This window comes from Centruroides vittatus, unplaced genomic scaffold (assembly GCF_030686945.1).
Source record: "Centruroides vittatus isolate TY-2023 unplaced genomic scaffold, ASM3068694v2 contig_1168, whole genome shotgun sequence".
Classification (NCBI taxonomy): domain Eukaryota; kingdom Metazoa; phylum Arthropoda; class Arachnida; order Scorpiones; family Buthidae; genus Centruroides; species Centruroides vittatus.
This window is the reverse complement of record NW_027120749.1, coordinates 3,540,708-3,829,065: the sequence shown is the minus strand read 5'-3', so window position 1 is coordinate 3,829,065 and position 288,358 is coordinate 3,540,708. Positions and strand designations below refer to the sequence as shown.

General features: G+C 29.6%; 5 protein-coding genes and 2 pseudogenes across 12 annotated transcripts in view; 3 read left to right on the top strand and 4 right to left on the bottom strand.

Annotated features, from left to right (window-relative positions):
• The window catches only part of pcm (pacman), a 101,035-nt gene extending 12,137 nt beyond the window's left edge, over positions 1-88,898 (bottom strand). For both annotated transcript variants that reach the window (XM_067278735.1, XM_067278745.1), the window contains exons 1-31: positions 88,700-88,898; positions 71,538-71,669; positions 67,470-67,570; positions 65,286-65,383; positions 63,950-64,059; positions 63,776-63,886; positions 61,657-61,745; positions 55,477-55,561; positions 49,672-49,840; positions 48,092-48,159; positions 42,945-43,040; positions 42,785-42,857; positions 39,932-40,040; positions 39,751-39,840; positions 34,760-34,916; positions 29,261-29,380; positions 29,032-29,198; positions 28,223-28,349; positions 27,777-27,866; positions 27,284-27,387; positions 24,619-24,726; positions 17,902-17,976; positions 15,322-15,409; positions 15,125-15,241; positions 12,378-12,476; positions 4,121-4,300; positions 3,957-4,042; positions 3,651-3,737; positions 3,426-3,564; positions 3,168-3,357; positions 1,742-1,938 (exon numbers count right to left, since the gene is read on the bottom strand). In XM_067278735.1, the coding sequence (XP_067134836.1) occupies positions 1,742-1,938; positions 3,168-3,357; positions 3,426-3,564; positions 3,651-3,737; positions 3,957-4,042; positions 4,121-4,300; positions 12,378-12,476; positions 15,125-15,241; positions 15,322-15,409; positions 17,902-17,976; positions 24,619-24,726; positions 27,284-27,387; positions 27,777-27,866; positions 28,223-28,349; positions 29,032-29,198; positions 29,261-29,380; positions 34,760-34,916; positions 39,751-39,840; positions 39,932-40,040; positions 42,785-42,857; positions 42,945-43,040; positions 48,092-48,159; positions 49,672-49,840; positions 55,477-55,561; positions 61,657-61,745; positions 63,776-63,886; positions 63,950-64,059; positions 65,286-65,383; positions 67,470-67,570; positions 71,538-71,669; positions 88,700-88,774 (3,537 nt within the window). In that variant the 5' untranslated portion in view covers positions 88,775-88,898. The remainder of the gene's footprint in view (positions 1-1,741; positions 1,939-3,167; positions 3,358-3,425; positions 3,565-3,650; positions 3,738-3,956; positions 4,043-4,120; positions 4,301-12,377; positions 12,477-15,124; positions 15,242-15,321; positions 15,410-17,901; positions 17,977-24,618; positions 24,727-27,283; positions 27,388-27,776; positions 27,867-28,222; positions 28,350-29,031; positions 29,199-29,260; positions 29,381-34,759; positions 34,917-39,750; positions 39,841-39,931; positions 40,041-42,784; positions 42,858-42,944; positions 43,041-48,091; positions 48,160-49,671; positions 49,841-55,476; positions 55,562-61,656; positions 61,746-63,775; positions 63,887-63,949; positions 64,060-65,285; positions 65,384-67,469; positions 67,571-71,537; positions 71,670-88,699) is intronic.
• LOC136982479 (neurofibromin pseudogene) lies at positions 31,633-33,481 on the top strand (annotated as a pseudogene).
• A 9,819-nt stretch (positions 88,899-98,717) lies between the features above and the next one.
• On the bottom strand, positions 98,718-98,836 carry LOC136982678 (5S ribosomal RNA; annotated as a pseudogene).
• A 3,993-nt stretch (positions 98,837-102,829) lies between these two features.
• Positions 102,830-114,109, bottom strand: Gas41 (YEATS domain-containing protein 4 Gas41). The gene is made up of 8 exons (XM_067277605.1): positions 113,978-114,109; positions 109,709-109,782; positions 107,167-107,286; positions 107,019-107,085; positions 106,229-106,323; positions 104,252-104,344; positions 104,089-104,176; positions 102,830-103,229 (listed from the first exon to the last, which is right to left on the bottom strand). Exons 2-8 carry the CDS (start codon positions 109,766-109,768, stop codon positions 103,054-103,056), a joined length of 699 nt encoding a protein of 232 aa, XP_067133706.1. The 5' UTR covers positions 109,769-109,782; positions 113,978-114,109; the 3' UTR covers positions 102,830-103,053.
• A 13,917-nt stretch (positions 114,110-128,026) lies between these two features.
• LOC136981292 (cilia- and flagella-associated protein 299-like) lies at positions 128,027-128,900 on the top strand. Its single transcript, XM_067277597.1, has one exon. It carries the CDS (start codon positions 128,038-128,040, stop codon positions 128,761-128,763), a length of 726 nt encoding a protein of 241 aa, XP_067133698.1. The 5' UTR covers positions 128,027-128,037; the 3' UTR covers positions 128,764-128,900.
• Positions 128,901-129,726: 826 nt separating this feature from the next.
• Hk (Hyperkinetic) lies at positions 129,727-238,756 on the top strand. Of its 5 annotated transcripts, XM_067278699.1 has the most exons (18): positions 129,727-129,855; positions 131,199-131,323; positions 131,406-131,673; positions 166,982-167,107; positions 193,932-194,057; positions 206,228-206,271; positions 208,775-208,812; positions 211,574-211,653; positions 217,613-217,657; positions 217,747-217,791; positions 217,906-217,949; positions 219,215-219,301; positions 234,196-234,281; positions 234,366-234,486; positions 234,674-234,768; positions 235,382-235,514; positions 235,584-235,672; positions 235,812-238,756. In XM_067278699.1, the coding sequence occupies exons 4-18, from the start codon at positions 167,058-167,060 to the stop codon at positions 235,896-235,898; spliced, it is 1,170 nt and encodes a 389-aa protein (XP_067134800.1). In that variant the 5' UTR covers positions 129,727-129,855; positions 131,199-131,323; positions 131,406-131,673; positions 166,982-167,057; the 3' UTR covers positions 235,899-238,756. The 5 variants fall into 5 exon arrangements, with proteins under 5 accessions (XP_067134800.1, XP_067134792.1, XP_067134806.1 ...); XM_067278691.1 differs by lacking the exons at positions 131,199-131,323; positions 131,406-131,673 and having other exon boundaries at positions 129,733-129,855; XM_067278705.1 differs by lacking the exons at positions 129,727-129,855; positions 131,199-131,323; positions 131,406-131,673 and adding an exon at positions 133,156-133,388.
• Positions 238,757-253,904: 15,148 nt separating this feature from the next.
• On the bottom strand, positions 253,905-285,009 carry LOC136982194 (myosin heavy chain kinase B-like). Of its 3 annotated transcripts, none has more exons than XM_067278636.1 (12): positions 284,937-285,009; positions 278,142-278,224; positions 270,503-270,636; positions 268,706-268,816; positions 266,642-266,867; positions 266,363-266,568; positions 258,564-258,647; positions 257,943-258,031; positions 257,680-257,878; positions 257,458-257,598; positions 257,208-257,376; positions 253,905-254,106 (listed from the first exon to the last, which is right to left on the bottom strand). In XM_067278636.1, exons 2-12 carry the CDS (start codon positions 278,198-278,200, stop codon positions 253,959-253,961), a joined length of 1,566 nt encoding a protein of 521 aa, XP_067134737.1. In that variant the 5' UTR covers positions 278,201-278,224; positions 284,937-285,009; the 3' UTR covers positions 253,905-253,958. The 3 variants fall into 3 exon arrangements, with proteins under 3 accessions (XP_067134737.1, XP_067134744.1, XP_067134732.1); XM_067278643.1 differs by lacking the exon at positions 284,937-285,009 and adding an exon at positions 281,654-281,843; XM_067278631.1 differs by lacking the exon at positions 284,937-285,009 and having other exon boundaries at positions 278,142-278,271.
• Positions 285,010-288,358: the final 3,349 nt, after the last annotated feature.

Below are 288,358 nucleotides of genomic sequence, written 5' to 3'. Positions count from 1 at the left end.
AGTTCAGAACTTATGAGGATATTCAAAATTGGGTTGATAACTGGATTGCTTCAAAACAACCAGACTTCTTCCTTCATGGAATCCGTTTGTTGCCTGACAGATGGGCGAATGTTGTAACTTCTGATGGAAAATACTTTAATTAAATTTTTCTTTCATTTTAAAAACAAACAAATGTCTTATATTTACCAAAAAAAGGGCAGAGTCATATTTATACACCTAATATTACAATTGCTATTTCAATTTAATAGTTTGATGATAGATCTCTTCATTTTGATGGTAAGCCACAAAGACTGCTCCTGTGTGTCTCTTGTTTGGAGCAATCTGTAAAAACTTTTGTGACACATTTCCTCAGGAGTTTAGTTGCCAGAATGGTTGGGATCTTATTCCATGAAGCAAAAGGTTCACTGTATTGAAGGAGAGACTTATACTCATTAGCTGTTTCTCGGGGAAGTCTGTCTTGAAATATCTAGGTACTGTCCTTTTCTTATCTCATATCTTAATTCTCTTTCTGCTATGATTAGATTTATGGATGGTTTTCTTAAGACAACTAGGAGAGCTTCAGTGGAAGTTGTTCTAAAGGTCTTTCTGAGTGTCAGGGTGGAAGTTCTTTGGGCCATTAGTACATGGTTTTTGGGGTTGTATCTTGTTTGTGGTTGTAGCTGCATATGAAATCTTACAAATGAATGCCACCTCATAAATAATGATCAGCACCTCTTTGTTAAGGCTCCAGGCTTCTCTGTTTGGCAATCCCTCTGAGGTTGGAAAGCAAGCATTGAAGTTTGTTTTACATTCTGGATATGGTGGATCCCATTAGTTTTTCTTATCTCTATGGATTTCCCATTCATTTGTATAGTGGGCCCTCTTTTGTAGAGACTGGGGCTTTTTCCCCTACTGGACATAACACATGTTTTAGTGGGGTTAAAGTCTACTTTCTGTTTTAATCCTCATTTGGAGATCTGTTTCAAAGTGCATTTCCTGTTAATATACTAAGCCTAAATTTTGAACATTTTAGTAACTTAAATCATACAGAGATACATTAATTGATTATGAAGACTTTATTATTGTATTTGGAATACAGTATCTTGGACTAAGTCTACATAATCAATCCCTGTGTGATTTAAGTTACTAAAATGTTCAAAATTTAGGCTTAGTAAATTAAAAGAAACTAGTAATAGAAATGATCAATCAAAATGCATTTACTGTGTGTTCAATTTCTCACCTGCTATTGGCTCCAAGAGCCAGAAGTGTATCATCAGCATAGACAAAATGATAAATGCCTTTGGGAAAAGGTTTGTTCACGAGGTTGTTAAAGCGATACGAAATTCATCATACACTATAGGAACGTGTTAACTGAATGACCTTGGTTGAAACAGTTTTTACTAAGCCATTTTGTTAAAACCCGTTTTGTCTAGTTAAAACTAGTTTTAACTGAAATTCATTTTTGACTAGCAGTAAATTCTAGTTTCAACAATGACATCCAATAAAAACTAGTTTCAACTAGTTAAAACGCATTTTCACTAAAAACGGGTTTTTACTGTAACATATACACAATATATACTGTTTATGAAACAAAGAGTATACAGATTTACTTTTTAATTTATAGATTATTTTATAATTAAGAAACTTATATATAAATTTTTATATATTAGATAGATAATTTTTATGTATTTTGATTAAGTTTAAACTTATTATGTAAGTTAAAATTTTTTACAAATTAAAAAACAAAAACTATAAAATCTACCTCATTATAAATTGATTGTTGGTTGGACTTAAAATTCTTTCCAATATCAAGTAAATTAACTCTTTCTCCATAAGAAATATTTATTAAATCAGAAGGTTTCATTTGATAACCTCTTGATTTAGAACAGTTTAATTCAAGACCACCCGTAAACTCATTATCAAATACTATGGTATATAAAGTTTCATTCTGTTTTTCATCTGCAAAATAAGTAAAAACATATTACATTTAATAATGTTTCTAAGATTAATTAATATTAATCTTTAAACATAATCTAAGTTTCTATATACATCAGGATTGTTTTTTTCCCATTATAAGTATAGTAGGTTTAAAATTTTGTAAATTTAATATATATGAATGCCAAATTTAAAAATAAATTCATATGTAAAATTAGGGATATTAATTTGATATTGTGTTATTACAAGAATAATAAATAATTTAATTATAATTTCCTGAATAATCAAACATTTTTTTCTATTATCAGAATGAGATAAACTATGAAAAACTTAGAATTAAATTTTTAGATTCTATGACATGGACATGGCCCCTTGCATCATAAAACCAAAACTTGCTCTAACTCATGCTAGTCTGTTACAGTCCGTCTCTTATTTAAAAAGAAGCAAACATACTGTACTTCACATACATGAAGGATAAACAGTTTCATTTTTATTACAAACTCATTTTAAAAGTTTCTCTGAATAATGCAGAGAGAAGTGTCAAAAAGCAGCAATTTTTTGAAGATTGGAATGAATGAATGGAACATCTCTGCAATGTGATATATGATATTTTCATTTTATCCTTGTTAACAAGAATAGTTTTTGAAGTTTCAAAAATTGATTTGTGCATATTTTTCTGGTGTTTCTGCTGAAATTTTTAAAATTTTCACTAAATTTTTTGTCAAACTGAATTTGAATTGAAATATCTAAACTGCATTCAGACACATGTTCCAATGCAGCAAAGATTTGTGTATAGCCTCTACAAGAAAGGCAATGGCTGCTGAATGAACCTTCAGTTAAGGTGCTTGGACATTGCTGTCAGAAAGTTTCTTAAAAGTCTCAGATCTAAAGTAAATCCAAGAAGCTGTAACTATGGTTCATCCAGCAGCCTTTCCTTTTCTATACAGAGTATACACAAACATGAACCATATTGGGACACATGTCTGAATGCAGGAGATGATTTCTTACAATAGCTAATACAACTTTGTCATTATGTTGTGTTTACTGTAATCCTGCTATGGTGACCAGTGACTCTATGATTCAGGCTATATTTCATTTGAACAACCCTTTTATATTTTATATAATTATATACTGTTAATACAATTATAATTAACTGTTAACAGTTAATTATAATTGATAAAAATCATAGATAAAGATAAAAAGAACAAATTGCATTAAACTTTTAATATGCATTTCATGTAAATAAAACTTACTTTCATTAATTCCTATGACTGTGCCTCTTGTACCTAATGGTACTGTATGATTCTCTTGTACTGCTATAACTCTGTCATATAATTCATACTTAGCTTGAGGATCTGGTGCAGACCATCCAACTGTATTTGCAGGACAATATAAAAGATTTGGCTTTTCCAATGTCAAGACATACTTTGATTTGTTTTCACTCTAAAGAGGAATAAATATACATCTGATCTTTTATTTAATAAAAATGATTTCAAATAAAATCTATTTACTTTCTGATTGTTGTCAACAACATCTTCAATAACTTTTACAATTGAGATGTCTAGTACTCTAGCATTGCAACTTCTCCTTTCCACAGATGCACATGGTTGAGATTTCAACCAGTTAGTGATTTTTTTCAGCATTTCCTTTCTTAAAAATTAAATTTTAAAATAAGTAAGCTAATTTTTTAAATAGAAATATTTATTATATTTTCTAATATATTATTGTTTATATACCCATCTTCTTCAGATGAAAATAAATTGCTTATATGAACTATATCATGATCTGACAAAGTAACTAGCTTTTCAAATAATTCAGGAAACCTAAATTAAAAAGTTATATTTGAGTATACTTCAAATTATATTTATCTATTAAATTATATTCATTTAATAACTAAATAACATATCCATTATTTTATTATTATATATATCATTATTTTATATTAAACAATATAAAGTATATATATTGATGTATATATGCAGTTCGTAAATATAAATATTCAAAACAAGATCTCTGAAAATATTTAAAAATAGTCAACTTACTCTCTCAAATAATTATCCATAATTTCAAGTGCTTTATCAGAATATAACCAAGTTCCATCATCTGACTTTTTTGAAAAACCAGGAATCTAAAAACAAATATATGTTAAATTCCACATATAAAAATTTTTGATCTCAATATTGAAACATTTATAAGCAACTTTCACCTCTTCATTTTTAGCATTAAACTTCAAATTTAATCCTATATTCACTTTATTGGCATTCATGCTTTCTCGAGAATTAGTCTGAACAAAAAATGTTCCAGTCATTCGTGAAAATAGATAACTGCCTATTCCAAGCTTCCGTGCTACTAGATATCCTGGCATATAGTTGTTCATGCATATGTACTGGATTTAAAAAAAATTCTCTTTAATACAAAGTAATAACCAATTTAATCTTTAAGAGATTAAAAATTATAAATTTAATATGATCACTTTAACAATTTTATTGTCATTTTACATAAACATATAAATTATTTAATTTAAAATGATGCAAAATTAATAAAACAGAATTTTACATCTATTCATCAACTATCATCAAAAATTTCTAGATATCATCAGTATTACATAAGTACTTTTTGATTTTTTATTTAAATAAATGAGTTATAATGCAAAAATATGCTCCTGTAGTTTATTTATTGGAATTAAATCAATCTATTCTGATCAGGTATATTAAAATTAATAGGAAGACAAAATACAATTTGCAGTATTACTTTATACAGTATTATTTGAATATATTGTTTAAATTAAAAATTTGAAAATGGTAAATATATAAAATAAATATTATAAACTAAGTGATTAATACAGGCATTATTCATAATGCCTGGCCATTATGAATGACGACAAACAAAATTGGACACTGTAATAAATTTCAGGTTTTTTTTATCATAATTTATCAGATTGACCAGTCACTATGAATACAGCTATCACTTGGTTGGGCAAGGTGATAATAATACTTTGAGAAGTGAGCATTTGACATGTGCTAGCCAATCAGCTCTTGTGTCTGAGTTGCGCATACGTTTATTATTGAATTTTAATTTCAAATTTTAAGTTTACCTATTGGCCACATTATTTCATAATGTGACCAGGTAAACTTGTGCAACATTTTAATTTTATTTTTGTCTCTTAAAATAGTGTTTACTTCTTTCAAAAAAATAATGATCATGCAGCAAACATTAAATGATTTGAATAACCTCTTCAACAACTAATTAAACGAGTTAATATCAGCAAATGTCATCAGAGTCTTAATTGTTTGAATAAATAATCTAAAGAAATATTTAATTTTTTATAAACGTTATACCAAAAATGACATTTCATAAGTTTCCTTTAAGTTGATTTTTGATTGAAGTATAAATTTGTTAATAAGACTTTTTGTTAATATTAGTTTAATTAATACAGTTGATAGCACTTACTTTTATAAATCACATGTTGTTTTTAAAATACTTTGGAACAATTTGAAACAAAATATAAATAATTCTTAATGAAAAAAGTGGAGTTTCTTTTTGAAAATCAAATTACCCAAAGGGAATGTAGCTTTATTCAAAATGTCTGGTCAATTCAATAAATTAATTAATATTTATCAAACTACATGGCCATTTCAGTCATTATTCATAATGGCTGGGCATTATAAATAATGCCCTATTAATCACTTGGCCCATAACATATATATTGCTTGCTTTCTTATATATATATAATTTTAGTTAATCCTAAAGGCTATGAGATATAACATTGATTATATTAATGAATAAAATTTTTAAAAAATCTATCTATAATTATATAAAATACAGTTAATCCATTTTCAAAGTTTATTTATTTATTTAAATTTTTTAATTACAGACAATGTGCCATGACATGGCTATTTGGCCTCCCCTCAAAAACAACCATATCTCCATAAAATAATAATAACTAACAAAATTAAAATATAATTACAAAAATTAAAAGTTAAAAATTATAGAGTAAAAATTGTATACAGTGGAACCTCGGTAAAGGGGAATAATTCGTTCCAGAATCTTACTCGTAATGCAAAACACTCGTTAAGTGAAACAATTTTTCCCATAGAAATTAATGTAAAACATGATAATGCATTCCATGCCAAAAAAATACTCAAATATTTTATGTATAACATTTATTCAAAGAAAATTATACAATATACATTGTTAAGAAGCATGAATCATCTTCATCTTTTCTTCTAGAGCAGAATGAACCAACCTGGAATGCAAATTTGATTTGCAGGAAACAAAAAAATATCTCTCATAACCAAATTTTTGGGCTATGTAAAGGCTATAATTAAATTATAGAAATTAATTACTTTGACTAGAAGTAGACAGTTATGCTTCCATCTCGTATTACATTAATAATTATAAATAATTAATTTTTAAATTAGACATTTCTAAAATTTAATTTGGAATTGGTCATTAAATTTAATGCAAGATGGCAGCATAACTGCCTACCTCTAGTCAAATTAATGAATTTCTAATATTTAATTATGGGGGTGTGAGTAGGCCGGCAGTGGTACTGGCGGATTTTTTAGTGGAGAGCAATAGTGTTCTGGTGCGTACAAAAGACATAAGGAAGTGAATTATGACCCATTTGAAGGATTGGATAATTATTAATAGGCCCATTACCTCATTCACTGCAGCAAGCGAATCAGGCCAAAATGCAAAACAGAGAGCATGGTAGACCATGCAAAGAGAATTCCAAAGCAGCTGGTGGATATATTGAACGAGGAATATTATCAAATTGAGGAGGGTTTCTGTAAAGACAGATCAGAGACTATGAGAAATATGAAAATACAAGATTATTTTGAGTCATTAAGAGAAATAGAAGCACAGGAAGTAGAAGAGTCCCAATACACATTAAAAGCAATCTATGAGTTAATACAGGAAAAATTTTTGCAGCTGAATATAGAATTACAAGCTATTAAGTCAGAAATTAACTCACTGAAAGAAGAAAATAAAGGTTTTAAAGGAGAATTAAATAAGATTATCCATAAGATAGAAGAACTGGACGAAATATCCAGAAACAGCAGGTGGTTGAAAGGTACGTTAGAATTTGAAATAGACAGACTGGTAAATGAGAGAACAAATAAAAATATCATAGTTATAAATTATTTGTTTAAATCAACTGACTATATAAAGGAGATTAATCATTTTATTAATTTGGATTTGGAATTACTGAACAATTCCATGGAAAGTCTAATTAGGTTAACTAATAGTGAAGTAAAACTTATTGTGAAAATTACACTTGATTCCATATATGTAAGAAATTTGACTCTCAGAGAATTCTGGAAAACGAAAGCTAAATTTAATAGTGAGGAGAGAAGGAAAATAGTTTTCACAGCAGATTTATGTAGAAGATCGATATTAAGAAGGAAAAAACCTACAAGCCGTGATTAAACAGGAAAAAATTAATGGAAATAAAATTATAGTAAGGGACGATTACTACATAAAGAATAAGATAATATATACGTATGATGCCAATTTGGAGAAAGTAATTCAATTAGGTCATTTTTGACAAAGACTTTAGAAAACTCAGTAAATGGTATGAAAAACACAGTAAACACTCTGAATTTTACATTCAGAGTGTTTACTGTGTCTTTCATAGAATTAGACAATAAAAAATAGAATTAGACAATAATCACATTTGGAATACGGAAAACCTGACAGGCTATGATAACTCATTCAAGCCTTCTGCTTTTGAAAGAACAAATTACAAGGGATTACAAGGAAAATTATACAAAGATACTTTAAAAAAATATATATTCACTCAATAATTGTTTTTACAGAAACATGGATAACTAATATGAATAAAGAAGATAAAGAATATCTTGAAAGGAAATATATGGTATTAATCAGCAAAGCACAGAGGATAAAGAGATTTGGTCGACCTTCTGGAGGCCTATTATTGCTAATTAAAAGAAATCTTGGTGAGTTATTACAATTCCACATAACTGAAAAATATATTTTTACTGTTATAGAACTGGGATAGAGACTCAAGACATTTTGGAGAGAGTCATGATTAGATGTTACACTAATATACCTTTCTCCGTTAATAGATAAAAAGGCCAGCTTTCAAGAAATCCAAAAAGTCATTGTCCAGTGGACAAATTTTACAAATCTGTGGATTATAGGAGGTGACTTCAATGCTCAAATAGGAGAGAAGCTAAATACAAAGTATAAAGGAAGAAAAGTTAACATCAATAATAAGAGAGTATCTAAAGAGAAAATAGTCAATACTGACGGGAAAATCTTATTGGACTTTGTACAGGAAAGTGAATTATTCATACTAAATGGTAGGTTTAACAGTGATCTTCCCACTGAATATACTTTCATATCTCATAGTGGCAAATCTACAATAGACTATATCATTTGTTCTGATTTTGTTTTAGATCAGTGCAGGAAGGTGACTGTAGTTAATATAGATGAATCCGATCATTTTCCAATTCAATTGGAATTAAGAGGAAATACAGAAGGAGTAAGTACTGTGCAGAACCATATACAAAACCAAAAGAAATTAAATCAAGTCAATGGTAGAATATTTAATAAATTGAGATTTATAAAAGAAATATCTAACAGGACTAGGGAAATATTATTATAAGAGAAGGAATATAAACTGATTGATAATTACAACAATCTAATAGCAACATTAGAATCTTATCAGTTTAAGAGATGTCCAAGGAATAAGTTATAAAAATACAAACAAAATTGGTTTGATAATACATGTTACTATCATAAGATTAAAAAATGAAGGAGTCTACAACAATTTAGAAAAACCAATTTAGGATTATCTTGGAAGAAGTACATGGAAAATAAGAGAATATACAGTTGACTCCACATAAGTCGACACCCAGATAACTCGTCACTCATCGGTTACGTAGTCAGTTTTTGATGATCCCAGCCGACTTGCATAGGCATTAATGTTATTAACCTTAAAAAACTCAGTTTACTTGACATTGTTTAACTCGTCACCACTGGATAAATCAACATACTTTTTCTGTTTCACACCTTTTAGAATTCTGGTAAGTCAACTTCCCCCTCCTGAAAAATGAGTTCACACCACACAGCTTATTGTATGGTGTGAACTCATTTTTTCAGGAGGGGAGTTGACTTATCAGAATTCTAAAAAGTGTGAAACAGAAAAAGTATGTTGATTTATCCAGTGGTGACGAGTTAAACGATGTCGAGTAAACTGAGTTTTTTAAGGTTAATAACATTAATGCTTATGCAAGTCGGCTGGGACCACCAAAAACTGACTACGTAACCGATGAGTGATGAGTTATCTGGGTGTTGACTTATGCAGAGTCGACTGTATATAAATCTTGTGAAAGTGAAAAAGAAAAAATATTTCTCTGAAATTAGTGACAAGTTAAATGAGCTAAAAGACACAAAAGCATTTTTGGAGTACTGTAAATAAGTTTTGAAGATCTTCAATAACTGGAGATATAAGTCGAGTGCCATATGGTAGTTGGTACCAATATTTTAAGAGATTTTCAGATGATTATAAAAGTAAAAACAGAGAAAATATCATGGAAAGAATTATACCTAAGGAAAAATTGCACAAAAAGGTGTTTAATGTGGAGAATCTACATCATTGTTTTAAAAAACTAAAGAAAAATACAGCCTCTGGCTGTGATACCATTCCCAATTATATAATTAAAAATCTACCAATGGACATTGTTAGTTACTTGGTCAGACAATTCAATGGCTTTTACAATTTAGGTATGATCCCAAATGCCTGGAACAAAGTAGTATTTTATATGTTGTTCAAGAAAAGTGAGAGAAAAATCACCAAATAATTACCAACCAATTGCGTTACTTTTGCAAAATGTTTACGTCAGTTCTACTGACAAGGTTTATAGAGTGGATTAATAAAAATAATTACAGAAATGACATTCAGTTTGCATTCATTAAGGACAGAGGTACTCAATTGGCACTTTTTGTGTTGATTGCAATTATCCAGTTACAGCTTCATAGAAAAAGACAAAAGGTGTTTGCATTATTCCTGGACATTGAAAAGGCATACAATTCTGTGAGTATTACAGATTTACAAAAGATGATGATCCAATACCAAGCAGAAGAACAATTAGTGAGAATAATAGGACTTTATTTGGTCACTATGATGTGATAATCAAGCAAGACAATATGCAACAGCCATCGTTTGAGATAGATTGGGCTTATTACAAGGAGATCCTTGGTCTCCTCATCTTTATAATTTCTATACCAAAGGTGGGCAAGCAAGAGTTCAGTGGGAGCCAAAATGTAGGTTTTGCAAAATGCATGGGAGCCGCAGTTCTGTACTATCGTGGCGGATAGTATGGTAAGGCATAAAGTGTCCCCCATCTGGGTTGAAAACTTGTTTTAAAAGAATAGATTTGAAATGTCAATTTAATTTATTGCACCAACTTGGAAATAAATTACTAAATATTACATATATATAATTACATATTTTCACAAAATTGTGGAAATAAAATTGTAAAAATAATAATAAAAAGCAGAAGTTAACACTTTCAGCAAGAGCCGCATGTAACTCAAAAAGAGCCACACGCAGCTCTCAGAGCTACATTTGCCCATGTCTGTTCTATACGTTCGACATGAACAATTGCTTTGATAGGGATGATGATGGGTTCATATTCAATGAACAAGTACTTCATTCAATATCTTATGCAGATGATGTCGTGATAATTGCCCCGACAGTGACTGCCTTACGTAGGAAAATACAATCATTGAAAGTGTACTTTGAGAAACTGAAATTAAAAATTAGTTCTAGTAAATCATTTATAATGATATTTAGAAATGGGTCTAGACTTCCCAAGAAGTATATGTCATTTTTATTTTAATAACAATGAACTAAAGGTGGTAAAAGAAATTAAGTTCTTAGGAATTACTTTGACACCAACACCATCTTTTGAAAAACAATATAAAAATTCATAGTTAAAGCTAACAATTTAATTAATAACATAAAAGAACACTTACATTCATTTTAAATTGTTTAATTCTATAATTGTGAATGCTATAAGCTACACTACGTCTCACTGATTTGGAATCTCACTAATTATCAGAAACTCGACATAATTCAAAATAAATTTATCCGCAAAATATTTATGTTAGAATATAATTTACCTGGTAGTGCACTCAGACTGGAATTGAATAGATTTAAATTATGTGCATTTTTTATAAAAAGATACATTAAATTCTTTTTCAAGATTAGAGATAGTGGAAATCTACCGGCTATTTTATTGAGGCAATTATATCATAAATCAAGGCTTAATGTACAGTGTAGAAATTGGGTAGGTCAATTATCAAAAGTTCTTAATAGTTATGGTTTCTCTATAGGACCGTTTATGGAAATACCTGAGATAAGTGAAGAGATAAGTGCCCATCTGATTCAAAATGTATTAAAAATCTCATCTCAGGATATCGAAGATCTTCATTATCAGAAAATGCCAAAGTGGTATAGCACAGTCTTGGAATATCCATATAATAATAATTATATGTTAACAAACTTACCCTTTAATATTAAAGAATTCTTTATCCAACTTAGATTAAACAAAGAGACAATAATAATTAATAATAAATTTTACAAATATTCTAATTGTGACTGTCCAAGTTGTAATAATAAATCTGCTAGCATCTTCATATGTTTTGTAGCATCTCAAAATTTCATATGTTTTGTAAGTGTAAGGAGGCTAGAGTTACGACACTGTTACAATCTTCACTCTCTAGGTAACTTCACTATGGAAAATTCTATGTATGGTTTTTTTCATACAGTAAAGATTGTAACGATTTATAAACTATATAATTATGCTCAGAAATTCATTGTAACTGTGCGAGTAAAAAATAAGCAAACTAACTGAACTAAAAATAATTAAATGTTATTGTTAGCAAAAATATGTAAATAGTATAAGATGTTGAAATTGGTTATGTTCTATGTTAAAATTAGTGGTGGCTTACTGTGTTTAGGTATTAATTATACCACCCTGTTATAACAGGCAATAGCCTAGTATGAATAAAGTTTTGATTGATTGATTGAATATTTAATTATAGCCTTTACATAGCCCAAGAATTTGGCATATCGTTTGGTATGTTTATTATATAATGGGCTATGGTTGTTGATGTTTATATGTAATATGTGTGAACACAAGTTTGGAAAAATGTGTGATCACAAGCGATACCAAGATGCTAGCAGAACGAGTGCTAAACAGACTGAAGTAGCATGCACACAGTCTGAGACTTCCCCTCTCCTCGTCACTTGTTAAGTGAGCCATTTCTTTTACAATTTGTTTTGCTTGTTATGTGAATTACTTGTTATGAGAGGTGCTCATTAAGCGAGGTTCCACTGTATTACTTTTATAAAGTAGGATTGAAATTAACTATTTTATATGCTTTAGTACAGCACAAAGTTGAAAAATGAATATTAAAAACTTTACTTTTTCATTTGTTATAATTTCTCTGAAATCTGGATGATTGGGAATTTCTACTTTAATTTTTATATATCCTTTATTCTCCACAAGGTTGCAATCAACAATCTGAAAAGAAAGTTCAATAATCAGTAATCACTTAAAGGAGAGAACAACTGATACATAGTAAAAACAAAACAAACACGTATAGAAGTCAATTATTTATCACTAAAAATAATTTTTTCTAAAACTCCCAGTCAAATATCAACTACTTTCTAATAAAAAAAACTTCCAACAGAACAAATTATATTTTAAATGAAATCTGATTTGTTGGATTTGTTTTATTAAAAAACAATTGATGTTGGACATGGACGTTTAAGAACATTTATACTGTAACTAGCAGATGAGCCCAGCATTGCCCAGGCAAAAAATAAGTACAAACATTAAGATTATTTCATACTTCTAACCTTTCTATTATATTATATTATATTATAGTATTTGATTTATAATACTATGAATGTTATCTTACATAAGGGTTCATCACACTGAGTGACCAATCTAACATGTTTTAAAAATGCTTTAAATTATGTACAGTAGGGGAAGAAAATTTAAAAATGTGTTAGATTGGTCACTCAGTGTGAACTCTTACATAATGTAACCTTTGTAATTATGTAAATCAAATATTATAATATAACAAACATTAAAATGAAAATCATATAAAGAGTTTGGTTATTTTAGCCTACCATCGTCACGTTTATTGTGATACTTGGATGGTATGAAATGGCATAATTTCATTGGTCAAGTAGACACCAATTGAAAATATAATATATTAAAAAATTTAAGATATCATAATTTTTCCTAATGTTAACTCTAAGAAACTGTTCCATTCACAGCCAAATATCAAATGGTGATCTGCCAACCAATCAAATTTTGCAACAAAATGGAACAAATATTTAAACTTGGTACCCTCAAAAACCACTTAAAATATATTTTGTGTTTGCCAGTAACCTTGTATTAAGTAATTTTCCTATTTGAATGCCACCATACCACTGGTCCAATAGAAAGAAGAGACTGTTGCAGAAGGGGGTTGAAGTTAATTTAACCAAATGTAGTCATTGACATGTGGAGGTCAATGATAACTAATTAATACTGGTCTACTATTAATATTTGGAAAATGATTTGTGTTGTAATGACCTCCACATGTAATCAAAGTTGCTAATCTTAACAGCCAAAAGACTTCATATGACTTGTTTTATGTGATAATAAAGTGTTTAAAGTTTGGCAACAGACTGTATAAACTATGTGAAAAGTATGTTCTCATAAATATTGCATTTATAGAAAAATTATAAGGCTGCAATTTGAAAAACTGTAGACCTATAAATTCTGACTGTTGTTCTGTCTGTCTGTCTGTCCTTCCTTAATCTTGAGAATGTAGTTAGATACATGAAAGTTAAGACCAAACGTGAAAAGCTTAGGGGCAGGGGGCCACATTATTTGTATATGAACTTCTGATTTAGAATGAAATTATGTTACTTTGATTCAAAATTTTCTCCTGAATAGAGGTAGATAGATGACCATCACAACTCTATTGCTAACTTGAAAAGTATGTTGTAGAGGGGCAAGATATCACTAAAAGAATTGAAAACATTGTGACAAAAAATTGCACCCAGCATTGTGACGATGTCACAATAAATAATCGCTTGTTAGAATTAGTTTGATTTATTTGGTTATGGCAACATGACATGTTAGCAATCTGCTAAGGGAGATGCATCCTGGAAAGACTTTTTTGAGAAGCTGGACCCTATTTAGGTGTTACTAACGTAAAGAAAACCTGGAAAACCACGTGTCCAGCTGTTGGCCATGCCCGAACCCACAACTAACTACCACAGTTCGGTGATTTTATGCACTTGGCTACTGGAGGGCACTTATTAGAATTAAAAAAGTACTGTTCAGAAATGAAAAAACCTGAGTCATTAGATGTGGAAAATTAAATACTTATATATTTACTATAGACTTTTTACAGGGTAACACTTTTGATTCCATGAGGCAAGTGCTGTAATCTACCTGTCTCAATAATAATATAGCGAGACCAGGTTATATCATTGTTGCAGTAATTAAGTGAATGCAATATATACTTTTTAATATATATAATAATTATATTTTGTTTATTATTTTGTTAAATTTTTTGCCAATAGATGGCAATACGTGTAAGTCAGCAAATCGAATGTAAATAGAAAGTAACTGATTTAAAGAAATCCAGATATTTTAGGATGGGATATACTGTACAACATTATCTAAGTTAGAAGTATGTAAACCTAACTGCTGAGTTTCATAGCAATTGGTTGATTGCTATATATCAGCGGTTCCCAACCAGTGGTCTGCAAGAGCTAAAATATGGTCTGCGAAAGATTTAAAACTTTTATTCATTTTAAATTATTATTCTCACATTGATACAAACTGAATTTAATTTTTACTAAAAATATCATGTTTTTTATTTTAATCGTACTGTTAAAGCATGTTACTCTTAAGTTTAACGATTATTTATGTTAAAAGTTTTGATTAAAGTTTATTTTTAATTGATTAAAGTTTATTTTTTTTTAAAACCTTGTGGTCCCTGCTAACAACAATGAAATCAAAGTGGTCCCCGGTAAAAAAAAGGTTGGAAACCGCTGCTATATATACATAAACTGCTAATTTTTACATTTCATTATATTCTGTTTTTTGTTCATACTTTTATTGATTGCAAATTATTAAAAAATTTAATAGTATAACATTACCTCTGCCATACATCCATAATAAGGATAATTTAGCACAAAACATTTTGAGCCAGTAGGATACAATTCATTTATGGTCAAATCAACACTTTGAACTGCAGAATTATTTACTGCTATATCCTAAAATAAATAATTATTTCATTTAATAAATTAATAACTTTTTCTGTTATATTTCTATTTCAAGTTTTTCTATTATGTACTTTTACTGTTGCTTGTAAAGGAAAATTTTCTTTTGAAGGTGACCATAATTTTTCAAATATTACTTTTCCATCAGGTGTACAAAAATATCTGTAAAACATATAATTTTTATTTTAAGTTATAATATTGTACACAATATAAAAAAATTTTTATACATTTTATCAAAATTTAAATTTAAATTATGTTCAATGGCTATTGAAACTTCAATTAAAATTTTTAAAAATCTAATTATTATAATTAAAAAGTATAACTTTAATATATTCAAAAAAAAAATCAACAAAGTTTATATATAAATTTGTTAATTTATATATAAAATTCTCAAATGATATCTTGAGAATCTGGCATACATCTCTATAAATCTATTTATCAATATGAATGATATAAAATTGCTTATGAATCTTGTAATTCATACACAACATTTTCCACATTCTTTTAACATAACAAATTATATATTAAAATCTGATTAAATTATTTATAACCTGTAAATTTGGATTTGCAATTCATAAATCTTTTTAAAAGCATTTAAAAATTATTTTTATTTAATAATTTATATAGCATATTTTTAAACATTTATTTTTAGTTAAATGTAGATTTCAGCAAAAAAATTTTTTTATTTTGTTAGTTCAAAAAATATTGAATCAAAAATTAAAGTTAATTAGACAAAAGAAACAATCATATTTCACCATACAATGATTAATCAATAATTATGATAGATTTTATTTTATTTATACAGTCGACTCCGCATAAGTCGACACCGTAGGTTAATTAGTCAATTTTCTGTGGTCCCGGCCGACTTACATAGGCATTAATGTTATTAACCTTAAAAAACTCGGTTTACTCGACATCGTTTAATTCATCACCACTGGATAAATCAACATACTTTTTCTGTTTCACACTTTTTTGACATCTGATAAGTCGACTCCCCTCCTGAAAAAATGAGTTCACACCATACAATAAGCTGTGTGGTGTGAACTCATTTTTCAGGGGGGAGTTGACTTATCAGAATTCTAAAAGTGTGAAACAGAAAAAGTATGTTGATTTATCCAGTGGTGACAAGTTAAATGATGTCGAGTAAACCGAGTTTTTTAAGGTTAATAACATTAATGCCTATGTAAGTCGGCCGGAACCACAAAAAATTTACTACGTAACCGACGAGTGACGAGTTATCCGGGTGTCGACTTATGTGGAGTCGACTGTATTTTAGACTTTGTTTTATTTTTATTTTAGACTTATTAAATACTTTAAATAAATTCACTATTAAAATCATTGAAGTATTGATAGATGAGCAACACTCAAATGATGTAAAAGCAATTAACCACACAGTGAAATCTATTCAAATTATAGGTAATAGGTTTAACATGCTACAATACTGAAAACAGTACTAATATCACTTAACATGTTTTGCTTCTGAGTGTCTCATTTATACTTGAAATATAATGCACACTTAATTTCTGTCCTCAAAAGGTCAAAAATGGTGCACATTAAAATTGAATAAATATATTACCACCACCTTTCCAAAGGAGTCTTTTAGTGATACTTTGTGAAAATAGTGATAAACAAAAATAATAGCTTTTAGTTGAAATAGTGACTGGTTCCTAATCCTTCAATCACTAAATTATAAGCATTACTGAAGTGTAAGCAGATTCTATGTACCATTTACTTGGTTGGTGCTTTGAAACTGTGTTGCAATTGAACACCATCTCTACAATCTTACTTCCAAAGGAAACTGATTGCTAGCAATGGTTGCCAATTGTTTTTTAGTGAAACCCACAAGACAACCCTTAAAAATAAGCTATTTACAATTGGAAAAAAAACTAGATTTTTACATAAAACAATTTAAAGTCACATAATTCAAATTTTGTACTTTCTTGAAACTCTTGAAACATTGGAGTAAATATTAGTAATTATTATAACTTAAATTTGTAATCAGCATGCATGATATAATCTTAGATAATCATGCGTGTCACGTGACACAATGACACATGCATTCAAATCACTTCTGTGTTTCCCTTTTCCATCACAGGATTCATTATATGATCTGCAAAAATAACTTTTTTTTTTCCTTTTCCAGATTTAATAACAAATTCCCTGAGCTTTTCATAACTTTTTCCTGATCTGATAAATTTCATAAGATTTCCTGGTTTTTCCCAGTTTCCAGGTCTTTGAGACACACTGTTATATCATTTAGCCTATGGTAAAGTTGGTTACGTTATGCATTGTTTCATTTAATATCACAGTTTCCGAAAATCTATCAACAACTTTTAATGAGGCACTTGTGACAATACTTGCTGTACATTATTTTATAGTAAAATATATAATTTCAGATTGAATCAAAAAAGTTTAAATCAAAATTTTAGTTAAAATCATACAATATGAATAGAAATACAGGAAAAACAACTTGCTGAGAAGCTTAAATATTAATTATTTTAAGTGATATTAAATTAAAAATGAATTTAACATAATTTTTCATCAGAAATTTTTTCCCTGTTCCTAAATTTTCTTATTCAGAAACTGAGGTGTGTGCAATAATGAAATAAAATACTTTCTTGAGTATATTTTATATAATTATAAAATGATCTTACTTTCTGCCTGTTAAGAGTTTTGCTTTAACAATTACTTCAACTTCACCTACAATGATTCCAAATCGTTCAAAAAGTCTGAAAAATTTTAATTATATGTTATTTTTTTTTAAAATAAATATAATTAAAAAATGCATTTGTAACATAACATAACAATTTACATAATTATTTTCTATGATTTTTTAAAAATATTTAAATCATTGTTTATATAAATTAATACATCAAATACAGTAAGACCCCACTTAACACTGTCTCGATTAATGCTGATTCGATATAATGCGATTTACTTGAAGCCTAAAAAGAAATTCAAAATTTACGCTGATTCAAATTATCGCGGCATTTCATTGATTATTCCCAAACACAAACCAATCAGCAAAAGGTGGCAATTTGTCGTAGCTCTGTACTTTCCTTAAATCTATGTTTGTTTGGTACAATTTTGGAAAAAATATAACATCATGGATGCCATAGGAAATATCGACATCAACATTAACTGATAAATGCATGAACAGAGTATGGAAGAAATTATGGCTGGAGGTATCCAAGAATTCTCAATGAGAAGAGCCTATTGCTGTATCGTTAGGTTGACCAAACTTAACCTAATCGATACAGCAGGACTAGGAGATGTAGACAAGCAGGATATTGAGAAGTTACTGCAGGTTCCTGGTGAGAGCCTTACCAATGACGACCTTCAAGATGAGACAAGGTATTCATGTGCAACTGAAAAATAGTGATTCTGAATACAAAGAACCCAAATAATTTCCCTACAGATTTCCTATCATCGGTAATGATAATCAAAATCGTTGATCAAATTGTTGCAAATGATCCAGATTTTGAAAGGAGTGCAAAAGCAAAATGAGGTGTTCTGGATGTGATCTCCTACAACCAGCATTTGCTTAACGAAAAAAAGAAAGAAAGTGACAAATGATCATTCCTGGGTAAGTTTATTGCAAAAAATTCAAGAATTTCAGAAAATCCAGGACCTTCTTCACAAAAAATGAACTTTTCATCTCTGTTTATACATTATTTAAAATATATTATTATGCAAATTAATATAAAAACAAGTTAAAATTAAAGTAAAATTTGTTTATTTTTGGTTGCATATTCCCCTTTCTCTATTTACTCTGTGTTAAAATGACCTTGTTTAATGCTGTTTTGTTTAGCACTTTGTCCTCTAGGAACACATCCCCTGCATTGAGCAGGGTCTTACTGTACAGAAAACAGAATAATTGTATAAAAAATACAAACTAATTAAACTTCATGAATGACTTTTCTTCATGTATTCTTGTATGAAGTTTGGTTGGTTTATTTGTGTTTTTATAAAAATTATTACATTTTTATATTTTTATTTAAGAATTAATAACAAAGATAATACATTTATAACAGTAAAAGACCATTTTTATTAAATAGTAATATAATTTAAGATTTTATTTATTTTCTTCTAAAATGATAAAACTTTTTGAATAGCATTTTAACTGAATGGAAAAATACATCATGACAAATTTCTAATTCATTTTGGAAAGTTCCAACAATATATTATTTTTAAGCATACCTCTCAAATAAATTATGAAGTTCAATTTTATTAATAAAGCATAATAAATTTTTACAAATGAAAATAAAAACACATCATATTTAAATTTTCAATTAAAATAGGATATATAAAATTTACAGTAGTATCTTGTTTTAACAGATTGCTGGGGTGCCAAAATCATCCGTTATACTGAAAATTCATTATATTGCAAACAAATTTCCCACTCTCCCAGGAAAATATTCATTATTCAAAAATTTTCCATTTTTTAACCACTCTTACATATAAGAAACACCCATACTTAAAATTATTCAATCTCTTGAAATTTCTATCCTTTATTTTATATAAAAATGTATATTACAAGATTGTACATTATGCCATACATGTGTGTAACAAAGCTGACAGAAACTGTATACATTATAAGCCAAAAAGAGGCAGAGTGTACTTTGTCTCTTTGGATAAGGGATATATGTATGATCATTAGCACTTCATTATATGTTAAAAAACATGTCCATCTTAGTTTCTTTTGACGATGCTTTACTGCCCATTGAGTACAACAACTGCTCAATATTAGCAATGTTACGTACCGTACACCCTGTTCATTTATGTTAAAGTTTGTCAGGGAGTTTTTCAAGTTGCTTCGCAACTTGAAAAACTTGATGGCCTCGCTAAATTTCGGCACTATACTTGGGCCAGAATCAAATTGTTTACCAGATGATTCCTCCTCAATCTTATCAGCTTGCTGACTCTCTTCATACAATTCTTCAATTGTACACATCCCAGATGTAACAGGAGCAAAATTGAACTCTACAAATTTCTGTATTTCCTGATAGCAAGCAAGGGATACTTCTGAAAGCCATCTTCATTAATCATAAGCAGCAACATTATTCTTGCCTTGCTATTTTCTCTCTTAAAAGTTAATGTTTATTTGGCATTATGTCATAAAAAAGACCTGTTTCATCACAAGTGAAGACATTTTATGGTTCATATCTCACCAAAATTTTTGGAAGCTGATCTCATTCCCACATTTTGAAGGTTACCTTGTGTACACTCTTGCTTTTTCTGCTTACAGTATTGTATACTAAACCATGTATCTCTTTGAATTTTGCAAGCCATCCATTCAATGCAGTGAATTCCTTCTGAATTCCCATTTTTGCCACAACATGTAAGGCTCTCTGGCAAATAAGAGTACCGTCAATGCTAATGCCTGCTGCATGTGCTTGATAAATCCACTTGTTTAAAATAGATTAGAGTTCCTTGAATTTGCCACCCTAATCTTGCTTCACTTTGAGTCACAAAATTTTTTGCTTTCTTGTAAACTCTTCTCTGTTTTAAGAATTGTATTGACTGTGTGTAGGAAGATTAAATGGCTTAACAATATCAACTTGTTTTGTTTGAGGATTACTTTCAACCTGTTGTATGATTTGGATTTACAAAGACTGCAATATGGGAACATTATAAAGCTGCAAGAAAACACTAGACATGACAAAGATTATGAATCCAGCCTGCATTATCATACACTCTTACCTTTTCTTTCAAGGTGATGACATGACATTTCTGGGATTCTTTTGGTGGTATTGCCAGTACAAAATTTTACTGTTATGCGAGCATGATTTCTAGGTGGATATTCCCAAGCTACCATATGTTTGTTTCAGACATGTGTATGTGGAAGTGTCAAGCTGGAAGTAATTTCCCACCACTAATCAATGTGCTACAGGAGAGCACTAAGGAGTGGCTGCAATGTTAGCAATGAGAACTGTGATGATTATGTGCATAGTTTATATATTGCACATCATGCAATAAATTTAGTATCTAGAAACATTCAATTATGAATTAAATGTTGAAAAAAAAATGCAATGTTTACTGAAGATGGAACTAGAAAAAAATCCATTATTCTGCAATTCATTAAAACAAGATTCTTTTGCATATTGTTTTTTGTCTTATTTCATTAGTGTTCTAATTGAAGATTTTTTTAATTAATATAAAGAATTCTAACTTTCAATTTTAACTGTGTTCTTAGAAGACAATTCAAAATAATAAATTACTACACTGATTCTTGTATATTTATTCATACCTACATATACACATCATACTTTCTTAATTCTAAAATTTACCATTAGTTTGAAATCAAATTTTAAGATTTTTTGAGGAGGAAAAAATTTTTAAATGATCAATTTTATTAAATAACAATAAATTTTATGAAAATATCCATTTGTTCAGGAGACAGCACACACAAAGTACTTATACTGGTGTTGATGTGCTCTGCTTTCTCATGCTCTATACAATCCACATTGTTCAATTTAGCTTTTCTCATTTCTTTTGTAATTTTTCTTTCCAATGACACGTTTTTTACATTTCTGTTCATATTTCCTTTGAAATTTCTTTCATTATGCAAATTTTCTTCAACTCAGCACATTTATTGGCTTATAACTTTACAAATTTTACTTTATTGGTTATTCTTGCTAAATAATATTGTGGAATCCTGTTTCTCTCTACAAATTTACACCAATTTCAACATCCTATCTCTTCTCAATTCAAAGTTACATGGCCCAAATGCTGTGTGGAATTCCTATTTTCAGTGTTCATGCACAAGTGCTACTCCTACTCCTCACTGCTGCATACCCCGACTATCCATCATTTTATATATCAGCATAAACCTTCTATTGAACAAAATTTAAATTTTTAGTTATACATTTAATTAAAAATAATTAAAATTGCCAGGATGAAGAATATATTTACAAATTAATACATTAAAGTATCACATCAGTGTCTTCTTTTCCTTAATGTCCCTTCCACACTTAAGTTAAAGTTAAATTTAATTTTTGCCTGAAGTTAACTTCATTAAAAATAATTAAAATTACCGGGTCTTCATCCTGGCAATTTTAATTTTTTTTTAATTAAATGTATAACTAAGCATTAATTTTAAGTGAATTGTGCCAAAGCTTTGGGAATATTTTAATACCATTTTTACATATTGAGGCGGAGGAAGTAGCCTATAAAGGAAGGTTGACTCTGCTGGAAGGACTTTACATTCCTGAAGTGTGGAAAGAACATTAAGAAAAAAGAAGACACTGATGTGGTACTTCAATGTATTAATTTGTAAAAATTTAAATTATTAGATTATCATTTATAGTTTACAAGATATAAGTGTGACAAATCTTGCTATATGTTTGATCACTTGAGTTTTCATAAAGATTTAAACCAGACCATGTTTAGACACATAGTCACATAAAAAAAAGAAAAGTTATTACATTAACTTGCAAGTAATATAAAGATGAATAAAAGGGATTTTGGGTAAAAAATTGTTGTCAAAGTATAAACAATATCTCATGTACATCTCATGCAAGCCAGCATATGAATGAATTTGAAAAGCGTACAATTATAGGACTGTGTAAAGTTAGATAATTTACCATTGCAACCCACATTCATTGCAATGAACAAACCATTGGATGCTGTTTGCAACAATGGCTTGCCAAAAGTTCTTATAGGTAACATACTCTGGGAATGGTGCTGTCCTTTGCATATCAAAATAATCTGACAGGCATATTCTTTCTGAAGTTTTCTTGGCATCAGAAAGCCTTGCAGCAAGTATTTGAAAGGTAATATCAGTTTCAATGAACATTCAAATCCCAATGTGGAGAGTATACTGAAGGTTGAGACAAATACACATTCTTGTCAATCTTTGTATTAACTGCAATTGACAGCAGACCCTGCGTAAACTCATCTTGATTTATGCTGAAATCATCCAAACTGAAGATAGGATTAGAATATCATCTTTGATCAATACAACCACTTCTCCAAAACACCCATTTTTGTGTGAGTACAGATGACCAACGTATCTTGTGCATGGCACCAATCTGGCCAGAGGAACAATCTAGCTTTTATTGGTCTATTGCTCACCAAACAAGAATAATGGTATTGGATGCCATTTCACATGATGACAGATCATCTTTCACACATTATGGAAACAATGACAGTCCAATATGTTGACAAGGCTATCTATTATGTTGGCAAGGCTATCTATTATGTTGGCAAGGCTATCTATTTAGTTTTGTTAATTTTCCCTAAAGGCATACAAAATCCCATTTTTCAACATGATAATGCTTGTATGGACTGTGTTGGCATTATTGTAAACAGTCTACAATATGTCAAGCTGCCTCCATCACTAGCAAGATTGCCAATAGAAAATTTTTAGGATGTACAGTAATTGAAAATGACTTCAGCACTCTAGACTGCCTAGAATCCAATTATGCATAGTCTATGATTTCTCTGAATGCTATTTACAGATTGTATGACATTATGCCACATCATGTTGCAAATTGTATTATTAACAGTATAATCCTTACAGAAATTGATTTGTTCTGCTTTTTAACCCCTTCTGTTGATTGTAATAGGTTAAAAATGAAATTATATCTACAAGTACATCTGTCTTTTTTCTGATTATTGCCTCAACACATGCACATTTTGAATTGGTCAATATCAATGTAAAGTAATGTATATAAAATAACTGTTCATTTTAATGCTGCATCATAATAATGTCTTAAAGCTCAAGTAATGTGAATAATAATGTCACATGTTAAACACAAAATATGCATTTAAATAAAACATTTATTACCAAAACTCACACATTTTAAGTTCATTTGAATTGATGTTCTTAAGCAATATAGCAAAAAGTCTTATTAGTGCATAATGTATTGTATGACATGAAGAGTACATTGAATAGGGGCAAGACACCATATTCAATGACTTCCAATTGCTATTTTGAACTGCAAATGTAAGATGCCATTGATTTTAAGAATCGACATCATTATTGTACGCAAGCACAAATGGGTAAAAAAGCATGTCTCAGAATCAAGGAAATATGGTACAAATATGTAAATAAAGTTTATATATGCATAAACAGCAAAGGTTTCTTATATTAATTATGATATAAAAATGAAATTTTGTAAAATACTATATACTTAAAAAAAATATATTTTTTAAAATCATTTTATATTTATATACAACTATATAAAAAGAATTTCATTCAATTTAGAACAGATAATCTTAAAATATGAATTATTAATGTTTAAATGATTCATTAAAATTGGCAAAAACATATTGTTTAAATTCAATGTATGAAATAATATAAGGAAAGAGTTATCATTAAAAAAAATAATAATAAGTTTTTAAAATAAATTAATTAAAAAATATACCTATCAACAATGCTTTCAGATTCCTTACGCCATTGATTCTGATCAGATTCTGTTAAATTTTCTTCATTTACACTAGATTTTTTTGATTTATTTTCAAATATATAAAATCTGTTAAATAAAAATTTATAATTTATTATTACAATAAATTCCACTATATTAAAATACAAATAAGTAGCAAATGAGTCCAGTGTTGCTTGAGTAAAAAATAACAACAGCAAAGATTAAGATTATTAGATTATTTCATACTTCACATTTATTATGATACTTGGATGGTATGAAATGGCATAATTTCATTGGTTAAGTAGACATCAATTGAAAATATAATATATTAAAAAATTTAAGATATCATAATTTTTCCTAATGTTAACTCTAAGAAACTGTTCCATTCACAGCCAAATATCAAATGGTGATCTGCCAACCAATCAAATTTTGCAACAAAATGGAACAAATATTTAAACTTGGTACCCTCAAAAACCACTTAAAATATATTTTGTTTGCCAGTAACCTTGTATTATGTAATTTTCCTATTTGAATGCCACCATACCACTGGTCCAATAGAAAGAAGAGACTGTTGCAGAAGGAGGTTGAAGTTAATTTAACCAAATGTAGTCATTGACATGTGGAGGTCAATGATAACTAATTAATACTGGTCTACTATTAATATTTGGAAAATGATTTGTGTTGTAATGACCTCCACATGTAATCAAAGTTGCTAACCTTAATAGCCAAAAGACTTCATATGACTTGTTTTATGTGATAATAAAGTGTTTAAAGTTTGGCAACAGACTGTATAAACTATGTGAAAAGTATGTTCTCATAAATATTGCATTTATAGAAAAATTATAAGGCTGCAATTTGAAAAACTGTAGACCTATAAATTCTGACTGTTGTTCTGTCTGTCTGTCTGTCCTTCCTTAATCTTGAGAATGTAGTTAGATACATGAAAGTTAAGACCAAACGTGAAAAGCTTAGGGGCAGGAGGGCCACATTATTTGTATATGAACTTCTGATTTAGAATGGAAGTTATGTTACTTTGATTCAAAATTTTCCCCTGAATAGAGGTAGATAGATGACCAACACAACTCTATTGCTAACTTGAAAAGAATGTTGTAGAGGGGCAAGATATCACTAAAAGAATTGAAAACATTGTGACAAAAAGTTGCAGCCCAGCATTGTGACAATATCATAATAAATAATTGCTCATTAGAATTAGTTTGGTTTATTTGGTTATGGTAATGCAACATGTGAGAGGGATGCATTCCTGGAAGCTGGACCCTGTTTAGGTGTTACTAACGTAAAGAAAACCTGGGAAACTCCACATGGCCAGCTTGTTAGCCAAGCCATGCTTAAACCCACGACTAACTAACTACCACAGTTTGGTGGTTTTATGCACTTGGCTATTGGAGGGCACTTATTAGAATTAAAAAAGTACTGTTCAGAAATGAAAAAACCCAAGTTGTTAGATGTGGAAAATTAAGTACTTATATACCTACTATAAACTTTTCAGAGGTAACACTTTTGATTCCATGCAGGCAAAGTGCTAATGTGCTACCTGTCTCAGTAATGATGTAACAAGTCTGTGATACATCATTGTCACAGTAATTAAATGAATATAATATATACTTTTTAAAATTATATTTTTTTTATAAGAATTATATTTAGTTTATTAGTTTGTTAAAGTTTTTGCCAATAGATGTCACTATGTGTAAATCAGCAAATCAAATGTAGATAGTAATTGTTTTACAGAAATTCAATAGATATTTTGGGGTAAGATGTATTACATTATGTAAGTTAGAAGAATGTAAAAACATAACTGCTGAGTTTCGTAGCAATTGGTCAAACAGCCTAGAAATGTAAAAGGAAAAAAACAAACAAACATCCTCATTTATACAAGGGCAGTTTTTTTCAACCTCCAATGGTCCAAAAAACAAAGACAAGTGTAAATAACAAAATGAATTTATTACCATAAGTTAGGTACAAACATGGTTACTTTTTGACATAATCACCATGAAAATTGAAGCATTTGTCATATCTGTGGACTAGCTTTTCAATCCCCTGTTCATAGAATGTTGCTGCCAGTGACTTGAGATGGGCTTTAACGTTGTTTTGAATATCATCACCTTTACACCTTTAACGTGTGATGACTTCCACCTTTCAGAACTTACACTCAGCCCCAATTTAGCACCGAGTGACTTCCACCTCTTTCCTGAACTGAAATCGTGGCTAGAAAGGCAGAGGTTAGAGACTAATGACGATCTTCAAAACAGTGTTAAAGTCCATTTCAAGTCACTAGCGGCAACATTCTATGAACAGGGAATTGAAAAACTAGTCCACAGATACGACAAATGCTTCAATCTTCATGGTGATTATGTCAAAAAGTAACCATGTTTGTACCTAACTTATGGTAATAAATTTATTTTGTTATTTACACTTAAGTCTTTGTTTTATGGACCATTGGAGGTTGGAAAAAAAACAGCCTACATATATTCAGATAAATTAATAAACAAACATTTTATTCAGTTCTATAATCATAATCAGATACAAATTATAATATATTTAAAATAACATTAAAAAAAACAATAAACTGACCAATAAATTAAAATTTAGAAATTACTGATAGCTTTTAGCTGATAAAATATTTTATAGATTTAACAATTTTACTAACCTTTGATTTATATTCGAAACGTCAACTACTAATGCCTCAACAAGATGAGGCCATCGTACAAATATACTTTTTCCAATTAATTCTTGTGCAAGTTCTTCCAAATTCTAATAAAATTTTAAAAACAAAAATAAATATCTTTTCAGATACAGTTATTTCCTTAAAAATAGAAGTATATAAATAAACTTAAACATTATTCATTATAATAAATTTCGATAATGTTCTTAAGTTGCTACACTGGTAACTTTATTGTAAAGAATGGAATATTTATATATTCATTTACATTTTTCTGAACAATCACTATTTTAGTAAGTAATTGTTTTTCTAACATGACTGTAATAAGTTTTCAAAAATTTTATGAAATTTAAAAACAAGGAATATAAATTTCCTGAAAACTATTCATTCTTCATATAAGAGTAAAGATTAATTTATTAAAGTATAGATTTGATGTCAAATTTTCTTCTTACATAAAACAATAAAATAATTTAACATTTACCTTTTTAATTCTTTGCTTTATGGTAATTATCATGTTTTCACCAGAAGAAATTGCATGAAAAACTTTTATTCTCTCATTCTTCAATTCAGCCTAATAATCATATTTCATTTTAAAATTTATTAAAATGATCAAATCAGAAAAAGTTTGTTTGCAAATAATTACTATACTAATTTAATATTATACATTCAATTACAAATTGGAATGTATAATATTAAATAATGTAAATATGCATAAAATATACAAAAGTATTGTTATAACAGTTTGATTTTAATCTATCAATAATTTTTTGGGGCATGTAAACCAAATGTATAATACATGAGCAATAAATATATATGTAATAATATTGATTTATTTTCATCTTTTCAATTTTAAAGTCTTAAATAATTCTGTATAACTATATAAAAAGAATTTCATTCAATTAAAAAAAATATTTAATTATTACTTACAGTATGCTTAATATGTTTAAAAGTGGGAAACCCAAGAGTGTACACATCTTTGTTTGTATTTGCCAATAAACCTTTTTTAATTTTTTCAACTGGTAATCTAAAGTGATTTCCATCTATTTCCATACAACTACAAAAATAAAATAAATAACTTTATATTAGTTGTATTGTCCATTTTTGTATAAAATTCCCGTAGAACTGAAAAGGTTTAATACTTCCATAATATTGTATAATTACAGGGTATCTATACATAGTATATAATTGTATGTAGTTACAAAAATTTATTAAGAACAGAAAAGCAAACTTAGACTATTGTCAAAAACAAAATAAAAACTTTTATTATACAAAAATTTTGATTGTTAACAATATCAAATAAATAAATTTTTTATTCTAACCAATTTTTACACTAGGATTAAGTTGAAAGATAATCAATATATTTGATTTTAATCATAAGTTAACAGTGTTTGTTTATTTTCAATTAAAAGTTCATTCAGTGCTAATAAAATATTTTAAATTTTTCATAATTTTTCATGACATTTAATTTATCCATTATTCATTTTGAATAGAATTAATAAAATTTGGCATTTTTTTTATTTAAAATCATTACGATCAAATAATATACTGTATTTAGAGATGATATAATGAAATATTGTGATTTCTTTAACACTATGAATATATTTATTTCAAAGGAAATATAAATATTTGATTTAAATAATGTATGTATATCACTGAATATTAATAAATATATATATTAATAAAAAACTTTGACTTAAAAATAAAAAATAATAATTTAAAATCTAAAACTTTCTTACTGAGAATGATTAACAACATCTGAAAACATATCAGGCTGAGGTGATTTATAGAGACCTTGACTCCGTTCCGAATAAGTATACAACAGATGTGGTCCATGTTTATTTCGATTCTTTTCCTCTTTACTTAATAACTTATCAGCATTTTCAGTATTTTCTAATAATAATTTCTAAGAGAAGGAAAAAGTTATAGTTTCTGAAAAAAATATTCAAATATTAATATTATATTTACCTCATTAATAAAAGGAATTAACACTACAGCTTCCCAATCTTGAGATTTTCCATTTAAATCAGTTTTAAAGTTTTCTGGGTAAAAACTTTTCAAGGGAGAATCAGAATCAGTCATTAATTTCTAAATATAGAAAAATGAAATTAATTAATTAATAATCCCTTCTAATACCTTTCTTACAATTTTCATAGTAATACAATTTTATCATAAAAACTATATTTTTTATTCAAAGATTTTCAAATATATTTATGATTTAGAAGTGCAACTATTAATTATATTTTCTAAAAGAATTTATTCAATATGATACAGAATTATAACTTTTTCAGTTTAAATAAATATTAAAAAAATTGTTAATTGGATTTTAAATTTTAATTACCAACCATTACACAAAATTTCATATAGAAAAGATTTTGCTATTTCAAATAGCAAATTATTATTAGTAGTAGTTGATAGGTTAAATTTATATAGAAACTTTTATATGGTTCATGTTTCATATGGTTTTTTATGGTACTTTGCTATTTCAAATAACAAAAGACTGTTTAATTATCATATAAAAATTAGTGATTTCAAAATAAGTGTAAAATTTAAATCATTCTTTTGTGGTTTTTAATAGCATACTTCAAAAACATGTGCATTTATTGACTATTAATAATTATCTTTAATCTTAAAACAATTATGAGACATTGCAGTGTCAGCTTAATATATATATAACTATATTAGTACTATCTTAATTATATAAAAACTAATAGTCAGATGTTGATAATAACAAACTCTACTAAAATTATTAACATCCTATGTAGATTCTCAGTTAAAATACAATCAGTTTGATAGTATTGGATTTTACCACAAAATAAATTTGATATCACAATATCTCTATATTACAACTATAACTTGTAGCATATGCTTAATTAATTACAAATTTTTCAACTTCCTAATTTTTTCTTACAGTTCTTTTTTTAAATTCCTATTATTAGTTCACACTCTCCCTATATATATTTATATATCTTGTTCAAATTTTCAATCGTTAATAAAATACTTTTTATTCATCCACTCAAGTTCAAATACATTTTTTTAAACTTAAAGTAGATGACACTTGATGTTCATACAGTTTGTTCAAATATTAATTCATTAATTAAATTTAATTATTGGTTAATATTACCTGTGGTATTGAAGATGGCAATGAGGAATTTTTTTCCTAAATACTAGACAGCAATGGGAAAATTTTTTTCCCTACATTTGAAATGCCGCGTTTCCGGTAATCTCTAATCAGATTCTCGAGTGATAATCTGGAAGCAGATTAACAATGGATAATCTTGAAGTAGAATACCGAGTGATCTAAATGTTAGGGAGCATATCCGTACTATCTGTTGCATTATGCAAATTAATAAATTTTCCCGTCGCCGTCTAGTATCTAGGGAAAAAAATTTCCCTGTTGCCACCTTCGATACCACGGGTAACATTAACCTAATTATTAAGACTTTAAATAGAATTTTAGCAGTTTGTAATGAAAATTGAAATCAACAGGCAGTAGCTCAATTGGTAAAATGCAAGGATTTCAGTATTTTTCACGTGAAGATGAAGAATGCGAGTTCAATTCTTGCAAAAATCAATAATTTTTTGATAAATTTTTGCTTTAAGTAGACGTTTTATCCAAATGATTTTTGAGAGTGAGTTAGCAGTCATGGCTTAACGATTAGAATGAAGGATTTTTCTCAAAAAATAAAATTGAAGAAATTTTATGCTTTGCGTTCAATTCCGATTTCTCTTTCTATTTTGCCACTTAATATTGTGATTCTGTCATATGTATATACATATTTATATTAATTGTAATTATTTAATAAAAAGTAACTAAAATAAAATTTTTCTTTGTTGACCTAAGTAGGAATTGACTTTAAAAAAATTTTTTTTTATATTACTTGTTTCTACTCACATTTACTAATATTCAAAATTTGGAAATTTTGAAAAATATTTTTGCTTCATCAATTTCATTGACATTTGTCATCTAATAAAGTTGATCATACAACAGAACATTTAGGGCAGTGTTTCTCAAACTTTTTGGACCGCAACCCCCCTTCTGCACTTAAAAATTTCAAAGGACCCCCGAAGAATAAGTATGTGTCAAAAAACATCCCGGAGGGAGGGGGTAGGCTCGTATTTAAATATTTATATTATTTTTATTATTTATATGTGCAATTTATTTAAGTAAAAATTATTTTATATATTTTTTATTTCTATTATTTCTAAACATGAATCCATAGTAAATTTATAAAATATTTGAAAAAATTGATCTGGCATCAATTTTTCAGCGACCCCCCAAATATTTTTCACGACCCCCTTGGGGGTCGCGACCCCCACTTCGAGAATCACTGATTTAGGGGTTACTAATATTGAAGGCATGATGCTTGCAATTGTGAGATATGTTAGGCATTTAGATACTACAGTTCATGCTATTCATATTAAGACAAAACTTTGTCAGCTAGTAGAAGCTATAATGTCAAGGAGAGATGACTTAGCATTCCGTCAAGAAATGAAGTTTCACAACAAAATGGTTGAATATTTAACAGATTGGGTGATGGGAAACAGCCATCAGATTGCACCACCTGGTTCTGGTGATGTAACAGCTCTTACCAGAGATTTAGATCAGGCATGTATGCAAGCTGTTGCTGCTCTGCTAAGAGGATTACCTCTTCAACCTGAAGAGAGTGACAGAGGAGATCTATTGGAAGCTAAATCACAATTATTTTTAAAATATTTCACATTATTTATGAATTTGCTCAATGAATGTAGTGAAACTCCTGAAGATAAGAATGTTGCAAAACATCATGTACAGTCATCTAAACTTAGTGAACTAAGGACATGTACAATACAAGCAATGTCAAATCTTCTTAGTGCAAATATTGATAGTGGATTGATACATTCCATAGGTCTGGGTTATCATAAAGATTTACAAACTAGAGCTGCTTTTATGGAAGTACTAACAAAAATTTTACAACAAGGAACAGAATTTGATATGTTAGCAGAAACAGTGTTGGCTGATCGTTATGAACAGTTAGTGCAATTAGTTACAATGATTGGACATTTGTCATCTATTATTATGTTAATAAAATGTTCTCTTTACTCTATAACTTTAATTTTTGCTTATGTATTTATTTATTTTATTATTTTCATTATTTGGTTCATAATTGTATTTCATTCATGTTTTCTTCTTTGGGAAATTTTGTATAAAGTGAAGGAAAACAAATTTCATTAAATTTTAAAAAAATCAAAATTCAAAATACTCATCTTATAGATGGTTCCCAAACATGAGGTCCCAACTGCAAATGGGACTGTCAATTTTTTATGGTGTCATAAAAAAATAATTTTGAATTTATCATCATTGACTTTCTGCCAAGAATATAAAAAAAAAACCTGAAACGATTCATAATAAAGAATTCAAACCTAATGCAACAAATTTTGTTTCAAGTGACAATATCAGTGCTGACTAGTAATGCCTGATTAATTGACTACTAACATTCTTCTCCCATTAAGTTTTATTGTTTCATAACTTCCACAACAGTTTTCTTGTTCATGGAAAACCATTTGTATATACAGTCAAACTTCCATATTACAAACTTCTATATAGCAAATTTCTTTGTATAATGAATTTTTGTATTGTACACTGCTCTTTCAGCCAAAAATATGTAAAATTGCTTCTAAATAACAAAGTTAAATTTGTATATAACAATTTTTTTTAAATTTGTAAGAACCATTAATTATTTAAGGTCGATTATTCCATCTGAGTTAAGTTCAAATTTAGGTTCAATTTCAGGTATCATTCTGTAAGCCCATGTGTGAGAAATACTGATAGTTAGTTTTCAAAACCCCATGTAATTTTCTCCCACATGGCTACTGGTTGTAAAAAAAAGAGAGAGAGAGAGAATTAGGTCCAAATGCCATTATTGACAGATAAATGATTTACAATGAACAAATGTTGAAAACATTAGAAAGATGATAATTTTGACAACAACTGAACTGCTGCTGCTGAACTAATTTTTGAGATTAGTGAGATTTTATTTTATTTAATAAGTTGTACATTTAGAATATAAAGAACTGTTAATATAGGGCTGTCCACAAATGACATCCACACTGGAAGAAAGAGAGGGAGGTTATAAGAAGTTAGATAAAGAGTCCGACAAGGAGAAGGGAGAAGTTGAACTTCAATGGACATCTGTTTTATTCCATTAAACTTTACACAGTTTATACATTTTATTAATCATAAAGTTATAAAGGTTTTGAAGGGGTTGAATTTTTGTTAGATGTTTAGATGTCTGAAGAGGGTTATGGAAACTTGGAAAAACTGAGACAATGAGGAAAGAAAGTAAAAATTTCAAGAAAAATCTGGATGTAATTTATGGACAGTCCCTACAGTGTTTAAGCATTATTAAAAAAAATTAATGTGTTTCAGAAAGTTGATAAAGGCTTAAAAAAAAAACCATTATAGCATAGTTTGGAATTCCTGTGAGTAGTTTATCAACCATAATAACAAATCACAAATCAATTTTGAAATTAGCTGATGATGCGAGATCTACAGGAAAACATGCTGAAACCTGAATTTATGCTGATGTAGATGAAGCAGTTTTAATGCTCTTAATAAGTGTGAAGCATATTACAAAGAGAGAACATTTTTTAATCGTTCTGTGCAACAAAAAATTATAAATTTTTACGAAAATGTAGTTAAACTAAGTTGTGCATATTTTAACACAAAAATGTAAACTTGTTTAAAACTAAAAGTATGTTTGTATGTTTATATTATGTTATTACTGAATGTTACAATTATATAAATTTAAATTACATAAAATAATGAAAAAATTTTGTTAAAATAATCCTTTATTTACCGAAAAATGTAATTTTTGTATAACGAAATTTCTTTATAGCAATTTTTTTTCAGGAATTAGCAATTTCATTATATAGAAGTTTGACTGTAATTAAATCAACTAATTTGAATAAATTGTATTATTATTTCTGTAAGTTCTTTCATTATCAGAATACAGTTTTCTCTTCAAAGAAAAAGACATTTGTCTGGTAAGAATATAAAGACATACAATTTTTCTAGTATCCACACAACTGACCAACTGGAAAATATTATAAAAGTTTATTTAATTAATATTAAAATATAATATTAACATTAAACTTTCTTTAAATATAATCTAATTTGCAATTAATAAGTAATAAAGTTTTATAAAATATTTTTAGTTTACAGTCAAAATAACTGTATCTATAATCAAATTTACTGTTTAAAAAATAATTGAATAAATCAAGTATAGATTTAATGTTGGGATAGTGAAAATTGGATCATGACAAAAAAATCTGGGAACCACTGTTATAAATGGATAAAATATACTTGAAAATAATTGAGTAAAATACTATAAATACTATTAAAAAATACTAGTATGTAAAATAATATCACTTTAATTTTTAATTTGTTTTAAAAAATTCTAAAATTAAGGAAAATAAGAAAATTACCTGGTAAGGAAGTGGAAGTAGGTTCTTGCATGCAGCAGGTAGCACTGATAATAACTGTTGGAAAGGTAAAAATGGTTTACCTTTTTCAAAATGTAATTCTAAATCACAAAATTCTTTAATATCAGATATGTAAGGTGCATAGTGATGAGGATAGAACCTACAAGTTTAAATAAAATATGAATTTAATTATTATTTTTAATTACTTCAAATTGTTCTATTTCATAATAAAAAATGTGATCTTTTGATAAAGTATTTCATCTTTTTTGAATTGTTTTGGTAATGACATATTGCCTTTCATAATATCACAAATTATTTTAGTAGTCAGATTTCATAAAAACTAAAAAATTTACAAATTTGAAGAGAGACCTATTACATCTATTACATATAGGTCTCGCTTCAAATTTTCAATATATGTTAATAAAAATAATCTTTTATAATCTATACTTGAAGAATCTGTTTTCACAAATTTTCTCAATAAGAGTTGAAAATGAAACAGATAGTAATACAAACATTTTTTAATAATATAAGATCTTTGATTTCTAATTTCAGTCTGCTTTATAATATGATTTTTCAATAATAATTATTATAATTGAGATGTGTGAAGTATCTTTTCAAATCTAAATACAGCTGAGCATATTTCAAGTAATTTCTTGTCAATTCATTTTCTTTAATACTGAACTTCTATATTATTATTGTTGTGTTGGGTTATGTGAGATATACTCGGTTAACACTGGTGGCTGTGTACTACGCTAGACCAAAGTCAAGGCATAGTAACCAAAACAAAAATTAAAGAAGTGTATCAGTGTGTGTCTGTATTCAGGAATTTCCTCACAATATGACATGTATTCAATATAGTGGCCTTCTGTAGAGTGATGTATGTGTTTCTATTCAATTGCTAATGTGCCCAGGCTTTTGTGTAGTGTGTGTGGTATGACACCTGTAGAGGAGAGAACAACAGGTACTATAAGCACCCTATCCATCCTCCACAGATGCCTTATTTCCTGGGCGAGTTCTGTGTACTTGCTAATTTTTTCAGTGCATGCGTTTTGTATATTGTGAGTGTTTGGAATGGATATGTCTATAATGTATGTGATTTTATTGTGTTTGTCAATGAGTGTGATGTCTGGTCTGTTGTGGTAAATTGTTTTATCTGTGATTATGGCTCTGTCGTAGTACATTTTGTGCGTGTTGTTTTCCAATACTGTCTGTGGAATGTATTTGTAGTATGGTTCGTGGATGTCTGCTAATTTGTGTTTCTTTGCAAGCTCTTGGTGTATTATATTTGCTACTTGATTATGTCTGTGTAAATAATCTGTCTGTGCCAAGAGCTTGCAACCAAAAGCGATGTATTGTATAGTTTCTGGCATGATATGACATTGTCTGCATGTGTCATTTGTGAGTGTTGTATCTTTAACTATGTTTTTCAGTAGTTTTTAGTATTTATGACCTGATCCTGTATGGCAATCATTAATCTTCCATCCCTGAGCTAACCAGCTCAGGGATGCCTCTGACACAGTTTTGTCACAAAATCCTGGGCCAGGTTGTAAGGATGCCTGCCATGGAGTGCCTTTTGAGCCCACAATTGCTTAACAATGTCTATGCTTTTTATATGTTGTGTTGTGTCCATATATTGTGAGTGTAAATTTAATGGTGTGTTATTCGAGACTGCTAGAGTTAATGCTTTATGTAACTGTGATGTTTCTTGCTTTTTGTGGAAAAACTCTCGCAATGTCCATATTTGTTTGTAGTGAAGGTTAACTATGTCAATCAGGCCACGTCTGCCATCTTTACGTGGAAGGGTTAGTCTTTCTATAGCAGATTTAGGGTAATGTTGTTTATGCTTAGTAAGTGTTGTTCTTGTTTTCCTTTGGAATTGCTCAAGATCTGTGTGCGTCCACTGTATAACTCCAAAAGAATATGTGAGTACTGGAATGACATATGTGTTTATTGCTTTAGCTGTGTGTTTTGCATTTAACTCTGTTCTGAGAATAGCTTTTAACCTACTTTGGTATTCTTTAATTAATCTTTGCTTTATTTGTGCATGTTTTGTTACTTTGACCTGTTGGAATCCTAAATACTTGTAGAACTCACCCTCTTCCACGGATTCAATAATGTCCCCATTTCCAAGTGCAAAATCTTCTTTCTTCAGGATTCCTTTTTCTATGTGAAGTGTTTTGCATTTGTCTAGGCCAAACTCCATTTGTATGTCCTTGGTGTATGAATGTGTGATTTGTAGGCGTAGATGAAGTCGTTTTTGTGTGGATGCATAAAGTTTTATGTTGTCCATGTCCATGAGATGTGACAGTGTAAACTGTATTGTTTTTCATGTCTGATATTGTAACCATATTGTGTGTTGTTTAACATGTTGGATAATGGGTTCAGGGCTAGGCAGAACCAAAGAAGACTCAAGGAATCTCCTTGAAAAATTCCTCACCTAATGAATATTTGGTTTGTTTGTATGGAAATGTTACTAACCCTGAGATGTAGTGTTGTTCTGCATAGTGCTGCATAGTGTTTTGGTAGAATGCAATGAGTGATGGATGTATTCTGTACATGTGTAGAACATGTAGCAGCCAACTGTGTGGAACACTGTTGAATGCTTTTCTGTAGTCTATATATGCCATGTATATGTTTCTGTGTTGTTTGTGTGCCTGCCGTAGAATGACTGAATCTATGAGTAACAATTCTTTGCATCCTCTGTGATTTCTATGGCAACCTTTTTGTTGTTCCGTAAGAATGTTGTGTTCTTCAACATGTTTGTATATTTTGTTTGCGATACAGGATGTCAATAATTTGTAGAGTGTTGGAAGACATGTAATTGGTCTGTATTGTGTGGGGTCTGTGGTATTGTTGTTTTTAGGTTTCATGTAGGTGATGCCCTGAGTAAGAAAATTTGGCATGTCTTGTGGATTGATGATGATGTGTGTTAGGTGTTTGGCTAGTTCCTGGTGCAGTGATGTAAACTTTTTGTACCAGAAATTGTGAATGTTGTCTACACCAGGTGTCTTCCAGTTGTGTGTTCTGTTAACAGTGTATTGGAAATCACGTATGTTTATTTCAGCACAGGGCATAGTTGGTATCTTGTGCAAGTTTCTGTTCTCCTCCTCGATCCAGCCTGCATCAGCATTGTGCGCGACAGCACTGGACCAAAGAGAAGACCAATATGTTGTGAGTTCTTCTTCTGTTGGTGTGCCACTGTGCTGTATATCAGTGTTTGTTTTGGTACTGATTTGCCTGCAGAAAAGTTTTTCATTGTTTGTGAATAATTTATTTTGTTGTTTTTGTAGTGAACATGTTTTGTATCATTTGAGTCTACGTGCTTTGGCTGTGAGTTTTTGTTTTAGTGTGTCAATGTATTCTGTAATGTGTATGTTGTGATGTTCATGTTTTGTGTGGGTTTTTATTTTCTTGAAAATGTTTTTCAGCTGTTTCCTTAATTTAGGTGTTATGTTGCTTTTAGTGTATTTTGTCAGCCTGCCTAATTGCTGTCTAATGTCATTTATTTGTATTTCTACTCTACTCTGCTAGGCAGACTTGTGATAGAATTCTGTTTTCTGTGTATTTGTCTGTGATTGTACTTTCAGTCCATGGTGTGTCACTACTGTGACTGCCCCAGCATAAACTAATGTATGAGTGTCTGAGAGTGTAGAAATTGAATGAATGTAGTGTGGTAGTGAGTGTTTACATAATTTAGTGTTTTTCCTGAAATATAAGTGAGAGTGTATTAACTAAATCTACGTCTATGTTATCAGTGATGAATGAGGAAGTGTCTGTGATATCATTAGTGGTAGTTGTTGTACGTGTGTTATTATCAATGCTTGTTGCTGGTATTCTGACTGGTTACATGATCTTAATTAATGTTAGATGTTTCTGTCTGTTGATGTATTTGATCAGCAACCTGTTGTTTGTGGGATAAGGTTGTTGTGTATAATTGTTCTTTTTTAATCAACAACCCTTTGTTCGGTGACAGTGAGGTGAGGATATTGTTGTGTGAATCTATGGTGTAGTTGTTGTCTGTATGCTGTCATGTTTGTTTCGAGTTTTGTGATAGTGTAGTAAGTATGGATGATAAACTCGTTCATTTCTATTGTCCATTTCAACCGTTGGCATGGTTTTCGAGCCTTTGTGGTCTGTGGATGCATTGCTACAGAAACACCAAGGCTAGGTTGGTTCCTCACATCTGTTGAGAGCATTGAAGTAGCGATGCTTGGGCCAGTGCTGCTTTTGTCACCGGTAACCAAGGGAGATTGTAACCTATTTTTCAAACATGAGCCACTGCCTAACCTACAAATGCAAACCTTGTTAACCCAGGTGACGTCCGAGCCAGTATCATACTTAGTTCTGGTTACTACCATGATAAATATCTCCACAGAATGTGTGGTCACTCTTAGCTTCATTTCTCCCCATACACCTTACTGGCATGGGTGTCCCTACCAGGAGCTTGTGTTCCAGCCTGCATTGCCCTATGGATCAGTAAAATTACTGGGCTCTCCCACATGATCAGGTGGTGACCACCGGGAGAGTTATTATTATTATTATTTTTAATTTAAAAAGTATGTAATGGTTTTTGTAATAAACTTTTAACTTTAATAATAGTGGTAAATAAAAGCTGTAAGACAGATTTCATAAGTATGATGATGATAGATCTTAGCTTATCACATGTTCTTCATCAAAAATTGCACACAAGGGAGAAAATGTTCTCTCTAATATTTAGATCAAACATTTTATTTTTAACTTTATAACTTTGTAATATAAATTCATTTTTTATCATCATTAAAAAAATCTGAATTTAATTTTAATTTGATACTATTTGTTATTATTTTTAAAATGATTATGATAATATATGGCAATCATAATTTATATTGTATTGCATTTTACCATCATATTATAATCACAATATATGATTATTTTGTTTATGATCATAGTTCATTTTATTTTATTATTGATGTTTTTTACATTATAAAGCATTTTAATTCTTTTGAGATACTTACCAACTCCAAGAAATTACACTATTATAATAATAATGAAGATTCCACTGAATGGCTTGTACATAACAATATGCTTGTTCTTTTAACACATCTCTAAAAAATTTTATATATATATATATATTTGATTAATAAAATTTTACTGAAAAATTTTTAACTTAATTTTTAATGATAAAATGAAACTTACATAGTAACATTTTCGTAATCTAATTTATTCATATAATAATTTCGCTTATGCTGCTGAAATTCTAATTCAAATAATTCTTCGCTACTATCACTATTGTCATCTGATGTATCTGCAACATATAATTTTTATTCTTTCTTAAAATGTATAATTTATAACAATTTTAACATTTAATAATATAAATTTTTAATTTTATATTGTTCATATAGCAATAGCTCAGTTTTGTACACCTAAATTTAAAATATAAAATATTTCAGTAAAGTACAGTAAACACATGATATAATGTTATAAGTTGGTTATGTTTTCATTAAAAAATTTAAGAATATAAATATCAATATTAGAATTATGTTATAGTAAACAAATATTCCAGTATCAACTTGTCTCCAGAGAACTATGTTCATTGTGCAATTAATTTCTTAAACAGATACTCAATGATTCAGTAACTGAGCCTATATAGAACTGTTTAATGAACAATTATTGTTCATTAAAACTTCTCTAAAGAGAGTAGTCTTTTTTTGATAGCATGAAAAACTTATATGACTTATAATTATGTGTACTTTAAAATTTACATATTTCACATAAAAGTATCGATAAAATCTACAATTTTTAATTGAATAATGTATTGTTTATATACAATTTTAAAGAGCTGGGTGATCATAATTAAAGTATATCTATTCAACACAGTTTGGAGAGATAGTCAAACTTGGTTATAACAAGCAAGATTTACTTGTTATATCCATTACTTGTTATATTCATGAAGAGCAGTGACATAACTAGGGGGGGGAATGGGCAGCTACATCAGGTGCAAACATGTAGGGTTGCCCTGCAGGTGGCAAAATTTGTAGCTATGTTACCAATAATTAGAGAAATCTACAGTGATTCAAAAGGCACAGAATTTTAAAAAATTAATAACTCGCAAACTGTTTACAGTAAGATGATGTGGTTTTCACAGAAATGCATAGAAAGAAGTGGGATTTTTTTGTGTAATAAAAATTTTAGTACCAAAATAGTTACATTTCTTGCCATAGATAGTACTCAATAAGATTACATAATTTGTGTAGTTGTTACTAGAGCTTACACTAAGAACATTTTTATTTTTTTATTCTTATTTTAACAAATTTACAAATGCTTTCAGTTTCTTACAGTGCCATCTATGACAAGAAATGTAACTACTTTGGTACTAAAATTTTTATTACACAAGAAATTCCACTTCTTTCTAAGCATTTCTGTGAAAACCGCATCATCTTACTGTAAATAGTTTGTGAGTTATTAATTTTTAAAAATTTCTGTGACTTTTGAATCACCCTGTATTTTTTAATTTTTAATTCTAAACAAGTTGATTTTTAAAAAAATAATTACATTATACTATATTTATTAATAGTTATATAAACTACAATATAATTAATATTAAACAATCTATTTTTTCATATCTTTAAGATAATACTAATTAATAATATGTCCGATTTCAGTCAGTCTTTTTATCTACAAATATTAAAATTCATGATTGCTTTATTTTTCAATAATGTCAATACTGTCAAAGATGATAAAGAAAACTTTATACACTTCAACATTTGTAGCACCATGTTCTAAATTGCAAATAATTTTTACTTTTTTGTAAACTGAGATACATTTTCTTTTCTTCATAGACATCCTTCTCATATAAGGGTTTGTTTCTAACTAAGTATATGGCAATTTTACAATCACAGTGATGATTAGATAAATTGGCAGAGTAGGTCAGAAGCTAATCAAGAAAGAGGGGGGGACAATCTCCAAAAAAAAAGTTTTGATGAATAGGCCTGTAATCTGCCCCAGCATAAACTAATGTATGAATGTCTGAGAGTGCAGACTGTAAAACTAATTATCCATCATTTTTATCTATTCCAAGAATTCAGTACTGCATTTTCTAGTACTTGAACAATTAAGAATGTTCGTGTTATATAGTTACTGAAACTTTGCTCAATATATCAATGAAGTACACACATTATAACCATAAGAAAATGTCTAGAAATATGTGTAAATTAAAACTGTTATAGTGTTTTGCTCATTATAACTGTAAACTTGTTACATCCATGTTCATTATAACCAAGTTCAAATGAATTTAGCTGGCCAAATGCAACCAAATCTGGTAACATTTTAAGATAGACAGTATGTATTTCCTTAAAAAGTTAGTACCAAAACATTATGACAATTTCATCAGTGTAAACAACAAACATTTTATTTGTACAAAACAAAGAGGCCTTAGTGATACAGGGGTTATTATGTGGTTCCATACTGATGGAGTAAAATCTGAAGACAATGAACAGTGTGCTCAACAGGTGATGTAATTGATCCTTCATGATTATTCTCGCATGCAGTGTGATATTGACTTTTAAAACTGCCAAATTTGTCCTCAATAAACCATGCTTTTTAAGTGTCATGCAGATTGAGATCACATAACTTGTGACATTAAAAGTGCCATAGTAATAAGTTTGGGTACTAACTTTTTTTTAATGGAATGTCTTCCACATATCCTAAAATGTCACCATACCAAATTTAATTACACTTGGACTGCTAAATATCCTTCTAGATAACATTGAATAGAAATACTTTATAATTTCACTACTTGTATCTGTATATTCCACATACCAACTATTTTCCATAAATGATATTAGACATACAAAGATAGATTATTATATAGACTTCAGAAATACAGAAAGTATTAAAATTTTTTACAGAAAGTAATGATATTTTCTGTAATCATAAAAATAAAATAATTATACTAATTAACTAAAAATATTTTATTAACATTATTTTAAAGCCAGTTATAAAATTTTAACAATATATTTTATTAAATTTAGTAAATTATTTTCTACATACTATTCTCTTCTACACTAAGAGAATCCATTTTATCATTCAATTTATCTAGACAACTGAGAAAATCCATTGATTTCTAAATAAAAATAAAAATAAATTTAATTAAATGATTGAAAATATAAAATTTAAACATGCTCAATTTAAAGTTCATTATGAAATTCACCTTGTCAATTCTTTCATCAGAATCTAATTTTCTCCCAGTTTTTCCTTCCCAATATTTCAAATCAGCATAAGTATCATTGAACTTTTCATAGTCATGCTATAAATAATCATAAAAAATTAAAATTTAAAAAAATATTATATCAAAGAATTATTATTACTTAAAACTTAGAAATGCAGCAGAGTGTCATTTATCCAAAAGCCGATCAACCGAAAGCTTTCCAGTCGGACTGTGTCGTGCCGAATCAAACGTTTTTGATAATAGATTAACTTCTAAAGTACAATTTTGTTTGTTTTTATATTTTTCAATATATTTATTTTGTTTGTATAAAATAAAGAAATAATTTTTAACGATACAATAGCCACAATTATTATTATAAAAATTTTCGTTAGGCTTAAAATTGACGAAAATTCAACGCGAAGTGACATGCAACTAAAAAAAATTTCAACATGGGATAGGTTAATATATTTTTTTCGTACATAATCGGTTATTCAGTACATCCGGCAAACAAGTTGCCTAAACTAACCACCAGGCAGTGGCTACTCAAAGAACATAGCTAACGAGGCTGAAATCTCCATATTAACCACTAGACAAGACAAGACAATCGGTTATCCGAACAACCCCAGTCCCCAATTGATTCAGATAAATGATGCTCTACTGTAATAATAATTTATTATTAATTCTAACTAACAGTTAACTTATTATTATTGAAAATTATTGTATAGCACTCAAATAAGCTACTGTGTTATTGGTGTGTGTCCATGTCTAGAAACTTCCTCACAATGTGACATGTGTTCAATATTCTTTCTGCAGTGTCATATGTATGCCTTTATTAAGATTTAACATTTCTAAATTTTTATGTAGTATATATGGCATGACACCAGTGGAAGAGAAGACAATAGACAATAAACAGCTTATCCATCCTCCACAGTTGCTTTATTTCTTAGATGAGTAGTGGACTTTGTTCATTTTTTTTCAGTAAGCATTTCTCACGTTATGAGTGTTTGGAATGGAAATTCCATTACATAAGCAATCCTATTGCATTTGTCAATGAAAGGGATGTCAGATCTATTGTGATGAATTATTTTATTTGATATGGCTATCATAGCATATTTTGTATGTGTCATTTTGGTATATCTAGGTGTCTAATAATCTGTTTTTGTGCAAGTTCTTGGTGTACTGTATTTGGTATTTGATTATGCTTATACAGTGAAATGTCAGTATTATGAAATTGAGGAAACCATCAAACTATTTTCATTACATTGAAATACAGTAAAAAATGCTAGGATAAAAGAAATTTATTGTTAATAATAATAATAATAAAATCTCTTACATTTTATAGTAAGAAAGTTTTTAAAAATGCTATTTATCTATTAGTATATGGAACCAAATTTCACATTTTTAGAATTTAAATTATATTAAATATAGAATAAAGTTTTATCTATAATAAAAAAAATATTGAAAACTATTATGAGTATACAACTAAAATAATGATTTGTAGTAGTACCGATTAGTTTCACTCCTGCCTCTCTAATTGTTATTCCTGTTTGAAACTGTTTTCTTCTTCTGCTAAAAGAAGTCTAATTTTTGTGTGTGTTGTTTCTTTAATCAAAGTTTTTTTCCAAAAAATCCAATATGTGCCTGACTGCCTATTGGAATGCTGTGTCACAGCATTCCAACAGGCAGTCAGGCACATCTTTTTGTTTAATTCCTTTTTGCATATTATATAATATTTTGATATTCTCTTCCAAAGAAAACTGTTTTTTTGTTTTTCTCTATTTTTCTCATCAACTTAAAAAGAAATAAACTGTACAGTAATAGCATCAAAACAAAACCATAACAGAGGATTAAAATTAATTTGCCAGACTGTCAATATTCATCATTTACTAATAATGAATGATTTATTCATTTATTTATTTCATTAAATTCACAGGAAAAGTCTGGATAGACATTTGATTTTGCCCCTACAAAAACACAGGTCATAAAAACAAATAACATCCCTTAAAACAAAAAATAAAATTAAAAAAAAAAATTTGTTATAATGAAACTATTCTTTCGTAATGGACAGAATTTTTATTATATTGAACTGAAATTTGCATTATAATATTCATTAAACAAACATTTTTGCACTAAGTTGAATAAGAAATCGGTGGGGAATTCAAGACATATTCGTTATACCAAAAATTTCGTCAAACTGGCATTCATTATACTGGCCACTGTAGTTTGTATGTGCTAAGAGCTTGCAACCAGAGATTATATGTTATATTGTTTCTGGCAGAATGTAGTATTTTTTGCAAGAGTCATTTGCAAGTGATTAATTCTACAGAATGTGTTTTATGTAGTTTTCAGTGTTTATGATCTGATCTTGAATAGCAACCATAAACCCCCATCTTGCCAAACAGGTAATCCCTAGCTAACCAATAGTTTGACCAATTTTATTAATATAGTCCTGAGCTAGGTCATAGGCACACCTGCCATGAAGTGCCTTTTGGGACCATGATTTCTTAATGGTGTCTATGTTATTTATGTCCAGCTATGTCCAGGTAGGTCAGAGTGTAAATTTAATGGCATGTTGCAAGTTACTTGATGTTTCTTGATTTTTGAGAAAAATTCCCACAGTGTCTTTATTATTATTATTATTATTATTCTTAAAAACTATCCCTATCTTGAGATGTCAATATACAATTTAAAATAGGTCAATATATAGATAAATACAATATATGACACATGTATATAAGTACATATGTATATAACTTTTTTATTTATAAAAAAAAAAATAAAATCTCAATTGATGCATGATTATTATTGTATTTATTAACAAATATAAAAGGAAATATCAGTTGTTCTCACAGATATTCTTTCTATCATTTTAGCAATGATGAATATCATTGGATGTGAATTGAATGTGGATATAAATCTCTGAAAATATTTTATATATGAAAGAAATTTGATTCATAGAACATTAATTTCAATTGACTATTTAGTAAAGTATTTTGTTATTTAGTTATTTATGTTAGCATTCTGTTTCAGCAAAATATTTATTTGTTGGCATAATTTACTGTAATAGTTCACTAATATATATGTAGGCTGTTTTTTTTAACCTCTGATGGTCCACGAGAGTAAATAACAAAATGAATTTACTACCAAAAGTTAGCTATGAACACGATTACTTTTCAACATAATCACCGTAAAGATTGAGGTATTTGTCATATCTGTGGACAAGCTTTTCCATCCCTCTTCATAGAACATTGCCACCAGATGAGCCGTACCAACTTGAGATGGGCCATAACATTGTTTTGAAGATCATCATTAGTCTCAAACCTCTGCCCTCCTAGCCATTTTTTCTGTTCAGGAAAGAGGTGGAAGTCACTCGGTGCCAAATCAAGGCTATATGCTGGGTTTTTTAAGGTGATGAAGACTTCCACCTTTCAGACTTCCACCCAGCATGGAACTTTTTAATGTGTGAAGACTTCCACCTTTTTCCTGAATTGAAAACATGGCTAGGAGGGCAGATGTTTGAGACTAATGATGATCTTCAAAACAGCATTGTTAAAGCTCAATTCACTGGCATCAACATTCTATTAGGTATACTAAATACTTAGCTTGGATGTCATGCCAACAGTTGTATTAACACAATTAAAAACTTCAGATAAGGAGGCATTAAAGAAATTAAAAGAAATATTTTATTTGTGCAAGCACTGTTGACGTAATTTACACACGTTGTTCTCAGGCAGTTTAAATAACAAAGAGAATTAATTAATTAATTATCAATGATTATGTCGAAAAATAATCATGTTCATACCTAACTTTTGGTAATAAATTCTTTTTGTTATTTACACTTGTCTTTTTTCATGAACCATTGGAGGTTGAAAAAACTGCCCTCATAACATTATTTGCACTTTTCAGCACTTTATTCTTTAAAATCTTATTTTGTAATTTTTTTTGTTGTAATAATTTAATTTTGAATTATAACTATGAATATTTCTAAATTCCAATTTACAATGAAAAACAGGATGCTTCCTTGCCAAATAGAGACTGCAGATCAAGAGCTATTTGGCAGAAATAATAATAAAATTTATTACTTGACAGAAAAATAAGAATTCAAATAATAAATGTAAAAATATTCACAAATCAGAAGAAACAATAAAATATCTTCATATCTTGTCCTTCTTCAATAACCTCAGAAACATAACAATCTTTACAGGAAGAGTCAACTTTTATTTGAGACTACTCATCTGCCTCAAGTAAAAACTCTGATAATTGTAAGTCTTCCATAACAAGAAATATCCACTAAGTATTAAATAATACAGGTACTCCTCACTTTATGCCCTATCTGCTTAACGACCACTCGCACTTATGACCAATCGAGTTTCGACCTGCAATTCGGGGAATCCCCTTTCTCAGCTTCAGCGTCGGTCAGTGGCACAGGGTGACATGCGCACTAAGCGTACCATAATAGTCTTATACTACTATAATAGGCTAATAGCGTACTATAATAGTCTTTTTTATGAATAAATTTGAAGTTTGTTGCATAAGTTTTATAATTTTACAACAATCCTGTATTCCCGGTGCAAGCTTCTCGCTTATCGACAAATTCGCTTAACGACGTAGTCATCGGAACAGAACTCGGTGGTAAAGTGAGGAGTACCTGTATTGTGATAGAGATACATATATGGTGTAAATAAATCATCCTTTATATACACCCATATGACATTTTTTATTATATGTAGTATGTTTATCAAGATCCTGACATTCAAAAACAACCAAATAAAAAAAATTATCGTCTGTTGGGATGAGAAACTTGTGACCCTATACTTTGATTGCATATTTCATACATTACATATGACAATTATAATTTATAATAATAATACAATTATTGTTTCCTTGAAGATTAAGTGAGAAGTATTTAAATTAATATTTTTCAACTTATAAAATGCTATTTGGTAACTGATTAGAAATAGTTTTCTATAACATAATGTCAATTATATTATAATCATATTGTATTTATACATAAATGTAATTTTGACTGTTCTTAAGAAACATATCATTAAAAGTAATGGTTTCTTGACTATAAATAAATTTAATAAATTTAACATAAAGGTTAAATTTTATTTATAGTTTTAATAATTTTAATAAATCAATATATATACCTGTGATAATTCTTTTAAATATTTTTCAAATCTCTGTAAATTAAGTTTTCCATTTTCATTTATATAACCTATTAAATATATAAAAGTGAAATAAAAATCATTTACAATTTAAAATTTAGTATGAAATTATATTTTTTATTCTTCAAATAAGTAGTTATAATTATTTATGTTATTAGTTATATGTCAAAAATTAACTATCTTGTTACATAAAAATTTCTGAAATAAAACAAATACAAGTTCTTAAAAAGTTAAGCTACACAGAATATTGTATTAGAAATAAAACTGAAAATATAACTGTTACAATTAATTCAAAATAATACAATTAGATGAAAACTGAAACAAATTATTAAAAAATAAAAAGTAAGTATACTAATTAGAAATTAAATTTTATGAATAACTTTTAATCCTGCAGTAAGCAGATGAAAGGAAAAATAGGATGCAATTGTAATTCTTTTCAAATGTCATTTTTTTTTATTAAGGAATTTGTATCGATACATTTTATTTAAAATAAAACTAATTAAGAATACCTTTTGAATATTCACCAACTATAAGATTTTTTAATTTTATTTATATTTAACAATACAAAAATAAAAATAAAAAATTTAAGCCACATTTATGCTTTTCTCATAAGATGTAAAACATTTTTCAAAACATTTTATATAAATTTCTTTCAGAAGACTAATGCAAGTCTGCTTTCTACATTTATTAAATTAGTTTCCAAAAACAAAACAAAAAATTCAGACAATCTTTTAACAATTGAAATACATCCATTGTCAGTATCCAAAAAACTTAAAACAAAAGATGTTTTTAGTATCAATAGCGAGGTTGAGGCTGAAGTTTTAAACATGAAAATGCGTATGTTAGACGTTCAGCATCGCTTTCCTGTAAGCCTAGAAGTTTGACAATGGTGTTTGGAAAGTCAGTGGAATCATGCTCAACATTCCAAATGCCATTGTCAAACTTCTAGGCTTACAGGAAAGCGGCGCTGAACATCCGACATACATGTTTTCACATTTAAATCTTCGGCCTCAACCTCACTAACCACAATATCCAAATAGAAAAAAAAACTCTGGTATTACAAATTTCTTTTAATCACACACACAAAAAATTTTGTAAGTTGCACTAATAATAGTGGGAAGTAGGTAGTGACTTTATTCTCAGCATCTGTTTTTGTTTCAGTTTATCCCAAAGATTTACATTCATGCAATGAATCAAGAGTAATTCATTATATTAAAGTGTATTTAGTCTCAAGATTAAAAACTTGTACAACCTTTACATGCCCTTAATTATACATTCATAAGAATAAAAAAATTTTGTTGTTGCACATCTATTTAGATGAAATCTGTTACAAATCATATATGAATAAAAGCAGATAATAACTGTTAAATATGTATTCAATACAAAGTAAAGATATTCATTCATAAATATAACAAACACAAACTAACATATCTGCCAATCTTTTATATCTGAAAAGATTAAAAAATTATAAAATCGGCATTTCAGATTATTATTATTATAATATTTATAAAGACAATTTTTTTAAATATAAGAAATACATAATTTTAATAATAAAAGATTACCATCTAAAGTTGGCAATACTTTGATATATACTTTATATAAAATTCTAAGAGCATCGTGTTGTATATGAAGGTAAGGTAAATTAGGAATAAAATCATTTCCAACTAAAAATCCCATTAAGATCCAATCATCAATAATATTTTCCAGATTATATGGAAATGATAAAGTTTTCTGAAAACAAAAAAAATGTTTTAAATCTCATATTATACCTTCTTATATTGTTATTAAATAGAATAAATAATGTTAATTCTCCAAATTTCAATTGTTCAGTATATGTAATCAACTTATAAATATAAATACATAAATATACACATATATTTTTAAATGTATTTTTTATTATTAAATATATTTTTTAAGTATTTTTAATATACAGTATAACCTCCAAATAGCAGACACCATCTGCACTGAGAAGTGTCTGCTATTCGAAGATACATGCCGGCAGCTATATTGTATTTTAGCCTGGTCATTATAAAGCAAAGAATGTGATGGATTACAAAAACATCAAATCTGCATTCGGAGGAATGTGAAAATATCAAAAAGTATATGTAGTGTATTTAATTAAAATATATATGTTATGGACAAAGTGTTTAATACGGGCATTATGAATAATAATCAACAAAATCGGGCATTGTAATAAATTTCAATAATTTATCAAATTGACCAGTCATTATGAATACTTCTATCACCTAGTTGGGCAAAGTGAAGATAACACGTTGAGGAGTGATCATCCAACATACGCTAGCCAATCAGAACTTACATCTTAGTTGTGCATGCATATTGCATTTAGTACTGAATTTTAAATTTATGTGACCAGTAGTTAATCTTTCTTCTTTGACAAAAGTAACGATCATGGAGGAACCATTAAGTGATATGAATAATCGCTTTAACAGCCAATTAAACGAGTTAATAGCAGAAAAAGGTGAGAACAATCAAATTTTTACAAAATCAGCATATTTATCAATGATACAAAAAGTGAGAGAGTCAAAAATGAAAGTTACTTCTAACTTATCACAAGAATATCAGTTAACACTACTTTGAAATATTCACAAAAAATAAATATTTCTAAATGAAATAAGTGAAGTTTTTTTTTAAATCAAATTTAAAATTCGATGCTAAACACGATACGCACATGCGACTCAAAGTGCCAATTGGCTAGGGTATGATCACTCCACTACTTATTATCATCACTTTGCCCGACTAGGTGATAGCAGTATTCATTAGGACCGGTGAATTTGATAAATTAATCAATATTTATCACACTGCATGCTCTTTTTGGTCATTATAAATAATGCCTGCTTAATCACTTTGTCCATAACATATATACAGTATATTAAGGGCCATCCATAAATTACGTAAAGGTGATTTCAGCCCCACCCACCCATGTAAGAAACCATAATATTTTCTTTAATCCCTACTCCCCTTCCCTCTTTTATGTAATAATTTAGGCATGATTTTATAGAAAGATTTTAACAAAAATAAATTTTTTTAATGAAACCCCAAAAACCTTAGATCCAAAATATATAATTATTAATTAATATGTACCATTATTTATAAAAGATTTTATGAGAACAAATTTAAAAATATAAAAATTTAATGAATTTGAATGAACAATTTATTTTAAAAACTTTTTTTAATTATTAACAATCTTTTTATTATATCATCATCATTAATGAGCATTATAATATTCATTTTTATATTAATTTTAATTTTCACAAAAGGATGAAAAAACTTTGACAGATCGGCTAGCTAGTGCACAGATAAACAGAAATATCATACAAAATAAAACAGATGTGAAGGACGAATGGACAAAGATGTTCAATCAAATTTTTTCAATTGTTTCACCTCCACCATTTTATCAAAAAATCTGTTGAAAATCATAAAAATTATTTCCCACGAACTTGTTTCCTCGTTGCAGATGATCCATCTAGTTAGTCGTGTGTCACCTGGAACTTTTAGAAGTAATTCACGTATTGGACACCCGACCCTTAACGAGATCCTGATCTCATGGAAAAAACCCAAGAGGAAAAATAATACAAGAGAACGATGACAAATCCAGGCAGTCGTCGTCTGGTCAGCCACCACAAACCCAACTCTGGAGAAAAAAAATTCCTGCAACCTTCCAACCTATACCCAGGCATTACCCCACCTAGAAAACCAGGAAATATTACCATGTGGATTGTTTTATACTGTGGACTGTTTTATTCTGTGGATTGTGTGCCTCTGTGGAATATATTGTCGAAGATCATGGATACCCTGCTGCTCAAAAAACTCTAACATCTCCTTAACCAAGGTATTTATCAATTCACGGATCGTTTGTAAACTCTCTCTCTCTCCGTATATCTAGGAATATATTATTATTAGTTATGCGTCGTGCTGTAATCTCTGTTATTTTTATTAAATTTATTCTTGTTACCTAGCCAGTATCCCGAGTGACTTACTTCCTTGTTTCTCCTTCCTCCACCTCCACAACGGACGTATCCGCTCACCCGCAACTGCTCGCGTGATGTAACAATTCTCTGTCGCGATTTCCGAGTCCTGAAAGACTCGGTGGTGTCACATCCTGACGAGGGATCAAAGAGACTCTGATCCTCTGGTCACACAAGAGAGAATAGAGAGAAACCACCTTCCATTGCCATATTGATTACATCTTGGCTAAGGCCAAGAAAATAAACTATATGCTACTGAAATGTGCTAGGTGCATCTGGGGACTAATCATAAAGCTTGTAAAACTCTACATAATTGGGCAATACAACCAATGCTACTTTACGTGGCCTCTAGCTGGGGTCATGTAACTAGTAAAAATTCAGTAGCAAGTAAATTACTCTCTCTTCAAAGACAGTTTGCCATCAGAATTTCAAAGTGCTGCAGAACTGTTTCTACTAATGCTTCTCTGATTCTAGCAGAGCTTATTCCTTTGCCACTATGTATTGTAGAAAAGGTTCTAAACTACTGCATCAGAACTACAAACATTAAGGCTCAACAACAGTCTCTACTCCTATCTACAGCTGTTCATGTGCTACCACATTGCAATTACCCTATCACCCTGTAAACAAGGTTATCCCGAGGGTACATTGGGTGTCATCTGCTTCCTCCATGAATAACCATGCAGACATTAATATCTACACAGATGGGTCCAAAACCCCCTTCATGTCAGCTCATGTATCTGTATCTTCCTCCAAATTGACATATTTTGCCTAAAATATGTTAGAAGGTACAGATACCCCCCACATACCTCCATCTATCAATCTGAAGATGATGCTGTCTACCAAACTGTTCAGTGGGCCACTTCACTACCTAACAAAACTCTTTCTATCAACATTTACAGTGACTCTCAGTCTGTCCTAAAAGCCCTATTAAATCCCAATTGCAATAACAACAAAATCACATATATCCAGCACCATATTAAAAATCATGTTAATAAGATAACTTTTATTTTGGTTCCTGGCCATACTGGCATACTAGGAAATGAAAAAGCCAACTCTGAGGCTAAGTCAGCTTCAAAGGACACTGACTTGGACTACACTCACATCCCTCTCTCATGTAGCAGCCTTAAAAATTATATTCATGACAATGCTATGCAAAAGTGGAATCAACAATGGTTGAGCAGTATAACTGGTAGAATAACAAGACTTTATTTTCCTAGTGTTGAATGCAGGTTCTCATCAACAGTTAGAGATTTAACATTTGTTACTGCTCAACTACTTACTGAGCATGGTAATTTTAGAAGCAACCTGGCAATGTATAACCAGGAAGAAACTACCTCTTGCTTTTGCTCTACAGAAAACCTAGACACCATCAACCTTGTGATCTATCATTGTCCAATTTATGATCAAGACTGACTTATTCAGAAATCTTTACGCTTGGTTTCAGGGCCATGTCCAATCAATAAGCTTGTTCAGAAGCCACTGTTTGATGCTTTTTTACAATTATGTTAAAAAAATATGGAAGATAAGACTATTTATAATTTGTAATTTCTAGATTTATATTTTAGTTTTCACTAAAAGCCAAATTCTAATTTTATGTTTATTTTGTATCATGTATTTTGGTTTATGTATTCTTAGTGTTATACATCCATAGGAGTGGTGCACTTATTCTAATAAAAAAAAAGAGAGAGAAACCACCACACAGTCTTTTTCCCCATAATAAAAGATGTCTAGAAAGTGAGTCTGCTAGCATTATTATTCTATCACATCACACTTGTTGGTGTTTGTACAATGAGTGTTCTTAATAGAAACCACCAAATTAAGGCCAAATTTGTTCTGTTTTTCCTAGTTTGATATTCTAAAGCAAATATATACATCTTTGTAATTTAAAAATACAATATTACATAAAAACATAAATATAAATAATAATTTTATATATAAAAATTAAATAGTTAGAGAAATGATTATTAATTAACCTGTGTCAGGTACCATGGGATCTTTTTGACCCCAAACACTTTTCAAATATTTATAATGTGGAAATGGTTAATTTTTCAGGTTTATCACTTTATGTATTTTCTTTTGCTACTTTAAAATACTGTGTATACTAAAAAAAAAAAAAAAACTTTCATTAGGATATTTTACAGATTTTATATGTTATTAAAGTCCTCTTGTGTTAGGGGACCCTGGGACACATAAATGATGCAAAATGAGTTTACAAATGATGAAGTGGAGATTAATTAGCTGCTATCTACCTATATGTTTGGGGTCATATAGGTGCCATGGTACTTTTCATATTACATAGTATATAAATTGGATTCTATGCTGTTTGTTAGAAAAAATAAAAACAGGTATTATGTCTACTCTAATAACCTTAAATAGCTTCGCAAAGTATAGTTAGCCACAAATGTTTTTGGTCCCCTAGGACCTTCTTCAGGTGGGATCTGAGTAGAGTGTGACCCTACGAAGAAGGTCCTAGGAAACCGAAAACATTTGTGGCTAACTATACTTTGCGAAGCTATTTAAGATTATTAGAGTAAACATATTTATTATTGCTTCGTTTGTTGAGATGGACTTTATTGAAATAGGTATTAATTATTCATATGAGTCATTACTTTTTGCAATGTGGAACTAATTGTGATTTTGTTCTGGTTTACTTTTTGCAATGTGGAACTAATTGTGATTTTGTTCTGGTATTACTGATTAGTTTCTTACTATTGTATGATCTTTTCAATTGAATGAATTCACATATTATCAAGCATTGTCAAATACACATTGTTCAAGAATATCTTACTATGGAATTAAAATAGATAATCAAGTTCCAGCATATAAAACATAACTAGAAAACAAAGTCTTTTAGTCCCCATGTCTCAGAAATAAAGACAACCAAAAAGTAGCCAATGCAAAAAATGAAATAACTACATTTATGTGATAATCACAATAAATTCATTCATAAGTGTAGTGAAAATATATAAATAATATTTTCTCTTTGAATTATTTCAATAAATTAAATAAAAACATGTTAACATCTTGGAATTCATTTGAAATTTAACAACTTTGTGCCATTTAATAACCTTAACAATAATCAATTAACAAATAGGTTTTATGATTGTAAATACTTGTAAGTGGAGGGAAAAAAAATGTTAAAAATAAACAACAATAATTGCTAAATATATCAGACTATAATATAGTCTGATGTAATTAGCAATTATTATTGTTATATAGTAAACAATATAATCTGGCATATCGTTTGGCTTTAAACAAAAAAATTGGGTTAATGGATATTCAATAATTGCTATTTATTGGTACCAAAACTATAATTTTATGGTACTTGACATAGGTTAATGAATTAATATTTATTTTAAAGAATATTAAAATATTTCTTACTTTTAAAGCTGAAAATTCAAAATCTAGATACTCTCTCATTAAAGACAAGTGAAGCAAATGAAAACTTGTATGTTCTGGAACAACTCTAAGAAATAAAATATATGCTATGTATAACTACTTCTAGCAATTAAAAAATATATATCATGATTAAAATCAAAAAATTAATTGTGTGTATTGTTATTTAATGTATGTACAGTACACTAAATAACAATGATAAATATTTCAGCATAATGTTTTACTAATCAACATGAAAAAAAGAGTTCAAGATAATTTTTAAATCTCAAAAATTATAACTAATTTTGATATAAAAAATATAATATATTTTTGAATTTCTCTTCCTTCATTTTATATTTCTCTATCAGTCCAAATTCCATTTCATTTGCACTTATTTAAAAAATAACATCCAGTATATACACTAACACACGCAGATTATTTCTACTTTTTATTTGTAAAAAATTTTAAATTTTTTAATGTTTTGTTCAAACTCATATGCATTTCAATAACAATTTATCTATTTGACCAAATTATATTATATACAGTACTATATATATTATATAATTTCTATAACTTTATTATAGAATTACGAATTGAATAAATAAGAATAATAATACTTTTATATATTATTATTCATATTAATTTATCAAATTCATACCTGATATACAATAAATGAATGTTTGAAAATAAACAGAATTCAAGAAGTGACAAGTTTAAAAATTAGTTTTTGAGACAATATATATTTATAACAATATTATACTAGTTTACTTTCTTCACATTACATTAGCTTAAGAATGCCAGTCACTTTTACTACAAATATTTCTTGACTTCGCATTCTTTACTGTTGCTACAATGTTATAATCAGATAATTTTACTTTTGATCTGTTGCTAATAAAAAATATATTTGAATACCACAAATATAGATTTTACTGAAAAAAAATTTTATATTCAGCTAAACTTTTATTATATTGTCTTTTATTTATTTATATTTCTAAATTTTAGTTGCTATTTTTTACTATTTTCTAATGATCATTTATTTTTTATTTTTTATTGCCCAGTGAAGATCTTTATTGTCTTTGTAACATTGCCTTATTTGCTTAGATAAAAATAATTTTTGTGTATGTATATGTTACAGTAAAAACCCATTTTTTGTGGTTAAGAAAACTAGTTTTTACTGGATGTCATTGTTAAAACTAGAATTTACTGCTAGTCAAAAATTAATTTCAGTTAAAACTAGTTTTAACTAGACAAAATGGGTTTTAACAAAATGGCTTAGTAAAAACTGTTTTGACCAAGGTCATTCAGCTAACACATTCCTATAGTGTATGATGAATTTCGTATCGCTTTAACCCTTTTCCCCCGACATCTTGTTTACGTTTATTTTGTGATCCCTCCTATGGCAATATAGGTCAGTCAGGCGATATTATTTTAAAAGTTCACCAAAAATCAAATTATCATTATATCTATATGAAAAAAATCACTTACATTTATTAATATCTTTAGTTTTAAATACTATATTTTTCAATGCATTTTATTAGAAAAATTTATAAGAAAAAAAATAATATATATCAGAACTGACACACAAACTTGATAATTTGTAACATTTTGTGAAAATTAACATTGTCTAGTTACATAGTTGTTTGCTGGCACTGAGCCAGAAAGACGTAGAATATTGTTTTGTACAATTCGATATAACACTTATGCATGTATGTTTATTCGTTGTGAAATTATCGCACATTATATCAAACATTTGTTTGAAATCAAAATTTTATACTGCTATCAACTAATATAATGAATTATTATACTTTATTCACTTCATATTGAACGAGATTATATCTGTTGTTAATAAATTTTACAAAAATCGATATTTACCAAAGTAACGATGAATCGGTACCCTCGAAGTTTTGCTTAAAAAGCCAGGGTACCGATCAATCGGTGCCTTCAGGGACAAAGAGTTAATTAATGTTAATAACACAGATGTGTGACCAATATTTTCAATAAATATCGTATTAAATAATACAAATGTTTTAATTCCAACCATCACTTTATTTATTTCCCCCAAACATATTTATATAGCTAAAATTAGTTTTAACTAATGTTAAAAGTTAAAAAGTTAATGTTTGATTTTAGTTTTATCTAAAATCAAAACATGTACAGCAGTAAATTCTAGTTTTAACTAGACAAAACGAGTTATAACAATGACATCCAGTAAAAACTAGTTTCAACTAGTTAAAACGCGTTTTCACTAAAAACGGGTTTTTACTGTAACATATATACAAATAACCAATAACCCAATTATTTGATAAATGCCAAATGAACTGCTAGATTATATCAGGCTAGGATATAATATAGTAGCTTGTTTGGTATTTATCAAATGTTTGGGCTAATATATATAATTTTTGTATGACAAACATTTTCGTACAATCATTTTTTCATAATAATTTTTCACATATTTCAATTTGTAATATAAATTCACTTAAATGTATAATATAATTGAAAAGAAAACAGGAAAAAAATAATGCTTGAAATAGAATGAACAACAGAGAGGTGGTGTTGTTCTCAGTAAGTAGCTTTAGTTGCCTGGCATAATGACAACTCTTGAAACAAGTAAGAAGAAAACAAAATTATTGTAAAAATAAAATCACTTTGTTTCAAAAATCAAGCATTATTATTTTTTTTACAATTAAATGTTTGAAGTCATATTGAGACAAAAATATCTTAGCAATCAACATATTAATCCTTAAATTATAAAAAAAAGATTTTCAACCCTTCTATTACAAGAATATTACTACTTTAGCAAATGACTTATTTATTGCTTTAAGCTATAATAACTCCTTTATTTTTTGCTCTAGTGTTTTGCTTCCAAGAATAAAATATTAATTATAAAATAAAAGTTAGTTTTGGAATAATATAAATATATTTAATGATTAATTAACTATTATTAATACTGGAAAAAAATGGAAAAAGTCAATGTAATTAAAACAAATTCATTATTAGCTTTTTAATTAAATTATCAATGCATTTAAAAGTTCAATTTCTTTTAAGTGTTTTTTCCATCGAAACGTTAATTTATCATTAATAGCTAAATTTGTGAAAACTAAATTAATATATTTTGCATATTAGTTATAAAGTTAATTGTCATTGTTTCATATAAAATCTTTAAAAACAAGAAATTAAATTTGAAATAATTCAGTTAGTAAGTAAACATTAAATATGAATAAATTAAATTCTTTTTTCATAAACTGAAATACAGTATTTTGTTGGTAATGATTTTAGCTGATACTCTGGAGTACAATCCTTCACATGTTAATGTTCAAGTTTAGCTAAATTTTATCTCATATTGTTTGAATTTATAAAATATTCTATATGCTTTAAAATATGAATAATGATATTCTTTCAATTAGTTCAAACTTTCACCTACAAGATCTGTCCCAAAAGTAAGTGTACTGATTTTTTATTTAATGACTGTGCAACTTAACACATCATTAATCAGTATTTTCACATTGCTAGATAACTTAGCAGCATGTCCAGACTTGTTTCAAGTTGATTGGTTAAGTCAAACGTACACAGTCTCTGTTTGTGTAATATAGTGTTTTAACACATCATTACGTTTGAAATGGAGAAAAATCTCAATGTTATGCTATCAAGTTTTGTATGAAACTCAAGAAATCTGCAACAGAGACATTTGCAAATTTAACTGAATCTTATGGAGATGCCACTTTATCAAGAAACATGGTGTTTATGTGGCACAAAGATACAGGATAAAGACAATGCTTATTGTTTTTTCAATAGCAATGGAATTGTGCACAAAGAATTTTTACCTTCAGGACAGACAGTTAATCAGGCCTTTTACAAAGATAGCTCACATAGCACTATCAATTTGAGAGTTTTTGACCAAAAAAAAATCCCACACTCCCACAACCTCCCTACAGCCTGGACCTAGTTCCATGCAACTTCTACCTATTCCCTAAGATAAAATCCAAGTTGAAAGGTCATCATTAGGGACAGTAGAAAACATCAAAAAAGATGCAACCAACGAACTAAACACCCTTATGGAAAATGACTTCAAGTATTGCTACAACCAGTGGAAAAAACTTCGGAACCACTGTGTGACCTCACAATGGTTGTACTTTGAAGGAGATCATTTATAGTTTGATGTAACTCTTGTATACTTTGAAATAAAAAAATCAGTACACTTACTTTTGGGACAGACCTCATATTATACATTGAAATGTCAGAAAAACTGGCATACCTGTCTAATATCTGGTAGGTCCATCTCTGGACAATAGAACTGCAAAAAAAACGATGGGGGATTTCTGCTTTAACCTGTCCCATGTTGTTCCCGAATATTTTCGTGTTAACCACACTTGACCTGCCCTGGCGACCCCAAATATATTTCTCTCTGCATCAGAATGTTTTTGATACTAGATGTCGCTATGCATCATAATTTTTATATTAAAACAAACTTTCAAAATATAATGTTTTTTATTTTTATATTTTTCAACATATTTTGTTCAAAATAATATATATTTTTCAATATATATTCTTTTGTTTGTGTAAAATAAAAAAATAATTTTTAACAATACAGTAACCACTATTATTATTTAAAAAAATTTTTTTTAAACAATAATCATGGCGGCCACACACAACAGAGAAAAATTTCAACATGGGATAGGTTAACAACATAACAACTAAACTAACATGCATAAACAATATAAACTTTCTGAAGAAGTCTCTTGACAATGAACACCATGCCTCCTGAAGAGCAGTCCACAATTCTGTAATATTCATAAATGGTGGATTTCTGCTTTGAATCGAATGGTGCATGAAATCTCAGATATGCTCAATAACGTTCATATTTAGTGAACAAGGAGGCCAACTCATAACTGCAAACTTGGACAAATGTTCTTTAAACTATAATTTGGTGGTTGTGGATCTGTGTGCAGGTTTGTTTCAGTTTATTTGGTTATGGCAATGTGACACTTGGGGAATTTGCCAAGGGAAGATTCCTCCTGGAAAAACATTTATGGGAAACTGGCCCCTACTTAGGTGTTACTAACATAAAGAAAACCCAGGAAACTCCATATGGTCAGCCCACTGTCAAGGCACAGATCCACAACCAATTACCAGTGTTCAGTGGTAATTGGTATTCACTTGGCTACTGGTGGGCTTTCATGTGCTGGCACATTGTCTTTTTAGAAAAGGCCAAACCTATCAGAGTGAACATGTGACATGAATGGATTTCACATTTGAAAGGATATTAACATAATGTTCACCAATCAGAGAACATTGTAGCCATATAAGTGGTCCTAAATTCATGCCAGTTGAACACACCTCATACCATTATTGAGCCATCACCAGACTAAAATCTCTTGTTGACATGTTGGATCCATTGATTCATAGGGACATGGACTCTTCTATCTGCTGAATCAGTTGGAAACACTACTACTCATTTCCACTCTTTCAGTGTCCAATGATGGTGGTCCTGAGCCCAAATGAGATGCAGAGCTCTGTGTCATGAGATAAGCAATGCCACTTGGATTGGGCATTGCCTATTAAAGCCCATATCACGCAGGAAATGTGGTACAGTCTTCATGTTGATACTAGTAGAGGCTCCAGCATTGAACTGCAAAGTTATTTGCACCAGTGTTGCTTGCCTATTGCTTGTAATGATTCTTAATAGATGATGCAAGTCACAATCATTGACACTCTTTTGACAGCCATACTGTTTCTAGCCATACATTGAGGGCTAAGGACCATTATAAAAGTTTTATTTTAAATTTAAAAATATCTAAATATAGAACTATAACAAAAAAATTCTAAATTATTGTTGAAATTTCTAGTTTTTACTTTATAGTCTATATTTAAAATTAAATTTTTCAGTTTTAGTTTCCATCCTTTTTTGTTTATTTCTACTCATATAGCAAAACTGAATATATTATTTATTGTTAAAATATTAATATCAGAAGTAAAAATTAATTAATAATTAAATTCAAAGAGTAAAAGAGTATAATAAAATTCCGAAACATCAATCATAGAATAAAATTCATTTACATGTATTCATTTCTTGTACATACATTCATTTACCTGTATAGTATAGATATTTATAATAAAAAGTTTTATTTTTAAAACTGAAATAATAAATTTGAAAATAAAAAGAAAAAATTTATTCATGAAGTATTTTACCTAGATTTCTTTGGATGTTTCCAGCCAAATACAACTTCTTCTCTCAAAATGGCAAAATGAGGTTCATGAGTACAAAGACCCAGCATAATCTATTAACCAAACACAAAATTCTCTAAAATCAATAGTCCAAAAAGTTATATACTACTACATAAAAGTAATGTTATTCAGTTTATTCATAAATACAATCTAATTCATCTAACAAGGTAAATTAGATCAGTATCTAAATCTGTAATATTTCTTAAAATAAATGTAAGTATTCATCAATTCTTCACATTGAAAAAAATGAATGCAAGATATACGTGGTACAATCCAAAAGTTTGGGGACTGCAGTAATCTATGACAACAAAAGCATGTATTTGAAGTTACAGCGTATGAAATGGATTCTACCAAACCACCTCTACGTGTTCAGGTTAATTTCACCCATGTCATGTGATTAAATTGCGAGTGCTGCTGTTTTTTTCTGGAGATAGTTACCTTTGTTCTGCGACATAATAAAAGTGGAGTTTCAAGAACAATCTCCAACATTTCGACTTTGCCATGGTAGAATCACCATACACCTTTCTTAGCAATTTTAAAGTCTCCGTAGGTGTTTTACCTAAACGCTGACAAAATTTAATGTTGGAGGTTGTTCTTGAAACGCCACTTTTATTACGTCGCAGAACAAAGGTAACTATCTCCGGAAAAAAACAGCAGCACTCGCAATTTAATCACATGACATGGATGAAATTAACCTGAACACGTAGAGGTGGTTTGGTAGAATCCATTTCATACGCTGTAACTTCAAATACATACTTTTGTTGTCATAGATTACTGCAGTCCCCGAACTTTTGGATCGTGTCACATATGTAGTAACACACAACTCTGATTGATAATATATATATAAACTTTGTTTGTTTTATTCTACACCTTTGAACATAACATGCTGATATTTTATGTTTATTTTTATATATTTTCAAGCTAAATAACAAAATAAGCATTTTTGTATTTATTGACAATTTCAAACTTGTAGAGTACCTAAACATATTGACAGAATAAGGAGTATATATGTATGTATGTATTTATGTATATATATAAAAACTGTTTTAAAATACCATACGGAATAAAATTATTTTTATTACAACAACTTTTAAGATACTTCTATTTTATATCTTAAAGAATATCTAGCTCTAACACTGTTTTGAGTCACACTTAATGAATCAACACCAAGTGCGTAAGAAAAATATAGACATAATATATACAGTGCATTGTATGTATGTATGTATGTATATAAGAAGTGAGAATACACTATATACTTTATATTAAGTATGAATTAAGAATGGGAAAAAAATAATAATGCAAACAGATAATATGGTAATATTATCTGTTTGCATTAATCTAAATCTGTATACTTTAGCATTGTGCATACTGTAGCATTGTGGTTTTGATGACATCATGACATCTTACAGTGTCTTAGTTTTTAATCAGTTGGATTAAGCATACTATAGAGTTTGAGATGTTATGATCTAATAGCTCTAACCATTGTAAGATATTTTTATATTTTTATGAAATTATAGATTATCATCTAAATTTTTCAATTAAAAGTCTGAATAGTAGGTGTCTTTTTCAAGATCTACTATTGATGTTTGAAAATCATACATATCATACAATCATACAGTGTGTGAGCTATACTTTGGCCCTTATTAAAATATACAGAGTGTATCAGTACAGCAATTGCAAACTTTCAGGAGAGATAGAGTACACCTAGACGATGGGAAATCACATAGCAATACATGGTCAGAAACGCTTTCCTGGCACGGTAGTGATGACACAAAACACATGAAAAGAAGAGCATGAACAGGGTGAGAAAACATGTTTATTATTCTAGTACAGCAAAAATACTGGGATGTCTTTGTCTGGTGTACACGATAATGTTGCTATACGTATATTGCTATGTGATTTCCCATCATCTAGGTGTACTCTATCTCTCCTGAAAGTTTGTAACCACTGTACTGATACACCCTGTATATACTATTTGTTTTTAATAGTTATTCGTAATTTTTTAACATCTGAATAACACTTCTTTTATTGGATTGGAACTATATAATAAAATTAACAAATATTTTTAATTTAGGACACTTACTAAATCAGCATCTAAACCATACAAACAATGCCTAGTATTTGGATCATATCCAGGTTGAGATCTTTCATGACGAATAAAATCCATTATCTTATGTTCACCTTCTCCTGGTGTCTAAATAAATATTTATATAATACTTATAACTTTTTATTTATAATTTTATAAACATGATTTTACCTCATGACCAGATAAGTATATTTTCATATCTTGCCATGCTTTATCTGTAGAAATTTTTGATACTACAAAATATTTTAATACTTCATGTAAACGTGTCATAAATTCTGTACCTGAAAATTGATAATTAGAATGTTTTAGTAAAATTTTGAGCAAATTATTAAAATTAGCAAATATATTTCAATTTATAAAATGAACTGAAAAAATATATTATAATTTATATATAGTTTTGAAAAAAATAAATATTTTTGGAACTGAAGTACAGTCAATTTGTTTTCATACATAAAATACACAAACATGTAAATAGATATTTAAGTTAATAAATATATAATTTTTTTATTATATAAAATGTCATAAAAAAATTCATATGATGAAAAATTTTCTTTGAATAGATGTTCACAATAAACATTCATAGCAAACAACAGATGAATAAATAATAATAATAATAATAATACTTATTTTGAAATTTTTCCAATGAATACATTAACAGCTCTATTCCAATATTTCAAGTGCAAGTGAAAATAGAGAATTCAAGAAAAGACAATTAAAAGACAACTTCATACATTTGTACTGTTCTTAAGGATACTATCTGTAATTTGAATCTTTATACTTTTAGTTGTATTGAGCTTTTACAGCATCCTGAAATCACAAGGTGATAGGTGAAGACAATACAAAGTTTATTATAAAAATGTTTTTCTTATCAAATGTTGTACTTAAAAAGAGCAGCAGGATACAGAAAATTTTCATAATGAAACAGATTGTACAATCTGCCTATGATAAGAGATTGTATTCATAATAATTGTGTTTTTTTTTTTTACAAAATAGTATTTAGTGAAGGCTTTCATAGAAATATGTATTTGAAAATATTAAGATTTTTCTAATGGAATATGGCTACCAAAAACCGGAGTATCAATTAGATTAACAGACTAATCCATTTCTATTTCCTTATTGTTTATCTTATATTATTGCAATAAATCTCTTATTTATCAAAGATCATAGAATCAAATACAACAGCATAGTTATCATGTAGAAAAATCTAATTTTATCCTTGTTTTACAGTATAATCACTGCATATAAATACCATTACTGTTAATGGTTTCATTACTAATACTTTTAAACTTTTCTGCATATTACTGTAAAACAAAACAGTCTACATTTACAGAAACTTATCAACAGAGACTTTTAAGAATTGTATTACTATTCTATCCTTATATTTTTTTCCATGCATTTCTTATATTTCTCAATAGTTTTACCATTATATGAATTTTTTAATTATACATCAAATTTACAAAATTAATTACAATAACTAATGATCAAATTTTAAGCAAATCAAAAATACCTGGAGTAATACAATTAGAATCAAATCTTGCTTCATTAGGTAATGTTTCACCACGTTCAAGTGCTCGTTTCTCTTGTAATTCAGCTTCTTTGGCAGTTCTAAAAATAGATAAAAAAAAACTTATTTAAACTATTCAAAAAACTATTTTAATTTTAAGAACTATAAAATTGTTATTATATTTTCATAACAGTAAATTAATAGTACATTTTATTCACAGCAGTATATTATCATATTTTGTCTGTTTTATTATACTAATTATGATTGCTAAACTTTCTATAAATTATTAGATTGACCTAATAAAATTCAGTAAAACATAAATGATATTATTATTATTACGTCAAATGCATGGTTAACTATATTTAAATCATTTTTTTTCTTATACAGAATGTTTATATTTACTACAACGATAACTGAATGTAACATTCCAGGTTATGAGGCAGATTTCTTCTAAACATTATAACAATACAACCTAGATTGATACACAAAAAAGCCAAAAGATATATAATAGCTATGAATCTAAAACTAATGAAGTAAATTCAGCCTCATTTTTGAAGTCAAAAATGAAGTTAACTTTAATTTAACATTTGTTTTGCATTAAACTGACAGTGAATTGAAGCAATACTAATTGCATATACAGTGAAACCTGCTAATTTAAAATAATTGGGGATTAGAATACAGTAGAGAGTCGTTAATCAGAACACTGGTAATTGGAATCGCCAGTAATCGGCACGATTTTCAGTCAGACTGTGTCGTGCTGAATCGAACGTTTTTGATACTAAATTTACTTCTAAAGTATAATTTTCATGTTTTTATATTCTTCAATATATTTATTTTGTTTGTACAAAATGCAGAAATAATTTTTAACAATACGATAGAATACGATAGCCTCGATTATTATTATAAAAATTTTTGTTAGGCTTAAAATCGACGAAAATTCAACACAAAGCGACACCCAACAGAGAAAAATTCAACATGAAGCAACACGCAACGGAGAAAAATTTGAACATCGGACAGGTTAATGTATTTTTTCGTACATAATGGGTAATCGGAACAACCCCAGTCCCCAATTGATTCCGATTTTCGACTCTACTGTAATTTGAATTAGGAGAGTTATTTTTATGTCATCCAAAAATAAATATAATACATAATTAAAAATTTATCCATTTACATACGTTTTATTATTATTTGAACACATACAGTACATTGTGCTCTCAGAGTATGCTAGATACAAAATAGAATAGTGCTGAGTTTATGCTACTGTAATGACAACAACTTATTCAGAGTCTAAAGAAGACAAAATAACTTGTGGATAACATTTTGTGCTAATCTCATCAGATGTTGGATATAATGATACGGAACTACTTGTGCTTGATTGAGAAAAAAATGGATGAAAGTATCTACTAATTTTTGTTTAATTTTTTCAATATTTTTCTAACTTAGTGAGAGTCTACTGTAGTAATCAATTTTACATATAAGTTTGAGTTTAAAAGTATGAAAATCACATGATTTGGTAATAATGTTGCTTGAAATGACAAATTATGCACTTAGTAATTCACAGATACTGAATAATAATTATCTTTTAAGTAAGAGTAAATAAATAAAATTGTAAATCTGGCATTTGTCATACTTAATTGAGCCATTTACAAGCCAAGTTGATTAACTTCCTTGGTTATGTGAAAAATGTGAAAATAATATATCCTTGGAATTATCATTATTATTTTATACATCATTAATAAAAGCTATACCTATAACAATACACTGTACAATGTTTGTTTAAATTTAAATTTTAAAAGGAATTTTTAAAAAGAATGTATATTATTTTATCAATTTCTCTACTTATTGTTTTGTGGAGTTAATTGATTTAGCAAATGAGCAGCTCAATTACATAAAAATTGTATAATTGAAACTGAAAAATTAATTTTGCATATTAATGAATAATGTAATAAAATGAAAAAGTAGCCTTAACTCTAAATTTAATAATTATGGGAGAGGTCTTGTTTACAAGTATTTTTTATTAAATATTAAATTATATTTTTATTAATAACAATCTAAACTAGAAGTCATATTATTTTAAGTGTTGCTTCATGAAATACTTATATATTACTAATTTTTAATTATTTACATAGTCTTTGTTATAGTTAAAAAATATGAATTTAATTAAACAATATGTTATAATTGCTTTACCGAAATCTTCTAGCTCGTTGCTGATTCATTTTAGCACGAGGTGCTACTCCATCAACTGCCATGAAGAAGACTCTTTTAGGTTTTATCATTCGAAATAAAAACTGAAAATATTTAAGTATAAAAAATCTTAATTTCAAATGAATAAAGATATAATACATTTTTATATAATAACAAAATATTTATAAATATTTATAAATTTTGGAAGAAATCACTTTAAAAAAATATCAAATGTAATAAACAACATATTTTATATATCAATATAACACACTCAAATCAGTTTTTACATGAGAATTTCTTATTTGATTTTAATTTAGAACCTGAAAAAAAAATTCAATTCTCATTTTACATAATTTGTTTTGATCCAACATATTTCAATAAATTTGCCTTTTTAAAAAATCTCCATTTGATTTTAATTCTCAGAATCTGCATTTAAGGCTGCAGCCATACTTAAGTAAATTTTAACACTTAATTATTTTTTATGATTTAAGTATATATATGTGAATATAAATATGTATAGCAACAATGGGCTGTGTGTCTAGATGGTAAGAAGCTAAGTAAGCAAACCAATGACATAGTCCATTTCATACAAAATGGGTAAAATGGACTATGTCATCAGTCTTTTAATCCAACTTGATTTCACAATTGAAGCAGTCAGAAGAAAAATTAATGAAAGTTTGATGATAAAAAACAGCCACAAAAACCAAAATAACCGGCAGACAAAGGCGAAAGAGCTAATGTTTTCACCTGTGTTGAACAGGCATCATCAGACTAAATGATTTGAATGATTGCATTTCTTCCAATTTACTTTAATAGAGAATAGTTTTTCTATGGTCATTTGGTGTTAAAAGCTAGAGGTATTTCATTTTTAATTAAAGAGTAAATAAAAAATTTGTGAAAATATACATTTATTAACTAAAATTGAAATATTTTATTTAAACACATTCTATTATATTAATTTATTTGTTATATTATTATTATTACTATTATTATTATTTTCCATGTGGGCAGTATCTTTTTTCACACAGATTTTTCAGAACCATATCTACTATGTAAAAACAAAATTAGTATATTTTCAATACACTTAAAATGAAATTCTGAAAAAATTTTATAATTGAAATTATACAGTAAAATCTAGTTAACTCAAAACATACAGAATTTGAGTTTAAAAGTTTGATGTAATATTTTTGGACAATAGAGGAGAGAAAATGACTGAGTAAATGGAACTTCAAGTTAACCAACATTGTATTATTTAATCCAATATTAGCTATTCAGTTAACTTTTAAAATTAAAAATATTGTGAAAATATTTGCAAATGAAAGATCAGTATTAATATAAACATTAATATGAATAGTTTGATTAATGATTAATCAATTAATATTAGATACATATTATGAATCTAATTTTATATTATTATAAAATTAATATTCTGATAACATTAACTAAAATACAGCTTATCAATACCTCAAAATTTATTGAAAAACAAATATTTTCAAATCTTTCAAGTTTATCTTCCAGAATGACTTTTAATTTGTTCAGCTGATGATAAATTTTGTAAATGAAGTCAGAAATGGACATAACAATCAATTTTATATTTTATTCTTTCATAATAACAGCTGATATAATTTTTACAATAATTTTAAAAATAATAAAAAGTTATTTAAAAATACACACTAAACAAATTTTTACTGCTTAAAATTATATAAGAAAAACATCTGATTAAATAAATCTAGTAACATTTTTCCTACTAAAATTTCATATTACTTATCAAAAATATCTTAGTATTAGTTCTTCTTCAAAATTCAGCACTCAGTTTTCCCAAATGTTTTATCATGAAAAATGTCCTAAAATACAAAATCAGTTATCCTGATTTTAACAATCATGAAAATGGGATTAAAGTCGTATGTTATAATCTGACAATTAACTTCAACTTAATGAAAAAGAAAACTGTAGTGATGTTGATAACTATACAAACTTATTTTCCTATTTAGTTATTAATCTGTATTAATTTATTTTTAAAATGTTTTGTTTTAATCAGTAATTTGTTACTGTTTAAAAATTAGTATGGAGTAGTTTGAAATTTACAATTCAATCTAAATGTAGAGATTATAAACTTTAAAACATTCAGGTCGTAAATTTTTAATTATTTTTATACTTTAATGTTCTTTTATTGTTACTTTACAACTTTCGCTAACTAACTTAAGCTAACTATCGCAATTTATTGTAATTATGTTTTAACATTAATTATGCAGTTCAAATTATACAACATTTACATTAACTTTTTATTAACTTATTCTGTCTGTTTATATATCTGTTTGTTTGTCCAGATAAAATCTTTTAACTCAATTTTCACCCATTTCCAAATTTCCAATCTAGTTGAAACATTGTATCCATATGTATTCCCAATAACAATACATTTTTTAAGTTTAAAAATAATTTTATTAATTAGCAAAAAATTAATATAAAATTAAAATTTGTAAATAACAGATTTGATCACAATCTGATAACAGATGACATTGTTCAAAGCTAAATAAATTGCAAGTGCCCTTTAAGTCATGAAAAAGTGGCAAGTCCTTTTCAGTTGTATTGTCTAGATAAAATCTTGTAACTTAATTTTAACCCACTCACCAATTAAATGCTAAACCAAGAATAATTCAGTGTTCTTTATATAAGAAAATAGAAAATAAAAAATAATTGTTTTAAGAAATGTTTTTTCTTTTTATCCCAGCTTTTACAGTATTCTTTATATTAAGCTATAAAAAAATAAAAGCATAAGACACTCATACAAAACCCATAAAAATTGATAGAAACTGTAATTAAGAATATTTCTAAACATGAGTGCCCCATGCTTTTATTTCTGGTTGTATAATACCAAGAATATTATGAAAGATGAAAAAATTTATTTTTTATCTTTTACTGCATTTATTTGAATAAAAAGCATTTCTTTAATTTTTTTTTTTTACTTTCTATTCAATATAGTATGATCAAATTCCATTAGAGTTTAATCCTATTTTTAACTTTGAAAAAAATTCTAACTTATTCAGAATTAAATTTAATTTCTTAATAAAGAAAAAAAAAACAATTAGCATTCTTATTAGGAAGAAAAAAATTTTTAAGCCAAATATTTAGTCATTTTTCTTGCAATATGTCTGAAACAGAAAAACTTTATTACACATGGGCCTCTTACAATGCGCAGAGATGTTTCTTGAAAATACAGTGTTGTGGGAAATTGCGTTATGGGATACATCAACTTAATACAAAAACTGGGATTCAGTTCTAAAAAGAGAAAAACTGCCTTTTATGGTGTAATGTTTTCATCATTTTTTAAATTTATGTACATAATAAGATTAAATAAAATTCAACATCATATAAAAACTAAAAAGATTATGATTTCAAGTCAAAATCAAAAAGAAACATAATGTTATGCTCACAAATTCAGTCCTCATTGTCACTTATTATAGTTGTTTGAGAATGTTTGACTAGTCTTATTTCAAGATCTGAGCTTGTTTCATCAAGTTCCACTGCACTTATGTCATCTGTTGCAATTTTTCTGTTATGTGAAAGATAATTCATTTCTAAATACCCTAAACTGCGTTGTAAGAAAATTCCGTGTTTTTCCAACCCTGTTAGAGCGAAAACACGTTGTAAAGGTACTGCGTTGTAGGAGGCCTACCTGTACTTTTATTTTTCTTAACATAATTTATAATTTCATTATAAAATTTTAAAAATTATACAGTAAAACTTAAAATCTGCAAATCATTACAAACATTTTGTAGTTTTGACATATAATTAAAGTGAAAAAATTATTATTATGTGCATATTTATTATAATAAATTATAAAAATAAATTATGTAAATGACAGTATAAAATAACATTAAAAATACATAAATGGCTTTAAATGATTTTGTTTATTAATATTTTATTTCTTATTTATTAAAGTTTATAGTATTGATATAATTCAATTAGATTAATTTGTATATATTTATTTATATAAAGTATTTTGTTATTACATTTATATATATTAAGACATTCAATGTATATAAGTATAAATCAAATCATATATCCACATACCTCAATATAATGACAAATATCTTTAAAAATCTGTTCTTCTGAAATTCGAAAATGTGGGTCGTCATCATTTGGATGTGAACATGTGTGTATAATACCATTCATATCAAGATAGAAATTATCAAATTCAGGGATCTAAATCAATAAAAATAGTTTTGTATTTAAAAATAACTAATTTAATATAAAAAATACATTTATTTATTAAAACAAGGATTTTAAACAGCATAAGAATAGAAAATACAATAATATTAAACATAATAAAAGAAATAAATTAATTTTTAATTTTAACTTAGAATACTTTAAAAGAAAAGAAAATAGTCTAAGACTATTCTAAATTAATGTTCTTAATTATAATTAAAAAATAATTTATTTTTAATTATTAAATTTATCATGAAATGGCAACTTAACTGCCTACTTCTAGCCAAAGTGACATTAAATCATCAATGACATACATTAATTGATCTAAATATTCAAGATAATATCTATAATGAATGAATTATCATTATATTGTGTCAATTTACCTTCATAATATCTATTCAATTTACAAATTATGTAACAAAGTTATATTTTATATCAATCATAAAATAACAAATGAAAATCTTTTTATCACGTTAAATATTATCACCTTAAGACTCTTCTTATTGTTTAGGATCTTCTTGTTTAAAATTCAAAAGTTTAAACCAAAACAATTCTTAACGTAGTAAGTATGGTTGCTGTGTATACTAATTCTGTGTGTACCGTCCTTGTAATCCAATAATGGTCCTTGGATTACAAGGACGGTACACACAGAATCAAAACAATTCTGTTGTTTCTATCTTAATACATAATTCCATGCCATGTTTTCTGTATTTTTTTTAAATTTTTTAACTTTTGGCTGTTTTATTTCTTTCATTAAGATTCTATCTTATTATCATTCAATATGTGCAAACTGTCTAAATCTATGATTCTAAATTTTCTTTTCATTCAGACTTCTTATCATCTAATTTTGTACAATTTTGAAATTTTACCTGATGTCTTATTGTTTTTGAAAAATAGAATGACAAGACAACATAAAATGAAATATCATAGTAATGCTTGAAGAGAGATGGAAGAAACTGTATCCTGTATGCTGCAATAAATACAGAGACCCCTTTATTGTTAATACTTACCTTGACTATTAAAGGTAATGTCAATACCTCAACAGCTCCCTGGATGAAAATGTCAAGAAAATTTGAATGAATCTCAACTTAAGCCAAGTAATAAAGTACAAGGTTATTCAAAAAGGATAGTACAAAAAAAAAGGCCTATAGCAAGTGTCATAAAAATGGTAAATGAAGAAAATAAAGGTTAGGACAAGCCTCAAGTTACAAAGCAGTCTCCATAGATTAGACCAGTGGTTCTCAAAGTGTGCACCAGGGCAAACTGGTACACACCCAATGGTATTCCAGAGAAATGTGCGCCCAGATATAAAAATAAATATAGTTACTCTATTATACCATTTCATTACAGAAATATTACTCTTTTTGTTAACACATCATTATTATATTCATTATTAACATATCATTATATTATTTTCAGATAAATATGCCCAAATAAAATGGATAGATTTCTCAAAAAGAAGCATGATATTGAAGAATCTGATTGTGGAAGTGAGCAAAACTTAAGTGCAAGTAAAAAAGCAAAATCGCAAATATAATGAAAGTTGTATTTGTGAGTATGCCGTGCTTTGGTTTCACTTGGACAGGAAGTGAAGATCATCCTTTACCGCTATGTTCAGTATGTGGATGTAAAATGGCAAATGAATCATTGCTTCCTAGTAAATTGAATAAACATTTTAAAACTATACACTCAATAATTTACAAGATAAATCTGTAAGTTTTTTCAAGAGATTGTCTGAACAGCAAACAAAAGTAGCAAATTCTTCTAAAAGTATAATGACTGTTTTTGATAGAGTTCAAATCGCTTCTTATCAAGTCTCAGAACGGATAGCAAAAAATATGAAAGCTCATACATTAGGTGAGTTACTTATTTTGCCTGCATGCAAAAAGATGGTCATGGCAATGCTAGGAAATGAAGCAGCAATGAAAATAAGCAAGATTTCTCTGTCCAACAATACAGTTCACAGGTATATTATAGAAATGTCTTCTGATACCAAGAAAAATGTATGCAGTAATAAGTTTCAGTATTCAAATTTTGCATTGCAAGTTGATGAGTCAAGAGACATTACCAACATGGTGCAACTCTTAGCATTCATCCATTTTATTAATGAAGATCAAATAGTAAATCAGTTTCTTTTTTGCAAAGAATTAAGTGTGTCTACAAAAGGTGGAGGTGTTTTTAATATTCTGAATAACACTCTTGATAAATGGCAGTTAACATGGAAGTTGTGTGTAGGCATTTGTATAGATGGGCCCCTTCCATGATAGGCTGTGTTAAGGGTCTTACATCTATTGTAAAAAACAAAATGAGAATGTTATCATAACTCACTGCTTTCTTCATAGGGAGGCCTTGATGGCAAAAACATTGGGAAAAAATTAAGAGATTTAAGAGAAGTTTTAGATCAAGTTGTTCAGATGGTAAACTTTATTAAAACAAGGCCTGTCAAATTGCGTTTATTCGAAAAGCTTTGTATCAATATGGCTTCACAACATAGACAACTGCTTTTACACACCAAGATGAAGTGGTTGTCAAGGGGAAGTACGTACCCATGTACATGAGCTACAACAAGAACTTCTTGCGTTTTTTGAAGAGATGAAAGTTACATTTTTGTAACCTCTTTTGGTGTGAATTTTGGATTGCCAGGTTACAGTATTTGGCTGATATATTTCAGCAGTTCAATATTTTGAATACTAGCATACAAGGGAAAGAAAAAAATATTCTCACATCCACTGACAAAATGAAGCATTTCAGAGAAAACTACAGATTTGGAAAAGAAAAGCTGTTGAAGGTAGTTTGGAAATGTTTCCATTGGTAAATAACACTTGCATAAAAATGAAACACTTCCAATAATATTTGAACATTTAATAAGTTTAGAAGAAAAATTGAGTTCTTATTTTCCATCACTTAACACTGAACAATACAATTGGATTAGAAACCCATTCGTGTAAGTTTCAAGTGATTTTGGTTTAACATTAACAGAAATAGAACTGGCACCTATATCCACTGATTGTGGATTGATGATTAAACATACGGAATTGTCTCTTGAAGCTTTTTGGATTTCTATAAAAGGAGAATATGTGGCAATATCTAAAAAACTTTGAACATTTTATTACAATTTTCAACATCCTATTTATGTGAGTTAGGATTTTCTACCCTCAACACAATTAACAGTAAAAAGAAAGGAATTCTTCAATGTATTGACGAGGAAATGAGAGTTTGCCTTTCAAATATATGCCCAAACATTGAAGAAATCACTAGGACACATCAGGACACTCATGTTTCTCATAAACACAAAAATGAAAAAACTTAACACATTTATGCTAGGACCTGCTGAATTTACTAAATCTTACTAAGAATCAGTGGCATGCGGTGACATTTGATGATAGGGAAGCTGTGCCAGCCCTGGATAGAATCATTGGAAGCATTATATGATATTTTGGTGTGTAGCATTCACGAGCTAATTCACTAGAGATTGGTGCTCTGTAAAGCACATGCGCAAGTGAGTGCAATCAGGCTGCTTTACACGATTCAGATATTTTCTCCGTGGAAGCTGTCTCATATTCGACAATATGGCACTCGCCGTAGACTGCATATCGTATTAAAACACTACACATATGCCACCTTATAAAATGCAGCCGTGTTTATTCGGTACGAACGTTTTCGGTCGTGTTAAACGATCTTCTTCAGGAAAATATCCAAAAAAGAAAAAGAAAAAAAGAAAAAATCGAACACATCGAAAATTTGCAAAAGCGAACAAACTTTGGAACGTTTTTAAAAATATTCTAAAGAGAATTGCATGCGCCATCTCTACATCGATGCGTATTAAATAACACATTACATGAGAATAAGATAAAAATAAAAATAAAGATAAATAACAGACAATGAAAAATAATATGCTCCTTGGAGACATTAAAAGTAAAGTACAAACATAAACTATGGTGCAAGCCGAAACCGTAAACGTAATGTATGTAAACGTCAGAAACCGTAGTTATTGTCTCTGCACAGCTCCTCTCCTTCCCGATGTTTTGTGCGCCGTTCAGCTTGCACCATAGTTTATGTTTGTACTTTACTTTTAATGTCTCCAAGGAGCATATTATTTTTCATTGTCTGTTATTTATCTTTATTTTTATTTTTAACTTATTCTCATGTAATGTGTTATTTAATACGCATCGATGTAGAGATGGCACATGCAATTCTCTTTAGAATATTTTTAAAAACGTTCCAAAGTTTGTTCGCTTTTGCAAATTTTCGATGTGTTCGATTTTTTCTTTTTTCTTTTTCTTTTTTGGATATTTTCCTGAAGAAGATCGTTTAACACGACTGAAAACGTTCGTACCGAATAAACACGGCTGCATTTTATAAGGTGGCATATGTGTAGTGTTACAATATGGCACTTCCATTGGGAATATGCATATACGAATATAAATTCGAATATACAATAGCAATCTTATTATAATAAAATATTAATTTTAATTAATTCAAAGTATGTTAAAATATGAAAATAATCACAGAATATGTATTTATATTTTAGAAAATACAAGGGAAGTGGCACTTCCACAGCTTCCATGGACGGCATGCCACTGCTAAGAATATGTACATATTCTTAGCAGTGACATGCCATCCATGGCAGATACATATTCTTTTTATATATATATAAAAAGATAACTTTTATGTTGTTTTTTTTTATTTTTTAACCCCTCTTTTTTACAAATTCTATAAAGCATAACTCAAAAAATGTAACATAAAAGTGTTTTTTAATGTCAGAATAAATTTAATTTTGTTGTATTTATTTCGTTTAATTTCTATAAAAGTACGCTTGGACTTTATATTTTTTTTTCTTTAATATTTGACTTAATTATTATAACATATTTCTCAGAAATTTGTATACAGTGCGCCTACAATTATTTGTAGGATTTTAAATGAACCCCGACTTCAAAAAGTTTGAGAACCACTGGATTAGACTGTTGACTAATAGGAAGAGTGTTATTATATGAACTGAACAAGTGTATAATTGCTAAAGATTCACCGACTAGTCAACAACAAACTGCTGAGGAATTAAAACATATTACTGCTATCGCCAATATTGGTTACTCCATAACAAAATTTAAATAACTAAATCATAGGATATTGGGCTCTCTCCTGTTTCGACTGTGTGTGATAAGAGACAGATGGAGTATCTGGGCATAACAACTCCTTACTTAAGCAATATATCTTAAGAAATTACACCCTTATTCAGTTCTTACAATTACACTCTTCCTATCAGTCCACAACCTAATCTATGGAGATTATTTTGTAATGACAGACCCATATATGGCACTGGAAAATAAAAATTTTTATATACTCACATTTGATGCCAAATATAATATAAGGAATAAACTGTACTGTCTTTTGGCATTAAATTTATTTACTTAATGAATTAAATACAAGTTTCTTCACATGAGGATGATATTTTGAAATGTCAAAACTACTTGCTTGTATTTAATTCATCAAGTAAATAAATCTAATACCAAAAGACGGTATAATTTCTTCCTTATGGCACTGAAGAGGTTGGGCATCGATTCCCCTCAAATATAGCATCTTGGGCATTCTAACGTACTATATAGGGGCAACTATCAAAATGTTATTTCATTGTCTCAAAGAACACCAAAGAAATATACTTCAGCAAGGATACCATCATAATTAGTCAATGTCTCTTTTAATCTTCTTTGGACTGAAACTCAACTAATTTATATTTGTAAGGGCAATAAATTGAATCATCTGACGGAAATTCAAATATATTCTTAAAACTCGTCACCAGAGGGATGTCTCAGCGTAATCTACATTAAACAGCACTAATTCTCAGTGAGTAAAAAGGAGCCAGAACCCCGAACGGACAAGGATGAATTAAAAAGACGTTGTAAGATGTACCATACCAAATTTAAAGAAATTTTTTAATTTTATTGGTTTTTCTGTGTTTTTTAAGGAACTTTTTAAAGAGTAGGCAGTTGCGAAGCCTAGAAAGGAAGGTCCAGCTGTCTATAATTTTGTTCTAGAACACTAGAGAAAATAAATGGTGATAGTCTAAAAAATTTTGGAGCAACTTTGTCTTCTATTTGTAAAACAATAAATTGATTTATATATGGGAGACTTTTTAAATTTGAACAATCAAATGCTCAGCCAGTATGAATATAGGATCATTACAGTCATACATTTGTACTGCCTGACTAGTGAGTGTCATTCCACAAGATACTGTCTTAATTTCTGATTATTGGCTATCTTTCTGGGTATTTTCCATTTTATTTTATTTTTTATATTATATTTCCTATTTTATCCTGGTATTTTTTTTGTAAATATTTTAAATCTTATTTACTTATGACATAAATATTTCGTATTTGCATTGTAAATAATATTTATAATTTATGTTATTATTTACATATATTATGTGTAATATATGCATTACACATAATATATTATGTGTAATGCTAGTCCTGTTATAGTTTGTCAGTATTACCGTATTTTCACAGAATGACAGGCATGCCGATTAAACTGCAACTAAAATATAAAATTAATCAGATCTAACAAAACTAGCTGTTAATTAAACATTAAAGAAAACATTCTTCTAAGTACATAAAAATAACAACATTGTAATTTGACCGACTTAAAATCAGGAAGAGAGTTTTCATTTAGTGTGGGCTACACTGACCATCTACCCTAACCTTAAAAATAATACCTTCCTCTCTAATTTCAAAGACAATGTTAATAGGTGTAAGCTGATATAATTTACAGAGAGTTTCTTAAATTTAATATGTTCATTTTTACATTTTTGAATCAAATAACAATAAAGTACACAAAAAAAAAGCACTTTCAGATTCCATGAGTATTTTGTCATTAGAAAGAAGACAAAATGAAGAAATTAAACACATAATCGTAGTTTTAGAATAATAACTCATTCGTTTTTACATGATGTAACTCGTTTTAATGCACCCTCTAGAGCAGGGATGGGCATTTTTCTACGTAAGGGCTGCATTTCAAAACTTTTAAACTGACACGGGCACATACAAGAGAAAATAGAAAAAAATGCCAGTAAATCACAATTATTTATACACGTATAATTATAAATTATCATACGTATACATAATTTAGCTTCTGAAACTGATGTAAACGTAATATATCGGAAATATTTGGTTAAATATTAGTCACTGCCAGCTTTAAATTAGTTTTGATGTGTCTGTTAGCCAGTTTCTTGTTTTAATTTTTACTAAATTCAAATTCAAAAACTATTCACATACATAAGTTATAGAAAATTACATTTGAATTTCTGCTGCATACTTCCTTAAGATGGGAAACTGATATATTTATTCATATTTTATGCAATGCAGGCCGCAGGTTGCCCATCCCTGCTCTAGAGATATATATATATAACCTCACTGAAACCAGCATGCTGGCTTTTACCATATGGAAATGTCTGATTTCATGGTCTCCTCCAAGTAGACTGGCATGACAGTCATTCCACAAAAATATGGTAATATTTCTATTAATACATTATAAAAACAATCTTCACCTGTCAGTACCGGTACACATAATGTTCAATACAGCATCATCAACCTTTACATTTCCGGTAAAAAGACGAAAAAATAGCAGAAAAACTAACGTTTTCGAATCTCACATCGAGATCTTCTTCAGGTTTGTTACTAGAATGTAATGGAATTCGAACCCTTTCAAAGAAAGATCTCGATGTGAGATTTGAAAACGTTAGTTTTTCTGCTATTTTTTCGTCTTTTTACCAGAAATGTAAAGGTTGATGATGCTGTATTGAATAATACGTTATATTTTTAAATTTTTGTTTTATTCCAATATTTTCAAATTTTATTCTTTAACATTCTGCATTCAATTTACCTGATGACAACAAGCTTGTATAGTTTTAAAAATTTGTTCAAAAAGTATAGTTCCAATACATAGTATATTTTGTTAATTTAGGCCTATATGTTTTGCTTATTCATTTAAATCTCTCTTAATATCATTGATACAGTTTTTCCTATTAATCATTACTATCACTAATGTACAATGCTATAGTCATATACTTGTTATACATAAATGATTACAAGAGTTTTCTATCATCATAAATCCTACCTTATGATCTTTGAACACAATCCAAACATGCAAAAAAACTTCACGATTCAGAGGAAGATGTTAGACTGTTCTGCTCCTTACTAAGAATTACAGTGAAGTTTGTTTATTCAGTATGTATGAAACCAGAATATAGCCAGATTATCAAAAATACTGAATTAACAGATGCTTTTGTATTTTCACAAAATTCAAATTATGTAATATGTGATCTGAACAATGCAAACATTATTGTACATTTTTTACCAGCACATACTGCTGTAAGCTTGTAGTTTATACAAGCTCTTTAGCCAGTCTGATAGCATGACAGTCAATACAAGATTCAGTGCATGATTATACTATATTAAGATTGAGTGAAAAACCTGTAGAAATGATAAAGAATTCATTACACAAAATTAACATTTATGATTCATGTGCTTATGCACATGTTCCAAATATGAGAAACCTTTTTTAAGACCTTGCATTGGCTTATATAAAAAAAAATTCACCAAGTTTTGCATGTTATAAATACAAAACATACATGCTAGCTCTAAGTAACTTTCATTCAGCACAATACAATTTAGACTAGATATAGTACAGTGATGGATGATCAGTTAATAAACAAATCGGATAACGAACACTTTCGTGAAAGGCTTTTATGTTCGGACAACGAGCACATGATTGGATAATGAACACCTCACAGAACACACACAAGAAACGACGTAAAATAATGAATACCAATTGGTCTTCCCTTGTCTTCAGGCAACAATTCAAAACTTTGGACATCGATGTTCAACCTGGTATATACTGATCAGATAGTATTCCTCTGAACCTTGAAACTCTCCCTTGTAATTCCAGCCTTTTATTTTTCTGACAGAAACAATTTTTTTATAGTATTCACGAGACTGTAGGCAGGCACTCGTTAAGTTTTGCATCAGTTTTTATTTTCAAAAGGTGAGAATATAATAGCAAAGGTAAAGAGTGGGCAGAAGATGTCTGATGTTGCTGAACAGTATGGCTTGAACAGGTCTACAGTAAACTGCAGTTCAATCTTATCTAAGAAAGATACTGTATTATCAAGAAGACTCAAGCAGCTTAAGGAGTAACAAAAATCACATCTGAGAAATAAAGAACATTGAAGAGCCCATAATGGAACCTAAAACTGATCTGACGACAGAAGAACGTCAAGAACTCTTGAATGAAGACCCCCCAAAAAACTTGGAGAGATTTATTTTCTTCTGAAAAAGAGAATTAATGTCGATATCTGCTATTAAACATTTTTTTGAAGAGGGAGGATGTCAGAATGACAGTCTTAGAATGTCATCCAAACCAGATTGAGATTAATAGGCTTGGGGATCTCTACAATTACAATGCTATTAATTACTTCTGAAAAATCCTAAAGAAGAGAGAAAAGCAATCAACATTAGACAGAGTCTTTAACCCCCACAAATGGAAAAAAACAAGACTAATAAAAATGCAAGACTGTGTATATATGTATTTTTATTATTATATATAAATAAATGTAGTAAGAAAGTATATATTTTTATTTTTTGGGGTCTCCAGAACGAATTAATCAAATTTCCATAAAAGCCTATGGTAAATCGATAATCGGTTAACGAACAATTCAGATAGTGAACAAAGTCTTGGAACGGATTATGTTCGTTAACCAATCACCCACTGTTCTAAGAATTTCAATTTCTGAAATACCAGACAATTGAGAATATTAGCTATTTGTCAAAGGGTATCAGATTACTGAACATTCTGTATTATTAAATGTTAAACTAACAAACTTCTACTATACTTCATGAGAAAAGAACAGAAAGACAAACAACTCTGAATACATTCTTGAAAAAAGCCTTAAACATTTATAAGTAAATTGTTTGAAAGACATTTCTTAATGAAAGATTAAGTAAATAAAAATATTTGTATTAATTCATCTTATCACTCTGGAGGATGTGGATTTATCTTCCTAATCTATTTACAGGTATACCTCGTCTTACGTCAGTAATTGGTTCCAGGACAGGCGACGTAAGTCGAAAAACGACGTAAGTCGAATTTACTTGTGTAGTTACGAAGTAAGACGTAGTTTCGACTTGCGTCGTAACTAAACGCCAATAATAAGCACTTAAAGACCGCTAAATAAAACGACAACACAGAAATACAGATGTTTTCATGGTTTGTTCTCTAGGATTTATGATGATTATATTAACATTTACTATAAATGTACATATTTTAATATGATTTTTTTGTGCTTTCAACGCTTTTCTAGTGATATCACGACTTCAATGTTTGTGGCGGACGGATTTAAAGTCGAAGAAACTGACTTAAACTTGATTTTTATTTTTTCATATACTTTTTTTACAAACGACGTATAATCGGGAACAACGTAACTTGAGAGTGACCTAACTCGAGGTATACCTGTATTTACATAATCTATAAATCATGTATTTGAATGAAAAACTTGGTGTTTTTACAAAAGAATCTTGGAATATATATATTGTCAAATTGAGAATTTATTGCATACATAGTCTGGTAACTGTGACTTTCGTTTTCATAAGACATACTGTCAATGGCATACATCAGCAAATACTGGTATTTTGAATTATTGAATACAATCACCAAAGTGGAAACAATGCAAGGCCCTGTAATATGTTTAAGAGTTTTTATGCTACAATACTAATAACTTTGTGTACAACTGATATCATGAAATTACTATGGAGCAAAGTAACGAATATCAAGTTTCACTTTCAGATTAGTACCAGTAAAAATGTATCTGAGACAGTGATGTTAATATGTCAAGTGTAGTGTGTATCTTGTGTACAAATATACCCTTGGGATGCATGTTTCAAAGATAAATGGGAAGACTTGAAAAACATGTCGAAATACCGATTACCTAGAAAAATTCTTTAGCAATTTGACTAATTAGCTGTGAAAAATGTTAATCAATTTCAAAAACTTTATTGTAACCCTATTTTGTTAGATTCTCTTTGTGTTCAGCACAGTGTATTGTGGCATTAAAACTTCTTTGAACTATGTTACTGTAGAAAACTGCAAAACACGATTTCCAATTTTTAATGTTTAATAATAATATTATAATATAAACAATACTTCCAATAATTAAATTATTGCAAGTATTGTTTAAAGTTCCTGAGATGGCATTACATACTGATGAAATGTATTAATTTATTACATTTCAAATTATATTAGAATATTTTTAATTCAGCATGTTAGATTATGTATAATTTCATAATTTTGTCAAATTTGCACATGGTTTAAAAAAATTATAGATGCAGATGGGATGATTTGTATGCATCATGCATTCCATACCTGTGCTGTGCTGTTTTGATGAAATAAACTTTTTCGTTAATATTTAGTTTTACAAAGTAAATTAAAATATTTTCCTACTTTAGAGAGTGCATCTTAACAGGTGCAGCTTTCAAAATACAATAGAGATTTCAAAAATAAAGGAAAATCTTTAGTCACAGTTTATTCAAAAGTAAACAATGCACAGACATAATCCATTAAAACTTTTCTGAACAATATTGAATATTTAACTCAAAATTACTGTTGTAATGAAAACTGATTGGAAATATTTCTTTTTATAGTTTTTATAGTTTTCTTTTTTTGTAAAGTTTTGGATCACTTAATTAAAGAAGTGGAAATAATTGAGGAAGGTCAAAGATATTTTTCAAAACAATGAAAAATTCAGACATTTCAGTTTCCAGGTCATAAAATTGTAATTTAATAAATAATTACAGTAAGACCCCGCTTAACACTGATTCAATATAACGCAGTCTGCTCAAAGCCTAAAAAAAAGTTCAAAATTTACCCTGATTCAAATTAAAAGCATTTCACTGATTCATATATAATAAGATTATTCCCGAACACAAACCAATCAGCAAAAGGTGGCATTTCATTGTAGCACTGTACTTTCCTTAAATCTATGTTTGTTTGGTGCAATTTTGGAAAAAATATAATGTCATAGATGCCATAGGCAATATTATCGACATCGCTTGGCAAGAATTAACTGATAAATGCATGAACAGAGTATGGAAGAAGTTATGGCTGGAGGTATCCAAGAATTCTCAATGAGAAGAGCCTATTGCTGTATCATTAGGTTGACAATTTGGTCAACCTAATTGATACAGCAGAACTAGATGTAGACAAGCAGGATATTGAGGAGTTACTGCAGGTTTCTGTTAAGAGCCTTACCAACGACAACTTTCAAGAACTCACAGAACAAGGAATTTGCATAGAACTGGAAAGTAGTGATTTCAAAAACGAAGAACCTAAAGAATTTCTCTACAGATTTTCTTAGTAAAAGTTTGGTAACAATAACTGAAATCATTGATTAAATTGTAGCAAATGATTCCTTGCTACTGACATTTGCTTAAAGAAAGAAAAAGAAAGCGACAAATTACTACATGACTTTATCACAAAAAACAAGAATTTCAGACGAGCCAGAACCTTCGTCACAAAAATAAACTTTACATTTCTGCGTGCATATGTTTATGTGTTATTTAACATATATTATTATGCAAATTAATATAAAAATAACTTAAAATTAAAGTAAAATCTGTTTATTTTTGGTCATGTGATTCCCTTTCCCTATTTACTCTATGTTAAAATGACCTTGTTTAACGCTGTTTCATTTAGCACTTTGTCATCTAGGAAAGTATCACTTCCATTAAGCAGGGTCTTACTGTATTCTTTTTTAAATGCAGATAGATGTGTCTAAATTTTGAGAATAATGTTCAAATAGACAAAAATTTAATTAGTTTTTGAACATAAAAAAATAATTAAACTTTTGCCCATTCATACAGGGATGCATTTTAAAATAATCATAATTTCAAAATAATAATAATAATGATAATAATTTAAATAAAAATAAAATAATAAATAATCTCAAAATAATCACATGGGCAACATTTTAAAGTTTTACTGAAGTAGGAAACATTAAGATCAGAAATTTTCTGTGTTACAATCTAACCTCAATTTATTTATAATACAGTAGTCTATAGTTCATTCAGCAATTTGACATTCTGCAGAATGGCCCACATGAAATTTTCATTATGCCATTTGTCAATATATGTGACAGAGAGAGACTGATGTATATGTATACTGTCAGCCTTAGTTGTTTGTTGCACATGTGGTTGGCAAAACAGTCACAATCATGATTTTTGTGGTAAACTAATCTGTGAACAAAGTGTGTTTTTTTACTGTACATACATACAAAATCTAGTAATCAAACAATCTGCTGTAATCCGATATTACATGCCAGTCCAATATATGTTGGATTACAGAGACTCTACTGCAGTGTTTCCCAACCTTTTTGTGCTATGCCCCACCTAAGCCTTTCTAAAATTCTTATGCCCCCCTAACATATACACTTAATTGCCGCACTGTTACCACGATAAAACCCAATCCTTTCATCAAAGTCTCTTGCACTTTCCAGTCGTTGCCAAACGCGATCTGGAACACCACAACTCACATCTGTTCACCTCAAGGTCTGGATAAAGAATGTCCTTTCTCCTCTTTCACCGGCATTAGAGCTTCGTTCATCTCTTTGTTCTCAGTGGTTCCCAGAATTGTTAATCCCACCCCAAGGGAAAAGGGTTATAAAGAAAAGTTCTAGAATAAAAGGGAAACAAAGAACAAAGAAAATTAAAACTAACTTAAATCAATATTTACAATAAATATAGCATACAGCGGCTATACGGTTAACTTAAACTCTGGATGAGTCCATTTTTGAATTGCCCCACATTGGGAAACACTGCTCTACTGTATAAGTCTATTCAGATGTGTTAAAGCTAAATTTAAGGTCTTTCATGTAACATCTAGCACTCATTGTGTGCAGCAAAATCATTTTGATGCATCTTTACTTCTTGAGAACAGAAGCTACTAAATACATTATCCTTTATAACACATATCACATTCTTGATAGATCTATTGATATATGCAACAAGCACTTGACTTTTTTTTTTTTGCATGACAATTATCAATTTGAACTTTACCCCACATTTTCAAATGAAATACAAGATGGTCATTGACACCATGCTGACAGACTCCCTACCACTAGATGGGCATTGAATTGTCACCACAAAAATGTCACTTCAAGCCTTATAAAAATAACCCATGTGACTTCCTATAATAATATGACAAAGTTATGCTTAATTCTTTATGTCAGACAAATAGTTTTATTTCATTAGTCAAATCAATTTAACTAATGGCAAGTGAAAAGCCCTATGTAATCATCTTTTAAGTCAGGATATCCAATTCACAATAAACTCCTCACTGTTAGAAACTGTTATTCATCCTACATTTATTCTCCAAAATGCAAAACTGTCACTGGTAATCATCATTTGAGTGTTTTTCAATGATTTCAGAATAAAGTATTCATCTCAAGCTTAATTATTGTGGGTCAAGCAGTTGGTTCCTGTTTTGTGACAATGTCACCCACTCAGAGCAGTTGCAGTTGCTGTATAAAAATTTCTGCCCCGAAAAGAAATACATATGCTCAACTATCAATCATATTCTCCAGATATATCTATCTGAGATTATTTTGGGTTTCCAAAATTGAAATTATCTCTGAAAAAAAAATTTATCAACACATCAAAGGCATCCAATAGATTGTGACATCTATTATATATGCCATACCAAAAGAGGATTGCACAAGTCAAATAATAATTTACTTTAGAAACCATTATTTTTATAAAATTAAATTTGGCTGGCTGTTGTATAGATTACTCCCGGTGGAATTTCGGAACTTTACAGATATACAGGGTGGGCCAACGAAAACGAAATGGCAGAGTGTTCATGTTCGTCCAAGCAAATCGCTCGGACAGGTCGATTTTATTCTCGAGGGGACATCTTTTGCAATAAAGTTTTTGTGATTCTGAATACAACAGACAACAAAAAATTTTAAAAACTCATTTATTTTGTATTAACTAAACAAACATTCATTTCGAAAAAAAAATGTTTGTTTAGTTAATATTCAGATTCGCAAAAACTTTATTGCATAAGATGTCCCCTCGAGAATAAAATCGACCTGTCTGAGTGATTTGCTTGGACGAACACAAACACACTGCCGTTTCATTTTCGTTGGCCCACCCTGTATATATCTGAACTGAGGGGACTGAGAGGAGTTCAACAGTACCCTACTTTCGGACCGGAGACAAAAAATAACTGTTATCATATTTACGATTTCTTGCCTTTCACAATGCATTCTATGCCATTTTAGAGTTTTCCAAGGTAATGTATTTAATCCAACTGCTCATGGACTTGCAGCCTTGAATATCGATTGAGCTGAAATAAAAGGTTTTCTATTAGCCTAACTAGGGACGGTCACCTCCCAGAGAGGTAGGTTAGATTTTTTGAACAAACCACAAAAGTGGCACGTAGGGGCAAGAGAAAAAAACTTACTCCAAATGCAGATGATCAGTGTGCCCGTGGATCAACATCTGCCTCTGTTGAGAGTGTACAATCTGTTTTATTAGCCTTTTACATGGGCAGTTTTCTTTAGTCTTTGCCGATGCGTCTTTAGAATATATGGCCAGCTTGCTGGACTTCCTGTTAAACATGCAATAGGCTTAGCAGAGAGAGCAACACAACTCCCGATTGCAATGTAAGTTGTCAAAGTTTGATTATCAATAAACATGATGAGATAATGAAATACTTTTTTAATAGGGACAATATATATAAAGCATCAGAAAGAGCCACCTAGTGAAAAACTCTAAAATGGCATAGAATGCAAGGAAAGGCAAGAAATCATAAATATGATAACTTTGTTATTTTTCATCTCCGGTCCAAAAGTAGGGTACTGTTGAACTCATCTCAGTCTCCTCGGTTCAGATATATACTCAAAGTCCCGAAATTTCACCAGGAGTAATCTATACAATGTCCTTAAATTTTTCTGAAATAATATCTGAAATTCAATTAAAAAATTTTGAAGTTTCTCTTATTATGTAATTGAATGCTCTTAATAATTTATTTAAGTAAATAAATAAATTTCAGATTTATGTATCCAAAATTTTTAATTTTGGATACATAAATCATAAATATTTAATTTACACCAAATTTTCCACTTAATATAGACATATTCTTTTTAAATAATAAATTAAACAAAAATAATTCATAACAGTTATTTTTAGTACTTAGTATTTGAATGTGAATAAATATCACTGATTTGAAAAATAAGATATTTTTCATAATCAACAAAATACTTTTGCACAAGAAAAGTATTTATTGTACAGAAATGATCATTTAATAGTGATGAAATCTTTATCAAAAATGCAATCAAATATATATATATATATATATATTTGATGTATTTTTACAATTTACAATTATATTAATCTCTCGTAATAAGAAAAATATTCCAAAAATATTAAGCTAAATAAACAGTTTTTCTAATTTCATATAAATGTAATGTATTGATAGATTTGTGATGCAATATAATGAATTTTCAGTTAAGTTTTAGTATATATATATTTATTAATAAACTGCACAGTGTATTTTTAAACAACAAGTTAAAATTTATTTCTTCCAAAAGAACAGGATTTAAATAAAACTACATAATAAAGAAAAATTGTAGAAGTATTTTGTCAATATAAAATCAAACCAAAAATAAATTATCATTAATGATCAAAACACAATATTTATTATAGTAAATAATATATGTTTAATATGGCATCTGAAGCAGAATTAAAGCAGATAGAAGGTTTTGTTCCTCAATCTACTACAAAATATTGGATTTTCGGATTTTCTATGACTGATCATTACAAATATATATTTCCTGAGGTTTAGATATTAGAGATCCGTTTGATTTTCTGAATATGTTAAAAAGTATTTAATATTTTCGGGAAATAAGAGAAAAAATAAAATATAACATGATTTTGTCTTGCATCATAACAGGGTCAAACGATGCAAATGATACAATATCTTACCTGATTTTGTTGAACAACTTGGCTCAGACAGGGATAACGCTCACTTATCCATCGATAAAACTTTGGCACCCCCATGTCTTTATTGCTTATGTATAAATATTTTATTTTTACGAAGATATTAGAAACTAACAGCAACAGTCCAATTCAAACAACAAATTCTTTCAATTTCTACCCATCTGTAGCAAAGTTGAACATAGCGACCTCCCTTGGAAGAAACAAAAAGTACCTTCGTTTGATTTTTGTATTCTTTTTCAATTGTTTTTATTTTTATTTTTTTTTATTCGTTGTAGCTTTATTACAATTTTTAAAAATTTCGTTATTTTATCATTTTTAGAATATTTTTCATTAAAGAATGAAAAAAATTACTATTTATTATTCTTTCATTAAAAATAGCCTACTATAGACAACGCTTATTACATTTAAAGTTGTTTTTCTTAGAAAGTAGTAAAACAACTAATTTAGCAACCGTTAAGGCAAAATAAGGCCCGCGTTACTTAATATCACTTATGTAAATTCTGAGTATCAAACCGAATTCGAATCCAGATAACTGAGTAATAGCCAGATGCCTTTTGCGAACAGAAAGCGCCAGCAATGAAACTGCATTCTAATATAAACATAAGAAGAAAAATGTTATCCAGAGAATACGGTTTCATTGCTGGCGCGTTCTGTGCCGTCTTGGAATTAACTACAGATACTCCTCACTTTACGACCTATCTGCTTAACGACCACTCGCACTTACGACCAATCGAGTTTCGACCTGTAATTTGGGAAATCCCTTCTCAGCTTGAGTGTCTGTCAGTGACGAATGGTGACATGCGCACGAAGCGTACTATAATAGTCTTTTTGTGAATACATTTGAAGTTTGTTGCATAATTTTTATAATTTTACAACGATCCTATATTCCCGGTGCAAGCTCCTCGCTTATTGACAAATTCGCTTAATCGCTTAAGACGCAGTCGTCGGAACGGAACTCGATCGTGAAGTGAGGAGTACCTGTACTTACCAGTGGCGTGCCGTGACATTTGATGATAGGGAAGCTGTGTTTGTGTAAGAAGCCGACTTACAGGGGCAATTAATTAATTGCGCGTCAGGGCCCGTTCGTATTCGTTTGTTCGATAAGCCAGTAAAAACCGTATACTTCTTTAAGTGTATTTTTAATAGTATTATCTGACGTACTTAATAAATAACAGAAGTAATTATATTGAACTTTCTTATTAGATTCAATAAATTCCCTATGCCCTCTAAATGCCAATTCTTGCTTTGAGAAAAAACATATAACATCTATTAATTTAGATATATCTATTAATCGTAATTATCTTGTTATAATTTTCAATATTTATTTTATATTGTCTACCAATGTTAAATTCTATTCCGCTTTGATTTCCAAATTGCTTCAATTTTACGAAAGAATCGTCATTCGTCATAAATTTTATCGTCAAAATGTCGAAATTTTTTTGTCGACGTATTTATATTTAATTTAGGCATTGGTCTTTCTCTTTTAATAATGTTTTCTTTTTCATTATATGGTCTCGAACCAAAACTTTTTTAAAATAAATTTTTGAATCACTAGCCACGATATAAAGGCTAAAATTAAAATTATAAAAAAAACTTACTTAGTAAAACAAAATGTGTGATGAATATACATGCTTAGTAAAAAAAATTCTTCAATTGTATAAATATACTTTTAAAGAAACTTATAATTAAATATAACTTTGTGAAGAAACGTACATAAAAATAACAAAATATTCTTTACTTTTTAAATCTTAAAACAATCCACTTAGTTAGTGAAATAGCTCCCTACGAGTGGCTAATGAATGGAATCACAGACGGTCCAGGTAGGTGTGTGCGTGCCAAATCCCGAGGGTGCCGATACCGGTCAATGTCAAATGCCTCTTTTGTCGCATTACTAGTATATCTCAAAGGAGGCGACGTGGTTGTTGTAGATTTTAAACGTTTCTCACCATAGCTGTAAAAATCTAAATATGTTAAACTGAACAGATTGTCCGTCGTTCGTTTTCTAACTAATTCGTTTTAGGACCGAGTGTTCACGGAAATTTCCAAAATTTACAACTTTTCGGTCACTCTCGTTGAACTGGAAAAATTTCTGTGTTTATTACATCTAATATTATGAAGAGATCAGACCCCATTGTACTCGGCAAGAGATTGGTTCGGTTAAGCTTCTGTTTAAGTAAAATTTCGGCTCTTTCATCAGGGTTTTATTTATGTTTCTAATTCCCTAATCGCTTAATTATTTAACTACTTCTTAAGTAGAAATAAGTCGAAACCGGTTACTTTGTACTCGAATATCTGTAGTCTTGGGAAAGAAGTGAAAAGAAATTTTTATGACAACCGATACATAAATCGTAAATTTAAGGAAAATAAATTCTAGAGCTTTTTCTGTACCATTGTACGTCTCATTCATTAAATTTGGTTGTAAATGATGCTGCCAAAGTAACAGTTAATTTTTAACACTGTACTAGAATTGTACACGTTTTTTCTGCATCCCCTTACAGATGGGACGTACTAAATCGTAATATCACCGGTTTAACATTGAAATCGGTAAGTAATATAAGATGGGAGAGTAGAATAAACGCAAAATAAATATATCAAATATTTTAATAGATTTTTTTTTTTAAAACTTCTGTCAATTTTACAGAACTATCATAAAAACATGCCAGTAAACTCCTATCGGTTGGGTTAAGTTATAAATCTAGTCTAGGGTGAGCAACCGTTTTTATAACATGGGCCAGAATAAATTTTACGTTTTTTCCGCGGGCCGTAGTAGTCAATTGACGCCTTCTTGTGACTCGTAATTTTTTTAGTTTGCAAATATGAAATAAATAAATAAAAAGTTTATACTACATTTATTTCTCTTATCGTTTTCGAAAATTACAAAGAATTGGAAAAATAACTATTAATTAGTTATTTTTCCAATTTAATAATCTATTAAAGATCTCGCGGGCCAGATAGAAACTTTTCGCGAGCCGTAGCTGGCCCGCGGGCCGGGGGTTGCCTGCCGTTGATCTAGTCTGCTCATGATTCACATAATCAGGCGAGGGTGGCCGAATATCTAGCAGGCGGCTAACAGCCCACAACCGCTCCGGGATATAAAGTCGGACTCTTTACGCGTGTGTCGCTTCTACCAGCTAAACCGGGTGAGGTTGGTGCACTGTAAACCGCATGTGCTAATGCCTATATAATCTGGCTGATTAGAAACTGACCCGGTTTCGACATTCCTTCCGCCACCGAATTATTCGAATATACAATAGCAATCTTATCGTTTTTTTTTCACATGTAGTATAGAAATTTGTAAAAGATACATAATGCAGTTATAATAAAATATTAATTTTAATTAATTCAAAGTACGTTAAAATATAAAAATTTATATTTTATAAAATACAAGGGAAGGTCATTGGATGGTGGAAGCGGCGCTTAATAAGATGAATAAAAATTAAATTTTTATTCATCTTATTAAGCGCCGCTTCCACCATCCAATGACCTTCCCTTGTATTTTATAAAATATAAATTTTTATATTTTAACGTACTTTGAATTAATTAAAATTAATATTTTATTATAACTGCATTATGTATCTTTTACAAATTTCTATACTACATGTGAAAAAAAAACGATAAGATTGCTATTGTATATTCGAATAATTCGGTGGCGGAAGGAATGTCGAAACCGGGTCAGTCTCCAATCAGCCAGATTATATAGGCATTAGCTCATGCGGTTTACAGTGCACCAACCTCACCCGGTTTAGCTGGTGGATGCTTCACACATAAAGCTTCTAACTTTATATCCCGGACCGGTTGTGGGCTGTTTAGCCGCCTGCCTGCTAGATATTCGGCCGCTCTCGCCCGATTACGTGAATCACGAGTAGACTAGATCAACGGCGGGCAACCCCGGCCCGCGGGCCAGCTACGGCTCGCGAAAAGTTTCTATCCGGCCCGCGAGATCTTTAATAGATTATTAAATTGGAAAAATAACTAATTAATAGTTAATTTTCCAATTCTTTGTAATTTTCGAAAACGATAAGAGAAATAAATGTAGTATAAACTTTTTATTTATTTATTTCATATTTGCAGACTAAAAAAATTACGAGTCACAAAAAGGCGTCAATTAACTACTACGGCCCGCGGAAAAACGTAAAATTTATTCTGGCCCGTGTTATAAAAAAGGTTGCTCACCCTAGACTAGATTTATAACTTAACCCAACCGATAGGAGTTTACTGGCATGTTTTTATGATAGTTCTGTATAGTTGACAGGAGTTTAAAAAAATCCATTAAAATATTTGATATATTTATTCCGCTCCCCCATCTTATATTACTTACGGGTTTCAATGTTAAACCAGTGATATTACGATTATAGTAGGCCTATGTCCCATCTGTAAGGGAATGCAGAAAAAACGTGTACAATTCTTGTATAATGTTAAAAAATTAACTGTTACTTTGGCATCATTATTTACAACCAAATTTAATGAATGAGACGTACAATGGTACAAAAAAAGCTCTAGAATTTATTTTCCTTAAATGTACGATCTAAGTATCGGTTGTCATAAAAATTTCTTTCCACTTTTTTCCCAAGACTACAGATATTCGAGTACAAAGTAACTGGTTTCGAGTTATTTCTACTAAGAAGTAGTTAAATAATTAAGAGATTAGGGAATGGTGACATAAGTAAAACCCTGCTGACTTAAACAAAAGCTTAACCGAAGCAATTACTAGCTCAGTACAGTGGGGAACTGATTTCCGTGTACACCTGGTACTAAAACGAATTGCAGTAGTTAGAAAACAAATGACTATTAAGTTTAACATATTTACATCTATGGTGAGAAACGTTTAAAATTTACAACGGCCCTGTCGCGTCCTTTGAGATATACTAGTGATGCGACAAAAGAGGCATTTGACATTGACCGGTATCGGCACCCTCGGGATTTGTCATGCATGCATTCACTGTACACCTACCAAAATCGTCTCTGTTTCCATTCGTGAGCCACTCGCAGGGAGCAATTTTAACTCAGTGGATTGTTTAAATATTTAAAAATAAACAATATTTTATGTTATTTTTATATACGTTTCTTCGCAAAAGTATATTCATACAATTGAATATTTTGTACCAGGTATGTATAATTGTATATCCATCACAAATTTTATTTTACTAAGTAAGTTTTAATAATTTTATTTTTAATTTTAGCCCTTATATCATGGCTAGCGATTTAAACTGTAATTGTGATATTGAAAATTTACTTAAAAAAAGTTTTGGCTCAAGACAATATAATGAAAAAGAAGCCATTATTAAAAGAGAAAGACCAACGCCTAAATTAAATATAAGTACTTCGACAAAAAAATTTGTTCGACATTTTCACGATAAAATTTATCAAGACGTAAAATGGCTTTGTGGATGCATAAAAATGCAAAAATTGTTTTGTTGGCCTTGCCTATTATTTTCAAATGAAATTAGTGTGTGGAATAAGAATGGCTTTGACGATTTAAATAATTTGAGTAAAGCTAGAAAAAGACTATGAAAATCGTAAATGTCACATCGATTCTTTCGTAAAATTGAAGCAATTTGGAAATCAAAATAGAATAGAATTTAACATTAGTAAACAATATAAAATTAATATTGAAAATTATAACAAGATAGTTACGGCTAATAGATATATTGTATCTAAATTAATAGATATTACATGCTTTTTAGCAAAGCAAGAATTGGCATTTAGAGGGCATAGGGAATGTATTGAATCTAATAACAGAGGTAATTATATTGAACTCGTTTCTTTATTAAGTACGTCAGATAATCAATTAAAAATGCATTTAGAGAAGTCTACAGTTCATACTGGCTTATCGAACAAAATTCAAAATGAGCTCGTTAATTCGTTAGGAAACGTTTTATTGCAAGAAATTAAAAAAGAAATTGAAAACGCAAAATTTGTTGCTATAATTGTAGATGAAACAACGGACACTAGCCACAGAGCCCCGATGTCGACTGTATTTCGTTACGTGAAAGAAAACGGTAACGTCGAAGAAAGATTTGTGGGCTTTACTGATGTGAGTGAGAACAGAGACGCAAATTCGTTATTCACTCACATTAAGAGTTACTTAGACGAATTTCAATGCACTAAAAAATTAGTGGCACAAACATACGACGGTGCTGCCGTAATGGCCGGACAACATAATGGTGTCCGAGCTAAAATTAAAGAAATATCCAAACATGCTATTTTCGTACACTGTTATGCTCACAGATTGAACCTAGTTTTCTCTCAATCTGTTGGATATATAAAAGAATGTAAAATATTTTTTCAAACTATGACAGGATTTTCTTCATTTTTTTCTAAATCTTCTAAAAGATCTCACGCCTTAGACCTAGAAGTCAATAAGCGTTTTCCTTCAGCCACACCTATTAGATGGAATTACAATAGCAGGATTGTAAACTGCGTTATGGAGTATAAAGAAGAATTAAAACTTTTGTTGTTGAATATGGTTGAAAGTCCAGAACAATGGGATTCTGATACTACAATTGCCGCAAGAGGATTATACCATTATTTAATAGATTTTGATTTTCACTTTTTATTACTAGTTTTTCATCAAATATTTGCACATTCAGATATCCTTTTTGATAAATTACAAAAAAAATTTTAATATAGCATATTGTATTACTAGAATAAATCACTTTATTGATTTTTTACGACAGAAAAGAAATGATTTTGATTTGATTTGAGACGCTTTGAAAAAAGATGAAACTTTTTTAGAAATTCAACCAAAAAGAGGAATGAGACATACTGATATTGAGTCTAAAAAGGATTTATATAGACGTCTGTTTTATGAAATAATGGATACATTGATACAAAATTGTATTGACAGATTTGCCGACATAAAATCTCTAGAATTTTTATCACTTTTAGATTTTAATAATTTTAAATATTATGAAAAACAATTTCCCGAAGAGAGTTTTAATGCTTTACGTAAATTTTATGGAGAATTTTTTTAATTTATGTAAATTACGTAGTGAATTGCAATATTTATATTCGTGCCCGGACTATATAGGCAAGTCACTCTTAGACATAAAAAATATTATAATTAATGATGACCTAAACAAAGACGTACTAATAGAATTATATGGTTTAATATCATTAATATTTACAATACCATCTACCAGTGCGTCTGTTGAGCATAGTTTTTCAACAATGAAGCGAATTCAAACATTCGCCAGGAACACTCAGTCGGAGGAAAGATTGTCGTCACTAGCGTTGCTTTCTATAGAAAAAGAACTTTTAAATACGTTGATGGAATCAACGACGAGTGACTTTTATGATAAAGTAATTAACGACTTTGCGAGAAAACATCGCCGAATAGAGTTAATTTATAGAAAATAAAAAAAAGAAACAAGTTTTTCTATAATTGTATTATGTATGTATTATTTGTATTTTAGAATTAAAGTACATAAATTGTTTATTTTTGTCATTCGCACGTACGAATGGACCCTAGACCATCACTGACGCGCAATTAACTGATTGCCCCTGAAAGTCGGCTTCTTACAGAAACACAGCTTCCCTATCATCAAATGTCACGGCACGCCACTGATCTTTATACCAGAATATTATGTTTTTGCGTACATATTGACGTTAACATCAATGTACGAGTATATGCAGGGAAAATCACGCAATTCGGCCAAGCTTTTAATATTAACTTGCGGCAACGCAACAATAAAACTCTGTGCACTAACAAATTGTCAGAGTTTTATTGTTGCGAGCGGTCGTTGATTGTTACTGCGAACGGTTGGATTTTTAGTTCGTGCGATCAAAATTTTCTCGTTTCGAGTGTTTTTCTCAGATTCGTTTCGTTTACGTCGATTTTATTTGTAAGTATGGACTACAATGTTTCTAATTTTACGTATTTTTTGAACATTGTTAAGCCGAATATCACAATTAGTGTCAATGATTTTCCGACGAATCTTTACTTCCATAACAATTGATCGATCTTGACAGAGACGACGAACGGGGTCTTTCCACTTATTTTCACTCTTCGTCAAGCCTAAATCCAATGGAATCTAAATTAATAAATACAAATACCCATTGCATTGGTATAGTTTATATACGCATCATGTCCCATATGAAATTTGCTCCTTTAAATGATTTTTATTAGAAATCTTACAATTTACATGAAATTAAATTAACAAAACGAATACGAGTCGTATTTTCATAATAGTCGTTTCTTTCTTTTGCAGAATGGATAATTTCAAGCAATTGAAGAAGTGGCGCACCTTGGCAGATGGTGTGGAGGAGGAAGGCTCTTCGTCGTTTTTTGTTCCGTTTCCGGTGATTCGGGTGCTCCCGAAAGATGTCGAGGAGAGCGGAGAGTGCGTCAAACGGGTGGTCGTCATTACTCCCGACGATAGCGCCTCGACTGTGGTCGACTACCTGGGACTGCGATACCCGGAAGTTGCAGAATGGACAGTGGAGTGTCCAGGGGAGTCCAAAGTGGTCGTGGAAACATCCGTCAAGCAGAAGAAACCTTGGTGGAAAAGGCTCTTCTTCTGCTGCATAAAGTGAACCCTCTCTCTTCCGAGGTCACTTCCACCCACGTTCCACTTTTCACCGGATATGACTCTGCCACCCAAATACGACTTTGTCACCCGGAAATGACGTTTCACCCGGCTACGACTTAATTTACTGGACTTGACATTTCATCCCGGATTGGGAGTTTTCGTTTTGAATTGACGGACAGACATTTCTGCACTGGTTGTTCAACTTCGATTAGATTAACGTCCACAGAACAACGACAGTCTGATGGTCGGCAAAGTGATAACCAAAACATAAAGCAATGTTTTTATCAGCTCAAAGACTCTGTTAACCGTCTATAAATGGACAAGGCAACTTATATTGTACGGACATTCGCACTGTGTTTAAACCGGTGTTCAACTGTTATTGTAGTCCGAACCAGAATTATAATTACTTCAACAATTAAATTTGTAAATCGAATTGTCTGAAGTGTATATAAACTTTCATATTTAATAAATTTTAATATGAAATTTAATTTTAAAGATTGGCTATTTATCAAAATAAATATTAAAACTGCACACTTTTAGATTCATTAAAACGTTTCTACTTTTATCAATATTTATTTCCATCCCTGTCCTGTCATCGTTTCGGTTTACAATAATGTGACTATTTTTAATGTAGAAACGGGCAATAAAGTAATTAAAATGAGTACCATAGTTTTGCAATGAATTGGAAAATATCGGGAATTCACCAACAAAACTGCTCTCCCGCTTTTACAACGCCGAATTAGTGAATTCCGAAGGAAAAAGGCCGTTCTGCAGTATCGCAGTCACACAGCGCCAAATGGAAAATTCACTAACTGACTAAGCAAAGTTGCCGATTTCTTCGTCTTTTAAACGTTTGTAGTAAATGTGAATATCTCGTTCGAAAGATACTTGTTTTCTTAGGTATCGTGCAAAATTTCGGGTTTTTCTGTAAGGGGGTTGCCGAAATATAAGCAGTTGAAAAGTGCAAAGATCTCCATGAAAGCTGTATCTTTTCTCTTCCTTATTCATTTGGCGGTGCAGATGCTTCTACAGAAAGAACACCACTGGGTCTAGAGAGCTCAAATTTTAAACTTGAGCCTTTCTCGTTATCAGTGAGGTGCTGGTGAACCACTGGCTCTCTAGACCCAGTGGTGTTCTTTCTCTAAGAGCATCTGCACCGCCAAATGAATAAGGAAGAGAAAAGATACAGCTTTCATGGAGATCTTTGCACTTTTCAATTGCTTATATTTCGGCAACCCCCTTATAGAAACGCATTTAAACTGGGCGTTTAAATGCGTTTATTACGTGTAAAAGAACGTTTTTTAATTGATACTTACCGAGAATTTTTAAAGCAATGTACAGGATGCTAAAGGTTACAGAAAAGAAATGTTTGCTTGACATAATGTATTAAAGAAAAATTACTGCGCCAAGTGATAAATTTTATTAGACGAAAGAAAAAGAGATAGGTCGAAGAATGAAAGAAAAAGAAGCAGTGACAGCAGCACCCAGTATTCCCAGGTCGTCTCCGTTCCAAGTACTGAGCGGGCCCGACGCTCCTTGACTTCGGTGATCGGACGAGAACCGGTACTTTCAGCGTGGTATGGCCGCTGTCCGAGACAAATCGCCTGCACAGCATCACTTATGCATATTCGTACCCAATTCGCGCCTCGAATATCGCTTTTTGTCCTTCTTCCCCTCACATTTCACTTTAAACCAGGTTTTCTTAAAGCGTTCGGTATTACATCGACAGGATCGATGAGGGAAAAGTTCAATAAAAATTGACAATGTCAGTCAATTTTACTAACTTAATAAGACTTATTACTTGGTATATACTTGGTACATAGTCGGGGTCTTCTGCCCCTAAATTTCCGTATCTGGTCTCGTCTTTCATCTGTCTAACTCCCTTCTCGAGATAAGGAAAAGACAGGCGGAATTTTCTGATCGCAACTCAATAAGCGTCTAGTTTGCTTGTCCTATTATAATTACGTAGCTTAACAGTAGAGTAGAGGGTGTCAATAAACTCAAACAGTAAACTTATCACAAAATTCTCCCATAGAAAAAATAAACGGTATTGAACTTATGTAAATATTTGCTTTGTGCAATAATCATTTAACGAAGGTTTTTTATTCCGATTTTACAATCAGTCTTAACAGAAAACAGAGTCTAACGCATAGTTTAACACATCTAGAAGGAAGTTTCTAATTCGTCATAAATACAAAAATAAATCGTTCTCAAGAGGGATGTTTAGTCACTTTATCTTTCGTATATTTTAGAACGTAACTCGCTCCGTAGTTCTTATCATGTATAAGCTTTAATCTGTAATATTCAGACACCTCAATTTAACAAAGGTTCAATCTTATTAATATACTATATAGAGAGCCACTCAAGTACGATAGATAGATAAAAGGTGGTTACTAGACTTGAAGTCTAGTAAGATCATCATAAAATCGAAATTTTTATTCGTCTTTATATAGCCGCGAAACACGAGAATATTACATTTTCGAATACGTATTACTGTTAACATGAATGTATATGCAAGGAATGATCCGCGATAATCCGTCTCTTCAGCGACAGAGAGGCGGAAAAATCACGAAATTCGGTCAAAAATCCAAACGTTTTACATTAAATCACCTGGAGAACAAATTTTAATTAAATCGCTGCTTATGCACTTTTGCATTTGCAAATTTTTTTTATGATCTCCTCATACGATAATGTCTGAGCTATATCATTTTCAATGGACAGCAAGGCTAGATCAGAAAGCTTGTCTTCTGATGTAGCCTTGAGCCTTTAAGAGTCGACCTAACTAAGGTACAGTACTTTATGATTCAATAAAGAAATTATGATTTAAAAAAAACTGTTTTCTATTTAATTCAAATCTTGCGTAAATTTTGGGACACTATAATACAAAGCACATCTTATAGGTATTTCTGTAAAGTATGAAAAAATACCTTAACGAATAAAAAAATACACGTCAGCCGACAAGTGAAATTCACGCAGAAAGCGCGGGAACACGCTCGGCAGTGCTGGTGCTTCGAAATGGACTCGCCAACTAAAACGGCAGCGATACTGGTGATGTATCTGAGACGGGGGTAGAACTCGGCCCACGCACTCGACCCGCGCGCATCTCAACAGATAAGGCCGTTCATATACTGGCCACACGCTCGCAATCAAAATATCGAAAAGTGAAAAAAATATTTTTTCCTTTAATTTTCTTTACCACTGAGGCGCCCCCTAGGACTTAGCGCCTGGAGCAGCTGCTCCGTTCTCCCTATGGTAGGGCCGGCTCTGATGGTCAATAATTAATATGTAGCTTATTTGTGGTAAGACTCTAAAAATTCTTTACTAGTCAGAACCTGTAATATCTGGAATAATTGTGCTTATGCTGTCTTAATTTTTAATAATTCCCGGTAGCTTCAATAATTGCGTAACGCCAGGTTGTGCAAATTGGGCAAGGATATAAACGAGTACGAAGTCTGCAAGTATAAAGTTTTTCTTCATAAACCTGATTATTAAAGACAAACGAACTGCCGAATTATTTAGATATAAGCTTGATGTTTCTATTAAAGCAGCCGAGATAGACAAATCAAGAATACTAGACAGCAAAAGAAATACTACAATCTCGAAAATGAACTAGAAATCTTCAACGCTACGGGTGAAAAAAACACGTAACATCTGTCTTCTCTTAAATGCATTAAAGACGATTCCATCCACATGAATTGAATCGGAAAGGGCATTCTTGGTAGCAAGACTTTTCATTAGTTAAATAAGAACCAGATCGAGTGATTGGAGTATTGACCATCTTTGCTTTTTAAAATCTTACTTTAAAATTTACAATAATATTTTGTATTATGTTTCATTTTAAAAACGAAAATTACCTTTTTTAAGTAAGTTTGATCTAAGTTCATTTTTTTTAAATTTTCAACTCAATTCAAAGCATTTCGTTGTTGTTGTATGCAGTTTCCAGCAAACTTTAATAAATTTTTTCTATTTGTGAAAATTTCTACATAATTCAAAGGTAATTTTTAATACATATCTTACATAGCATCATTAATATGATTTTGGTGGTTGCAGAACGTATTAAATTACTTTAAAAAATAAAATAATAATTATATCATTTGAATTCAGGATATACAAAATTGTATATCTTAAAAATAATTAATTCTATCCCGGGATACCGGGAAACAGTTCACTTTTATCCCGGAAGACCGTGAAATGAGAAATCCTACATACAAGCAAACGATCCAGTTCCTGCAAACGTCGCACTGACTTAAAACGGCTAGCCGCTAGCTGTCAATGTAATAAGAAACACAAAATCTTAAAAGAGTTTACACGTTAGAATAAATTATTATTAGCATATTTGTTCTCATATAAAAAATATATTGACAGTCAAAACTTCCTCTTAAGTATGCGGCGCATACTAAGCAAGCCCAGAGAATTCGCCTCTGATAAAATAAAATTAATCGCTTTTATTTTTGAACTATTTTAATTTTTTTAGAATCTATAATAAAAATATTTATTAGTAAAATAAATGCATGAGCTCACTGACTGTATTTTAATTGAATAAAGCCACGATTTCGATGGATTCCTGCTATTATTTATAAAACTTATTTGTGTAAATAAAGCAAAGATTAATATACTATGAATTATTTTTTATCTGTCCACATTATTTAATTCTTGTTATTATTGTATACATCAAGGATATTAAACTGTGGGTCGCGAAAATTTGACAATAGTGAAAGTTTTTGAACTGTGTGAAAGACCGGGACCTCACCCTACGATACAGGAGACGGACCGTCGAATCAACGTCGATAAACAGGTGATATATTCCTTTGCGCGGAGAAATTGAGTGCTACAAGATTTAATTGTCACATTCCCGGTCGTGAATCGCGTGAGAGGGAGAGGGAACAACTCCGATTTCAAGATGAAAAGGCAAACGCTTCCTAGGAGAGGTGCAACCAGGACCGTGCCGACACAGCTGCATCCTCTGTGAAAGGAGGGAAAAAACACAGAAAGAACGTAACTCAACCCTTCGAGTGCGGGAGAAGGGATTGGTCGGATTTAATTCTTTACGTAAAAATAAACAAGCACATTATCTCATTAGTATGCACATTTGCTTCTATCTTTAATAAATGGTAAAAGAATATGTATACGAAAAAATTATTTTATAATTTATCATCAGTGATTTTATTTGTATACCTATTTTATATACCTACATATGGGGTCATGTAAAATTTTCTAGGGTAAAAGGGAATCTCGAATAGAAAAGTTTAAGAAGCCGTTATATATGAATTATTCTTGATCATTTTAGTTAAAATTTTAATATCAGAAATGCTTAAGTGACTGCACAATTTATTTGCACAATATTTCCATAATCCTTATATTGAATTCAAAATATTAAAATATTTCAAGTACAACTTTTTGATAGTTATTTAATAGCTAATTAAATGAAAAGTTTATAATTAATTTAATATTTGCATTCATTTCAAATCATTAAACTTTCAGTTATCCATGCTAAAGACAAAAATATGATCTGAATAAGTCAAAGTAGATGATAAACCAAATTTATGGTTGTCTAACTAATATCAGATAATTTTTAACGCATTCATTGGTTAAAAATATTTTGTTTTATTTTTTAAAAACATTAAATATACATAACTTTGTAAAAAAAAGTTGTTGCAAAACATAAAGTAAAAAAGTAGGCTAAGTAATGATGAATTTATAAAATGTTGCAGTGTCATGTAACCATTTGTCACAATATAATGTTAAAAAAAAATCTAAAATATGTTTCAGCTGACAGTCAGAAAATAAGATCAAGTTAAGTTTTATTATTTAAATTTTCTCATGTTCTTGATCTTGAATATTTTCAGCTTTAACAATCTCCTCTCTGAATCTGGCAATTGTTTCTCTGGCAACCTTCAATCTTTCTTTCAAATCTGCAATTTCTAACCTTATCTTATTCTTTGCTGAAAGTATAGCAGAGAGGGTCTTTTCTTTTTTCTCTTCAACTGAAAAAGCAAAATAAATAAAATAATTTTTACGAAGCTTAATATACAATAACATATTCAATTAAACAATTGAAATTATTTTTAAATTAATTTTAAAACAAAATAATTGCTTCTGTAAAGTTTTAAAAGTATGTAATTCCAATTTTGGGGAAGATTTGGTGTTGGTATATTACAAAAATTACATACTTTAATCAATACAGTTTCAGCCAAAAATAAAATATTAGCATTATACATGGTTGATTCAAAAATTTGAAAACCCTATATCACTACACTTTTGCAAAATTATTATCATTATTATATATAAATAGTTAAAAGTGTTAGGTAACAAACCACAAACATTCTTTTCAAATAAATATCAATTTATATTCTGTTTTATTTTATTTTATTCCAAAACAATGCAATTGTTTTTAATTATATTGTATGTATTTAGCAAAATAACTACCATTATTATCTAATTACAGTTTTTATAGGTTTTGCAAAAACTTAGCAAATGTGCTTTGTATTACTATTTAATTTTAAACTTGGAAGTGCCCAAGTTTAAAATATTATATAATATATATAATAAACTATTTCTTTCAATAAAATAATTTACTATCTTTTCATTATTATATTATTATAGTGATATATGGATATATTACATGGATATATATTAATATATATATATATATATATATATATTAATATATATATATATATATATATATATATTAATATATATCCATGTAAAGTTATAGTATATTTCAATTTGGAAACTATTTTTCACAAACTTAATTGTAAGAATATTTTTAAAAACATTCATAAAATTAAATATATAGTGATATAAATTCTAATTGTAAATATCCTACATTAAGATACTCACAGTCTGTTTCATGCTTATATGGTGCTAATGTTAGTTGTCGACAACTTGTCAACAATTGCTGCATCATAGCAGAAGGATCTTGAAATATCTTTTAAAAAAATTTTTAATTTTTTAACTAATTATTTTTTGAAATGTATACATATATATATTTAAACATTCTTACCAATTCATCATAAAATTCTGAAACTAAATGCTTCTTCCCTAACATAATATTTGTTTCACTTTGAAACAGTTTAAGAATATGATAGAATGTAACCTAAAACAATAAACATTTATTATATATTAAATTTTATATGTAACTAAATTGAAAATTTTAAACACAAGAAAAAAATATTATTATGTAGTATTACTTATTTTTGGTGTAATATTTGTTTAGTTTAAAAGAATTTTTTAAACTAAACAATCATTATACCAAGATGATTCTCATGTAATTCAATAAATTCATTCACCAGAATTATTTCATGATGTGTGATTTTATAATGATCTTTTATTATGGCATTATTTTTTCGAAGAAATTGTCAAACTGCATTTGACAATTGCATTATCCATTTATCATTACATAACATACTGCATTATCTATTCAACATTACATAATAACAATGGCAATGTCTTCAACCTATTGTGACTAGGGTTTCTCGTTTCCTGGTCCATTGCTTGTCCCAGGATTTCAAGAAAAAAGTGAACTTTTCCCCCAGGATCCCAGTATATAATTAATTATTTTTAAGATATAATACAAATATTATTGTAAATTTATATAATAATTTTAAAAAGCAAAGATGGTCAATACTCCGATCACTCAATCTGGTTCTTAATTAGTAATGAAAAGTCCCACTACCGAGAATGCCCTTTAAATCGATGTGAGTGGAATCATCTTTAATGCATTTAAGAGATGACAGATGTGTTTTTTCATATGTAACCTCAAAGACTTCAAGTTCATTTTCAAGATGCATTACAGTACTTCTTTTGCTGTCTAGTATTTTTGATTTGGCTACCTCAACTGCTTTAATAGCAGCATCAAGCTTATGGCCCGATAATTTGGAGGTTCTTTTGACTTTAATAATCAGGTTTATGAACTTCATACTCATTTGTATTCTTGTCCAATTTACACAACCTGGCATTATGCAGTTATTGAAGTTACCGGGCATGATTAAAAATTAAGACAGCATCAGTGCAACTATTCAAGATATTACAGGTTCTGACAAGTAAAGAATTTTCAGAGTCTTGCCACAAATAGGCTACATATTGATTATTGACAATCTGTAACATGCCATGACAAGCAAAAATTTAAAAAACTAATAAGCAGGCTTAAAATTAATAAATACAAATGTATTCTGACAGTTTATGAGTTAATTATACTTTCTATTTGCAAAATTTCTTCAACCTTAACACAAAATAAGAAAAAAGTGAACTTTTAGGAAATTTGCAGGATTTCCTGGGATGAGAAGAATTTCTTGGATATTTTCTGGATTAAAAAAAATCTTGGATTCCAGGATCCCGTTAGAGAAACCCTAGTTGACAAATCATTTTTCATCTTCCTGGTCTCACTTCTAAACATCTGATTTCCCCAAATCAAGCAATTATTCTTCTAGTGTTATATGGTGTCAGTCGATTTATAAGTGCCTACATCATTGGAATTCCAAAAACATAGCAACAACATTTTTTGAAACTTTTCACAAGCAAAAGCATATTCAGGTAAGATGATAGCTATCATATTTTCATTACCAACAAGATTATAAAGAAAAACATGAGATGTTTCGTGCCAATCATTAATTGCTTATAGATGTGGTGCAAATATACTTTTTCTCTGCAACATCAGATTTCTCTTGTTGATTTTTGAAATATTTTTCTGTAAAAATCACTTTATCTTCCAAAAAGTATTTTTCTTCAGTTTGGTTACATTTTAGTAGTTATTTTGAATAGACATTTTAATTATGATTACTTCGAATATATATATATATATATATATTATATATATAATATATATATATATTCGAAGTAATATATATATATATATATATATATATATATATATATTAAAAACCTCATCCAGTTAAATGATAAATACACATGCAAATATTAATTTAAATATAAATTTACACTAAAAATGACATAATTAAAAAATAATTTTACAATAACTTACTGGTCTTTCATTTGGATCATGAAAATATATTTTAATGACAATTTCAAATTCTCCCCAACCAGTTTCTGTGACTTCATAAGGTGGTTTAGTAACAACTGAAGTATATTATAAATAAAACACATTAGAATTTCTTTATGCTAAACTGTAATAATAATATAAGTAATAAATTATACAATAAATTCCTGATAAAAATACAATAAACTAATTTATCTTAAAATGGTCTTTCAATCATAAAAATATGTGATTAATTAAAACAAGTTAAATAATAAAACATTATTCTTATAGTTTCTAGTCCTTTATTCTCTTACAGCTATGTATTATTTGGCTATTAATCTGGACTTATCATACTGCAATTTCTTAATTTGGTTTTTTTCCTTTTATTTTTTTAATAACTTAAAGCTAATAAGAAAATAAAAATACCAAGTTAAGAAACCCATATGATAAATCCAGATTAAAAGCCAAGTAACACATAGCTATAAAAAAATAAAAATTTCAGTTCAACTGTTGTCTATTACAAAAAAAAAAAAAATATTGTTTTATTTTAAAGTAACAATAAAAATATAATAATAAAATCTTAATCTTCTTAAATTAAAGCTTTATTTATATTTTATTCATTTAAACTAATAATTCCAGGACATCAAAGTTCATTAAAACCACAAATGTAGACTATCCAAAATGGTGTCTTGACTTGTTCTATCTGGATAGTCTACGTTTTGGTTTCTTTAATAGAAATATTTACATTTACATACTTAAATTATAACATAAATTTTTTATTAATTAAACACATTACCTCTATTTTGATTGGCATAGCTTTCATGTAATTTAAAATGTACTTTCTTCACATATGTTGACATATCCTACAAATTAAAATATACAATATATTTTAATTTGTATTTAATAAATATATTCAACTTGCATAAAGAAAACTTTTAACTTGCCTCATTTCTGTATGGTTTCACATAAACTGTCCACTGATGTGTATGTCCATCTTCTTCACGTTTTTTTCCAAAATAACGAGCAATATTTCCATATACAATAGGTTTTACAATTGTCACACCCTAAACAAATTCAATTTTGTAATGTACTGGTATTATTCTTATATCATATGTACATAAATAGCTTTACATATCATAATATAACTATAACATACAAACTTTAAAGTATTATCACTTTAAATTTTTAAACAATGAATTATCTACATCTATTCTATTAAAGTTCACACTCAAATTTAATTTATTAAAATTAATACTTGAATATCAAAAAATATTCAAAATGAATTGTTTTCATCAATCATAAGCATATTTTTTTTGTTTTATTCTAAACTTTTTTATCTTGTCAACTCTAAGGCAGGTAAAGGGTAACCTTTCTATAGTAAAGAGTAATATAACACTGTTTTGATGTGAGAGTGGGTCAAAATGTTAAAAACATCAGATGTTATGTAAATTTTATGTAAAATTGGATTATATGTAATATTGTAATATAAACAATAAAATTATTATTTTTGTTCATTTAAATAATTTAAATGAACAAAAATAATGGTACTTTAATAAATTCTTATTATTCATTAGTTATTTGTCTATTACATCAGATATTTTACATTTAAAAATCACGATTTATTATTGGTGTTTTTGTTGTAAACAATATAGTGCATTGAAATGTAAGAGTAAACTATCTTATTAAATATAGGCCTAAATTATTTTTGTATTTAATTTTTAATTTAAAAGCCCAAGACTGGTTGATATAATGTCTGCTTCTCAGTTTTAAATGAAGTCTTTCTAAATAATTTATGACAGTAAAATAATTTAAATTTTTAAAAGAAAAATATTAACAATAAATTGAAATTTGTAATCATCATAGTTAATTGTTCTCAATAACGAGATTTCATATTAAATTTAATTAATACAGTGTAATAGATGGCTAAAATAGCAAAGAAGTCTCTCCTGTTTTAGAACTTAGGTTTGAATCCAAACTGTATCCTTAGGAATTTTGCACATATAATTTGGCCTGATTGTGTCCAACTCCATCCTTTACCAGGGCCAGATTAATTCACTTTGGGGCCCTAGACATTTTCTTCTTACCGGGACCCCTCACTCTCCCACAAGAAATAGAGCACACAAAAAATATAAAACAATAATAAAACAACAATAAAACAAAACTAAATAAAGCTACCACCAACCAAAGCCGAAATTATCGGGCTGGAAATGGCTGTACAGTAGAGCATTGATTATCCGACTCCCGATTAACCGACCGCGTTCTAGTCGGCAAATTCAAATGTCTGCTAGTGATGTGGCGCTACAATGTTTGGTTATGTCTTGGCTACTTTATTATTATTTTTGTTAAATTTTTGCATGTTTTAGCTGGCAGCATTGGCTCAACCATGAAAGGGAGGCTAGTATTTAAACCAGGCCTAATACACTATACTAATAATGTATTTTTTCATACTTTTCGGTTATCCAACCAACCCCAGTCCCCATTAAGTTGGATAATCGATGCTCTACTGTATTAATATTAATATGTTAATATAGCCGTTTCCAGCCCAATAATTTCGGCTTTGGTTGGTGGTAGCTTTGTATGTTATGTTGTTGTTTATTTGTAAAACTAAATAATGTGAAAAACTAAAACAAATCTTAAATTTTTATTAATAAAAAATATTTAATTAATATACAACAATAAATTTTAGTTTTTCTAGAAAAGTTTGAACAGTTTGTTTATAAATTTAAAAAAATTATGTGAATCTATAGTTTAAGAAGTCCTGTTCTAAGCTTGAAGTGATAAATTTGAGAATTAGTTATCCAGAGTATTTACACTTCCTTCAAAAACTGGTAAACTTGGCAGTGTGTACCAATTATAATTAATAAACTTTATTAATAGAGTTGAAACATCTAAGATTTCCTAAATATTGAAAAAGTCACTTTCCTCAAAATTAGAATGTTTTGTTCTTTTAAATATTGGTCAGCATTCATTGTAACAAATATTTTATCTTATAAATGGGAAAAGGCATAAAATAAAACAAGTTAATACTCAAAGATGAAAATTTGATACAATGTATCAAATTTTCATCTTTGAGTATTATAAATCAGGGTCATACTATAATCCAAAAGTTAAAGGGTTTTTCATTTTTAAACATCTAGCAGTAAATTTAAAAAATATAAGCATCTGAATTTACAAATCTTAATGATGAACTTGAGAGACAATTTAGCAGAAAATTGTATTTATTATTATTATTATTATTATATGTCAATGTTAAACTAAATAACTAAGATATATTATATGGAACTAATATGTTGTAATATGATTGTGATTGGTTAATAATTGAAACACCCCATGTAACAGGTTCAATCCTATTACAATAAACATTACTTACTTACTTACTTACTACTATTATTATTATTATTATTATTAAAAATAGCATATTATTATTTAGTTACTTAAATAAAAAAAATCAAATATTTAAAATAATAAAAAATTAAGAAAAAGTACTTTCATTCTTCCTCCAGAATCTGGTCCAAACTCTGCCATTTTTGACTTTATCATTGCCATTCAAACAAGAAAAACTAGAACAGAAAAAATATTAATAGAAATTATGAAAACATTATATAGAAAGAAAATACTAATTTTTTAAAATAAAACATTGCAGAAAATTTGTTCTATTTACAATTTTTATACATAACAAATTTATTCATTATTTTATATACAATTTTCTCAAATATACATCTATTATTAAAATTAAAAATAATTATTTACACAAATAACAGCATTATACATTAACAAAAATTAACAAAACAGCATTAACAAAAAACAGCATTATACATTATAAAATCTACATTGATTATATTTAAATGATGAAAAACAATGATAAAATAATTTTTAATTATCTTGAAATGTTAAAAACTAAACATTTAAAATAAATAAATTAAACTGAAGAAAATTTACTGATAAGTAGTTTTGTTAATGTCAACTTATCTTCACATACATAAGTGAACAAAATGGTGTGTAGAATAAAGAACTTTTAAAAACTTATGTTAGATTGAATGGCTTACAGAACCTTTTCAATTGTTTCTTATTGGTTATTGCTATATTTTCATTTTATGCATATTAAATTTTGAAGCATTTTACACTGCAATGTTAACATAAAATATTTGAGCATTCTCATTTCACTCAGAATTTTCCTATTCAACCTTATCCATATCTTTATCCTCAGATTCAGATTGGCTGAAAATCTTGAAATACTATTTCTGAATATATGTTGCTTTTCTCTATTTTTTTACTCTGAATTCCATTACTTAAATCAGGGATGGGCAACCTTTTTCTATGTGAGGGCTGCACTGACGCGGGCCGCACACAAGAGAAAAGAGGGAGAAAATGTCGGTAAATCACAATTATTTACTCATATATAATTATAAATTAGCATAGGTATACTTAATATAGCTTCTGGCACTGATCTAAACGTAATATGTCGGAAATATTTGGTTAAATATTAGTCACTGCTAGTTTTAGCTATTCACAAATATAAGTTGTAGAAAATAACGCTTAAATTTTTGTTGAATATCTCGTTAAGCCGGGAAATTGATATATTTATTCATATTTTATGCCACGCGGGCCACAAAAAATATTACTGCGGGCCGCATGCGGCCCGAGGGCCGCGGGTTGCCCATCCCTGACTTAAATGATATAATAATTTCTCATTTCTCGAAATACAACAAATTATCTCATTATATTTCAATTACATTACGTTCTATAAACAAATAGTGATTATAAAGATTATGTATTACATTTTGAATTATGATAAATATTTAAAAACTGCTTTATATCAGCAATAATAAGGTTCTAGTATTATGACAATAACTTATTATCTGAGAATAAATTTATAACTACATTATCTTTTAAAAATCACTTATATTCCAATCTGAAACAAAACATTTATTTGATGTCATTAAATATTAATTATAAAGACATCTTATTTTGAGAAAAGTGGTCTTTTCTTCAAAGATTATAACTACTACTTCCAGATGAAAAACAGAACATAAATAAATTACAAAGAACAAAACATACCAAGTCAAATTAAGTTATTTTCCCTGCACCTCGTAAATAATAATAATAACCAAAAAAATTAGCCATAATTATAAATGTCATTTTTTGGCTGCCTACAAAAAGGATGGACAAATACAGTTCTAATAAAGAGGTTAAAAAATATATGTACATATAAAAAATTAAAATTACTGCAAGAAACATATCAAACATAAATACAGTTGAACCAGTCTATCTTGAATCTCACAGGAATAAGAAAAGAAATCTAGCAACAAGTTGCTTAACTTTTCCGGCAACATTTAAAATTTTTGTGGCACCATCCATTATAAAATACTTCTTATATTTTAATTATTGCAAAAAGTTTAATTTTGAAAATAGGGATGGGTTTTATAAAAAATTGCAAATGCCAATAATGAATAAAATCGTCATTACATTGACCCTACTTGAGATACAACACACACCCCCTCTATCTCATTGACCTTTAACCACCAAACTTTAATAGGTAATAGCATCAATCCCCTACACAAACATCCTAGCAAAATTTCAGAAATATTTGATAAAATATTTCTGAAATTGGATAAAATAAAAGTTATTATGCTTCAAAGAGAGCGAAAAAATCATACCCACACAAAGACTAACATCCATACATACTGGAAAATCTCCCAATTTCTTTTTGCATTTCTCAACATTGCAAGGTCTAGAATCCAAAAATGTAAAAATCTTGAGGGTCATTTTTTGACCAATTGCCATACTCTCCCACTGTTATATATAACAGCGTGGGAAAGTAAAAATTTGAGATAGATTTTGAGATGTAGAGGTTCTTATACAGTAGAATAATAGGCATGATTGGAGGTACTGTACAGTATTTTACTAATACAAAAGCAAGTACAGTACATGCCTATATCATGTGTAAATAAAACATTTTTGACATACCTAACAGAAATACTTTGTCAATAGTTTCTAATGGCCAACTTTCTTCAACCAATAAAATTCAAGCCAAACTTATAGCCAATCAGAGAAAAGCAGCATTAATTGCAACTATGTACTGTATTGCAAGAGATGTTTCTCAACTACAGTTTGTTATCAAAATGTCACTGAGTTTTGAAATTGTAATTGATACTTCAGTCCATAATTTGAGACAGAGAGGATTTTAGAAAAAATTATTTGAGACAAACATGAAAAAATATATTGAATTTAGGCTGAAAATGCAGGAGAAAAAAATAAATTTTGAGTTAAGTACTTATGTTTGAGATAGACAGGTTCAACTGTATAGCCTTGATTAATTACAAAAACTCATATTTAAACAAATAAAACATCTTTATTCAAAATCAAAATATTTTGTGTCATTTTTATTTAAGAAAAGTATTCACTATACATACAAGATTCTAAACGAATCAAATTTCATCTTCTCTTATACAACTCATCTCAATTTATTTCTGAATAATTAATAAACAACATCTACAAAATTCTACATTTAAATCTAATTTTAGATTTATATAATTCCAATAAGTAATAACATGAATAAAATATTTTTAAAGTTTCAGATGTGTATTCGTGTGAATTACACATCTAGAACTTCATACACGAAGCTAAAAAAATTATTGCATAATATTAATGCACAATATGATTGCAACATAATTGATTTTACTGAAAATGCTAGCAAAAACAAAATTTAGAATAAGGGAATTATACTTAAATAACATTGACAAGGATTCCCTGCTATTGTAGGAAAGTTTCTACCTAAGTACTTCTTACATAATACATATTTAATGATAAAGAATGAGTAAATAATTTTTCTACCATTGTTTATTATTACATTTTTACTTTATAATCCAAAAATTATTTCAAATTTAGCATATTTGATCTCTTATTTTGTAAGATTAAGGTTTGTATTTATTTTTAAAGTGGACTTTTTTAAATATTGATGAAAAGAAAAATTTATTTACAAAATCTAAACAAATTTTTTTTTGTTTTTTGAAGTTTGGTAAAAAAAATGTTTCCTATGTTCTTTAAAGATATTCTGATTTAAACTGATTTCTCATTTATGGTTTTTTGTAAATACCATAATTGCAATTTGAATGTTAATCAGATTTTAAAACAATATTAAAAAATAACTCCATTAATTAAATAGCTTATAAATACTGTTTTTGAAGAGAAAATTTGATAAATTAACCAATGATTTATTCCTTTTAATGTTCTTAGATCCAATCTGGAAAAGAAGTTTGGTGACTGTGCTTTATAGAAATTATGACAAGGATCAGAAGTGGATACCTGGAGCTATTTCTAATGTGTTGTAACTTGCTAAATATTTCCTCCTGAAGATGACAATGCATCATCATCAAAATCAAGTAATTCTTACCAAAATATAGACTGATGATGCAAATATTAAACCAAACAAACATCCTTGATGGAATCAACACACAGCAAAAAACCAATTAATGTTTGCCATCAACCAAAACATCTTGAAGATTTTGTATATAAAAGGAGAGAAATGTTGTTTATAGGTAACACCATTTACTCAGAGATTGGGGGTATAAAAAACGGCAAACAAAGGAACCCTACATCCTTTGTCTAGCCAGTGTCACACGTGTAAAACGGAGTGCAATAAAATAAACTATCTTAAGGAGTTAACTTCTCTATGTTTATTAACTAAATGCTGAGTTTCAAATTAAATATTTATAAATTTATTCAATAAATTATTTTATCAACAAAAAAACTTACATTTAAATTTGACAGTTTCTCATTTTTATAGATAGAAACAAAGTGTTTTCTATCTACACATGGATATATTTGTGTTATCCGCCATTTTGGAAAGTTATTGTAACTGGCGACATCTACAGAGTATCATTTTTTGTGTCATTAAATTTTAATTTTTTTAAACAAATCATTCATTAACCATTTAGATTAGTTTCTGAAAATAATAAATAATTTTTAATGTAAAATCAAAATTAAATAATAATTAAGTTATACTTATCTATGTTGTAGTTAAAAATTTTTCTAAAATGTATTCGCTTGTGCCAGTAAATATAGGTGGCGTATGAGTCGACCAAAATGGCTGCCACAAAGGATATAGCGTGCTTGACAATGTACGAGAGTTACTCGTGTGTTGTCTTTTTAATAACTTTTCTCTCTGTAGTCAAAACGTTTTATTCGCATTTGTATCCGACATTAATCCTAGTTGATTTCGTAGTTGTTTAAGTCACTATGATTACACTTTGTGACATTTTAGAATATGTGGCTGATCGAAAAAGATGTCTTACAGAAGGAGAGGAAATGCCAAAACTGATAACTTCTCATCTATCCAGCTCTTTCTCAGCAAACAATTCACTTCAGTTTCCCACAGCTAATTTTGCTGAGCTTAAAATTCTTTTATACAAATGTTTTCACTCTATCTAATATAGGCCATCGTCAGGTTTAATATTATAAATGTTCCAAAATGGAACGTACCGTTTTCGAATATTTTACATATTTAAAATTCAATAAAATAATTTAACTTTAAAATAAATTGAAAGAAGTGTGTATATTAAATAAATAAACAAACAAATAAAACATTGAAAACAAAGCTAAGTAAAAAGAAAAGATTTAAGGGTTTTTAAGTGTCTTTTTTTCTATTATATATTTTCACGCTGTTGGAAGCACATTAGCATCCATAGCATTTAAGCAACGGTTTTTCATTTTAATTTTATAAATTTCCACCTTTTCCTTCTCCAACGCAATGGATGGAGAGTGCACCGTTTAAATGACTTTAGCCTCTTCCCATTTTACAATCGCACCTTCAGTCTGTGCTATAATTGATAATATTGTGCTGTTGTGTCGTTTGTCAACATTGTATCAAATGCTCTTTTTCTTATAAAAATCGAGAATGATCTATAAAAGAGCACCTAATATCTGTAGCTTGCTACAGAACGATAAAGACAGCGTAAAAAAGGAAGGTAAAGCTGGGGTATATAAAATTCCATTTGAAAATCAACAGTTAGGAATCGAAAAAGATTATGTGGGTATGACTAGAAGAAACCTGGCGGTACGTCTGCGATAACATACATACAGTTTTAACAAAGGACACAACACAATATTAGCAAGGGTGAACACTTTCTTGTTCTTGTTCATAGGTTTATACTGGAAGGTGTGGCCGTTATCGGCTTTTCTTCCGATGCACCGCCTGGTGGCTAGGCAAAGCGACCGGTCTTGTAAATGTACCGCTCAAGGGTTCAGATGTGATGGCGGGGGTCTATGTCCGCGTTTGGCCAATAGAGTTAGCTAAGATGACGAGTCTGGTGCAGGTCCAAGGAGAGGGCTTGGCCAAACTCCCGATGGGCCTTGTCGTACGCCAGACATACCAGCCAAAAGTGGTCAGAGGTTTCCTCCAGCCCACAGTGCTGGCAGTCCGGTGAGCGGCTAATGTGACGTAAATAAAGGAAAGATTGTAAAGGCGCCGTATTTGTACGTAGCTTCGCCAAAAGCGATTCCGTTCGGCGCGAGGAGGCCAGATGGTAGGGCCAAGGGGAGAACGGCCGGAGGTGTTCCCTCCCCTTGAGCCGAAGAGCTGCCGACCAATTGTCGGTGAGGGCGAGCTCAATCTTGTCCCTGTTGAGCTGTCGAAGTTCTCTCGGGGTCAGGAAGCGACGCCAGGAGCCAGTAAGATCGCCGTGGCTGGCTGCCCTATCAGCCGCTTCGTTAATCAGTATACCTGAGTGTCCTGGGATCCAAACGAGGTCCAGGGGGGCGGTAAACCTGCTAACTGTAGATGCGATATCTGAGATGATGGCCGTCGAAGAAAAAGAGACATTCGCTATTGCCTGCAGAACTGAGCGGCTGTCTGAAAAGATAATAGTCGAATAGTCGGACGATTATGTTGGGAGGCGATCATCAACGCTCGCTGAACCCTGATTGCTTCTGCCGTAAAAACGCTACAGGCATCGTGAAGACGCCAGGTCTCCCGGATTCCTTTGTTCGGGATAACGATACCGATCTGAGTTCTGAGAGGTGTTTTCGATGCATCGGTACCAATACAGTATCTGTTGTGCCATTGATTAGCCTGGAGTTCGAAATACCGGCTTTTCAAGCCCTCGTCGTGGGCCGCTCCAGCTGCGGACCACTCATTGAGGTGGATCTTGGACCAGACCTGATCTGCGCACGGGGGGTGGAAACTCTGGCGGTAGAGGCTGGCGACCGGGAGACTCCCGTTAGCGAAGTGGGAGAAGACCCGGTTGACATAGGGGCCTGAAAGCGGCGCCAGTGGTAAAACGCCAGGCTGGGTACCGCCTGGAAAAGGTGATGCAGAGGGCTACTTTAAGTAAGAACAGGACCGTGTAAGTTTGGTCCGTAGGAATTGGGCATGGCCATCCCAGGTGAAAGTTTGTGAAAGTTGGAGGCCCAAGACCCGGACAATCCTTTGCTGGGGGATGGTCCCCGAGCTGAGGATGAAAGATAAAGGTGGGCGATTGGTTTTAGCCGAAAAGTCGATTGACGCGCTCTTTGTCGCAGAAATAGACATGCTCCACCCCGACGCCCAGTGTTCCAAGTGGTCCAGAGCCTGTTGGGCGCGGGCATGGGCCCTGGTGGGGCTTGAGCTAGCAGAGATAAGATAGATGTCATCGGCGTATACTATTGTCGTAACGTCCGATGGAACAGACTTCCAAATATCAGCCATATATAAGGTAAACAGGAGGGGGGCTAACACACTCCCCTGAGGGATCCCTTGCCGGAAAGGGTGGGGATGGGAGAGGATACCACGCCAGCGGATCTGGAACTGGCGGTCAAGTAGAAACGCCTTGAGCCAAGAAAGAAACCTGCCTCCGATGCCATAAGACCTGATCTTGGCCAGGAGGCCCTGCTGGCAAACAGAGTCATAGGCCCCCTCCAAGTCAAGGGCCAACATAAAGACCCACTTCCGTTGGGCCCGAGCCACTGCGATCTGGTGATGGATGAGAATCAGCACTTCCTCGGCTCCCCTATAGGGCAAAAACCCAAAGTGGTGAGGGTGGAAAAAGATGAAACTAGTCGCAAAAAGATGGAAACGGTGCAGAACCATCCGCTCGAAAAGCTTAGCCATATGAGATGTTAGTGAAATTGGCTGATAGGAGGCGCAATTAGTCGCCGGGCGGCCCGGTTTGCGAATAGAAATTATACGGGCTAACTTCCACTCCGGGGGCATGTCCCCGCTGTCCATTTCCTGTTCAAGGCCGCCAGGAGGGCTGCTAGGCCCGCCGGGGGGAGAGCACAAATGGCCTGGACCTGGATGCGATCCGGGCCCGGAGTAGTCGGGCGAAGGCCTTGAAGGGCCCGAAGCAACTCCGCTGGACGAAACGGGCCGTCCTCTAAGTTTATCCGGTCGCTGTCATGCTCTATAATTGGGGCGAAGATGCCCAATGGGCGGGTCCGACCAAAGTAGGCGGCTAGCGCCTCTGCTTGCTGGGCTAGCGATGTAATCTCTTCCGTTGTCTGCAAAATGAGGTGAGTCGTAGGCGCGTCCGTGGGTGTGCAGAGGCGGCGGAAAATCCTATATATCGTGGACTGAGAAGGAGGGGAGGAGCAGAAACGGCCCCACCACTCCCGACACGCTCGCCGAGACTGCCGGCGGAGCAGGGCACCGAGACGTTTGTAGCGTACCCAAAGGTCCAAGGAGGCAGATTGGCAGGCACTACAAAAAGCCCTCCGCTTCTTTGCCCTAAAGAGGCTGCCCTAAAGAGGCTTCCTCCCCCTGGGAGTCCACCAAGGTGGAGACCCAGGGGGAGGAAGGGCGCGCCACACCGAACAGGCCTCCACTGCCTCCCAAAGTAGGCCGGCTACCTGGGAGTATGAAGGGGGGCGGTGGGCCAGAGATGAGATGGAGTTCTCGAACCGAGTGGGGAAGCCGGACCAGTCAGTACTACAGCGAAACCGCTCGCGAGGCCCCTGCCAGTGTGCTAGAGCGGTAATGGTGAGGGAGACCAGGGCATGATCGCTAGACAGGGTGTCTGAAAGGACGTCCCAAGTAGTTGAGCCCAGCAAGTCCGGGGAGCAAAACGATAAGTCTAGCGCTGAAGCACCAGAGGCACTGAACCGGGTTGGAGCCCCCGAGTTCAGGCAACAAAGGTTGGCCGTGGAAAACCATTTGAAGAGCGCGCGCCCCGCCGTATCGGGGCGGATGCAGCCATCATCCCAATAAGGATGGTGCGCGTTCCAATCGCCGCAAATGATCCGAGGGCGGAAGCTGTCCCGGAGCATGGCATCTAAGTCCATATCCGGCTGTATGCCGTGAAGGGCGTAGACGTTCACGAGGGAAAGGGAACCCCCCGGGAGAAAGATCCGGAGCTCCTGGGTCTCCAGGCCAGCGATCCATGGGCCGACCGGAAGGAGACTCACGGGTATGGCCGTCACCACCGCCGCTAAAAGACCGCCGCCGCGGGTGTTGGGACGGTCAAACCGGAAAATGGTGAAACCAGGGAGGGAGAAAGAGACTGTCGGGACAAGTCATGTCTCCTGAATTAAGAGGACGTCTACCCTGCGGAGCCATGGTTCCGCCAAAAGTAGATCCTTTTTTGCGTGTAGGCCTTGTGCATTCCAGTGAACAATACGAAGGGCCGAATTGAATTGGGCCGAACTAGGCATTATGTGCCGATTGCACAGACTGTCGGTGGCGAAGTTTTACTTTCTCCGCCGGGTTGACGGCGCAAAAGTCTTCCAACGAGACCGTCTGGGTGGGGCCAGGTGGGAAGAAAAGGTCCATGTCCGAAGCCGGCCCGTCTGTATCGGATGTTGCCCTTGGGGCAGCCTTCCGCTGTTTATTCCCCTTTTTATTTCGGTGAACACTTTCTATTCTAACAAACTACTTTATACCCATAGCAGCCGCCATTATGTAGATCGCGCTAATACCACTAGGTGTCAGATCTATCGTTGGCACAAGCGAATAAAAATTCGATTTTCGAAGATTTACTATTTAATAAGGATAAAACATTAATATATTTTAATGTTTCATCTTGTTTAAAAAAGAATTTTATAGTTATTTTGAATTTGATATCAACATGACACTAGCACAACTTTGACTTTCAGATGATCTTTAAATTCGTATGCCAATCCATCGATAAAAACTACTCTATTCTCGCAAAAATCGTAATCATAAAACTACTAAGTCATAATTTATGTTTGCCTTAATATAAATTATGACTTACAAGTTAGTGGTTTTATGTAATATATTGAACACAAAAATAAAACACATTGAAGACCAAAATGAATAAATAGATAAGCCGATTCATGAACTAAAAGTTTTGAAATTTTTCCTATGTTCTTTAAAGATATTCTGGTATCATTGTTGGCATTCGTACAACTCTAGAGATACCAATTAGTGATGGGTTGTTGTTTAACAACCTATTATTTTTAAACTGTTTATATCAAAAAACAATAACAAATCATTATTAAAAATAAAAACTAACTGGTAAAAAATGACAGCCGGTACAAAATACGTCGCATGCTGTGCGTTACTGTACACGTGACAACTGGCGAACAGCGAATCGTAGAAAAAGACTTGATAATACGTTAAGCTTCTATCCTTCCAACTTAGGGAACCCAGATTCGTTATGAATCGGAAACATAATGATTTTTAATGACAATCTGTCCTGATTATATTGGAACCCGTTTTTTTCCACTTGGCCACCTGTATTGTAGGACTGCCAGTTAGTGCCTCTTAGTGACTACAAGACAGACTTTTGATGGGAGGATGGCCGAGCGGTCAAGGTGGCAGCCTATTGCTCGGGAAACCCTAGATGGTCCGATCGGATATGTTGGTCCCCGTCCCTCACCATCCGGCCGCCTTATTATGGGCCTGGCGAAACCCATAATAGGCTTGCTAAAAAAGGCCCCCTTAATGCCCACAGGGGGAAAGAGTTTAAAAAACAAGAAGACTAGGACGCTTTATAAATTTTTAATGATTTTTATAAACTCTATTTTTTATGATTTTCTACTACATTTCCACCCCTCAGTAATTTTATATGATTCTACTGAGTACAGTGGCATGCCGTCCGTGAAAGCTGTGGAAGCGCCGCTTTCCTTGTATTTTCTAAAATATAAATACATATTGTGCGATTATTTTTATATTTTAACCTACTTTGAATTACTTAAAATTATTATTTTATTATAACCGCATAATGTATTTTATTACAAATTTCTATACATGTGAAAAACAATGATAAGATTGCTATTGTATATTCGAATACAAATTCGTATATACATATTCCCAATGGAAGCGCCGTATTGTCGAATACGGGATAACTTCCACGGCGAAAATATTTGAATGATGTAAAACAGCCAGATTATACGCATTCCCTTTACAGAGCACCAACTTCACGCGTTTTAGCTGGTGTATGCTACACATCGAAATATCGTATAACGCTTCCAATGATTCCATCCATTAGCCACTCTCGTATTTGACTAAGTAGATTGTTTTAAGATTTAAAAAGTACAGAATATTCAATGTAATTTTTATGTATGTTTCTTTACAAAGCTATATTTAATTATAATTATATTGACAGATTTTTAGGCATAAAATCTTTAGAATTTTTATCACTTAGATGTTAATAATTTTAAATATTATGAAAAACAATTTTCCAAAGCGAGTTTTAATTCTTTAAATTAAGTAAATTTCATGGATTTTTATTTATTTATCTCAGTTTCATAATGAATTGTAATATTTATATTCGTGTCCAGACTATATTGGCAAGTCACTCTTAGACCTAAAAAATATTATAATTAATAACGATCTGAACAAAGATGTACTAAAAAAATTATATGATTTAATATCATTAATTTTTACGGCATAATCTACCAGTGCGTCTGTTGACCGCAGTTTTTCAACCACGAAGCGAATTGATACATTGGCATAGAACACTCGGTCAGAGGAAAAATTGTCGTCACTAGCTTTGCTTTCAATAGAAAAAGAGTTTGCAAACACTTTGATGGAATGAACGACAAGCGATTTTTATGATAAAGTAATTAACGACTTTTCGGAAAAATTGCCGAATAGAGTTAATTTATAAAAAATAATAAAAACGAGTCTTTGTATCTTTGTTTCGTATCAATTATCTATTTTAGAACTAAAATAAATAAACTGCTTATTTTTGTCATTTTCAGTATTTGTTTAAAATTTTTATCGAAACACGGCTTCTCTATCATCAAATCTCACCGCACGCTACTGTTTCTTAATCTGTATCCCATATACACGTAAACGAAACACACACACGGAATAGTCTCTTTTTTTATTTTACGTTTTGAGGTTCAGACGGTTTCAAAACTTCGAAGATTTGCAAAATACTTGGACGGTCAAATTTGACACGATTACGATGCTTTCCCGTGTTATATATGTGTGTGGTACGATCCAAAAGTTCGGGGAATGCAGTAATCTACGACAACAAAAGCATGTATTTGAAGTTACAGCGTATGAAATGGATTCTACCAAACCACCTCTACGTGTTCAAGTTAATTTCACCCATGTCATGTGATTAAACCGCGAGCGCTGCTGTTTTTTTCCGGAGATAGTTACCTTTGTCCTGCGATGTAATCAAAGTGGAGTTTCAAGAACAACCTCCAACATAAAATTTTGTCAGCGTTTAGGTAAAACACCTACGAAGATTTTAAAATTGCTAAGAAAGGTGTACAGTGATTCTACGGTGAAAGGTCACGGTGAAGTCGAAATGTTGGAGGTTGTTCTTGAAACTCCACTTTGATTACGTCGCAGGACAAAGGTAACTATCTCCAGAAAAAAACAGCGGCACTCGCGGTTTAATCACATGACATGTGTGAAATTAACCTGAACACGTAGAGGTGGTTTGGTAGAATCCATTTCATACGCTGTAACTTCAAATACATGCTTTTGTTGTCGTAGATTACTGCATTCCCCGAACTTTTGGATCGTACCACGTATATATATAACAGCCGGAAAACAAAATAAAAATAAAATTGAAACTCAATAACATGATTACGTGTTCTTACATGAAAGTTAATGAAACTAATCCATAAGCCCATGAGGATTATGTAAATTGTGGACTTCTTATCCTGTATAATTGTATAAAATTTATATTAGTAAATCTACAAATTCTTTTTTAACGACCTCAAATTGAGTACCAAAACTCCAGTTGAGTGAACCTTGGTAAATAGAGTTTCTACTGTATTTCTATATACCAGATGATTGTAATTAAGATACCCCTATTTATCGTTGTTTGGTGGGATATGTAGCATTCCAAAAGCTAAACCAAATTTTGTATGCTGATGTTTTCGGACAGGCAGAAAAGATTTTCGCAGAAAAAAGACAGCTCCAAAAGTAGACGCTATAAAACTTGGGACGCTGCTACGATCAATTTCTAAATAATAAACTGCCTATAGCATGTGAAAATACTATTCGCATTATTGTAAATCAGTGTGATGGTCGTTGCCGTGCTTGAACGCGACTTCCTTTTGAAGCTCCTTAATGAAAACAATGAGTCCGCTTCGAGAATCAGGGCTGTCGAGAGCTTATATGGGGTTAAGGGTAGAGCGGGCTCCTTTTGCCTCCAATGTGTTAGCAGTTTAGCCTTTTGCTTTTGAAAGAAAAACGTAGAATGTTTCTTTATTAATAAAAAAAACTTGTCTTGAATATTTTATTTTCTGTTGGTAAAATAATGTTAATTTTGTAGAATAAGAATCACTACGGGTTCCTGAGTTTTCTCCGGGCCCGGGAAAAATTACCAGATCTCTCCTCTTGACGGCCCTGATTCTGATGCATAGATTCGCTTGATGTATGAAAATGATAGTAAATTTCATTTTGGAAAATCTAGCTTCATTTTTCCAGCGTTTCCTAAAAACTAAATTACAAGTACTTCTAGAATACGCGAAATGTTTAACATGGATCTCTTAGAGTCGTGATTAATTATAGGTGAAATATTTAATGGAAAACGGCAAAGTTTCATCAAAATCGGCTCATAAAATTTTGAGAACAAACTCAATATTGTAAGCCACATAGAAGAGGGTTTGCTAACGCTCTGCCTCAAAAATGACAAAAATATACAAAACTGGAGATAGAACAAAGTGGTTCTCGGCCAGCGATATTGCTTTATAAATAGCAATACAAGTAACAGCAAAATAATTCTTATCTTATAATGTATCATACACTTCTTCAAGTATAACTAATTTTACTTTTTCTGTTATGTATATAACATAATATGAAAAGTGTTGAATTCTTGTCAAATTTTACCTTCGGGTTTTTGCAAATATCAACGTTTTTAGACCATCTGAACCCAAAAAAGTAAAACAAACATGGAAAAATTTCGTGGATGTGTGTATGTGTTTTCATTTATTTCATTTAATGTCTCATGATTGGGTAAAGATTAAAATGCGAAATTTGGCATGATAACTTGTATAAAAGGGACATTTATACTATTAAATTTTGATGGTTAAAGGTCGAGGTAGTGAGGAAATAGAAGAGGTCACGTGTCATATTTCAGACTTATTTTATTTGTTATTGGCATTTACAATTTTTTAAATATTAGTTTCTGCATCAAAATTTAGCCTTTTGCCTTTCTATAATAATTAACAATATAAAAATAACATAAATAAGAGTAACATATATAATAAAAGTAACAAAAATAATATAAATAACATTTCATAACAGATGGCATTACACAATTTTTTTAACCTTAAGCTAGTGTTTATTTCTAACGGGAAAGTTATGCAACTCGTTGCTGGATTTTTCTAAGACGATTTACAATCGTAATTTTTTCGAATTACAACAATAAAATTTTTAAATATAAATAAAAAATAGATTAGATCGGAGTCTTTTGATAAACAAAATTTATTTTGTAATTTATTTTAATAGCGTATTATTGTAAAATTAATATAGAATATGATAATCTTCGATTATAGTATAATTCTCGAAAATGAATTTATTCTAAAATATAATGTTAATGTAATGAAATCAATTTCACGTTTAACTCAATTAACTTTATTATAATAATAAACTCGATTAAATAGAGTAATCTGAAATGAAATGCATCATATTAAAATAGATAATTAATTTACGTTAGGAACTAAAACTATGAAATTCAAATAATAATAAAATTTAGATAAATTATAATGTTATAATACTATGATCATTCTTACTATGCCAAGATTTAAAAATGAACCATTCATTTCCTCATATAAATTGCGAATTGAAAACTTAAATGTAAAATGTTCAGTCTTTAAAAAAGTTAATTTTACAGTACAGCCAACTTATTCATATATTATTTAATTTAATTCAAGTAAATAACTAGATGTTAATTTGTATTATATAATATTTTAATATTATTTGAATTAAGTTTTTTTTATTCGATTTAAGCAATTATACCTATTTTTAAACATTTATAATCACCTTAGAAATAGTTCTAAATGCATCATTTTAAAATAAAGCAATTAGTTATATATTGTTAAGACATTAACTTTAAATTTAAAAAAAAATAAAATTTATGTTCTATTAAATGTATATATTATTTTAAAAGAATTTTTAGAAGCATTTTTTGAATTTATAGACAAGTTTTTAAATTAATTTGTCTATAAATTAAAGATCTAAAATCATCATTAGTGATGATCTAAGATCTTTCTTCCTTTTTTACCTATATTTTATTAACAAATAATTAATGGCTTATTTTAAAAACGTATAAAATACAATCAAACCTCGATGTAGCGCCTTCCTAATTACAGTAGTACCATCTTCGTAAAGCGCAAATGAATACATGTGAATCGACTTTATAAATATTAGAGACCTCTTTAGCTTTTGTGAATTACTAAATGTACGATTTTACATTACAAATGGCACTGCTTAATCACTTGATTTGGTGACATTTGTAATGTCACCAAATCAAGTGATTTTCAAACTATCGTATTCAAACTTTTCTGTAAACCCAAGATACAATTAAATAAAATTCTCATTGTTTGAGAAACTTCAGTATAAACCACACTTGATTTAGCGCCAATTTCAGATGGTGATAAAGTGATTTGTTTGTACAGGTAACCCCCGTATAACACGGGAGTTACGTTCCAAAAAATTGCCGTGTTATGCAAATCCGTGTTATACGAAACAAATAACTATTACGAAAAGAGGGTGTAGGTTCCAAAAATTAAAAAAACATGCTATTATATTTTCATAATTAAGATAAATATCTTTATTAAAATTTTCTTAAGTGATACATATGAATATAAATTAAACAATGTCTTCTTCGTCATCACTAAGCACTATTAACCAAGGGCGTTTTTTTTTGGCAAGTTATCCTTATCCTCTGAGCATTTTTCTGCATTATCTTCAGATCCATGCTTTACCTTTTGCAAAAAGTATGTAATTTTAGATTGCTTTTTTTTTGTTAAAAGATCTTTATAAATTTCCTTATATGGTGTTAAGCACTTATGAAGAATAAATCAAGTATGGAATAAAGGAAAAACATCTGGCAACACCAAAAGCAGAAGCGTCGAGATCTGACAACATTGAAACAAATTTCGAGAAGGACCACGTGTATCGACAGAAGGCGGGAAAAGAAAATTTACATACTTAAGTACTAATAGTTCACGAAAATAATAATTTTCGTGAACTATTAGTACTTAAGTATGTAAAAATTTATTACATTTCATGTTGTACGAGGGTTTTACCCAGTGGTGATATTCGAAATACTTAACAAAGGGTTCGCTAGCAGAAAATTTTTCCCCTGACAATCACCGACAACGAAATGAAAGTTTTGGCTACAAATAAATACAATACCTTTTCTTGCGATATATCTAATAATCAGTGGCGTATTTGGAACGTAACGAGCCCTGGGCGAAGACCAGGTAACAATAGTATATTACTGCTGTTAACCTTTTTTTTAGGCAGAGAAATTTTTCACCCCGAATGGCACTGCTGATAATAGACAGATGTCATCATCTCTCGAAATACGATATCCTTTTTATTTCGCCGTCCAAGCCCGACACGTGTTCCACAGCCATCTTGTATTATCTCGCGCGCGTGAGATTGTGGGATCTCTCTTATGACTGGATCTAGTTTCAAGAACTCTTTTGAATCGATCGCGATTAAACCTCGTTTCGGTCGAGATTGAAACGGTCGAGAGAGATCGCGCCAAGACATAGTCCCCGACCTTGCTCACAATCTACATTGAAATGCTCGGTGCGAACGGGGTATAAGGCTCTAGTTTAGTAGTATTACAGAGTATAATACGTATATTTTAATATATTTTTTTAAAAAAAACAAACCACTGAGAAATGTTTCGTGTGTTTAACAAGGTTCGGAAAAACTGAAAATTTTAACAACGGGTTCGGCCGAACCTGTGCGAACCCGCTGAATATCACCACTGGTTTTACCCAATTCTCAAACCGTGTCAGAGTGAATCCGTGCTATAAAAATACCGTGTTATACGGGGATGGTCCCAATTCTCGAATCGTGTTAGAGTGAATCCGTGCTATAGAAGTGCCGTGTTATACGGGGGTTACCTGTACTTATTATTTTAAGTAATTATTTTAAAAATTTTGCTATTATTTTTCTTATAATAAAAAAACATCTCACATGTAATGATCAAAGTTTACTCTCCATTTCAAATGTAACTTTTTAAGACGTTTTTCTTGTAATTTTTTAATTTGTTTTTAATTTAATTTGCTTTTGAAAATGTAATTAATGAATAAATGATGATTATTAATATTAATCATTTATAATTTCCTCAGATTTTTATTTGACGAATAAAAAGAACAGAGACATTTTTATTAATAGTTAAGAACAACGGAGAGGACGACGACTTGGTTTCTTCTGTATTTTTATATTGTGAGTACCGTCTGCCTTGTTAATTGAAATAACGTATATATTTTAAAAATTTTTTGACTTATTATCAGTTAACTTTTTAAACTGTTTCAAATAATTTTGCAGAGGCGTAGCCTTTAATAAAAAGGTTGTCTCTGCGAAGGAAGACTTTATTTCTGGTGATTGGACAGGATGGAGAAGAAAACGACTTAGTTTCTTCTGTATTTTGTATAGTTAAGAACAAATTTAAAATAAAGTTAACATTAAGAGAGAATAATAGAAAAATCATATAATAACAGGAAGCTAAATTCTGAATTTTTAGTAAGTTTGAATTTTTATAACTTTTAAATAATACTTATTTAGTTATTGCCGATTTTGAAATATTAAAACCTTAATTAATTAAAAGACATTTAATTAAAACTTTGATATTATTAGAAATGCAAATTCCTATAATGTTAATAAAAATAATACGATTTACTTTGCTAATTTTCAGAATTTTTTTTTTCGAATTTTTCATGTGCGACAATGTTAAACGCATACAATAAACACTTACAACATACAATAAATATTTAAAATAAATGAAATAACAGTTTTTATGTCCATTATTGGTTTTTTAAAAGTTTGTTTATTGTATATAAGCGCCAGTAGTAATAATCAGCGTTGTCTTTCAATATTTTTAGATGCTAATTATAACGATTAATGAATATGTAATAATTTTATTAAATACAGGTGATACTTCAATGACTTGCATTGTATCTAAAGACCAAATTATTATTATTATTATTTAAATTAATACAACGCGTATTCATAAAAAAATATTATACTGTGAATGCGTATTTACCGCATTGCACACTTTACTTGATGGGAAGTTAACATTTCAGTATTAAACTTTTATTTTTTAATAATTAATTTAAGATTTTTATAATATAAATTAAATTTACTTAATTAAAATTAAATGTAAAATTATTGTTATTTAAATGTAACAATTTATTTTATCCAAAAGAGGGCGTTATTCGAATTCAAAATGGAAAGAGAATGGAGAAAAGAGAAAAAAGAAGATATTCCCAATAGCATTTACACGATAGTAATTACATATAATACATACGAAGATTACCTAGAAACTCAAATATCGGAAGAAAATCTTAAATACTTCGAAGACGAAGAGATTGCCAAGAAATTAGTGGAATTAGGATACATGGGAACGGGCAAAGTTTTGAAGAGAGAGGAATTTTATTATTGGAAAAAATATGCCGAAAAATTAAGGAACGAAAATAGGAAAATCGTCCCTATCTATAAACCCAGAACGGAAAATTTTACTGACGAATTTTTACAGGCTTTAGCCGAACGAGAAGTACCCAATTTAAATGGTGATATGAGTAGCATATTGTTTCTTCGAACGATCAACAGTAAAGGACAAGAAATATCCTCTTACATCGATCTGGCTCATAGATTAGAAACTGAAGATTTTCAACTTTATTTTTCTGGTAAGAGGAAACTTATTCCTCAATACGACGATCTCAGCTTCTGTAATTGGGTTACTCGTTATTGTGTTAAGAATTGCACTCCACATTACGATGTTATTGTCGAGAAACTAGATGGAATACAGTTTAAACATACGGGTGATGGCTACATTATTACTGTTGCCAGCGAAAATCCCGGGGAAGATACATTTAAAACAGTAATTCGCTCTCCAAGTTACTTGCAAATTGTTTTCTATGATCATTTAGTTAGAAGAAAATTCGTTCAGTGATTGTATAATTATTTTACATTCGAAAGAATTGTAAGATCCGAAATTTAACTGAATTATTTTCTACATAAACTCTACTTTTTATTTTTGGAAATAAGTTGTTAAACAGTAGAATGTCAATTTGAAATAACCAAAACTAATTTCAGTTGATTGTTATTAATTTTATATATAAAGAAGAAAATAACTCTTATCAATAAAAAACTTTAAATCATTTAACCTAACCTAAAATAAATATTTCCTACTTAATAAAAAAAATACCATTTAAAAAATTCGAGTATAATAGAAACAATAATACTAAATTATAAAATAGGTTATTAATATAGCATATGTAATTTTTTGTTTTCAGTAGTGCTGCAAGATTTTAAAAACTAGATTAAAGATTTAATTAAGATTGAATATTATATTGATCTATTTACTCATACATAATAACATTCTCGAGATTAGTAAAAGATCAGTAAAGTTTCTCTAATCCTGATGATATTTTAGCAGTCGATGCAAAAAATTAATCAAATTTCTAAAATTTGATTAAATCAATCATTTGAGACTTATTTCATTCCTCAAATATGATCGTATTTTATATGAAGTGAAGAATAGATCAATAAAATTTCACCAGTTCTGGTATTTTACTAAACGTGCCGAGTAGATCAGATAGTAATAGAATGGTGAAGTTTCTAAAATTTGATTATGATCGATTGCATTTTATAAATTAACCACTCTGTTTTTCGTATCCGATCAAAAGAATTCATACCAATGAGAAAATGTACTTCATACGATCGATAAAGAACAAAAGATGTTCAATCATGAGAGCCATCGATTGGTTGTGTAAAACGGATTTTTCTTAAATTATGCCAGAAATGAATTTGCAGGATATTAAATTCGGTTATGAAAATGAAAGATACGCAAACGAACATTGGCAACTTTCCCATTAGAATCTGTAGTTTGAGAAGTGCTGCCATCTGTTGTGTCCTCAGCTTTGGTTTAGAGCAAAGGATAGATTAGCTGGTGGGTCTTACTGACAGGCTAGTGATGGAGCGGTGAAGATAAGAGGCAATTTGATGGTCAATGCTGTGATGAGTGAAAGTCTTCCAGAGAGCGGTGAGTGCTACGCAATGCTACCTTTTACACTTTTAGAGTTTACGACCGAAACAACGCATTAAGAAAAAAGTAAACAGATTTTCTGCGCTTCTTGCATCGGATCCTGTAGTGTAGGTATTGACTGCATTGTTTTGCCGTAGAGCAAGATCGGTAGAGTAACGTTACTCAATGGTGGCAATGGTAAAGTACTTTGAAAAAGATTTCTTCGTTGTTTTGCTAATTGTTCCATGCTCTGTCGTTCCTTAAAGGATTTATTTTTTGGTAAGTAGTTATTTTGCGAAGTTGCCGCACTCACTGCAGATGATAGCGCAAAGATATGCGGTTGCATTTGCTACTGCAGAAGTAGAAGTTATGTTATGATCGAAACCAATGCTATCGAACGGAGTAAATTAGCCTACTATTAATAAATTGGTTGCAATTATGCTCATTGCATCTGCTGCGAAAGATGCGTAAAAATTAAAAATTTATATCAGTCGAAAGGTTAAAGGTTGGAGGAAGTTCGAGTTATGTTATGTTTTCTATAAAAACTAACGTTATATGATCAAATGGTTAAATTTAATTCGATGCATTAAACATTGGTTTTAGAGTACTTTCAATAACTGGATATTGTTACTTGGTGCCACTTCTTAAATTGATGCATTTCTTTAGTTGAAGCAATATGTTGTCCATTGCTTAAAAGGATTTTCGTGAAGAATCGTGAAACATTTTTGTAGTTTGCTCTATATAAACAAGCCGGAAAGAAATCGGTTAATATATACCTAAATATATATTTTTTATTAAAAAAACCTGACAGAATGAAATCATTTTAACTTTGGTCAAATTCGAATGGATTCTTACCAGATAGTGTCTTAGATTGGATTTCAAAAGTTTTCTAAAGAAGCTTGTAAGAGCTTTTGATGTTCTTTTATTCACTTAATGGATTTCTGCCATCGTCTGGTGAAAGGAGAGAGTTGAACTTTGGATATTATCTAGTCTCAAAATGATTAAGAGAAATAATTCTTCGGTGTTTTTTTGTGAAATTGAATTTTGTTTACTTTATTTGTACACCTAAATAAAAAATGAATCGTGTAAAGTTTTAAAAGAATGAGTTCAGTTCTATTATGGCAACTAAAATGAAAAACCAAGTGAACAAAAAATCCCTTAAATTCCTATTTTTCTTTATTTTAATATAAAAAAAAGTTTGTATTGAAGTTTTTATCATATAATTCGTATATAATAACTAGCCTACGATTTAAAGTAATACTATATAGATTTAAAAAATTATAATTAGAATATTTTTAGTTTATGTTTTGTCTATTTTATTTGAAAATAATTAAAATATTTTTAATACTAATGCTTTAAAGAAAGAAGACTCACATGCCTACTTTTAAAATTTCAAGATCTATAAATAAACAAGATCTATGTTCAAGATCTAAGTTATTAATTGATTTTAAACTCTCTATCGTAGAACATCCAAAAATCAATTTTGGTAGATATGATTCTGGATTTATAAATATAAAACATGTTAATGAATGAAAATAGAAATTAAAGATGTACTTCAAATTTTTTAGAACCTAAAAATCGTATACTATACGAAGACGTTCCGGATCTGATCCTGTAGGAAGAAGAATTAAGATAATTTTTTTTTTTTTTTTGTAAAAATCTCTACTTATAAAATCAATGAAATGAAAGATGGGACGTTTGAACTTAAAAAAAGCGTGAATTTCTTTTTCTTTTAAACTATATGAAGAGTACATGTACTTTTTAGTCAATAGGGAAGAGATATGGAATCGACCCTATAGACATCTACATGGTCGTGTCCTTCGAACAACTTTAAAGGTCTGTAAAGATATTAATACTGTAGTAGTACTTTATATTCTATTCCGTGCTACTCCTTACGGGCTTAATACAAATTTAATTTTTTTTTCTTTTTTAAAAAAATAACATTTTTTAATATACAAACATTAGTTTTAAAATGGAATTGCAACTAACATACTAGCATTTTTTAACGTACATTTTTATGTATAATTTAATTTATAAATTATATTTTAAAGCTGAAAACTAATTTATTTTCCAAGAAATTATTTTGATATATTTTTTAATTTAAGAGTTAAAATAGTTTTGAAAATTTATATTACATTAAATTTAATAATTTTTGTAGAATTATCTGGTTTTATTTGCAAATGTAATATACCTGCAATGCATAACTCTGGCTACAATTTGGAATGCAAAGGTATTTTATAATTTAAATATGGATTTTGGAAATAATACAGAGAGATAATTTATTAATTCAATAATAAAAACGTTTTTACAATATGAAAAAAATTGTTTAATAAATTTTGATGATTAAAAATTTGCACAGTAATGCTATTATAAGGATAAAAGCGTAAGAAACATAAAAAATGATTAGTTACAATAATAACGTATGAGTTTCTAATACATATATTTTTTAATTTATCGATCCTAAATTAAAACAGATGTTAGCCAACAACATGCATAAATTTTAATTGAGGAAAAAAATTTTTAAATCCTAACCATTCACCTTTTAGATCTGATTTGACGTCACAGTCGTCGTCATGGTTACTATCCAGACCCTTGCTCTAAATATGCATCTCGTGACGTCTCCTACTGCAGCCCTTCGATATACGAAGATATAGACCTTAGCTTAATTTTAATTTTTCTGAAAAATGAAGATTTAAGAGGTTGAAGATTTTACAATAACTTATAAAATTCTTTCTTATCTCTGAATCATTAATGTACTTGCAGGATTTATATAATACTTTATTCAAATACAGAACTTAAGATTTTTATCTCTTATACAAAATTCCTATTTCTATTAAAATTTCAATTTAAAAAATACAGTAATACAATTTTATATTTATTAGCATTACTTAATTTTTTTAATAAAAATTAATTTTAAAATTTAAAAGAGAAAGTATGCACACTTTTAAAGCGCAAATTCTAAATTCTAAGTAAGTTTAATCAAACAAAAAAAAGATTGAGAAATTTTAAAGGATTAAATGCATTTTAAACTGATAAGCTGTAAAATAGATTTAAAAAAATTAAATATATTAATTAAATTTTAATTAATTAACCAAATTTGAGAACATAAAAAGACATACTTATGACATCAAAACGCACGTTTAGAACGTTTTAAATTATTATTATTATTATTATTATTTTGTTTTTAATATACAAAAATTAAACATAAATATTATGAAACGTTTAAATTGCGAAGAGTGTTTGGAAATAAAAGAAAAAATATTGAAAGTAAGAAGCAGTCCATTAAAGTCTTAAAATAGAATGAATGCTAGTTTATTCGTTAGGCAGTAAACAGTTTTGGATGGCATTGGGAACATATAGAGCTATCTATACACAGTTTGTATAGTGAGACGAGAATTGGTCGTTATTTTAAGAAGCACTCTGCTACTTCCAGTTGTGCATTTCGAAATATTCATTCATCGCTTCGCTTCGTTTACTTGGGATCGTCTTTAATATCGCTACACGGAAATCATTTTGTGTTTTTTTTTCTTCTTATTAATTCAAGTAAAATGGTAAGTTGCTGCTTAATTCGATTGCTAAATTTTTCGTTTTAGATTTTTCTCGTTTATTTTATTTTATTATTTATAATTCAAATACACACACACACACACATATATATATACACATACATTTAAAGTATCAAATGTTATTGCAGTTTTTAATATATTTATGTAATAACATAAATATATTAAAAACATAAATATATAAATATATTCGAGTATAAGTATGAACGTTTTTAAAATATATTATGAATTTTTAAGACATTTATTCGCTTAAAATTAAAGGGAAAGGGTTTTAAATATTAAATGCACTTAAATTAATCTTATAAAAACTCATTTCTTACTGCTACTTGAATTCCTATTTCTATTAAAATTTGCGAAAAAGTGAAGCGAAATTCAGTAAAAACGTGAATCTTGATATAAATAAATAAAAAAAAACTTGAAAAATTTTAAACCAATGTTTAGAACTTTTAAAACTTACTTTTTAATTTTAAACATCAGTTTTTTTTCTGATTTTATATTAGAAATTAATCCTAAGTTAATAAGAAAAACAGAAAAGAAAGGGAATTTTGAAGGTTTCTTCGTTCTCTGTATTTCTAGCCATTATTTTCCAAAAATTTGGATATTAATTTATGAAAAACTGACCTTATTACATTTATGCTAATGCGAAAATGATTAGCACGTAGTTAATAGAAAAATAAATTAGATGCTTTTTTAGTTATAATTAATTTTAATAATGTCAATATAAAAATGTAAAGTCTAAGTTTTAAAAGTCTTATTATTTAATTATATATTATAGATATAATAAAGACTAAAAAATTGAATAATAGTTATTTTTTGTATAAATCAAGCTCAAAAGTTTTAATCCTATTACCTAAAATTATTAGTTTTTAAACATAAAATTATTTTAAAAGCTTTATCACATAGGAATATTGAATTATAAGTAATGAGGTATTGCGTAGTAATAATGTATTGTGTATTGAGTTTACTGAATCTAGAAGATTCTTCAGTTTCTCCTTTCTAGAAGGATAACTGATAAGCAAGATAGTCGAGGGAGACGTAGCAATCATCTGGTCTCCATCGACTATACTCTAAAAGATTCTAGTAACCATCAATGGAAACTGGATGTATCCCAGAGAGGTTCTAAAACATCAAATCTATTCATCACCGCATTCAAACCTGCCACCGTGTCGTAGATTTTATGTTTTCTTCAGTAAACAGTATACAGATAAGATTATATATATATATTTGTATGTGTCTAATCTTGCTAAAATATATATAAGTAGGTGCATTGCAGTATAACCTACAAAAACCACTTTTTTTTTTAGTAGACTTACCTCTAACGCCGTAAGTATAGGTTAAAAGTGCAATTTCTGCTAAATAGTATCTTCCTGTGATAGTCATATCGTGGGGTATTATAAAAAGTATTTTCTAGGTGATATAAAAATACAAATCTAAGAAGACACTCGACTGATTGAAGAAAAAATTGAAAGGAACGAGTAGATAGTTTTTGACTTCTTAACTTGACCTACAATTTTCTAAGAAAAGATAAGAGAAGTACATTAGAGCTTTCATTCTATAAATGATTGAGAGATCGGAAAGAGATTATATAGCTTCATATATGTATTACAAGCAAATATAACTCACCGTAAAATATAAATAATATTTTCTTTTCGATGATTGTTGTCCGTAGCATTACTCCTTCTATATTAGAATTTTTTTTTTTTTTTTTTTTAATTCGAAAGGTTGCGTATACCATTTTAAATTTACTTATTTATTTTCTTGAAAATTTTATTTTAAAAATAAGAAATTGAATCGTGAAATTTCGTGATCGAATTTTATAAATGGTTCTTTTCGTGTATGATGCGCATACTTTATCTAATTTTTGGAGTTTGTATAGTTGAATCGTTTGTAGTATCGATTAGAGTTTTCTTAGTATGACTGCAGTAGACATTACAGCATATTTTTTTATTGTTCGTTATTCAATCAGTTTTTTCAGTTTTCACACCATTTACGATTACAGCATCAATTAATACTATCTAATATTTCGTATTTTCTTCAAGTATAAAAAATAAAATAACAATTCATTTTTAGTAATTAATATTTTAAATACGATTTTTAATAATTAATACACTTGGAAATTCTTATAAATGTAGTATTTTTATAATTAATTTTTTAATTTGATTCAATAAATATTTTCTGTTAAAACTTTTATAAATCGATACGACTTTTTAAAATCTAATATACAAAAATAATTAATAAATGATTAAATTTTTTGATGTTTAATTCGAAATTTGTAAGAAATAAAAAAAGGTGCAATTTTAAGTTTGCTTTTTTTAAATGGATTAATTTAATTTTATAAAATATATTTTTAAACATAAACATTTTTTCTTTACATTTGCTTTATTAATATACAGGTATTATTAAATTGTTTAGTGAAAAAGAATATCTTTTTTATGAATATTTTATTGTTTACATATATAGATGCGATCATAAATCACAAAAACATTTTTGAGTTAAAAAAAAAGTGCTTAAAAATATAGATTTATAAAAAAAATTAGTTTTAAATCATAAATTATTCTCAAATACAGACATAATTTATCATCAAACTAAATAAGTAAACAGTACAAGATTTAAGAACGTTTGGAATTTTTTAAATTTCTCTTAATTGTTCCTCTTAATTTTTGTTTCTTTCTTCTAAAATAATTATTTTAATTAAAATAAAGTATAGATTACACTTAAAAAACTATTTTGAAAGGGTTAAACGTGTTAAAATTTCTATGCAATTTTTTTAATTGGAAAAAAATATATTAAACATTTAAAAACTATAATTTATTAATTCAATCCTTGAATAGAAAATTATAAAATTTTTTCTATAAAAATTATCCGGAAAACGATTTAAAAATTGCATTTTTTAAATTAATTAAAATGTAGTAAATAATGGGTAATAAGTATTTTATTCGTCGAAAACACCAATTTTGGCGCAGAATACACGCGACACACCGTTACCATAGTCACCAGAATTTCAATAGATGATTGGCTAGCTGTATTTTCTGAGTCAGTAGTTTCTGCAGGCGAGACTATTCACGTGTCTGTCTCCTACCTGTTCCTTTTATTCAGGTGAGAAAAATTATTATCAAGATATCTATTTACAAGTTTGAATAATTAACTCGAAAATATGATAGAAAATAATTGAAACCAATTCAAATTATCTGTTTTAAAACTGAAGCATCATTATGTTTTAAAATTTAATCTCTGCGGATTTTAAAGTATGTAATTGAAATTTTGTAAAAACATTTTCACGTTTTAAATGCAGAGTGAAGTTCTTAAAAGTTGCGAAAATCTTTATTTAACAAATGAAGAATTGATGCCTTTATTGGAATTTTTTTTTTATTTTGTTAAAAATATCTTTTCTTACTCTTTTTATTTCATTGTATTTTTTATTTTACTTGTACAGTAAGTCTTACAAATAGATATTCCTATAAAAATAACTGTTGTGTTGTTGCACATTCTGTGTCAAGGATGTGCAGCAGTTTAGAACTTTTTTACGTTCTTTCTTTGTTAGGATTTAAGTAAAAAAATTAAATGATTAATTAATAACAATAAAAATTAAATAAATTTTAAAATTTTATCTGCATTAATTGTTTTTAAAAGCTTAAATAATGCTGAAAGAACGAAGACGCCATTTTAATTTTTCTGTTCAATATTTTATTTTTGTCCGTTCGTATTAATGATTCATCGTTCTTTTTTATTTTGTGGATTATAAAGTGTTTTGTTTCTAAATAAATTTAAGAAAAAATAAATTAAGTAAATAAATTTTATTTTAGTAATACTCGGTGTGAAAAATAGGTCAGATTTATAAAATTTCTATTAACGGAAGTTATTAGTTTAAAAAAGATATTCATAAATAGGCTATTAAAAATCGCTTCTCGAGTTCATAGTAAATTCGAAAATATTTAATATTAGATTTTCAGATTATTTAATACCTTAAAAATCTCTTTAGTGAAATGACAAAATACTGTAGTTAAATTTTAAATTTTTATATATTTTTTTTGTTACAGAAAGAGAAGAGAGTGGGAAAATGTTTGAATTTATGCATTTTTCTTCTAATCTTTCACAAAATATTCTAATAATTTACAAAAAAAATGACTATTATTTTTAGGTTATTCCGATTCATAAATCCATATCTTTTATCATATTTATATATTATGATATGTTATTACTTTCTAAAAAAATAGATGCAAAATTTTGCACGTTGCAAATATATATAAATGATTCTGTTTGATTTATGAATTGTAAAATTTTCTATGTTATAATATTTCGTCTCCAATAACAGCAATAATAATAATCATAGAAAAATTATATATATATATATATATATATATATATATATTTTTACGGTAGAAATGTGCAAGATTCTTATATTTTTCATTGCAAATAGCCGAATAGTGTAATGCATAGTGAATAGGGCGATAGCGCAGTTTCGGATGTTTAATAATAGATTAGATTTGTAACATGAAGGTTTGTTACTCGACAAGCAATTTGTTGTTCGATTAAAATTCCTTTTGTCTTTATTTTCCGGTTAAATTCTTTATTTGTTAGACATTCGTTCCTTAAAATAGCCGTTGATAAAGCTATCTATCGAACCTTTTCTTTAATCATCTGACAAGATTTATGAATAAGGAAATTGTGTTATCTATAATCGATGAAAAATATTCTTTATCCGTTAATATTCATATTTTTTTATATTTAAATTTACTAAATGCCAGTTTTATTTTTGTTTTCTTTTCTAAAAATCGATTAAAGCATTAAAGAAATCGTTCCTGCTTTAAACTTTTTTCTTTTCTTTCTTTTCTTTTTTTTTAAAAAAAATAAATATTGTATTGTACGATAAATAGAATAAAATTGAATTTTCCAACAATCATTCAAAAATATTATATTAAATCTTTCTGTAGAAGTTCATCCGACAGTTATTTTTAAATATTGATTCCCGTTTTGTAAAAAATGAGGGTCTTTAAAATGATATCTTTACATTTAAAATTTGAATGAGTATTTTCATTATTGAAAAAAATGCTATCGATTTATTTTTGGTAGCGGTTTTATATTTTCTCTTTTATATATATATAAAGGCATAGATTTGCTATTTAAAATACAGTATATAGATTATGCCGTATTGGAATTCGGAGAGCGTCGTTTATTTTTTGTTCGTAGATAATAAAATTAAAGTTTTCTGTATTTTCGGCATATATTCCAGTTTAATATAGTTTAATAAGTGCATTAAAGATGAATGGTAAATGGACACTTTCGTCGTTTTGATATTAAGAAATTTAATTAAAACTTTTCGCTGATTTAAATTCCGTTCATATTTTATCCGAGAAAATTTTATAACGCAGAACCTCTACAATATTTTACTCCAGTAAAGGAAATGCTTATGTACAGTACTTCCGGATTATATATAAAAATTTTAATTCTATGTTCATTTATACGTCACATGTGACGGAATGTTTAAATAATCGGATTTATTTTAAAAGGATTATAAATAAAGATAATTAACATTAATATAATAATAAGATTAATAATTATATTAATTTTTTTTACAAATAAAATTTAGAGCGACTAAAGATTAATTTAGAAGTTAAACGTATATCGACATCGTCATAATCTGCAATGGCAACGTTGCTTAATTATTAAATTAAGCGTTGTTGCCAATATAATGTGTAGTTGTGTTTAAGTGCATTACGTTAGTTACGTATTTTATCTCTGAATCTCTGCTAATCGAAAATACATTTTTAAATTTATGTTACTCTTCTAATTCTTCTAAAATGTTTTCATATATTACCAAAATAATTTCAGAATTAAACGAAATTACTATTATGGTAAAACGAAGATATATATTTATCGAATTAAAATATTTTTATCGCATCATTTTAGCATTAAATATATTGAAATCGAAGGAAGATCGAATTTTATTCAAATAAATAGGAAATTTATTATATCATCGTTGAATAATCATTTACTTAAATCTTAATCGTGATCACTTAATTAATTTAGTCTTCGAATTAATAATGATTAATCGATTAATCACTAATTGCTGACGTGTAATTAATGACGTCAATATTTTGTCGAATAATCGAATTAAGTTATTAAATATAGCATTAATATTTTACATTAAATTCACTTTTAAAAATTAGTTTTATCAATTTTATATTTAATGTTATTAAATATTAAATAAGATAATATAATATTAACTTATTCCATATTTTATATAGAAAATATACGGTAATTCATAACTTAATATAGAATTTAATACGTTTTTCATGCATAATAGAAGTTTTCACGCTCATAACGATTAAAATTATATTGCATTTAAAACTTTTTGTGAAATATGCTAGATTAAAAATAATATTTCGGATATAATTTAAGTTTTAAAATGTTTTTAGCGATTGATTTTAAAAATTAAGATTTAAATGTTTTAAATATTTATTATTAATATTATTATTTTGAATCAGTTTAGTTTATAAAAATCTTTTAAAATATTTCAAAACATTTTAATACTTTTTAAATAGGTAATTATTAATATAAACTGAATTATAGATATTTTAAAAATAGAAAAAATTAGACGGTTATTCTCTATCATATTGCGATTTATGCATAAGAAATCAACATAAATTTCAGGGCGCTCCCATTGCGAAATTGTGGAAACTTTCAATATGTTACATAAATTAAATAAATATTTAATTTGAACTATCGGTATTATGGCGTTTTGATAGAGTATTTGTTTACATTTAAAATAAAAAATATAAAAAAGCAATTACAATATAACGTAATCTTGTTTGTTGTAATTATGAAGCAAAATATGTATTTTCTAGTTTAAAGATAAATATATAAAAATGCGAGTTGAAATTAATAAAAACTATCTAAAAATATTAATTCAAAAGCTTTCTCTAAACATATATTTATTTTGAAAGAAACAAATTCGTCTCTTTGTCATTTCCGTCACGAGGCACATATTTTTCTTTTTTTTTTTTTTTTATTTTATTAAAGTAACAGACACCCACCACGTCATCTATAGCAGGTCGTTTATCGATCCACGCAATTGTTGTACTTCGGGCACAGAGACATGTACACAAATAATTGATCGCTAGCACACCCTTTACTGTTTTCAAAACTAAATATTATTTGGATCTTTTTGAGAATTTACATTTTGCAAGTGGTAGTAAAAATTTGATTTTTTTAAATTCGAACACCTTATTCTACACCATGCTTTTCTGTGTTTTATTCAATCGATGCAAAGAATTGTTCAACGCAGCTGTTTCTAAAAAGCTGTTCTTTAGAATATTCTCACAAATTTATACATTAGTTTTAAATTTATGTATAAGTATACATTTTATATTATATACTTCTACACTGTTCTTTCTATACTCATGTTATTTTTTATGTTATATTTTTAGGAAAAAATTCACGTATAGATAAATGTTTTTTACGAAAATATAATATTTAATTTATAAAGCAAATAAAGCAATCTTCGCTATGAAATTCCCAAGTGCTGGAAATTAAAAAAAAAATAATAACAATAAAAAACTCAGTAAATATTAACTTTTTCTCTAATTTAAACATATATATATATCGGTTATATCAGGTAAGTCGCGTTAGCTTATGTTTATATAAATTTTCATTCAAATATTGGACTAATTTAAAATAAATATGCGCTAGAAGAAGTTTATTTATATTTGAAAAACAAAAATATTCCTTTAGGAATTTATTATGTTAACAATTGAGTTTTTATTATAAGGACAATATACATCGTGACAATATGACACAACATCTAAATATATATATTATAAAAATTAATAACAAACTTTTTAATCTAAAAATTTTAGATAACTAACATATAAGAAATCAATTTTTATTTTTGTATTTTAACAGTATTTAAATATAAATATCAATATTCTTTTAAGTATATTAAATCATATATATAATTAAGGATGAGTTAAATATATTCATTAATGGAGAATTTATTTATCAAGTATTAATTGTTTTGTCTGATTAATGGTTTGGTTTGATAGAATGACCCGATACATGAGCAATCTGCCAAGATGAAAATGCTTTCCGGGAGGACTTTCTATGGGAAACTGGTCCCCTATTTAGATCTTAAACACGTTTAAAAAAATCCAGAAAACTCTAAGCGGCCAGCCCGTTAATTGGGTGAGAATCCACGACCAACTACCAGTGCCTAGTGGTTTTATCCACTCTGCCATTGATGAACCTAATTAATGGAAATCAGAAATTAGTAATAAGAGAAATAAATTAATTCATAAAGTAATCGATTGGAATTATTTAATTAATTGTTTCTGTGCAATAAATCGTTAAAATTATTGAAGAAACTAATTGTATTCGTTGTCATCACTCGAAAATAATTAAAAATATGTAAATTTTCAGACGTTTTATTTTAAAATTATAGAATATATTTAAAAAAAAAAAATAAGGGTCTAAGAAAACCTAAATGAAAAAGGTGACGCATTTCTTAGAGATCCATTTGGATAAAATCCAGAGACATATTTATCCTTAAAACTTCTCCCAGATGGCTACTCCCGTTGTGGCCAACATCATTTTATTTTTATTTACTCTACTTACAACATCCGTGAAATTATTTCAAATATATAATTTTATAATATCTTTAGATCAGAAAGAATCCGGAATTAAATTCAGAATTTTATTTCGTGTTTGTTTTAAAATAATTTAAAAATAGAACGTATATTTTTTAAATTGAATAAAATCTGTTTTTATTTAATTTATTTATATTGTTTACACACACACACACACATATCATATATACATGTATATAATATAACTGAATACAGTATAATTGATTAAACATGTCCAGCAATATCTAAATATATTTAATTCGTAATTTTATTTGCTGAGTTACATTGTTTTTTAAATGAAATTAGAAAATTACAAATAAAGGAATGAAAATGTCATATTTTTATAATAAATTTAAAACATTTTTTAACTTGTTAAATATATTTACGAAAAATTAGTTTTAAAATAAGCATTAAAAATGATCTATTTATAATGCTAAAATTATATTTGATTTAATGTTACGTCATCTTTTAAAAATTTACATAATTACTTTTATAAATATATTTTTTAGCTAAAAACTAATAAAAATAAAATTATTATTTTCTGATAATATATACAATTATTGTTATTTTATTATTTATAAGGAAGCAAATAAGAAAAATTATCATTGCTAACCTCATTGTTATATGATCTATGCTGATCATTTATTCATAGGAATTCACTATCGTTTCCCTGCAGATCACCAAATTTACTTTATGTGCAGTTATCGATTGAGTAGAAAATGCTTTAATCAAGAATCTCAATATGAGTGGAGGACTTTTAGACTGAAGAGCATCCAAGTTAATTATATTAATCTAGAAAATTTTAAAAACTTCAAATCTGTTTTTTTTGTATTTGTGATTTTTAGAGATTTGATTAAAAAACATGAATTAAATACATTTTCTTACCGCTTATTGTTTAAAGGAAGCAATGCTGATGACATCTTTTAATTGCCGATATGATTCGTAATTAAATTAAAAATTATTTAAGCACAAATTTTATTAATTAACGTGCGATTTTAACAGTTGATATAGTTGTTGAATGGATTTTTCTATGCATAAAAGAATAAAAATCTCAGTTTTAGTTTGTATTTTTGTTAATAAAATATTAGGTTAATATTTTTAATGTCTCTTACATCATTTTTATCTCTATGAAATCTTAACGAAAGTTATTAGCCTATTGATTACAGCTTTTAGGATTTTCTTTACGTATCTAACATCTAAATAGGTTTCAGTTACCCATAGAAAATCCTCCCTTAGCAGATTGTCATGTGTTGCATTGGAAAACTATGCATTAAAAGTTGCTGTCAATAATTTATTTATTTATTCTTAAATAATTCACTTTTGCTCTTTTAAAATAAAGGAGCGATCACAGAAAGATATCTTATTTATATATTAAGTTTTAGAAGATAGCCTTTCAGATGGCTGCGTGAAAATGTGTCGTTCTTCCACTAGAAAAGCCCGGGTGGACCTTATTCTTTCCCTCCAAGATGGTTCTCATTAATAATTCTTGGTTGAAAATGGGGTTAACGGACCAGAAAAGTTTTTATTGGAAAATAAATTGAATGTGAACAACATTAAATCTATTATAAATGATAAAGATGACGTCATATTTTCTGGAATTGGAAAGACTTGATAAATAAAAAAGTTTAAAAAAGAAACAAATCTTCAAAATTTTCTTCTTTTATACAATTAAATATTTAAATGTTTAAATATAAATAATTTGTATTTTTAAAATTTTTATGTGAATTTATTTGTTTTAAAAGAACAATAAATAAATAAAATAAAATTTTATTCGAGGTTCATTTTATATAGGTTAGTGTTATTTGTATTATAAACACAGACATTTTTATACAATATATAAATGTGTCTATTGTGTAAATAATTATTAATTTTTACAGAATAAATTTTTTGCTTTATCACTAGGAACAGCGTTTCACTTTTTAATCTATTTTATTATTTATATTATTATTAAACATTTATTATTATTACTTACATAGACTTTAATATATTCTAGAATTTTAATCAATTTGAATAAAATTTAAGTTATACAAGTCAAACAAAAATACCTACGACGTCTCTTGATTATTGAAAGTGTTTTATTTTAAAAAATAGAAAAATACAAAACAAAAAACAATATGATTACAGAAATTATTCTGTATTAAACCATAACATCAATAAATACAATTATCTCAATAAAAGTGCAAATACTTGCATAAATTGTTAAAGAAATAAATCTTTGAAGAAACTTCGGACACCTTCGGCATTGACAGAAAATACATGAAACACTATTATAAAATGAAACGTTTCTTTTTATTTAGTAATAAATATCATTGGATATAATATAATTATAATTTGCATGCAACATATAAATAGCAATATTCATTTAGTACAAATTAGTAAAATAAATGGCACCTGAAAAAGCAGTAAGCTGCGATATTACAGTAAAGTTTTATGAAGAAGGAAACTCTTTGAATCATATAATTACAAAGCTAAAAATTGGCAAATCAATAGTTACAATCTGATCTGATGTTATAGCAAATTTGATGTTATAAAAAGTTTAAGGAAACTGAAAGCATTGATCCAAAACGATCGGAAATTGTAGCAGCTTCCGATTTCAAGTTCTTGTGAAAAATTATCAAAGAAAACTGGCGAGCATCACTTACAGAATTGATTGAATAGAATACAGCCATTAGTAAACAAGTCACTAAAGACACTTGTCGGATATATTTGCAGAAATTTGACTACGAGTTTTATCAGGTAAAATAATAGTGCAGTATGTCAGCGTGATAATGTATTCAACAATAAAGCCAAGTTTGAGGTTTCCTTAAAAACTACAACGAAGTTCCCAGAAAGCATTGTGGTATTAAGGAATTGCATGACTCATTCATGCAGTGCCATGACTGCGTTGACTGATGAAACAGTGAATTCAGAAAGATATCAGCAAATTCTTAGAGAAATCTTTCTTCCAAGGAGCTGGAAAAACTGCAAAATCCAAATAAAATTTTTCAACAGGGTGGGGCAAGTTGCCAAACTGCTAAAACAACAGGGGTCTGGCTAGCAAATCTCAACATTAATTCATAGAGTTTGCCACCTAACAGTCAAGATCTTTTTTCCATTGGAAATCTATGGGGGAAAGGTCTCAATAGACACGTCAAAAAATCCAGAAATTCTGGGATAAAATTACTGAAGACAGCTGTCAAACTCTTACTAATAAAATGTGTGAACTCGCAAATACAGTAATACCTCGTACAGGAAAAAGCTGATATAACAAGATACTAATCAGCAAGTGTCTAAAGTTTTTTTTTTTTTTACTTACTCTTACTTCAAGTATTTATTTCTTAAAATTAATATAAACATTTTTGCACTTTTATTATTAGTTTTGTTAATGAAGGTCATGTTGTAATTTAAAATTTTTGTAAACAAGTTTATTGCCTTTTTTCTGTTACTATGTTCAAAATATAACACAGTTTAAAATCAAGACGTGTCTGAGACTTGATAAAAAACAGTTTAAAAGTATTATACGAGGTATTTTTTGTTAGGGTTGTAGGCTATATGTGGATCATCGAAATAAAGATACGTCAGAAATACAAGTCGAGTACAAAATAATATAAACTTATTATAGATCATGCATTGTTTTATACTGTCAACGTTTAATATCGTGCGTTTTAATACTTCTTGTGAATTTGGGTTAGATCAATATTTTATTAAAATATTTTTCTATGTATTTTTTCTGCTATAATAATCAATATGGAAGTCATTTAATAATTCCTAAATCATTTTGATATCTGGAGAAAAACATGTTAGGTATATTTATAGATAATTTATCATTATTAAGTTTGTCATAAACAAACTTATTGTAATTAATTTTTTCGAAACCACTTAATATAATTGCATTTCCTTTATTTTTAAGAGTGTGCTTTAAATGTGACCATATGTTTATTTCTTCTGGATCTTTATCATTTGTGAAAAAAACATTATTAATTATGAAAATTATCATGTCGATCATATTCTAGCTCTATTATTATTTTATGAACGTTTTATTTAACGAATTTTTATTTAAACTATATAAATAAAGAATACTTAAGTGTTATAATTATAAAGTTTTTAAAAATCCAAATGAAATGTAGTCTGCTACTAGCAGGCCTGCGTCGCTAATAGCCTATATCATATACCTGATAAAGTCCGTATTAAATTTATGTTTCGATAAAGATTGCATTTGTTTTTATTACACAGTTAAATGGATAAGGATCTTTTAAGGATCATTGGGAATCAGTATATGGGATTCCCAAATTACGTAAAGCTATTTTTATACTGAAAAGTATAAGTATAGTAGTTGAAAAACTACTATACCACCACCTCGTAACTATCCATACCACCCCAGTTCAAAGGAATAATACATAGCACGGGTTACTGAACGTTACATTAATTTATTAATTATGTGCAGAGCAGTGACATAAACAGTATTGTTCTCTATGCAACTCTTCGGAATCATTCTATTACCCAAGGGTTGAGATCTTAGCAGTTCGTAACGTTTTCTGCAAACACTCCATTCCTCTGTAACGGATCGCAACGATTATCTTATACCCACCAATATCTGCATTACGTAATTTATGGGCAGCCCTATGTTTATAAAACAAAGTATAATTTAAAATTAATTTCGTTGATTGGCTATGCACGAGACTTCTACTTTAGATGAAAAAATTATGGAATGTAAACATTTTAATTAAATAATTTCTTTAAAAAATTAAGAAAACAAATTTTAACAGATTAAATAATACCTTATTGTAATGAAACCGGATTAGAAATCATTTTCAGCTCAAACTATAAGCTCTAACAACTATAAACACGAGAGTAAATAGGAAAATATTTAATAAGTATAAGTCATAACTACTCTCAAAATACAAGTATATGCAGATTATGGCAAACTTTTAACACAAAATCTTCGATTAAATTTGGAAGCGGGAAAAATAATGTTGACATTTCCGGTTTGCTGGAATGAGAAGTTAGACATGTATGATTGGCAGAATATAAATTACGTGCCGTGCCGTAGACGAAACACTGATTCTGATTTGGCTATGCGTGACATTTTTCGATGCCTATTCATTTATATAGAATTCTTGTAAACAATATAGAAAAGAAAATTGACATTTTTGTATTTTTACATTTTTGTTTTATTATATGATGTAATAATAAGATGTATTTTTCCCATATGGATTGACTTCCATGTCCACAAGGCGAAAAGAGGGGAAAACATGAAAAAAATTATATGTATTCTACATCAACTTTTCGGATTGATCTAAATCCATGTTTTTGGACGGCAATTTGAAAAAAAAAAAAAAAAATTTGTAGACCTATAAATCCCACTGTCGTCCGTCCATCTGTCTTTCCTTAATCTCCTTAATCTCGAGAACGGAGTTAGATAGATGAAATCCGAGACCAGATGTGGAAACCTTAGGGTCAGTAGGCCTGATTAACTATATATGAACTAGTTTAAATCAGAATTTATGTTATTTCAATTCAAAATTTTTTCCTGAAAGAATAGATGACCGACACGACTCTATTGTTAAAGGAAAAGTATGATGTACAGGAGCAAGATACTACAGTACTAATTTGAAGTGGAGACCGCATATTTTAAATTAAATAAATTAAATATTGCAACCCGATATTGTGACAATGTCATAATAAATAATTTCTCGTTTTTTATACATTTAAATAAATGTTGTATATCAATAAAAGGCTATATAAATTTATAATTTTATTGTTAATACTGTGGAACCTGGTTAACTCGAACCGGGATAACTGAAAGTCGCATTTACTCGAAGTCATTTTCTTTCTTCGATCGTTTAACATAGGGATTTGCACGTTAAATCAAACCGATTAACTGGAATTCGTCGAACTGTTTAATTCGAATGGGATTTCGATACAGTAGTATCATAAACTTTCAGGAATTTTAATTTAAATAAAATAATTAACGTTCATCTATCTAATAAACTAATCGAAAGTGCGGGGAATCATGTTCGACTAAAAATAAACATCGTGTCACGTGACGGCGAGCGGTTGTGGTGACTTCCAGACAGCGTGTGTGACGTAACTGCCATTCGAACCTGCTTTTTTTCGTAGATTTTTATTTTATTTGATTGCCGATGGATTTCTCCGACTAGCTGACTCAATAAATAAATAGGTTTTTGATCAATTAATTTAAAAATCGATTATAGTTCGATTTTATGTGAAAATTTTAATCTTTGCTGCAAAATTTTAAAAATATAACAGTCGTAAAGAGTGGTATGTTTGCAATAAAAAATAAAAACAGGTTAATTTTAAGCGCGAAATATGTAATTTAAAAAGTCTTTACTTAGGAGTGAACCGGGTGTTTCGGGCATAAAATTGACATTTTTGTATTTTTACATTTTTGTTTTATTATATGATGTAATGTACACATAATCATCCTTCCGGGAAACCATTTCTCGGTAAATAATTTAATCATTCGGTTAAGCGTTTTTGAGTTTGTAGACAACACCGAGAGGTTTACGCAGAGGCGGATTTAACGACGGGCGTGCCCTGGACCCCGACTTCTGAAGGGCCCACCAGTGGCGTAGCGAACATAACTGGCGCCCGTGGCACGACACTTTATTGGCGCTCCCTCCCCCCTCCAGAAATACATATAGTTTGTCTTGGAGACCATTTGGGCGCCCCTCTGCGAGTGGCGCCCGGTGCATAATACAGCCCCTTGCCCCCCTCGCTATGCCACTGGGCCCCACAAAACCTCAACTTTACACTTATTTTTGGATGACACCAAGTTTGGTTTCATATGTGCAATTTTAATTACGTACAAGTTTACAATCGGCGGTAAAATTTGAATATAATATATGATATATTATATTCAAATTTTATTGGAAATAAAACATTAATACTACATATTTTTTATATATTTAAAAATATGGTTAACATTTATTTTTATTTTCCCTCCCTGTCTCTCTCTGTTTTTTAAAGGGCCCAATATTTTCTTCTGCACCTCAACCGACCTTAATCCGCCTCTGAGTTTGCGTTGACACCACGATTCTACGTAATAAGACCTATGGAAATATCGCATGGATAGTTTATTATGGGTCACCGATGAACAAAACCTTGATTTTTAGACGACCTCCGTAACTCGAATTTTTTTAACTCGAAGTTCGAATATTTTTCCCTCGACCGATTCGCGTTAACCAAGTTTCACTGTATTAATTTTATTTCAATATTTCTATTTTTGGATTTGTTTTGTTCCTGATTCGATTTCTATGTCCAAACGATTTTTCCGAATTAAAAAACATCTAGAATAAAAAATTTTTACAATTGCAATGTGTAGTCTTCATTACAATACTTAAAAATTTCACGAAAAATTTTCGGAAAAAGAAATGGAAAAGCACTTTCATTTGTAGTATGCAAAATTAAATACATCAAAAGCTGGTTTACCTTTCTCCGAAACCAAAATACCTAAAATTTTGTATTTATCTATCTATGTGACAAACCGATAACTGATGGACGAGGGAAATAGTTCGTGATTGATGAAACTCGAATATATGTTGAATATTCAAAAGGCCGTCCATTTGTCGTTCCCACAAATAAAAAAGTTATTGATGGATGGCAGTAAAGGAACGTTCACTCATATCATCTATAATATATATATATGTATAAATAGTATTACAGTATTAAAATCATAATCTGAAGATCATATTAATATAGCCTGCTAGTACACAATAAATCGATATGACGTAAAACATGATATAATAAAAAATGCATATGTATGAATGGGTAGAGAGTGGATAGAAAAAATGATAACAATTTTTAAAAAAAACCTTTTAGAGTGGCACACATTTTGTTATTAATACATAAAATTATTTATGTTATTACTGTAATTAATAAGAATAATTTTTTAGCATTAAACAATACAGTTTATTCACATATCTACTATATCTTAACTTATTCACTAAGTTTACAAATGATTAATTATATTGCAATACATTAAATGTTTTTAACATATATATATATATATATATATATATATGTTATTATATATTATATATATATATATAATTATAATTTTCTGTTTGTATACGATTATTTGAAAGTAGCGGGTGGGCCCGGCGTTGCTCGGGCAGAAGTAACAACACCGAAGATTAAGATTATTACCTTACTCGTTTTCATAGAGTGCAAGAATTGGGTCCCCTGTTTCCAGATTAATTAGAGAATTGTTAGATGAATCTAAAAATATGTTCAATTTCCCGCAAAAACGAAAAAACTGCATCTGCGTCTTGCACGTCGCTTTCTCTTAACAATTCCATTGTTACCTAACACTTCCATTGTTGACACTTCCATTGTTACTTGACACTTCCATTGTTACTTGACACTTCCATTGTTATTTGACACTTCCATTGTTACTTAACACTTCCATTGTTGATGGAAGTGTTATGACTTAATCCTGTCCCTCTTCCCCGTGGGGAGGAATTTCGAAAAATCCCTTTTTAGTGTGCGTTTTCGTGACGTACCCTAACTATGTACCAACTTTCAACTCCATATTGTTTGGGCTCTGCACTGATTATTATTATTATGTTGGGTTAAGTTAGATATACTCGGTTAACACCGGTGGCTGTGTACTATGCCGAACCAAAGTCAAGGCATAGTAACCAAAACAGAAATTAAAGAAGTGTATCAGTGTGTATGTCTGTATTCAGGAATTTTCTCACAATATGACATGTATTCAATATAGTGGCCTTCTGTAGTGTGATGTATGTGTTTCTATTCAATTGTAATGTGCCCAGGCTTTTGTGTAGTGTGTGTGGTATGACACCTGTAGAGGAGAGAACAACAGATACAATAGGCACCCTATCCATCCTCCACAGATGCCTTATTTCCTCGGCGAGTTCTGTGTACTTGCTAATTTTTTCAGTGCATGCGTTTTGTATATTGTGAGTGTTTGGAATGGATATGTCTATAACGAATGTGATTTTATTGAGTTTGTCAATGAGTGTGATGTCTGGTCTGTTGTGGTAAATTGTTTTATCTATGATTATAGTGATTATGGTGATCTGTGATTATCTGTGTATCTCTGTCATAGTACAATTTGTGCATGTTGTTTTCCAATACTGTCTGTGGAATGTATTTGTAGTATGGTTCGTGGATATCTACTAATTTGTTTTTCTTTGCAAGCTCTTGTTGTATTATATTTGCTACTTGATAATGTCTATGTAAATAATTTGTCTGTGTCAAGAGCTTGCAACCAGAAATAATGTGTTGTATAGTTTCTGGCATGACATGACATTTTCTGCATGTGTCATTTATGAGTGTTGTATCCTTGAGTATGTGTTTTCTGTAGTTTTTAGTATTTATGACTTGATCCTGTATGGCGATCATGAATCCTTCCGTCTCCTCAAAGAGGCATCCCCGAGCTAACCAGCTGTTTGACGCAGTTTTGTCAACAAAACCCTGGGCTAGATCATAAGGATGTCGCCATGGATGCCTTTCGAGCCCACGATTGCTTAATGGTGTCTGTGCTTTTTATATGTTGCGTTGTGTCCATATGATGTGAGTGTAAGTTTAATGGTGTGTTATTTGAGTCTGCTAGAGTTACTGCTTTATGTAACTGTGATGTTTCTTGTTTTTTGTAGAAAAACTCTCGCAGTGACTGTATTTGTTTGTAGTGAAGGTTAACTATGTCAATCAGGCCACGTCCGCCATCTTTACGTGGAAGGGTTAATCTTTCTGTGGCGGATTTAGGATGATGTTGTTTATGCTTAGTAAGTGTAGTTTTTGTTTTCCTTTGGAGTTGCTCAAGATCTGTGTAAGTCCAATGTATAACTCCAAAAGAAAATGTAAGTACGGGGATGACATATGTGTTTATTGCTTTAGCTGTGTGTTTTGCATTTAACTCTGTTCTGAGAATAGCATTTAACCTACTTTGGTATTCTTTAATTAATCTTTGTTTTATTTGTGCATGTTCTGTTAGTTTGGCCTGTTGGAATCCTAAATACCTGTAGAACTCGCCCTCTTCAATGGATTCAATAACGTCCAAGTGCAAAATCTTCTTTTTTCAGGATTCTTTATTCTATGTAAACTGTTTTGCATTTATCTAGGCCAAATTCCATTTGTATGTCCTTGGTGTATGAATGTGTGATTTGTAGGAGTTGATGAAGTTGTTTTTGTTTGGATGCATAAAGTTTTATATCATCCATGTACATGAGATGTGACAGTGTAAACTCTGTTGTTTTTTCATGTCTGATATTGCAACCATATTGCGTGTTGTTCAACATGTTAGATAATGGGTTCAGGGCAAAGCAGAACCAGAGAGGACTCAAGGAATCTCCTTGAAAAATTCCTTGCTTAATGAATATTTGGTTTGTTTGTATGAAAGTGTTGTGAATCCTGAGATGTAGTGTTGTTCTCCAATGCTGAATAGTGTTGTTCTCCAATGCTGAATAGTGTTTTGAAAGAATGTAATGAGTGATGCATGTATTTTGTACATGTGTAGGATATGTAGCAGCCAACTGTGTGGAACACTGTCGAATGCTTTTCTGTAGTCTATATATGCCATGTGTATGTTTCTGTGTTGTTTGTGTGCTTGCCGTAGAATGACTGAATCTATGAGTAACTGTTCTTTGCATCCCCTGTGATTTCTACGGCAACCGTTTTGTTGTTCCGGAAGAATGTTGTGTTCTTCAACATGTTTGTATATTTTGTTTGCGATACAGGATGTCAATAATTTGTAGAGTGTTGGAAGACATGTAATTGGTCTGTATTGTGTGGGGTGTGGTATTGTTGTTTTTAGGTTTCATGTAAGTGATGCCCTGAGTAAGAAAATTTGGCATGTCTTGTGGATTGATGATGATATGTGTTAGGTGTTTAGCTAGTTCCTGGTGCAGTGATGTAAACTTTTTGTACCAGAAATTGTGAATGTTGTCTACACCAGGTGTCTTCCAGTTGTGTGCTCTGTTAACAGTGTATTGGAAATCATGTATGTTTATTTCAGCACAGGGCATAGTTGGTATGTTGTGCAAGTTTCTGTTCTCTTCCTCGATCCAGCCTGCATCAGCATTGTGCGTGACAGCACCGGACCAAAGAGAAGACCAATATGTTGTGAGTTCTTCTTCTGTTGGTGTGCCACTGTGCTGTGTATCAGTGTTTGCTTTGTTATTAATTTATCTGTGAAAGAGTTTTTCATTGTTTGTAAATAATTTATTTTGTTGTTTTCGTAGTGTACATGTTTTGTATCGTTTGAGTCTACGTGCTTTGGCAGCAAGTTTTTGTTTTAGTGTATCAATGTATTCTGTAATGCGTGTGTTGTGATGTTTGTGTTTTGTGTGTTTTTATTTTCTTGGAAATGTTTTTGAGCTGTTTCCTTAATTTGGGTGTTATGTTGTTTTTAGTGTATTGTGTCAGCCTGCCTAATTGCTGTCTAATGTCATTTATTTGTGTTTTTATTCTTCTCTGCCAGGCAGGCTTGTGATAGAATTGGGTTTTCTGTGTATTTCATTATTATTATTATTATCATTATTATTATTATCAACTCGTCTCGATTATATATATAGATAATGGTTTTTCATATATTATCTAAGCATAGACTAAAATAAGAAATTATTTAGAGCTCTTTAATTCTCATTTTATATTATAAATAATAAGAGCAATGTATAGCTTTCAATATATTGCCGATACTTAAATTGTTAAAGACATTTCTAGCGCTATTTGTTGCTTTGTTGCTTTACTTAAATTAAAAATTATTTTGTATTTTTTTTTAATTTATAAAGTTAAAATATCACTTTAACGTATTCTTAATAAAGATGAATTTAAAATTTACGTATTTAAGAATTTAATTAACATTCATTTTTTGAGAAAAACATTAACTTTTTTGCTTACGAAGTAGAAAATTGATGTGGATTTACTGTATATGAAGCTAATAATAAACGTTTTAAAAATTTCTTCTTATCTAAGATTGATTACATTTTAAAAATTCGAAATGCTAATTATTACAAATGTTAAACTTAAAATATCTGGAAAATGATAAATAGCATTTGCCTATTTAAATTTGAAAATGATGACATTTTATTTCTTAAACAATTATGAACTGAAACATTGTTGTTTTACAAGCAAAAGTTGCTAATATTAAACTTTAAAATATAATTTTTTCCAAATATTAAAACTAAAAATTCATAATTTGATATCAAAATAGTTGAAGAAAAATATTTTAAAATCTATTCGTAATCTAATTAATTTTTTATTTAAAATATTTTAGAATATAACAATGTTTTCAAAAATGTCAGCATATACAATTTAAATTAAATCTCAAATAAATTGATAATTATACTAATAAATAGAAAATTATAGTGATTTAAAAATTTATTTTGAAAAGGCAAGTAATAAACTTTTACAATAAATTAGATGTTAATATTATTAAATAACACGTTTAAAATACTCAATACATGCTTAATTTAAAATTAATTTTTTTTATAACTCTCAGAAATCAATTTTGTTTTAAAGTTTTTTAATTTAATATTTTCTAATATGTACAAATAAATTTTGAAAGTTTAGTTTGCAAAATTTTACATACTAGAATTTTTATATAATTAAACTTGCAAAAATAATTTAATCTCTAATCTCTAATAAAGAAGGAGGTGCTGCCTGCTTTTGCAAACTTAGTCCACTAGAAGAAAAAGGGGTGAAGGAAAGGTTCTGAAGGGAAAAATATAAAGGAAAAGGGGGAAAAGTTCTCAGAGCGCTGTATCGGAAATTATTAATAACCAAAATTACAACAGTTGACAAAACCGTTATACAATATTATCAATTACAAGAAATGGTCCGGTTACAGTAGTATGCAAAACCTATCACTTATGGGTAGGTAGATAATAACCTTGATCACTGCAAGGTTACAATAATATTAAAAACTGATTACGATTTTAATACGCAGAGAATGTAAATATTAGCTTACTCTGATATAATAATACTGATTACAATTTCTATTCGCAGAAAAAGTAAGTGATTTACATTATTTACAAGTTCCCTTACAGTTGATAAGTTAACATGCCGAACATATATAACTGAAATGAGTACATATTAATGGAAATAATTTTTTTTAAAATCTAGAATCTAAAACTAAACTAATACTAGACAACTAAATTATGTATAGAAGAATTCTACACGGCCGTTCAATCACTGATAACGTCACTTTTCCGTTGTTTCACTGTCTTCCTGGTCATCTTGTCTGTTCTTGTTTTCATTCTCAATAATTTTTTCTTTCCTGTAGAAGTCTGGCAGAAGAGCCCTGGTGCTTTCAATAAACCTTTCAAACACTTCCAGAGATTTTTCTTAAAAAATAATTAAATTAAAATCACAATAAATCTATAATGAAAAATTAAATTTCACAGCTTTTATGGCTTCTTCATTCCAAAATAAAGCCAACTTTGATTTATACTGTTGAATTCGTTAATTTAATCGTTAAAGATAAGTTTAAACATCCGCGTGTACCTACATAAGTACCCCGACGAGTCACATATAAGCATGCTTTAATGTCAAATAAATATGTTTTAAATATGATTTATTTATATTCTTATACATAAAATACAATTAATTCCAGTAGCAAAAGTAAAGTTATTTTTTAAAAATATTAATAGTTAAAGTATATCGTGATCGACAGGATTACGTTAAATGTAGCCTATTCGCTTAAGCGAAGCCACGCTATCATTAAACTAAATTTCGTCTTTAAATATTGACTCGAAGTTTCTGTAAGAGTCGGATATTTGCCATTGTGAAATATCACCCAAACTCTCCGACGATAAATCAAAACTGTCTACTGTTCGACTCTAGTTATAACAGCTTCACTTGATTTCTTTTCTCAATAACGAAGAGAGTTGGTTGATTATCTTCATTTTAATGGCTTGTAAACGGCAGATAAAATTACGTGGTTAAGGTTTAGAGAACGTAATAGAAGAAAGGAAAAAAAAAGGAGTTTTCCCAATTCAAATCTTTAGATGATTATCTAGAGGCCATCGATTAGTTATGACAGAATCACAATTGTTTACTATCGCAACGGAAACAACAGTTTTTCCAATAAATTCTTTGACCTTGTGTAGATAAAATAAATGATAAGAACGTGTGCTATATATAGGATATCATTTAATTTGCTCTTATAAAAATCATGAGAAAGTCAAGGAAAATTAATTTTGCATTTTACACAGGAGTTCTTATTGTGAGAGAAAAATTAAAAATAAATAGTAATGAATATAAAAATCTAATTGTGTGACGTAATCCCAAATTATGGCACATAATAAAATGAAAATTGGTGTTGTACTTTAAATATAAAGTCTGTTATTTTTGTTTTTTATTTAATTAACTTTTCATAAACAATTATGAAAACAATCCAATGACAGAATTAACTTCAGCCATATTTTTTAACTGTGTAGAGACAAATCAAATAATGAAAAACATGGAGTATACAGCAAAGAAACTTTTAAGGTTTATTATGATCCTTTACATAAATTTAGTAAATTTACATCTAGTTTCATATAATTATTTCTAATTAAACTAATGTTATACGTGACGAAATAAATAGTCATGCATATTATTCAATATGATTTTCTGTATATTTTATCTTTATTTTTTTAGTTTTCCTGAAAATTCAAAATGCTTCCCACTGAAAATTACATCAAAATTTATTAAACTTGTTTTGTTATTACAACTCCACATTTCCTTTATGGAATAACGTGTTGCACGGGTTTAGAAATTACAGTAAGCAATCGAAATTCCTGTCGAAGATGTTATCAGACTTGCAGACTCTCCTGCATTGGAACAAATTAAATCTGATTGATTACCTCGAGAATGTCAAGAAAATCTGTAAGAAAGGATGAATATTAACATGTTAGATAGATTGAACAAGTGATGTAATTATATAGGAATCTAATAAAAGTTTTCTTTTTTTAGAAATAATAATTTATTTAACAAGTTTCGAAAATTCAAATTTTCTGTTATAACTTAAATAAAATTTTAAAAAGTCATTTTAAAATCATTTTTAACAAACAAAGACAATTCAAAGTGTGTTAAATAAATTTTATGTAATTGAATTAACATATTCTAAAAAAATTGTAATGTTTTTGTTAAAATAACAGATAAATTGATTTTGCAATTATCAATAAGGTAAAATGAGTTTTGAGCTTTTTTTCTATACTTAATTTTTATATATTTATGCACCTTTCAGCATAAAGTAACATTAAATCCGCTTTGTTAACATAGTTTTTAGAAGAAACTGTAAAAGAATATTCTCTAATTAGAATTTGAATAAGAATTCTAGATTTTTAATCTAAAAATTCTTCTTTAAATTCTTTACTTCATTAAAATTTTTCAGTTTTAATAAAACAAAACCTGAAGAATTTTCTCTAATTATTTACCAAATAAATATTTTAATAAAGTAATAAGAATAAGGATTTATTTTTTATTATTAGTAATGGAGAATATATAATAAAAGCGAGATTATGTATGTATAAAAACGTTTGTCATTAGATTTTGACTATTATAGAAATATAGAGATTTGAAGCATTTCTCTACAAACTGATTTTTATGCCCTCGTACTAAATCCAAAATTAATTAATTAAATTTTTTCAACATTAGTTTTCGCATAAGAAAAGTATAAAAAGCCATCATCCAGTTTCTAGTCAATCAATGAATTTCTTAGAAGTGTTTAATCGATAATAGAATAATAGACATATTACTAAAGATTAAGTATAAACTATATTTTTTGTTGGAATGTATGTCTTGTAAAGTTCACATGAGTTTTAACTGTATGCTAGTATATTTTATATATAAATTGCTTACACTATTAAAAAATTTAAGAGTGAAAATTATTTATTGTTCTTCGAGTTTCAGGTGTAATATAATAATTTGTTCCTTTTATCTTTTGTTTCGCATGTTCCATTTGAATCATCCTTAGATCCACAGATAAACACTGTGCCAATACACAAATAAATCAAATTTTTATTTTCAATTTTTAATTTAATTTAATTAATTTCTTGGTTAAAAGTAATTTCATTTGTCATTACATACCATATAATCGGCAATTTTATAAAAAAAATATATTATATTTATATAGTTGCTTTTTCATAAAACAGTTATATTTTCATTATTATATCTATATTAAATGAATACAACAACGTTAATTTTTAAAGGATACTGCTTAGTGATAAATTTCAAGGTTGAATAGAAGTATAGTATAGTACCGTATTTGAATAGGCCTATAGAAGTTATATTCTAAGCAAAGGCAGTTTTCTTTAAGAATATTTTTAGAAGGGATCTTTCTCTCTCTTTCTTTTATATGTATTTATACAATTTATATTTACATTCTATGTATTAGGATATACTGACTAAGATTAAAAAATGTTGATGATTGTTAATTTTATGTTCAAATTTCATTCATTATTAGTTAAAACAAGAGAACTAGCGCTTACTTGACCCCTGTCCTAGATCTGTCGAGGAGGTTACCACTACCGCTTTAGAGTTCACTATTTTTAAACTTACCCATTTAACTATATATTTTTAAAATTGAATAATAATTTGTGAAATTTCAAATATTAAAAATAAGATCATTTAAATCCTATTTAGTTATTTATAGTTGAGAATAAGATATGTAATGATTACTGAAGAAATATAAATAGAAAACTTTTTCTATCTATTTATCCGTTATTTTTGGAAATTTTTAAGTTTTTGTTTGTGCTAGTCAGTGTTGATTTATGACATTGGATTTCATCTATTTTGGATGAAATCCTATTACGTGACGCATAGTATGGTTGAGCTTTTCATTATATATTAAATTTAATTGCTTCTGAGTATTATATAAAATTAACGAATAACGTTAATTGCAATTAAAATAAATAACATCTTTTAATCTATTTAACTTTTTATGTCAAAAATATCAACTGTTTTTCTCGCATTTAGATAAAATAAATTCCTTTATCCTATTACACGCCTTTAAAGCATTTTAAAAGATTTTTCATAATGTCCCATTTGTTAACATTAGTGAACAAATAACTTTAATGATACCTGACAAAAACATTCCTAGAGCAGCGAATTTTTATAACAGACAAAATTATATAGGATTCATGTTATTTTGAAGTTTTAATTATACAAATCAATCAGTGTACAATTTTTTATTTGAAAATACATTTTTAAGAATATATTATTCGTTCTTTTTATTATTTATATTTAAATATTATTTGATGATTTATATAGAACTTTATCATTGTTAAACTTTCGAGAATATTTTTAGTTTGTGAAATGAGAAACAGCCTAATCGATTTTCATGTAATTATAATTAGATTAGAAAAACCAATTTTTTTTTTCTTTGAATATCATTATAAATGTTTTAAATATTTTATCCGGATTAAAAAAGTTAAACTCAAAACACGGCTTAAAATTCTGAAAATACCCTTCTTAAGTCCTAGTCTACTATTACATCAAATGCTATTCTTTTTTTTAAATTATAATTATAAATAATATATTTAAAATTATTAACTGAATTCACTTTGTTTCCTGTATTTTTCTTATAATGTATTAAATAAATTACACAGGGTATTGCCGATAATTTTATTAGATGTTTCTTATCATAATTTTGGAGTAAAAGAATTTTTTTAAATACATACTTGATTGTCTGAAAGATACAAATGTACTATGCAATATAAAAATATAAGTAAAATATATTAACAAGTTTTAAATTTCTATAGCATCAGAATAATTTAATATATTATTAATGAAACTAGGAGTATTTAAATTATTATTATTTTTTAAATTATAAAAAATGTCTCTCGTCATTTATCTAAGATCATATCCTGAGTTGTAGACCGTAACAGTAACGCATTACACGTGTTTCATATTTTTCATGCAGGCTGTAGAGTATCTACTTTAAAAGTAGTCTAAAGATTAATAAGAGCTTTCATTTTTCATTTATTTCCTGTTTATTTCCACAAAATTCTCAAGAAGCTTGTCATAAACATTGTTAAAACGAAACATGCGCGATAAAATTAATATAAATTAAAATGTTAACATTACTGATGCAAGAAAAGAGAGATTAATGATCTGTGTAGTGTCAAGCAGGAGTAATGCGTTCAGTTTTCGCGTCTGTAACTTGTTTGATGAGATTTTTAATAAAGCTATTTCTTTACTAAATAAATAACGAGGTATATTTAGAAAAACGCATTTGAAAGTTACATATCGTTACATCGTAACTTTTCCATTTAGATTATTTTTCTCGTCACATTTTCGTCACGTAACGTCTTTAAAATTTTCGTAAATCTAAATTCATGCATTCATGCGATAAAACACCTGGTTCATTGTATAATACTTTGCATAAATTTTACGAAATTATCCTACTGTCAATGTTAAAGAAAACACATAAAAGAGAAAATGGTAGAAGATATTTTCTTGTTTAATCTCATTTGATATGTCATTCTGCTTACTTCTGTAATAGAGAAATGACAACTGAGACAAATAAACGTTCCCAAGGAAAATCAAAATACAGGTATTTTAAACGCACAAAGTCTTTATTGTAAATTATTGGAATTATAAAAAAATGCAATTATTTTTTTATATTTTTATTGTAATAATATATATATAACATAAAAGTTTATGAAGTGTTTCCTGATCGTTTTAAGTCTTTCCAATTTCGAAGCCTTTGTAAACGAGGAACCTTCTACCTTCTCTTTTTAATGTATAATCAATATTTTAAATTTTTATTTAGTCTTTCAAACAATTATAAAGTTTATGGATATTTAAATTTTGTTTTTCCTTAACTTACACAAAGTGCCATTTCCAGATGCACAAGATTTTAGTATAATAAAAATAAAACTTGATAATGGATAAACTTGTTTATATTTTATATCTATTGTGTGATGAAGTAATTTAAAATTCTATTTAATAAAGTTAAATTTCTAAGAAAAATAATTTTTAAAAAATAGAGTAATTGTAAACTTAAACATAAGATTTAAACTTTCATGTAATTAAATTAGTTTCTTGACGGCTTATTTATATATTAAGTTTAACGTGTATATTATTACGAAAAATAATTTCTTAAGTTTGTAAAATTTCCAAAATTATATTATTAGAAATTAAGATAAAATGAAATATTCTATTATCGTGATCCTGTCTCGTAATAAAATGACACGTGTCGTGCGATTTATGTTACAGCAACTTTATTTTCGTTTCAAATAACTTGTTTTATTCACTATTTTCTATCGCTGTAATCCGTAACAGTTGAAAAAAAATAAATAAAACTTAAAGTTTATTGCTTCAAATATAAGTAAGCATTTAATTCATTTCTTTATGTCTGTTTGTACTGTACATATACAATATAAGATAACGTATGCATTTTCTAAGACTACTTATATTTTTATATCAACATATAAATACAGGATAAAATCAGATTATATAACTATTAAATTTTCATTTTAATTTAAAAAAGCGAAGAAAATGGCAGTCAATATAAGTCGATAAAAACAAAAAAATGACGATTGATTTTTAAGTCAATAATATATATTAAAAAAACTTATAATTGAAAGAATATTATCAATAAGCTACAGAAATTTAAATTATTTACCGAAATCCAATTACTGCATTATCATTTACATTATTATTTTTCAAAACATTCCGCATTGGCAATATTTGATTTTTAAATATACAGTAAAAATCTATCTAAAACGGGAAAAAATTCGGTAAATAATACAGGTTTTTCTGTATTTAACTATAATTCTATAAATGATATTTCGTTATTCGTAACGTTTTATTACTTTTTCCTATAACGAAACAAGCCGAGATGACTGAAAGATGGCTAATTTATTATATGATTACTATAAGCTCTTTAGATTAGATATTGCAAATTGCAAAACTCACAATTTATAAAAATAATGATAATGTAATGTCAGAAATGATTTTAATATAATTCGAAAACCATAAAACGAAACGGCAACAAAGTTTGTCGTTACAAATCACGAAAATCGTAAATTAAATATTTAAAAATTAAAAGTAAACTAAACATAATTCATTTTAAAAGTATAAATGAATTAAATAGTATAAATTAAAATATTTATTTATTCTGTTAATAATTTTTATAACGCCCAACTATGCTATAAACAAAAAAAAAATAATCCTATATTTTTTTATTATTGTTTCTTTAGTAATTAACATAGTTTTACTACATTTAGTTTATAAAAAAATTATTAATGAAGAGTTTTTATTATGTAAAGAATTTATGATAAAATAAGCGCGTGAAAAAATATAGTTTGAAAATAATGTATGGTGTTAGTATCACGTTACAAAATTCCGAAGTAATGAGAAAAAATATGGTTTTTTAGAAGAAAAATTACATGAAATCTTATACTCTGCATAATAAAATATCGTGATTTTGTTCCTTTACTAAAATATTTAATAAGATTGTAAATTTTTCGAAATTGGAGATTAGTAAATTGTTATGATCTTATTTTTCATTTTTAACACGACGTTATTTCTAATTTTAAATAATAATATAAAATTTGGTGCAAAGCGTATTAATAATTTTCGTAAATTGTTTTTCTTATAATTTAACAATTATTATAAACATAAATTAATAAAATTAAACAACAAATTTCCAGATTAATTGCGTGATTAAAGTAACTTAAAGTATCTTTATTACCTTAGAGGAATATAGTAATTATTTGTGGAATTCCCATTTGGTTCTAGGAATTAATTCTAGTTTCGCTCTACTTCGCTATTTAAGCTTATGTATTTATAAATATAAGAAACAAATTTGAAAAATATGGTCTCGTTTGAGAATAGCAGAAACGAATTAAATATCTTTATGCATATCATTATTCAAGATTTTATTACATTTCTAGAAGATGAAATATTGTAAATTCATAATTTACGATTTTGAAAATATACTCGATTATTCATTATTTGAAGTATTTTCTTTTGAAATTAATCTATAGATCTCGTTAAATTATATTTCGTGATTTTTATTTGCTCTTTTATTTTTCCATTTGTTAAAACTTAATTGAAACATTTAACAGAAAGAAAAATAATGAAGATTTAGTTTTAAAAAAGCTAAAAAAAATTTTACCCCAATTAATGATAAAAGTTCTAGAATACTATTGTATAGAAGTTCCTAATTTCTAAAGCCTATTGCGGTATTTTTTCTTTTATTTTTTCCCTTTTTTTATAGGAATTAAGATTAACTGTAAAAAGAGTTATTGGATTAACTTTTCTTATTCAACTTTTAAGAAAAATTGCTTCTTAACGCAATTTGATGGCTGTATAAGACTTTAGAAATACAAGATAGGTTTTTTTTTTTTATCTTTTTCTTCTTTTTGGTGGTGTGTGTTGTATGTCTTCTGGAAATACTAGATTCCAACAGGGAAAAAAATAAAGTTTACCTAGGATTACCATAACCAAATAATAAAAAAAAGAGGTCATCTAAGAAAAGTTTTATCAAGAAAGTTATATAATATAAATATCTTATCTTTACAAATTTTATTTTATAACGAAAAAAATATCTACAATTTCAATCTTGTTTTTGTTTCTATCTTTTTATTTTTTATATACATTCATAAAAATCTATACGGACAAAAATTTTACGTTAAAAGGAAAAAGTGGACATATAGTAACCCAAGTATATCACGAACAAAAATCAAATCTGGACACTCTTGATACAAACAACATCTTGCTTCCATTCCAACGGTCCTTCAACATCTTGCTGCTTCCATTATGGGCTCGGAAAAAGCCCCTAAGTGCTCATAGTGCGGAAAGAGTTTTAAAAAAATGATACAAGAATGCTCTGCCCTAGTGTTTTTCTTATTAATAATTAAAATAATTAATTTATACAGTTTTATATTGAAATAAATAAATTTTTAAAATATTTTATGTTATTGAAAAATTCTAAATTTTAAATTTAAGAATTTTAAAAGATTTCGAAATTTAAAAAAATATTTTAATTTAAAATAGTTCGAATTTCACTATATATAACACATTAAAAACATTTTATTTATTTCTATTTCTTTAACAAAATAAATAAATTTTATTGATTATCTTAATTAAACAGTTTAGAATTATTCTCTTTTGTAATTTAAATGAAATGTAATCAGATCATCATATTGTCGGAATTTATGAATTTTAAGTTCTAAGAAAACACCGTAATTGTTATCTATTTCAATATAATTTAATTTTGTTTTATTGTTTCTTTTAAAAATATTGAAATAGTGAATAATCTCATTTAAAAATTGTGAGAGATCGTTTTATATATAATTCTTTAAAATCTCGATATGGGACAATCATAACATTATACAAAACTGATGTAGCTTTTTATTGAGTTACTTATATATTGTTTTAAATAATATAAAATACATATATACTATATAAAAATATATAGTCATACGTGCCAATCTTAGATTATAGATGATGCTGACTTAATAACTAGGAAAAGCTGATTTTGAATACAAAACACTTGAAACACGTGGAACTTTTATAAGCTTTTATTCAATCTTGATAAATTACGAGTAGTAAAAAGAAGAATACAGAGTTATAGTACATTTTATTATACTGTACATAATAAGTATTATATAAAAATACATCTAAACTTTACACAGACCCAACAAAATTTTAACAAACCGCAATAAATGGCTAAGTAAAAACACCAGATTTGGCGGTAAATGCACAGGATTGACAACGTTGAGTATTATTGGGAGTTTCTCTTTAGCCCTACAGGTACCGTACTAAGAGGCCTTGTTATTAAGCCCCTCGTGGATTCTGCCAAGCAGTGGATTTAAACTTGGAGAGAGCCGAGTTAAATGGATAAAAGACATTTTTAATGCGAATTCAATGATTTTTACTTTAGGGGTGCCAAGGCTTTCCTCTGGGTGCGCCACTGCTGCCAGACTCACAATGAGACAGTAAAGGATAAAGGACGAGATTCAATATATCCGAGACATATCATTCCCAAAAAATTCCTGGGGTTTTTTTGATTCGTCCGGATTTGTTCCCCGGCATTACATAGTGATAGGCTAATACACGACGGCCGAATGGCCGAGCGGTCAAGGTGGCAGCCTACCGCTCTGGGGGACCCGGGGTCGAATCCGGAAGGATTGAAAAATCCGTAAGAATTTTTTTGGGATGATTCGACTGGATATGTCGGCCCCCGTCCCTCACCATCCGGCCGCCCCAATGTGGACCTGGCCGAACTCATAATGGGCTTGCTAAAAGAGACCCTCTTAGTGCCCACAGGGCGGAAAGAGTTAAAAAAAAAAGGCTGACACTTTAGACCACCCGTTCCGTCATAAACATTGGGTGTACTATCATCAACATGGCAATGACGTTGAGAAAGAAAATGTTTCCAGACTCTCAGATTGGTTTTCTCGTATCAAAGAGCGAACGATCATTTTGAGATGTCAATGTTTTAGAAAAAAAATTTAATGTCTCTTAATTTGAAATTTAAGTTTCAAGCGCCATTAAAATTCTCGTACATCTGGCAAGGTTGAACTCAAAGGAAAATCTTAATGTTTAAAAGTGAACAATTTCTACAAAAAAAAAAAAAAAAAAAAAAAAAAAAAATCGCAATTCAAGCAAACTTGAGACTTTTAGTATTAGTCACAAATCCATGATTGCGAAGATAATGCATTAAAGGAGTTATGTTATCTCAAAAAAGTGGAGAATTTCTAGCTTATGCTGACAGGCTGGCAACTGCTTCCATAAGCAGATTCTCAGCTGGAAGGATGAGAGTTGATAACGATGTACTGTACCGTACTATACAATACAATATATATAACACTGTATTTGATTTTCTTTAAAATTCTTCACCCTAAGGGCTCGCTAAGCTTGCGATAGGGATGACGGATGTGATGAACGGAGTCACTTATTCGAGTTAAAGATCCATGAATATTTTTAAGCATTCGAATCTGGATCCACCAGAGCGGCATGTTGACATCTTTAGTTATCTCCCCGTCCGGTCTTCACAGCGTATTGATTTGTTTAGTTGGGCTAATGCACATTTTCAGAACAATTTGTCGTTTTTAAGACATGCTCATTGTAAATTGAAGAGGTAACTATAGTATACACTATCCCAATCAAACAGACCTATGAATACAATATTGGGTTAATGTTACCTATGGTTCCAAGATGGCGGCTGATTCCAGCAAATAGAAGAAGGGAAACAGTGGGTACGCACGTTTTCCCCCCCCCCTTTGTGGTTTTAGGCCCTTTCCCACTCAAAAGAGAGCATAAAAAGGCCCCAAAGGGGACGCACGTTCTAACCTAACCTAACCTATTTTAATAAATTACCATAATTATTATTAACAAAATTATTAGAATAGGTTGCCATCTTGGAACCATAGGTAACATTAACCCAATATTGTTGTGTACAGTACACAAAAATTGCTTACCATTATTATAAAGGATAATTTTATACTATGGTTTTCATATAAATTGTATATACAGTTTATATGTTAATTATTTATACATTTTAAACAAATATTTCCCAAATTGTAGATTTTTTTTTTTATTTTCCAAATATATTAGCTTTGACTTCCTGTTGTGGATTCATAGTTACAATGTAACTGTTTTGATTAATCAATTACTTATAATGATTTAAAATTGTAACTTACAGTTTGTTTGTTTTTATTTTAACATTACATTATGTGTAAATAGATTGTGAAAGAAATTAGTTTATTAAAGGTTATTACTTTTTAATTTCATGGTAACTTTTATAAAGGATATATTGTATATTAACTAAAACTGTTATGATCAAATTTCAAAAGATGTCTTAAAATACAAATTCTTTTAACTAAATGTAATTGAATAAAAATTTGATTTTAAATTAATAAAATTTATACAAATATAAAATTTTAATTTTGATGAAAGTAATTAGAGAATAAGTTATTTAGTCTAGCAAAGATTTATATATTGCTATTAAAAACTGTTTATTCACTGGAATTTTTTTTTTTTTTGGTTGAAAAGGATCCACGACAACTGTCTGATTGCTGTTTCGTATTATTTCTTGTTGCTGGACTCCCCACTTTATCAACATTTCACCATGAGTCTCAAAAGCGAACACAACAAAACTAATTCTCTTATTCAAAACAGGTAAGTCATTTATGTTCAGATATTATTTGAAAATAATTAGTATTGAAATAAAAATTTACATCTTAAAAAATACTAAACTAAAACAAAAATCAATAATACAGTAAAAGTCACTTTTAAACTTTAAAAAAAAATATGAAAAATTTCAAATATAAACATATTCAAAAAATATACTTTTTTTAAATGTTGGAGTAAGATATGTTATCTTATACCTGGAAGACATAATATTTAGATCATTTATTACATAACTAATGATTCTAAGAGCCATTTGGGAATGATGATGAGTTAACTTTGCTCAATTAGAAGTCTGCATATTTAAGATAACAGAAAAGTAAAGAATAAAAATAAAATGTGATATTTACTTAAGATAAATTAAATTTATGTTTCATTTTTATTTGGAAATAAGTTATTTTTGTTTTAAAACTTCACATTAATTATTATAAAATATTTAAAAACATTGACAATATTGTAACAATTGAAAATAATTTAGTATATTTTGATTGAATTTAATATTTCTATGTTAATAATATAAATTCAATCGAATTCAATAAAAGTATTTTTGCAATGAAACTGTTTTTAAGCTTAAAATAAATGAACATTATGCAATGTACAGTTTTAAAATTGATGAAATGTGGTTTAAAAAGTTAATGAAATTATATGAAATTGAAATATAACTGAATTATTGTCATAATATTGCATTCATTAAATATTTGAAACTGAAATTATTTTCAATTTTAAATTTGATATTAAAATAATATTTATAAATTACTGAAATATGTACTGTAAGTATAAATCCAATTTTAGATTATCTAATGCTTTTAATAACATATAATATTAAAAAATCTTAACATATTTTATGCATGGATTATTAGGGAAAATTTTATTAAAATTATGTAGAATTTTAAAACAATTAAATACAATTTGAAGGTATTTATAATGATAAGTAATCTTTTATTTTTTTTCATGAATAAATTTAGTATTTATATATGAATTTTAATATTTATAGCATTGAATAATTTACAGAAATATAAAAGAGGATATATAATTTTTTAAATATAAAATAAAATTTTCATATGATGATAGATTATCTCAAATTATCATTTTTTTAAATCTTTTTTTTTTATGCTGCATCTAAAATGTCTGCTTAATTAAGAATTCTATTAATAATTTTTCATGCCATTTATTACTGAGTTGACATTTGTCTGCATCAGTATTGGTTATTGGATAATGAATTGTTATTTTCTGCATATTTTTGTTATGCAAAATGGTTTATCATTTAAAATTTTTCATTCGTGATGCACTCTGGTTGGCTGAATAGCTTATGTGTCGGTTATTAGCTTTTGTCGTCTCGTCCAATCACTTGCCCTGGGTTATTCAATAGAGCCACCAGCTAAGATATCTTTCCAAGTAATGTTGTACAGTTCAGAGTAGATATCATGTTTTTGCCAGCTGGTGGTGCAGTATCCAAACCGCATAGACCTCGTCGGGTGGGACGATATGGTTCACGTGATAAGGAAAGTACAATTTCCTCTCGTAACTCCTGTGGAAGTAATATTTCTCAGTCTTCAGGTTTGATTTCCAGCAATGATTACTTGGATGAAAGCTACTACGAGCTGTATATTTTACATAACAGAAACAAGAAAAAAAAAGTCAAGTAGGTATTAACAATGTTCCTAAAATCATCAGTTTCCGTCATTGCGGGTGACTGTTAATTATTTTATTTTTTAACTGCTAATTATTATTATTTCATACCCCAAATTAGGAATTAAATTTTTAAATATATAAAATTATTGTCAAGATTGTTATTTTCAATATGTTTTACCAATAACATTAAATATTTAATACATATTCATTATAAAACTTTCCTTTTTTTGTTTATATTTTATTCAAATAAAATTTTTATTAAATAAACTTACCCTAAACAAATTTTTTTAATAATAGATGTGATGTTTTTGTTAAATCAAACAATTAATAGAATATTCTAATATTAGCAAATTGAATAATTATAGCAATCAAGAATTTGTAGAGTGAATGACAACAGAAACAGTACTTAGTAATGTTGCAGTTTCTTTTTGATTGTGCAAATTTTTAGCATTTTCTTTCTATATATTTTGTAGAGTGTAAGATAAATGTTTATATTATTTTTTCCCTCCTAAAATTGTAAAACCTGCATGAATATATTTAGTTGAAACAAACCAAATGTGCAGCAATTTGTAATTGGGTCTTAGAAAAATTTTCCCTTTGTTACAATTTCCAATTGATTATAGTGCATCGTAGTGATTATTGTCTTGTGATATTTATTTAGTAGATATTAAAAATTCATAAATTGTTTTGTTAGTTTATTTTCCTCTTTGCTGTGTTGTAGGTGAATAGGGTTCATTTATTTAAATATATAGTAATAGATACATTGAATTGCATGTACCGGTACAATAATGTAAATGCTTATATTTATTACTAGATAAATAAATTGAAGATAGTTTAACCATATTAATTTTTAAGTTGTTTTTTTATTATTTAAAAATTAATAGAAATACATACTCTGTCTTATAAAAAATTATTATTATATAAAAATGGTATTATGTAATAATATTAATTATGTATTACATTTTTTTATTGCTGTCACTATCAATAGTATTAACAGGTAGGCTATATATTTCTATTATATTAAATTTCTCAAAATGTTTAATATTTACTAATATTTATATTTTGATATCTTATATAAGATTTTTTAATTGTATACAATATCTCTTTCTTGCTTTTATATAAGATATAATTTTAAAAAATATTTTCTATTTGTCTTATTTATAATGCAGTAGCTTATATATGTAAAAATATGCAATATTCAACATAGCTTGCCAGCCTGTGTGCAGGCATTATAAAAGAAATTATATTTTAAAAAATAGAAGTTCCACATTAAATGTTTTAATATTTCATTGTAAATATATTTGATTATTATTTTCACATTTGCAATGAAATATCATAACACTAATAAAAAATTTCTATTCTCTAAATATTATTTTTTGAAACTTATATGTATAATGAATATGAAGTTAAATACCAAGAATAAAAAATTTTAGTTATGTGACAGGTAAAGGAACACTCAAATGATTATGTATTATATATTTCAATTAATATTAACATTTTATGTAATTAAAATCAGTGGCAGAACAACTTTACTTCATTTGATGACATTATTTATTTGTATTTTTATTTTTTAATTTATTTTTAATTTTATTATTCTTATGTATTTTCTTAGCAAAATGTTGCTGTTGAGAACATATCACACTGGAAACAGTTTCAGAGGAAAAAAGTTGGTTTATTGGTATGAACGGATATGCATTTCGGGCTTAATGCCCCTCTTCAGTCCTAATATTACATATTTATCAGCAAATTGATTACAGGTTTACAAATTTACAGAATGCATTGAAAAAAATTAGGATATGTGTACAATGGTTTATACAATGAACTTAACTCCTTACGAGTCATGTTGGTTTAACTGTCACTATCTCAAGTAACTAAATTTATTTTATAAACCATTGTACACATATCCTAATTTTTTCAATGCATTCTGTAAATTTGTAAACCTGTAATCAATTTGCTGATAAATATGTAATATTAGGACTGAAGAGGGGTGTTAAGCCTGAAATGCATATCCGCTCACACCAATAAACCAATCTTTTTCCTCTGAAAGTGTTTTCTGTGTGATATGTTCTCAATGGCAACATTGTGCTTAGAAAATACATATAATAGAGAACAACAAGCAACCAAGATTTATTATTTTTATTTATATACTCAGTTTTTTATTAATAAGTTATATACTTTTTCAAATACTGTATACATTTATGTGTACATAATTACAATAATTTTACTTCAGGCCATGAAATTTGAATGTAGCCTCTTTTTCTTTTCTACCCCATCTCCTGTCACAAAGGACAGGACTTTATCCCCAAAAAAAGCCTTTAACCCTTGATTGAAAGAAGAATCAAAACAATTGTTTTGATTGTAGGTTGTAGGCTTATTGCTAGATAAATTTGGACCCTTGTTTCCAGGCCCTGATTCAGCTGAATCACTTTATGCCATTGTAGTTCTGCCATTGATTAAAAATTATTTATAATAGTAAACCAGTGTTTGCATCAGAAAAAAATTTTAGGTAGTCAACCTATATTGTTAGCTGGTTGCTATTGTAAAACTTCCTTATGCACATGACAACAAAACAATACTCATATCATAACACTCATTTGTATACTAATCCATATTCTGGCTATCCTTAAAAAATAACAACCATAAATAAATAAAAATATTTTTAACTGGTTAGGAAAAATATATAAGTGGTCAATTAACCTGATAAAATCCCATTTTGATGAGAAAACTACAAATCTTTTAAAGTTAAAAAATGACAGAAAATTTAAATTTTAAAGAGAGTCTTTTAAAAGAATAGCAAAATAGATTTTCATGTATTAGTAAAAAAACTAATTTTATTCATGAAAATAAACTTTTTATTGAATTTTATTGAATTGAATTTTATACAATGTTTGAGTTCTTACCATAATACTCTAGCATAATTAAATTTTATTTTATTTTCATAAAAATATAATTTTAAGAAAAGATATGAAATAGATATTTCTATTTCATATTTTTTCTTAAAATTTATATCAAATGAATAAAAATACATTATAACTTTAATAATCAAAAGTTTAATAAAATGTTTTGATATTAATTATTATAATTGATTTAAAAATCATTATTAAAAATATAATAATAGTCTGTTTTAAATTTTAAATTTGTATTTATCTTAAAATTTTATTGTAAGAGAAAACTATAATTTGTTTTTCTCTCTTGCACACTTTTTATCTTTGAAAATATTCTAAACTGACTTCTTAAAATTAAGAACAAGGAAAGTTCAAAAGTTCCAGGAATGGGTTAAAAAATCAAAACATGTTAGGTTATAAAGAACTTTGTAATATTTTTCAAAATAAATCACTCCAAACTTCAATACATTTTATGCAATGATTTCTCTAATTCATGAAATATTTAGGAAAATCAGCTTGCTTCAGGGATTACAAAGTTTATTCAATTCATTATTCTTTGTAACATGTTCTTCCATGAGTATTATTAATATTCCATTTTCCTTTTATAGTTGGAACTGCTAGTCTTCCATAATCATTCTATTACCATGATCTAGCTCTTAATGACTTTTTGTTGAAAAAACTTAAAAAGGAAAACTGAGTTAATAGAACTTGTACTGTACAAGATGAAATCTCTATTTTGTATTTTTGTGAAAAATCAATTTTATAAACTTTTGGTTTTCTTTTTATGAATAATTACCACAGAAATTTTTATTGCTTTATCTACTTATAGTCTTAACTTAAAATGTCATGAAATTTATGAAATGAATAGAGGAGAAATATAGTATAAATTAAATGTATTTAAATAAATCAAATATTTTCAGTTTGTTTAGATTATGAATTATAACTCTAATGTAAACAGACAATCTTTTTAAAATTGAATTTTAGCTCTATAACTATAGCATATTCATATGTATTGATTTTGTACATTTTAATAAAGTAATTTGAATGCCATATAAATTAACGAAAAAATTACTTTTCACATTGTTTTCCAATAAAGTTATATATCTAAATATGATACAGTAGAAATTTATTTTATTTATTTTGAAATTTGTCTATACTGATAATAACTGAATGGTAACATTAAAATTTTTGTGGTGCAGTGATAGGGAAATAGCAGAGAATAGATCCAAAATATAAGGAATGGTGTTTCTGTATTTCAAATTGCTATTCTGTTGCATTGCACTCATTCAAATATTGATATGTAGTTTCATAATGTTTGAAATCACTTTTTTTTACCGTAATTGAAAATCAAAAAAATTAATTGAATTTATATGGGAAATTTTAAAATACTTTATATATCAAAAGTAAAACAATATTGAATTTGTTATAAAAGGCAAGTTGCTAGTATAGTTTTGTATGTGATTTTTATGTTTTGTATATATACACACCATGCTGGGGTAAAGCGATAGCTGACTGAGTGCCTTGGTGATTATAGGCAATGGACACTGAAGTTGTCCCTAGTTGGCACTGTTTTTGGTTTGTACATTTATGAACTACTAGAAATTGAGGCTGGCATTGCTCAAGCAAATGATTTGGATGATTTGGTAAATATTGTACATTTGGAAATTAAGTTATTACTATCAAAAACAAAAAATTGGATCTAAAATAGTACAGTAGAAACCGTTCTTCAGGTTAAGCCTTACTCCTCTCCGTCTCCCCCTGGGGGATTTTCCAAAAATCCCTTCTAAGTGTACATTTTCATGACGTACCCTAACTGTGTACCAAATTTCACCTCTTTGGTTTAGTAGTTTGCTCTGGGTGATGATGAATCAGTCAGTCAGGACATGTAATTTTATATATATAGATAAATGTTTAAGTCAGTGTTGAAATCTTTATTATATTGTTAGCTTTAACGCGGTGTGCGATTGATGAGTAAATATTGTTAGCTTGTAAACAGTGTATGCTATTATTGGTTTATTCTTCTGACATAGTTAAATGTTTTACTTTCAGTGTTTTTTTGTTGCCATTTTTATTCTATTATCACAGTGTCAGAAATTTACAAATAACACAATCTTTCATCTGCATTTCATGGCATCAAAGATGTTTTTACAATATACATATGATATTGAGAATATTGTATATGATGATATGTCATCTTCTGAAGGAAATATCATAGAAAAAAGAGAAGAAACAGATACTGAAGAGGAGCAAGAAGATAAGGAGCAGCTGGAGGAGGAAAAATAAATAATTTACACTTCAAAACAAAGTGAGAAGTCTTTTTATGGTGGTCACCATTTGACCACTGGAGTTGCAAGGACAAGAAAAGAAAATATTACTCATCTCTACTTGGTCCTTTGGTGAAGTCAGAAACATGAAATCTGTAATGCAATGTTGAAATTTATTCATAAAGAAGAAATTTTATGAAGTGTAGTGCAATATACAAACAAGCAAATTAAAAAAGTCCAACAAACTACATTAGAGAAAGGGATGCCAATTTAACAGATTTAATTGAAATAAAATCATTAATAGGGATTCTGTGTTCAGCTGGTTTTAAAAAATCTTAACAGATGCCATGCACATAAACTGTAGGCAATATACAGCTTGGGTTTAGTAGTAGTGAGAACTGTAATGACCAAGAAAAGAATTAAGCTTTTAATAAATAACCTTAAGTTTGACAATAATGAAACAAGAAGGGATAGAGTTCAAACAGATAAGCTGACTACAGTAAGAAATAATACAGATCCATTTGTAAAAAATTGTCAAAATAATATTGTATATCAAAACTGTACAGTAGACAAAAAGTTGGAAGCATTTAGAGGGAGAAGCAGCTTTAGTCAGTACATACTAAGTAAGCCAAATGAACATGGTATCAAAATTTTTCTTTGTTGACTCCTGTATTTACTCTACGCATAACTGAAAGTTATTGTGGAAGACAACCCAATGGCCCATATTCTGTTTCAGATTTGCTGGAAGAAGTGAAATGTTTTAACAAGCAATTATTTATTGTGACATTGTCACAATGCTGGGCTGCAATTTCTAATCATTTTTTTTAATTTATTTAATTTAAAATATATGCTCTCCACTTCTAATTAGTAGTGGCTTTCCCTGTACATCATACTTTTCCTTTAACAATAGAGTCATGCCAGTGATCTATCTAACACCTTTCAGGGGAAAATTTTTGAAATGAAATAATGTGACTTCTGATTTGCGCCAGAAGTTCATATATAGTTAATCGGAAATTCCTGCCCCTAAGGTTTTCATATCTGGTCATGGATTTCATCTAACTAACTCTGTTCTTGAGATTAAGGAAAGACAGACAGACAGATGGCAGTGGGAATTTATAGATCTACAAATTTTTCAAATTGTAGCCCAATAAAGTGTATAGCTCAATCATGCAAAAATGTAACAATAGATAATTAGATAATTGGTTTATAAGTTATAAATTAGCTATGGATCTATTTTAAAATGATAAACTGGCAATCTTATGTAATAATTATATATACATATATATATTTTTTCCCATTTTTACTTTCCCAAATGTTATATATGACAGAGGGAAAGTATGGAAATTGAAAAATGACCCCCAAAATTTTAATATTTTTGGACTCAGGACCTTCAAACGTAGAGAAATGCAAAAAAAAAAATAAGCGCTCTTTATCAAAAATTTCTGAAATTTTGCAGGGAGGTTTGTGTTTTAGGGGGATTGATGCTATTAAATTTTGGTGGTTAAAGGTCAAGGGAGTGGGGAGACAGGGGTCAAGTGCCATATCTCAAATGGAGTCAGACTTACTGAAGATTTTACTCATTATTAGCATTTACAATTTTTTTTATAAAACTCATCTCTAGCCTCAAAATTAAGCATTTTGCCATTTTATAATAATTAATAATATAAAAAGTTTTTAAAAATAAAATATAACTGATGGCACCACATATGTTTAAATTCTTTTGCTGGAAAAGTTATGCAACTCATTGCTGAATTAATTTTTCTCTTGTATTTAATAAAAAATCATGTTTTTTGTTTTCATTGTGGTTTTTTTGTTTTATTTTCTTATTATATGTCACAAATAAACATAGTGTTTCACAGAAACAATTATTTTTTATACTAGTCATTTTAAAATTGTATAACATTTATTCCTATTATTAATTTCATGAACAAAAGAACGTGTAATGGAGAGGCATTTACAAAACGTGCCTCGGTTTATTTTTCACTATTTGATACTGCTTATTGAAAATTTATTTGACTAATAAATTTGGATTCTATACTTATCTTTTAGTCAACAAAGATAAACTAACTTATTACTAAAGAAGAAACAAGCAAGTGGAGTTTTACATGTTTATATTAAATATTGGGTTGTCTAAATACCGTATTTACTCACATATAAGACAATCTCACATATAGGATGAGGTGTGACTTTAAAGATCAAAATAAAGAAAATTAGATTTATTAATACAATTCTAATTTTATTTCGTTTAATCACAAATAAAATATCAAATGTACATAAGTGCACACATTGTCCTGCAAAAATTACTGGCATTTTAAACTTCACGGAAAAATCTTGTAAAATCGACAACATAATTTGTTCACGTAAAGCTGGATAATTGGGAACCTTTTTTGCCAATTCTTAACAGTCAAATTCACTCTTTGTTGATTACACTTATGAGTTTCTTTGAATTCTGATTTTCAAATAATCATCTGTTTTCATGTGGGAATGAATTAAATATTGGGATTCCGTGTAATTTTGGAATTCAATTCAAAAGCTTTGCTTTTTCTATTGCTATTCATCTTTACTCCTGACAACACACAAGAATGATTCAAATGACCCAGATAAAATATTTTTGTTTTTAAACACCAGAGTGTGAACATCCGGTAAAAAATGCAAATACACGGTTTACAAAAATTATTGCAAAAATGCAAAAAACCCTTAGCTTGTGCATATAGGATGATCTAGGTTTTTGAAGCAGTGAAAAACAAATAAAAACCTTGTCTTATATGCAAGTAAATACAGTATGTATATTTTTACTCATATATGATGGGCCTTAAATTGAATACAACTGAGCCCACCAAAGGCTGAGTGTATAAAACCACTGAACACTGGTAGTTGGTTGTGTGTTTGCACCTTGCCAATAGACTGGCTGGACAAGCCAATGACAGCCCCTTTTATATGAAACAGGTGGTGTCATTGGTTTGCTTATTTAGCTGTAAAGCCATTTACCAGGCAACGTGTTCTATGTGTCTCAATTAATTATAAAATAGTCTAACTTCAAAACCATAGAACTACATAAATGAAGATCAAAAATGTAAGCAAAATGCGATACCTTTTTTTTTCTTTTTGTGAATAAATTATTACTATAGATATGGAAGAGAGAGCATCTTGGAGAGAGAGAGAGAGAGAGCACCTTATATGGAAGAGAGCATCTTGAAATGCTTCTAAGAAGATTTAGCTGAGCCCCTTGTATATCAATTGGTATATTTAATTTTTAAAAATTTTTTTGATTTTAAAAATGATGTGTTGGGCAACATTACGAATTTTTTGGTAGGAAATGAGTTAAAATACTTTGAAAATTTTATTGTTTGGAATATTTAACTTGTTTCCTCTCTCTCACAAGTTTCACAACTACTTTTCAAAATTGAAAGGTCTAAATTTCACCTATACAACCTGATATTTATTTGAAAGTGTGCCCAATTAAATTGCAACCAACAGCATATTAGCTAAAATTTTTTCATTAATTAAGTAAAGTTTCCATAATACTTGCAACAATGGATTAATTTTTTTCAATGCTTCCAGTAATAGTGCAATCAGTAGGAAAATTTTTGAAATCTGTCTAATAATTTTGTAATTTGTGTGCTATTTAAGAAATGTTTTTCAAAATTTTGAAAAGTATGAACTATTTCTTGCAATGTTTGCAATATTTTCTACAATTCTTCGCTTAAATAGTGGCAAGCAGTGGCGTAGCGAGGGGGGTGCAAGGGAGTGTATCATGCACTGGGCGCCACCTGCAGAGGGGTGCCCAAATGGTCTCCAAGACAAACTATATGTGTTTCTGGAGGGGGGAGAGGGGTGCCAATAAAGTGTCGGGCGCCAGCTATGCCCCGGGTGCCAGTTATGTTTGCTACGCCACTGGTGGCAAGGACTATAATTCTAGTTTACCTGTTGGGCTAGCTGATAGACTGAGGTATTATTAATCTAAATGCAATTAAACCAAATGATTGCTGTAATTAATCAAGCTATAATTTTACCATAGGCATAAATTTAATTAAAATGTACAGCATAACAATTTACTTACCCTTAAAAAAAGATATTATATCTTTTGTATATTTTTGTTAAATGATAGTCCTTTTTTTTACATGTTCATGGGCTGCAGCCAGTGCTGTCTTATGCATTAGGTACTTTAGACACAGTGCCTATAGCTTATGAAATTAAAAATTGAGAAAATAGAAGTTATGAGAATTAAAATAAAACATTGAATTTTTGCTCAGTCAGTTTATTTTATGTAGACTTTTCTACACTTTTTGCATGCAAAATCTTTAATAATTTCCTCAACTGGCAATTGTTTTAATATTTCACTTTCTGTGGAAAGTACAGATAAATATGATAATTTTGTTTGAGACAGATTAGATCTTGAATAATTTTTAATGTGATTTAATGTTAAAAAAGATCATTTTTCATCAGAATTTGATCCTAAGATTGACATGTACTGTACATTCTAAGAGCAATATTCATATTAGGAAAGTTGGATAGTAAATTCTGCTCCTTTTTCAGCAGCAATAATTCTTGTACAGATATACCTCGAGTTACGTCACTCTTGAGTTACGTTGCTCCCAATTATATGTCGTTGGTCAAAAAGTATATGGAAAAATAAAAATCAAGTTTAAGTCATTTTATTCGACTTTACATCCATCCACCACAAATATTGAAGTCGTAATATCACTAGAAAAGCGTTAAAAGCACATAAAATCATATTAAAATATGTATATTTACAGTAAATGTTAATATAATCATCATAAATCCTAGAGAACATGAAAACATCTGTGTTTCTGTGTTGTCATCTTATTTAGCGGTCTTTAAGTGCTCATTATTGGTGTTTCCTCCATTATTGGCATTTAGTTACGACGTAAGTCAAAACTATGACTTATGTCGTAACTACACAAGTAAATTCGACTTACATTGCCTCTCCTGGAACCAATTACCAACATAAGACGAGGTATACCTGTACTGTTTTGCAATCTGGAAATAATTTAAAAAGATATAAGAAAAAGATTATATTTAAAAATTTAAAAAGTGCCTAGGCCTACAAAAAGGTTAATGTGGCTCTGGCTGCAGCTTTCATTTACTGAGCCTTGTGCTAGTTAGTCTGATGGTTAAAACAGCCCTGGCCTGCTTACTATCATTACATCTACATCTGATTGAAAAGTGGTTCAGTCTGTTTTTACAGTTGCCAACTTTTATTAGAAAGATTATAACAGTATTTAACATGTAAACAAAATTAACATTGTAATATTTTAATTATTATTTAAAAGTCACTAATATATTGTCCATATTATGGTATTATTGATTACAGTTTACATAAATAAATTTTATTTAAATCTGAAAAAATAAACAGGCTAAGTTAACAACAGCTACTTTACAACTGGTTAAAACTAGAAATTAATAAACAGGATATGTCAGGAATATATCCAAGGTATTAATAGTACAGTCAAACCTGTTTTTGTGCGGGGGGATAGGGACCGCATAACAGAAAATGCATTAAAAAAAATCATGCAAAACTTCACGAGTGGCTATAAAAAATAGTTTTCGCAACACAATTAAAAAAATATTTTTTTTTTATGCGGTGAATAGGGACTACATAAAAGAAGTCTCACGTAGAAAATAACTCGAAACCGTACGAAATAACGAGGAATTAACACTTCTCCCACACCGGGTTGTATAAATAGAAAAAATTAAATACCTCTAAAACACCGTTATCGGTTTAGAAGGTATTAATTTTTTCTAACGAGGAATTGCTTTTTAACTCCTTGGGCCTTTTTCTGCAACACCTAATGGGGAAAAAAATCCTCTAAGAATTTTAATTTTTATATTAATTAATTATTTCCACTTAAATAGGAATCTAACATTAAAAAGTTAAAAATAATCCTTAAATAATGATTTTATTTGATAAATATAGCTGCAGGAAGTGTTATTTCATTTAACAAGGTGTGAAATTTCACACCTGCAGTCTAAAGCTGGAGGGGAGCTAACTTACAGCATCTGTTCAAATATAACATAATATTTATGGTTTTTATGCTATTAAAATAAGAGGGGACCGAAATAAACGTATGAGAAAAAAATTTTTCTGAATAAAAAATGAAAAAACCTGCTGATGTCATAGAAAACAACCAATAGAGTTTTTAAAAATTTTACAGGAGTCAATTATGTTCCAATTTGATTGAAATTTTCATATACTGCACAAAAAAAATCGCACAGAACAAATCGCACAAATAAAAATCGCACAGAAAAAGACCGCACAAAAACAGGTTTGACTGTATTTCAAAAATATAAATAGTTAGAGAACTGTTGGTTGAATTTGAAAAATTTTTTTAATATTTACAAAGTAAAAAGTTCAAAATTTTCTAGTGAATAGCTGAAGAAATAAGCTAAAAAACAAGCTGGAGCCAAGAATTTTTAAAAGAATTTATGGTTCTGGGCTATGGCTCTGACTCCAAAGCCCTGTGTAGTAGTCCATACTCTTCTCTATCATGACACTGCAAATGAAACCAACATTGTTGGAATGCTAATATCAGGATATGTAGTGATTGTCTGCATGAAAATTTGCCTATACTAGTCATCTGCCAATAATATGGGAAGAAACGGTTCTATACTGAGGCTTCCGTCTGTCTCTGGATTGTGGACAAAGACACTGTTCCAGCTATTTGTACTTGTCACAATCAGACAGTTATCTCTACTGGGAGTCTGTATGGGGCATCAAGAGTCTGTCTGCTATGTATTTGCTGTGTGCCCTGATGTATATACTGCTCCCTGCACCAACCAGTTCGTAGTCAGGTTAGAACAGCCCAAATGGCAGACACCTTGCAAAATGGCCATCTTGCTCTCCTTAGCCTGATGATGTGGTTTTTCTCAAACTCTATCAATTGTGTGTAATGTCTGTGTCATACAGACATGTTTAGCATTTGAAGACCTCTAAACAAGTATATTTAAAATTCTGAACACACTAAATCTGTATGAGTCTTTTTATAGGATACTGAGATAGTGATTTTAAGACAGTCTGGTGGCATTATTTGACATAGGGTGGGGAAGTACTCGATTTTTAGAGTATTCCCCGTGTAGGAACAAAACAAAAAGAAACTTCAAAGAAATAAATCACACACTCTATGACTCCAATGCAAAAAACTTAAACTTTATTTTAGTCCTTTCAATCACTACTCTGTCCCTTTGCTATAACAGACACTAAAACAAAAGGAACAACACACAAAATAAAAAACAATCTCACAACTCTATCGTCTACAAGTCCTCTCTTTCTTTCTTTCTTCTGAAAAAGTCCTTCTTCTTCCGTTGAGCATGCACAATCTCCCTTTCTTCCTTTTTAATCTGGGTTTTTTTTTCGTTGTCATCGAAAACGCAGCCCATCTTTTCTTGACCCTGCGGCCCACCCAAGGAACTGGTTACACAGTAGAACATGTGATCTTTGGACCACATATCTCCCCTCCTCCCATTAACTTTTACAGCAGGAAGCTTTTATGCTATGAGGGCCTGTCCCTCCTTTACACCGTGAACCACCCAAGGGGTTGATTACGAGCCGATTAGGCAACAGAACACGTGGTCTTCAGACCACAATAGCTTTAAGCCAAGTTTTTCAGTAAAAAAACAGTTATATCCTGATGCATAGATTTTATGTTAATAAATGTATTTTTGTAAATATTGATTTATACATTACAGAAATATTAACCTATAAATATATGTATATATATATTTCTAGAAAAATTTAAAAATCCCTTAATGTTATTGGGTTGTTCGGAAAGTAATTTCGTTTTTTCCACAGAAAAATAAACGCAATATTTTTATAATAAATAAATATCTTATTGAATTATATATTGACCATTTTGGTCAAATACCTGTTGTCATTGTTTCTGGTAGTAACATGATTTCACATTCATAAAAATTTTGATTGTTGTTTACAAAAAACTGATCCAAGTGATTTTCGACATTGTCATTTCAAGTAAATGTCTTACAGGTTAAAAAAAATTTGTATAGACTGGAACAAGTAATAATCTGAGTGTGCCCAATCTGGCGAATATGGTTGGTGTGATAACACATCCCATCTAAGCTATAACAGTTTCTGAGGAGTTACCAAACTTGTGTGAAATTTGGCATTATCATGGTAAAACACTACACTTTGTTTGTTGATCAATTCTGACCTTTTCTATTTGATGATATTACTCAACTTGTTTACTCGATGGCAGTACACTTTCGAATCAATTGTTAAATTGTCTGGTAAAAGCTCAAAAAAAATTTCTTTAAAATCCAACCATAGAGAGCATCTCTCGTTAATAACATGTGGAACCCATATATTGAGTTTTGAAATGAAACCAATTCGTTTTAAGTAATAATAAATGGTTCAATTTAACATATTTAATCTCGTACTGATTTCACATGTTGTTATACGGCAGATTGCTTCAATCAGTGCCTTTATTTTGTTTTCATTGGCTTCGAATGGCCATCCAGAATGTGGTGTATCTTCGATATTAAAATTGCCAGAATGCAATTTTGTTAACTAGTTTTGGCACTGTCTTTCTGTCAACACATCTTCTCCAAACGTGTACCACAATTTTTTCTTGTTTGAAAATGATGCTTTCAATTTTCCATATTTGATGGGTCACTGGAAAAAAAAAACAATTGTTCAGAATCAAACAACATTTTTTACAAATAAGCCTTAAAATGTCAGCTGTCAAATTATATAATTAAAATGTGGTTTAAAATCAAATTGGCTGATAAAATACATCTAATTCCTCTAGTAACAAAAAAACGAAATTACTTTCTGAATAACCCAATATTTTACTTAATCAATCATGTTTATGCCACATAAATATAAAATTATATGATGGTTGTTTAAATAATTGAAAATGTAAATCATTAAAACTTTTATTAAGTTAAAGAAGTGTTCCTTGTGATTTTTTCAGTTTCATTATAATTAAAGAATATAAAAACTTACAAAAAAATTATCAAAATGAACTATTATGTAAGAATTACTATTATGAGCTGGTACTATTGTGTAAGAATTCAAAGAGTACTATTTATTTAAGATAACTGATGAAATAAAAAAACCAGTGTTTCAAAATTTATAATTTCTATTGTTTAATATATTTGCTTTATTTTAAATTTTATATAGTTTTACATAGTTTAAAAATATTTCAAGAAATATTTTAAAACTATGTCATGGACAGAGGCAGGTAATATATACAAAATATGTGGAAAAATTTGATAAAATCTGTGGGTTAGTTATCTAAAAACTGTGGAAGTTGCATGGAAAATATTAAACCCTTCCATTTCCAGTCAAACAGACTTATTTCACTTTGAGCTAGACAATGATCTTTTATTATCTATTATCTAATGTAATCAATGCTTCTGCAACAGTACTTGCAGAAAAGGCTTCCACTGTCATATATTCCTTCATCTTGGAATTTGTTTGTGCAATTTTTAGTTGTTACATTAACATCCAAACGGCTTTCTTGGCACATTCTTTTTGCACATGGAATAGCCATTTACTACAGTGTTTTGTGATAGCAGCACATGATCAAGTATACAACATAAGTGTGCATGTAAAGTGAGAGTGAAACTTGAGTTTTGTGGTTTAAAAATTTGATGTTCTCTTGCGTTACACATGTACAGAATTTCAGATTTTGATAAACCTGAAATTTTGTACATGTGTAGAATAGTCAAGAATAGGAAATTCTGTGGGTCCATGGATTTATAAATGCTAATTAAAACACATTATTTCTAGTTAATATACTTATTGTTATCGTAAATAATGCAAACATCATCCACGGAAAAAAAGTGCTTTATGTAATTTGCCTGCCTCTGGTAATGGTCTTTCAATATAACTGGTTGCTTCAGTTTATTACACTAATGTTTCTTCAGTGTTTTCATCACTTGTTAATTACATTTCTGAGTCATTAATAATTTTGAGAAAGATATTATTGTATATTTACTTTTAACAATGTTATTTGAATTGCATTAACTTTTTCACATTATGGAAAAATATTTTGGATATCCTGATCAGATTTTATTAATAATTACTGACTATTAAGTAAGACAATTCAAAAACAAAAGGATTTTATTTCAATGCAGTTTATTCCAACTTCTTAGTTGAAAATCTGATCAGGTTATCCAAACATTGAAATAAAATAATAAAACATTGAAAAACATTTTTCTTATAAGAAATAATTTGATTCTTATAAATGAAATTAAGTAATTAAATTTATAAGGCGATACTCAGCATTTCTCATTGGCAGTATATCTGTGTTCCAAAATAGTTCATAAATCGTTTCACTTTTATGACCATAAATTGAAATTTTCTTATAGTACCACATTGTTCCTTCCAACCTCAAAAAGTTTGTCATAATCAATTGTCTATATGCTGCCAATTCAAGAAGTTATACCATTTTTTAATGCGAGAATTTCAGGTATTTAGATTTTTACAAATCTATCTAGTTTTCAGAAACATGTAGATTTATGATTTGTATACAGTGTATACTACTTTTATTTGTTACAGTTTTTAAATTAAAAAATATGAGCAAAGATTTGATTAAATTCTATATTTGCATTAAATTATTTAAGTTCATAATCAATGTGACTTCACTTAAAAAAGATGAAAAATGCTGCCCTAAGTCCAATGGCCAGTGAAATATCTGAAAAAATTTATGGACCACTAAGTTATGTAGGCCTAATTTTTTTAAACCTATGTCAATATTATCAACATTTGGGACATACTATGCCTTTTATAACATAATAAATTTAAAAGCATGTTTTGAATACATACGGAAACATAATTAATTAAAGTGAAAGTAAAGTATTAAAAGTGAACCATCATTGAACAAAGTTTTAATCTTTATTAATTTTTACTTTGTCTGACCCATCATTGCAGACCACAGGTTGAGAAATACTGACTTAAGCATGTCCTTTATTTTAATTTTAATTCTCATTTGAGGATATTAATTTTATTTTGTGATTTTGATAATGTATGCTTAAGTATGTCTTAAAATAAAACATTATTATTTTTAATTAATTTAATTACACCAAGGGCTAAAAGCAATTTCTTTTTATTATTATTTTGCATTGTTCTGTAATAAAGTAATGAATCTTTCAGAGAGATTACTATCAGAAATGTATTTCAATTTTTTTTGATAGGCAGTCTATAAAAATATATATAAACATCTGAATAACCCAGTGTATTATTAATTATCTAACCATTGCCCGATTAATTTGACTGATGGTTGGATGATCAATTTGTAAAATTTACTGATAATATTATTGAATGGATTTCCAAAAAAGCAAACATTAACTTTCTTTGTATGTTTCCATAATAAATTTATTGCAATTAATTATTATTGGGCTGCAATTTGAAGAACTTGTAGACCTTTAAATTTCCACTGTTGTCTGTCCACCTGTCTTTTCCTTAATCTTGAGAACAGAGTTAAATAGAAAATATATGAGACGAGATATGGAAACCTTAGGGACAGGAGGCCCTGGTTAACTATATATGAACTTCCAATGCAAATGCATGTTATTTAAATTCAAAAATTCTCCCAAAAGATGTTAGATAGATGATGACTATCGCTAATAGGAAAGGTATGATGTACAGGGGAAAGCCACTACTAATTTGAGGTGGAGAGCATATATTTTAAATTAAATAAATAAAAAATATGATTAAAAATTACAGTCTGGTATTGTGACAATGTCCCAATAAATATTATTATTAAGTAAGTTAAATACATAGAGTGGATGTCAATGGATGTCATAATATTATTAATATATAATTATAATTTTTCTCTACTAAGCATTTATCTAAAAAAATAAATTAGACTTAATAGATTAAAAATATATATTAATATGTTTTAATTAATAATTACAAATACTTTTTAAAATATCTATCATTAGTAAGCCACACACTCATAAATACTTATTTGGTTTTTTTTTATAATTTATTTTTTCCAGCAGATAATATATGCAATTATATGATTTCATTTAATTAAATCAAAATTTGATTATTCCACATGTAGATACAGTATATCTGCAAAATATACTATTTTTTTGTTTTAGGTTTTATTCAAAAGCTTCTTTTTTATAAATAAAATTATTCTGATTTATGTTTTATAGAAACCAAATAATCTTTTTAATGAAATAAGAAACATTTTTTTTGTTTGTTCTTGGATCAGCTTCAGCTTACAAAATAACATTTGGAACAGGAAACAGAATACAAAAATACAAACTTTTCTTTTTGTACATTGTTCCAAATGCTATTTTGTAAGTGGAAGCTGATCCAAAGAACAGTTTAAAAAGTTTATTATTCTATTAAAAATTATTCTATTTATTATTTATTTGGTTCCCTTAAAGCTTAAAACATGATAATTTTATTTATAATTACCACAAAGCCAAAATTTTTATGTTATCAATAGTTTTTATTATTCTGAAATTATTTGTGAGTAAAAATTTTAGATAGATAATTAACTTTAATAGAATTTTATAAGATAACTTTTTCTACTTTCAATTTAAAAATATATATAAACTGCAATAATTCATTACTTAATATATAATGCATTATGTAATTGATATTTATATATAAAATGTATGTAAAGTAACTAGGCATTAAGAAATATTTTTATAATTTATATATTTCTAACACAAATATGATAAAAATTATTTCACATATACTTTATTGAATGGAATATTATTTAGGAATTAAGGTATGGATGCATACCTTAAAATTCAATATATAGTGCAAAAGTGGGTGATCGGTTAATGAACAGTTCAGACTGCTAACAAATCAGACAAATCAGATAGCAAACACTTTGGTAAAAGATTTTTATATTCGGACAGCAAACACACATTTGGATAACAAACACCTAACAGAACAAACACAAGAAGAAGCAATGATGCAATTAAGATTTGTAAAACTATATTTTACTGGTATCTATGAATGATTTATGGAATCATACTTTCACAGTTGTATACATAACCATTTTTGCATTAGTTAATTTCTGTTCTCTGAATTTTTGTAAGTGCTTTTCTGAACTGATTATTTTAAAAAAAACTGAAAATATTATGGGACTTAAAATGAGTAGTGTCAAGATCTGTATTCACTATAGAAACTTAGCAATAGACAATAGCCATGATAGTGGGCAGAAGATGTATAATGTTGCTAGGCAGTATTGCTTGAACAGGTCTACAATAGGGACAGTCTTATCTAAAAAAGATATAATTAAAAAGACTCAAGCAGATAAAGTAACAAAAATCACATCTGAAAAACAAAGACGTGTCATCCATGAAAAAAAGATTGCTTTTAGTTTGTTATTACATGTAAATAAACATATTAAGAAATTATATAATTATTTATTTATTTTTTGGGATTGCCAGAATGAATTAATCAAATTTGCATAAAAATCTATGGTAAATCAATAATCAGTTAATGAACAATTTGGGTAGTGAACATTGTCTTTGAACAGATTATGTTCATTAACCAATCACCCACCGTAGATACCTGTTCCATCTGCCAATGACATGTTTTCTCCAGATCTTGCTGTGGAAGGGCAGCCATTTCACTGTGCATCCACAACCAAACCTATGGTCATTTTAGCTTTGAATGATAATTCTTGATTATTTCTAGATTGATTGTGGCTAATGTCCCTTTACCATATACCATCATCTCTGCACACCAACCACTGATTTCCATACCTCATAGTATGCAGCAATATGCATTTGCTGCTATACAGAGAAGTGGTTGGGCATCTTTTTTTGCCATTGTATGTGCAGCTTCTCTTTGTCACTGCCCACACTACAGATGTAAGAAAATAAAATTCCATTGATTAATGTACATACACACATAAATTTTAATATGGTTGCTTTATTTCTACAAAAATTGCAGTAATTTCTCAATGCCTAGTTATTTTCCATTCACCCTATAGTTGAGTCTGCTAAGAGAGTACCCTCAGGATCAATGCTTCGTGCTCCCATATCTGGTCTACTCCCTTATTTAAAGTAAAACAAGATCATTGAGGTGGTTAATAGTATTTAATTTTCTTCACTTTTTATATATTAGGAAGTCTGTGTAACTCACAACACAGTTGAAAATGTTAAAATTTATCACAAAATTTTACTGTACTCACATTTTTGTTTCTATTCTTATATCATCAATTTTATTGTTCTATTGAATAATCAGTAAATACAGTGTAGGGCTATTTACTAGACTAGTATAGGATTATTTATTCTCACTTCTTCACAGAAATACAGCAGATAGCCTAACTGAAAATATATTAATATGCTTATTTCAAAATTTCTGAATGTTCTCTAATGGGATGTACAGTATAAAAACAAATAAGTATAGAATCATCTTAAAGTAAGGTCATGTGACCTCCAAAATCTGGTTGCTAATTGCTTCTTGCCTTATGGGGATGTACTGTACATGTAAACTGCATTGTTTGCTCACATATATTTTATAATAGCTTTTAAATATGTAATTACTTCACATGTGTTTGCTCAATAAATCTGTTTATTATATTTCTATAAGAAATTTTTTGACTGTCCATTTATTTGAAAACTGACCAATGGAAGATTTCACCAACATGTGCCATAAGGTATGAGACATCTATGTAACATGTGCCATAAGGTAGAGATCCCCCTCACCATGTGATCTGAACAATGATGTATTGCAAGATTAAAGATTGACTCTTATAAATTTTTCATAGAATAGTGCTCTCTTATTCAGACTGTAAAAATGGCACTGACATGGTGCTCATTAAACAGACGGTTGTACTATATGGTGTTCTGTTAATAGGAATCCTGCTAATGTAAAACAAAGGAGAGAAAATCAGGAACATGAAAGAGCACTCTCTCTTGTAATTGAACTGCTCCCTTACCCAATGATTTTTTAAGTGGACTTGACTGTGTATATAATACAGACAAGCAAAAATCATTTAACCAAAAATAAATCTGGATGTCAAATTAATTTCAGGCTAAATTATGGATAATTAAAGAATTAGCTATAATTTAACTTGAATTTTATTCATCATTTGGATTCATTGATGAATTAATTTAATAGTATGTATATAATTGTAATTGTTTGAAGATGTTATATATACATGGTAGTTCCAAAATATGGAGACAAACTTTGAATGGTAATTCATGCCAAGACAAAACACAGAAATGCCCTTATAAACATATGTATGAAAATGCATTGTTAACACACAATTTAACATACATAGTTAACACACATAAAGGTGATATTTACACAGTTGTTCTAGACAGGGATGGCGAACCTTTTTGAGTCCGTGTGCCATATTGTAAGCATACTTAGCTTTAAAGATGTTAATGTGTGCCAAAGTCTTAGACTTCTAATAATGATATTTAAAGAAATTAAACGAATACCCTTTAATTCGAATAAATGTTAAAAATCTGATTGAAAAAGGATGATCAGGTGATAAACAGAAAGGATGATTGAAAAAAACAGAAATCATATGATACATACATGCCAGATGATTTCTCTTATGTGCCACTTTGGGCACACGTGCCATATGTTTGCCACCCCTGTTCTAGAACAACTAATCTCTAACTTTATTTCTCAGAGCTGATATCTAATTTTATTTTGTTTTTAAAAAATGCTTGTTGTTCTGTAATTATTATTGTTGATGGATATTTCATTTTGCAGTTTATGATAATGTCTTGGATATGTTTTTGAAGTGAATAAATTGATGACATAAATATTTGAGAGACAATTTCCTAAGTGTGCAGTATCAATATGATCATGGGTGTTCTCAGAGGGGAGAAACTGGGCACTTGCCCATCCCTGGGATATGTAACCTTATACCCTCGACCATGGGACACTTTGTCTGTCATTTTGTATTGATGCAATATTGTATTCTATAATCTACTTGTGAAAATCTCCCAAAAATTAAATAATTAAATAAAAATTTATTGAGTAATTGTCTCCAAGTTTTATCCCCTCTGGAAAATTTTCTCTGGATGCCCATGACTATGATCAATATCAAATAAAAATAATAATAGATTTCAGATTTTATAAACTTATAATGTATGATTATTTAGGGGCAATTTGAATATCATTTTCTATTTTGCAAACACAATGAATTCATACTATTTTCCAGTTACTCAATATTAATCAGAGAATGCTTTGAACTGTTCTAGATATTAATTTGTCATTCCATATCTTCAGCAATATAAATACAATGACATTACATTGCTTATACAAATAATATGCTTAAGTTTTCTATATGTTAGTAAAATCCATAAAATATGCTCTAAAGATTTTATAGTTCAGAAAGTATTCATTGACATATCTTAAGATGCAACCATGATTAGTCACTTTATTCAAACTTTGTGATTTTTAGTTTTGCCCTTTTATAAAGACAATGTCTATACAATCTTCACAAAACTACTGATATAAAGCAATAAAAATATGTAACACTTACAAACCAGCATGAAGTAGATTTAATTCAATGAAAAACAAATGTTTTCTTCTGCTTTTAATGGTCATCATCAGGTTTACACTACGTGGAACTAATAGAATGCATGTTTTTAAAAAGAACAAAAATTTAAAAGTTTTGAACATCGTGAAATACACGCATGCCCAATGTTGCATTTTAACAAGGTTCTTCTAACTGGATAACAATTTTTAAAAATACACTGTCTATACAAAATACAAAATCCCAAACTTAATTTAAGACCTATTGTAAATCAAAGCATGCCTTCCACTCAATTGCTATTGAGTCCATTTTTTAAAATTAATCACTGTCCCCTCTTTTAAATGCTTTGAATATTTCTAGTTTTTCAAGATACTTCAGTTTGGCCTGGTCATCATTGTGTTGTAGTAACCAGGTGTCTTCAAATTTAACTTGCATATTGTTATCAATGGCAAACAAAGCTAATACAGTAGTGGAAAGACCCTTCTGAATTGTGTATTTATGCACCTTGTAGCATGTGAGCATATTGGAGCTGCTGTTCCAATATATTCACATGAACGGTTCACCCTATGATTGTGAACAGGGATAATATAGACTCCCAGGATGCAATTTCTCACTAATTTGTTCTTATCATTTCTAATACTAGAAAAAACAGTAGGAGATCTCCTGTAAGTGATCTTGTTACTTATAAAGTGGGATGTTTCCTGTAGATGCTGGCAAGGACCTTATTATAAGGAACAAGTGAAAAGAACTCATCTTCCGATTGTAATGGTTCTGTTTGATGTTCTTAGAGCATTGATGTAAGAGCATTGATAAGGTGTGCACGATATCCATGTTGCCTGGCTATGCTTGAAATGTAATCCAGCTTTATTTTCCTATTCTTTACCATTGAACAATGGGTTAGCCCTTCTTACAAGGGCCTTAAAGTTGGAGATCTTATAATTGAAAGGATCATGTGATTTTGTATGGATGAAGAGCAGAGCATACAACTTTTTTAGGAACATCTTTGTTCTCAGCTGATTATGTTGTAATGTAATGTCTATGTCAAGAAAGTGTAGTCAGGTGTAGTTTTTTGCTCTACTCACAAAGAGCGGCCATAAGCGTTATCATTGAAAGCCTTGATGAATGCAGATAGGTTTGGTTTTTTCTTCCAAATAATCAACACATCCTTGACATATCTTGCATATAAATAATGCCATCATTAATATGAGATATTAACAATGTTAACAATGACATTATGTATTTTGACTGCAGTTTGAAAAAATTGAAGACCTATAAATTCCCACTGTTGCCTGTGTGTCTGTCCTTCCTTAATCTCATGAACAGAGTTAGATAGATGAAAGCTGAGACCAGATATGGAAAGATTAGGGTCAGGAGACCCCAATTAACTATATGTGAGCTTCTGATGCAAACTAGAAATTATGTTATTTGAATTAAAAAATTTTCCTCTGAAAGGAGTTAGAAAAAGACTCTATTGCTAACAGGGAAAGTATGTTGTACAGGGCGAAGACACTACTAATTTGAGATGGAGAGTATATATTTTTAATTAAATAAATTAAAAAAATAATTAAGTTTCAGCTCAGCGTTGTGATGATGTCACAATAAATAATTGCTCCTTTGAAGTTAGAGAGAAATTATTTCATAAAACATTAAACATGAATAAAAAAGATAACTTATATAGACAGTCAAATATTCTTTAGTGATTTAATTAAATTAAAAAAGATGGAAGAATAATTTAGTTCTTTCTTTTTCATTCTTGTTTCTTATAAATATGCTGAATTTGGAAGAATTGTAATATCAAGAGAGTTTCACATTAATAAATCCATCTCTGGCCATACTACAATGTATCTTAACACATGTACTAACAAGAACAGTATATCAAACTTTTATTTTGACAAATTGAAAATATCAGTTAAATGTACCAGTAATCATGATGCGGATAAAAAAGTATTCAAATTAAAATTAAAAATCAATGTTTTACACTAACACATTATTGAATTGCATTATGAACTGTGTAATCTAAAATATTTTTAGATTACACAGTTAAAATATTACAGAAATATCTTGTGATTTTTTTTTTTTTGCAGAAATTAGAATTATCTGTTTCGTGTGTTTATTTTTTATTACTGAATATACTGCACAAATATTACATATACATATAATTACTAAATTTTAAAGTTACAGAATTAATTTATAGATTACATATATTAATCAAAATTAATGAATGTGAATTAATTTTATATAGTGCTATTTTTGAGTCGGAATATGTTAGTACACATACTCTTAAAATTTTTATAGTCCTCAGGAGGAAGAAAATCTCAGATTCTTTGAAAGAAATATTGAAAAGAAATTAATGCATTGTAACATTGTTAAGAGATTTGTTCCCTTTTTTAACTTGTCATGGTATGTTAACATTGCTATTATGAAATGATCATTTGATTATTTGGTATTTGTCTGTAAACAAATGCAAGTGACTTCACATTATCAATAATAGAAATTATTAGAGTTATGATAAATTGAGAAAATATATATGCAGAAACAAAAGTAAGTTGCACCATTTTTCAGTTTACATGAGAATGATATTACTGTGTCAGATCTAATGGAATAGACAATTCAGACGCCATCATTCAAATGTAAAGGTTAACTACAAAATATATTTTAAATGAATCTATTTGTCCTCATTTTTAAAGAAATTTCTTGAATCAATTTATCCTAAATAAATATCCCATAATAAACCTGGTTTTATGATATTTAGACAGATTAAATATATTACAATAAATCTAACTTTTTTTACTATAAATTAATTCACAAAATAGCTTTAAAATAATAAATTTATTCAAAGCATATTTCTAATTTAAGTCTCGGTATTATATTTGATTGAGTGTCTATATTATTGATTTATGCTTTTATCTCATTATCACAACAATCTGTATGTGGTAGCTATTTTCTTTTGTCTTTATTGTTTATCTTATTGAAGACACAAGCCTATTTAAATCTATAACATGTGTTTAAATGTATGGCTTGATAGCTAGATGGTCAGGCAATAAAAGCATCAGTCTGCTTTTCTGGGGACCAGGATTGAATGGACAATGATGCCCAGGAATATTTCATAGGCAGTTTGTCCTAATACTCTATCTTACTCATCTTGGGCTGTCCTCATATGAGCCTGGCCACACAGGGAAGAAAGCATGAAAGATAATGGTATGTTAATAATATGCTACAAAACACCAAAAGTAAGGGGAGGAAGTGTGAAGTTGGAGTACTGATAATTTGACATAGTTTAGAAGTTATAATAAAGAAATTTTTACTTTGTGGTGTTTATTCTTTATCTGATGAAATCTTAAAACAAATGAATGGTTGCATTAAGAATACCAATTAATATTTTTATAGAAAAATAACAGATTTTACATAATAAAATTACTACATGAAGTTCATTGATATTTGCTTTGTAGGTAAATACTATAAATAAGTTAAATAAGTTAAATAAGTTTTAATGATAATGATCATTTCTAATTTTAAATGCGTAAAAACTTACTATTTTAATAAAAATTAATTTTCTCAATTTGTTACATTTTAGCTGTCGTGCTCCCATTGCTAGTTTAGAATGTATGGAAGAAGGATTGCTTTCTAGTGACAGTTCAATGACTACTAATCCACCAAGTCGACAGATTTCATTGTCAACTCCAGCAACAATGAGATACAAGTTAGTTTACTAATTAAACTATAAATTACTATTATGAAAAGTACTTAAATTATATTGAATTAAATATGAAATTTTAATTCTTATAAAGAATTCTTAATAAAATTGTATTAACACAAATAAATATATATAATAATTGGTTAATATTTTATTATTTGATCATAATTTCAGAGCTGCCACAAAGTCTCTTTTTAAGGTACTACAGAAGTCCCCCTTTTCTAAAGGAAGTCATAAAAATACATTTTGTGCAAAAAGTCTCTAAAGACCTGTTTTGTACTCTAGAATTTTATTCAATATATTCACAAAATAAACGTCTTCTAACTATTAACACTGGAGTGAGTAATAAACAAGTCACAAACAAAACCTTTTGCCAGTGTTGTACTTGATACAAAAACCTACTAACGTTTTCAGCCTCCACCAAGGTCTTCTTCAGGTGCTGAACTGACCGGAATCCCCCTGGACCGTTAGAACGATGCTTCCCGTGTAATAAACATTATACATATCACGTTTCAACTCTCTGCCTGGCTCCGTTCGAATTCTTCAAACAGGTACTTCCACAAATGCGCGATCGTATCCCCGTTCTTAAAGTTGATACAGGTGCCCCCAAAGTTTGCTTTATAGATCTCCCAGGCCTCCAGGTGCCGAGTGTGATCGATTTTAAATGCCTGTCTAATTAATTTGGTGTTCCGGAAGTCTGCTCGAATTTCTTGGTCGGTACCGTACGCAGTCAAGGCAGTGGTGTGCCTGTTGTTTTTATGATCAGATTGATGCTCCCGTAATCGTTTTTGAGTTGAACGTACAATTGAACCAATATAAACCAAATCTCTTTGGAACTATCATCCCTGATGGGAATGGAGTAAACCCCTGGGGCTCTGTTGAGATCTATCTCGTCCTTAGCGTTGCGTAGCAGCTCGTAAATTGTGCCTGTTCTCTTGTACCCGATCTTCGTGCGATTATGTCTAGCAATTTCCCTGTGTAGGGGGTCTAGATGCCGATTGAATCGGACGACTGTGCGCCAGCACCGCTGCGTGGGGGAAGATGATTGGCATAGGCACAGGCCAAACTGCGAACTATGCCTTTACTGTAGCCATGATCAACCGCAATCTTTTCTATGCGTTGAAGCTCTATCAGGGTGTCACGCCTGTTGGTGTGATGCGTGAAGGCCCATCTGGTCAGGGCACGGAAGGCCGCGATTTTGTAAGAAAAAGGGTCAGACGAGTTTGCTGGAATAAATAGCAGAACATGCTCCGGTTTGCAATAAACGCTCGTTTCTATTTTGCCACCAATGAGACATCTAGGAAATGGGCATGAGAGTTGCTAAATTGATCTACATTAAGGGTAAGACTGTACGTGTTGTCGTTCATGCACGATAAAAACTCGTCGACATTTGGTTTGGTTTTCCAAAGTATAAAGATGTCGTCAACATATTTTTTGTACACACTGATGCACGGTTTGAATTTGGGCAATACCCTCCCCTCTAATTGTCGCACAACCAACTCACACAGGTCCCCCGACAGGGGACTGCCCATAGGTACACCCCGTCTTTGTAAGTAAGTGGTGTTGCTAAACTGGAAAACTGAGGTGTAGCACATGAGATGTGCAAGCTCCAAAATCTGCCCGCGATGCTGGTGCACATCCTTCTCGCTAAGTAGAAGGTCTCTAAGAGCCAGAAGCATGGTTGCAGTCAAATCGAAGGGAAAAGGGTCATGAAATCGAAAACTGTGATGTGTGGATTACTACCCACATCGACCTGTCGTAAAATATCAACAAAAGCAGTGGAATTGCTGATAGAAAACATGTAACCTTTCAAACAGTCAGAGGCAATGTTGTGAATGGCCTTTTCGAGCAGCCTCGTTGGGGACCTAGCTTTATCCAAGACAAGCCAAAGCGAAGGGGTCGGTTTATGCGTTTTGGCAAACGCAAACAACCTTGGGGTGTCGGGAGAGGCAACCACTGCGTTGTTAAACCCCCATTTCCAGGCAAGGAGGTGCGTGTGAATCTTGATACCCGAAAGTGTAGCTTGTCTACGTAGTCGATAGGCTCACAGTCCATGGCAACAATGTACTGCTGCATGAGTAATCTGTAGGTAGCGTCCTTTAATAGAACGAGAGATTTGTTTTTATCCGCTTTCAGGACTATGATGTGTTCATCCGCAAGCCATTTCTTGATTTTCCGTATGAGGCCACAACCATTACCTCGGACCCTGTTTGTGAACCACCTTCAAGCTTTGTTCAAGCTTGAAGGCGGTTTCCATCTGTAGTACTCCTTGCGGGTGCTTTTCAAGCCGCTGATGAGCCTCTCGATGTCAGGCAACACATTCTCCGGGCGCAGTTTGGAAGGTCCCGGTGCAAACACAGGACCATGCTGTATGATGCTACATAGGAAATCAGGGGTGAAATGTCGTCCCAGCAAACTAACAGTGTAGCAAGTGACGCTTTTTGTGCAGTTTTTGTTTAGCCAAAACCCACTTCGATTTTTTACAGTGTCTCAACTCCAGGTTGCATGCTATAATTTCCTGGAAGCATGCTGCCCTTCCATTCACATCTTCAAGTGCCGCAGGGCTCCGCTCAAAAATTTGATTCTCCACTCTGATCAATTTATCCAGGTTAGAAAAGATGACCGTCCTTGCAGATCTGATGGCTCTCCTTGAACATAACACCTTGAGTCTCAGTAGCAGTGATTTGCAGCTCAAGGACTGTGAATCACTGCTACCGAGACTCAAGGGAGGGGCATGCGATGAATAGACATAGGAAATACATCGTGCTCCCTGCACTCCAAAAGGAACTTAAGTTTATCTCTAGCCTTGGTTAGGGCCAGCACTATATTCTTATAAACTTTAGCTGACATAGCTTGCTTATAACACAAAATAAACATCTTCTAACTATTAACACTGGACTGAGCAATAAACAGTCAGAAACAAAACCTTTTGCCAGTGTTGTACTTGATACAAAAACCTACTAATGTTTTCGGCCTCCACCAAGGCCTTCTTCAGGTGCTGAACTGACCGGAATCCCCCTGGACCGTTAGAACGATGCTTCCCATGTAATAAATATTATACATATCATGTTTCACCCCTCCGCCTGGTGCTTTGTTCGAATTCTTTGAACAGGTACCTCCACAAATGCATGATTGTATCCCCGTCCTTAAAGTTGATACAGGTGCCCCCAATGTTGGCTTTATTGATCTCCTAGGCCTCCTTGTGTTATAAGCAAGCTATGCCGGCTAAAGTTTATAAGAAGATAGTGCTGGCCCTAACCAGGGCTAGAGCTAAACTTAAGTTCCTTTTGGAGTGCCGGGAGCATGATGTATTTCCTGTCAGGGGTGGCGAACCTATGGCACGCGTGCCCAAAGTGGCACGTAAGAGAAATCATCTGGCAGGTAATGTAGCATATGATTTCTATCCTTTTCAATCATCCTTTTTGTTTATCACCTGATCATCCTTTTTCAATCAGATTTTTTACACTTATTCGAATTAAAGCATATTTGTTTAATTTATTTAAATATCATTATTTGAAGTCTAAGACTTTGGCACACATTAACATCTTTAAAGCTAAGTATGCTTACAATATGGCATGTGGACTCAAAAAGGTTTGTCATCCCTGTCCTATGTCTATTCATCGCATGCACTTCCCCAAGCGCTGCGAATCACTGCTACTGAGACTCAAGGTGTTATGTTCAAGGAGGGCCATCAGATCTGCAAGGACGGTCATCTTTTCTAACCTGGATAAATTGATCAGAGTGGAGAATCAAATTTTTGAGCGGAGCCCTGCGGCACTTGAAGATGCGAATGGAAGGGCAGCATGCTTCCAGGAAATTCTAGCATGCAACCTGGAGTTGAAACACTGTAAAAAATCAAAGTGGGTTTTGGCTAAACAAAAACTCTACAAAAAGTGTCACTTGCTACACTGTTAGTTTGCTGGGACGACATTTCACCCCTGATTTCCTATGTAGCATCATACAGCATGGTCCTGTGTTTGCACCGGGACCTTCCAAACTGCGCCCGGAGAATGTGTTGCCTGACATCGAGAGGCTCATCAGCGGCTTGAAAAGCACCCGCAAGGAGTACTACAGATGGAAACCGCCTTCAAGCTTGAACAAAGCTTGAAGGTGGTTCACAAACAGGGTCCGAGGTAATGGTTGTGGCCTCATACGGAAAATCAAGAAATGGCTTGCGGATGAACACATCATAGTCCTGAAAGCGGATAAAAACAAATCTCTCGTTCTATTAAAGGACGCTACCTACAGATTACTCATGCAGCAGTACATCGTTGCCATGGACTGTGAGCCTATCGACTACGTAGACAAGCTACACTTTCGGGTATCAAGATTCACACGCACCTCCTTGCCTGGAAATGGGGGTTTAACAACGCAGTGGTTGCCTCTCCCGACACCCCAAGGTTGTTTGCGTTTGCCAAAACGCATAAACCGACCCCTTCGCTTTGGCCTGTCTTGGATAAAGCTAGGTCCCCAACGAGGCTGCTCGAAAAGGCCATTCACAACATTGCCTCTGACTGTTTGAAAGGTTACATGTTTTCTATCAGCAATTCCACTGCTTTTGTTGATATTTTACGACAGGTCGATGTGGGTAGTAATCCACACATCACAGTTTTCGATTTCATGACCCTTTTCCCTTCGATTTGACTACAACCATGCTTCTGGCTCTTAGAGACCTTCTACTTAGCGAGAAGGATGTGCACCAGCATCGCGGGCAGATTTTGGAGCTTGCACATCTCATGTGCTACACCTCAGTTTTCCAGTTTAGCAACACCACTTACTTACAAAGACGGGGTGTACCTATGGGCAGTCCCCTGTCGGGGGACCTGTGTGAGTTGGTTGTGCGACAATTAGAGGGGAGGGTATTGCCCAAATTCAAACCGTGCATCAGTGTGTACAAAAAATATGTTGACGACATCTTTATACTTTGGAAAACCAAACCAAATGTCGACGAGTTTTTATCGTGCATGAACGACAACACGTACAGTCTTACCCTTAATGTAGATCAATTTAGCAACTCTCATGCCCATTTCCTAGATGTCTCATTGGTGGCAAAATAGAAACGAGCGTTTATTGCAAACCGGAGCATGTTCTGCTATTTATTCCAGCAAACTCGTCTGACCCTTTTTCTTACAAAATCGCGGCCTTCCGTGCCCTGACCAGATGGGCCTTCACGCATCACACCAACAGGCGTGACACCCTGATAGAGCTTCAACGCATAGAAAAGATTGCGGTTGATCATGGCTACAGTAAAGGCATAGTTCGCAGTTTGGCCTGTGCCTATGCCAATCATCTTCCCCCACGCAGCGGTGCTGGCGCACAGTCGTCCGATTCAATCAGCATCTAGACCCCCTACACAGGGAAATTGCTAGACATAATCGCACGAAGATCGGGTACAAGAGAACAGGCACAATTTACGAGCTGCTACGCAACGCTAAGGACGAGATAGATCTCAACAGAGCCCCAGGGGTTTACTCCATTCCCATCAGGGATGATAGTTCCAAAGAGATTTGGTTTATATTGGTTCAATTGTACGTTCAACTCAAAAACGATTACGGGAGCATCAATCTGATCATAAAAACAACAGGCACACCACTGCCTTGACTGCGTACGGTACCGACCAAGAAATTCGAGCAGACTTCCGGAACACCAAATTAATTAGACAGGCATTTAAAATCGATCACACTCGGCACCTGGAGGCCTGGGAGATCTATAAAGCAAACTTTGGGGGCACCTGTATCAACTTTAAGAACGGGGATACGATCGCGCATTTGTGGAAGTACCTGTTTGAAGAATTCGAACGGAGCCAGGCAGAGAGTTGAAACGTGATATGTATAATGTTTATTACACGGGAAGCATTGTTCTAACGGTCCAGGGGGATTCCGGTCAGTTCAGCACCTGAAGAAGACCTTGGTGGAGGCTGAAAACGTTAATAGGGTTTTGTATCAAGTACAACACTGGAAAAAGGTTTTGTTTGTGACTGTTTATTCAATATATTCAGTATATATTTCAAGTGTGATCAAGTGGTGTTTGTGGTGTATTGTGTTCTATTGATACACAATAGTCATCAACAGCAAATGCAGTTGAGGAATTATGTCAACAGATAATAGAAGTATATCAATTATTAAAAGACATGGCATCAAATGATAAATCATTGCAATATGCTGAAATCAACAGTATCTTGAAGCAAATAAATTAAAAATTTTTGTGTATGTTATCTGTTTGGAATTTGATACTGTAAGAAATAAGAAAATTAAATAAAGCCTTGCAATCAAAAATTATAATTATATATAAAGCTGCATGTTTAATAGAAAGATAATCTCTTTTTTTATAGCAGAGGACAGAAAATATTTTTTGATATATATGAAAATTTACTTTTAGAACTGAACATATCAACATAGTTTGAAGAGAAGAAAAAAATAAAGATTAAGAAATTAGATAATCAAGAATGAATCAATAAAAAAATGTTTACAAAAAATGTTTTGAAAATGAAAGAGGTAACGGATGTTTTGATTTCACAGCTAGAATGGAGACATGAAAAGTTAAATAAAATATCTTCCAATTTTCACTTTCTAATGGGAGAAAAATTAATATTGGATTTAGAATAGTTAACAATAGCAGATTGTGACTTAGCACTTTAATATCCAAATGATATAAATGTTGCAGTAATATCTAGTTTTGAAAACCCTATAATTACCAGTAATTACAGTTTAGTAAAGAAGCTATTATACCTTTCAGCACTTTTCCAGAAAAATCCTTTTTGACTTATTATTCTTTACTCAATTATTCTTTTTGACTAACATTTTTGGATTTTTTATAGATCTTCACATTTAAGATTAATAAAGTTTAGTTCAATCATGTCTAAATTTTAAATGTCTTATGAATATTTTTAATGCTACCAGCAACTAGTGAAAGAAACTTCAAAAAGTTTAAAATAATTAAAAATTATCTGAAATCTTCACTTAGTCAAGAAAAATTGCTAAACATAGTTACTCTATTTATTGAACATGAATTAAGTAATTAAGTAATTTTATTGATGATTTTTCTTTGTTAAAAGCAAAAAAAATGAAAGTACAAAAAAATGCCTGAAAATTAATGAAATATTTTTTATTTTAATTATATTGTTTCTATATAATTTGTTATTTTGACTGACTTATCAATAAAGATATTTTTTGTTTTTCTTTTTTATTTTTCAGTATAGGCTATTATATGTATTATTTTCTTGAACAGAGAAATTTTTAATAGTAGTTTTTATAACAGTTATATTGCAATGATTTAAAATAGTTACCTAAAAAAATTTATTCAATAAAAAGTGCACTTATATACAGTACAGTGGAATCTTGCTTAATGAGTATTTCGCATAATGAGCAAAACAAATTGTAAAAATTTGCCTCGCTTAATGAGCGATGTTTCGCACAATAAGTGACGAGGAGAGGGGAAGTCCCAAATTGTGCGCATGCAACATGCTCCATCAATCTGTGTTTAGCACTCGTTCTGCTAGCATCTTAGTATCACTTGTGATTACATATTTTTCCAAACTTGTGTTCACACATATTACTTATAAACATCAACAACCATAGCCTGTTATATAATAAACATGCCAAATGATATGCCAAATTTTTGGGTCATTAAATTTAATGACCGATTCCAAATTAAATTTTAGAAATGTCTGAATTAAAAATTAACTATTTATAATTATTAAATTTCATACAAGATGGAAACATAACTGCCTACCTCTAGTCAAATTAATTAATTTCTAATATTTAATTATAGACTTTACATAACCCAAGAATTTGGCATATTGTTTGGAGTGTTTATCAAACATATTAGCTGTGATTTTTTTTTTTTTTTTTCTGCAAATTGAATTCTCATTCCAGGATGGTTCATTCTGTGCTAGAAGAAAAGATGATGGTGATTCATGCTCCTTAACAGTGAATATTGAATAAACGTTATACATAAAACATTTGAGCATTTTTTCAGTGTGGAATGCATTATTGTATTTTACAGTAATTTCTATGGAAAAAATTGTTTCACTTAACAAGTGTTTCGCATTATGAGTAAGATTCTGGAATGAATTATGCTCGTTAAGCAAGGTTCCACTGTACTTAATTTTGGATCGTAGACAGGGCATCTGTCTTTTTCCTTCAAGTGAAGAAATATCTAGGCATGGCTCTGGAATATACTATATGAAAATACAATTTATTTAGTAATTTATTAAAATATATCTGTTTTGAAAAAATTAAACAATTTAAAAAATTATTAAAATTAAATGTAAAAAATATAAAAATATATATATATTATAAAATATATAACATACATTTCAAAATAAATGTTTTGTTTTTATATTTAGAATTCATGTTTGACTTTCACTTAATTTTTCCTGCAATTTATTATTCATTTATAATGTCATTTGGTTATATATTCATGTTAATTTATAAATAGAATTATTGTTAGATATTGATAGAAATCTGAAAAATATATATATTATGTGAAATATGTATTACATGAGAAATTTTTATATGCCAATAATATGGTTCATATCTTTATTCTGCATTTAATATATTTAATAATTTTTTTTCTGAATTGAAGTTATAATAATAATTTATAATGAATATCTTGATTGCTGAGTCAAGTTTACTAAGTAGGTTTTTTAATACTAGAATGGCCAAAACAGTCAATTTGACTGCTAATAAACTTTGTGAATGTGCCATGCTCATAATTTTTTTAGTATGAGTTGAAATTTTTTGATTTTTCTTCATTTATGTGTGTATATATATATATATATATATATGTTCATACCAAAATATGCATATGCAGATTCTACAGGAACACCAAAATATGCTATTATATCAGGCTGGCCGTTAGTGATCATTTTGGTCATTTTATTTTGCTTAACTCTATGCTGGACATTATTCATAGCTGACATATCATAGTATATTTATTTATTGTACTAGTGTAGTGCAAATGTAAATATTTAGTATCTAGCTATTGATGTGTGTTTAAGTGTTTGTGCACATTTTCCTTCTGTAGTTCACTGTATAACAATCATTCAAGGAAGCCTTATTCTTTAGCAATTATTACAGAGATTAAAGACATTGAGTGAGATAATTCTTACTATGAAACAGATATACCCAGACACTTTTATGTACTCTACTACCAGCACTGATGTTTAATGAATGTTAGATAAATAAAAGAAAACTACAGACATTAATAAATAAGAAAATAATTACAAGAGTCTACTTCAAGTCAATGAACCAAGCCATTTCATACTATCTAATTCCAACAACTCTAGGAGATACAAAACTGTAGCCTTTAGGGCCCTAATAAACTGAATGCACATTTATTGCTCTTGCATGGTAGATATCAAACAAGAAATAGATGTATTAGAGAAATTGCTTTCAAACATGGATACAGTGCAACTTTTATTTCTAACCTAATTCAAATTATAAAAGCAATAGTGGCAACAAAGTGAATAATAACATAGAGCTAAAAAGGATAGTCCTAAAATCCCTTTTTCGATGTCACATGCTGGGTATGTAACAGCATTGGCCCAGTTTGCAAGTGAGCTCAGGACGTCCTTCAATGGAGAGGCAAAAATAATACAAAGAATTTACAATATACAAAAACTCAGAACAATTGAAGTCACTGAAATTCACAAGCAGATGCAAAAAGGGGGATGTATTAATAACAAAGACAAATTAAATCAGCTGTAAGCATGTCAAGCATCACTAGCCTTAGATTGAATGCTGTAGTCTTTCATTTTGTAATATGTTTTAATTTTTGATTTTAATTTTTAAGATTTAATTTTTGGAAAAATTTGTTTAAAATACTTTTAAATTCTTATTTTAATTTACATAACATGATTGAAATGTAGAATGATCTACTTTTCAAATGTTTAAGTTCATTCAAATTTATGCAAAAAAGTTTGTTGGTAAAAAAAATCTTTTATCAAATGTGCAGTACAAACTCATTTAAAAGTGTAAAAAATTTTTGTAACCTGAGGATATTTGTTTTCTTTTGTTTATCTAATATTTATTAAACATCAGTGCTTGAAATAGTATGAAAAGTGTATTGGTGTGTTTGTTGAACTGTTCCAACTGCTGGATAAAAGAGTAAATCAGCTGAGAGTTGAAGAGCAGTATTCTGCAACCTTTTTCTACTTGCAGTACACCCATGACTCAACATGGCACACCAAAATGTTATTACCCTAAAATACTTATGATATGATACTATTAATAGAATTACATAATGCCACCAACCTATTATTATTATTATTATTATTATCATCATCCTTCTTTTTCTTCTTCTTCTTATTATTATTAAACAGACATCAACACTTGTGACAAATTTATTTTACATTTAATTTCTTAGAATACATAAAAATGCATGGCTTGTAATAAAGTATAAACAAACATTCTCTTATTTCATCAGTGCTGTGGCAGAGAATGAAATACAAGCATAAGAAACACAGCAACTGTGATAAAAATATATAAATAAAACTTGACACAAATGGTGTGACGTGAACTTTTACAATTAAATATGTAAAAGTTCATGTCACACGTGTTCGCCTTTGTGATGGCACACCAGTTGCAGAACACTGTTGTAGAGGACCATGAGTGGTAAAATTGACTCCAGTTGGTGCCATGAGTGATCAGTATGATTATATCTTAATTAATTAATTAATAAGTAGCTCTGGAAACAAAATTCAGAGAGAGATCTAGGTAGTGTAACTGGAAACATATTTGCATGGGCAAGCAGGAGCTGCAAGTTCAGATCCTATTCTGGGACAATCTTTTCTCCTAGAATATTCTAAATTAAAAATTAACTTATTTCTAATTATTAAATTTATCATGCAGTGGCAACTTAACTCCCTACCTCTAGTCAAATAGCTTTGTATCTTATTATTAATTAGCCTTAACATAGCCCAATAAAAATCCAGCAGATTGTTTGATACTTCATGGCATTTTAAGTATTTTTTCAAAATAATAAAATTGAAATGTGAATTTTATTGCTCATTTATGTGGGTTGGACAATATAATTCAAACACCCATGTTTTAACACAATCGAATTGAACTCTTCCTAAAGCACATGCTGTCACAGATACCACCCTTTGTTCTCATTTGCACTCTTTGTTCTCACTGTTGATAAACTTCATTACTTTTGTTGTTGAAAAATCTATTTGCATGCTTTGGGGCATGATTATGTCAGATCTAACAGACTTCCTTAAACTCACTGTCAAGCCTGATGGACGGTTTGGAGTGCAATATTATTCATCTTATTGAGTATGATAGTTGTCTGCATATTCTGAGTGACTAACTCAATCCTATGATCCAAATTTTGTTTCTAGATGATGATTCAATCTTTCAGAATGATAATGCTCCTATCTATACTGCTGGGTGTGTTCAATCTTGATTTGAGGAGTATGAAACTGAAGTTAAGCATCTACATTGGCCACCCCAATCACTAGACTTGAATATTATTTAGCCCGTGTGGAGCATTCTTGAGAAAAAGGTTAGGACCAGATATCCACTGCCTACTTCTGTCAAGGAATTAACATCAGTATTGGTTGAAGAATGGTACAAAATTGACATTACTGTTGTTTGTGATTTATAATCATCTATTCCTCGACATATTTCAGCTATATTATCTGCAAAAGTGGATCCAGCTCTTATCAGTAAACAAAAAATGATCTTTCATTGGTGTTTGAATTATTTTGGCTTACCCCTATATGTTTGAATTATAGTCACTTTTTAAATATTCTTATACATTTTATACTATTTTCTACAATTTAAATGATATTTTGTGAGAATGGTCAAAATAACCTTCCAATGGCTATTCTTGGTATGAGGAAAGTGTGGCTATTCTAGTGTTAAACAAAGAATTTATCAAGATACTTTAGTACATTGCATTGTTTCTTATAAAGCATTATTTGCAATTTTTGTCAACAAATGAGATATTTTTAAAATTTATTCATTATACAATTTTGTGATAATGGCAAAATCTGAAAATAAACAGAGTTTTATATTATGTTATATTTACAAAAATAAAAAATTTGCTAGTGATAAATTAAATAAATGATGGAAAACATTCATATGAAAATTTTTGAAATTTTTATTTTAAAACTGAGCAGTTATTATAATTAAGTTTGAATTAATAAATCATTGATTTAATTTTTATAGGAATTTGGGAAAATCTGGATTAAAAGTTTCTGTCATTGCACTAGGTAAGTATATATTAATTTAAATAAAATTATTTATGAATTATAGAATATAATTTGATAATATTTTTGATAGTAATTTTTGTATGTTTAGTAAAATTTCATCATATATATAAAATGAAAAATATTTACTTAGATTACAAGTTTTGATAATATCATGATCGTTGACTAGCTGAACACATCTTCAAACATTGTATTACAAATATTACTTGTATGCTAGTGTAAGAAAATAAGATTTTTTTTCATTGTACTGAAAATGTTTAAATGTTTATCACATCACAGTTTTTACAGTTTTAAAATATTGTATTACTTTTATATTTCAAGAATTTAAGAATTGAGAGGCTTGATAGAAAAATGGAATATCTATCCCACATTAGGAAGTTTTCAAGAAAAAGCAGGATTTGTGTTTACTTCATCAATATTTTAATATGCAACATTTTTTTTAATATGGGTGTACAAACCCATGAAACTTGCAGCTGAACCATGAAAATTTCTTAGAAGAAGGATCAATAATGCACACAAATCCAAATTTGTTAAATTCTTACTTTTTTGTAGTTTTGCAGAATATACCATTTTTCTATCAAGCCTCCCCCCAATTGTCTGTTAAAAGACTGCCTCAAAAAGAAATGATTATTTATTTTTAAAAGGGATATTTTGAAAGGATATGTATATAGAAGTAAACTTTTATTTTTGACAATATGTTTACAATATTCATTCTAAAATTGCGCATCAGTCAATGGCTGCACACCTTAGAGGTATGAAGGAGTACATGTCAGGAGTTGCAATTTGGCACAGAGTATTTGGTGCCAAAATCATGTGCACATAAAATAAACCAGACTTATAGGGAGTTATGGGACTGAGAACTGAGTCAAAAGAAAATACAAAATGCTGAGACTGTTTCTACAAACAGGTGCAAGTGCAAGATTAGCACATGCGTTGCTTGCACTCTCCAAGACATAGTCTTGTTCCAAAAAATGGCTTCGCCGCTTTACTTGTATCTTGTTTATTACCACCAGTCATTTATCCATAAATTTATTAGTAATCTAATTTTTATGAAAATTTTTCAACAAGAAACATAGTCATAGGTATATTCCAGATATGTGTTGATTTGATTCTGTATAGTTCTACAGTTTTCTTGTCATTAGTAGTGAAGTGTTAGAAGAACTTTTTAAACTGTAATGAAAAGGAAATCTTTGGAGAAAAGCTTTTTTCAATAAAAATAGTAACCTGTTGTTATATAGCTCATCAGATATGTGATGCTTTTTTTTATCTTCCAAATATAAAAGCCTTTAGCCAATGTTTAAAAAAAATTAGTTGCTATTGAGTTTCTACTGTAATTTTTCATTGATCATGAAACTATCATTGTATGAAATGTAACTGACAAAAAAAGCAAGTCAGCATGGAAATAGAAAAGGATATTGTTTGTATATCTTTTATTAACAACTGTCAGTTGTGCTTCAAAATAATAATCAGTATGTCAATAAACTCAATACTTGTGTTAATTTGTGTTCTTTGAGGCACAAAATATGCAAATACACATTTTAAGATTTAAGGAATGACTCTGAATAAGAATTCTGAATGCTGAGAATCTGAAAATAAAACTTTGTAAAAATACATTCAGAATTTGCTAATGTGAAATAATTTCTTCATTACGACAATAAACACATTTCCAAAATTATGCATCTAGTATCATAGTTCTGCCAGACCCTCTATAGTTGCCAGACAGCTCCATATGAATTTGTGCAACTGAAGAAAGGTCTTTCAGAACTTTCTGAAATGTGTCTATTGCTAACAAGTACTTTCCTTCTAACAAGGAGACACAAAGGGCCACTGACTCTTCAACATCTGTTCAATAGTGGATTACTGATAAGTAGGATGTATAGGTTTGGTGACAGTTGAGGTATGTAAAGTACAAGTCAAGAGAGAGTAACTTATTGCAGGAAAAATCCTCAGATGTGGATGATGACAATAAGCAAAAATCTAGCATTATTTCTGATACTAAATAATCAACTCTTTTATTATAATGATGAACAGTAAATATTAATAATGTATGAAATAAAATTTATGTATTAATCATATAATCTATTTCATACATCAAATACAGATACTACAGTCCATTTCAAAATTATAAACACACCCAACTTTTTTCAATAACAAAAACATTAACAATTGTAATGTATTTATTATATTAGTATGTTGTTTACAATATCAATTTAAACATTTTCTGAAATTTTTAGAGCAATCTGACAATTACAAAAAAAAATATCACAGATTTTCAATTTTTGATTATTTCAGAAAGTATTTAAATTGATGTTGTAAACAACATACTAATATAATAAATACATTACTATAGTTAATGTTTTTGTTATTGAAAAATGTTGGGTGTGTTTATAATTTTAAAACAGACTGTAATTAAATTATTCCAAGTAAAAGTTGTATATTCAAAATACTAAATTAATAAATTTTTCTTGTGACTATTTCATTTATAATTTTATATTCATTGTTACAGGGACCTGGGTGAATTTTGGCTCACAGCTTTCTGAAGAGGTATGAACATTTCATTCAATAAGAATATACTGTCTGTATTCAATAATGATTGAATTACTGAATTGCTAATCTATCAAAAGAGATAGATGATCAATTCAGAGAATTGGATATGGTCCTAATTTCAATTAAACTATTGTTTTTGCAAATAATAATAACTTTTAATGCATTATTTATTTATGATCATTTTTCAGAAAAAGTAATAGAATCATAAATTTTAATTTGGGTAAGGTATTGAGAATAACTAATATAAATTTTTGTACTTTGACATTTCTTAAATTGAACATTAAAATAATAAACTTTAATTGATTTTTTTCATTTTAAAACTATTGATTTGCTAAAATTTTTAAGTTAATTAATAAATAATAAAATGAATTAATATAAATTATGCTAAAAACTATAACTATTATATTGAAATAATTTAATATATAAATTTATTTCATTCTTTTTATTTTTTCTAATCATTGATAGATTGTTTTTTCAATTTAAACACAATTTGATTACATAGACTTAAATATATTTAAAAATTTTTGAAATATATTAATTATCTTTTATATTTGTCTAAAAACAGTGAAAATGATATATACAAATGTTTTAAAATAAAGTATTTTAAAAATAAGGTCATTATTATGACCATATTTTATTATATTATTTGTTTAGTAATTAATTCTTATTTAATAAGTTTTATCTTGTTCTCTGCTTGATATTTTATGATTTTTATATACAGTGGGTGATCAGTTAACAAACATAATCCATTCCAAGACTGTGTTCGCTATCCAAATTGTTCGTTAACCGATTATCAATTTACCATAGATTCTTATGGGAATTTGATTAATCCGTTCTGGAGGTCCGCAAAAATAAAAAATTATGTACTTTCCTACTATGTTTATTTATATGTAATAATAAAAATGCATATATACAGTCTTGCATTTTTATCCGTCATGTTTTTTCTGTTTGTGGGGCATTAAAGTATCTGTCCAATGTAAATTACTTTTTTCTCTTCTTTGTGATTTTCAGAAGTAATTAATAGTATTGTAATTGTTGAGATTCCTAAGCCTATTAACCTCAACCTGGTTTGGATGCCATTCTAAGACCATTGTTCTGACATCCTCCCACTTCTTCAAAAGATCTTTAATGGCAGATGTCGACATTAATCCTCTTTTTCAGAAGACAACATATCTTGCCAAGTTTCTTGATGGTCTTCATTCAAAAGTTCTTGGCATTCTTCTGTTGTCAGATCAGTTTCATGTTCCATTATGAGCTCTTCAATGTTCTTTATTTCTCAGATGTGATTTTTGTTGCTCGTTTAGCTGCTTGAGTCTTCTTGATTATACTGTATCTTTCTTAGATAAAATTGAACTGCAGCCTACTGTAGACCTGTTTGAGCCCTACTGCCCAGGAACATCAAACATCTTCTGCCCACTCTCTACCTTTGCTATTATATTCTCACCTTTTAAAAATAAAAACCGACGCAAAACTTAACGAGTGCCCATCCGATAGTCTCGTAAATACTATAAAAAAATTGTTTCTGTCAGAAAAATAAAAGGGCGGAATTACGAGGGAGAGTTTCAAAGTTCGGAGGAATACTATACAATCAGTATATTCCAGGTTGAGTGTTGATGTCAATGTCTCCCTCACTCTAAAAAGTAGTTAATTGTTGCCTGAAGACAAGGGAAGACCAATCGGTATTCATTATTGTTGCTTCTTCTTGTGTTTGTTCTGTGAGGTGTTCGTAATCCAAACATAAAAATCTTTTGCGAAAGTGTTTATTATCTGATTTGTTCGTAGTCTGAACTGTTCATTTACTGATCACCCACTGTATTTGTCTTTTATCATTTAGCTATTTCATTAAGATTATATTTTTATTGTACAAGTTCTAAAATTAATTTAGTATATAAACTACTATTAAATAATAAATCTTATTTTATATTAAAAAAATGGGAATCTATTATATTTTAAATTTGCTTAATGCTTTTATTTTTTGATATTTTTATGTAATTTTTAAATATATTTTTAAAAATTTTAATTTTGTTATTTGTTTTTATTACTAGGTCAAGATTTGACCTTTTTTTTAAAAAATATAATTAGAAAATTTTTATTTATTTATATTTTATTTTAAAATGTTCTTATTTTGCATCTTTACTACACAAAATAATTTTTTTTGTTTTTACTTTCTAAAAATTATAGTTGATTAGTCTTAAAATTTCTATATTTATAAACCAAATAATTGTGAAAATTATTTGGTAATTGATAATTTTGATAAAATATTTTTATAAAAATTAGACTGAAAGATCTTTACATGTTGAAGAGGTAGAGGAGGGTGATATTTTTAAAATAGTTGAATGACTTCTATTTTATGCATAATCGTTCATATTTGTAATTTTATGTACATCTGAAGATGGTTTTTAAAGGTAATGGTAGCAATTGTTAGGGATGTCAACAAATAAAAAATGCCTGGAAAGTCCAGCTTTTTTATGTTGCCAGTTTTTGTTTATTTTGTGTAACAATTAAAATAAAATATCAATTATTTATAATATGTTAAAATGCTTGAAATATAATTGATTAACATTTAAATATCATAAGGGAAAATTCTTGGCATAAAAAATGTTAATCTTTTTATAATAGGCTTATAAATGTTTATCACATAGTAAATTAAAGATATGGTAAAAAGCTTATCTTTATAATTCTGTTCAAGGCATTTTAAATAATAATACATTATGTTTAAAAAGTCTATAATGACAGTTCATTTTTGTTTTTTACACAGGTGGCAGAAGAAATAGTAACTGCAGCATATGAGAGTGGGATCAATTTTTTTGATACAGGAGATATATATGCTGGTGGAAAGTGAGTAAATTTTTCATCTTCTTTTTATAAACATATAAGAAAATAGTTGTAAATATCTAACAATTTATAAAATGCCAACTTGTAAAATTGATTCATATTATAAAAACTAGAACTTATGACATTTTTATTTAGTGTTTTGTATAATGTATAGGTAATGACTATATATTCAGTATTAACATATAGCATATTAACAATTTATTAAACATTAACAAATTGGCTTTGTTTCTTATATCTAGATATTCCTAATTTTTTCTTATATCTAAGATATTCCTATACATAATTTACTGTATTTTATGACATATAAGATACAACTTTTGTTTGGAAAAAGCCTTAAAAAATTGTCTTACATCTTATGTGTGAAAAATTTTCCAAACTGCATGTACCAGAATTTTAATTATAAAATGTTTTTTGATATAACTGAGCATGATACAGTATTCATGTATGATGTTTTAACTATATCCTTTACAGTTAAAACATCATACATGACTGCTATGCTGACCTGCTTTATATTCAACATAAAATACTGACACCTTGCTTTTTATATATTTTTTTTGCTATAGCTAAGCTTTTCCATGTATTAATGTAGAATATTTTAATAGTAAATTTTAATTATAATTACTTTCTTTAAACTTCTCTTTTTCTCTGATAAAATAAAATTGTGCATTCTAATTTTAACCAGAATACAATAAAAAAAATTTTGGACCTATTTTCAAAGGTATTGGATAGCTTAAATACACTTATTACTTTTTCTAACTATTCTGTGCTGAAATGGGGGTATGTCTTATGCTGTAAAATACAGTAATACAATTTACATTTATTTGAAACTTGAATAAATATTTGTCTTTAATTATAAAGCAAACAAAGAAAAATAGTAATAAAATAATTTTAAAATGGATCAAAAAATCATTTAAATGTTTTGTTTTTTGGTGATTTTGTTACAAAAAATCTTGTGTAGAAACTGTCCTTTTGATATAGAAGTTTCTGATAAACATCTTTATTTTTATGCTAATTAAAAAACCAGTGATTATAATTAAATATATTATGAATTGTATATAAAATATTTAGAAAATTATAATTTTTGGAGTCTTTTATATTTGTTTAGGCCCCTTACAAACTCTTGACAGCTTGTGTGGATCTAAACAAATTTCATTATTTCAAAAATCATTATTTTGTGTATAATTAGATATGTGTATAATTTTAGTATGATTATTCTCTATGCATTAATAGATATAACAATATGCTTCAATTTATTATAAACAACTGTTTCAAATTTTTATTAAAATTTATTATAAAATGAATGAGGTATTAATAAATTTAAAGATAAACAAATGTATAAATAAATCAAATAATTAAATATTGTTAGACTTTTCTGGGCTATTTTATGGTTAAAAATCAATTTATTATGTAATTTGGAGTAGTATGATATGTAATGTTGCAAAATTAATTTCTTCCATTATAACATTTCTTGGAATGTTTAAATAGTATTCACAGTTTTTGTGACTCAAGCAATAGAAGGGAAATTTTAAAATAAAATTGTTAGATAACTTTAAAACCACTATCAGATATGCAATGGGAAAGTCATATAAAAACCATAAAAGCTTTAAAAGATAATGTTTCTAAAGTACATAATGCTCTTCTAACTGTATAGTTTCAAGTACAGTCTCTGAAATTTACATAATTTCTTTTGTTTTATGATTGGTGATATGGCATAAAATTTTATTTGAAATCAACAAAGTAAGCAAGCTTATGCAAAGTCAAATTGTTGGTTGAAGCTACAAAAAAGTATTTAAATGATTTTTGAATTAACCAAAACTTTGAGGCACTTGTTGCTACAGCAACTGAAATTGAATCAAAAATAGGCACTGATCTAATTTTTCCTGAGATTAGGTGACAAAAATGGCATTTGATTAAAAGCTCTGGATGAGTCTTTACATGGATGCAAAACTTCAAGATTGAATTTTTTAATTATATTGTAGACACTAATTTTTAATTAAATAATTTAAATTGTTTCATAATTGTAGACACTGCTAAAATATTTATAAGAAAGATTCAAGTTGCTTGATAGTTTTTTCTGAACTAGCAGTAGTTGTATTTATTGTAAGAGATAACATTATGAATCATTGCAAATATGTATTATAATTTTGCATGGATAATTTGTGGTTGCATACAGCCTGTAATGGTATCATAAATCCTGTGTTGCCAGGGCAGCTGTTGAAAGCAAGATAATATCAGTATGCAGTTTAGTTGCCATTTCAAGCATTAAAATATTACATTTTCTGTTTCATTTTTGTTAACAAATCATTATAGATATACATAAACAACTAAGCTCATATATTCTATAATAATAATATTAATTTCCTTATTACTTGGACAAAATTTATGTTTTGGCATAATGGTGGTTTTGGTTCAAGAATAATTATATCCATATATTCATCACTTTACTTGACATTAATGTGTTGAATATTATTCTAAAAGCAATGTGTAACAACAAAATGTTCAGTTTTTGGGAAATGCTATTTGCTAATGATTATCTGACACATTTTGCAAACTAAAATTTTTAATTAACAATTTTTCTTTTTTAGAATTGTTAAATTATTAAGACTTAAAATAAGATGTTTTAGTATATAAAAATAATTTATTCTTGTATTAATCTGCAAGTGTAAAACTACATTGGAACCTCGCTTAATGAGCACCTTGCATAACAAGTGATTCGTATAATAAGCAAATCTATTTTTTTAGAAATGACTCTCTTAATGAGCAACATTTCACATAACAAGTGACGAGGAGAGGGGAAGTCCTGGACTGTGCGCATGCTTCAGCATGCTATTATCTGTGACTTTTTTTGTTTTCTGCAAATCTAATTCGAATTCCAGGTTGGTTCATTCCATGCTAGAAGAAAAGATGATGATAATTCACGCACCTTAACAATGTATATTGTGTAATTTTCTTTCAATAAACGTTATACATAAAATATCATATTTACTTGCATGTAAGATGATCTTGCATATAGGATGAGGTGTGACTTTAGAGATCAAAATAAAGAAAATTAGATTTATTAATACAATTCTAATTTTATTTCCTTTAATCTCAAGTAAAATATCAAATGCATGTATTAAGATAAATAACCATGTTTTCTTGACACTATCACCTTTTGCCTATTTGGACTCTCCCTCTGAAGCTTTGTTACAATTCTCCTCTTTTTCACTCTTACTCTACAAAGCATTGTCCTCTGATCCATTGAGTGAATTTAAAATGCAGTATTTCCTGAATGACTGCTATCAGCTTTTGAAGAATGCTTTTCTATGCACCTGATACCCCTGATACCCACTTAGCAAAACCAAAAGATTATAATGCATGTAACAAGAAAAAGTTTATTTTTAATGATTCAGAATGTACAAATATTCATTAAAAATACCAATTTAACATATATGAAATAACTACATTTATAATCATTGCTAAATGACCAGCTATTTTCGGATCATCTCTTTAAAACTGACATTCACCTTGACCTCGATAGCACTCTGCTATAATGGCAGCATGAACTATACACGGTTCACAAAAATTATTGCAAAAATGCAAAGGATCCTTCACTCACATGTATAGGACAATCTAGGTTTTTGAAGCAGTGAAAACTGAATAAAAACCTCATCTTATACATAAGTAAATATGGTATTTGAGTATTTTTTTTTGTCATGGAATGCATTATCATATTTTACATTAATTTCTATGGGAAAAATTGTTTCGCTTAACGAGTGTTTCGCATTACGAGTAAGGTTCTGGAACGAATTATGCTCGTTAAGCGAGGTTCCACAGTATATGACTTTTCACAAGGAGAAAAAAATCAGTTATTTTTAATTATTATTCATTAATAAATCATGTAATGTATTACAAAAACATAAATTTATTAAATTTGTCCTTAATAATTTTTTCCAAATTAATTTTCATAAATTGGAAGAAAACTTAATCAAAAATTAACTATAGTATTTTGTTACACAATCAAAATGATTAAAATGAAAATTAAAAAGGGATAAACAGTACTATATATTTACATTACAATAATTTATAATTTTTTTGCACTTTATTTTCATTTTTAGTCTAGTTCATTAACACCTGCCCTCAAACTGAGGGCACAGAGAATAACTGTGAGTAGTTCAGAAAGAATTAAAATATTTCAGAAACAAATTTTATCAATATTAAGTTATTAGTTCTCTCAAATTTATAATTTTGCCTAGTACAGCATTTTTAAAGTTGCAAAATGTTTTAAAATTTAAATATACTAATTGATGTTATACTAGTGACTCAGTTCAATCTACTTTATTGTGTTTTGTGACGACTTGTTATACATTGCTGTTACAATAAACATTGACATTAAATAACATTAATGTCAAATGATAATAGTGAATTACTGGCAAAAGTTTTTCTTGTGTCAAAATATACTAGATTGCTATTTGGACTTTAGCTTAGCTAACTATTAATAATTAATATAAAATAATTTTTTCTAAAGGTGAGTGGTTAGACTGCTACTCTACACTTACATTAATTTAAAAGTTATTATAATTAATAGTTGAATTTAGTTCTAAATAATAATTAACAAAATTGAGACTAACAATGACATTAATTTTTTGCTTTATTTTTAAATTTGTAACGTAGAAAATTGTTTTACATTATTTAAACTAATATTTGTAGAAAATTGAAAATATTGAACAACCAAGTGCACATTAACGAAGTAAATTGCTTAGTACAGTGGAATACACACAAGTGTGCACTTGTATATTGTCTTCAAATGTGTGCTAGTGAAGACATCTCATGCATATGATATGATACTCAGACTTAATAGGGAACTGGTTATTGAGAAATCCCATTGAAATACTGAGAAATTCACCCCTGTACTCACTGGCCACCCTGATAATTTGATTGCAGAAGCTTGTGATCTATCCCAATTCTGTAAATTTTCATAATTTACAATAATTGCAATTAAGAGTAAAAATAAATAAATATGATTTATTGTTTTTATTTTATGACTAATTTCCTTTGTTCAGTAGTAATAAAAAAATAAATTTGGAAAAAATTAAACAAAATAATTATAGTGAGAATCAATTTTAACTCATGATTGGATTGCAATCAATTTCAAATTTAGTGATGATTCACTAAATTTGAAATTGATTGCAAAATTTTAACTTTCTGCATCACTTTTGCCACTAGAAATATAGTTAATTACTTGTAAACATTTCTTTTATGATCATAATGAAAAATTGAAAGGTTTATTAATAGGAACCTTGCCTAATAAGTTTCCCCTGGGTCTCTCACTTGTGTTAAAACCACCCACTGGCAGAGCAGACATGAAAAATTAGTGAAATAATTTTGTATTTCAAGAATTTTAATTTGTAGCATATACAGAAGGAACATTAATTTATCCATTTAATGTGCTGGATTAAATCTTTTTTCCATTATAATAATAATTTGTATACAATTTCAAAACTATGTGCAAATTATAAAGTCTGTAGAAAAACATACATCTTATTTTTAAGGGATTAATTAAGGAAATTATGATAAATGTTTTCAAAATTTCTTTGCTTCTTCAGATCTGAAAAGGAAACAGAAAAACTTTTCATAAAATTTTTGATAAATATTTTCAATGATGCCTTCTTATTTTGTTGGATTTTTTTAAAAATTAACTTTGGAAAAATTAAAATGTTGAATAAAAATGTTGGCTTTTAAGAGATTCATTTTTCCTAATAGAAAACACTTAATAATAATATTTTTAATTTGTAGATTTCAAAAATAAAATTTATATTTGTTTCTAATTATTACCTGTTTTTTCTCAAAGACTGGATTTGAGGAAAAAAAAATGATTGTGTTTGATTTCCTCACCTAGCTTTAAGAAAAAGACAAATAATAAATATGGTTCCAAGTTTTGCTTATTGTAATGTTTTTAATTACATTCTTAAAAATATTCTAGGGCAGAAATTCTCTTAGGAAAAATTTTAAAGAAAAAAGAGTGGAAGTAAGTAACTACATAAGAACGTAAATATTTTTACATTCTATAGTTGATAAAATAAAATTTATATTTATACAATTTATCTTTTCTTTTAGACGCTCAAGTTATATAGTTGCTACAAAACTCTTTTGGGGAGGAAAGTAAGAAAATTGTATTCATTAATAAAATATATATTTATATAAATTATATAGTACCGATAAATAAATTTAAAGGAATAGTTTTTGTTTATGATAAAATAATTTTTATTATGTTAGATCAGAAACTGAACGGGGGTTTTCAAGGAAACAGATTCTCGAAGGCAAGTTTGGGTAAATGATATTCCACACTCTTTGAAGTTGTCCATTGAAATCACTAGCATGCAAAATTAGATTTTTTAATTATCACTTGCTTTATAGCATGTTTGTTTATTTGCAGCATGTTACAAAGTATTTTTTCTGCTTGAACGAACTTTTAGTCAATAAGATAATGTAAATTACTTTACTCATACACACATACACATACCACACACACAGATATATATTTTTTAATAATTGATTTTATTGATATTTTTATGCCTGAATTTACATTTTATTTTTGTTTGCCTGTTTTATTTTAAAATTATTAAAGTATTATTTTATCATTTAAGGTATTAACTTTTTATAAGAAATTTCATTATTAAATTGCATCTGTTATGAATTAGTCTGGATTGTTATCACGTAGTTTTATTAATTATTGAAGGCATATAAAATAGTAAAGATAAGGTTTATTGTCTTATGTTCTACTTGAAGTAATAAATAATAGAGAAAATACAGTATTACTAAAAAATATGTATTTTTTAATTTTGAATTTTGTCATTAATAAAAATGCTTAAATGGGTTTAATGAATGAAGAATGAACATAGACTTTGAACCAAAATAGATTTTTCTTTTAGAACTATTCTCAGTCATGTCTGATTTTAATGAGTTTTAAGAGAAAAATTTATGTAGTATTTTTTTATATGATTTTGACATGTAGATTTATTCTTTGAGAAAATGGCTGAATAATTTTTGAAGAACCATTTTATATTTTTTATTATAAAATGACATTTATTTTTTTTAGTTTTCCTGTAGTGATGTTTTTACATCGGTTCGACTAGAATTGGCTTTTTAATCAGTGCAGGATACGAAGCACAGATTCGGATAAATTTAATATGTTAGTGAATTAATTTTGCTTTGAGTGTATTCAATACTGTTGTTTTAAATTTATTAGGCCATCTTAACTAGAAATTTGCATGATATTTAATAATGCATGAGATTTATATTTTTAAATATGTTAAGATTAATATTTTATTTTATTTTTATAAATTGTTTTTAATTAATGCATATATTGGATTAGGTAAGCACGAGTGTGTTTGAATGTAAAAATATATCTACTGTATATTATGTATATAAGTAGGGTGTTTTTGAATTTGCACAATGGATGTTTTGGTTTAAATTAAATTCTTGCAATATGTGAAAGTACATAAATGTTACTGTGATGTAAATATATGTATTATTTAATTTTTTAAAAATTAGCACTTTTTTAAAATTTCATAATTATCATCAGGTTTAGAAGCTTCTCTTGAACGTTTACAATTACCTTATGTGGACATAGTTTTCGTAAATAAGGCTGATCCAATGTGCCCTATGGAAGGTAAATATTTTTAAAATTAATTTATAATAGTAATAATTGAATAAGTTTATTATTAGGAAATATAAAAGTTTTTGAAGACAATTTTCATAATAATGTGCAACATGTGCAACATGTGCTTATTTAATTTTTAAGTAAAAAAATAATAGTTTAGTGAAATTCAGCAAATTATTTATCATTTGATAAAATTTATAGTATTTTGATTTGTATTCATATAAAACAATATATGGGTAAGCTTATTTTTTAGTTTTATTATAATACTATCATATCTTGATAATAAGCATGTAGTATATCTCAAACATAAAATTATTTTATGAATAAATAATTATTAGAAAGAAAAGAATTTATTATTTCAGATCAGTATAAAATGAAAACACTATTTTCTGCCTCATAATATAAAAATTTTATTTTCAAAAATCTGTCTGAAAAAATCATCTTTCATTTAATAAAGTAGTCAAATTATAATAAGAGTAGGAATTTGAATTGCAAGCATAGAACATAAATCAAAATGTCCCCAGCTGAAATAGAATAAAATGCATGCAATTTTAAATTACTATATAAAAGTTATTTTCATTTCTTTTCTTTATTTATAAAGCCATTAGCCAGAAACAAATCACTTATGTATTCATTCTGCTTGTTTTTCAAGTACTGAACCAGTATTTGAAAAACAAGTAGAAGTGCTATGAATAAATGATCACACTAGCTATTTGTATCATTTGTTCTTTTAGTTATTACTATTACAAATCTCAGCAAAATCCATCTTTGTTTGTTTGTTTGTTTGCTTGACTAGGTGTGACAGTAGCAATATGAAGAAGTCACTGTTGTTTTGTTATAGTGTATATACACAGATGAAACATTGCACTGCCATCAATTTCATTAATAATTTGTTAGTTTTCAGTGATATAATGTTAATAACTCTTGGTGCAATAATTAGAAATATTCATCCCAATGATAGTTGTCTTTCTGCAGTTTACACAAAAATTTCAGGCTTCAGTTATTATTATTTTTTAACTTTTTCACTCTGTGAGGCCTTTCTTCATGCCCATTACAAATTTAGCCAGATCTGTAATAGAGGTTGGAGAGAAATATAATTTAACATATCTGGATCAAACCAGCCAAGAAACTTTGAGATTTAACCTGGACTTAAATTTGGATTGCCGGAGCAGGGTGGTTGATGCCATTATCAGCTTAGTTATTATTACTGTCTATCTCAGTTCCTCAAAAGTGTTGTTATTTTTCTAATGATTTTTGCTAAATTGTGAATATGATATATAAAGTAGAAACTATGGTAAGTGAAATATATAGTAATTCTTAAAAATTTTTAATATAATTAACTTATTTTTATAAAAAAAAAATAAAAAAATAGCAAAATTTTAAAATTATATGAAATATATTAATTAAAAAATAAAATAAATACAACGTTGATAAATTTTGGCAGAAAATTTAAAAAATCGTGATAGATAAAGATATATTAGTTTGAGTATAATTTTGAATTGGGCAATTTTTCTTGGCATCAGAAAAACTCTAAAATTTGTGATAGCTAAACTTATCATGATAATGAGAGTTTTTATAAAGCACCATAAAAAATAATTTATTATAATTAAATTGAATTTTAAGAAAAACTTTTTCATTGAAAGATTAAATTTTTAAAGTTAAATAATTGAATATAAGTGAATAAATTCTAAATAATTCTAAAATTATTGAGTAAATAAATTTCTGTGTTTATCTATATTATTGTTTTTCTAATCATAACCCAGTTACCAGTAAATGTAATATATTTAAGACATCAAGTTGTATCTTGAAAAAATTTCTACTAATTGGCTGTTACATTTATTATCGGATATTGAATTTATTCTCATCAAAAATTAACATGCATTTCTGAGAATAAAGATGTATGTGTAGATGTACCATGATATTTTTTATTGATCAAACATTATTCTAATATTTATATTTTAAATAAAATTATTAAAGTAGACTTCTTTATATCTACTACATAAATAAATGTAAATTGAAAAATTAATTAATTTATTTATCTATTTTATTATTTTTATGTATCTTCTATCACTATTTTCAATTTAATTTTTATACTGATTAAAATGAATAAAATATTCATTTATATAAAATATTAGTGCTTATACTAGAAAAGTTTTTAATTATTTTCTTTAGTAAATTGCAAAGTTATTCATATGTCAAAATACTAATTTTTTGTAAGTAAAATGTATTTTTCAGTATAGGAAATAAAATAATTTCAATTATGATTTGTTATAATAACCTTATTTCCATATGAAACAATTTTTATTTTTTAATATATGTTATATCCGACTTAAGTATAAATATTTAAGATATTTTTTTCTCTAGAAATCTAAGTTATATTATTACAATAATTGTTTTTTGACTGTAATAGTCAATTTATACTAATTAATTATAATTAAATTCATAAAAGGATATTTAGTTTTACTGACCAATGTACATCTCCAATGATTGTATGTTATATATCTTTCTTTCCATTCTCTCTTCTGTTTGGAATATCCTATCTTTTATTTTGTTTAGAAATTTTCCTTAGTAATCGTATAAAAGTTGATATTGGAGAGTTCTGCATTCATTCTAGAATGTAGAACTCTCCAATACACATGTTAATAAAAAACAAGAAGAATCTCTTTTTCAAAACAATTATAATAGCAACGATAGTTACTTGATTGAAGACATAATAGCTTTTTTAAATCCATTTAGTTTAATAAGCATGGTAAAATTTAATTACAATATCCTATTGTTGTTTATTTTCATTTTATTAGTATGTGTTTCTAACAGAAGAAAACTTGTGTTTTTTTAATTATTAAGTAGAAAATAAAATAGACATTAGTTTTAATAGTGAATTTATAATTAATATATATTATAATATCTATGTGTGCGGCTTGTCTCCGATTCCAGTGATCAGAAGACAGGGAACAGTGGGGACGCACGTTCTAACCTAACCTAACCTATTCTAATAATTTGGTTGCTAATAATTATGGTAATTTATTAGAATAGGTTAGGTTAGGTTAGAATGTGCGTCCCCACTGTTTTCTGTCTTCTGATTGCTGGAATCGGAGACGACCCACCACCTTCAATATCTAGGGTAACATCAATCCCATTTTTTATAATTAAGTAGACTATGAATAAATATTGTTCATCAAATTGATTGCCTTTTAATTTTATTTTAATTATTAATATATTTAACCATTAATATACTTGAATAATAATTCTAAACTAGTTTGGCCTGACACGCTTTTCAGGTTTTGCTAGTAACATATATATATAAACATACAAACAAGAAGGACATTGGCCATACATGAAGTGTTTAGCCAGCAGAAAAGAGGGGGGGTAAGGGAAAGGGAAAGGAGATAGACAGTAGAAAAAGGTAGGATCCCTCCGAACAGTGTACATAAGGTTTAAGTACCCTCTATGTTTGATGTTGACATGCAGTTTTCAGGCTGCAAGGCCATATTCCCCTGAAGGGTTTAAAAGAAAACCTGAGTGTAGCGAACATCAATAATCGAGTGCCGCGGTGAATAGCTAAGTGTAGAAGTTGGTGCCAAGTGGCTGTTAGTAGGAAGACTTATATCTACTTAATACTAATAAAACTGAACGCGATTGCAAATCTTAATACTACTTAACAGCTAGATAGATAGTGCAAAAGCAAACAAACACAATGACAAACGAGATGAGATGAACGGACTGACAGAAGACAAATGAGCAAGACCTGAAAAAAATTTGTATTTATTTATTTTTAAAATGTATTTATTATTATTATTATTATTATTTTTTAAACATTAACTTACTAACTAAACTAACCTAACCAGATGACTAAATCTAACAAACTCTAATTTAATTTAACCTAACCGGAAACCAAGCTAAGAGTCTCTAATCTAACTTGTTAATCTAAGTTGGATCCAATTCTGTCTGAATGCACTAAGAAAGGAGTTTTTCCATTCCTCCCAATTATCACTGACCCTATCTAATACTCGAAAATTGTACCATTTCACGGCAATTCCTTCCAAATAATTCAAAGGTTACAGATCTTTTGTTCGTCTGTAATCCAATTGTGAGATGCACATGCATGTTTGTATGAAATTATCCAAACATGTGCTTCCTCTGATTTTTCATCATATTTTTCTATGTTGATTGTATCGCAAGGTGAGTTTAGTGACATTTTTTCGATGGTTTGCTGAAAAGAGTTCATAATCGTCAACGTCTCAACTTGTTGGTTCATGTACAGCTTTTGCAACTGAACCATTTCTGCCAACACCAACTTTGGGTCAGGTGAACTGTCCAAGGTGGCCGGTCGTATTAAAGTTTTATTAAGATAAAGTTCACCTTCTGTCTCCGATAATGAAATAGATAGTGTCCGATAATTCGTCATCATCCAGATAGCAGTTTGAAAAACCGACGAGGTCGAAATTGCGGAATGATTTTCGATTCCTTGAAATTCTTGGTCAACTTCTGTCCATTCATTTTCCCCTTCTTGTTGATATTGGGAGATAATGTAAGAGTCTTTGATCTTCTGAACCAAGAATTTGAAAAGCATGATTCTACTTCAAAACTATATAAATACAGCTGTGTACTGAAATCCTGTCAACTGTGCCAATTTGTAATATTACAAATTTTAATAATACAACAATTGAACTAAAAAGAAAGGTGATCACAAGCACAGATAAATTCAACGTCCGTTCCACATATGTTCAGTCTGTAAGGTCACATCGTAACACACAAAAAAAATGTAGACACTTTTTGTTGACTCAGGCAACCTCTCACCAGCCAGCCAAGGAAAACAAAAAGGTATTGTTGCCAATCTGCGTCACCTTAAATACCGTTTCCCTTTCCAAATAGGTTGCCAACCCTCCATACAACACAAAATAAAAATTATTGTATATAGCCCAAAAATCTGCAACAGCACATATGTCCCCCCAAAGATAAAAAAAAATTATATATACAAAAAAAATTTTTTTTGTATATATAATTTTTGTTTTTTTTATTAGTATCTGTGGTTCAGGGTAATGTAGTCAACTCTTCACCATCTTAGGTTATATGGAAGGTTCCATTGGTGAGCCATGTGGTCCTGATCATGGTCTCTTGGCATATCGTGTGGGCATCCCAAGGTCTGAGGTGGGTCAACAGGAGATAGACCCTAGCACCCATTTGGTTGACAGGTTTGGCAAGGGTCTGTCTCCTCATCATCCTCACTGTCACAATTATCCTCAGTTGACCTTCTCTTCCTCCTGGATGATGCAGTAGGGTTTCCTTGTCCAAAGAAGGGTTTTAAGCTGTCTATATGGATGGTCTGTTCATCCTTCAATTTGTTTCCCTTAACTTGGACCACCACGTCACTAAGTATGCATTCCACCCAGAAGGGGCCCAAGTACCATGAGGAGGACTTTTTATGGTTAACTTTCAATGGCTTTCTTATCATTACCAAGTCTCCCATACTAAATTTTTTTAACTTTCTGTTCTTGTTCCATTACCCCCTTTTTTTGTTAGCTACACCTTATTAAACACGTCTGCAGCTTTGTGACATATCCTAAGCTTGTTTATCAGCCTCTCACGATATCCTACGATTCCTCCACCTTCCAGTTCCAGATCTTCTGTTCTCAATTCACCTGGGAGCACTGGATCAAAATCGTACAACAGGAAGGACAGGGTTTCCCCTGTTGACCCAGGGATGGTGTTACGGTACACCAATAATGCCGCAGGAATGTACTCATCCCAGTCAGCATTATTTCCATTCAAAATCTTTGCAATCATCTCAATGATTGTTTTATTCACTCTTTTGCAAGTCTCATTAGATGTAGGTCTGTATGCAGTTGTGGTTCTACAGTCAATACCAAGTAACTTACATGTGTAATTCATGAGGTTTGATGTCAGGTTTACCTCACGGTCAGAGATGAGGGTTTGCTCCCCGCTGTAACGGCACACAACGTTCTCAAATAGTATCTTGGATATCAAATAGGTATTGTCTTGGATGATATCTCAGACATTGGGATCATTTCAATGAATTTTGTGAACATATCTATGAAGATGATATATTGATTTCCCTCCGAGACTTCGGGCACTGGTCCAATCACATCAACTGCAATCACCTGCATGGGATTACTTGGGTGAATGACTTCTTGGACTGGGGCCTTATGGGTAACACGGTTAAATTTCTGACATGTCCTGCACATCATTATATAACTTTTGACCTTCTTCCTTGTATCTGGGAAAAAGTACTTGTCCCTAAGTTTCATTAGCGTTTTCGACTCCCATAAGCCCCCTATTTCGTGATAATGTTTTATTAACGGGGTCTAGGCAGCACCATTCATGCAAATGCACTTCACATGCTCACCCCGCCGATTCACATCCCTCTTAACCAGGATCTCGTTCCTCACCTCAAAATCACATATGTGAGTTGAGGGCTATAACCATTCCTCCTCTTAATAAGGTATCCTTGGTTGAACAAATGCGACTGTCACGCTCTTGGAATGCAATAATTAAGTCATTGATACCTTGCATATTGTCCTTTGGCGATGGGACACAGCATTTATGGTTACTTCCTCCTCCTCCTCAGGCAGAGCAGTGCAACCATTATGGGATCGAGATAACAAATCGGCCACCTTGTTCTCACTCCCCTTTACATGTACCATCCTAATGTCATATCTGGCTATTTCAATGGCCCACTGCACAAGCCATTGATTATGATTGTTCATGTCCCCGAGGAACACTAATGGCTCGTGATCCGAATATACAATTATTGGTCTGCCCAAGACCAGGAAATGGAAGCAATGGAGGGCTAATAGTAGTGCAAGACACTCCTTCTCAACAATGGAATAATTTAATTCTGCACCATGTAGTGTTTTACTGAAGAAGCCAATGGGTGCAAGTTGATCACCTCATACCTGATGTAACACAACTCCTATGGTGAGCTTGGATGTGTCAGTGTAAAGGCAAAACTCCGATGAGAAGTCAGGGTGTCTCAATGTCAGAGGTGTGGTAATGGTGCTTTTGAACTTAAGGAAACTATCTCTGCATTCCTTTGACCATTGGAAACGATGCCCCTTCTTACTTAATTTGGTGAGCAGCAGGGAGATGTGTTCAAAGTTTTCTACAAAAGGTCAATAGAAGCTGAGAGCTCCCAGAAAAGATCTCACTTCCTTTATTGTCTTGGGTGGTGGTATTTCTAAGAAGGCTCTTATGTTATCTGGGTCTGGCATGACTCCCTCATCATTAATCACATGCCTCAAGTACCAGACGGAGGTCACAGCAAACTTGCATTTTTAGGGCTGAGAGACTAATTCAGCTTCCCTAATAATGCTGAGCACCTCCCTTAGCAATTCAAGGTGTTTGTGCATGTTTTCAGAAAATAAGACCACGTCATACTGGAACACGAAACAATTAACCCCCATATGTTTGGAAAGTAAAGAATTTATCACTCTCTGAAAGTAGTGCCCTGAGTTCTTTCCACCTTGGGGCATATGACATAATTGATATTTACCCCAAGGGGTTGAAAATGCAAACACCTCACATAGATGGGGAGCTACAGGTATCTGAAAATATCCTGAATTTAGGTCTAGAACAGAGAACACTTTCCCTCCTTTTAGTTAAGCTAAAATATCATCAATTCTCATCGGGGGAAATCCTCTCCTTTAGTGACCTTGTTAACTTTTCTTAGGTCCAGAGTGATTCGGATTTCCCCATTACTCTTTGGGACAATGTGTATGGGAGAATTCCATTCTGATTGCAATGGCTCGACAATGCCAGCCTCCAGATATTACTGGATCTTCTCCTTTAGTTTTGGCAGGAAAGCGTGCGGGATATGATGTTCCTGGATATATATTGGAGTGCTAATGCGCAATTCAAGGTCGTGGGTAAATTTGCTTGTTCCCGCCAACCCCTCTACTGATTCATTGAAGACATCCAAAAAGTCCTTGATGACTTGCTGTACACTTACAGCCTGGTCAGGGGATAGATGGGTTAAATCTATTTGCTCGGCAAGGTCAGATGACTTGTGGGCCTTGCGAAGAGAAGCAAGTGCAAAAGTCAGTTTTCCTTTCACTGGAGGTGCCCTCTCTGCTCATGAGGTGTGCTATCTTAACTGACATTTCTGGGCAAGCACTCAGGAAGTCTATACCAAGGATGCCCTGGTTACCCACCAAAATTTCAGAATCCACCATGATGAATTTTACAGGGACTGTCTTATCAGCAAACACAACATTATCAATAGTCCCACCTTACATTTAATGACTCCACCTGACACACCTTTCACCCTTATATTGACATTGCTAATATTAAGGAATCTATTCCCTAGATATTCCAGTTTGTGTCGATTTATGAGTGATCTTTCTGCACCAGTATCTAATAACAGGTTTAATGCATGGCTGTTGATTTCACCAGGAATGAACGGGAGGTTGTGGTTGTTAATGCCCAGTTCATCTGGCAGTTTAATAAATGCCTCTGAACCACCAGCCTGGCCATCACAGTGGTCCCATCCTAGTTTAAATTTCATGGGCGGTTTGTGCATAGATGATCCTTACTTCCACAGGCGAAACATCTAACCTGACCAGATTTGACCTTGCTTTTAGTTGGGTTGCGCTCACCCAGCCCACAAGCTAACCCCATGACTGCCTGAGATAATTTTAGTACAGTCTCTTCCAAACTAGTCAACCAAGCTGTTAATCCTAATCTGTTAATGTTATCCTTATCAGAAGTCTTTGGCTTGTTGTGAGGGGGCACTACAACGCCGCCCACTTGAACTTCCTTGAATCCACATGCTTGTTCAATTTTAACTAATTTCTCTGCTAGTTCTACCGCTTCGTCAAAGGATTTCGGTTCACGTTCTAATAGTTTCATTTTTAAGCCTGGATTGAGCCCTCGAATAAATTGGTTACTCAACATCTCGTTTCTTAGCTTGGCCATGTGTGGGTTTATACAGGCCATTTTTTTGAAGGATATACACACTATAACTTTGTACTCACCCACTGTCTCCGTTCGTCTTTCTCTTATGTTAATGAAGTCCTTCAATGTGCTTCCCTCATTTGACTTATGTCGATGGAAACTATCTAGCAGGGATGTCTTTATTTTGCTGTTAGTTGTTACAGTACACCTCCTGTAAGTCCAAAAGTCGGCTGAATGGCTCCCCCTTCAATTGCAATTGGGTGATGGCTAGGCGAGTCCTGTTAGTCCACCCGGTAATCGCTGACAATTGTTCCAAAATATCAAAAAATTGCTTGATGGTTATGCTATCAGATGAGGATCCCTAGAATGTCAGAATCATTCCCTGGTATCCTGTAACAACTGGAGTCACTGCCACTGGGTCTTCATTTTCCCGGAACATCCATGGTTGATTCAGGTCGCAGGCTTTCATTTGAGTGCTCCACTGTCTTTGTCTCCATTATAAACCACATGATAATCTTGTCATGGATGCAGATGAGGAAAGCACAATAATCAGTATTATGACTACTGTGCAGGTGAATTATCACCACACGAAGAGGACAAAGAAAAAGTCAGCTTAACAATATGTTTATCTACAAAAGAATATATATACAAAATTTACAGAGTTGTCCACTAGAACACACGTATAGACACCTAGGGAACCAGATAGGTTCAGCTGTACAATGAGTTGAGTACGAGTCTGTTGTTTTAACTCACACTTGAGTCTCTCCCTCTCTACAAATGTCCACTACTGGTAATTGCGTAAATTTAACATAATGTCCCACTTGTCCAGAGAGTATTCTAGCCAATGCAAACAGATTTCTTTCACTCCAAGTTCAATAATACAATTCCATTGCGCCCCAATCGCGTGGAGCGGTAGATATTGCCTCTACCGCCCCATGCGGTCACTTCAAACACCATAACACAAAAAAAAATGTAGACACTTTTCGTTGACTCAGGCAACCTCTCACCAGCCAGCCAAGGAAAAAAAAAGGTACTGTTGCCAATCCACCAGTGGCGTGCTGTGACATTTGATGATAGGGAAGCTGTGTTTCTGTGAGAAGCCGACTTCCAGGGGCAATCAGTTAATTGCGCGTCAGTAATGGCCTAGGGTCCATTCGTACGTACATAGTGGCGGAAGAAATGTACCTGACAAAAACCGACAAAAAGAAAACATAAGATAAACATATACTATGTACAAAATAGTTTGCTTTAGGACAATCAACCGTTTGGACATCCTGGGCATTGATGTGGTTCTTTGATGGTCGAAGGTGGCCCTGGGACAGTGATGTTGACAAGTCTGTAGGGCATTGGGGACACGGTCTAAGACTGAAGTGGCAAGGGCTACAGGTTGGCACAATAGATGAGAAATTGTATTTTTTTTTTTTCTTTTGCGCGTTGACAAACAGCGTTTTGGTTATTCGGAACGTTAACTGAGTGTGAGGTGTCCTCAATTGTCGGGGATTATATCAATTTCTGTTCTTTCTTTTGTCCATTTGATTGGTCATTCTCCCTCAATCATGTTTTCTGAGTGGTTGGTCCCTTGTTACTAAGTGTAAGGAGACTCTTACCTAGAGTGTGAGAAAAGTCAAAATTGAAGTTCAGTGGCATAGCGTGGGTGTCAGCCGCCTGGGGTGGAGGAAAATTTCGTCGCCCCCTTATTTAGGTATTTTTACAAGATATTATTATTTATTGTGAAATTTTGCCGCCCCCTAAAAGTGCCGCCCCTGCTGCCCCTACTACACTACGCCACTGTCGAAGTTGAATTCGATCTTCCACCGATCATAGGATGACTTCCTTCCACAATTTAGTTTCTGCCTGGCAGTTTGATATAAACAATGGGTGTCCAACTACAAACAACTTTTACCTGTTTTTTTAAACTAATAAATTTTTCTCTAAATTAACTGTTTTTTTCACATCTTTCGTGACGGGTCAGACCTGTCCGGAACCTCACATTTCCATAAAAGTTTTAAACAAATACTGGAAATGACAAAAATAAACAATTTATGTATTTTAGTTCTAAAATACAAATAATATATGATACAAACAATAATAGAAAAACTTGTTTTTTTAATTTTTTTATAAACTAACTCTATTTGGCAATTTTTTCCGCAATCATTAATTACTTTATCATAAAAGTCGCTGGTCGTCGACTCCATCCATGTATTTGAAAGCTCTCTTTCTATCGAAAGCAATGCTAGCAACCACAATTTTTCCTCCGACTGAGTGTTCCTGGCCAATGTATCAATTCATTTTGTGGTTGAAAAACTGCACTCAACAGATGCACTGGTAGATGATACCGTAAAAATTAATGATATTAAATCATATAATTCTTTTAGTACATCTTTATTTGGATCATCATTAATTATAATACTTTTTATGTCTAAGAGTTACTTGTCAATATAGTCCGGACACAAATATAAATATTGCGATTCACTGCATAATTTAGATAAATCAAAAAGTTTCTCGTAAAATTTACTTAATTTAAAGAATTAAAACACGCTTGAAAAAATTGTTTTTCATAATATTAAAATTATTAACATTTAAAAATGATAAAAATTCTAAAGATTTTATGTCTGAAAATCTATCAATATAATTACAGTATAATTAAAAGAAAATTATAATTAAATATAACTTTGCAAAGAAACGTACATAAAAATAACATTGAATACTCTTTACTTTTTAAATCTTAAACAATTCACTAAGTCAGATAGCCCCCTACCCAGTGGCTAAGGGATAGAATCGTTGGAAGCATTATAGGTGTGTAGCTTCCACCAGCTAAACTGGGGGAGGTTGGTGCTCTGCAAAGTGCATGCACAAATGCCTATAATCTGGCTGCTTGGAAGCTGACCCAATTTTGACAATACAGTGCTTCCATTTCGCCACTGATATTCGAATATACAATAGCAATCTTATCATTTTTTTTCTCACATGTAGTATAGAAATTTGTAATAAGATACAAAATATAGTTATAATAAAATATTAATTTTAATTAATTCAAAGTACGTTCAAATATGAAAATAATCACCCAATATGAATCAATATGAATTTATATTTTAGAAAATACAAGGGAAGCGGCGCTTTCACCGCTTCCAATGACGGCACACCACTGCAATCCACGTCACCTTAAATACTGTTTCCCTCTCCTAATGGGTTTCCAAACCCCATACAATACAAAATAAAAATTATTGTATATAGCCCAAAAATCTGCAACAGCAACACATGTTTAAATAAACTTTACTAAATATGAAGGTTAATCTAAAAACAAAAACACAGTGACAGTCTTAAAGGCTAAAGTCTGAAAGCAACAACAATGACACCTGGTTGATAGGAAAGCTAGGACAAAGAAGAAAAAAATTGTATTTTCAGTTTTCATTAAAGTAAAACTGATAAAAGGCACAAAACAAATTGAAAATTTCAATATTTTAAAATTTGTGGCAAATTTGAGGCAACACACATGCTTACTTGAAGAACAAAATATCAAATACTGTTTGTACTTAAAATTTGTAAAATTTTGTATGAAGGATTTTTCAAATTCTCAAACTGTGTTAGAGTGAAACTGGAAACTGTGTTGTATGGGGATATCTCCAATTTTTGAACCGTGTTAGAGCAAAACCATGTTGTAGAAGTTCTGTGTTGTATCTGTACACAGAATTAGAAAAATAAAGAAAAGAATTATTTTCATTTCATATTTATTATTTAACACTTTCGTTTCTTTTTTTTAACTGATGTCTCAAAATACAAGTTTTTCAAATTTTCCATCTGACATTCTTCAATGTTCAGGTGTTAAAAGTTGTCCTAACAAGGCAAACATGTTCCACTGCACACTACTTGCAAGGATAGTGTTGTATTGTAAAAATCATTCTTTACATGCCGATAGTTGTGTAACACATTCAAACTTGGATTGTATTGGATTTATGGTTTAAGATAATGCAACACTCACAATCTTCCTAGGGAAGACTGTCTCTAGGGTAAACTTTTATGGGGAAATTGGTCCATATTTAGGCATTAGATGCATGAAGAATATATCCATGAAAACTCAACATGACCACCTGTTGATGAGGCATAAACTTGCAATCAATAGTATTTTTCATAAATTCCAATAGGTGGTGCTTATGTATCATATTCTATAAGCTTGTTTTATAACATCCTTCATATCAACTGTTCAAACTAGGGTTATGGAAGCGCACAAAGGTACCAGTTTGAGTGACCAGAACATAAGCAATTTTATTGAAGATTTTCAGAATTCTAGCAGTGAAGCAAAATACATCTGCTACACATAATGTCAATAATTCATGTAGTGAAGTAAGTGCTATTTCTGAAAGTGATATTGAAGATGAAGGTGATTTGTCCGATTCTTAGTTCAAGTGGAAGTTGTACATAGAATATGATAATTTTCAGTGTTTTTGATTTACAGTCACAAATGGTGGTCCATAATATAATAGGCCACCAGATAAAGACCTATAAACAGAAAAACACAAAAAAAAGGACTGTAAAAGGTTAATTGTTAAGAGTTAGCTAAAATATAGCCTGAATAATCTGACATTTAATCATTCAATTATTACAGAACATTAAAGCTTGGTTGTTTATATACTGTATATATACAATAAATGGCTAATGAAACAGAGAAAAACACAAGGTTTTAATGTTTGAGATGATACTTTCTAACTGCATATCAGTAAGTGTCAGGTTTTCAATGGCTGCTCTGGAAGTATAGGGTAAATGGTGCTGAAGGTTATATTTCCATTCTAGGAATTTTCTACAGGGTATACAGAAGTGCAGGATACATGCTACCACAGATTATCCACACGAAATTATTTTATATTTTAGTTTAATTACATACTTATAATATAATAATTCTGTAAATAATAGCTGGTAAGTAATAATTATTTAAAACTAAAAATATAAAATTTAATGAAATATGAAAAGTTGAAAATATAACTGTCCATCTAATATATTGTATTCATTTTATGTGCTTTCATTCTAAATGGAACACAAAACCCAATAAACAAAATATTTTAGGAGGTGGAACTTTAGATGAAATATTTTTTGAGGTCTTTTGTTTCAACTTAAGATCTCAACTGTTGTCTGCTCTGCAAGCAGAAGTGAGCCAAATAAGACTAAGGACTGTCTTAAAATAACTTCCAAGCAGAAGGGATATAGTTGGGTTATATTCTAAAGTTGAACATTCTCAAACTGAAGTTTTAACAAACATTCTCTTCCGTGTAGTTGTAACTCGAGGAAGGCCTATCAAAGAGGTCCAAAATATTAGTCAAATAAAATTTATTTTGATGGAAAAGAAAGGTATTTGTGTATGATTTGAATCAGACATTCCAATTTTTTAGCTTAGCTATTTTTATGATATTTAAGCATACATAAGTTTATCTTTAACTCAGAAAGTTGGTGATTAAAGGAATGAAAAATAAACTAAAGAGAAAATATGATATTGCTGAAAAATGTGGAATACTGATGAACACTTCTTGCAGAGAACTAGTTTAATTTTCAAACATGAATAATTTGAATTTTTGATAATTTAAATGTTTTGATTCCCTCTTATGCTTGAATTAAAAATATTTGACTAAACTGTACTTTAAGTAGATATAATTAAATTATATAACAATATAATATCTTTAACATAAAATTTTTCATTTAAGATTGCTAAAAAAGTTGGATTTTTTGTTAGTTTGTTTGTTTTATAGTGTTATTATTAAATAAAATATGTTTGCTTTTTTTCGTTTGCAGCTTTCTGAGATGTATTTTGTTTTTTTAAATATGATTTAAAAACCTGATTTTGATCGTTATTCTTAAGAACATATTTAGCAAAGTAAAATCAGATGAAGTAATACGTTATGCTAAAATTTATTTAATAACAATTTTCTTCAATTTTTTATTATTGAAAAATTATTTAATATCTTTTATGAATTAGTAGGTGACATTTTTTTATTTTATATTCTTAGAAATAGTCAGAGCATGCACGCATTGTATAAATAGAGGCATGGCTCTTTACTGGGGGACTTCACGTTGGTCTGCTATGGAAATTATGGTAATAAAAACATTAACGTTGAAATCAATAATATTTGATTTGATGAAAATTTATTATGAATATATAAATTATTTTAATTTATAGGAATCCTACACAGTTGCTCGCCAATTCAATCTTATCCCTCCTTCTGTAGAACAGACAGAATATCATTTGTTTCAACGAGAAAAAGTGGAAATCTATTTGCCAGAATTATTTCATAAAATTGGTATAGTTTTTAAATTTATATCAAAAATCTTAATAATAATAATACGATTAATAGTAGTTAAACATTTTAAGCAATGAATTATTTTACAAGTTACAAGTTAAGTGATGTTTTCAACATAAATTTTGATTTATTCTATTTTATGACATGTATTTTTAAGAAAGATTTTTATAAATTATTCTTGTTTTAGGCACTGGCTCTATAACATGGTCGCCACAAGCATTTGGTATTCTGACTGGCAAATTTGATGAGGGGGTACATATCTTATCTCGAGGGTCTGTCAAGGTATGAACTATAAATGATATCTTAGGGTATTTGATGTTATAAATGAAGATTTTTTTATTTTATTTACAAAAAACTGACAATTAAATCTTGATTATCTGAATCCAAAATGCTTTATACTTTCAATATCAAGGGAACATTTTCAGATATGATCAACCAATTGGGTTAAATCTTTGCAGGATAACAGGAGATAGTTATATGATAACTATGTAACTGCTTTTACCTGCAGTTTTTGGAATATATGAGATATTTGAAGTTAAAAGTTAGTATTAAATTCCAAATATGGATCACCAAATAGCAATTATCAGTTAATAATAATTGTAGTGATATTCATGCAGCAGTTGGGACAGAGTGCATTCATAATGAGGGTTTGTACCATGTTTGGGATGTTCTGTCAAAAAATAGTTTGACAAGCTACAAAAATTGAATTCAGCAAAAAATGGCAAGAAAAATTTCTAAATTAAAATATTTGTATAAATATAAAGAAATAATGTTAATGAAAATCAAAATAATAAATTTATTATTAAACTGATTTCCATAATCAAAATACCAACCTACAGAAGCAAAATGTAATTCAAAAACATCCTAACTGTGTAAAATTTTGTGTCTTTTTCAGAATTTCACTATGTTACAAGATAAACATTTGGGTGCAGACCTTGATGGTCGCAGTCCTAGACATCAGTCTAAGCTGCAAGAATTAGCATTTTTGGCAGAAAAATTGGGATGTACTTCAACTCAACTTACAGTTGGTTAGTATAACGTAAACAGAATTATAATATCATAAGCTAATTTGGTTTTAATGAATGAAAATTTATCAGCTTGGTGTCTTAAGAATGATGGCGTTCACTGTGTGCTCGTTGGGGCTTCTACAACAGAGCAACTATATGATCATCTTCAAGCCCTCCAGGTGAAATTTCTTTGTTTACAGTATTATTTTATTAATCTTTTAATAATTTTTGAATAATTATAATAATGAAATTTAAATATTAAAAAAAATTTGATATGATCTTTAATTGATCTTTATTTTCACTAATTTTTAATTACAGATTGTACCTAAGTTAACACCAAATGTCACAAATGAAATTGAAAAAATTCTAGACAACAAGCCAGTCAGGCAGCCTATTCAGAGTTGACTAGTGCCGGGGCGGGATCCCTTCATAAGGGGTTCCGCCTTGGCTGCCATTACCGCTGCCGCCGCTGCAGCCGCAAATGCGACGGAAGAAACCGAGGGCGGACCAGAAAGAGAAGACAGTGGGATGGGAGAAAGTAACACGCACGGGGGAGGGAGTGGAGGACTCATGGAAAGTCTTCTATCTGCCTGTGTAATACAATGACAGCATATTGCTTAAATTTACATTGTATATACTCTAATGCTAATTAGCAAAATTAAAGCCAGTTTTATTTGGCTTTAATAGGCTCAGATGGGAAAATATAAGATTAAGAGAACAGTTTTACAAAATGCAGATAAGATTAAATTATCTGAGTTTTGAAGGACACAATAGTATTCTAGATTCTATTGTGTACGAACGTTTTAATATTTGGCTGTAGATTTAGATATGATTCTAGTTATAACTTTATTCACACTTCAAGAATTTTTTATATCTTACAACCAATTTCAGCATGCAAAACATATAGTGTTAGTTACACTGTATATTACAGATAAATACTCTTAGAATAGATTAAAAACAAAAACTATAGATACAAAAATAACCAATGCATAAATATTAAATTATTGCATTGGTCAGTCAGTTCTTTTCCTCTAGTTATAACTCATCTCAAACTAAAGTGCTTTCACTTGATTTTCAAACATGTTAACAGGCAGCAGATGAAAGGCACTGTTTAGCAAAGCCATCAATAATGTAATTAAATGGTCGTACACAAATAATGTACATACAATATATAAATATACATACAAAAAATTACACAATACACAAATACACATACACACACACACTATATATATATATATATATATTTAGGTAATTTTTTATTATGGATTGTTTACAAATGCTGCTAGGAAGTATCTGCACTGATGTACAAACTGGACTGAATTATGCACTGGAAAACCAATCATTGGAGTGTGTAATGATTGTGTCGTAAGCCGGGAAGCCAGGCTATTGTAATATTTCCGAAAGTTGGTATAAACTAAAATTTAGTTGCCTGACTTTTTAAGTGCCTTCTTGTTGCCTATTGCATATACAAATATCAACAATTGTTATTAATTTGTTGGATGCCAGTTATACAAGAGACTGTTAGGTTTTGACAGAAACTTTAACAATGTTATGTTTAAATCCTAATTCCTTTACATACTTTATTATTCATAATATAAAATTGTGTGTCATTGCCACATATTGTATTTACAAATTTACTAATTAATAGAATGAATACCTAAAGATTTCTAGCATGCACTAAGCTAATGTATATTACTATAATAAATATTTACTATAGTGTGAGTTGTAACTAAGCAGGCAGAGTTACAAGTAGGAATAATATAGAGACAGATTATGCATAGAAAATAATTTTAAGTCAGCCCAGCATAGGAAATAAGTAATCTTGCATAGCCTGCATTTAGACATTTTGACTCATTAATTAGTTAACGTGACAGGTTTCCTTGAGGTATTTTGAACTGTGATGGAATTTATCATAACGCCATAAAAATGCTCAGGAGTAATTATATCAAAATCGAATTTTTGATAATTCGTATAACTAAAACAAAGAGTAGACTTAAGATTACTACATTTTGTAAATATGTAATTCAGAATTGTTGTTTATCTGTCATTTTTTCATAGAAAATTCTACAATTTGTTTTTTGGTTAATTTTTCTGTTTGGAAATACAAGTGATTGACTTTCAATTATCCAAAAATGGTAGAAATGAAAGGTGTACATATGTACATTTACTGTTTGGAAGAAAAGAATTTCCAAGATGTAAGACAGAAAAAGAATCTTTGTCATCTCCCCTTGTAAATAGGAAAAATTTTTGTAATTTCTTAGCTCCTTCAAATCTCTTCTATGAGCAATTCTTTTTAATGCTACAGTTCTCCATTCAAGATAATTGATAGTCAAACACATAAGCAAATGTGTGTTTAAAATGCAATAACATAAAGAAGAATTTGCTTGAATTTGTACATCTTAATGGTTCATATTTTTATAAATTATCATGTTACATTCGGATTCAACAATTAAAATGGCTCTATGTATCCATCGTAACTCTCCTGCTTAGATTTTTAAAATCAAATTTATTACAAACTCTTAACTTTTATTAAAATTCATTATTGAATTTACTACTTCCATTTGAATTTCAATAATAGATGTTAAATAATAAATACCCCAATTTCATTAAATGTTTCTTTACGTGAAATTACTTGTATTGATAAGTTCTAATAAATCTACTCTTTGAATGCAATAATTCCAGCTCTCTTGTTTAGTAGACAAGATTTTAGAGAAAACACTTGGCAAATAAAACTGATTTATATTTTTAATTTAAAAAGTAATTTCATGTTGTTTTATAAGAAATTATTTAAGTTACAAGTGTCCAAAGTATTTAGTTAAAAATATATATAAACTCTGTACTTATTTTTGAATTATGTATAGAATGAAGTAAATTTAAATTAAAAATTTATTTCTCAAATTATTTTGAATATTTAAATTATTCATTATTTATTTTAGTTTTAATAAGTGACACTTATAGCAAACATTCCATTAAAGACATTTTTCTACACAATATGGATCAAAAATCTCTGTCTTTGGTTACACTCTTGAAATTATGTTTATTGTGTACTATTTATGATACTCAGAAATAATTTTTGTAATACATCACATTTAATTTTTTTTAAATTTTAGTTTATTCTTACATAAAGATCTTTCCTGTTATTTAATGGACTGACAATAATGTCAATATTGGAATATCAACTATAAATGTCTTTAATATAGACCTTGTCATTCTAAGATCTAGGAGTCTATATGTGTAAAATTTAACAATTAATTATTTATGTATTCATAATTCATTCATAAAAATACTTATAAGATTTGCAAAAAATGAGCATGTGTCAATTTTTATAATAGCTTAAGAATTATAATTGCAAAACTTTGATAAAATAATATGAGCTGTATTCAAATATAAAGTATAATTTGATAATTAAACAAAATAAAAAATCACACATTAATGTTTATTACCTTATTTTTCAACATTATTCTCCTTTGTAACATATTGGTGTCATCAATTGGGTGTCTTCTAGACTCCTTGTAAGAAGAAATCTTTTGGCAGCAAACGTACCAACTCTTGAACAGCTTCAATTACCGAGTATTTTTTTATTAGAAGTAAACTTCTTTCCTCAAAAATTTTTTGATTGGTACAAATAGATGGAAGTTTGACAAGATCAAGGACTATATGGAGGATAAGAAAGGAAGGTTCACTTCAATATCTGAATTGTCACTGTTCTGTAAGAAACAAAGGAAGTTTGACTTTTTTTCCTACTTGTTTCAAAAGGCTGTTTTCACTGGTTACACCAGATTTGAGTAATAGTTTTTTTGCATAATTCAAAACGTGTAGTTATGATTTTGCCTACTGAAAAGTTTGTCTTTATTTTCTTGTCTTTGGGGACCTGAGCTACATGTACACTGTATAGAAAATTCTAACTAGTTTTTCCATAATCTAGTAAATAATCTTGCATAGCCTCATTTTTCATGTACAGTACTTTGGACTATATTTTTCACATAGAAGAGAACTGTGTTTAGAGCAGGATTTTCCAACATGGTTAGTATTAAAGAAAAAAGTGGTGATAGTGCAGATGACATTAAAAAAAATTATTTATTTGTTTATTAATAAAATAGTTGCATTTGTCTTGTTTATAAAAATTTCATGTTACATTAACTCTACAATACTCTAGACCAGAGATTCCCAACATATATTATGTATCAACTGCTTTTAAGAAAAATTTTTCCATCAAACCCCTTCAATAATATATTGCATATAAATATATATGCAACAGCCTCCTACATAATTTTTAACTCTTTAACTCTGCATTTATCTGACACCTTAAGTTGTGCCATTTTTGGAAATAGCACAACTTAAGGTGTCATTTCTGAAGTGGAAATTATTCAAATTACTAGTGTATTCAAATTACTAGTATTAACATACTAGTGGAAATTATTCAAATTATTTGAATAATTTCCACTTCAAAAACGTAAAAATTCCTCTATTTTTTAAGATTTTAGTTTTTTTGGTCCCTCTTACTGTATTCTCTTAACAAAATAATCCACAATTATAGAAACATTTCATATTGTTGAATTCATAACAGATTAATATCCTTTCTGTAGTGATTCTGTTCCACTTGTGATATTTGCCTTCACTTGACATTTTAGTACATATTCCGAACAAAGCTCTTCCTACAGCACAAAAATCTGTTTGAACAAAAAAATAGAGCTAGAGAATCTAGACCAGCACTTTATTGTCATTTACACTGTGATTCTACTTAGACCATTAGCCTCCTAGCAACAGCTAAGACAAAATATCACTAACATCCACATAATGTAGAGAGCTTTAGCTAGATCGAATCTAGCTGAAAATTATACAGTGTACATGTAGCATAAGAATTCATTATTCTGTATTTCATATCATGCTAACAATGTTTGGGCAGTTTGCAATTATGACTATTTGTGAATGTTGGTTAACATTCTTGGGATCCAATGTGCACACACCTTCCAATATTGAAGTTGATCTTGGATGATAGTATGTACAGTACATTTCCAATATTTCCAATACTATTTCCAATACTATTATCTAAAATTAAAGTAATGTATCTTTCAGTAATTCACTGATCATTGTAAATAAAAATCACCGCCACCATGATAAACCTATTAATTTAAACAACAGTCTCTGCTTTTTTCAATGATGATGGGTTTGGGAAAGCAGTTCCTTCTCAACATGTTCTTCCATCTGTAAATGCCTTACTCTATTTAAATATATCTTTTTTTCACCAAACTATTTCCTTAGTAAGAAATTTAATTATAATGCATTGTTCCATGCAAGGATGAATCTTTGCCTTACTTGTGACTGTTACTTCTATTGAAGTTCAAATTTATGTTTGAGTGACAAGTTTAAAATAATAAACAATGCACGATATCATGTGATGGGTAAAGCATGATTTAGATGGGAAATTTGAATTATAATTTGAATTTGAATGCTCTCTGTAGTTTTCAAATTTTAATGATTAGTGAAATTGAAACATAGAAGTTAATTAATTTTTCTTTTATATGCATTATTGTTTTTTTTATGTAAGTCTTACATTATAAATTCTCGAATAATAATGTTTCTAAATTATGATTATGATTAAATATAGGATGACTGTAAAATTCTGAATGGTTTGACAGCTATAAAAATAAAGATTGAGGTGACAATTTGCATAATAATAACATTAAATATGTTTTATTTTATATGTAAAAATTTTGATACTATATATAATGATTCTTAGAATTATAGCCAAATGTGGAATTCATATCTTCTACACGTATACCTTCCACATTTAGTCTCTGTATGAGTCATAGATCGATATCACTGATCTGTGATTTACTTGAGTATGCAATCTTGCATATGATTTCTGACTTTGGTATCTAACATTGAGTGTATTGTAAAAATCTTGTATACACTTGCCAATTAAAATCTGTCATTTGCTTCAAGTTGCATTGATTTATTTGTAAATGCTACTCAATATGGCAGCTCACAAAATTATTCAAATATAGAATATCATCAATGATGACTATTCTTAAAACTAAATGGCTGCATATATCTGACTTTTTTCTGACAATATATTTTACAACCTATATTAAATTTCATTTTGGAAAATGAGCAATCACAACAGAGTTTCATAATGACATTGTCATATTTCTTGCATGCAAATAAAATCCCATACCAAAGTGGTTGTCTAACATGTGGAAATGTCTGTTAGAACAAAAAACTGGACAGATACATTCCCGCTGTCATCCATCTATCTATCTGTCCATTAATCTTGAGAACAGTGTTAGATAGATGAAAATTGAGACCAGAGAACCCGATTAACTATACAGGCTCTCCTCACTAAACAACAGAGTTCCGTTCCTATAACTAAGTTGTGTAGCAAGTTGGTTGATAAATGAGATTAATCTTTTTATTTATTCTGGATAAAGAAAGGGTCTAAAGAAAACTTCAACTTGATAACTTACATTTTATGGACCATAAAAATTGTGTACCAAAAATTAAAGTTTTAAAAACTTAAGGACTTTAAAGTTTAAGATTAATCTTTTTTATAGTGCTTTGGTAAGCACTATAAAAAAAGATAAGCACTTAAAAGCTTTGAAACTAGATGTTGTTGTAGGTTTTCATATGTAGAACCTTTTGGGCAGTTTTTTCCAAAAAAAAAAAAAAAGACTGCTTTCACCCTCATTGAAGATTGTTCTGGGCAATAACCACCTTTCTCAATGATTTCATCAAATCGGTCAACAAATTTTTTTGTTGCTTATGTCCACACTTTCATCCTCACAGCTGATACCATGATTCAGCAATTTCATCAGAGATTCAGTTTGCATAAACTATCCATGGCTTGCCATATATGTTTCTGACAATTCTTTGCCTTTGTTTGCCTTGAAAGTCTGAAAGATACTAAATGTCTTGGCTTGAATTATGAAAAGGCTTTTGAACATTCTTTTTTATATTTGGTTGTCAAACCATATAGCCAATAATTTCTCCATTTCATGAGTGAGGCCTTTCCCCAACCAAATTATTATAGCTTTAAATCCTGTTGATGCTTTTACTGTCTTTTTCACACTATTGTATTCCTTCAAGATAGTTGAGACATTCACCCGAGGCACTTCCTCGGGTGAAGTCATGCTCTTCCTTTTTGTTGACATCTTGTACTATGAAGTACACAATAAAGTACAAATTTATAAACAAAATACAAGTATCCATCACATAACATGATTTTGCTCTAACATGGTTCAAAAATTGGGGAAATTCCCATATAACAGTTTCCAGTTTCTTTCTAACAAGTTCAAGATTTTGGGAAATCTTCTGTATAAAATTTCACAACTTTTAAGTGCAAACTCCTAAACTTGATATTTTTATTGAGATAAGCATGCATGTTGTCAGAATTTGCCCACAGATTTTAGAATGTTGAAATTTTCAATTTTTTTTGTTTCTTTTGTCAGGTTTAATGAGAACTGATAAGTTCAATTTTCCTTTTCTTTCTTTCTTGTCCTAGCTTTCCTATTAACCAGATGTCTTAAGTCCAGCAGTCATTACACATATAGGTCATTAAGTAGGAATGACTGTATATGAACTTCTAGCTGGACCAGAAATCACACAATATTTTTAAATTAAAAGATGATTAAAAATTAGAACCTGGAATTATGATATCAAAATAAAGAATTCACTCATTATATATAAATAAATTTTGTTATTCCTCTATTATATATCATGTCACATGGACTCCACTGAAAAATTATCTATAAGTTACACATGCATTCAAATATTATACACTCAGACATGGAATAATAAAAAATTACTATTTTCCTTGCCAAATCAATTTGTTACTTTACAAGCCATAAAGTGGCTTGTAAGGCTCAATTTGTAAGGTAACAAATTGAGCCTTAGAGGCCTTGGTATATTGTACAGCCTACAGCTAACTAGATCCATCACTGCTTGAAAATATTATCTAAAATTTCATTGTTTTATAATTTGATATTTTATTGGTTATTGTTAGTCTGTATGTAAAGTTATTGATTTTTTTTTAATAATAAAATCACTATCATTAAAATTTTGTATCTATCTTTATATTGCAGTAACTCTAGCTAGTTTTTATTATGTAGTTCACCTAATTTTGAATCAGTAGATTAGAGTTGGAATTGTTCAATGGCATTTCTCTGCTTTGTCAATAATTGATATAATTTTAAAACTGAAATTTTGAACTATATGTTTTTTCTTTTATCAAAAAGAATTTACAAAAGATTTCTCAAACTTGGAATTAGCCCGTAATTTCAAGCTTGAGAAAGTTATTTAATAGAATAGCATGCTTCCTATGAAGCATAGCAATTCTATTAAATTCTTCAAACAATTCTATACCTTCTTGGTAAACCAAACATTATCTTTAAATTATTAAAAAGTGATTATTTCTATGCTAAATTTACATTTTCAAATGACCAGCCATAATAAAAAGCAGAGTTATGCTTGGTTTCCACCTTACAAGAAAATATTTCATAAACAGACACCAGAATTATCACTTCCTATTGAAAAACTTCAGAACAAATGGATTCCAGATAAAAATTAAAGTTGAAAATATTCCTATTACAGTAGAGCGTCGATAAGTGGAACCAATTGGGGACTGGGGTCCTTCCAGTTAATGATTTGTTCCAGTTTCCGACTTTGTACGAAAAAATACATTAACCTGTCCGATGTTCAAATTTTTCTCCGTTGCGTATCGCTTCCTGTTGAATTTTTCTCCATTGCGTGTCGCTTCGTGTTGAATTTTCGTTGATTTTAAGCCTAACGAAAATTTTTATAATAATCATCGAGGCTATCGTATCGTTAAAAATTATTTCTGCATTTTGTACAAACAAAATAAATATATTAAAGAATATAAAAAAACATGAAAATTATACTTTAGAAGTAAATTTAGTATCAAAAACATTCGATTCAGCACGACACAGTCCGACTGAAAATCGTTCCACTTTCCGGCCATTCCACTTACCGACGTTCCACTGTATTTCTTTGTTATACATTTCATTTCTATACTGTACTATACCAATGAGTGATATTGTTGCAAGTAATTTTCCTGGCAACACTATTCAACAACTGAAGTTTTCAAATTAATTGGTGGAAGGGGAGGATAAAACAATTCATTTCTGACTGATTTTTATGTTAGTATGAAATCTGTTGCTCATCAAGACAAACAAGATATATAGCATTACCAAAATATTCTCATCCATTTTTGCTTTTTATTGGTCATGATAGTTTACTGAGAAATTGTGCTCAATTTCTGGTGTAGTGGAACAAAAACAAGATTTTTTAAAATTATTTTTCTGGTGTAAGTTAATGGAAATAAAGCTGAACCAGAATCACATTAAAAAATGATTAAAAATTAGAGCCTGGCATTATAACGCGATCACAATAAATAATTGCTCATTATATATATATATATATAGAATTTGTTCACTTTATTTTCTTTGAATATAAATAAAATGTTAATAACCAGATTTATTTTTGAAATGAATAGACATTTTGATTAATTTGATCATTATATTTTGCTGCTTTACAAAAAAGAAAGCTAGGAAATATATTTATTATAAGTCAATCCTTTTTCATTAATATTTAACAAATCTACATTACTATTTCTTTTTACTACTACTTATTGAAAAATTAGTAATTCATTTTTGCTCATTTTATCTCTGAATTTCTACGATGACTTGCTTTACTCAAGATCATCGTAGAAATGCCACGTGAATGGAGGCAGATGAGATCGTCAGCTTTCTAGAGGCACCAGTGGGATTGATGTCTTTATATCCATGTGCTGAAGCCATTTGAAAAAATTCCATCCACCCATACATGTACTATTACACCAACAATAAATAAATAATAGTAATTTGGCAAAATAATTCATAAATTAATTAGCAATTTTCATTTAACAAAATTTATTTGTAAAAAAGTTATATAACAGTTTGCATCATTTTTCTTGCAGTTTTTTATTTTAAAAATATTTCTAGTTATCTCATATTCTTTTATTGTCAAAATGTAAATGAAATCTATGTCTTTCTACAAGCCATTTTAATTATATCCATAGAAATTTTCATTTGTAGTACTGCATTTCACAATAGCACAAAAACATGGATTGTTTGTATCCCATATTTTACTTTTAATACTTGAAATTGTTGCAAATATGTTATAGGTTTTTAAACTTTTCTGTTTTGTATAAAAAAATTATTAAATTTAGCAATTACAGTGTTTTTTCTATCTTACAGATGGTTTTTTCAAAACCATTTGGAACAGACACTATTTATTATAGAGAAATTTTAAATATTTTTTGCCGTTCTTTTATATTGAATTCAAAATCATTGATCAAAAAAGAGATAAAGTTGTAAATGAAATATTCAGTAATAGTGATAAATAGTTGTAATTACTACCTTTATCATAATATATCTTACTGAATATTGTAATAATAATAAATATATTTTAAAAAATACTAATGTTTAATCTAATGAAATTAAACTTTGAACTTCAAAATAACTTTAGTCTTTATTTAATATATCAGTTATATAATACTCCTAAAAGAAATCTAATGTCACCGGTTAACATTGAGGAAGGACAAAACATTATTTTTTGCACTTTATTTGTGCATTTATAAAAAAGAAAATACAGTGTACATTTGTGTATATAGAACAAAAACATTTACAATTTAAAAATTTACATATTTCAACAAATGCATTTGATAATTGTATCATTAAAAAGTTTACTCTAAAAATATAGAGTCAAAACTAAACCAAAGATCTTTAATATAAAGCATGCTGTCTTCAAAATAAATCCCTCTTGCATATGCATACTTTTACCAGCATCTAAACCACTTGTCAAAGTAATTATGAAAGCCATTTTTTGTGATGTCTTTAATGATTTATTGCAATTTGGATCCCTTCCTTCAACTTCTTGCTTTAGGGGATAAAATTTAAGAGGATGAGGAGATTGGGAAAGCATTGTCGTGCCTTTCTTGGTCAGATATTTGCAAATGTCGAATGCCTCGACGACTAAAGCCCTAAAAGGCATCATAAAAAATGACTTCTAGAAGTGTGTAGCTATAGAAGATATTTATTTTGAAAATGATTCATAAATACTTATATTGTTGATATCATAAAAGTTTGGTTTATTTTTGATTCTACTAAGTATCTTCAATTGGTAGGTTTTGTCATACAAACAAAATCACAATAATTTACACACATTTAATACCTTGTTTTTGAAACTTCAAAACATTCTTCTATTTTATTTATTTTAATTGTCTTCTTTCAACAGGTAAAGAATTGTTTTAACTAATTTACTAGTGTAATTTCTGGAATTTTGATCAAATAATAATAAATTGTAATGTTGACAGTTTAGGATTATAAATAACTCACCACTCACCACACCGGAATTACTTCAAAAAATTACATACACAGAACCTTTTACCGTGTGATATTTATGCGTTATCACACCATAAAAGGTTCTGTGTACATAACTTTTTAGGATTTTAGTATATATCAATGCTATTCAAAATGATAGTCTGTGGACTGGTAACATCAGTGGACTAGATTCCAGAAATATCTATTACATAAGAATGTTATATTAATTTCTTAGGCTTTTTTAATTTTATTACTGATGTCATTTCTCTCTCTTTTCCTTTCTACTATACTATCATATTCATCAAGAAGATATTTAAACTATATTATCGTTTTACTTGTATAAGGTATTGATTTGGACATATTGGAAAGACTTTGCTCATCTGCAACCTCATAGTTTTAGAAACATATTACAAGTATATTGGGTGATTTGGGACATCTGGCACAACAGATCTTGCAGAGAGGAACATTTTTTGTGCTGTAACTAACATTCCTTGATGCATCATTGAGCAATTTGATTTGTCAAGAGAGCAAGCTAGTTGTTGAGAGGCAGGCATAGTCAACTGACTTAATGTTCTTTAATTTCTTTCCTTAGGGACATGGGAAGAGTGTTGTGTACACCACTCTGTTTGACACCAGAGAAGAACTGATGGTCAAAAGCAGTGTGTATTTGTACAAACTTCACAGAGACCTCATGTATTCAATAGTGTTGCAAATGTATCAAAGTTCAGGGTGTATCAGGGTGGACACTTCAAACACCTTCTGTGAATTGTCTGCAAGTATACTTGTAACAACAATGTATATTACAAGTAATTATTGTATTATCTGTCACACATGACCTGCCTGCATGATCACACAGTTCCTAAATGATACATCAAGAAATATGGATTGTTGCACATAAAATGTTACTCTCTAAGAGATCTGTCATGCCTGAGAGCTCCCTAGTCATTCTTTATATAACATGGTTTATATATATATACAGTATATGTGTGTGTGTGTAGGGGGTAGATGAATCAAATTCCAAACTATTAAGAAAATAAACGAGAAGTTGTGGAGGATACTAAAGAGACTGGTAGAAGGAGTCAAGTAAAAGCCAGATGAGACTTGAAAAAGATGAGAAAAGACTGAAGATAGTTATGGACACTAGAACATTATTGTCCTTTCTATTACTATTCCTACAAATTTTTGGGGCTTGTCCAGGATCTTGAATGAAATTCATACGAGAACTTTTAGAAGGGCAATAATAGAATCCAGATAAGATGGCAGAGTTAGCGACACTACAGTGAATGATGAAAAATTATGACTGACTGTTGTATCTAAGGGTAATACAATGACAGATGTGAAACATCTTAAGTGTGCTGATCTGAAAATCAAACTAGGATGATGAAAATTGAAAATGAAAAGCAAGAGAGAGTTGGTGGAAAGATTAGAAGTTGCACTTTTGGTCAAAAATGCCAGAGACGATGATGTACAAAGTGATGATGATGCTGTCAAAAGTGAGTACTCTAAGACAAGAGATGTTGATGAATCCCTTGAAACATTCAGTGGTGACAATGGGAAGAACATAGTTAAGTGGATCCCCAATTTTGAAGATATGGGAGAAATGTGTAACTGGAATGACATGTAGAAGATAGTTTATGCAAAACAACTACTCAGAGATTCAGCAAGAATGTATGTAAACTATGAACAGTGTACTAAATCATGGAGAACATTAAAAGCTCTTCGCACCAAATTTTCTCCAAAACTGAACAGCAAGAAGATTCACAAGCAACTTTCAAAGGAAGTGAAGCATCAGAGTGAAACTTATCAGGAATATATGTATCGACGATTGAAACTTTGTCACAAATCACGATTGAGGAAGAATTGGCAATACAATATATCATCGATGGAATTCAAGATGAGCAAGTAAATAAAACAGTGCTTTATGGTGCTATGACTTTCAAAGAATTTTGACAAAAGCTGCAAGTTTACAAAGACATGAAATCAAGTCATAAGCAATTCAAGAAACCAGGACATGAGATTAAGCCTAATAATTTTTATGGAGTCCTATATATTTGCTATAACTGTGGTGGGAAAAACAATGAGAGTAAAAGTTGTCCAGAGAAAAAAAAAGGAATGAAATGTTTTAGCTGTAACAATTTTGACCATATTTCATCTCAATATCCTCAAAATGTTGAGAAGAGAAGTTATGAAGTAAAGGAGGAAGAATTTAGATCGATGCCTGTGAAAGAAGTCAAAATAGGGGAAGTGAGCTTCACAGCACTTATAGATTCAGGAAAGTGATATAAATTTGATGAGAGCCAATGATTACATAACGATGGGCACACCAAAGTTAACTGAAAATTCATTACAATTTCATGAAGTAAGTGGGCGAAAGAGTTTTCTACACTGGGAAGTTTTTGGACTGTGGTAGATGTTAACAGAGACCAATTTTTAATACATGTGGTTCCTAGTTCATTCTTTGCTTATCACTTATTGTTGGGAGTAGATTTTCTTAAACAAGTTCATATCAGTTTAAAAGAAGGTTGTTTTGAGAAAATTACCAAAGCAAATATTGAAAGCATTCAAGTGATTGTAAATGAAAAACCTGAAGTGTCACTTTCCAATAAAAAAAGTAAGTGAAAGTGATAATTTAGAAACTGCAATAAAAATCCAAGCAGGAATACATGGTTACTTAACTAGAAAAACACTGAAAGAACAGAAAGGTAATGTATCACCAAACAAAAATCTTGGTACTGAAGAATTACATTAAGATGATTGAAGTAAAATTGAAATTAGCAAAGAAGAGAAACCAAGTGAAATGTCTGGTAAAGAAATATTACATTCACCCACTACACAAGAAATTTCAGATGATTTAAATGAAGATGATGCTGATGTAATGTTGTTTGAAGAAAACAAAGATAGCATCATAGCTAGGCTCAAAAATACACAAAAGGAAGATAGTGAATTAATGGAGATAATTAACAATACAGATATGGAAAAGGTAAATGCTTATGAAGTAAAAAGTGGGATTCTGTACAAGGAAATGGGTGGGGAGTTGTTAATACTGGTTCCCACAAATGCAAGCCTATACTATCAGAGAAGTGCACAACCAAGGTCACTTTGCTATTAAGAAAACCAAAGCACTACTGAAAAGAGACTATTGGTTCAAGAATATGAAGAGTAAAATCAAGAGTATCATAAGAAATTGCATTATAGCAGAAAGGAAAAGAGGAAAATCAGAAGGATTTATGAATCCACTTGACAAAGGTCATCGACCTTTTGATACTTATCACATTGATCATCTGGGCAATTTAACACTGACTAGGAATCATCATCAGTACATGTTTGCACTTACAGATGTCTTCACCAAGTTTCTGCAACTCTATCCACTAAATCAACAGGAGCAAAGGAAATTAAAAGTCAATTGAAAAAACAGGTGGTTGTATTTGGTAACCCTAAGTGAATTGTGTCTGACCATGGATTGGCATTTACATCAAGTGCCTTTAAGTATTGTTGCAAACAAGAAAACATCAAGCGTGTTCAAATTACTACCGGTGTTCCAAGAGCCAATCGACAGGTGGAGAGAATGCATCAAGTCATCATCTCATTGCTTACTAAACTGTCTGTTGAAAGCCTAAAGAATGGTATAAGCATGTTGTTCTGGCAACGAAGTACATCAATTCCTCGTATAACAAAAGTATTGATAGGTCTGCTTTCGAGTATTTATTTGGTACCAAAATGCATTTGAAGGAGGACCTCAAACTACAAGAACTGATTGAGAAAGAAAAAATTCCATGCTTTGCTCTAATTTCATCAATGGCAAAAGAGAACATTAAGAAACTGCAAGCTGAGAATAGGAAAACTTTTAACAAGAAAAGAAAACAATTTTCTTTTCTTTTTGTTTTCCCCCACCAAATTCAATGATCTTGTAGCTATAAGGAGAATGCAGTACAGACCCAGCTTAAAAATCCATCCAAAGTTCTTATGGGTGTATAAAATCATAAAAGTTCTAAGAAATGACAGATATTTAGTTGAGAAGATCAGAGATCACGAAGGGCCAATTCAGACATCTACTTCTGCGGACAATATGAAAGCATGGGTCACTTCAACTAATGAAGTTTTTGGCCGGTCAGATGAGGACGTTGGAGATGACATCAGCTGTCGGGATGGCCGAATCAAATGTGGGGATTAGATGAGTCAAATTCCAAACTGTTAAGAAAATAAATGAGAAGTTGTGGAGATGAAAGAGAGAGGGAGTTGAATAAAGCCAGACGGTTGAAACTGATGGTTGAACAAGGCACAAAAAAAACTGAAGACAGTTATGAACACCGGAATATATGTATATATGGAATATTATTATTCTTTATAATAATATTCCGTATAATAATGTATATGTATTATATATATACACACAGAAATAATAGAATATGGTATATATATATACACACATATACACCGTGTTAAATTTACAATAAATTTAAGCCCAGACAGAAATGTAAATTACAAAAGTTTATATTTACATACAGTTTGTATGGAAGATTTAAAAAAATATAGTAAAAGTTTTAATGTTTAATATCTGTAAATAGCTACAATATTTGTGCAAAGTGGCAATTAACATTTTCCTTTTCATAGAAAGATTAATAAAGTAATTTATAAACCAACCAGGCATATATTTCTGATTATTCTCTGAAATTTTAACATTGACAGTCAAATAGTCTATAAAATCAAAAGTGATTTTCTATTTCTTTTCTTAGAATGTATAATTTTCATATTTAGGCCTATTATAAATAATTCATTAAAGAAATATTTCAGTAAAATAATTGGCAACATCAAATTGCATCATTACTGTATAACTGATCTTGATATTACATTTGATTTGGAAAATATAATAATGTTTTCATTAAAAATTAATCAAACATAACTAATGAGCTATTGTACACTGAGTGGCCAAAAAATTAGACACCCTCTAATAATGAGTTGGTCCACCTTTAGCTCTGATCACAGCCAATATGCTTTTTGGTATGGACTCAACAAGTTGCTGATACTGTTGCTGAGAAATGTTGGCCCATGCTAACATAATGGCAGTCTAAGTTGGGTCAGATTGTTTGGTGGCGTTTCCAAGCTTTGAAGTGATCTTTCGACTTTGTCCCACAAATGTTCCCTAGGATTGAGGACAGGGGTCTCAGCTGGCCACGGAAGCAGGTTAAACTATGATTGATGTTCTCAAACCAATTTCAGAGCAAGCATGGTGACATGGTGCATTTTCCTGCTGAAAGTGACCATCTCCATCAGGGAACATTACAGCCATAAACAAGTGTATGTGATCAGCAATGATGTTGGGTAAGCTGTTCTATTCAGAGATGTGTCCACAAATATCAAGGGATCAAGGGACCCAGTGTACTCCAGGAAAACATTCCCCACACCATAATTCCACTGCCACCAGCTTGAAGAGTTGTCATTTGGCAGGAGGGGTCCATGAATTCGTGCTGTTTGCACCATATTCTGATCCTGCCATCTGCATGATGGAGCAGGAAATGAGATTCATTGGACCAGGCTACTTTTTTCAAAAATAGGAAAAGGCACCTGTTGTGGGCCCAAGAACAATGAAATTGGTCACTTGAGGACTGCCTTAAGTGACCAATTTTGTTGTTCCTGGGCCCACAACAGGTGCCTTTTCCTATTTTTTTGTGATACCAAATGCACTCTTAATGGTCTCCTGCTGCTAAAGACCATCCTTGGCAAAGTGTGTTTTGTTCTGCATTGGGATATGCTTTGTGATGCACCTGCATTGAATTCAGCTGTAATTTGTCATGTTGTTGCCTTCTGTTGCGCTATGCGCACTATTCGCCTTTCACGTCTCTCGTTCACCAACCTTTTTTGACCAGAATTGTCCTTATTGTTTGAAGTTTTTTTTCTCAACTGTCACTCTCTGAAAACCCAAGATACTGTTGGGAGAGGAAATCTTAAGTAGTCATTTCAGAGATGCACCGTCGATCATCCCTCATTCAGTCACTTAAATCTTTTGTCTTACCCATTTTGACATTAACTTCCATGATAACTACATCGTCCGAAGCTGAACATACCTTATATAAACAACTCTGCATTGTCACATCACTGTCAGACTGATTTACTTTCAAATAAGGGATGTCTTTAATTTTTTGGCCACTCAGTGTATATTGGATAAATAAAGTATTTTCACTTACATTTTCAAGACAATCACTAATTTACATAATAAATAATTACATGTAAAAACTGCTATTAAATATTATGGTTCTAAACAGACATTAAAAAATAATTTTCACCATTTTGTTCAAAAATAACATAAAAATTTTGATATGTGATTAATGCTAGTTTTATTGTATGTGCATAATTAATCATAAAATCAAAGTGACATACTTGTAGACTTTTATTAGAAATTTCCTAGATCTGAACAATTGCTGTCACATATCTTTTGCAGTAAGATGGTGACTTGATACAATCGATGTTTATTCTTTATCAGTTTTTATTTGTAAATTTGAAACAAATTGTTTTAAACATAACTGACATCAAAACTTTTGAAAAAGTTAGATTACGGTGTTATGGTTAAAAAAATTAGCATTTGTTCAATCTCTATAACTCTGAGATATTGTTACTGAATTTGGCACTATTTATCACACTGGACTTCAAAAAGCTTTTCAGATATTATATATAAAGATGATAATAATATCAATTGGCATGTTTTTGTGTGTTGAGCAGTTTTCATTTAACCAAAACAATTTCTTTTATAGCATTTTTATGTCTTCCCATCAAATAGTTGAGCATTTCAGTCAAAAAAACTAACAGGTTGTTGTTAATGTCATTTGCTTCCAGAAACAACATAAAATAACCAAATACTGGTTATTCTGCTTTAACTATACAAAAACATGCCTGTAATCGGATTTATTCATGGAATGTATGGTATCATTGGATCTCTTTTGTACTCTTTGGTTGTAAAGGTAATACAAAAACACTTTTACATTTAAACAATTTGAAATACTTGTATGAGTCGAAACCATTGAAATACATTTTCAACTGCCAATTTTATAAAAGATTAATATGTAGTTTATTGATGATCTTTAATTGTAATTTATAAAATATGACATAATTTATTTATAGAGAATTTAGAACTCTTTGCAAAATAATTTTTTAAACCATTGAAACTTCCAGAATCACTTTCTTCTTTGCTGTCAGTAACTTTGTATGTGACAGAAAATCTTGAAGCTTCCTTTTTGGATCTGAAATATTTAAAACTGGGATGTAGTTTAACTTGAGAAATTTGGTTTATATTTATAATTCCACTATCAGTAACCTATTTTTTGTACCCCAATGTTATTCAAGCAATGGATGATGTGGGGTGCAACATTGGAATGCAACTTTTTTTTTATTAAAAAATAACAGATTTATAGCTCAAACATAAAAAATTCAACAATATTTTGATAACAGGGTATGGCTAACACATTTCCTTATATCTGAATTTAAATATTGGGAATTCAGATGTTTTTCCATTATTTTTTGGGAAAAATTCTAACTCGTACTTGGTCCATCCAAATAACCCCGTCTACAGTGGTGGTCAATTGTTTAGGACCAAACATGATTGTGGCAAAAATCATTAATTAAATACAAAAAAAAAACTGAAAATAAATAAACAATTACGCAAAAATCAATTGTTTGTATTTGTATAAGACATCTGTAGAAAATGAAGTAATTTGCATAATTTGTTGTGAAAAAATTACGAGTTGTTTAGCAATACACCCACATATATCTAGTTGTTATTTTAGGACCAGTCACAATAAATCCTACAAAGTAAGTACATTCCAGAAACTTACTAAAACATATCAAAACATTAAAATGTAATTAAAATAATATATATTTTCTGCTTCAAGATGGGCAGGGGAAAGAATTTGAGTCTCGAACTTTGTCAAAAAATTGTAAGTCTTTATAGTAAAAATATCACCTATGCCAAAATTGCAACAACATTAGGGTGCAGCAAAACATCATGTATTCGTGCAGTGAAGCTATGGGAAGAAACTGGATGTCTTTTGGATTGGCCTAAACCTGGAAGAAAAAACCACCAAATGCATAAATTGTAGAATTCACAGAATATTAAAAAAAAAAAAAAAAAATCGAATACTAACATCAACTGATCTCAAATTTAAAATGATAAAACATGGGATGCCTGAACTTAGTACCCCTAACATTAGGTGTCGATTAAATGAATTTAATCTATTTGGGTGAGTTGCAAGGAAGAAGCCACTCATATCACTGAAAAATAGACAAGCTCATCTGAAGTTTACTCATGAACATGAAACAAAGATAAATCTGTTTGGGAATGATGGTCGCAAATACATAGGATGAAATTCCTCAGCTTTTTGTCATCTTAATTGTATTCAACCCACTGTAAAGTTTGGAGGTGGAAATGCAATGGTGTGGGGATTTTTTTCTTCATAAGGAATTAAACCCATTCACCTCATAAATGGGATAATGGACCAATTTCAATATAAACAAATTCTGGAAGATTTAATGCTGCCATTTGCAGATGACAATTTGCCTCACAAGTGGATTTTCCAACAAGACAATAATCCAAAGCATACCAGTAAACTTGTCAAAAAATGGTTTCAGGACAACCATCTTAGGTAATGGAATGCCCAGCCAAATCACCAAATCACCCTATTGAAATGTTATGGAGTGATGTAAAATCTGCTTTGAAACAAAAAATACCTGAAAAGAAATGAGCAATTTGTGGAAATTCAAGAAGCTTGGAAAAACATCCCAGCTGAGCATTTGCAACGATTGGTGGACTCCATGTCCCGCTGTTGCTTATCTGCGATAAAAAATTTTGGTTATCCAACAAAATATTAGTTTTTTATCCTAAATTTTGTTATTGGTCCTAAACATTTGTCCAGGGACAAATTGAACTTGTTGTACATCATCCATTGCTTGAATAAAAGTAATATTTTGTTTATTAAATAAAGGTTATAATTTTATCAAATGAAAACAAAGTTAATATTTTTCCTGAATTTTAATATCATTTGTTTGGTTTTATATTCCACACAACTCTGTTTTGAAAATAATTGTTAATGATCCTAAACAATTGGCCACCACTGTAATTTCTCCAAATGACACTAAAATAATGCAAAAAAAACTTATTTAGCTATCAACCCACGATTTTAGGATTAAATTAAACATTACAAATTCCAATTACCTTACTAATAAACACTTAATAAGAGCAGTAATGTAACAAATCACAGGAGTTCAGATTTTGTGGTTGTGGTGGAAATGATTAACTAATCAGTCTCTAAAAAAAAAAAAAAATTGATACATCCTCATGTTTCAGCTTAAATGTGCATGCCTTACTGCAACATCTTGTATAAAAATTATGGTGTTCAGACAATTTTTCTGCTGCAGTATTGGAATGGCAGTTTTGGAGCATAATTCCTTCCCTCCTGGGTATTAACAGAACATATGTAATACTGGCCCAGAAGCAGAGTTTTCTTCATTTATCATTGGTCCTTTATTTTATTTATTTATTTTTTTTTTTTTTTTGATGCTGTGAAACCACACCACATTGTTACCTTTGGTGAGTGCAATGGAATTTGATGATGAACTTGTGGATTTTTGTTACATCAAATACAACAGTTGTGCATTTGCATCACTACAGATGACTTTCCACTGTCATTTAGGGCATGTTTATTGCCATGATATTGTACATGCATTACTGCTGCCATGAGAATTTTCCATTCTGTGTTCCATTACGGTGGTAGGAAAATCTTCCTTTTTCAGTTTTTGAATTGGGGTGAGACTTGTCTGGCTTTCATAGAAAAAGTTCCAACCTCCTCAAAATAAAATCAATTTTCTAAGATTCCCAATAATAACAGGATCTCATAAAACTTTTAAACATCAAGCCAAAATTGTATTTTGTTGAAAGTTTGATAAGCAATAAACAATTGGGTAAAGTGAGCACGATGACCATTCGTCTGACAAAGAATTGTGACAAACATTTTCCAACTCCTTTTATACTCAAAATTTGTTAGAAAGCTTACATAATATGCACATTAAGAGGATGATATTGCCAAATTTCACCCTAATGGCCAAATTTTGAAGTAAAATTTTCTCCCAAAAATTGAAACTACATACTCAGGATAGCATGCAAACCAAATTTAGTTGAGATTTGTCCAATAGTTCTTTCTATAGAGAGCTGCAGACACCTACTCTTTAAATACAATCACCCTGTGTTTATTGCTAAAATCTGTTATTATTATAAAACTAACTGCATGTGATATTAAAATAAACACAAATATTAAATTTGGCAAATAATCCATATTTGTTATGTACTTACTGATTATTAGTTTGATTACTTTTTCTGGAGAGATTCCAAACAATAAGCTCTTTTCCACCAGTAACAAGACATATATCATCTTCAGACAATCGATTAAAGGAAATATATTTAATTAAAGAAGTTTCTCCAACAAGAGAACAGTTATATTCACAGTTGGGTAACAAATAAACTAAACAGAAAAGTATTTTCTATATAAGTTGTTATAAAGATTTGTAAATGTTGTTGATAAAAACTTAATTATAATATTTACCATCAATACATCCAGTATTAATTTTATAATTATACTTAGAGAATAGAATATTATCTTCTGCAACACACATTGTGTTTATTTGGTAATTCTCATTAAAATATCCTTTAGAATGAAATGACTTTTTAAAAATTTCTAATTTATCTGAAAGAATATATATTAATAAATTATTAGAATACTTTTTGAAATGTTTGTTGTTATATTTGTCTGTAAACTAATGCTTACTTGTAGCCAGATCCAATATAAATATATCCCAATCATTATTTGCTAAATATAATTTATTATTGCATAGGCTGAAACACATCCAATTTTCAACCTGATTGTTGTTTTCTATATTTTGGGTAAAATCTTCTAACTTTTGTTCAGAACAATGCCAAACTTTAAATATTCCATTGGATAAACTAAATACCTGCTGATTGGAAAACTAGAGGAGAATATCAAATTAATGCTCGAGGAGAAATTCAAAAATTACAAAAAATATACCTCACCAATAATGATAAAATTCCATCAGTGTAAGCTTGAACTGAAAATACATTTTTTTCTTCTAATACATTCCATATTTCAATTTTTCCACTCTCTGGCAATTAAAAATATTATAAATTATAATCTTAAAAGTTTTCAATCCAAAATATTATTAAATTAACTTTATCATAATAATAAATAAGCATTAAATAATTACATAATTGTATTATTTAAAGTAATATAATTTTACATAACATTTATTCAAATCCCTAATAAAGTTCACACACTAAAAATAGAAGATAATTTCAGGAATGGTTTTTGTAAAAGTAGTACTGATTTTACTTGTTTTTCTATCATTTTAGATAGGTTACAGCTTGTAATTAAATAAAAGAAATCAAAACTTTTGTTATCATTAATTCAAATAAATTGGAAATAAAGAATAAATTAGTAAATTCTTTTCTAACAACTTTAGTGCCTTTGACCGGTGTGCTTCTCTCTTCTTTTTTAAAAAAGAAGAGAGAAGCACACCGGTCAAAGGCACTAAAGTTGTTGGTTTTCATTTATTTTCACTCCGGTGTTGTTCCTTTATATATAAATTACTTTTCTATTATGATAAAACTATTATAACTGAAATAATCAAATTATACCTGTTCCAATTAATACATTAAAGTCTTCCAAAGCAGATAAACAAGTGATGCCATTAAATACATATATTGATTTTATCTCTTTACCTATCAAAATTAAAAACAAAGTAATTAAATTTTTGTTAAATATTTAAATGAAAACATTAAGTACATTATATTTTATTACATATTAAATTATTTGAAACTCTTTGTGTTATAATTTTATTTATTTATTTAAAAAGACACAAATGTATTACATTACGTATTATTTTTAAACTTGTTTAAATCACATTCAAAATATAATGCGTATCAATCAAACTAACACTAAAATTTAATAAAGATAATTTTTAATTATTTAATTCTAAATAGCATATGAATTATATTAAAATTTACAGTCAAACCTTGATTTTTGAACATAATTTGTTCCTGAAAGTTGTTCGAAAACCAAAACAAATTTTCCCATAAGAAACAATATAAAATGGATTAATCTGTTCCTAACCTCCAAAACAAAGCTTTCTTTTTACCTGTATAGCTGTATTTCATATACAAAAATTCCTACAAATGCAATGTAAATACTATATTAATAAATATTAAATATTAATATTGTAATATACGAGCAATTATTTATTGTAACGTCACAATGTCAGGCTGTAATTTTTATTTATTTAACTTACAATATATCCTTTCCTCCTCAAATTAGTAATGGCTTGCCCCTGTACATCATACTTTTCTTTCTTTAACAATAGAGCCATGCCAGTCATCTATCTAACACTTTTCAGGGAAAAATTTTTGTTTTGAACTGAAATTACATGAAAAATTTGCCAGGACAAATTCACATTTAGAAAAAATATATATTTCTTTCCGGACTATACATACAAATGAGTCCAAATCCTTCTGTCCTTTCACACACTTTATAGTCCAGAAAGAAATATATATTTTTCTAAATGTGAATTCATCCTGGCAAATTTTTAATGTAATTATTAATTTTATAATTGTGTTAGCCACCGCTAGAGGACTTTTTAACTTATTTACATTTGACAGCGGACATGTAGCATCAAATAAAAGGTCTGTTTCGCCATAGATATGTTATTGCCTCTACAAAGCATGTGAAAGGGCAGAAGGATTTGGACTCATTTGTATGTATAGTCCAGAAAGAAATATATATTTTTTCTAAATGAAATTACATTAGAAGTTCATATATAGTTAATCATGGCTTCCTACCCCTAAGGTTTCCATATCTGGTCTTGTCTTTCATCTATGTAACTCTGTTCTTGAAATTAGGGAAGACAGATGATAGACAAACATTAACAGAAATTTATAGGTCTACAATTTTTTCAAATTGCAGCCCAATAATAATATATTAATAAAGTTTTGTTATTTTTACTTATTTAACTTAAGCATATATTATCACCAATTCTTGGATGCCATTTATATTATGTAAATGTCAATTAATGCAGTTTTTATTAATGAATTCAATTTAAATTCAATTTGTAATGCATACTGAAAAACAGAAGTAATATCTTTCCCAAATGTGCATCAAAATCTAATTTAAATAGCAATGTCAGGATTTGTGATGTCATGATCAATGATTTGTGTTTGTGACATCTAATGGCAAGAAGTGATCTCAGCGTCACTAACTTCTGAATCGGTAATCCTGTTGTTGATTAGTTGGGCCATTGACTTTCTTTAACATAGGAAATATAGGGAGTTGATTGTCTGTCTCTTTCAAATCTGTGGCCAACTCTTGCTGAGTAGCTTGTTCAGCAACCAATGCAATTATGAGTTCAAAATTTTGTTCAGAAATCAACATAAAATGGATATCGAGAAGAAGAGCAATACTGCCTTAATGGTATACGCCAACGAAAACGGCATTACACCTGGGCTACACCAGGTGACCTTGATACAGAGAACCCAGCAATTACACCATCTTAAGTATTTAGAGGCGCTGGAGATCTTTGAAGCAGATTGCCTGGGCCTCTCAATCAACTTTAAGGAAGAAAAGCAACTTTCGAAGGCATGGCAAGCGATGTATGACCCGGTGTTATAGTCACCGACGCATGCGCAGCATTGCTTGTTTACAGTGCCCATCTATAGCAGAGGTTGGAATGCATCTGTAATGGGAGTTTAGAATGAAGGGTCACTCTCTACGCCAATCCCACCTGAAGAAGGTCCTAGGGGATCGAAAACGTTTGTGGTTAACTATACTTTGCGAAGCTGTTTAAAGTTATTGGAATACATATAAACAATTAGATATAAGCAGATTATTCCAATGCATAGAACAGAACATATTAACATTTTTATTTTTCATTTGCATTATATTGAATCCTATCATTGAAAATTTGATGGACTGTGTTGTTTTTCTCCCTTTATATCTTCTATATCTGCAAATTTAAAAACATTTTCAATAATTTAAATTATTTTAAATACAGTCAAACCTCAGTTTTCAAACAGTTTAGTTCCTGAACAGAATTTTGAACTCATAATTGCATTGGTTGCTGAACAAGCTACTCAGTAAGAGCTGGCCACAGATTAGAGACACACAGACAATTAAGGATTGCAATCCAGCAGTGTTTTGAATCCAGCTGGATTTTTGCTGGATTGAAATCATTCCAGCTGGATCCAGCACGGATCCAGCAGTGGATGTATTTTTGCTGCAATAAAGTGTTATCTGTCTATCTATCCTGCAATTTATGTTTATTTATTATTTTTTTTTTTAATGAAATAAAACATTTTTTAAAAATACTTAAGAAGCTTTTATTATTTAGACTGGTCACTATAAATCAGTAAAACTTCTTACACATTTAGGTAGTAAACTTAACTTTGGTTCGATTTAACATTTGAGATAGAGATAATTAACTTTAAATGTTTAGTTAGATTATAATTATAATGTAATCTTTAAGTTAAATAATAGCAAAGGTAATTCTACTGATTAATTTATATTAATATATTATAATAATGTAAAGACGGATAATCAGTGGCTAAGTGACTATCAGTCTTACCAGTTTTCATATATAAGCTCTACATATTAGTCTGTAGTTATTTATAAGTATATAAAACTATGTACTGGAAGTAGAATAAGTTAAATAAACTACACCTTTATCAATCCAGCAAAATTTAATAAAATAATAACGTTTTCAATCGTTTTTAACAATCTTCCTCGGTTACAAAAAAATAGAACATTAAATATAGAACATAAAATGTGTTCGGAATAAATATAAAAATTAACGGAAACGCCCAAACGGACAAAATATAGATAAATAAACAAAATAAATAGCGGAAAAAATATATACAGGGTGTTTTTTTTAAACTGACGGTACTCAGAAACGTCTGTAGAGCAATCTAACAGCCGGACTGTCGCCAAATTTGGGAGAGTGACTAAGGATGACATGGAAAAGAGATAGAATTTAGGTACTACTTTTTTTCTTCGCGGAATCTTCCGCGAAGAAAAAAGTAGTATCTAAATTTGCCGGTAGGGGTGGATTTGGCACTGTTGTAGCAAAAAAGCTACCAGCACTTCACTGAAGAAAGGGTCATCAGTCGCTTTTTTCCACTTGCATGGCCGCCTCGCTCCCCGGATCTAACCCCATGTTACTTTTTCCTGTGGGGTTACTTAAAGTCCAAGGTCTATAGCTTGGTAGTGTCCCAAACTTGATGACTTTGAAGGACAACATTTCTCCAACTGTGATGAACATTCCTGCGGACATGTTACGTTCGGCCATAGAGAACACGGTGTTCAGGATGCAATGAGTTGTCCAGCAGGACGGTGATCACATTGAAGAAGAGAGAAGGTTATTTGCTGATTAATTAAACTTTCGTTATTACACTGAAACCGCTGTCCGATTATTCATTCATTCGTGTGTTTGTTAATTGCAGCTGGATTTCATGCAGATTCTTAGCTGTTTTGCTACAACAGCGCCAAATCCACCCCTACCGGCAAATTTGGGTACTACTTTTTTCTTCGTGGAATCTCTTTTCCATGTCATCCTTAGTCACTCTCCCAAATTTGGCGACAGTCCGGCTGTTAGATTGCACTACAGATGTCTCTGAGTAACGTCAGTTTAAAAAAAAAACATCCTGTATATAAGATCCAACAAAACTAGCATTGTCCTGTTAATAACAGCATCTCTATGGTTTATACAACCAGTTGTCATGTGCGCCTTGCAGATTTCCAATCTCTAAAGATGTTTAACCGTTTGCCTATTCGTCGTCGTTTTTATAATTGCCGCTTGATCCCATTGGATGTTAACATCCTTCTGTCTTGCGTATGATGCCAGCGCAGTGTTGTCAAGGTTCTTACTGATTGTATATTTGTGCTCTTGAGCCTTTGTTTTAAACTGCGCATCGTTGCACCCACATAAACAAGCTTGGAATTGAAACGTTGGTTGTGTAAAGGCACCGAATATATACCCGTTGTTGAATTCCGATCCTCTTTCTTTTTATCGTTTCTTAAAAGTTTGAAAACAGTGGAATTACGTCGGTATACAATACGAAAATTATCAGACCTGGCAGTACATCTATGTATCTTGTTTTAAAAAAATGGGATGTAATTAAGCACTATTATTTTTATATTTATTCCAAACACATTTTATGTTCTATAGTTAATGTTGTATTTTTTTGTAACTGAGGAAGATCGTTAAAAGCGAATACGTTATTATTTTATTAAATTTTGCTGGATTGATTAAGGTATAGTTTATTTATAAGTAATTTAATTATTAGTGTTAGTAAAGTAGTGAGTAAGTAATTAGTAGCAGTCTAGTAGTTAGCAAAGCGGCAACGCGACGATGTAGACTTTTGCGCAGTTATTTAAAAAGTTAATTGAGTATTTGTGGATCCACAGCGCTGGATCCAGCACCAAGTGCTGGATCCAGCAGGCCGAAGAATGCGCTGGATCCAGCTGGATTGCTGGATGAGGGATCCAGCAATTGCAATCCCTACAGACAATCAACTCCCTATACTTCCTATGTTAAAGAAAGTCAATGGCCCAACTAATCAACAACAGGATTACCGATTCAGAAGTTAGTGACACTGAGATCACTTCTTGCCATATGTTTAACAGTTTGAAAATAATAAAATATTAAATTTATGTAAAAATAAATAATACTTTTCTTCTTACATTTAAATAAATTTGCAAAAATTGATAATGATTATTAAATAGTCGTCATTAATTCTTGAAAATTTATGCTTCTTGCCCATTATTATTCTGTAAAATAATATAAAATTCACTGTGTAAAACTTGTTTATTTAGTTATGGCATACAACACTTGGGCAATCTGCCTAGTGGGAATGCCTTTCAGGAGGTCTTTTTAAGGAAACTGGCCCCTATTTAGGCATTACAGATATGGAGAAAACCCAGAAAACTCCATATGGCCAGCCTGTCCAAGTGAGGCATGAACCCACGACCGAACTCCCAGTGTTCAGGGAATGAAGTGTTACAGAGAACCACTGGTGGGACCTGTGTAAAACTAAATATTACCATTTTTATATTTGATTTTTAACTATATAACTATAACACCATAATATGCAGTAGACAAACTTCTACTTTTCTTCTGTTAAGGCAATTATAAAAATTTTTTGTTTCAGTAATATTTTTGTAATATACAGTGGAAACTTGATGGGATAGGGGTCTTTAGAATAAATGAAATTTATGCTAATCCAGAAACTTGTTTGTTTTTGTGTATATAAAGTATTGCGCATTTAACGTTTCTTCAACTATAAACACTGTAATGCAATTACTATATTTGAAAGTAAATCAATTTACTCAAAATTGAACATAATATTATGTATATGACTTAGTTCCACAGCACTATAATCAAAAGATGTAGTAGTAATTTCTAGCTATGGTCTCTGTGTATTATATTCTGTGATATGTACAATGCTAGTTTTTTTTTTGAAAATCATTTCAGGTAATCTAGAATTTCCTACTGTAAATATTTTAATATATTACTGTCCAAAACTTATCAACATTCCTTATTATTAAAAGAAATTAGTTTCTTTTCTTAATTTAATGTGGAATCTTTTATTATTTATAAAATATTAAAAGTGTATTTAAATTTATTCATTATTGTCAGTGGTAAAGCCAACTGTTATGAAATAAGTAGACTAAAAAGGTAATAATGTGGACTATTAGTTAAAAGATTTTTGTGAGATTATAACTTAAATTTAATATTTTTTTACTTTTTACCTATGTACAGCAAATGACTGTTAAATTTATTTTATTGAAAATAGCTAAGTTATACTTGTTTTTCAATGTTACACTTGTGTTCAGTATTTTTTCAACCACATCAAATAATGCACCAGATTTATCTTTTCAAGCACAAAAATAAAGTAAATTTAATTAATGAGTCTGTCATGAATGAAAATGGAAACGTAACTTGTATAGTTTATTCAACATTACAGTAGACAAACATTTGCTATTTGAAATACTGTATTTCAGAACACACTGTTTCTTATTATAACTTGGGATTAAATCACAAGTTGGTCAGATTTATTTGTAAATAAGTTCCACATATCTGCTTTTTCATTTTTAAAAAATTAAGTCTACCTTAATTTTGCAATAATTTATTTCACTCTTTTATCGGAAGACAATAAAATATAAATGTTTGCAAAATCCTAAATACCTGCTTTTGTTTCACTATTGGAAAAAATTTTAGAATGTTAATTTCATGAAAATATGTTTAAATTTTATGTCTTATTAATGCTTCTTCTAATCTTTTCCAGATGATGAATCAAATGTTTGAATGTACTTGGAATTTTGTCAATGTTTTATGTTTTAATGTCTACCAGTAAAGAGGTGAAACAAAATATTTTAAAGATTTGAAGGTTATTTTGACTTTTTAAAATTTTTATTGCATTGAACTTTGCATGAAATCATGAAAAATTTACAGAGAATAAAACAAATATTAGAAATTTGGGTATAAATTTCTATAATGTCCACTACTGACCTGAGTAAGCAAATAATAATAGCTTAATTAATAGGTAATAATGACAAAAATAAATAAAAGAAAAACTAAAATCAGTTTTTCCTCTAGTTATTTTGGTCAAACTTAACAAAAACTTAAATCAAGCCAAAACTGTTAGACAAAGGAAAATGTTACTATTTAGTATTTTGATGATATAATGCAATGCAACAGTTGGCAATCTTCCAAAACAGGAGACTTACTATGGAAAACTGGTCCCTATTTAGGTATATGCAAAGAAAACCAGGAAAACACCACATATTCAGTACATTGGTGAAGTGCAAATCTGTAACTAATTACCATTCATTTCAGTGATTTCATCCACTTGGCCACTGAAACTAAATAATAATTTTAACCAATAAAAATAAATTAAATAATACTATAATAAACACAAAAATGTCATCAAAACTTCATTTGGAACATTAGTCACTTGAATATCATTACATAGGCTTACTTCAGTTATATGAACATAAAGAGTTTACATTTACAGACAAGCTAGCCTTACTGCTACTGAAAGCTGTTCATAGTGCCAGTTTTCCAATTGAGCATGTACAGTATATAACATTTGCATGTAAAAGATGTGAAGGCTTCAGAGATTAGCCTCATGTTTCACATGCAAGCAATCTATTAAAAAGTATTAAAACTGCAATTTTCAAGTTTTTCTCTGTCTATTTGATATGCTTGATTAAAATTTTAAATTTCATGATAAAGTTTAACATTTAATAAGAGTAGGTTTAGTCTCAATATTCTCTTAGATGCTTCATCACTGATTATTATTTGTCATCTTCTGTATCTTACATTGATTGCATCTTGCTAATAAATTTAAATTTGTTTCATTTACATTAAATTAATGAATAAATTACTTACCATTTGGCAATGACCACACTTTCAATGCACAATCCTGGGATCCACTTACTACAATTTTTTCAACTTGATTACATTTTAATTTTTTTGCTAATAGTTTGCTCTCTTCAATAGAAAACAGAACAATTCCTTTTACAGGACCAATATGGCCTCTAAGACTACAGATCTCTTCTCCCTGATTATTCCATACTTTAACAGTTGTGTCTGAACTGAAATTATTCTTCACAATGTAAATTTATATAATAATCATGTCAATTAAAAAAATCATGAAAAGTACAAAACCTTGCAGAAAGAATAATATTTTCATCCCTCAAAACCACTTGCACCATATCATTATGATTCTCAAGTATCTGGACATTTAAGTTCATATTTATGATGGAACAAACTTGTAATTCATTTAGTGTGTTATTTTGATTTTCAATTTCTCCAGATAATACAGTCTCCTCAGTTGAACTATTATTCCTCTCTTGAGTTGCTATCTCAACTGCTGTTGCTTCATTTACTATTTCTAAGAATTTAATAATAAAAATTTTTATAACAGAAAACTTGATATAAAGATAAAGAATAATTTCATATAAATAAAATCATGTATTTAATATTGTAACCAATAATGAATTCATAAAATATAGGATATTTTATTTTATGATAACTTACCCATAAACAGAACAAATTCACAAAATAAGTTGATATTGTTTTAAATATTATTTTCTTCTTTTCTAAAATAAAACAGAAATAATATTGTTCTGACAGATTACCTTGGCAATAGCTAGCTGCTTTTGTCATTTAAGTTGTACAGAATGTGAATGTAATGAAAATTCTAAGTTTTACATAAAAAATAATTTAAAATGAAGAAATATATTAAGACAACTCTGTTAAATGAAACATATTTTAGGTTTTTATTCTATTTTTTAATTAAGAACAATTAAAAATATTAAAGAAATTCGTTAGAACAAGAAGCACATCAAAATTAATACCCTGAAGGTAACAGTCTTCTGTTTTGAATATGACACTACCATAATAAGCCAATTATTAAATTTTTATGGTTGAGTTTCTGCAAATGGTTTAAATATGTATATTTTTTTAAAAACCTAATATTTCAGTTCTTGTCATAATTTAGCAATATCTTATAAAAATTATTCAGTAATAACAAAATTTTTATTACGGTAGATAAAGAATAATTGCAATTTTAGTTATTTAACTTTTATCTCAATATTATTTCTCTAATTATAATAATATTCTCTACAAAATATATAAAACCACCACTAAATAATGAAAAACATACAGTTGACAATAAATGGCACATTTGATGGCACATTTATACAACTTCAAAATAAACATAACAAAAGAACATTTTGAAAACAGTAATTTGACCATGATTACTGATAAAGAAAATATATTTAAAATGCATTTGAAATTACAAAGAGTACATAAAAATTTATAAACAATAAATAAAAATAAATCTTTAATTTAATATTATAAAATTTATATTTATTATATTATATATAAAACAATTTATAAAAATATAAATAAATAGCCTAAACCAGAGATTGGCAACCTTTCAGCAGTGTTGTGCCTAACATAAGTTATAGTGTTATTCCAAGTGCTGAGACTATTCTATCAAGTTTATTATACATGTTATCAAAATTAGTCCAATTATAATGAACTTCAAAAATATATAATTTTGAAGTTAAGTTGTTAATTGAATTATGTTCTTACATGTGAAGTACTTACATAACACATATATGGCGACATGGAGTGTAAACATGTGCTATAATAGAAATATACAAACAAGAGATTCATTTTTAATGTACCACAGCCTTCACTGAACTATAACTTCCATTTAAATGTGTAATTAATAATTAAAATATAATTTTTACTATATTTCTATTCAATCAGAATGCCACTGAAAATCATCCCGTGTGCCATAGGTTGCTGCCCCTGGCCTAAACTATAATCTAAAAAACATTAAAACTTTAAAGTTAAAATATTCCATTCTCATCTCTAGAATGTAAAATAAATACTTAAAATTTACTCCAATAAAGAATAGTTTTCTTATAATTTAAATTTAAAATCAGATGTTTGGAAGTTTTCTAAGGACTATACACACACGTGTGTGTGTGTGTGTGGTGGTGTGTGTTGTGTGTGTGTGTGTGTGTGTGTGTGTGTGTGGGATAGTCCTTAGAAAGTGTGTATATATAAATTTATTCTTAATAATTTTTGATTCATTGTATAATTCATTAAAATATAATTAAATTGAATATGAATTACATGAGAATTACATAAAACATCCATAGATGAACTATTATAATGTGGTATATCATATAAAACAGATCATATGAATAATACCATTTTCTCTGTTTTCTGTAATTTGAGGAGATTCAGATTCAAAATTTTGTTCCTGGTGAATATTCTGACCATGAGATGAAGTACTTGGTTCATCAATGAAATTATAATTTCCTAAAAATATTTAAAGGTCATTATTTTTGTGACAATTATTCTACTTACATTTACATTTCTTTACTACTCATTAATAAATGTTTTTAAATGTACCACCCATTTTTATACTCTAGAATAAAATAAAACTAAATTAAATATAATTCTATATTAAATTTTTTAAATATATATCTCTATCTATGACCAAGGATGTGCACGGGAAGTTTTAGGGTTTAACCATACTTTTGAGAAGAATTTTAAAAAATCAAATAAAAAATAATAATATAAAAAATTGCAACTAAAAATTAATTAAAACATTATTACTAGATAAAAAAATTACTAGATACCAACATTATTACTAGATAAAAAAAAGTTAGGAATTTCAAGAAAATATAAGAACAAATCAATTGAGAAGTTTCACAATGGTTCTAAAATGTTTAGTTACAAAAAAAATAATAATAATAATAAATGAAAATAGACTAGAGACCTACAAATATTTCAATCTGCTACTCATAGCCCAATCTTGCAATCATGGAACCTAGCTGTATTCTATGAAATAAGAGGAAATATGGTAGACTATGGGTAAGGTGACACCCAAAAACATATTACTGTAAAAGCAAAAACATATTGACCAGATTAGAGTTGTTCTTGGTCTATTGTTCTCTTATATCAAGGAAGCACTTTGATCTAAACAAATGAGTTAACATACACATATAAAAGTTCAGATAGAATTTTTACTTCAAACTTTGAAGTAGCCATATTTCAAACTAACCAAATTCCTTAACATGTAAATCTCTATATCCCCAGCTGGGACAAAGGTACAGTTACAAACTAATGAGATTTCAAACTATCCTAGTTCAAATTAACAAGGATTTCCTGTATTCATTTTTCATTTTTAAAAAAATCAAATCTTTCAATAAGAAATTCAAATGTTTATATAAGATAATAAACATAAAAGATCTAACTACTATAATATTAAGGCACATTGTTATTTACAATTTCATTTACAATTAAAACTTTTAAATTTTAACTGTAAATAAATAAATTTTAATAAAACACACTTTTATTTATAATTAATTAGACTAATTAAAAATTAAATACAACAATTAACAACACCAATTTTTTTGTAATGTCACCATTGTAATGCTTATGTATATATAAATAATATCTTCAGAGTTAAGTCCATAATTTATATTGGTATTCAAGGTATTCAATTATTGGTTAATTTTATTAGTATTTGTATTTGAATTTTAATATTAAAATTTATTAAACTAAAATATTTTAATTTTGTTAAATAAATATATTAAACATGTTTAGTAAATTTAATGAACAAAAGATTCAGGAATATCAAAAAGTATACACTAAATGCATCAGATTCATATTATAGGATATGGGATTGCTCTACTGGTATTTTAATAAAATACATATCCCATTATTGAAACAAAATTATTTGAATATTTTTATATTTTATTATTGTCCTGGCATTTGCATTTATTTATTAAACTTATGTAAATCTTCTATATACTTTAATTGTATATTTATATATTGAATAAATTTAAAAAATTAAATCTAATTAATAAAAATTTTTAAAAATTATATAGTAACACAAGTGAATTTAATTTAATGGTTTTTATAATAAAAATTATGTTTAAATTGTTAAATAAGAATTAATATGATATTTATTTATTATAAAACACATTAAAAACTTACTAATATCAGTGCTTGTTGTAAGTAATTCCAAATTTTCTGATTCTGAATGTTGATCAAAATCATTTTGAGAACTAATTAATCTCTGCCTCTTCACTTCATTTTGTAAATTCTGAGTAATAACATCTGTGTCTTCACTGCATATAGTAAAATCAAAATAAATGCATCATAATTATAATAATAATAATAATCAAAATTAAATGTAATACTTATTACCATATTATTTTATTTTTTCTATTTATACAGTGTGTCCCATCAAGATTGCATAAATTCTACAAAACAAAAATTTTCACTTGGTGTACATAAAAAATAACCCAAGAACTCTACCTCTATGACCCATAATTTTTTAGAAAAATGTAAAAGGAAAAGTATGACGTCACATCTGGTGCACAGAAAATACGCTTTATTGGAATTATTAACATCGGTACTTGCATATGGTATTATATTTACATAGGATGATACTCAAAATGACCATTGTGCACATCAAGGCATGCATGCACACATTGGAGAATGGCTGAATCAAATAATTCAACACTGTGTTGTCCACAAAAGTGAACATAGCATGAAGACAAGCAACCAAGTTGCTTTCTGTAGTCTTCAACAGTCACAACAGTCATGTGTGGTCAGAGTCCAATCCTATCACTTCCTCTTCTAATTTCAATGTCATCACTTTTGTAATTTCTTAGAGTTAAAGTCTGTACACATATAGACAACCTCTCTATTCTTTGAATGTAATGTAATGTAATGTAATGTAATCTTCATGCAATCCACCCACAGACATATTATGCCACATTTGATTCAGGTTTGAAAAATGTAACTTCTAACTTTAGTTACAGTATATAAAATTTTCAAAGGCAATCCCATGACATATTCAAATTGGTCTCAAGAGAGTAAAATGAGAGCTTAGAAAAAATTCTAGAAAGCAAGAAAATTTGCTTTTACATCTATATAAATAAAAATGTACAGTACATGTTTGTTTCTTCCTAATAGCTAATCTCCAAAAGTTCTTCACAGATTGATTTGAAATTTTGACACAACATTGCATTCGAATACACGTGTTTTTATATAATATAGATGTCAAAATTCCCCCCGCAGGGGAGAGGGACAAAATTAAGGCTTACCGTGAAGAACTGGGTTTCTATTATACTATTTTAGATGCAGTTTTTTGCATTTCTGATTGCGTTTTAATAGGGTATATCAAGAGAATGTACACTAAGAAGGAATTTTTCAAAATTCCCCCCCACAGGAGAAGTGTTATACATTTATAATAGATACATTTTGAGCCACAGCAACGCGTGGTGGGTACTGCTAGTTTAAAATATGCATTTGTAACTCCCAAATTTTGGGACATAGGATCACTGGATTTCCATTTTTCTATTCATTTCAGGGATTATCATCCAAAATTCAAATACATATTTACATAAAAACCCAAGCCCTTGTAAGTGTCTATTTTTTTAATTTTTAATAATATAAAACATTTTTCAGACAACTCAGCTATAAAAACATTTTATAGCAATGCTATCATCCAATTACATTAAAAATAATATATTTGAAAGACAGATTAACAGTTCAAATTTATATCAAAATCATTGAGACATGACAAAATTCAAAAAATAATTGACATGTTACTAATTAACCACAAAATGTTAATTGTTTAATTCTGTAATCCTGTGTGTGTTCATCTTATATATATGTTTGGCTCATAGACTGAAATCACTCATTGAGCAAAAGAAACGGCCACAACCCTTTGTGGCTAACTCAAAATGACCACAAAGCAAAATTTGTGTCATGGCTTTCATGATATTTGACCACTAGGTTTTGTGGTGATTAAGAAAAGCCAAAACGCATTCTGAACATTAGCTGATGCAACCACGACACAAGATCATACAACGCACAGTGGTTTGTAACTTTAAAATATGGATTCTAGGCTCGAAACATTTTTATTTACAATTTTTAACGCCAAACAACATTAGTTCCACAAGTTTTCCTAGAAATTTAATTTTCATACTGAAAAAAATTTCAAATAAATAAAATATATGGAGAAAAATACACATTTGTTTCTTTTGTTTTGCTAAAAAGTGCTAAAGGTCTAATTACATATACTTGTAGGTACTTGATATACTATACACAATAAAATAAAAATCAGCTGCTAAAGTTAAAAACCACTATGCAATGGATTTATTATGGTTAAAAGCCAGCACACGTTCTGGATGTTAACTAATAATGAAGTGATAATAAGAAAATTTTCATTATAATTTATTTATCTTCAATCATCTTATATATGCAGGTAACAATATTTACCATATACAGAAATTTAACTTGGTTACTTTAAAACAACATTTAATTATTCATGCATTTTATGTTCTTTGAGCGACATTTGCATTTTTATCAATACAGTATCTTTTACAGTGACACATTATAAACCCTTACTTCCAGATGTTAGCCTGAAACAGAATGGTTTCAGGCTAAAACTTTTTCCAGCAAAACTTGTGGAGTGATGAGTAATAGCATCAGAACACAGGGTAGTTTTACCTTAGATTTACCCTAAATATAAGACTACCTGAAACATTAATCTGAGAGGTTGAAATTAACATGGATGCTGAGCAAAGTGTTAATAAAGTTGAGGATGCATTCTGAATGTTAATAAAGTTACTGTAGAAATTGTAAATTCATTATGAGCATAAAGTCGATCAAGAAGACTTTCCTTGTTTCCTAACTGATGGAGACCTGATGGATGCTCATAATAGCTAAAACATTTCTGAGAGCTGCACGTTCATTATCAACATTAGGCACCCTAACTAAAACAACTGAACCAATTTCAACTGCGGAAAATTACCCTAAATTGAGAAAACTCTCCAAACTCAAGCGCAAGTTCGAATAAAAAAAAAAAAAAGATGAACGATTCTATGACGCAGGTCCCTGTACTATCATTGAGAAATAATTATCAGAACAATTCTTAATTCATTGTTTTTGAAAATTTTAATAACTAAAATATCTTAGGATTTTTAGGCTTATCAGAGGTATTAATATGGAGAGTGCCAATGGTTCAATGGCATGAAGGTTGAGAAAAGCAAAATCCTACTTGGGTGTAATATACAGTAATACCTCAGTTTTTGTTGGCTTCGGTTATCGTCGGTTTCGGATTTTGCCAATTGTTTTCGGACGGATTATCGACAAAAACCGAAGTATCACTGTACAGTGTACACCCATGTACCTAGCATCAATCTGCATTATTTCTTTAGCTTCTGTTGTCCTATCCTAAAACCCTCCAGTTATAGGGAAAAACAGAATGGTTTCAGGCTAAAACTTTTTCCAGCAAAACTTGTGGAGTGATGAGTAATAGCATCAGAACACAGGGTAGTTTTACCTTAGATTTACCCTAAATATAAGACTACCCGAAACATTAATCTGAGAGGTTGAAATTACTCTAGAAAAGGTTAATTCCCTAGAAACGGCAGCACTGGTCAAGAATGAACACAATACAAACTCCACAAGTGTTTGCAATGCACTCGTTATGTTACAACCTATCCTTCGTATCGTGGTTGCATTAGCTAATGTTCAGAACGCGTTATGGCTTTTCTTAATCACCACAACGTGTAGTGGTCAAATATCATGAAAGCCATGACATGAATTTCACTTTGTGATTGTTTTGAGTTAGCCACAATGCATTGTGGCCATTTTTACAAACAGCCATGACGTGAATTTTGCTTCATGGCTGTTGTGGTCATTTTTTTTGCTCAATGGGCAATTTCGGTCTTTGAGCCTAACATATTAATTATTTGTTCTTATTTCTTTTAAACAGAATGTGGTCTATTGGTTTAATGAAAGCATTTAGTTCTCCTTGAAATGCACATATTCTGTAAATCCTGGGGGTGTGGGCTAAGTACTTTCTAAACAACTATGTTATCTAAGTATGGAATGTATACAACTTTATTTTAAAACCTGAATTAATTAAAAGAGTGGGAAAGAAAATAAAAAGATAATGTGATATACAATGTATGCAGACATGAGTCAACTTCTCAATAGTGATGAGATGAATAATCAGAATTGGGAATCAGAAAAATTGAGCATTTTCCAGGAATCAGAATCAAACAAATCTTGTCAATATTTCTGATTCTTAAAACAATTCTTCCACATTTAATAAGAAAATTATTTGTTTCAGTCAAAGATTATAAATTTTTAAATTACAATATTAACAATTAAGTATTAGTTTATTGAAAACTTTCATGTTGACAAAGCAGAAAATATGTGACACCCTGTACACATGGTAATTTTTGTCATGGACAACTTTTTTCTGTAGTCAGAGCAATGAGAGATTGCACTTGGTCAGTATGTAAGCTTGGTGACTTTCGGGGAGGGATTGTTAATTCAGCATCAGGAAGGTTAGGGTCATCCACATGTGGACGGTAGCAGCAGAGACAGAGACGACAAGTGTTTTACAAAGAAAACCATTTATTATGGCAGAAGTATGCTTATGTGAAGGTGTTATGAGGTAAACACGTAATAATAAACAAAGAATTAACGAACAAGTCGCTTTATTAACTAAAACAACTAACAGTGAACAGAATGCCCATCACGGAGACAATATTTTACAGGATTTTACCATGTCTCCTCTCGTTCAGACTTCAGAAGGAATGTGACAATTATATACAAGTGCGGTTAAACAAATTACAATTAAACTTAAAACTAATATTATTGCTACTTAAAAACTAAAAGGGAAAAAGAAGAATAGAGGATGAAGAATCTACCGGTAGTTTAGATTTTTGTGGGTCCTGATACTGCGGTGATGTCAACGATGGGCACCTTGCAGATGGTAAACCTCCAATCCATCAGCATTCAGAAAAATAGAGAACATTCACTTACAAAAAGGTGCCAGGTCAAATTGTTGGACCTTTGCAGAATGGCTGGTTCAATTATTTTCTAGTCCTTATCTCCACATGGTCTGTACTGGCCCTCTCTCTCTTTTTTGTCCTAGGCCTCATGCTTTTTTCTACGGGTTACTCTCGCCCGACTTCTCTCTCCAGTTGCAAACCAAAAAGTGCCATTCTTACCATTCTGACTCACCGTTGCTTCGAGCAGGGCCCCCTCCTGTCTCTTTTGTTAAAACTACCAATCAGGACCCACGGAAAATACCGTTCCTGTCAGGTTGACAGGAAAGGTTAAAGGCAGAAGGGAGAAGAATTAAGGAAAGAAGAAAGAGTTCTAATTCTATATACAGTATTTACACGCAACAAAATGACAGACAGCCACACTTACATATGTGATGAGTTACAAAGATCACGGTGTCTCGAGATATCTCTGGTCATATGTTGCACTGGTAAGACGTGTGCAGTCTGGGGCAGGCGAGAAGAGTTCATCAGTTTTTAGCGCTGATGTTGACAAGTAGCTGATGGAGGTGCAATGTTTGGTCCGACAGAAGATGCACACATGCCACGATTTCAGTGGTGCACAATTTAATGATTGTAATCTGGAGGATGACTCTCTGATTGACCTTGAATTACTGATTTTTATAGTTTTTCTCCCACCTTCTGTATTTTTGATTGGTCACACATCCCATTCCTCGCTTCCCAATTGTCTCCAGTTCTCTTTCTTTTGTCTCCAGGTGAAAACAGAGACCTAATCAAGACACAAGAAAGGTCCATTTTGAGGCGTCTATCTGACACCTTCATTGACTCTGATCAGAGACTGCTGATAGAACTATAAGCTTTGCGCTCATAATTTAGCCTGTTGTTTCTGTTTTCTGTCATTTTGGAACTTTAATGATCATATGCAATGTTTCTTTAACTGTCAAATCTTTTCTCTTTTCCAAATTTTTAACCTAGATGGACTGTTTATGAGCGCTCGTATCAGAGTTCTATCTTCCCAGACCGATATTCCTTCTGATTAATTACGACATTCATCTTCGTGTTGCATTTGTTTTGACAATCACAGTTCTTTTTCTCTCCTCTCTCTTATCTTATATGACCTTTGGTCTGATTTGACAATAATGTTTCACTTTTAACAACTTAGAATTAAATTTTAGTTTTGACCTGTTCTGAAACCTCACAAGGCTCCCCACCATTTTAAAATGTTGCTCTGAAGTTAGTGACATTTTATCTGGTAGCTTCAGGATGTCAGCTTGACGTCCACCTTTCTGGAGGTGGTGGTCTCATTAACTTACTCATCAACCAAGTTGCGCTAAACTGTGCAAACTACAATTGACCAAGAATTGATCAGACATGCAAAAGGATGGTTCTGGTCGGCACATTCTTCCATGGCGAGCTTCCAGTGAATGTTGGAAAAACGCTGTACAAGGCAAAGCATGTGAAGGGACAAATCAGCTAGACTCATCTATGTTTGTATAGTTGAATAGAAATAATTTTCTGTAAAGTCATATTGGTCCCAGCAATTTTTATTAAATGTAATTTTTTAATTTTAATTATGCTGTGCCACTGCTAGAGGACTTTTTAACTATTTTACATTTTGCGGTGAATGGTAGCCTACAAAGAAAGGTTGACTTTGCCAGTGGAACTGTTATTGCCTCGTACAGCGAGTGAAGGGACAAATAAGCTAGACTCATCTATGTATGTATAGTCGAATAAAAATATTTTTCTGTAATAGTACAACATTTGATTGCTAATAACTCTGATTAACACTTTTAGTGAATATTACAAATTTAATATACAGTAAGTATATTTTTAATGTAACTATTAACTAAATTTTATAAAAATTTATTAAATGGCACTCTGACATTCCCTTGTTAGTATATGAGTATCTTGCTTCCAACATGCTATCTTACACTTCTCCATCCCGAATCCAACCACCTATGTGACTGCTCACTTAATGAATTTGAATGAAAATAAACAGCCCTCACAACTTCTGTATCTGTCTGATGGGACACAGTAGTGCCCTCCTGACATGGCAATAAAGAGGTGCCGACCCTCTGGTCACAAATATATGATTCATATATTCAATTTAGAAATAAATGCTATATGCAAAAAAAAGAGAAATTCCTACTGGATCCCTGACTGCTGGATCTCTAATGGAATTAGCAATTACAAAGACTGAGAAAGAATCATATCTCATCTCCAGATATGATTTTATGAGATACAATTGATCAAGATACAGTCCTGTGCTTATCAATTTTAAACATTAATTAGTATAGAATCAGTGAATCAGTAGGAAAAATATAAAATGCTCACTCAAAAACATTTTAATGCAGTATATGTAACTTTATTCTAATGTTTTTGATCATTTTAAATGATAATCTCAAAAGAGCAGGCAATTAATTTCAAGGATGTTAATGTAATTCTGGGAGTGTGGAAAGCTTTGCTGCATAGCACTAATTGCTGACATTTAATTATTATTTTATTTATTTACTGATGTATTTTGGTTTATTTTATTGTATGTATTTATGGAATTATTATTGTTAATAACAATATGAGCTTTTTAAAAAATGTTCTGAAAAACAGTTAGGCATTTGTTCTTATTGGAATGTTTTTCCTGAAGATCATTTAAATGATCAAAAACATTAGAACAAAGTTACATATACTGCATTAAAAAGTTGTTGAGTGAGTATTTCATAAAAGTTCAGTTTAGAAACAAGTAAATATTAAGGGAAAATATAAATGAAATAAAAATAAATAAATATAAATTTACATACCTATTAGTACTGTCTTCTGAATCTTGATTCATTCTACTTGTTTTCATTTGTCTTTTCATTATTTCTCAATATAATACAAGATTCTATTAAGTAAAATTTAAAAAACAAATTGAGTTATAAATCAAATTCAGAATAAAAAATTCTATAAATTAATATTGTAGCTTAGGACATTATAAGAAAACCAAAATAAGATGTTTTCAACATAAACAGTTAACTAACAATGTGGTAAAACAGAACATATCAGTTTTTAAACTATATTAATGTTCATAATATTAGTATTAATTTTACTTTGTTTACTTTATTCATTATGGAATGTGACAAAATTTCTCATAATCATTAAATATAAAAATTATTATAGGGTAACTGTAGTAAAATATCTTGTAAAGCAGTAGATTTTTTTTCTTGCAGTGGCTCCTTGTTTTTGCTTCTCTGAGAATTGTTGTTCATTGAAGGGGTAGATATCAAATGTAGTGTTGTATCATCAGCTTGTGAAACAGTAGTATATTTTACCTCTTCAGCCCTTCCTTCATTCTCTGGTGTTTCTGTTCTTAGCCATTTAACAAATTGTTATGCTATTGACTTGCATTCTAATTTTCATTTCCTTATATTTCTCTTTTGTGTACCCAACAGTTGCTTAGACATTTTTAAACTAGAACTAAACAAAAATATTATTTTTGATACGTTGCCTGTACAAGTATAAAACTGCTATAAGATACTGTAAATTGTTATACTAACTATTATTTATAAAGTGAATGCAAGCACATGATAAAATATCATTTGTTTGGATGCCCTCGTAACCCATATTTCCACGTTTTTTTCCAACCAAAGATTTTACAGAAAATAACAACCACCTAAAAATTTGTTGTATATAAAATTAATTATTAAAATTTTACCATAAAACCCAAATGGTACATTAAAAAGTACTAAACGAAATTGCCTATATGTACATAAAAACTTAATATTGCAAACCACTTCACTATACAAATACAAAAGTACAAAATTACCTACAGAAATAACAAAAACCCAACACAACAAAATTGACAGGGTTATCCAAGCACGTTCATCACGTTTTTGTTAATGAAATCCTTGAAATATTGCAGTAAAATAATCTTAATATTATTATTTGCATTCTTACCTGTATTCACAAACACAAATGCAAAAACACAAGTATAGTGAGTACGTTGCTGTATTCACACTGTAACCTAACCTAAGTTAGGCAAGTTAACATAGGCATGTAGAAAATATCAGTCAGTTCTGCCATTCACTCGAATGTTCATGTTGGTGAGCAGAGATATCTAGGATCTAAGTAAGGCAAAATCTAATCGCCAAACCGTGCAATAGAAAGGTGGAATAATTGAAAATTTAAACATATAATTTCTTGTAAACAGCATTTTGGGTCCCTCATTCCAAATGGGCCCTGTGTGGGTGCACCTGCCTAGTTACAGCACCGCATACAAATAGCAGATTGAGATTAATTTAAATTTAATTTGTATACTAGTACTTTTTATATATTAACAGGACTTATTTTACTGGAAAATATGGATGCAGATATTTAGTCTTACAGATCAAAAATAATGTTTTTTATTTAGTTCACCTGAACACATACACTTTAAACTTGTGTTTCGGACTTGTTCGACCCTCCTCAGCAGGCTCTTAAGGCCTTAAGGCATAATAATTAAGCAGACTGAGATATTTGTAGGTCTCATGCTGCTAGATTTAGGCAACTTACTATTTTTTAGATTACATTTCAAGAATTCTGCTTTACTTTTTATAAAATTTATCTGGTAACTGAGGTTCTCACTAGACATAATGTTTATCTGCAGTTTATTTATTATATTATTATTAATTATTAATTAACAAAAATAGTGTTTTGTATACATAGCCATATTCTCTTTGCTTGATAAATTACATGGCATTTGGCATACTGTACAGAAATATATAAATCTTGGATAATTCAAAACTCAATACTTCAAAGTTGTGATTATTTTGTCCCCTGAACTAATGAGGATTTCCTATATATACTTGAAGAGTAATCTCTATGTTAGTCTCAACAGAATCCATTATGTTTTTGGTATGTGTTGTATGATTCCAGCAATTGATAATTATTTTTTGGAGAAATTTCTTCCCTTGCACAAGCAAAAATGTAAATTTAAGTATTGACGACATTTTGATAATAGATTCTGACGACATTAAAAATCTGTCAAACTGTAAAGATATAGAAGAATATAAACCAAAAAAAGAAAATATGGAAAAACCCATGTCTTTTATAGAAGCTTTAAATGCACAGAAAGTTTCATTGCATTTTTTTCAGAATATGCCAAAAGATCACAAGAAGGATAATGCAGCACATCAGAAAATGAGATTATCTATAAAAGATTATTGCAAATGAAGATTAAAACAAGCCAATAAAACACAATTTTTCAAATGTAGTACAGTAATAAATAAGACTAAACGAATGTTTATTCATTATTGAAAGTTTTGTTAAGTTGAATAATAATATAATAAAGAAATAAAATCAAACCTTGCTGTATAAAAATAAGATGATTTTTAAAAATAGTGAAAATGCATTTTTAAGGACCATTTGACCTATTTTGGACTATTAAGGCCATATTTTGACCATTCTCTTTTCATAAGAAAGTATTTGATCTGATTGATCTACCTGTACTCAAAGAGTATTAGGAATGGTTCAATAAAATGCAAGAATTGAAATTTAGTCATCAAAATTTATTTTGTCCCCTTTTAAAGTAATTCCCTTCCACTGCAATGCACTTATGCCAATGTTTTTTCCAATGAAGCTTTAAAGTCATTTTTGATAAACACCTTCTGGACTTGCAGCAAATTTTGTTTTATGGCATAAACTGACTCAAAACAGTGACCACGAAAAGAAAATTTTAGTCAAGGAAACAAGAATAGTCGCACAATGCCATATCAGGTGAATATGGAGCTTGCAAAACTTTTGTTGAATTTTTTGCCAAAAATTCACAAACAACAAGAGTATTGTGAACAGGTACATTATTGTAGTGCAAAACCCACAAGTTTACTCACCACAAATCGAGTCATTTTCTATGAACTGCTTCACGCAAACAACACAAAACACTCAAATATTTTTTGTTGACAATTTGATCAGTCAGAAGAAATTTGCAATGCACAACACCACAACAATTGAAGAAAACAATCAACACGACCTTGATTTTTGACTGACTTTGATGTGGTCTTTTAGGCCTTGCTTCACCTATCAACTGCCATTCACTCATTTGTTGAGATGTTTTAGTGTCAAAAGCATATATCCATGTTTCATCACCCATAATGATTAGACTTTTTTGTTCCTATCAGTATGCTCTACAGCCCTGTTAAGGTCCCAACTCCCTCACATACGTGTAGAATTGTACCACCAAATCTCTGACTTGAGTAAAAGTATTTTAATATTTCTTTCTGATCACGACATCAATTCCTTAACTAAATAAAATGTAAGAACATTATTATTATTATTATTGAATAAAATCAGAGCTTACCTTTTAAAAAGAAATCATGTTTTTTATTTTAATTTAATCATTTATAAAGCCGTTTTATAAAATTATTTACAGTATTAATTGTGTAATCCTTCAATTCATCATTACTAATACATCAGAAATAGAGGGATATTTTCAAATAGTAACTACAATAAGTATTGCACGTTATTTTCAAAACTCGATTTTGTCCGCCATTTTGATATTTTCTTATTTATTACATATTTATTTTCGTAAATGATACGTCTATGATTAATTTTAAAAACATTAATATGTTTAAAATTTTTTAAAATTTTATTTATTTAATTAATATTTTAAGACACTTTTAATGAAGTTTCATTACCAGCGTGTTAACCTGTAATGGGCTTATAATCTGTGGTAATGAGATTATATGATTTTTAAATAATTATAATCTTAAATGGAGGATAATGCAATTAATTTTATTTTATATGAAATTTTGAGCAACTAATGAATAAACATAAAATAAACAGTTTATTATTAGGCGATTTCCGGTGCTTGACCATTCTACCAATGCAAAACGAGAGAACGCAAAGCAACAATTCATAGACGTGTTTTTGTGTGTAGCTAACAGCCGACAGCTGATTGGTTGTCTATATTTCATGTCAACATTACGTAATTATTAGATTGAATTGATGAAATAAGACAACGGACTCTCAGTCGACCTGCCAAAAAGGAAATGCCCTAGTATTTTAATAAGACTTATTATATATTAATAAAATAATGTAAAAGATAAAAATTACTTCGAAAAAACTCTTATCTTAAAACCGATGGAGTCAGATAAAATCATTCTTTTTCTTATTTGTACTGTATATGTTAGTACACGGAAAATTAATCTCCACTCTTTTCTGACGTACGGAGGCTGGAAATTTTACACTACTCTAATCTGTTTACTTAAAAACAAACCCGAATAAAATAAAAAATTGTAAGGCAAACAGGTAAATCTTGAGAAAGAAAAAAATTTTTTATTATTCATATTATATTACCCCAAATGCATTTCGCCGTAAACGGCCTCCTCAGTAGGGCTTTTTTCCAAAGAAACTTTGATGCAAGTCATCCAACAGCAACAGAAACATCATCCACACAGTCGGTAGATAAGTATGTTTCTTTCCCATATGTTAAAGGTATTTTCGAAAAAATATCAAAAAAATTTTTGTAATAATTTAACTAAATTGGCTCCGATCCAAAAAAACAGGTTATTTGGACCTGTGACAAGACCTAATGTGAAAAAAGAATTATTAAAAGAAGATGGTGTGGTTTACAGACTTCCATGTTCCTGTGAAACTCCTAATTTTTACGTGGGGGAAACGAAAAGGAAGGTTGTCGGAACACCTGGCCTCGATACGTCTGAAAATTAATACTTCTCCAATATTTTTACGTTGTCGGGCTAATAATTGTTCTATCGATATTAATAATATTAAAATATTACATCGGGAAAAAAATGTAATTAAGCGAAAATTTAAAGAACATTACGCAATCATTATGCAAACCAGCATAATGAATTTGAATAATGGTGTGATTACTGCGGAATGTTGGGATAGCTTAATCGGATATAAAGATTGTACGCGAAGTATTCACTGTGTGGATGATGTTTCTGTTGTTGGATGACTCGCATCAAAGTTTCTTTGGAAAAAAGCACTACTGAGGAGGCCGTTTACGGCAAAATGCATTTGGGGTAATATAATATGAATAATAAAAAATTTTTTTCTTTCTCAAGATTTACCTGTTTGCCTTACAATTTTTAATTTTATTCGGGTTTGATTTTAAGTAAACAGATTAGAGTAGTGTAAAATTTCCAGCCTCCGTACGTCAGAAAAGAGTGGAGATTAATTTTCCGTGTACTAACATATACAGTACAAATAAGAAAAAGAAGACTGTTTTTATAATATTACATATATAATAAATCTAAAAATCCCACGAGCAATTCTTTTATTGTCACAACGTCGGAATGTTGACTTTTTCATTTATTTAATTTAAAATATATGCTCTCCAAACCAAATCAGTAGTGGCTTGCCCCTGTACGTCATACTTTACCTTTAACAATAGAGTCGTGCCGGTCATCTATCTAACTGCTTTAAGGGGAAAATTTTTCAATTGAAATAACGTGCCTTCCGGTTTGCATCGGAAGTTCGTACATACTTGGTACATAGTCGGGGTCTCTTGCTGCCCCTAAATTTCCATATCTGGTCTCGTCTTTCATCTATCTAACTCCGTTCTCGAGATAAGGAAAAGACAGGCGGAATTTTCTGATCGCAACTCAATAAGCGTCTAGTTTGCTTGTCCTATTATAATTACGTAGCTTAACAGTAGAGTAGAGGGTGTCAGTAAACTCAAACAGTAAACTTATCACAAAATTCTCCCACAGAAAAAATAAACGGTATTGAACTTATGTAAATATTTGCTTTGTGCAATAATCATTTAACGAAGGTTTTTTATTCCGATTTTACAATCAGTCTTAACAGAAAACAGAGTCTAACGCATAGTTTAACACATCTAGAATGAAGTTTCTAATTCGTCATAAATGCAAGAATAAATTGCTCTCGAGGGATGTTTAGTCACTTTATCTTTCGTATATTTTAGAACGTAACTTGCTCCGCAGTCCTTATCATGTATAAGTTTTAATCTGTAATGTTCAGACACCTCAATTTAACAAAGGTTCAATCTTATTAATAGACTATATAGAGAGACACTCGAGTAAATCACAATACGATAGATAAAAGGGGGTTACTAGACTTGAGGTCTAGTAAGATTCGAAGGATCATCATAAAATCGAAATTTTTATTCGTCTTTATTTATTCGTCGTATTTATTTTAATATACCGAACCGTTGTAATTTTTGTTTAATTTCAGTTTTATAAGCTACAAATTCTGCAAACCATCGCTTCAATTTCTCCTGATTCCCTACTATCCATTGATACTTTGTGTCGATTCCTTTTATGATTTCCATCAGCTGCTCTATTGATTCGATTTCAGATTGAATGTCGAAGACTATGCTTTCTCCTAAGTTTTCAATTGATTCCAACTCATTTGACATGCTTAACCTGTTAGAAATTATAACACCAATCAATATAATAAGCATTATATGTTAATAATAATATATTTGTTAATTAATACATTGGTACATTGCACAAAAAGATATTAGAAGTGAGTTTGACGCTACTGTTTTTGTTATAAAATAAAAGTGCTTTTAATTTACTGATATTGCATTATGTCAAGAAATGCGTTTAAAAATAAGTAATTCTGAATATATCTATTATTTTTAAATTACTCACAAATTGCTTTCCCATTTGTTGGTGCTTTGTTCTTCCGTTTCCTGTAGTTCTTCCATAATGTTTGTAAAATCTAGTTTCAGCTGAAAAACATTGATACAATTTAATTTCATTTTTCACTTTTGTAATCATTGTTTAATATAAAAATTTGAAAATGTCTTACCTGATCTATCGTAAGTAATGGACTTTGAATTACATCTGTTTTAACAGACATATGCAAATGTTGGTCTTCATAACTAGACTCGGTATTATTACAGTCCTGAAATTAAACAATGCTTATAAAAGTAAATACTAGAGATTATCTACCACTAAGGACATTAGGGATTGGATGAGATCGCGAATTAGGAATTTTAATATATTTATTTCAAATTTTGATTTTAATTTCGATTTTCAGTATGATTGATTAATTTATTCCATTATACTAATTGATCCTAATAATACATCATTACGAGTTCAGCAAGTACTGAATTCATAACGACATATTATTAAAAGTAATGCTACTTTTAATGCATTTTAGGAGGCATATAAAAAAAAATAAAGATTTCAATTGTTCGATAACTCTTCAATAAAATTATGTATTACGTATTTGTAGAAAGTATATTGTTATTGTATTATATAAAGAAAGGGATTAAAGGCTAATTGATAAATAAAAGTAGACTGTTAATTCTAATTCCACTATATAGACTACTAAAGTGACAGAGATATACAGGACCGTGACTCTAGACACCAGTAGAGTAAGCATCTGCATGGAGCAGCACATGTTAGGGTGTAAAACTTGATCTCATTGTTCTCGAGAATATATTGAATACTTAGATTAAGTTCTCGGAAACAATGAGAAATTTTTAGAGTCGAATAGTTCTCAGTTTTACATTCGAATATGCTCGTCATTATTTGGAATCTCTGGATTCCTTTGAATAAAATCTAGTAGCCCAATAAAAGTAATTTTACTATAAATAAAAACGTAATTATGTGACATGTATCTTGTTTAAAAGTTAAAACATAAAAAATACTAAAACCTATTCAAATAAGAAAAATATTCGGTAGGATTTAGGCTACTCTATTACTTTAAAAAATAAACAAAGTTTACCTGTAAGTTGTCATTTTGAAGTTCTTTCTCTGCTGTTTCGGGTTCGTCGTCATTATCAGTTTGTATATGTTCAAAGATTTGCTTTTGATCCGAAATTTTGGAGAGGAAAAAATAAAAACAAAAGCAAATAATCTGAAAATTAAAAATTAATTCATATTTTGCTAAAAATATATTTAAAACATTTTGATAAATTGAAAAGCGTCGTACCGATAAGCACAAAATTGTTCCAATCCATACAATAATTTTATAATTTTGCGTAACTGGTAATGCAACTTGATGATCCAAAACGTTGTTACGCTTTTTAGAATTGTTTTGAGAGCTTTCCATTATGTTCAAAAAGAATATATTTCTGTTGGCAATCTCGAATGTAAAAACAATACATTTTTCATTTGTTATTTCACATGACATGTTTGGATACTCTACGATGTCACTTAAATTTAAATTAGTTTTGGTCATATTTTCGGTTCCCAAACTAAAATTATTATGATGGCAGGCAGTTAAATTCTCAACTTTCATATTAAATATACTTTCCTCATTCTTTATCGTCGTATGATTTTCCAGAATAATTATTTGTTTACAGAATTTAGTTGAAACATATGAAGAAACGATCAGATGCTGCTCCCAGTTAAATAAAAGCATCTCATCTTCAATCCTATCTCGTCTCCATTTTTGCATAAAGGTAGGATAAATGGAATTTGAGACATTTTCTGTACTGGAGAAGTTTTTTCGTTTATCCACAAAACAAACACTTTTTTCATTCTTTAATAAACTTTTGATTATGAAATTTAGATCTACAGAAACATCAACTAAAATCGTTATGTTTGATGCGTTTTCATGTTGTTTATAGATTTCATTTAAGAAATAAATATAAATCTGTTTTGATGTTTCTAAAATAAATTTCAATATATACCATAGAATCTTGCTTAATCTGGATTTCTGACCTCGTTCAGTATTTTCATTATTTATTCCTATTAATAATAATCATTATCATTATACCTGCAAATATTATGAAATGTAAAAATTTATATCAAATAAACTTACCATTGTTAATATCGTGTTTCATGGTTATCTTAATATTTATATACAATGCCAAACTTTTTGTAAATATCAATAAAGAAAGCAAGATATATTTATTCCACATCTTTTTATATTCGAAATAATTATAACAATTTTCCTTCTTAACAATACTGTTTTTTTATTAATTGACAATTATCTGTTAAATAAATATAAATTAATTAACAATTATCTGTTAAATATAAATATAAATAAAATATACAAACATCCTACTACTGGGGTATTTAAACTTTACAAACGTTACAAACGTTTTTCGGCTCTATTTATGAGCCCTCGTCAGATAAATTGTGTTCGAATTCGGAACAGCATCGAACATTTCTTTTCAAATTTAAAATGAAATTAACACGGATAACGATTTTTTTAACTTTAAAACCCTAAATAATAATAATAATAATAATAATAACTACAGAAAACACATACTCAAAGATGCAACACTCACAAATGACACATGCAGAAAATGTCACATCATGCCAGAAACTATACAACACATCACCTCTGATTGCAAGCTCTTAGCACAGACAGGTTTACATCGACATAATCAAGTAGCAAATATAATACACCAAGAGCTTGCAAGGAAACACAAATTAGTAGACATCCACGAACCATATTACAAATACATTCCACAGACAGTATTGGAAAACAACACGCACAAAATGTACTACGACAGAGCCATAATCACAGATAAAACAATTTACCACAACAGACCAGACATCACACTCATTGACAAACACAATAAAATCACATACATTATAGACATATCCATTCCAAACACTCACAATATACAAAACGCATGCACTGAAAAAATTAGCAAGTACACAGAACTCGCCCAGGAAATAAGGCATCTGTGGAGGATGGATAGGGTGCTTATTGTACCTGTTGTTCTCTCTTCTACAGGCGTCATACCACACACACTACACAAAAGCCTGGGCACATTAGAATTGAATAGAAACACATACATCACACTACAGAAGGCCACTATATTGAATACATGTCATATTGTGAGAAAATTCCTGAATACAGACACACACACTGATACACTTCTTTAATTTCTGTTTTGGTTACTATGCCTTGACTTTGGTCCGGCATAGTACACAGCCACCGGTGTTAACCGAGTATATCTCACTTAACCCAACATAATAATAAACTCTCCTGTGGTCACCACCTGGTCGTGGTGGGAGAGCCCAGTAATTTTACTGATCCATAGGGCAATGCAGGCTGGAGCACAAGCTCCTGGTAGGGACACCCATGCCAGTAAGGTCTATGG

Coding starts and splice junctions, on each gene's coding strand:
- LOC136981292 (XM_067277597.1), top strand. CDS start 128,038: ATGGAAAGAGAATGGAGAAAAGAGAAAAAAGAAGATATTCCCAATAGC.
- LOC136982194 (XM_067278636.1), bottom strand. CDS start 278,200: ATGAAAAGACAAATGAAAACAAGTAGAATGAATCAAGATTCAGAAGAC. Junction 258,648..266,362: donor AGTGTGGTCATTGCCAAATG/GTAAGTAATTTA, acceptor TAATTTTGATAG/GTAAAGAGATAAAATCAATA. Junction 254,107..257,207: donor AGTAATCAAACTAATAATCA/GTAAGTACATAA, acceptor TAAATATTTCAG/ATCCAAAAAGGAAGCTTCAA.
- Gas41 (XM_067277605.1), bottom strand. CDS start 109,768: ATGGCAATGATAAAGTCAAAAATGGCAGAGTTTGGACCAGATTCTGGA. Junction 104,345..106,228: donor ATGATCCAAATGAAAGACCA/GTAAGTTATTGT, acceptor TTATTGTTTTAG/GTTACATTCTATCATATTCT. Junction 104,177..104,251: donor CAGAATTTTATGATGAATTG/GTAAGAATGTTT, acceptor TTTTTTTAAAAG/ATATTTCAAGATCCTTCTGC.
- Hk (XM_067278699.1), top strand. CDS start 167,058: ATGAGTCTCAAAAGCGAACACAACAAAACTAATTCTCTTATTCAAAAC. Junction 208,813..211,573: donor GCTCACAGCTTTCTGAAGAG/GTATGAACATTT, acceptor TTTTTTACACAG/GTGGCAGAAGAAATAGTAAC. Junction 235,673..235,811: donor ATCATCTTCAAGCCCTCCAG/GTGAAATTTCTT, acceptor TTTTAATTACAG/ATTGTACCTAAGTTAACACC.